The sequence below is a fragment of the Chiroxiphia lanceolata genome, chromosome 16, assembly GCF_009829145.1.
Source record: "Chiroxiphia lanceolata isolate bChiLan1 chromosome 16, bChiLan1.pri, whole genome shotgun sequence".
NCBI classification, from domain to species: Eukaryota; Metazoa; Chordata; class Aves; order Passeriformes; family Pipridae; genus Chiroxiphia; species Chiroxiphia lanceolata.
The window spans coordinates 8,078,478-8,366,835 of NC_045652.1; the positions used below are offsets into that span (position 1 = coordinate 8,078,478).

The following is a 288,358-nucleotide window of genomic DNA, read 5'->3' on the forward strand; positions in this document are numbered from 1 at the left end:
CAAATCCTACCTGGCTGTCATTTAAAAAAACAACTGTTCTTATCAGGAGATAGTATTTTTTTACCTTTGGATTTGATTTGTAAAGTGGAATTAGGCTTACAAAAAGAGGCACTGTGCAGGCAGATTAAAAAAAATGCCTACTTCAGTACTATCATCAGATAATGAGATCTTTCAGATTAGAAAGCCAATAGCAGTATGGGAGAAAAAGGCAACTGAAGTCGTCCATTATGTTCACTTTTTGAGACACCGGGCATTTAATTACAGTCACCCTGTGCCTGAGCCTGGTACCCGCAAACCTCACCGCGCTGTGGAGGTGTCGCACCTTGCTCTCGCCCTCACTCCGCTGAGGCCGAACCCTGCCAGTGACCTTTTTGCTTTAAAAAAAAAAAATCCGAAAAAAACCCTCGCTCTTGGGGAATTTGGACCATTTTTGTCCTTGACACGGTCCGCAGGGGGCCGTGCCGGTGTTCGCACCCGGGGGCTGCCGCTCGCCAGGTGAGGGGCGGCCGCGGCTCCACCGCCCGCCAGGTGCCGCCGCCCCGCTCCCGCCCGCCGTGAGGCCGCGTTCCCTCAGAAGATGGCAGTCGCCGCCCGCCCCGGCGCCGGCCGCCCCCTCCCCTCCTCTCCTCGCCCGTCTTCCCGCCCGCCGTGAGCCGCGGAGCGGCCCCGCCCCGGCCCCTTCCCCTCGCGCAGGGCTGGGGCTCTCCCGCCCGCCCGCCCGCCCGCCGGCGGCAGCAGCCCCCGCTGCCGCTCCTCCTCCGCCTCCAGCCCACCCCCCTCCTCCTCCTCCTCCTCCTCCTCCTCCTCCTTCCTCTTCCTCTGCCAACCCCACCCCTGGCCCCGGGCTGCCCCGGCCCGCGGGCTGCCGCGCCGCCAGGGCTCCCCGCCGGCTTCCCCCATCCCCACGCGCCGCGCACACCTCCTCCTTCTCCCTCCCTCCCTCCTTCCCCCCTCCGCCCTCCTCCTGCTGACGTCTGGCTCTGCCCGGCTGAAAACTCGGTGCCGCGGCGGATGCGGCGGCTCTCGGGAGCGCGGCGGCAGCGGCAGCAGCAGCGAAGATGGTGGCGGCTCCGTGCGCCCGGCGGCTGGCGCGGCGCTCCCGCTCGGCGCTGGTGGCGGCACTCACCGTGCTGCTCCTGCAGACCCTCCTCGTCTGGAATTTCACCTCCCTCGACGCCGGCGAGGAGCAGCGCGGCGGCCGCGAGAAGCGAGACCGCGGCGGAGACCAGCGGGGGCAGCCGCAGCGCCGCGGACCCGCCGCCCCGCACGGCAAGGCGATGGTAGGCGGGGGAGCGGGAGCGCCCGTGTGTCTCTCGCCGTTCGGCCGCGCTCGTGCCGGGAGCGGGGGGCGCGGGGAGCTCGGGGCGAGCGAGGCGCGGTCGCCCCGGGGCTCGCGGTCCCCCCGCCCCGCGCGGGAGCCTCCCGCAGGTGCCGCGGTGCGGGGCCGGTCCTGCCCCCGGTGCGGGGGCCGGGATGCAGAGCCGGAAAATGCATCCGTGGGATCCTCTCCCGTCCCCGAGAGAGGGACCTCTCCTCTCGTCCCGTCCCCGGCGCTACCCGCCGCGGGCAACCCAGCATCCCCGAACTTCGCGGGAGAGCCGCCTGTCTCGCACCTTCCTAGGGGTTTGTTTTACTGCTACTTTTGTTTTTTCCACCCAGAAAACCGCACAGGCTCTGTTCTTTATTGCACGGTTCTAACAGGCCCAGAAGGTGACGGGCGGTGAAATGTAATCATTTTATCAACCGCTAACAACTCGGGGATACTGAAACTACACACACAGGATGGGGACTGTCTCTTACCACGTTCTTTTGCAAACTCCCCGGTTTTCATTCAAATGACTCGGACCTGAAACCGCAAGAGATTGCAAATCTGGCCCTATTGACAGTTGCATTTTTGAATTTTCTAATAGGCACTTGAAAAAGCAAATTAGCAGTGTTCTTGGTCAGTTAATGCAAATCTCGGATATGTACCACTGGTACTAGTATTTTTCAGCTCTGGAGAAGCTTCCTTTGGTTTTCATTTAATTTTTTTAGCAGTAGGCTTATATTAAATAAGTGCTGCCTCTCAGAGTATGCATGTTTATTTTTGTCTATTTCTGTGTTTCTGTTTACGTCTTGAGAGAGAAAGCAAGAGCTTGGGGCGATGATTTACCCTGCTAGATGACTGTGGGTGTTTTGGCCACAGAAAGGCTCCAGAGAACTGTGCCCTGAACACACAAGTACTCTGTCAGTAACGTTTGGGACAACTTTTATGAAAGGTAGTACGTACCCATCCACTGTGAGCAAATCCCGCTGTGCTTTCTAGAGGTGAAAATTAAAATTCTTGTTTACTGAATTCAGTTTTTATCTCTATGCATAATCTTATTTTGGTACTTGTCATTCTCATAAAGGTAGCTACTTAGGCTTCACTATTTTTCCTCTAGCACCCTGCCCTCTGGCACTTTTCCTGTCCATCTGGTCTTTTATTCTTTCATCTTTCAGTCTTCTCCAGCTTTTTCCTTTCTCGATCTCCCCACTGTGGGTTATTAAGGTTGGTGGATGCTGGTACCTGGGCAGACAGGGGGCCGGGAGGTGGCTCCAGCCCTGCTTCCCAGCTCCCCAGGCTTTCTAGGAAATGATCCTCTTCTGTGGGCTCCGGGGCAGTGTTGGAATGTGTAGTGTTAGCAGTTGTCCTACAAACGTCCTGGCACAGTGTCCGGTTTGCGCCCCGTGCGCTGGAACAAGCGCCGAGTTCGGGGCCGAGAGCTAATTGTTTCCGTGCTGCTGACACGCAGACGTAGAGTATGATAATTTTGATGCTGGCAGTTCTGAATCACGCCTTTGTGCATACAGTTTTGATCAAAGACCTAAAGATGGAGCACTGGGGTTCTGAATAGAAAACATGTTTTAAAACACATGCTGAGTGCGCCTATTTTCCCCTTGTTGTCTAAATGGCTGGTATGGATCTCACTGGGCTGTGCCACAATGTCTAACTTTGAGAAGCAACAACGCTCAAGACAAGTGGCAGCGTAATTGACAAAGTGTTTTTGTCAAGAGGTGATTTGGCAATGCTTCTTCAAGATTACTTTATGGTACTTGTGGCTTTGCTTAACCTGCACCCTGGGAAGTGGCCGCCATCCTTAAAATTACTTTGTCAGAATACAAAACCTCACACTTAAGTATCCATTTATTGATTAAAATGTGTACTTGGTGGAAAAGCGATAAGGGAAATTGGGTTTGTGCAGATTTCTGCCTTAAAAACCTGGCAGCTGGCTTACATTGGTAGGTGAAGTTCCCAGGCACTCCTGACATGCAGATGTTGATTTATCTGACCCTGACTATGTTGCCTGTCTCTGAGGCAGGCCCAGTCTTGATTTCAGACTCAGTTCATGAGGAAAATCTGTGATCAATGGAGTTGCACAATACATAATTCATGTGAAAGAAAATTTTCTTTTTTTCCTCTTGCTTTATTTCCACATTACAATGCAATTTACGAAATACCCAAGCAAATTTATTATCCTTCTCAATCCAAGTTCCCCAAAGGTTGTGTATGTCAAATTGCTTTGCAACAGTTGGATAAGCTGGCTGGTGTGAATACTGTAGTTCCATTATATCCAAATATCTTTGGGTTAAACGCACCTTAGGGACCCTTCACCAAAAAAAAAAGGTATTGATTTTAATGTGTCTTTGGTCTGTGAAGGGAGTGGTGTGTTTTAATGTATTTTGAGGAGTATATTTTTTGAAAGGCTGCTAAATGTCTGTGATGTGGTACTTGATCATGTTTTTTCACTTGCCCCGCTAGCTACCTTTATAAGAGCGTTTATACTAAATAATTATGCAAACCAGATTTTGGACACTTTGCTGAAGGCAGTGCTTCTCAAACCTGTGTCTGAAAGTTCCATATGAGGTTACAGTGTTTTTATTTACCTTAGTTTTAATTTGTCTCTGCTCTATGTGCAAGACTGAAATGGGGGTACCTATTTTACTTTACTGAGTTGAATATAAGTATTGTGAGGATTTGGTAATTTGTGTCTATGGGAAAAGAAACATAGTCCTTTGAAACAGGTGCTTAAAGGGTATTTAGCTTTTTATTAAATGTTGTCAGATACGTGTAGTAAGCAATATAATTTGGTAAATGAAATAATATTGTACCATAGTAAAAGGGCTGCCCCCCCCCCCCACCTGTGTGTAATTGAGTGGGAATTGCCAACTTGGCAGGAAGAAGCAATTTTGAATGGAGCTATTTTGCAACTGAAAACACTTACTGTGCTAGATCCCCTGGCCAGCTACATCTGGAGCTTTCATTAGTCATAAGCAGTTTCCTGCAGTTGTTCCATATTTAATTAAACCAGCTTATAGATAATTTTAAAGAAGTGTGAACTGTGTCGTTAGCAGTGATTTCAGTGAGTACTTGCCACCATTTTTGCATCAGCTCAGCACCCTTTGCACAAGCTTTATTCATGTAGCAAAACTTAAGCATTGAAAGCCTGGAAGAATTAAGCTGCCTTCTGAGAATGGGTTGGTCTTTATGTGAGGGTCTTTATCTTTGAAAGGTGTGCAACAGCTTTTTGTGAAAATACCATAAGCATACTGCTCAGTCTCAGGCCTTTTTAATGCAGCCTGCTAGCCATGGTGGAAGGGGCTTGTGGATGTTGTGTGTTGGGAGCCCAAAGGGAAGAAAATGGAATGCAAATGCAAACCCCGCTTCAGGGCTGCTGGTGATGAGAGGGATGTGGCAGCAAAGCATCTGCTGTGGTCACATCTCGTGCCTGGCGTTCCACTGAGGGGCAGTTGTGTGTCGCAGTGATGCTCTTGTGTCACCCAGCTGTGGCCCCTGCCTCGGAATTCAGCGTTGAAGGCCACGTCTGTGGGTACGTGCTGCTCCTTTGTGCCTCCTGGTACCGTTGGGTTTTCATTGCTGCCTGTTTTGCCATAAAGCAAAAATGCCAGTGCATTGTTACTGTGTCAGTTGAGTGAAATACGGCTCTTGCCTGCTGGTGTGGGATCAAAGCGTTTCTTTAGTCTGAAATTTTGTGTGTTCATTGTAAAGAAATGGCGTGTTTCTTCCAGCATGAAGCTGTCAAAGGAACCAAACGTATCGATAGCTCAAAATGTTCAGAACTGTAGAATGAAAAGAAAGTGTCATGCATTTGGGGACAGTGAGGAGCTTTAATTCCAAACAGAAGTTAAGCTAGGGAGGACAGTCCTGAGGATCACTAGTGCCTCTCCTTGTTTTTATTTCTGTAGAGGGAAATGTGGTGTTTCTTCTCCTGGGAATGCAGAGAGCGAGGCTGGGTCCTTCATGGGTTGATCAGCTGAATGTGCTCAAGTACATTATATTTTTTCTTGCTTCCTTCCATGTCAACTCCTGGTCATGCACGCTGAGCTCCACCAGGTTAAAGGTGAAAGAAGTCAAAAGTGTACCTAACTCTGTACCTAAACTCTGTATTCCCTGTTGGTCACTAAAGCAAGGAAAGGCATCCAGTGGCTGCTGCTCTACTCCACGCTAGCTGTTTTAAGACCTGTGATCAGTTGTTGTAACTAATGGCAAAGTAGCAGCAACTCTAATGCTGGAGAACACTGCAGGAATTATACAGCAAAGAAAATCCAGGAGTCTTTACTCCACTTTCTCTGAAGTCCATCCATCAGTTCTTTCCCCCTGCCTTTTCAAAATGCTTCCCCAGACTAAGAATGGTGCAGAATTCACCTTGTATGTAATTCAAAAGCTTGAGGTTCTTTCAGGTTCTTTTGAAGTGTATTTGCCCCTGGAACTGTTCAGATTCTGCTGGGGGATTCCCAGCACTGTTTTGCCAGAAACATGCACACAGCCTGAACCTACCCTCTGCTGAGGGTACCTATTTAAACATCCTCCCCTCTAAGAAGCTTGTTGATGTAGACATGTGGCTTCAATAATTTAATCTCTGAACACAAGAAATGAGGGAAAACCGGTTTGGAGAAAAACTTTTGGACCTGAAAGGTGCAAAGGGGCTTAATGTGAGCTGGTCATTTGCATGTTAAACTTCTGGAAACTGAGTCTCACTTGTTTTAGTGCACTGCTCTCACTGAAACAGCTTAGTTAAGGTACCTTAGGTTGTGAATAAAATTAATAATGTCGAGCTATTATGTGGCCAGAAATGATATATTTCTTAGAGAATGGGTCCACAGTACTGACTTGATTATTAAGTACAGTTTTACTTGTTATCGGGAGCTTAATCGTGCTGCACTACAGCTTTAATAACAGTTGAAAAGGAGAATGGAGACAACTAATCATTTTGTAATGGCAAAGGGGGGAGACAATACATCTGCAGCTGGAAGCTGGGTAATGATTTTTACAAAGTCACACTTAACAAGGCACACGTTAATAAAACAAACAAATCTTTTCTGTAAGAGAACTAATGTATGCATCATTTAAGAGGAGTATTGGAACCAGATAGACTGATGGTCTCCTGCAGCAGATACCTCGTTAAGCATCTTCTCTGCAGGAGTGTGGGAAGGTGTTATACGGAATGGATTGAAAGTCTTTTTCAGGCCACTGGTGCATTTTTTGTTGTGCCAGTTTTTTATTCTTTAATGTATGATGGGATTTTGCAGATGTTCCCTTTGAAATAGAAGCCTTTTAATTTTTTAGCAAGAGAAGACCAGCTGTTGTACAGGAGATGTACAAATCCCATTTACTTCCTGTTAGGCTATTGAAAAATGGGTACTTTTTGATGTAAAAGGCCCTCATTACCTGCCACATGTTTTGGCTGAATTCAGAAATATGTTTCAAAATATTTTTTCCCTTCATCATTGAAAGTCCGAGATCTGTGATATGGCATCTTATTAGTGCTTGCTGAAGGGACAGGAGTACAATGAAAGCATGAAGTGAACTTAATTTGTAAGGAACAGTCAAATTATATAACCTCAAGGATTAATTTTAATCAAATACTTCCTAATTTTTCCTTACAGTGTTAAAATTAGATCTGGCACTTCACTGCAGCTTTTACAGTGACTCTTTAATTGGAATACAATGTCCTGTATTTTTTTCTCCTAATTTAGGCTGGTGGGATGTCTGATTTGAGCAGATTCAGGAGCATCCCTGTGCAGATACTTGCAGGGAACATGGGTTCTGGTGTGTATAACCGCTTGTATTACTGGAGTTTGAGGAGTAGCACTTTCAAGTGTTTAATTCTGATTTTTAGGCTTGGGAACCTCAGTCCTTTTCTTAAGTAATGATAGGCCTTTGATGCTGTTCCACAGAGCATGTGCTGAACAGGAGACTGCTCTGTGGGAAAAGGGAAAGCAGAAGTCTTGGTTGCCTTCTCTCATCAGTAACCCCTTGACATCTTTAGCAAAGCATTTAGAGCCACATAGCTAAAAGCCACGTGTAGTTTTGGAGGTTTCAGTTATTGATGGTTCTCTTTGGTCTGATAATTGTTTTGATTTCTTTCCTCCAGAGGAGCCAAATCCTGGCAGGTCCCAACTTTATTTGTCCATTTCATGTTTGATGCCGGTGATTATGGGTGTCCCCTTTTGAATGTTTAAGCCTGGGATGAGTCTCACCTGGGGTGGTAAATTTGGGCAATCTAAGGCCTTCTAATAAATAGAGAGAGGTGAGTGCCTCCAGAAGGCAAGTCAGCTCTCCTGAGGTCTGGATATGTGCACAAGCACAGCTCCTCCGCACCGGCAAGGGAGGGGCCGTGGCAGTGACGCTCAGGGACCTGCCATGCCATTGTAGGAATCCATTCCTTCACATGCCAGGTCTGGTGTTTCTCTTCCCCAGTCTGCGAAGTGTGCTTAATTAACTTCCCATCTTTTGTGGAAGTGGTGTGGGTTTGAGGTAATCAGCCCTTGGGAGGTCGTTGAGATCTTCAGCAACGACCAGGACCAGCTTGTCAGCTGCCGTGCATTGGCATAGCTCCATTATAGTCAGTACAGACCAGCTGAGGTTTCTGGACCCACAAATGTAATTATTGTTATAATAATAGCATCAAACAAGTAATCATTATTTTTACTCTCTCTTTTCATTTCAAAATGAGAAAATTATTTCCTCTTGGATCAGTGAAAGTAATTTACATTATGCACGATAATGGTCTACATGAAAATATAATTATTATTCATTTGCATGGCACCATCTGGGCACTAGAAGCTTTAGAGACACATGTGAGGAAAGGTCCCTGCCTTGAAGAGCTTACAGGCTGAATAGCAAGTGTAGCTGCTAGTGCTTAACATGCACTAGTGGAGTTACATGTGGAACTTCTGCAGTTTTACCATCAGGGACCTGTTCAGCACAGGACTTCCACAAACTCTTCTTCAGTGATTTCCACTCACCCATCAGAATTTCTCTGTGATTAGCACTGTACACCCTAAGGGTAGGTTGAGTCAAAGGATTGATTGGCATGGATGGATCAAGAAAGAACCTAGCAAGAGGCCAGTATTATAAATTGGCTGCCCAGTTTTTGGGCAAGTAAAGAATATTTCCAGGATTCACTGGGAAGCACAAAATGGTTTTGGTGCCTTGTGGACCTCTGCCTCCTGTGGAGTTATTCCCAGGCTTTACATGAGATACAGGACTGAATGCTTTACTGAGTTTGAGTAAGGACTGGAATGAAGAGACCAGACCTTTATAATTGTGTGGATATAAAACTTAAGCAACATGTAACATTACCTAAACTTATATATAGTGTAACCTTGCTGAGTACCGAAAGGGGCAGTGCAGGACAGTTAAATCAGGTGACTTCTTATTTTTAGAGATGATTAGAGAATTCCTCCAAGGGATGAACTATTTATAACATGTCTATACTTTGCTTCTTTTCTTTTTTTGGTGATGAAATTAAAACAATAAATGAATACCAGTTAATTAAAAAAGTTAGCTAGAAAAGATTTCACACTAGTGTGTGGTTGACTCTGAGGTCAGATCGTGAATACTTCCCACATATATTTTGTTTTCAAACTACTGTTCTGTTGCTGTTCTATTATTAGAGAGTAAGTGGGATGCTTATTTAAAACAACTCTACAAAGCTGAATGACACTGCAGACTTCAGTTTAACTTGGATTTGGTTGAATGAGTCACGGACAGTCATTTTTACTTCATGCTGCAGCCTTTGCTTGCCCTTCAGATGTACTTTTTGGTTCAGTTGTGTTGATGGAATCTGGGTATTTTTCTTCAACCTGGTGCTATTCACTGACTTTTTGTAATGGTGAGTTTTAGATTTCATGCTCTGAATTTTTGAGAGGTCTCTCATTTTGTTCTTAAAACTCAGCCTATTTGTGGGTAGTTTTGTTCTTTATAACTGCACTGTCTCTGATTCAGGAGGACACACAGTTCAGTTAAAACATCTTCGAACGAAAAAGCGGTTGAGGTTGTGACTGTATTGACTAAAGTCAAGTGAGTTCCCTGAAACTCCATCCAGCCCACTGACCCTTACTTGGAGAGGAACAGACAAACCTGAAAAATGACATTTCAGTGGGAAATTTTTGTTTCTTTAGAATTGTACAACCACATGTCATAGAGGCAAAGTAGAGACCACATCTCACATGTTCTGCCTGTAAGTTTAGCTGGGTGAGAGCTGGCCACACTTAGGGAGTTGCCCAGGGTCATTAGTTATTTAAACTGAGGAACTTTTCCCTCAGCATGGCAGTGTACCTGGAACTGTAATCAGCTAAATGACCACCTGCTAATTATGAAAATGTAAACTGGACTTCTCTGTAGAAATGGAGTGTTACCAGAGATCCGATTGGAGTCATCTTGAACAAGCATGTGAATAAAAAATAATCTCTTACCAAGCTTATATTACCTGGTTGAAAAAATACTCTCGTGAAAAATAGCAGCTTGTCTGCAGTGGTCCACATTTGGGTAGCTGGAGATGAATCTAGGCACCTAATTATATTGATTTAGGTGCTTATGGGCTTGAAACTTTCAATGGATGCGTGACACAGCTGTTTAAATATGTAAATATGAATTCAGGTGGCTACTTAGGGCATCTAAGTTCAGCAGCTTGGCCTACAATGTGTAAAACCCAAGCAAACAAGCAGAAGAGGAGTAAATGTAGTAAACAAAGCTGTTAGTGTGTATACACTAGTAGAGTAATAATACCTTGCACAGCTACTGTGCCTCAAATTGCTCACATTTTGGCATTCACTTGAATTGAGTTTAGTCACTCAGTTGCATAAATAGAAACTTGGAGGTGCTGCCTGCTAACAGTGAACATGCAGCAGTACCTCAGCAACGAACTGGCTTTTTGGCAGTTTTACAACAAAAGATATGCAAGTCTTCAGCGCAATATTTTGATAAGTCATTGGTTCTTATTAAAATAATAATTATGGTGATAATTATAACTGCAGTTGGCTCTGACTGAGCTGCTGAGTTGGGGACGGCAGGAGGAGGATTATGAAATATTCTCATAAAGCCATCTGAATCCTGCTCTTTTAGCTCTGTGCACACAAGTGAGGGAGTTTGTGTCTGTAGTTCTGGCATGTCATGGCAGTACCCATGTGCTGTTTGGGTGCCCATAGGAGAGAGCTGGAGATTGCTGTGCAGTCTGCCTCACAGGCAGATCATCATCCCTGTGTTCGTGTCTCTAATAACAGGGACGTGGTCAAAATAGGGGATAGTGTTTTACAGCAGTACTGTGATAAAATGGTGTAATAAGCTCATGACCATCTGGCTTTCTGTGGTCAGCTCTGTGACGTTTGCTGTGTCTGTGCCTTCATAGCAAGATCCTGTCATCTCATTCCCAAAGGCCCAGGTTAGGCACCAGTAATATTGAATACAAAGGGAATTTGGTAGGTTTTGCAAGTAGCACTGTAGCTATGATGACACTGTCCTGAGACTTTCTAATCTAATTCAGTATTAAACATTTACACTGACCAGGCTGCCACCGCATTGACCTCCTGTGCTAAGTGACTGCAAGTGATTAATGACTATTTATTAGGAAAAGATAGTTTCAAACCCGCTCACTTTACAGGCAGTGTAAACAGTGATTTCCTCTCCTCACCCCCAATCCCCACTTATAAAATGTGATATTTTTTTTCTCTTTTATTTCTTTTGAAGTTGATTTTTCTCACTCCTGGATATCTGAGAAGAGCAAACTGCACTGGCCATTTCCTGCCCCTCTCGTGTGAAGCTCTGCAATGGCCATCTAGAGTGTGAGTTTTGGGTGCTTGCTCCCCTTGATTAGGGCTTCAGTGAGATGCCTCATGGAACAGGCAGGAGGAGAAACAGTGCAGGATAAGTTTGTGCATGGGGAAGAACAGAAAGGTCAGCCTAAGGCTCTGTGGGACTTCTGAGAGCACAGCCAGTTTAAAAGCAGGATAGGTCAAAATGCGTTTATCATGCTTTTAGGGGACAGGAACTTTCTGAAGGGAATCTCATAACAAACGATCATTTTAGAGAGGTAGTTGATGCAGAGAAAGAGCCAGGTTTATTTGACATTTTGGGTAGGTTCCTGTAGCCTGGGACTTCAGTTCTGAAGGTGCTGTGGGATCCATGGGTTTAAGCACATATTCCACACAGTAGAATTTGACTTAAAGGTATTTGATGTGACAGTTAAGTTACAGAGTTTGTTTGCCTTTATACAACCAAATATATAAGTAAAAAGTGCTTTACTAGATTTCAGACAAGTTTGATAAAGTTTTCTAAATGGTTTGCGTTTTGTCCATTTTAGTACCATCACCAGTCTGTCAGACTGAACAATGATCTCATGCAGAATGTTATCAATAGGTTATTTTGTAGTTTAAGTCCTTCAGGAGATTTTCACTTTATAGTTGCAGTGATGTAAATTTACAATAATTCTCACATCAAGGACTCATGAATGAATGTAATTACGGAGGGGGGGGAAAAGTGTCTTGCAGGTCAAATGGTTCTTTGAGGTTTCCATATTTGGACAGTGTGGACAGCTCAGCAACTGCTGGAGCATTTTGTTGCTTTTGAAGTGTCACTGTAATTTTGCAGCGAGTGTTCGGCAGTCACGCACTGTCCTCTAGATGCTCTCTGTCTGTGGAGCGTGTGTCACTTGGAAGGGAGAAGTGAAAGGAAGCCCTTAGAATTTCATACTGTCCTGGATTCAGCCTCTGGGTTGGGTTTCCAGTTTACTTACCAGACCTAGCCAGGCTTTGATCTAAATTCTGCCACCTAGGCAAACCACTTCAGTGCTCTGAAGCCTTTGGTAGAGCAAGGTGCTATATGATTTGCTTGTTAGTAAATGTTTTTATTTTATTCTTAGTTTTAGCATAGTCTCGTGTATTAAATTCCTCCTCCTTCCTGAACAATTCACTCCTGTTTCTGGAGCTTTTGTCAGTGGTTGCAGAGCCTGGTTCAAGGTCTAGTTGGAAGCTGCTGGGAGTTATGGCATTGACTTCAGTAACTCAGCTGGGACTGTGTTGGTTAGGAGGTGGATTAGTGTGCTCGAGGTCTCTATTCCACACCTGGTAAATAGTAACTCCGTTATGGAACACTGTTTCTCCTTTGACTAAATTGGTGTGGTTTTGTTTTCCTTGCTGTCATTGCTAACTGCTTTCTTCCGAACTTGTAGCTGTCCAGTTTGAAAGAGTGTTTCCTGTTTGCTTAAAATAAACACTTCTGCAGCATTTGCCTGTTTTATGCTGCCTGCAGACAGCAAAATTGTCCTCAAGTGTTCAGATCTGTTGCTAGGGTTAGGATGGTAGTTTCATAGCAACAGAGAGGTGCCAAAGGTGTTTGAATCATCTCTTTAGTAGCGAGTTGGCGGTTTGGTGGGTTTTGCATTTCTCCCCTTCCTGTTTACAAGGGTAGAATGTGTTCAGGGCTCAGTTTTGCACTTATACAAACAGAGGCAGGAATACATACCTGTCTTCCACAGTGGTCATGTATTTGTGAGTCTCAATGCCAATTAATATAAGCAAGAGTTGCCTAGTCTAGAATTTTCCAGACTGGCTGTTGTCTAGAAATATTCTGCTTTGCAGCATGCGGTTTAAATGAGCCTAGGACTTGGCAAGTCATCACTTCATCAAGTTCATGCTCTTTTAGTAGCAGATTCTTTTAGAAAATCTTCACGTTTAGTGTTAGTTCAGACTTTGATCATTATCCTGTGTAAGCATGATGTGTGAGTGATTTTTGTACAGGACTGGTTTTGAGACACCTCTGCCAATTAAGTTTCATCATTTTCAGTGTGCTCAGGTGTTTGCTATAGGATGAAGATGTAAATGAGAAAGAGCTTGAGTAATACAGTACACTGAGAATAACCTGTGGTTCTTCAGAGCCACTGAGTGTTTTCACTTGGAGCTGGAGTGCAGACTTGAATGTAAAATGAGTCAAGAATAGTCTTATGGATATGATTGTGTTAGGGATTTTTTTTTTTAATACAGTCTTTGTATTTTCATTTAAGTTGTTAAAGTAAAAAGGGTCCTAAAATAAATGTCGCTCTGTTGTCCCAAAGTGTTCCATGATAAAAAAAGGGAAAAAAAGGTAGTATTTCACAACAACACGTCAGGTGGGTTTTATAAATATTATTTCTGTAAAACCTAAAAGTGATATAAATCTGTGATATAAATTAAGCAGTAATTTAAAAGTTAAAAGAATTGTATATTATTTTGATTTTAATTTCTGTCCTGTGTCCTGAATGGAGATTACCCATGATAACAATGATTGACGGTGCTGGACAGGTACAGCTCGAGTTCCTGCATGTTTCTGTTAGCAGTGGTGGAATTATTAAATAATCACTCTCCATTTTTAGTGTTTTTATGATTGCCAAAACTTATAATTCAGGATTTTTTTTTGAAGGCCCTTCATACTCTGCTGGCCTTGTTTGGTCTCAGTAAAAGTTGTGCAATGTTAATAATTTCATCCCATGCTGAATTACTGAAGATGCTCATGAATTACTGAAGACTGCACTTGAGTTTTGCATTATGTATGGAAGTATTATGTTGATGGCAGGCGTGTTGAATCCATCTGTGTTGCATTATGCTTCACCTCTGATTCTCTTAATCAGCTCTTAAGAGGTCATCTGCTTCAGTAAGTGTGTTACTGGTGGACTTCTTGGGCCAGATTTGAAAAGAATGGGTGGGGTTTCTGAATGGGTTCAAAATGCCTGCTTTGTATTCAAAATTAATTTGTATTCTGTTTAATTAAATTAAAGAGTTTAATTTAAATGTATTGATCCCTACATAAGAAGATTTCCAAATTGCTCATAAGTGATTTTTCTGCCCGGGGTTCAGCCACCGTGAGGTTAAACTGCAAACATTTATGTTGAAGGACTGTCTTGTATTCACATCAGCTTGTGCAGTGTGTCAGCTTGAGTGGTTGGTTTATGGTGTTTTTAACAGCTGGACTCGATGATCTTAGGGCCTCTTCCTACCTTGATGATGCTATGATTGTATGAGTCTAACTCTGATGAAAAATCAAACAAAACTCAGGGTCTAGAAGAAAAGTGCTGTGTCTAAGGCTGCGTGGCAGCATCTTGATGTGGATTCAACTCCCAGCTTTACAGAAGGCTGCTTGTGTGGCCTTCTCATGGAGGAGGAAAATACAGGGCTGGTTGTCTCTGCTTCCCATTAGTCAAACAGAAGCACTAAGTCACTGGATATGGACCTGGTTTGTGTGCACCACTTCCTGGCAGACTACAAACACACCTATTGAAGCTGCACTGAGAGGCCACATTTGCCAAACAGCCTGGTCTGTTTGTTGTTTGGAGGTTTTTTTTTTTTACAAGAGGGTGACTATCCTGGGTAGACCAGTCAACCATAGGAGTTTGAAGGTTTAAGGGGCATTCATAACCTGACAAGTGACTCACTTGGGAATACAAAAGAGAAGGTGTATTTGAAGCAAAGCATGTGGTTTTTTGCCACGATATCTCTTGAGGATTACCATGACTAAGAAGATGGTATAAATGTACTTTGTTGTGACAAATTCTTGTTCCAATACCAGGGCAAAAAATGGTTGTTGCATACAGCTCTGTGCGTTGGGTGTGTGCCCGGCATCACCCCCACAGGGTTCCCAGAATCACACAGGTTCTTCTCTTTGTTTCAGTTTCAGAGTCTTGACTTTGTTTGAGCCAGAACTAAAACTGATGGTTGACAAAACAGTTGCCAGCCCTTAACCTACCCAGGTGGGTTGTGCAGGCATCCTTCCTGTGACTAGAAAAGAGACCCTCCTACTCGGGCTGTCTGATAGACCCTGGTTTGGTGGGATGGATGGTTCAGGTCTGGGCAGTCATGGCAACCACTTGCTGGTTAGATCTTGTTACCAGTGCTATGGCTGGGCTTGTGCCTAAGCTTGCTTTTCAGTGATTGTCTCTGTTTTGGAGCAGTTGGTGGTAGGGAGCCCATTTTATCTTCTTTCTGCTACATCTGTAATTGGGATCATTTTTCTGTGAGCTGCCCACATCTGTGGCCTAAAACCTGTGCTCTGGGGTAAGGCAGTGAAAGGTGACATTTCCCAAAGCCCAGCATTCACTTGCCAGTAGTGGAAGCAGCTTGTGCTGCTTCACTCATGTGCATTTTATTTTTAAGGATTCAGCACTGATATTTATGAAATCCTTTGCTTTGCACATGTCAACATAAATAAGAATATCTTCTGAACGTACCTAGTTGCAAGCCTAGTATTTCTTGTAGGATTACCAATCTCCTTAAGTAGTCCTGTGTGTGTGTGTATATAGGGGAGAAAAAACAAACCCAAAAACCTTTGGCCATTCCAGTACTAAGTCCTTGAGAAGAAGCTTTTCTGTTATCCCTAATGCTCTAAAGCTTGCTGAATAAACAAAATGAACACAGATGTTTCCTCACCGGTGATACAGTTCATAAGAAGACACTACTTAAGGCATTGCTCAGCTGCAACTTAAACTTCTGTGGGCAGGAATCTGTTGACCAAACAATTCAGTCTTACTCAAGGAAACTTCCTGCGAAGTTGAACAGGCTTGCTGAGTAATACTTTTTGTGTTAGCGGTTTATTAACCACTTAATGAATTACTCAAACGTGTTTAAATTAGCCAAAAAGCTCTTTTCTTGCCACACGGAAATGCTGTGAGGATGCTGCAGTATTCTGCTGAGGCTGAGTCCTGTTCTTGGAAGAATGACCATGTGAACAGGCATTTATCTGCCTGCAGTTCTGGGGAGCAGTTATGTGGCTCACAGTTGAGTAAAAACAAAATCAAAATCAGGACTGTACAGAAACCCTTTATAGGCGTTTTAATTCTGGCTAAACTCTGGTTAGACCAATTTTGACAATTTTGTAAGAAAAATTTTGTAAGAAAACTTCTTCATACAAGGAAAGAAGAATAACTAAGAATTGTTTACAACCTGTATTTAGTAACAGAGCAACTCTTTGCTACTACACTGATCAGGCTGCCTCCCTGCCTATTCATTTTTGCAATTATTTTCCTTTTTTAGGCAAGTTTTTCCTGAGTTTAAGATCTTCAGGTTTATAGACCAGAGTTTGACAATGTAGGTGGGAAGGGGAAGCCAGAAAAATGTGTAATTATTCAGTGAAGCTGCACCACAGCAGTGGATGTGCCCTGGGAGCAGAGGGCGCTTCCAGGATGCCCTGATCTTAGACAGCTTTCATGGTTTGCCTACAGATGAGATAATGGTTTGTAGAGTAGAGCAGGGCTATGTTATTTCTTTAAGTTAAGCTTGAGGAATCTGGCCACTTAGACCCTACCTGTCACTACAGATATTGTGTTTGAAAAAACAGAAAGACTTGGTATGTATGTGCGAGGACTTAACGTTTTAATAATTACTTCAGATTGTGTTTGTGGATTTTTAGAGGTATCAGTTGCTACTGGAAGGAAGGCAACTTTAGTCACTTAGCTCATGAGAAGTTAGAAACAACCTGTGTAGGATGAAATTATCTTAGAACTGCTTATTTCTCTTACTACTCTGTTAACACCTGACTCTTTTTGGGAACTGTTGTTGCACTCATCTCCAAATCCCTTTTTGTTGAAAACGTACTCCTTTATTCCCACATCAGGCTGAGCTTGCTGTTGCTGCTATTTTTTGTTGGCCCAAGGCAAGGACACGTGGAAGTGTTCAGTGTTTGATTGCTGAGCGGTGCCGTGGCCGCTTCCCAGGGCCCACATGTGCGACCCACTGTACCAGGATGTCCAGCACTGAGCCAGAGCTGTGCCAGGCATCCTGCAGGCTTGAACTTCAGCCACCCCTCGGCCCACACAACGTCTGATTCACCCGCGTCTCGTCAGCGTTGGTGCAGAGACAACTCATCACTGCTGCAGAGATGAACTTTGTTTGGATTCTCCCTCAGAGCACCATGGAAACTTGGTTTCATGTCCACGTCTGTGGTCCCTTTCAGCTGGCACCTTTCTTCTTTCTAAAGATCAGATATTCATGCTCTCCCTGTCATTTTTTATTCTCACTGATGTGTATCTCTAGTTCTGTTCCTCCCTCCCTTTTCTGAACAAAGATCATTCAGTGTTTCTGAGCATTTGAGTAACAGTTTTGTCCCCTTTTTGCAGACATAGGCCAACTTTGATCAATACCAAAAGCAAATGGTTGTAGAAATTCACATTATGCACTTGTATGCTCTGTAGAGTGTCTTTGTAGCTGGTACTTAGCATATTGCCTCTGGAAATGTGTTTCTGGCATGTAGCTTTTATTTGTGCAGCAAGGGACCCTGGCAAATGCTTCATGTTTGATGTGAACTCACAGCTCTTTTAGATATTGAATAATATAAATAAGGACTTATCAACAAGGGAAAGTGGTGACAAAATAAGTGAAGGTGTGGGTTTAAACCTTGGAAGTTTATGTGATACTAAGTCTTCATATGGGCACTTGTAGGGTGCTGTTCTGTGGGTATATTTGATCCCCCCCAAAGCTGGTGGAGTTTTACTATGATATAGTTACTGTGAGGTAATGACCCAAGTCCTGAGTATATGACTTTGTGCTTGTTATGGCTAGGGTAGAATTAATTTTCTCCATAGAAAATGGGGCTATGTCTTGGATTTGTGCTGGAAAGTGTTGATAATGCAGAGATGTTTTGGTTATGGCTGAGCAGAGTTTGCACCATGTCAGGGCCTTTTGTGATTCTTGTACAACCATGCTGGTGAGGAGGCTGGGGGTGCACAAGGAACTGGGAGGGGACACAGCTGGGACAGCTGACCCTGACTGACCCAATTCCAGACCATATGGTGTCATGCTCAGTGTATAAACCTGGGTGAAGAAGGAGGAAGGTGGAATGTTCAGAATGAAGGCATTTGCCTTCTCAAGTCACTGTCACTGTGATGGAGCCCTGCTGTCCTGGGGTGGCTGAACACCTGCCTGCCCATGGGCAGTAGTGAATGAAGTCCTTGTGTTGCTTTGCTTGTGTGCATGAGTTCTGCTTCACCTGTTAAACTGTCTTTATCTCAACCCATGAATTTTCCCACTTTTACTCTTCCAATCCTCTACCTCATCCCACCAGGGGAGAGAGTGAGTGAGCAGCTGCTTTTGTGCTTAGGTGCCAGCCAGGAATCAACTATGAGAGACTTGTTACAAAATATAATTTTTTTTGATCCTTTATTTTTTATAACATAACAAAGAATTAAGCATTTACCTTCAAATTGCTATTTTTAAGCGTGTTTAAATATTAAACTAATATTTACAGTAAGATGAAGAAAAACAGTTTTTTACTCTAATTCTAAGTTAAAAACAAAGTCACTTTTCCATCTTCATCTAATGTGTTATGGTAGTTTCCTCTTTGGATGACAGCTGGAGGGGTCAGGGGTGATGTAACCAACAAAAACTAGTACGGAGTGATACTTCATGGCTTATGTTGTGTTAACATGGGGTTGTATTGCAGCTGTAGCACAGTCTTTGCTTACTTTGGCTAATTTGAAATCTTTGACTCCTCATTTGCATCCATTTTGCACTGATGATTTTTTGTGCCATGGCTGACACTTATTTCTGTGCCGAAAGTAACTGCAGATTCTGTGCCAGACTTAGTGAGAGGTCCTCATCAAATCAAGTTATGGGGTAGGAGCAGAGCAAATAGGGCAAAGGAATTTGTCATGGCTTTCCACTCCAAGGTGAATTTTTAGCTTGAAGTAGAAAGTACATTGGAAAGTCTGCTGTGAAGTCACCGTAAGTAGAAGTGGAAATGTGGGTATTGGAAAGCAGGCACCATCTTTTTCAGTCAGTTAGAAAAACTACAGACAGTATTTGAGGTGATGCCACACCAGTGCAGAGCAGAGAGGGACAGTCCCCTCCCTCGACCGGCTGGTGATGCTTTGCCTGATGCACCCCAGGACAGGGTTGACCTTCCTGGCTGCCAGGGCACTGCTGACTCATACTCAACTTGCCATCCACCAGGACTCCCAGGTCCATTTCTGTGGTGCTCTTTTTCAGCATCTCATTCCTCAGTTTGTCTGTACATCCAGGGTTGCCCCATCCCAGGTGCAGAATCCAGCACTTGCCTTTGTTAAAGTTCATATGGTTGATTGTCCAGCCCTCTGATTTGTCAAGGTGTCTCTGCAGGGCCTCCCTGCCTTGGAGGGAGTCAACAGCTCCTCCCAGTTCAGTATCATCGACAAACTGACTTAGTATACCTTTGAGTCCTACATCCAAATAGTTATTTTACCCAATCCAAAGGCCAGCTGAGAAGGGATGATCATGCTTTTGAGGCTGTGAAAAGTCTCAGTAAACTCAGTGAACTCTCTCAGTAAAGCATGCACTTCCCTTCTCCTCCCATTTCCCTAGAAATTGCTTCTTTCACTTGTGTATTCTCTTTATGATCCCAGCTGCTTTAAGAGAAGCATCTTTCTGTGTTGCCTTTCCATACTAACAATAGGAAAAGGCTGGTAGCTGCTCATGGATATTGAAAGAAACAATGGAAACAGGGTCTAACATGTTGTTTATATTTTACAAATAGTGGTGTAAAATAAATTTCAGCTTTGGGTGGGTGTGCCTTGTCTCAAAGAGCACTGCACTGTGTGCCCTACAGTGGTGGCGTAATATAGTGTAGCATAATGGGAAAGTTGCAAGCAGTGTTTGAAATACCATATACTGTATTAACAGCAAAAGCAATTGAATGTGGAAGGAATTTCTTAGGAAGATTGTGAATTTTCTGATGCTCGAGTCTCTTAAATGAAGACTAGAGGCTCTATGGGAACTAGAAGTTAGTACAGGTATCACAGGGTAATGTTCTACCATGCTGGTCATAGCAGGACACATCTCTGCTTTTGTGGTGTGTTGGAAGGTCAAAGAGGAGACAGGTAGTGGAGTTCAGTCTTCAGGCAAAGTGCTGTTCTTGGGTATGTGTGTGATTCATCCATGTTACTGTGCAGGAGCTTTACCTAATGCTAATGTTTCTGTTAGCTTGGCTCAAGGACACTGTGCTTGATATTTCCAATTTCTACCTTTTCAAGATCATTTATGAGTTAAATTAAAATGAGAACACCCGCTATCCTTTAATATGTAGCATCCAGTGGGGATTCTAAATTCCTCTGAAGCTGGTGGAAAATTTTCGATTACTTTGGAGGAGTTAAGATTCACCTTAAGGCTTGTTTTGCTCCAGCATTTGTCCTTTTGAGTTTTAAATGCTTGGCACAGCTGTAAGAGCTGAAATATTAGCAGTGATCAGTAGTGACTGACTGCAGTCGGAGTCACCCGGAGCTTTGCACCAATTTGACATTTTGTTTTCTAAGCTCAGGTTGATGTTTCCTTTAACATTTCTTACTCAAAATCAAGTTCAGTTTTGGTTCACATTGTCAGGGAGACAATACAAGCTCTGCCCTTAGCTACAGCAGTGTGCTGTGACATTTATACGGCGGCAGATGCGTGAACATCTTGAGCTAATATTTAGGGCTCTTTTGCCAATGCAAAGCATTTAAGGATTTTTCTCCCTGCTTATGAAATGCACTTGTCCCAAATATGGAATGAACAAATACATGTAGAATAAATGTTTTTCCCTGTGCCCTATGTATTAATGAATCAGCCAGCCTTATATACATATATATGTGTTTATATGCATATGTGTATGGAGGAGGAGATTTCTTGCAGAGTGGAAGTCAGATGGAAGGGTTGATGCTCTCCTTGTAAGGCAGTAGTGTGTCAGCCCATCCCAGGACTTTGATGCTGCATAAAGCAGCTTTAGACTCCCAGTGAACGCTCTTTTGTTGCATGGAGGAAGACAGTGACACCACATCTGTGGAGAGTGAATCTCGAGGAAAAAGAACTTTAACAGGTGACAAGGTGAAATTTGTATTCATACACTGCTTGGGTGTTTGGAGAGCATAGACTGTGTGCAGAGTAGTGCTGCTGTGGCAAACCAGGTTTCTGATTCTTAACAAAATTGTTACTGTTAGTCTCTTGCAGCACATCCAAAAGCTCTTGTCACATTTGATTTCAGCTTAAAGCTGTGTAAAACCTTCAGGTTTTCTTTAAAGGAACTTTAGTTGAGAAGTCATGTCTGTCTGCTACTTTCATTTTTTTTTCCTTATGGTAACTTTTCTTCTTGGTAATTGAAACAAAAACTGCCCACTAAGTTTTGTTTCATGTTTGCTACATTACAAAGAACATCCTTGGCACAAATTTTATATATATAGCTGGAGCAGAAAGCGTAATGAAGTAGAGATTTGGAAAGGAAAGTAGTCTGTCTTTATCTAAAATAAATGTTGATAATCTGGTGACCTTTTTAACAGCATAGGAGTGTGATATCTTTTATTTATTTGCAGTCTCCTTGTTTATATAGTCGTCAGTGGGATCCTACCCCTCTCTTGCCAGTTTCTGTATTCTCCCCCAGTGTTTATGTGTGGTCATCAGGAGTTTGGAGCATAACAGTGCAGTTTCTGCAAAGGAAAGTGAACTCTTGCTAATCTGATACAAGTTATCAGCAATTATAGATGATAAAGAGGTGAGGAATTATGAGTCTGGAATATAGTAATGAACAATTCCATTCTGGAGCTGTTGACAGGACAGTGCTGGAGAAAGTTGTCAGAAAGTGAGGAGCAGCACCCTGCCATGATTGGGCATTGCCTGAAAGATTTTAATAAATATTAAAAGTAAAGTATCCATTTTTATTATTGCAAACATATGTCGAGGGCTTCTCTGAGATTCAGAAACCTGGAGTAAGTTTGGTAGTGCTTCTGTGCATCAGCAAAATGATAACTTCTTTTAAAGCTGTATTAGAAGTCACTTTGTCAAATAAACAGCTGATCCTCCTTTCTTGGCCTGCTTTTTCCTTCCCCTCCGCTTTTAAGAGTATTTTCCCTGTACATATGAGTTGTTTCTCAGTACCAGACAGGGCACGTCATCATGAAGAAGAGGTTGAGCATCTTCTTGGTAAGGACTGATGGAGCATCTTATGGTTGAGGATACCTGACAGTTGCCAGAACTTTGTAACCTCAGCTGAGGAAATGACAATCAGAAGTACCACCTCGGACGGAAGGATGTGATGCCAGTTAAAACTGTGCAGAGCTGAGGCACAAAGTAACCCTTACTTGGTTTTTATGCACCTGGATTTCCAGTTTCCTGTTGGCATCTTTCTAGCTTGAAAAAATTGAAAGGACAGATATGACAACAAAATGTAACATACAATGACCTCAGAAGCTTCTCTTAGAAAGTAAACTGTGTTTGCAGTTAGAAAAGCATGTTATTTTATGCTCCAAATTAGGACCTGTAGTAAATTTGGAGAAATAAAAGATGACATAGCAAGTGAGGTGCTGACCTTGTTTGTTTTTTCTTTGTCATCTGGCAGTTTTTCATAGACTACCACTGTATTCATTATTCACTATTTAAATTAGTTTTTGCTGCCACGTTTCAGTTGATAATGCTGTCTTTAGAATTTTAAACCATATTTAAAGCATATCTTAAGGTAAGAATATATAATGAATCAATCACTATGGAAGATAAAGCAGCCAAAGATGGATAAATTAATACTATGTGAAGACTCTCTAGTTTTATAATTTCAAATTAATTCATGGCTTGAATTATTTTTTGATTACTAAAGCATTGGTAATTTACTAAACCTTGAATTTCTGAGTTCTAGCAATAATTTCAAATTAATGTTACAAGTTGCAGTTCAGGCCCTCTAGTGAAGTCATTCAACATCTCTGCAGTAACTTTATCTTGGTTAAATTAAATATAGAGTGATCTTTGTGCTTGATTCCTGTAGAGAAGTGACCTTAAGCCTTGTGAGGCAAACTACGTACTGATGACTTTTGTTCTGCACAGTGCAAGAGTAGCTTCTCTCATTGTCCTGTATCTCCTCCTGAGTTCAGAGGACATTACAGTTTATTACTGGGAGTGGGAGAAAGGATCAGAGGATACTGGGAGACCTCTTGACTCTGCAGGGGTAATACTGGATACAAGAGGACAGAACTCCTAAATTTTACTCTTGCTGACCTTTTTATGTGGCCTTTGCTGGCTTCTGTGCCTCATTTTCTTTCTGGATTGAGTCTTTTGTCTCTATGGATCTTGTAAGTTGTCTTTGAAGCAGGAATGTTGCTTTACTATATGTTTAGGCAGAGAGGCCCCCACTCACAGTGGGGTTATTCAGAGGCTTTTGTGTCACATGTAATGATTGGTCTGTATTGTGAAAAAGGCAAAAGCAAACAAACCAGAGAGGGGGAGTGTGCTTCTGATTTGAAGGCAAGGTTTGTGCATAAATATTGGTTTGACTTCAGGAAACTGAAGTGTGTTACAAAAGAAATGTTTAGCTGTAGCTTTTCACATATTTAATTTTTTCATTTTTTTCCTCTTCCTCCCTGCATCTCAATGGTCCAGGAAAATGCCTCTTCCAAATGAGTATTTTGTTATTTTAACATACATAATCGGTCCTAAGACTTCTGTAAAACTAACATCAATCTGCTTTCCTTCTACTTGAACCTTTTGGATTTGACTGTAAGACTCTTAGAATTTTATTGTTGTCTTCTGAAATTGTGCTTTATGGGGCTAAGCTTTGACATTCCTCTACCAGTTTTCTTCAGAGCTCTATGTACTCTATTTGCATCCATCTTTGTAGAAATATTCTACAATATACTATTTACTAGGAGTTTTGATTCATTTAGCACTTCTTGTGTCCCAGCAGATGGATTTACAGGCACTGACTGGTACGTGTTGCTGTTTGCTGCTTTCAGAAATGCAGAGTGATGTTAGGAACTGTGCAGCATTTCATTGCCTAACTATGGTAGTTAAACCAATCCTTGAACTGCAGGGACGGTAAACCTTTTTAAAAATTGAAATAAGCCTCTAGTGTGTTACTCCGTGAGAAATAAATGACTTCTTTGTAACATTTGCTGCCGAGATGTTCTTCCTTTAGCTTTCTGGTTATTCATCAGCTTGTCAAACTTCTGCCATTGTCATTGATCCTTTTGTTTTAAATATCTCATAAGTTATGACAGATTTGCCAAATTTTCCTAGTTTGGAAGAGAACAAGTTTGAGAGCCCTGAAACAGTTGCTGCAATACCAGCCCCTGAGAATTGCTGGGGTTTTGAATACAGATTCAAATAAAAATGGGTTTGGAACATTAATCTTCTGTTAAATGCTGTTACATAAAATTCTCAGGGATCTCACATAAATGTTTAATTCCTACAAACAAAGCCCAAGTAGATGCTTTATCTGACTCATTCAAAGTTAAAAAAAGAATTAGTGCTTTCTTTGGAGCGAACCTGCAGGAGTTTGGAAAGTCGCTCTGTTAATGTGATTGATTTTTACGTCAAGGATAAATTTTTCCTTCAACACCCAAGTGCAAAGGTTCACACGCCTGCATGGAATAACTAATAAGAGTGTGTGTGATTTCAAAGTCTTCAGGAGGCAAAGGAGCAGAGTGTTTCTCTACAAAAATGCCTGTTTTTTTCCCTCTGGAGAGCAAGAGGCCTGGTGTGGACTCTGTCAGGGAGAAACTTCTATTAGTCTGTATTTCAAGATCATGTCAATGGATTTCTGTGGATGGAGCTGTGCAGCTTTTCCTCCCCTGGGGACTCTGGATGCTGTGATTTGATCTGCACTTGGACAGTTTTTCACAGGTGCTGCTGTGGGACGTGACACTTCAGTTTGTCGTGTAAATCACAATATTAATGTTGGCTCATTTGCAGTGTGTCAGAAAAACGCCCAGCACTGTTAAAATTGTTTCATGGCAAAGCCCAGCAATGCAGAAGGGTGGTGGAGAGCTCATCAGTATTCCACCTGCACGGACCCTACCTTGGGCAGCCCATGCTAATGGGCTCTGAATTAACCCAACTGCAGCCGCCGTGGGATGGGGAGTTTCCAGCAGCAAGTGCCTCGCTCCACTCAGGGCAGGGTCAGGAGGCAGCTTAGCCTGACATCCAGCAGCAGCAGCTCTGCAGGGCCGGCGGCTGAAGCAGGGGGTGTTCTTGGAGCACGTGCTTGCAGGGAAAAAGGGGCATTTAACAGTGTTTGATGTTCGTGTGTGTGAGCAGCGAGAGCAGAAGCTTTAAAAAAAGAAATAAATTTGGGGGTTTTTCTGTCCAAATATTCTAGGCATAATAAATGGAAAAATAAATTAACTGGCTTTTGATGAGTACGTGATTAGCCTCTGTTTTCATCTGTGTCTTTGTATTTTTGGAGCATCTTAGAAGTTTTGCCAGTCTCATCTGAGGTGAACAGGTTTTATTTGTACTCTCCTGCACAGGTACTCTGGTCATCACTGCAAGCAGTTTCTGGGTTAGAGTGATTAGTTGTTACAGGCTATCATTGTGTTGGTGTTGATTTCTCAGTTGAAGCAGGCTTGTATGCAAGGTGATCATCCAGAACCCCAAATTAGGATGTACTATTCTTGCTCCTTACTGTGGTGTTTGGAAATACTTTCAATGTTGCTTGCCTGCTTAAAATCTCTATTTCACACTGCATGGATTAGTGTAACAGAAGCCTTCCATGCTGCTACTTAGGTAACAAGAAGACAAACGCTTAAATGTGAGTAAATGACAATGCAGGAGTTTTATGGGGTGTAGGGGAGCTGTTCTGTGCTGGAACATTGCTGTTTCACCTGCCTGTTGAGAAAAGGATGGTTTTCTCATGCAGTTTTTCGCTGCACATCTAATATATGCATGGCTTAAAGTCTTGTGCAAAGGGATTTTAAATGTTATGCAGAGGATTCCCTGAGGAAGTTTACGACAAACAAAGCAGCAATATAGGTTATTGCATGTTCATTAGATGTTTGTAGGTCTCTTTTTTTAAAAGGAATTTAGACATGTCATACAATGCAGACTTTGAAATTCTAATCTTTTGGATGAGGTAGCAGAGGTATCTTTAATGGAAACGGTGTCAGGTACTGCTGGAACTACGGGTTTCCTAGTGCTTGAAATGATTGATGGAAGGAGACGAGCAGAAAAGCAAACAGCAGAGGATTATGTTTCAAGGCAGAGCTTAAGCTTTTGGGAAGAGTAAGATTTTATTTTTTCTGAAGTGCCTGTCATGGAGATGATGTTACTGTTGGGTACTCCACTAGGCTCTGCCAGCCCCTGCAAAACACGTAGATGCTCAAGAAGATGAGCTCACAACTTTGCTTCCTGTAAAAATCTTTCTCAGCTTCCCACTTCTAAACTTTGTATCTTATGTCATATCTCTACCCCTTCCTCCCTTTTCCTGGGTGTTATCACTGTTCCTCATCTTCTAACCACTCCTGGTTTTAGTTTTCCATTCTCCCCTGTCAATCCTGGCAGCGTGTGCTGTACCCTCACTGCTGCGGCGCTTCCTCTTTAGGCTTTCTGTGAGGAGCCTCAGCCCAGCTTTTGCTGGGTGCTCATGGCAACCTGTGCCACGGCTGAGCCAGTTCCTGTTTGCTCTGAGTGCTGCACAGTGCCCACAAAGTGTCACAACTATGGAGCCACCTCGTACCATCTTCTGTTGAGGGGAAGAACTTGGCCCAGCAGCACACACAGGAGAGTTAAGGGATAACATGTCGGGCTGGTTACTGTCAAGGGCCCCTGAAAGGTGACTCTCAGAAAGTCTTGCTGCTTCCTTTCAGAGGGGCAAAGCTTTCTATGGGGAAGTTTCCTAATGTTTGTTGGCAAATAGAGTGAATTCTTGAAACCATAATACTTGCATAAAGTAACTGCCTCTATTTTCAGGGGTAGTAAAAATCAGCTTTAATCTATGTCTCAGCCAACGTCTTGTATAAGGAATTTAACATAAAGACTGGACAGTCAGTGTAGAATATATGACTTTTTATTTGTTTATTAACAGACAAGTTGACACTGGAAAAGGCTGTTTCACTGATAATAGCACTCCTTAATGTGTGAAAACTCAAGGTTTTAAAGAACTAGAGACCAGCAGAGGCACTACTGCATTGCCACCCTCCTAGCATTGTTTTCATCTTCCATTCTATCCAATCACTTTACAATATAATCTGAATATATGCTACTGGGTAATGACTGTACATGTGTAATGTGTGCATTAGATGGAGTCAAATTTTTTATGTCCTGAAAGTGAAAGCATAGAAAATATTTAAGAAATTTTGTCTAGAATTCTTATAGAATTAAATATAAATTTTTCAACTTCTGTTTGATGTTAAGAATTACTGTTAATTTCAAAGCATCAGACTTGATTTGTGCTGGAAGACTCATTTTCTGTCCACGTCTGCAAACAATAGTTGAGCAGATACATACTTAACTCTAACAGTAGTGTCTGGAGTTTTATTTCATTAGTTTACTGGGTGGAAAGGTGTAAGACAATGTCTGTGTTTTTACCACATGGAAAGAATTTCATCAGGAAATGTCTCCCCTCCAAATGCATCCAGGTTTTCTTTACTGCAATCAGTACGGTTATTCATGGCTTTCTGCTCCCAGCTCTCTCATGGCTATATTTAACATATGTCATTGTAGGAGGCTACATTGCTTTAAGAAAGTTGTTCTTGTTGTACAGATGTGTGCTGCAGTGAGGCCAGGGCTGTAATGCAGCCAGAGTGCTGGGTAAATCTGTCTCCCACTCCTGTAAACACGAGCAGGGTTGCTCTGTGTGTTGGGTTTTGCTGGTGGCTGATGCCTGTTTTACATTCCTGTAGTGGCTGAAGCCAGCTCAGCAGATCATCCGTGGTGTGGGTTCAGCAGCCTCACAGCTTTGCATAAATAATTGCTCAGATAATCTGCATACTTTGTGTAGTGCTGGAAACAATTTGCTTTTGCTGCTGATGACACCTTAGATATCTGCTTGTCGTGATGACATATCCTCTGTTGACAGAATAGATTTATTTTATTTTTCAGGAATTTTGAGTCTTCTGGAATGCAGTGACTTTAATTTTCAGTAAATATTTTTTTTTGAAGGTCAGTGGTTACACAGACACAATTAGGAGCATCTCCACTGTTTTTGTTGACAGGGATGAACCAATGTTACATTGTGAGAAGCAAATAGAATATTTTATTTTATTTTTTCTTTCTCTTATCTGTTGTGTCCAGTTGATTTTCTGTTGAAATGTGATGCTAGGCAGTAAAGATATGAGATTTAAAGCAAAGACTGCTCTCAAGATGAGCGTTGGGATTTTTGGGGTATATATGTAGAACCCCCTTCTTATGGATGCAACTACCCACAGCTTTCAAGAACTTCAGTAAAGACTGCAGATCTCTGGCACCATCCAGAGGGCATTTGCCACGTTTTAGTCAAGTTCCAGTTGAATATTTGTTAGTAACACTTGTAGTTTTGAAGAGTCTTTGACACTTAGGCATATGGATATCATTAGTTTTGAGTGTAGTTGTCTCCTTTTGAAAACCTGAACTGTGTGTCCTTCAGTGCCAGCATTGGGGTCACCAGTTGCTTCCCACTTACATCATATTGGGATGCCCTGGTTTCTCACATGCCTTATTAGCCTGCCAGCATTACCTGCAAGAAGTTTTGTTGCTCCATTCTACAAACATGGCATTTAAACAAACAAACAAAAAATCTGATGTATTGCATGTTTGCTCAGAAAATGCTGTTGCATTTGGGATCTGGGGTCGATGCCTAATTGGCATAGTCTAGTTCTGTGTGGGTGTCACTATTGTAGTGCCCTGTGTGGCTGTGCTCCCTGTGGCAAGGCAGGGGTGTGAACATTGGCACCTTGAGGCTGGTGTGAGCAGTGTCAAACACCAGCAGAAGCTGCAAGTGTGTTTGTGGGTTTTTTCAAACAGATGTTTGAGATAGACATAGTTACCTCTGCAGTGAATATGGGTTCCAGGGAGCTGGGGCTGGCACAGTCTGCCAGGCAGTGGGGGCACAGCTTGATTCATTAGAATCAGTTCTAACAGGATGCAGCTGACTAAGGCAGAGAGCAAGGCCTGGCTGAAAACCAGCTTCGAGACAGTGAAATTTTTACCCAACTTTAGGTAGAAATTAAGTCAATTTTTTTATTGCTAACTTTTATTCCTCTACAGTTTTGATGTAATGGGCCAGTGAGGAGTTATGATTATATTCGTTTCAAGTGTCATCCCTTTAGGGTAAAGCCATATTACATGATTTCGAAAAAGAAGATAAATGCAGAGATTATCACAAAAGTAATTTTTGTCATTTCAGTTGCTCTGTTGCAGACTAGAGATTGCAGCTTGACAAGAAAATGGGGTTGCAGCCTTTTTTGAAATGCTGTCACACCTGTTTTTGTGGTAAGCCTTTGAACTTTGAAAGGAAGAGAGCCCTCAGGCCAAGGAGGTACCCCCATGATATTTTGCCGTAATATGAATTTGAAATATCTCAAATTTTTTTCCATCAAATTGTTTTAGATTGGATTAGTTTAGAGTAATCCACTTTGTAGTAATGCTGGAAATTTGTAAATAATCTGGTAGAAAGATTTCGGTTTTTTTCTTTGACCTCAGTACAAGTGTAATCCTTGTAAATGTGTATGAGGATGTTGCCACATCTGACGAGGAAGCTGCTACAGAAGGGTATGCCTGGGGCCTCACAAAGGACTGGTGGCAGATGTAAAATAAGAAATCAAGACCTGATTGCCTGAATCTGCTCTCATTTGTGTGGATCCATGTTTTCTTTTCATCAAAGGAGACCTATCATCTCCACGCTATCCACAGATAATACTACTTTTAGCCATTGCAGGTGGTCTCAGCAGTTTTGAAAACATTCCCATTTATTTACCAACTGAATGAAGAATGTATTGGAGCTGCTGGCTGGCTTTTTTAAAATTATGATGGAAGGTGAGTCCAAGAGTTGGAACACTGTCAGCAGCTGATTTGGTGGGTGTGCAGGCATCATTCATCTTTCCAAAACCCAGTCATCTTCCTTTTCCTGGGTTGCCATGCCTGGTTTCCCAGCCTGGCTGTGACTGTGGGGTGAGTGAGGCAGCCCCAGCCTATTGCATGAGCTCTCCTGCAGGAGAGTCTGCTGGATACAGCTGCAAAGAGCAGCAAACCTGCTTTATAGGACCAACTCAATTCCTCATGATTTCAACTGGATCACCTGAACACTATTTTCCTTAACCCCTCCCTTTTTTAAACAAAAAAAAAACTATGATGACTACGTCTGAAACTGGAAGTCAACTTTGATGCTTGAAGTGATATGGTTATTGCAAATAAGGATTTTACTCAAAACTGGCAGTGGTTTGCATAGGGGGCCATAATTAAGCTCTGTGAGCAGTGCTGTGTTACCTCCCTGACATAAAAGCTATGTCAGGCAGAAATACTTACCTGCACCCTGCAAAATCCCAAACAAGTCCCTCTCCTGCTGAGCACTCTGTGTAGGTTGGCTGAAGTTATTATAAGTTGCTTATCCTTGTTATTTAGTGATATATAGGCAGGCAATTTGTTGTAGTTTTTGTGAGCTACACAATTCAAATTCCTCTTGGCCACAATTTTAGTGGCAATGTGTGTAAGATTTTAAGGAGCATCTGTATGACCTGAGTTGGCTTCATGGTTAAAGTGGCCACAGTGTGCCAGTTCATCTCTGACAAGTGGCACCAGTGGCTTTCCAGCTGTGGCTGTGTTGGGAGGGATATGATAAGAACATGTTAATTGGTATCCTGTGAGTGATCAACTTTAGCTGTGTTATTTTTGTTTGAAGCAGAGTAAGAGCTTTTGCATTACATATTAAAGTGGAGGAGGGCTTTGCTTCTTTTAGCTGGAGATCCTTTTATCAGTTTTTACTTTCAGAATACTTCATGATGACATACCTCAGACTTCTGCTCATTCTGATAGTCACACCTGACATTAAAAAAAGAGTTGTAAATTAGGTTGCTTGCCTGGCATCACAGCATCTCTTTTGCATCTGATTAAACTTTTAAGCACTCGGCCCAAGCTGGATGGGGTATCTCTTGGTCTGCTGACTAGATTGGGCTTGCCTTTGGTCCATTTGGGAGCAGAGCAATGCAGCAGTGCAGAGGGCCTCTCCTCCCCCACTGCACTGTGTGCCCCCTGCATTAGTGCAGATTGCTTCCACTCCTGCCCATCTCCCTGCACCACTCAGAAGCAGCTGAATATGTTTCCAGTTATCTTCCACTGCTCTGCAACTTGTTCTTGTTGCAGAAGTTGCCCAGGGCTTTGAGCTGCTGCGGGGTTAGTTATTTAGTTTGGTTTTTTTGCAAGACCTCCTGTTTCTGGGCTTATATGTAATCAAAATGCCGGAGGTACATTTTATTTTGTGGCTGCATGTAAGAATATAAAATCAAAAGTCAGGATTTGTGGCTGCAAGAGAGATCAACAGTGAGAATGAGGCAGATTCCTGTGCTGTGGGGAGAGAAGCAGCAAAAAATTGTATTGCCCCACTTGAACCCTTTTTTACCTAGAAAAACCTTTTTTTCCTCACCAGCCTCAGAAGTGGTGTCCCCTGGTGAGCATGGTGTTACTGAGATGGTGGAGTTTTGTTGTTTGCAGCATGAACAGGGATCTATGGTTGCTTTACTTAGAAATTAAATGGTACTGCCACTGAACTTCGTTTCTGCAAACACAGATCTTGAAACTTGCGCTTAAGTGTTTCAGTTTATAAACTTTGAACTTAGCTTAGTATTTAGGCAAGATACATTGAGATATAACTATCCTATTTGCTTACAATTGAGAAGGTCAGTTATGTAAATAATTAGCAGAATAAAAAGTGAAAGTCACGAAAGAAGTCAGACATATTTGCTACTGTCAATCCATTATCTGGATGAAATTTCGGCAGTGACTGATGTCAGCTCAGAAATATTTAAATATATCATAGTGCAAGATTTTAGGTCTGGTATATGTTGTATATGAGTCTGTTTCGTATTGTGAATTTGAATGGGCTTGGCTGATGTGTCTGTGCGTCCATTAGAAAATACTATTCAACATCTTATGGTTGCACTAAAACTGTGGTGGCCTCCTAAAATTGAAAAGCAAATACCTCTGTTTTGTGAAGCATAGTGAAAATTTTGGTTAGTACTTTTGCAAGAACTGTAGACCAAGTGGTGTGTAAACATAGTGAGACCACATGATGGATGTTCAGCTGGTGTCTCAGGTGTAGCTCTGTCCTCAGCTGCCTTTTGAGCAGCTGAAGGTTGGATCTCTGTGTAACTGCCCATTTCAAGAGCCCATCTCAGCTTTCTTTGCCCACAGGTGTTGAGGCAAAGAACCCACGTGGGGTTCAGTCAAGTAATTTTTTTGTCCAAAAAGAGGAAAAAATCAAAGCCCTCTAACATTCATAGCTGCTTTAAACCCCCATAATCATTATTCGTTTAATTGGCCACACCCTCTTTAATAATCCCGAGTGTTAACGTTGTCACTCTGGTCTCTCCCAGGTGAGAGCAGCTGGACAAGGAGCCCTGTCTCTCTGCCCCTGCCTCCCTGGGAGCTGCTGGGGCAGCTCTGCCCCTTGCAAACACACTCAATGGGCTCCTTTCCCAAGTGTAAAACTGGCTGCGAGGCAGCTTTGGAGGAGACACACGGCCTTGCTGCTGCACAAAGAAAATTGTTGCTCCTCAGGGAAATAACAGAGTTGGGGCTCTGGTGCCAAATGTTATAGGATGCTGGCACAGCGAGCGTTTGCATTCTGAGGGATCTCTGCCTTGCCATTAACAAGGACTGATTGTGCAGGAGGAAAAGCATTTGCCTTCAAGACCTGTTCAGCTGTGAGCAGAATTGCCACTACAGTTTATTCATTGCCTGATCCTTTTTTTTTTTTCCTTAGACACCATCAGCTGGCATACTTGGCATTAAATTGAAGGAATTAGTTTGTAGTAGATTGCTGTAAAGTGATATAATAATCTCCCTGCTCAGTAAAAAGTCTGATTATATGGCATTGTTTTCATCCCAGATGTACATGTGAAAGGAAAGAGCATTCTAATTGCTTTTACATCCCATGCAGTAAGAAAGTGGATTTTGGAGAAGTTAATGCAAAAAGCAAAGTTGCTCAGTAGTTAAAAGGTATTTATAAAGTGTTAAGCATTTCACAAATACCCTTTTTTGGGTCCTGAGCAGGTGACCAAACTCATGTTATTGAAAGTAGAGCTCTCTTAAAATTGCATCTTTATTTTTTTCATCAGGCGAAGTCTTTCTACAGCTTTCACAAAGTTATTGAAGGCACCAAGGATATGCTTTGGTGAATTCAGAGAAAGGTTTCAAAGCTGTTGTGATGCAGAATAGGAAGGAAAATAATCCATTGCAGTGTGTCTCCAGGTAGAAAGGGTGTGAACATCTTGAATACTCAGTTACTACAGATTAATGCTTTGAAACGGATTTGAAATGGAGATTTCATGTCTCTGGGTGGAGTGAAGGATTGGAGCCTCTTAATGAATGGTAAAGAAGCGTTTGGGTGTGTCAGAGTAGTGCTGCAGCACATCAGCATTTCAATGTGTGTTTTCAGTGTTCAGGAAGAGTAATTCTTCCTTTCTTCTGCAGTGCCTTTCTCCCCTGACTCTTGCTGAAGCACATTTCAGTGAAGGACTTATCAGTTGCACGTTTCAAACCTTATTTTGTGGTATTTTTATCTCTTCATCAGTGAACTCCTCATCTGGATCTTTCATTACTTCCAGAAAATCGTGGCCAGGATTGGTAAGAGCCAGACCACCCTGGCCTCTGCTTCTGTCCTGAGGTCTGTCTACAGGTTTTGGCTCTTACTTACAGTACTCTGAGTCATCTCACTTCCACATTGTAACTCCTTCTTTTTAGGGTTTTATGTATTACTTTCCCTCAGCTAGCAATCAAAAACTCAGAGGCTCATTTCCTTGCTTCCTTTTTCGGAAATGAGTTGTCTTTTTTAGCAGAACTTGAGAATAAGGCTCATCCATTACTATTAAAGATCCCTGCTTACCACATGTTAAGGAAGGTCATGAAGTTTCTTAACCTTCAGTCCATTAAAACAGCTCTAAAGGGCTGTGCATTAATTACATTTTTGCTTAGCTTAGTACAATGGTATTTATTGCTTACTGAGAAAGCCCCTGCCTTAGATAATATGAGCTCCCTTTCAGGTGCCCGGACAGGTTTCCTCCTGGTCATTAAGGAATGAATGAATGGAGAGGATACCTGTTTAAAGATACCTGTTTAAAAAAAGCCAATGATTGCTATTCTGATAATCCTTTCTTTACAAACCTACTCACCACATCCTCCCAAGGTCAGATCTGGTGAGTTGCTCTTTTTTGTTGAAATTAAAAACATACCAACTGGGCCAGTCAAATTCTGATATGATACAGATATGATACATGATATGGCATGAGCAGTGTCAGCTCACACATACATACATGAGCAGTGCTAGCTCATATTAAGTAGATTTCTGGTTTATTTCCCCTGAAATTTTCAGCTTATTTTCAATCAAAATAGTAAGAATAGGTTAAATGTCTTCTGTTATAAGTGTATTAGTAGTCTTTTCAAAACAAATAAAACCGTTGCCTTAGGAAGAACTGAACACTGTTGATTACACTGACAGATTTTGCTGTGAAAATTTTGTATTTTAAGTCATTCAGTAGCAAAAAGTTCCTTATTATCTCTGTAAAAATACAATTACTCTAGGGGGGAGATAATGTTGAAAAACTGCACTATATTTCAAATACAGGAATCTTGTAATTTCTAGTTTGAGAGGTGTTTGGTATGCATTGCCTTTACTTAAAGGAACTATTGCTCACAGAAGGTACCAACAGAATGAGTGAAGGTATGTTTCCTCTTAGATAAAATTGAATTTCCTATCTGCAGCCCAGCAGTCACCTGTCAGTTGCAGAATAGTTACAATGAGAAACACCTTCCTTTGATTTTTGTTTTTTTGGTCTGAAACACTTGCATCTCGTATAATATTGCCATTAGCAATGTAATGTTCAGTAAATTATCTGCCTCTGACAGAGCAACGGTGTTTATGCTTTAGATCAGTGATGGTATCTTCAAGAAAAGAGATATTGTATGTGTAGCAATTTTGTATGGTTTTTTTTAACTCCTAAGCCTGGATGATCAGTCTGCACTCTTCTCAGAAGTGCTGGGTTTGTTCCAGCAAGTGGGAAACTTTTTCTTATGCTTGCATCTGCAACTTCCCTTTACGGTTTCCCAGTTTACAGTTTCCATGTTGATTTACTTTAATATCTCATGTCAGAAACTGAAGTATGTACTCTTCAGTTTTAGTTAAAAATCAAACAAGCAAACAAACAAAACCCACCAAAAAATCCAACCCAACCAAACAAAAACAAACAACCAAGCAATGAACCCAAACCCCTCCAAAACTGGTAACTCTTGCTTGATCCAGGTGGCCAGGAAAATGCCAGGCTTGTGTTCACACTCCTCCCAGTTAGCTTCAGTTGTTTTTTTAAAGACAAATCATGGTTCCTAGGACATTAAAATTAACCCCATATTTCTCTGTGAGCGTCCCACAATGGTTATGTGGTTGGACACTGAAAATTTTGCATGAAAGTTGAGAATAAATTGCTCATCTTGTAGGTCCCTTGAAACAGGACTCATTGTAATCATAACTCACCTAGTCCTCTTAACCCTTACTTTCTGGTAGCTCCTAGCCTTTCAAAAATGAAAATCAAACTGTAGGAATAACCCCCCTGACACTGAGATTCAGCCCAGAAAAGGGAGAAATGGTAAACACACGGCATGAAGCCCACTGGGAAATTAGCACTTGCTTGTTTCTTCTGTGGAAGGTGCTCAGATACAGATGGCTGTCTGTAGAAATCTGTGATAGCCTTATGTGACGATTCCTGCTTCCAGGAAATAAAATACAAGGGTTTACTTTTTTTCTGTGTGTTTTGTCCAGGGGGATGGCAGTGCAGGGTAGCACGATCAGTTGTTTCTTTTCATCTGTTGCATGTCAGAAAGAAGAGCATGCTCCTGTACCAGCCTCTTCTACTGTTAACAGCAGTGCTCTGTTTGGAGTTTGGGGAGTATCAGCCTGTGAAATTCTGTCCTGTGGGAGATTGGGATGAACTACCTTCATCCATTCTGCATTTACTTCTAGCCTGAGTTTTTCTGTGTGGGTGAGATGAGGACTGGGGATGTTGGGAAACTTGAAAAAATTTCTGGAAGTCATTCTTCCTGTATTGTCATATTTTTTATTTCCACTGTACTAATTCACTGCCCCAGATTTTGGCAGTAATTGCTGACAGAAAGTGCACAGAGCCCGTTTTTGTGGCCAAAGGGCACACTGAGTGCCAGAGAAGTGAGTCCTGTACCTTAATGTTCAGTGATATCATCTCAGCGGATGTCTTGGCAATGAAGGAGTTCCTCTCCCGAACAATGATGTGCTGTCTGCATCCCCTCCATCTGCATGCTGTTGTGAATGTCGTGTGTTTTCCTCCACAAACTGAAAGGAAGTTGTAATTTCACAAGAACCTACTTGCCTTTCATTCCATAAGGACGAAGATTTGTTTTGTTTTGTTTTCTTGACTGGGTCAGCAATTATATCCTAAAAGGGATATGGCTTCAGTGATTAAAATTAATTAGCCAAGATGTTTATCAAGCTACTAAAGCCATGAAATCACACAATTAGTGGTGAAGCAGTAACAGCAAGTTGGTCTTTCATTTCAATAACGTACAGATTTTTCATTCAGAGAAGTAGAATAGAGAGTTAAATTCTTGAACGTAGGGGTAACTCTATAATAAAAGCCTCGAGTGACCAGTGTATTTGTAAAGATGTATATTTGCACAAGCAAATTTGCAAAATTGAGAGACCCTGTCAGTAGTGGAATAATTCTGCTCCCTTTCAGAGGTCATGACAGAAGCTCTTTGCCTGTGTGCTGCACAATTGTAATTAAATGTGCAAACGAGCACTGTCCAGGCTCGGTAACTTACTGCCAGAGTGCTCAGAAAGGAGCTTCTTCCTATGGAATGTTCTTCTTAAACTGTGTTTCTGTTATTCCACAAAGCTACAGCTCTTAAAAATGCAGTCAAGTCAGTAGGAGACAAAAGGGAAATAAATGGAATTTCAGATAGAAATCTAAAGTCAGTTTTAAATGTTTCTTGCGATGTCCCTCTGTCTCTTGTAACTTGTGCTGTGCAGGAGCTTTGCACCTTAAAGCAGGGTAATATGAGGTTTCATTAGTGTAGATTCAGGCCAAAGGCTGAGCCCCTGTGGCTAAATTAAATGCTTATTTTTCTATCAACCATGACTTTCTCTTACATGGAGGTTATATTCCTCTGTGTCAAAATATGTTGATATCCTCATGGTGTGTCTTCTGCTCTCAGTATACTGTAGCTCTGCTCTCCTTAAGTAACTGTTATATTTATTTAGATGTACTATTACAGGTTTTACAGAGAGCCTGTATCAGCATGTAAATTCAGCCTTCAGCCTCCACCAAACAAGATACTATAGAGGAAAACCTTTCAGCATTGGGTTCTAGATGCAATAATAGGGTACTTGTTTATATGGTTTTTCAGGCTGCATTTAGAGATGCTAAAAGTGTAGACAGATTTCAAATGATGATTTAATTGTTTACAAGTGAGTGTTTTCTGCAGCATACAAAAGAGATGAACTAATCCCCAAAGGCTTTTTGATACAACTCGAACAGATGATTTCCTGACATTGTTATATATCCTGGTTTAAGGCAATGAATAATTAGCTATTTAAGTTTAAAAAAAAATACCTTGAGAACTAGATGTCAGCTGAAAAGCTGTCAGTAAATTTGGAACAGCTTTGCATGTCAAGTTGATTATAGCAATGAATAAAAGGAATTAAAGGAAAATGAACCATGCAGTGTGCAGTTTTTAACTTCAGTCTCCCCACAGTTTCTCCTGTCTCATTCTCCAGATTCCTAGGGTGCTTGTGATACTATCAAGCTGAGGAGTTCCCTTTCACAAAATCCTTTCCTGTGGGCAACTCTTTCTTATTATTTACTCCTCTTCGCAAATGTGCAGTCACTTGAAACTTTACATTCAAGGATTTCCCCCCTCCAGACCCAAGTGCCATTAATAACATCTTTTGTCTGACTTCCTGAAATAGGGAAAGCCACTTACTGCACAGCTTCAGTTCTAGGCAACTGCCTCAGCTGAGGACAGCAGGTTCTCCTCCCCTGCACATCCAGCAAGATGCAATGTTTATCCTCCAGTAACAGATTATTTTATGTTTTCCAAAGTGGATGGATACAACAGAGCAGTTGCTAGGTCTGACCTGAACTGTTTGCAGGCTTAGTGGGATGGTACTAAGTGAATTGCAATAAAGAGTTGTGGGGCCTTTTTAACAAGAGCGTGAGGTTGGTTTTGTCTGTGGCTGTGCATAAAAGGGACATACAAGCTAATTAAGGTCTTTACAAATCTGTTTCATTTAAGCAGGTGAATTAATGTTCTCTGAATTATTCAGCTTGAAAGTAAAATTGGCATCTGTACTAAAGTTAGGAGTCTAGATGGGCTGAAATCCTGACACCTACACGTGGGGAAGCAGTACTGACTGCAGGGATGGAGTAGAGAGACTTCAGGAGGAATTGTGAGACTCGTATTACACGAGTGATTGTCACCCTGGCATCTGAAGGCCAGGGCAAAATATAGCTGCTGTAGGGCCATCTGGATGACAATTGCTGTCTACCAACACAGAATACCTGTCTGATATGTTGCAGTGGCAGATTCTGCCTTTCTGACATCATCTGGACTGTAGTGAGCCAAAGCAGTGCTGGAAACCTGTTCCAAAAGAGTGAGGGAGCCTCTCCTGGCAGAGGCAGATGTGCTGTGTATGAAGAGATGGCTTCTTGAAACTAGGCTGGAGGTAGTCTGACAGCAGTGATACACAGAAGAAGGGCTGGGGGGAAGGAGAGGAATGAAAACCTGGGAATTAAGGATGGGTTTGAGAGGTTCCTCACTGACTGCTTCCCCATTCAGACAGTGAACAACAGTACCTTTGCTTTGCACTGCATGTTACTGTAACCCTTTATTTTGCCTGTGACTGTTCCTTGCCATATCATTTAAATGTGTGATGTAGAGCAAGGTTTAGTTAAGAATGCTTTAAAATCATTGGGATTGGGAATTAATGAAGTGCATGTCCCATTTTAGTACACTCATGTTGGCCTCAGCTGGTCCTGTTGGAAATAAACCATCGTTTGGGGCTGCAGTAATTTTCCTACTGATGCAGCATAAATACAGTGACAGTGTACACCAGTATAGCCATACAAAGGCAAGCTCCTACAGTGTATTACTAAGTACTTGGCTGTTTATGAGGGGCTTAATGGCATCACATGAATGGATTGGTAGCTAAATGAAGGATTGACGAAGCTAATCTCTGTGAGAATCCTCTTTAATGAGTTAATGAGGTGTTCTTATGGGCTCCCTGCACACACAGATGCTAATGAGAGTTTTTCCAACTTACCAAGTGATGAAACTTGGATCTGCATCCAGGCTGATAATAAAAATGATGGATAGGTTCTGTTATTTGGGAAAAATATGTTTTAGTTCTGGCATGAAAACTGCAGAAGGGAGCCAAAACTGCTGTTCTACCTGCATATTCTTTATCTTTTATTGTAGCTGAATGATTAAACTCTGTGTCTAGTGCTAAATCCTCAGTGCTTCCAAAGCTGGAAATCAGCAGGTGTACTTAAAAAATAAATTATTTATTCCAGCCTTTAAAGATCAGTGTTACCAAATTCCGTATTGAAAAAAAGAATTCAAAATTTTTCAAACCGTTGTTTGGTTGGGGTTTTTTGTTTGGTTGTTTTTGTTGTTGGGGTTTGTTTGGTTGGTTTTGAGTTTCGTTTTTATTGTGGTGCTCGTGGGTTTTGGTCGGTTGGTTTGTTTGGGTTTGTTTTCGTTTACTTAAAGATTGGAATGTAGTAAGTTTATGCAGAGGAGGTGTCCGGTCCTAAATTGATTTATCAGGGACTTTAATCCATAAAACCACAATTTTTGAAGTTATACTGGGGAAATGGGGAAAACACATCTTGGTGGTTTTAAGGCATTGTGTTATTTGTAGCGATGGGATTTTTTAAATTCTTTTTTTTCCTGGCTGTGTTTGAATGGGAGGTCAGTGGCCTCCTGCACACCTGACACCTGCCAAGGGCTGTTGCTGCCACACGTCCTGTTTGACTCTGGGGAAAGGGAGAGTTGTTTATTTTCGGGGTGGGCAGTGGCAGGGAGGAGATGTTGTGCCCTGTGTGGGGCTGTGGTTGGATGAGGGGGTTGGATGACAGGCAGCTGTGGCTGGAGCGTGTCTGATCTGCCTGTCAAGGATCTGGGGGCAGTATCCTGGTGCTGGACGTGTCCTCTTCACCTTCCAGCAGGCTTGCACCCGTCAGACACAATCTAGCTTTAATGCAATCATCAGATTTCACTGGCGTGCTCTTTAATCCTTGTTCCAGGTCATTAATGAATTTGTTCAATATGACCTCCCCTCTGCTCAATACAGTGCCGTTTATCATTATCATTTGTTTACAGTCCTGCAGCCAGTTCTCAATTCCAGTGCTGGGCTTGCCCCTTCCCCAGTCTTTTTGAATTAATTTTTCAATTAGGATTTCGTGAGACACAGATGCTGTCCTAAAATCCAGAAAATATGACCTCCACTGTGTTCCTTTAATCCATTCTCTCTGTAACTCTATCAAAGAACAAATAAAGCAATTAAATTTGTCTGGCAGGCTTTATTCTGTATAAGGCTATACAGGCTGCTTCTCTTTCCATTACCCTCAAGATTTTTAGCTGGATTTTCTTAACAAAGCTGACTTACCTTTATCTTTTTTTTTTTCTTTTCCGTTCCCTTCCCCTCTTAAAAGACCTAGGGCTGCATTCCCAGCTTCTTGGTGTCCTCAGTGTATTCTATTGAAAGATCCTGCTCATGGGAACAGCGGGATGGAAGGGCTCAGGGCATGACCCTGGCTCTGTGCCAGGCCATGCCCCTCTCAGGAAAGGCCCTGGGTGGTTGCAGAAGGGTTCAGGATGGTGAAGAGCTGAAGCTGCTGCTCTTGGATGACTCCACAGCCGTGCTTTGCTCTGCCTTGAGAGCGGGGATTGCGTGGGTGTCTTTTCCTGTGTGCAGTGCAAAATCTGGTGAAAATGTGCTTGCTTTTTGTTGTTATTGTTGCTGGGGTTATGCCAACACCACTTAAGCTGGCCCACCACTGTATCTCTCTCTTTTCCCAGTGCTTTGATATGGATTTCCAGCTCGATTACCTGTGATAGCTACAAGTGAAACTCGCAGCCCTTGTGCTGACTGGCTGACTTGTGTTCCCACCCTGGCAGTGCCTGACTCAGCTTTGAAGCTGGCCGTGCCTGAAGTCTGTTCTCTTGAGCTGTTCCTTTAACTTTTGAACGTGTTCCTTTCTTGTGGTAACTTGCTTGTCTGGAAACTTTAAATGAGCCTGATCTTTGAATTCAGGCACAGCCTTCCTGCTGATTTTTTTTTTTAAACCATGCCCTGTTTCATGTAATACTCTAGCAGACTGTTCTCGTAACAGATGATTACTGGAGTGGTTGTCAGCCAGGACATTTTTTTCCTTTAAATGCAATGTTTATACATTGAACTGAATTAATGTCTCCTTCCGAGTGCTTTTTTATGTAGCTTTTTAAGACACTTGGTTATTCTATAGACTTCTCTAGCTCTATTAAAATGTTGCATAAGAACATGTATCATTTTTCTCTTTTCTTTTGCCTAGAACTACAAATAACCCACATCCATGAGTGTAATTAAACTCATATCCAGGCTGTACCTCCTGGGGTGCCCTCTCAGAGGCTTCCTTAACAGCATCTGCTGGGGGAAGAAGTGGGCATGAAACCGGAGTTCACAGCAGCGAGGAGTTGTGGGTTTTTCAGAGGTGAGGTAGGGCATGGGGGGGAAAGATCTTTTTCAGTATCATGCAGTACACTTTGCTATCTCTAAACAGCCCAATTATATTAATCCAGGAGATTAGCATTCCTTACACATTTGCATTTCATGCTGAAATTAATTTACTGCCTGAAACAAACTGTGCAGTTTGTTGGGACGACTCAACAATGCAGCAAAGCCGTCGCTCCTGCCAGCTCTTAATAAATTATTAAGGAAAGCAAGACAGTTGACCCTTACTCTGAGTCAGTCAGATCATCATTCTTAAGCACAGATTCGAAAAGTGGTGTCAGAGCATCTGTACTGTAGTAAGGTGTCAAGGCTGAAAGATAAGTCTGCCTGGAGTTAATCAGTTAAAACATTAACTGTCTTTTGCTCGTACCTGTGAGACAGCGTGTCTGGCCTGGGGAGCTAACTTATTCAAAATGTCAAAGCAGTACTTGGACAGCAGCATCTCCATGGTCAGACATACTTTACAGACATCTGGGAAAGCTCCCTCCTGCTGTCTGCATCTGCTGTTTTTAGGCTGAGTTTATGGCCTTGGCAGAGTTCAGGGCCCTGTGCTGAGCTGGTAACAAAAGATACTTTTCAGGTGGTAAAGCCCACCAAAGATAGGGATAGTTCCAGCTTCATTTTGAACTGGAAAAGTATTTAATAGACAGAAAATTCAGTCTGTGGCTTAAATGTTTGGTAAGATGGTATGAATTTATTTTGGGTAGTGGTTTTTAGGGAGGTATTTGGGAGTTTGTGGCTATTTCTGGGCACTGACTGTTATTGGAAGCTAAGGAATAGTAGGTCTTGCTGTAGTTCAGGTTCTGTAAATTACTATAGTCCTCTCTAAAGCTCCTACAGACAAGAAAACAGATTTATCTTTGTGAAAAAGCTTAGATTAACTGAGCTGCTCTTCGACTGCTGGATAAGCACGCGATCGTTCATTTGGGAGAAGACACGTGCCGTGCTCCAGTCCTGGGCAGACCCTCAGCTTTTTGGCTTTGAAGGAGCTACACTGATTTATTCTACTAGCCAAAGATTAGAGAAGTTTTTACCAAAGCCATCAACTACTAAAGAGACTGCAGTTGCTTCTGGTGGTGAAATATCCAGAGCTGGTGTGCAGGAGACATTGGGCACGTCAGCTTTTCGACCTGACCTTTCTGTTCTGCTGCTTGATATGTACCTCACCAAACTATATCAAGGTAGTCAAAGACTAAGTAGCTGTACATAGATTTCTCAAGTCTTGCTGACTTGTTTCAAGTTAAGAAAACTTAAAGTGCTGTCTTTTTCTACAGCCTGTGTTGTGGAGGAGTAGAAATTACCTGGCAGCTCAGGCCTCTTTGCAGTTCCAGTACTGTTATCCCAGACTTAATTTCCAAATGCCTTTTCTTTCACTTGGAAGAACTTTCCCAGTATGGCAAAGAGGTTACCCTCCCTGCCACACTCAAGTATGTGCTGCTGAAATTATTCAGTGGTGTGCTATTTTTGTTCTCAGCAATGTGGGTTCTCTTGACCCCTCTGTAATCCACACAGAAACCCCCAATGCACTTGGACTGGGGACAAAAGCTGTAAATATTTGGGGTTTCGATCTCAGATTTTGCTATTTGTCTTGAATTTTTGTATTTCAAGTGGTATCTCTACAGAGTTAATCCTTTTCATATTTTTGCTGTGTGTGCTCCTTTCCCCTTTTAGTAGGTGTTTCAATTCTTTTTTCTTCCCACCTGCACTCCAGCCTTATTTAATCAATGTCCTCTTCTTCTAAAGGATTACAGCCAATTTCAGTGTATTTATATAGATTGATATATACATTCTTGCTTCTTCCTAACACTTTCCACCTGGGACACTCTCCTAGGTGTGCTGCAACTAAGGATGGTGAGAATAGCTGGAAGCATGCAGAGTAGCAGCAGGAAAACTGTGATATAGTTGCCATCACAGAAACACAGTGACTCACACTACTGAGTGCTGCAGTGGGTGGCTGTGAAATCTTCAGAAGGGCTAGTCAAGGGAGGACAGCTGGTGGGGTAGCCACCTGTATGTTAGGGAGTGTTTTGATTGTCTAGAGCCTGTGTTGTGTGCTTAAGGGTGTTGACCAAGATAGTAGTTTTATGGACCTGATCATAAAATTCTGTGTCTCAAATTTTAGTAGATGTCCTGGCTTAAGATGCCCTCCCATTTTAGCAAACCAGATGAGGAAATGATCTTGTGTAAATATATTTTCCCCCAGTGGTTTGTTTTTGATTAGGATCAGTTCTGCAATTTGGCCGCACAAACACTTCATTTGTCAAAATTAAGGGCTGGCAGAGGCCACGTGGGCTCACGTTGCTACTGAGGAACAGGTTTGTTAAGCTGTGTAGCAGTGAGACTATTAGAAGTGAGGGCACTAATTGCAGCTCAGTGGTTTGGAGCAGCCTCTGCATATTCTGGCATCCTGAGAACTTAGAGGAGCTACAGGACCACCCGGCACATTTGAGTGGGGCTGCTCCACCTCCACTGTGGCCACATCTTGTCAGTGGCACTGGTTCAGAGAGGAGCCCCTGGAAGGTGTCTGCATCCTGGCTTCACTGTGGGAGTTCTCCCCTCTCCCGGGTCTTCAGTGTCTGTCCATGTCACACACGGGACTGAGAGCAGGGCTGAGACCCGAGCTGGGGTCTGTACGGACACAGTGGACGTGGCTGTCAGGCAGTCAAGAAGCAGCTGCTGTCCTGCCCCAACACTGCGGTGGGACTGTGCTGTCCTGGGTTACTGGGTGACACAAGTCCTTGCTGAGGCAAGAAGAGAGTCAGCAAGCAGGGTTCAGCCTGGCCCTGCTGCTTGTCCTGGGGTCTTGCTTCATGCTACCTACATCCCTCGGTGTTCCTGCTCCTTGGAAGCTCCTGTCATTGTATGTATGCTCCATCTGCCCTCTGCTCCCATCTCTCTCTTCAATGGACACGATAAGTGTCTGTGTCTCTTTGAGATATGAAAATTCAGTTGTGTGGCTTTCAGAGCAGACAGGTTGGCTGCCCCTTTTCTGCACCGTTAGTTTGTGTAAGGTGAAGTTTCACGTGCTTTGGGCTTGGCCTCTGACACTGCTTGCCTAGAGCTGGCTGCACTGGCTGGAATCCTGTCTTCACTAAAGATTTGTTTCCAGACCATTGCAGCTGTGGTGGAAAACCTGGTATATTGATAGCACAGTAATTTCTTCCTGAGAACCACTATTCATTTGAAGAGTGTTAGTCAGGGGAAAAAGTGGTGCAAATGTGCTCATTTCCAGTCTCGGCATTTCACGATCAGTCTTTCATTGAATAATTGTTCTTAATGCATCATAGGAAAGATTCTCTATAATACTTTTCCTTTCTTCTAGCTGCCTTATGGAGAGGGAAAGAAGTCAAATAATAGCTTTTACACCTGTGTACTAGACCCTCCCGGATGTGTGTTAAGATGGCTAGCAGAAATAATAAAATTATGATTTATGTGGCCTATCATGAGAAGCTGATAATTCCATGGAATTGGTGTCTTTTCTTGAAAGGATCCTTTGCAGAGCAGCTACAGTGAGGTGCTTGGGTACATTAGTGCTACCAAGTCCTTTCCATCTTCTCTTCATGCAAACATTATTATGGAGCTTTTGAAGTTATCCTAAAACACAACAACAACAAATTGGCCTAGTGCCAGGCAGACCACCCTGGAAATGCTCACCCTTTACAAATGTTGGTGCAGCTTCTGATGGTGGGCAGTGTGATAAAAATCAGATCTGCAAGAGCATTTTTTGAGTGACTTCAGAGCCTCCTGTTCCCTGCCCAGCAGCTCCTGTCCAGGCTCGCCCAGCTCGCAGGAGCACTGCCAGGAAGTCACTCTTCCCACATAAGTCAGCGTGTGTGAGATAGCTGGTGGTGTAGAGGCAGCTGTTAGTGTGACTTGTGTCTAAGGGTTACCATTAAGGTTACTGAACACTTCCTGGAATAAGATGCTGGGTTTTGTTGCAGGGACATGTGTGCAGGGGAGCTGCATGCGTTGGTGCCCCGGGTGCTGCTCCAGGGCACTCGTGCCGCCACCATCCTTACCATGCGTGGGAGGTTACCTGACTTGTGTTCCCCCTCACTAGTGGAGAGATGGCAGAAAGATGGGGAAGTGGCAGTCCAGGCAGTCCCTTCCAGTCCTGTTGGTTTTGTTTTGTTTGTTTATTGTTTTTGTTTGTTTGTTTGTTTTTGTGGGTTTTTTTGTTTCTGTGAATATACACAGGTTTAGAGCCAAATTTGAGTGTAGAATAAAAACCACAGGCTGGCAGGCTAACAACCCCCTGGGTCATAAAATGAGTCAGCAGAAGAGACGAAACCACAGTGCCCTGGGATAGCTGTAACCCTCAACTGCAAATTGTAAAAACAGCCCTGCCCACACAGGGAGCTGCTGTTATGTGGTCCTGCCTTGCAGGCAACAGAGCAATTGGAGAGGAGGTGTAAAATATCACTTTTAGGGGAATGTTTTGTGTTTTTGTCTGAAACTGTGGTTTCGTGGGAAGAAGTATTTGGTGGTGATGCTGGCATTTGTTACTGCTACTTGCCTTCTTACCCTGTCCCTAAGTGCTGGTTCTTCCTTCGTATCCTCCCCCTCCTGGCTTTGCTGGCCACCTCTCTGCTGTGCCAGCACAGCTCTCTTTGCCTTGTGTCATGAGCTGAGTGAAAGAACTGATTCAGTTGTAAAGTGACACAAAACCAATAAATAAAACTAGAAAAGAACTTTTCAAGCTGGTTTGGTTCCCCTGTGTGTCTCAGGGTCCAGCTGCACAAAAGGTGGAAAAACTGCTGCAGTGTGATGCTGCAGTTCTGCAGTGAGGGCACCTGTGACTGGTACTGCTGGGGGGCCACTGCCCTGTGCCAAGGCACACACAGATCAGTGCTGCCACCAGGCACTCTCAGTAGAAACTGAGAGAATATAGCTCATCAAGTATAAAAAAGCTTTTTACATTCCTGCCACGCTCATCAAAGCTGAACAGAGCTGCACGGGAACTAAACGGGCTCAGTCCTGAAGTGATGGAAGGGGCAGGGAGCAGGTTTGTCTGCAGGAACAGGTCCAGTGCAGCCAACAGCACTCTGCTGAGTCTAAGCACTGGGCTTTCCTGCAGTCAGGCTTAGATCACATATGATTAGATTGAGGCATAGATTGAGTTACCATATTAAAACCTGATGTCTCTTGAAACTGTGCTAGAAAACCATATCTTGTGGTCCAGGTCCTGAGGTTTCTCTTGTATTTCTCATATGACTTAGGAGTAGTTGGTCTATTCGTCTGTACCTCAGTTCCTCTGAGTCTTCCTATCCTTTAGTTTTGTTTTGGGAAGGTTGCAATGTCTGTGAAAACATTTGTCTCTTCCTTGTATGGGAGTGAGACGTTAACACTTTATGAAACACACAGTAACCAAACCCCAGACCAGAGCTGCTGTTCTCAGTGTCACCTTTCAATAGTAAACAGAGTCTTATCCTGACCAATCTTTAAAGGTAATTAATGTGTCGTGCTGTTAATACAGCATTGTCATACTGTTCACACTCCAGTTCCACTACAGATTTCATTTGATCACAAGCACTGAAGATTAATGATTCATAGCACTTGAAAAATGGCAGTCTGAAATTTCAGAGGGGACGATTGCTGACATCCCCAGGGTTTACGTATCACAACTCTTGTGGTACTGTGTCAGACTGCTGAAAACTGGTAGAACTTAAGTGGAACATATTCAAACCAAGAAAAACATGGCTCAGAATGGTGCCACTTGTTCTGCTCTTTGTTCCTAAGCATTTCCATGTGTAAACGTGGACGAGTGATAACTTTGGTCTTTGACTCAGACTTGTCATTAGCAGTTAATAATCAATGAGAGCAGGCAAGTTGGACAAAGCACTGAGGTTGTGCCTTAGAAGTGTGTACCTTCATCCCTCACATGTGGGCTATTCCTGTGCACACTGTCATCCATAACCATCAGGATATGCATCAGGCCATGCACACGAACTGGAGGAGAATACTGGAATTTACCCAAATGGGACATTTATTTGGCACTGGTGATAGGCAGATGATTTTAATAACATGCCTCTTTCCTTCGGTAGGAGTGAGAGTCTTTCTTCTAAGTTGCTGTCATTTAGGTTGAATTTTAAAACTATTTTTTGCAGTTGAAAACTGAATTTGACTATGTTTATGTCCTTCCTCCTTCACCCTTCTCAGCTTCCTTATTGCCTTGCTTAAAGAGGAGAATTGGGATGCGTTCTCTGCAGTTGTGGCTCTGAGAGCTGTCCTGAGTGTGGTACCTGTAACAGGCCCATGCTGATCCATCATGATCACAATGGGGAAATAATGCCATTCAAAACATGGTTTGTATTTACAACTTTCTTCAGTCTGGAAAGCTTTTGAAATTAGAAATTATCCTAAGAAATCTTTTCTGTTCAGCAAGTATTGGACTTTGTTTGCCTGGCTTTTAAATAGTCTGAAGCCTTATCTTTTGTAGGAATACCCTAATCTTTCCAGGATGTTTTATACATACAGTAGCTACTTCCTCTTATAGAAATATTGTCAGTTGGAAGTGAACAGTACATGTTGAAAAAGCTTTTGTCTGCAATCAAATTGGCACCGACTGAGAAAATCCAGATGATCTCCCAAAGGGGAGCCTGTGCAGCTGGGCTGTTCTTTGTAACAGTAGTATTTTGCTTTTTATTTAAACATGTTTTGTATTCTATCTGACATGCACACCTGCCAGTATTGTGATCTTCCTGCTATGATAGAAATCTGAGTGGGGCCGTGTAGGACAATGTTGTGACCAAACTAGCATTGCTTAGAGTACAGCTGCAAAACAGATGAGTTTGTCCCCACCAAGTCTGGTAGAGAAGAGCTGTGAGTGCTGCCATCGTTTGTTTTGGAGTAAGGTCACCCAAGGATGAGAGTCCTCTCACCTCCACTCTCACCTTCATATAATTCCCCCCCTCCAAGCTTAGCTGATGATGTGATATTGGGATTTCTCTTTTTTCATTGGATTTCCTTCCAGTCTTGATACCATTTGGCCAGCTGTCAAATAATATCTACTACATCTGTGTCATAATGGTCCTCTGGTGTTAAGTGTATTCTTTCATCAACCTGTTGTAAGTTAGCAGTGTAACAGGTAATCTTGGACTTTTTCACCTGGGCACAATGAGGTCCCTGGTTCATAACTTGCTGAGTGGAGGAAATGTGTATCAAAGGTTTCAAGGCCAGTTTCCTCCTTAACTTTTTTTTCCTGGTTTAATAGCTTGTTTTTTCATTAATATACTTATGTTGATTATTTTTTAAAAAGCTGCTTTATAGACATAATTAAAAGTAAAAGGAATATATAGTTTCTTGGAAGAAAGCCAGATTTTTTCATTCTGTTCTGCGATTTAGCCAGAGTGAGAATCACAATGACTCAAAACTCAAAATTAATCTCAGGAGCCTGATAATCTGATAGACAAGAATTTACTAAACTAAAAGTTTAGACAGATGTGATGGATTTAAGGGGAAGCACCACTGACCTGGTTCCACTCTGTTAGGTTTTCTTATTCAACAGGATGTAGAAAGCGAGACCTTGCAGAGGTCCTGGACCAGCAGGACTGAGGTTTTAAATGTCCCTTATCCTTTAGAAGATGTTTCTTTAAAGATTTTGCTTGAGTGCTAATTCTGGAACACAAATGATGGAGCCTTCTGTAGGGATGTTATCTCTTTCTAACCTTTTAATTAACAGGCTAAATAGACGATTTTTGTGCTTTTGTGTTTAGAAGCTCCTTAATGAGGTTTGAATCCTCTGGCCAAGCTAAGTTAAGAGTTCAGATTTTGACACCAAGGAAGATGCCATACTGCAGAAAGTGCACAGTGCACTTGCATTATAATGAGCAGAGCTGGAGAGAGACATTCATCAAGATAAAATATTAAGGGAAAACAAAATAACCACAGCTAACTGCAGCTGTTGGGAGGAAAAATTTTGCCAGGGATGTGGCCAGTCCTTCATCATCAAATCCTGATCAACTTTCTGAAAAGGTTCTAATGCCTTGAAATTACAAGAGAGCACCAGTCAAATATTAATCTCATCTAAAACCAGTCAATTGTAATCTAAGAAAGAAATGTAAAAGAGGATTAAATCAAAGATGCAAGGGCCTGCATGTGGCCTTGAGTTGTTCTCTAATATGTTTTTGGTATACTCCTGTTAGTTCCACTTTTTTTGCTCATCCAAATATTGTAGAGATTCTGTAATTTCTTTGCAATTTCCGGGTGTCTGGAAAAGTGGTAACCCTTAAAACAAAAAAAATCCTGCCACCTGGTTCAAGCAAGTGTATTTTGTTCCTAATATCACTACTTTGGACCAGTAACAGCTCAGAACACCTTCCTTTCCACTATTCCAGAGTAATGGCTGTTTCTGTCTGCTCTCTTTGTAGATGGAACCTCCTAGTCCCTACACCAGCTTGGAGACTCAGGTTAGTACTACCCCCCATCCCACTGCTTTCTTACAAGAGACACTCAGAGAGAGGGCTCGTCTGGTGTTGTCTCCATATATATGATGTTTAACCCTGCTGGTGTCCCTGGAGAAGGTGCAACTGTAGGAACTGTAGCCATAGCTCCTGGCATGACTGACTGGGCAAGGAGAGAACCAGGCTCTCAGCAGGAAACAGTAGATACAGCTGGACAACAACAGAATTGACTTGCATAAATCAGAAGAGAGGATGCAGCCCTTAAGGCAGTGTGAGCATCCTTTCAGGGGATTCTCATTTCTTTTTGTATACTCCATTTCCTAGCTGTTTTTCTGATTCCTGCTGCTTGTGTGTTCCTCTCAAATACTGTTGTGCTGCTGATTTTTTTTCTTTAGACATTAAAATGAACAGTAATGAATCTGTGGAGCTGCCTGGCACTAGAAGGTCAAAGTGACAGAAGGGATTTTACAAAGTCACTGATGCTTTGATTTGTGTTTTCTAACAAGGCAGCATCATTGATTTCCATTCTTGCTGATCTTTGGGAGACAGCAAAGGCAATGGTACTTGCATACTGAAGATGAGTGTTTATTCAGAACACATTTCCAATGCCCCTTAGTGACTACATAAATATTTCTACCTTTGTCTTCTGCTGGCCTTTCTCTGGGGAAGGCTTTTGGCTGGTTTGTTATTTATTTCAACAAGCCTACTTCATCTATTTTATGGACCTCACTTTGGAGCCAAGCCTTTGTGAGTCAAAACTGGCAAGGAAGGATCACACAAAGTTTGTTATACACAATGGCACTATAAAATGGTATCAAAACACAGAGTGCATGATAAAATACTGATCTGTGTATGATGTAGAACTACAAATATACAGTAATAATGAAGACCTTATTACTGACTTAAAATAGTGTAAGAACATGAGTTTGTGTCAGTGAAGGTACAAGGGGAGAATGCACAAGTGAGTATGAGCAAAAGAACTTCTCACTTGGAGGAGAGGGGAGTGACAAGGAGATCATCAGCTCCAGCTGGTACAACGCTCCAGCTGCTGCACATTGTGGTTGAGGTGAAGCCTTCAGCCCCAGCACAGGAATTCCTTGCCCTGCCAGTCTGCATCTTCCCTGACCTGCATGTCCTTCACTCTTCTGACCCATTACCTCCTTGCTAAGGCTGTCAGTGCCCCCAAAAGTTGCTGTGTTTTCAAGGGGCCTTAATATTTTTTAGGGTCAGGGAGGGCATAGGCACATTGTTTAATAAATAAGAAAGGTAGAAATTAAGGATATGCTCTTAAATGTTGATATGTCTTTCAGTGTTACTGAAAGCCACATCCACTTCTGAATCCATTTTCTGTAGAAAGCTGATTACTTCTGAGGTTGCAATACATGAGGAGATCCAAACCCAACTTCTTATGGGCAATGCACTTGTGTCCCAAAGTGTCCTAGACTGGGAGCTCCTCAGATGTAGGAGCTGAGACCAGACAGGTATCCTGGAGAGCAGAGGGAAGAGCCTTTCTCTCTCTGAGAGGTGGAAGTAAATCTGGGTATCACAGCCGAAGTTCAGGGTGCTACTTGGCTTACTAGGAATATATTTCTCTTTACCTGAAGAGGTTAAAAGCATTCACATTAACAGTGGAAGTTATTTTATATCCTCACTAAGAGGTTAGCAGTATGAACTGCAAGTGTCTCTGTTTTCTCTGCTGTGAAAAAGCACTTTGAGAAAAATAACATCGGCAGCTTTAACATTTTACAGACTTGAACAGGATGTTAACTCAGTTAGTAAAGAATCTCCAATTTTGCAGAAGTTTTCTGCATGCTTTATTCCCTTCCTTTTTATATAGGGACAGATGGGAGCAGAGAGTTGCACTGCATTCCTTTGAGTAGACTGGTGAGCAGCTTCTCTGCTTTGGTGGTTTCCTGCACAATCTTGGGATGAATCAGCTCATTTGGGAGTTTTTCTCCACTGCCCTCTGGTTTCCTGTCTCGGCTTGGTTTGGTTGGTATTTTAAATGTTGACATTTCAAACCCGTGCTGTGCTCTGGAGGCCTTCTCATGAATTTTTCATATAATTTCCCCTCCTTTCTCTAGTCTTTCAATCAGCTGTACAACTGTTGAAAATTTTACAGGTATGGCTGCAAGTGACCTTCTAAAGAGAGAATGGGTACTCTTCCAACCTGCTCAGCTTCAGCAGATCTCTTTGAACTCCCTTATACAGATATATTTTGGTTTGTGTATAATTGAACAGAGGAGAGCATTGACTTGAGAGCTAAGCAAATGTCCTCACTGATATTTTTCCAAGGAAAAGACAATTTCTGAAAAAAACCCAACAATTAGCACAATTCCCTCATATTCTTCTTTCTCTTAGAGGCACATCAAAGTAGTTTGTTCAAATTAGACCTGCCAAATCACATTACTTGTGCTAATCAAGAAACAGTATATTGGGGATCAGTCTGATTTATACCCACCTGTGTTGGGACAGTGTGTCAAAAGATGATACAGTCAGATAGTTCCTATTCTTCCTGTTCATTTCTTTTTTTTTCCAAGTCTGTTGCAAATGGTACTCATCTAGGGTGAAACCCAGAAACCTGGTCTTTACTGTACTGGAAAAAATATTTTGAAACAAACCTCCCATTTTCTATCTCTAAATGCCAAAAACAGATACCCCTGAGCAGCCTTGAGGTGTTGGATAAGGCCACGTTGTCAGGATTCTTTTGGAGGGTTCAGGTGCCTGCCCTGTCATGCAAAGAGAAGCTGAGCATACTCTGCAATGAAGAAAACAAAGAGAAAATGAAGGCTGTTTTCAGCAGTTGAGATGGTTGTACCTTACATCTGAAACAGCTGTGACTCCTTTTCTCATGATTTCAAAAGTTATCCCCATTAATGAGATTATGGCTGTCTCCCTTTCGCACTTCCCGTCCTTCATTTTTTTCACAAAAATACCAAAGGGAATGGCTTTGGCAGAAGTTGACCCAGAGATAAATTTTGGCCTAGTTTTTTGTTCCCTTGGACAAATGGAGTTTGTTATTGCCTTTGGGTTAGAAGAGACCATTATTGGTCTCCTTGTAGCTTTGAGACCATTAAAAGTTGTGTGACCGGATGCTACAGAGCCCTCTAAGGGTGACTGCTACAGCACCATGGACTATTTCAGCTGGCAGGGGGAATGGGACTTTGTGTGGCAGGTGAGTGATGAGTGCAGCAATGGCAGTTCTTACCTCTGCCCTCACCTGTGGGAGGAAAACCTTGCCATGTGTTTTCCTTTGGCCGGTGCTGTCCTCAGCACAACTGAGCTCAATGCTTGCCCTGAGAGCCACTGTCTGAGGGATGCTGGGCTAAGCCTGCAGCAGGAAATGTGTGCCCTCGTGTCTCTGTGGTAAGTGCTTGATTTTCCACTACCTGGAGGTCAGCAGCATCTCTTCTAAGCTTATGGTAATAATGAAAAAAAAATCCTATACATATGTATCCTCTTTGTGGAATATAGGATACTATTTTTTTCTGTGTTCTTAAAAGTCAAAACATTAATTAAAGAAAAAGAAAAAGGCTTTATAAAGCTTTCTAACTTATGTAGGAAATTAAAAATTGTGCCTAGCTGTCAGCTCAGCTCACAGTGACCTGGATGCTGTGTAATAATTTAATTCCTTTCTCCTGTTCTTTGCAGGGCATTTGACATTTTCAGCATGTTTTCAATCTGCTTGGTGCTTTTAAAAGCTGTCCCATGGACAGTGCTGAGAATGAAATTTACTCTGTGGGAGCTGCAGCCTGGGCAAACTTCCCAGACCCAGCACATGGGGAAGGGAACTTGTGTGATGGACAGGGGGGTATTTTCAACTTGTACCTGAACTCTGCATCCAGAGCTCACTAAACATCCTTCCTCTCACTTAATTAGCCTGAACTACAGTTCCTATTCTCTGGATGTCAGCTGTGGATTGGGTTTTTTTTTTTTTTGTTCCCAGAAGTATTCCTGAGCTGTCCAGTGGGTTGTCTGTGCTTTCTTAATGCTCATTTGAGAAAATATTCTTGTCTTTTCCATAAACAGACAGGTTTCTAATTGTCCCTAAGTCCATTCAAGCGTGATGAAGCTTCAGGGTGTTCTTAAGCAGTTATCTTTAATTATGAATATTTTTAACAGTGCACCTACCAAAACCTTATGCTCCCAAGCTGCAATCTTAAAAAGTTAGGGGAATTGTGATATTTCCCAGCAGTGCCCTTTTAATTTGCACAGCATTCAAAATGCTTACTAGCAATAGCTAAGTTTGCTGATGGAAAGAAAATTTAGTTCTGTGTTTGCCTGTTTCTATTGTATTGGGCAAAATGGCAGAATAGATGTAAATTTATGTTAATTGTAATCAATTGCCCTCAGAACCTAGTGGTTCATTCTGACCCTGTCCCTGCTGTACAGTAAAGCTATTCTCTGCACTTCAAATGACATCACAGAACAGGAAAATTCTTGATTTTTCCATAATAGTGGTAATGGAGATAAGGGATAAAAGGTTTGTATTTGATAACATGAAGTCTGTCTGATTGCTTAAATAAAGCTCTAAATGCAGATCTATTCTGATAACAAATAAACAACTGTACTAAGAAACAGAAATATTCAGAGACTAATTGAATCCATGGGTATCTATTGCCATTCTTTAAGTGAAATAAATCTAGAAGTTGTTCTGATAAATATATCTAGGAATAAAGATGTACTTCATATCTCACCAATTCCAAATACAATATATATTTGTGACAGTTGAGATATTGAAGTGAGGGGCTGTTAAGAATTTTACTGCTGTTTCCCTTCTCCTGTGAGTCACTTGCTGTCAGAACAGCAAGATAGGAGGGACTCACCTCTTATTTTCCAGTCAGTTGCTAGGTAGCTCCCCATTCATCACCTCCTAGGCTAACATTTCAGAGCATGCTTAATTACAAGCACCCACTTAAGTGCAGCTGACTTAAGGGATGCTTTTTCTTGAAGTCCCACTGTGTATCACACCTTCATTTCTTACCTATAACCAAATTTCCCTTGCAATAGTTTAAAATATGTTTTTATCTCTGGAGCCCTTTTACGTGCAGTGGACTGGATCGTCTCATGAGTAATTAATTCCCAGTGCCTCTCCTGAGTGAATTGGGGCAGTGTGGGTTTATCTTGGCTGAGGAGTGAATAAAATGTGAGCAGTGAATAAAATGCAAGTTGACTTTCCAGTGTGACAGGTGTGTAGTTGTGGAAGGTTGTGCACAGGTAGGACAAAAAGCTCCATGCAGGTGACCGGGTCTGGCTTTACCATTTGTGGGGTGTTCTCTGTGCAGCATTTCTCAGAAGGTATCTGGGATCCTCTTCTCTTTAGGGTTTGTTTGAAATGTTACTGAAATGTGGGGTCTGTTTCTGTTTTATTTCATTTTTTGTAACAGCTACAGATAAGTACAGCTGAAAAGGCTTTTGTGATGCTGCTTCCCCACCACCACCACCCCTGCAATTTTCTCTTTCTCTGGTTTTGCTGGAATTAGACCTCAAAGGCATAGATAGCTTTTATATAGCAAAGTGATTTAAAATGTTAACTCTATTTCTGGGACAGTGAAGCATAGCACCGAAAATAAAAATCCACAAAGAACTTCCTAAAACCAAATAGATAATAATTGGATAAATATAGATGTGCACAGCTGTGTTTTACATGCAGCATTTTCCAGATCTACTTACAATAATTTTGTAGCCAGGGCAGCTTTGAAGTGGCTGTGTCTACTTTCATGTAACACGCTGAGAATTGTGCCTGTTTTTGTAATTCCAGTTCTGGAGCCCACATTACAAGGAGAACCTACTTCTGAAACTTGTTCTCGATAGACATAAGTAGGACGAATTATGCAGGAGATTTTGTCGCCTGCCTGGGCTGCCACACAGGTTGCACGTGCACTTTTTCACATTAACCATCCTCCTTCTCCAGCTGCCTTGTTTTACAGACTTGTTGATGTACCTTTGCAGTCCCTGTAGTTCTGGCTCACTGTCAGAGTTCACTGCTATCCCTGGTTGAGGAATTAACTGGGCTGTAGGCTGGCAATAAAAGCATATTAGTAGCTGGTAAATCCTATGGAGATATGGAGGTGACGTCTGTATTACATACTCCTGTGTTTTGTCTTCTTGTTGGGAAAATGACTGCAACTGGCTGGATTGCAGTGCTGAAGCCAAAGCAAAATTTAAAGGAAAAGACATAAATGTTTTATTGTTGTGCCTTACAGCAGCGTTAGTTGCCACAGTTGTTGACAACACTGAGGCAGTGGGCACGTGGTAGGTTGTCACTCCCAGTGTTGCTAGCTGGGCATTTGTGGAAGTGATGGAATTTGTCTGAAAAGGTGTTTCCATGGGAAATTAAGGAAGTAAGTTAATAATTGTGGGTTACTCAAAATGTTTGTTCCCTGTATTTGCTCTTCCGCTTGCTAGTGCGGACCCTTAATACTGGTGGGAACTGAGTGGCTCAGTCTCATTTCTGTGACGGAAAACCTTGTGCAGGTCCAGGCCAAAGAGGTGACTTTTGCCATGGAAATGAGATGTCCCACCTGTACCAGCTACTCCCCCTCCCCTTCAGCACATTTTTGTGGCATCCCAGTCATGATGCCAGCGACAGCCCTGGCCATGAACCATTGCATCCAGTCACATGAGCAGCCTTGCACTCCTCTATCAGTTATATTTCCAACCACAGCAAGCTGTGTGTTAGACAAGGTTATATAAGGAGTGTGTTTGGAAGCTGTGTCCAGTAATTGACAGAGCATCGAAATTTGAGCTTGCCTTACAAAGTTATACAGCCAGAACCTGTATTACTGCCTAAGCTCAGTGTTTTGTGTGCATGTAGAGAGCTGTCAGCCTCAGAACAGGATTAGCAGAATCTGTCATGCAGCAAAAATACTGAGGTTGTGAGAGTTTTGAATCTCCCACCACTGCAGCCCTTGGGCAGAGCCACACTGTGCCCTCTCTGGCTGTTTGGCATTTGCAGCCCATCACGCCAAAGTGTTGCTTATGTCCATTCTTGAAGCAAAACAAAACCAAAGAGAACACCCTACCAAGGCTTGCTTCTTTCTGTGAAAGGTGTGGTGGGAGTTTCTCTCCTGGAGAGTGCTTGCCTGAGAGGTTGGAGCCCCAGACGGATCTTCTCCTTAGGCTGGGACAGCACAACCCCTCTGTGGCCACATCCCAGGGTGCCCTGACCACACTGCCCTGTGCTGCCCAAGTGGGGCACTGAGACTTTGGAGAGTGCAATCCATGCTGTCCCTTGTGGGAGAGGTCAGTTCCTGCTTCTTGTTGCTGGACTGCTTCTCTACTTTATGTGTGCTGCTAAACTGGAGAAAAATCCCTTAAGACTCAAATCCAGATGAAAACGGTGGTTGTGGTGCTGGCTTCAGTGAGGTAGCAAGTGCCAGGTGCTGCTGTTGGTAATGGGTTAATAATTTATATGCATTACTGCAAAGCCAAGCTTGAAGTGGAGCTTCCAAGAAGGGTTGTGCTACAAGCAGGTTTGATGGGCTTCTGGCTCTACTTGGAAAGTCAGTTTTAAAACAACTGTAACCCTGAAATAGTTTTCTTCTTGCTGTTTATGTGTAATACAATTATTATACATATTATTCCATGACTTCACAGGAACCAAGAAAGAATTGTTATTATTTCTTTTAGCATTTAATTGTACTTTACCCTACATAGTAAATGTTGCTTGCATTTGTACTTGCTTTTGACTGTCTTTTAATGTTTGAGTTTATGTACAGCAAACAAAATATTTTTAATAAATACTGATAATTAAGTCACGATATTAGAAGAGCAAACACTTAGTGCCTGCAAAATGACACTAAGTTAATTATTTGCAAATTATCTAGATGCTAATTTGGTTGTGGCCTTCAACAGTGCTTCTTACTGAGCAGGAAACTTGCAATGTTTGACTCCTGCTTCCAGAACACCTTTCTGGCAGCTCAGCTTTGAACTTGTGTTGGCACTTTTATCACAGTGCTTGATAGCTGAACACAGTGTCTTACAAAGGTCAAGAAGTTAGTCTTGACTAATAGCTGGTTTGGGTTTTTTTTAAGGGCAAAAAAGCGAAAGATAATTTAAATAACAAATCAATGAAGCTTTATCAGTTAGTGCCAGACCAGCCTCCCGGTGACCTTTCTCAAGGTGTGCTGCCTGTTCCTTTGCCTATGAAAACACAGAAATGTTGTGTAAATGGAGTTCATTGCCTTTTTATTTTAGACATCAAACTGATAGCTGATGTACTTTTTGCATTCATTCTTTTTTCACCTGTTGAATAGCTTTGTGTTCTTTATAGCCCAGCCTTTCAAAACTGACACAGACATTAAACTGTTGATGTTTTTATGTCTTATCTTTATTCTGATGTGGAGCCTAAGTTAAAACACACAGAGGTCTCTGCTCCAGACTTCTTGTGTCCCTTTCTGACTCTCCTGGTCATGTGTCAGTTTGGTAGCCTGGGACAGAAAGTGCTGGTGATGTTTCCAGTGCTGTTACTGTCAGTGATTTGGTGTTTGTGTGGAAGATTTAGCACACGTATAACCTGGCCATTCATATGGATTTTTTTATTTCAGCATGGTGGGGTTTATTTAAAAGGTACCTGACAGATTTCAGGTTGTGCCATGCAGGAGGAGCTGCCCCAGTTGCATTTGAGGAGGGTTTTTCAGTGAGTGCAGGTTTTGCTGGGCAGAGCTCATCTGCATTTCCTGCAGGAAGACTGCAAATCCTGGCATGGCTCCAGCTTGCCTGAGGCAGACGGATGGGCTTGGAAAGCCCAAAAGCTTCAGAGAAGCTAAAACTCAAATGAAACTCTTGTTTGGGGTCATACCCTGCAGTAGTGACCTTGAGGAGCTCTTCCACAGGAGATCTATATCAGTAGCCTGAATATTTGATGAAGTGCTGGCTCTCATCTCCATAGAAAGCAGAGATTTCTGGCACGTATCTGTTTCTTGTGATGCCAGAAGGTGGAAGTCCAGGTCATGTCCATTGCCTGTAGGATGCCTCAAGTCACAACAAAACACTGAATAACTTCTGTGGAGTTAGTGGATCCAGTGTGGTGCCTGTGAATCCGGGGGTGTGCAGATCTGACTCATGTTACAGACATTTATAGATTTTGTCTGGAGATATATATATATATCTCCAGTATATACTATATATAAATGTATCTTAAATATAAATTTCCCACTGTTCTGGCTTGTACTAAACATAGATACTTTTTGTAAATTCCAATTCCAGCTTATAAATAACAGTTTTTCCTTGTATATCATACACCACAATACACAGAGCAGTTTGGAAGCTGTTCCTTTACTGTGCAGTGAAAGAAGTCAGTAAAAACCTGTTTTGATTTACTGTTACACAAAGTAGCAGTATCATGACTGATCCATGGGTCTTGTGACCGTTACCTGAAAATTCACTCTGAAGGCCATGCTGTTAAAATACGAGAGCATCATTTCAAATTGCATTTACTCCAGAGCGGATTGGGAGGCTTTGGCACAGTGCCTAGTTTACACTAAGCCTGCCAGCAGAGGAACTTAATCAAGAATTGTTGGTCCAAGGTGAATTCTTGCACTGTTTTAGGTTAAATGACTTGCCACAGTAGACAGTCCTACATCTTGATCTAATCTCTTCAACTCCAGCATTAGGTTGTGTATTTTCAAAAGCATAATTTCCTTCAAGACCCTCCCAAAACAGCCAGCTGAGCCTGCCTGGTCTGTCCAACACCGAATACCAGCATAATTCAGAAAATGTCATTCATCCATTTGCTGTGCTGAAGTTGTTCTACATCAGGGAATGTGAGCCTGAGGCTCCCCAGTGGAGAGTGGGCATTGCAGTCAGTCAAGGACCAGTGGTATCCCAGCTGGCAATTTTCATTTTCCTTGGGATCATCAAATCCTCTCCTGACCAGCCCCCCACCATGACCTTAGCTGGTCATGAAGATACAGTGTTAGTAAGCTCTGGAAGGTCATCCTGGGAAATTCAAACTGTAGAGGGTCAGCAGGGCTTGCCTGTCTGGCAGGGTGTGCTGCCAGCCGGGTGTACTGTCTGGCAAAGATACTCTGTTCCCAAAAGAATGTTTATTATTTCTCTAAGTGTTTACTGTTTCTCTCAGTGTCCCTGTTCCTCTTCAAACCTTCTTGCTCTCCCTTGTCACCCCCTGATGTACCTGTTGTGGCTCTGGCAGCACGTGCTTTCCCTCCTAGGTTTCACATTCTTAATTAGGGTTTAACTTTTAGTTTGGTGCTTCCCATTATCTGAATGTTTTTCAAACTGAGATTTCTTGTGCTTAATATCTGTCTTTCCTCTGTGGCAGTTGTTCCCTATAAGTGAATATGCTGACTGAAGTAGAATACTTTCTTGATCTCCTTATTTCCATTATTGTCTGTCTTTGTGATATTGTATGTTTCTGAATAATTTAAGTATTTTGATGTCTGAAACAATACAGTGGAAGCTAAATTCTGTCAGTGCTATTTCCTTGGAAAATGCTGTGTTTTTCTCTCCAGATTCAAAATTATAGGACTTAGACTGAAATTAGACTTGTAGCTTGTCTTCCTAGTTATGAAACTCATGTTTTCACTAGATGTTTTGAAATCTTGAGTAACTGTATGTTTCCACAAGGGAAAATAATTTTCAGAGCTGAGTAATAGCCCTTACTCAGTAAAACACAAGACTTGAGAGTTAGGCAATTGCAAATGCTTATATGCTTTGGATTGAAGATGCTGTTTAAGTGTTTCCCTGAGTCTGGCCCTTGATGCAAAAATATTTGCTTATAATTTCAAGTGAATTGGCTTTTGCTGTCTTAATAGGCTTTTTAATTATTTATTGGCAGTAATGCTGAAAGGGAGTGAATTTCCAGGATGCGTGCACTTTGGAGTCAACACATGTGAACAACTGCATTTAAAATGCCTGCTCCAGCATTCAGTAGGGAAGAAGGATCCATTAGGCTGGTCACAATCACAGGAGTGCAAATGCTGTGAAAAGATACAGTGAAATTCCTAAAAATGCTGAAGGGTGTTTGCCAGATTGCTTGAAGCAGTCCAGCTGTCTTTGCCTTTGAATGAGACCTGTAGTGCTGAGAAGGAAAAACTTTCCTTAGCTGTTACAGGTTTTGGAGATTTGAAAGTGGTGTTTCACTTCAAAACAAAGACAGATCTTCTGATATTTTCATAAAGGGTGATCAGAAGATACTCCTTAAGCACAGTGCTGTGTTATGCATGTCTGTGCCAGAGAAGTCCTAGAGGTTCAGACCTTCTCCCTGTTCAGGCATTCACTCCTGTGGAGCAGGAGTGAATAATGGCAGTCACCAGGTAACACAAATTTCAGAGGTCTTTTCTTTATGAGTTTTTGAAGCATAGTGGAAATGCATCCTACTGACAGAGAGAAGTAGCATGTGTGCTGCAAACCCCTGGTCTTAAACATCCATGTACTCCCCCACAGAAATTTGTTGTTAAAAAAAGGAAAGGTTAGAGCAGGAATTTTATTTTCTCAGTCTCTTAGTTATCTTTTTTTTTTTTTTTTTTTTTACCATAAACCTCAACTGTGCAATAGCAAAGATTGAATATCTGCCCAAAGCACCAGTCTGCTTCAGCCTGAGCAATGGCAGAAATACCCATTTCACTCCAGCCCAGGCTGGGCAGTAGAACACAAGTGGCACAAGTGGTGGGTGGTACCTCTGTAAATGGAAGTGCCAGGTACTCTGACCAATAGCCAGAGGCAAAGTCTTACATTACAGTTTTAATTAAAGCATCTCAGGGAATATGCATCTTCTGAACATTAAAACACCCAGCAGGAACTCTGAGTCAGAGCCAAAGGATAATAAGAATTAAACCACATTTTACCCATGTGCATTGCAAGGATTTATATTCTTTGCTGGCACTGAATAATGCATTACTGTAGTGCCATAACTGATGTTACATATGACCTTATAAAATGTTGTGATCCACTCAAGCATTTATTATTAAGTAAAAAAACAAGGTATTTTTTTTCCAGCTGTCCTGCTTTCATAGTTTTTCCAAGTTTAAAATTGGTTTTGGAACATAGCCTGGAAAGAACAGTTACACTAGCATCATTATTTTTAGGCAAATTTGCATAGCTTGCTTTTACACAGGTATATAAAGACGTAATGGTACTAGATGTAGAAGGATAACTGTGAAGTGCTTTGCTTTTCTTTGCCAAAATTTCATTTAAGCATGAGATATCATCTCAGGGATTGAGAACAAACTTGTAGTTTCAGAGAAAAATATGAAAGCTGCTTTTCCAGTGTAAACTTCTGTTATGTGTTACCAGAGACTAACAAAAGTAATAAGAAACAACAAATAGCTTAAAATAAAGAATAACTTGGGTCCCTGTGATAAAGCATGTGTGCATCTAAGCAAAAAAGTGGGCAAAAAGGAATCAGCACAGTCATTATCAGTCACTATTTGATCAGGTGGAGGAGAAACCTTCTTCAAGATCACTCTGAGTCGCCATCAGGGCCACCGAGTTTGTTTATTTGGCTTTTTGGTTCCCTTCTGTTGCAGGTGTTTGACAGCCACTTCTCCTTGCAGCCCTTTGTAAGGCCAATGTCTGCTTCTTTTACTGATTGCTGCTGTTGATTTCTAGGCAGTGCAGGGTGCTAAAATTATTTCTGAAGTTTGTCTTAGGTAAATGAGATTAATGAAGTGGAAGTAAATGCAAAGAATGGCTCTGTCTGAGGTGATGAATAGAATAAAAGGTGGCAGTTCAGGCTGACTCTGGGTGAAATAGATGGTGAACCCTCAGCTGAGTCCTCTGAGTTCTCCAGGGTTTAGGGTCTGAGAATCCTCTGCAAGCTTTGAAAATTTCACCAAATTCATATACGAGGGTGAGGTAGGGCTGTGGTTGTTCACCCATCTGCCCCTGCAGGAAGAACTGACACTTGGATAACTGAGCTGTCCTGGCAGGTGAGGGACAGCTGCACTGTCCTGGGCCAGTTCCCTGCTGGCAGAGAGCAAGGAGGGGCTCTCAGGAGATGCTCCCTACCTCTCACTGCCCTGGTGTTTTCATAACAAAAGCCAGCACAGTGTTTGTAACACTTATGTGCCCAGGCTGTTTGTCTCTTGAGCACCTGAGTGTTTCCTCTGAGGTATGACTATGCTAACAGAGCTTTTTCCACAAGGACCTTTATTATAATTTTACTTCCACTTAATATTGAGCCAGCCTTCCAAGCTGTTCCCATGTCATGTGTCTAAAGCAGGACTGCTGTGTAATCTGTACACCTCATATAGGTAGAAATTATGTATATTTCCCCTTTTCATCTTTCTAATGATTTTTTTCCTAGCAGATTTTCTGTCCTGTAGCCCAAATTTTCAAATGTTTACCAAAAGCAAAAAGGCTCAGAAAACTTCCCCTTTGTTATATGCCTTCCTCTGCATCAGCTGGCATCAGCACCCTTAAGCACTTTCCTTTAATGTATTGAAGTTTTATTTAATATTAATATTTAAGTATTGCTGGTGCCAAGTGCAGCCTCCCTGTTTGTTACTATCATTATTTGTTGTTATTAAATATATTTACTTAATATACAAAGCTAAAAATAGTTTTGCTTCTGAAGGAATGTGGTTCTCTTGCTGGTTTACAGTCTTGGTGTAGGTCTGCTGTACCAGTATCAAATTCGTATGAGGTATCCCCAGTTATGATCAGTGAAAATGAGTTTATACTGATGGTTCTCCACACAGCTGCATACATATAAAATATCTTGGCATTAGTTAAAAAATTCTAACAACATTCCCTTGTTATTTAAAAAAGCGTTAACTACTTGTCCAGAGAGCTCAGTTACAATCTTCAGGCAGATTTCTAAACACCCAAACAAGCTTAAGGCAAGTGATTTGGTATTTCTGCATCACACTTCATGTCTTATTCTTTGGGTTTGTTTGTGTTGTTACTGTTCTTGTGTGACTCAGAGGTACACAGACAAATGCTAGCCAAGAGTAAACATTATTATTTTTATTATCATCATTATAAAGTTAAGCTGTGTAAGTCTGTTGGGTAACTGCACTTTGACCCTGAGCCATGCTGTGATCTGAGCAGGAGAAAGGGAGGCACGGACTGCCCTTCTCTCACTGCTGTCTAACAGTGGACAGAGTACCAAATAATCTTGGACAAGGCTTAATTCTCCTCACACTTCTACCCTGCCTGGGCATCTGGAAGTTTGTCTTGAACTTCCAGCTGTCAGAAGCAGCTGCTCTTCAGCGACTCTTCTGCTCTCCAGAGTCTTGCTGGGAGGGGTTTGAGCCTAGTCCTGTTCTTCAGTAGTGACCTGAGATGTCAGGAGGTGCAATTAGGTGGAAATTAGGTTTTCCACAGGGGTCTTCCAAAGTTTTATGCTGGTGTTTAAGTCTGAGCTCAGTTGCTTCTGGTGTGACATTTTGAACAATGATGCCTTTGGAAGGGACACAGATGATTGGAGTGGCACAGCAGGCACCAGTAACTCGTGTCCCACACTCATGCAAGAGGCAGTTAGCTGTGAAGCAACTGCAGAACACCATATATCCAGCTTCAGCTAAATAATTTGCTGTGTGCTGTTTCTCTGTTTATGATTCAGTTTTAAAGACCCTTTTAAGTGAAATTGGATACACTACAAAGTGTTGGTTTCATGTGTTTTATTTGCAGTTTAATCAGCGTGATCCAGCTGCCAGTGCAGGGGAAACCAGAGCTCGATTTTTAATTATCCCTGCTTTGCCTGAGTTAGGAATTCCCAGTAGTGCTGTCTGAGAAAAGATGCCAAAAACCGCATTGTTCTTTAATTAGCTGTTGTAATTGTTTCAGTCTAATCTCCATGATTAGCAGCAGCATTAAATACAGCAGTAAGAATAGGCCTGCCCTCTTTGTGCTGCCCTAGTAAACACAATATTCTTACTTCTGGTAAGGGACATAATATAAAATCAATTAGAAGCCAACTAGTCTTGATTGGAAAATGATAAAGAGCGGTTACCATGAAGTGTAGATTGCTTTGTAAAGTTGGTTTATAACCATACTTCTGGGATGGCTTTACTGCCCAGTTTTGGGGAAAGCACCAGAATAACAATCTCTGTTGCAGAGAAGCCTTTGGGGATCTTGCAGAGGCTCCATCCTGTGTGGAGCTCTAATAAAAGCTTCAAAATAATGTTTGCAGTCCAAAATTTAGTGCCTCTCCAGTTTTAAGGAAAGGGTCACTTTTACCTCCATACAAAACAGTTGCCTGGTCAAATATGGGCCATTGCAGAATATTCGCAGAAGAGGCATTTTTTTATTCTAAGTTTACGAGTGAGTTTTATTCTGAGGCTCAAAGCTGCTCTGCAGTGGTGCATCTCCTGAGGGGAATTCTGCTTTGCAGAGAACATTTCTGCACAAGGATATGTGTTACATCTGTTTCAGAATGGATTATGATATATAGATGTGTAAAGATACAAGAAAAGTACTTAATGAAATAGAAATACAACTCCCATGCCTGCTTTGATGTACCTGCTAAGGTACCAATTATTACCTTTAAGTCCATAAATACCTTTGTAAATTTGTCTTTAAGTATCAGTGCGTGTGGGAAAAGTAGGAATAATGCTCTTAGAAAATGCAGATTTAAGTTAGATCGTGCAGTTTAAAGTGAGCATTTGTGAGTGTAAAATGAACACTGCTAGAGAAAAGACATTTCTGTAGTAATGGTTGTAGTCACAGACTGAGGAAATAATATTTTGGGCTGGTGCTATGTTGTTGTAAAGTAATTGATACAACTTTTTATGTCTTTTGCTGACATCTGTCAGACCTGCTGTGCTCAAGTGTCACCAGCAGAATTGGCAGCACATGTTCAGGGTTTGTATGTCAGAGTGCAGGTGTGGCACGGGGCTGGGAAATGCTTCCTCTGGGCATACACCCAGGAATGCTCCAGGGCTTGAAGACTTTGTTCTTGCTTAAGTCACATGAAGTAAGGTGATGTTACCCTCACTAGGAGAGTTGAGAAAGCAGGTTTTGTTGCACCTGAACCTGTATTTCCTGGGTCTAAACCCAGTGCTTGGGACAAAAAAAATTAAAGTCAATCCAACTAAACTGACAGAAAAGCAATTGTAAATTATGGGTGAGCTAATGAAAGAGTGAAAACGAGCTTACATCTGTATCAGATTACTCTGTGTGTATCAAAATTACTTGGCAAGTCTGTAAGATTATCATTTTATTGGCAATGAAACTGAAAGAAATTGCACAATTCTTTTATTCAATGCTTTTAAGTTACCTGAAGTGTTCTCCCTTCTTTTTAGAAGGGTCAGATTAATACCTCTGATGCCTTGTTTTAATAGCATTGCAAAAGAGTTTGTCTTGGTTTACAGCAGAAATCCAGTTCAGTTAAACGACTAAAAAACATCAGGCATTTGTATTTGTCCAATGAGAAATAAACTCAGCTGAAGTCTAAATGTGTTTATTAGATTAGTCCATTTTAAGATACACTGTTTGAATGACAAAAGCTACCTACGCACTCATTCGAGTCCTCTGTTATTGTGGAAGTCTCTGTGCAAGTGCTTAATGTTGTGAAGCTGGATATTGCTGAAATCAGAAACTGCCCACAGCAAAGCACTGCTTAATGAGGTTTGGCTTTATACAATTCTCTTATTCTTTCTGCCTATAATATACGTATGGAAGGAGAGAAGAAAGATGCCATTTTTTCTCATCAGCTTATCTATAATTTTCCAGTTCATAGACCTGATTAAAAGTAGTGAGAGGAAATAACCATATGTGATCCCAGTGACCTTAAAAACACGTGTAACCACATTTGCTTTATCAAAAGCAGCACTTGATAGATTCAATTTACTGATAATTTCACTCTTTGCTCTGCAGCAACAGTATTAAAACTGATCTGTTGAAGTAGGTCTTTACCTGGGAAGGCCTGAAAGCTAAATACTGCATGATTGTAACACAGTCTTCCCATTCCATTTATCATCCAGGGGTTCTTGTATTTTCTTTTCATGGCAGTGTAAAACCTCAATGTATTTAGGACAGAGAATTTTAGGCAGAGAATTTGAAGGTACAGAGGACACAGCAGCATCAGAGTTTTACACTAGTCTTTTCACCTTAGAGGGAGACAATATACTCTTCTCATGACAGAAGCTACTGTTATTCCTTCTAAAGAGGAGAGATTTTTAACTGTCAGGGCTTTTGGTACACTCACAGAATTTCTTTTATAAACCAACTCCTGGAATTTCTGATGGGAATGAATAGAGAGCACCAGAGTACCATTGTGCAGTTAAGGGATCGTTAGCTTTTATAAATACTTAACCTATCAGACATAGATACATTCTATGGTAGCATAAATGATGTTATTGTTATAAAATTTACATTCATTCTGTACATTTATATTCTTCAGAGTAGTGCTAGAAACTGAAGCCAAAGTTTCCCAAAAAAAAGTAACTGGAAGAGGCCAGCAGGCAGGTTTGCTCCTGGCAGGAAGGCCTGTGCTCAGTGGGTTTGAGGAATTCCAGAGGTTTGGGGCAGCAGGAGGAAAATGCTGCTACATGTCCCTTCTGACAGTAAGTGCTCTCTGGCATTTGTCTGACCCCAGAGAGACACCTTGGAAATTACCTTGGAGTGGTGGACTGATACTACCTATAGATTTTAAGTATGTACACGTGGAGTTTAGGTCATTCTAATCCCTCTGTCTCACCAGCAGTGCATATAAACAGCTGGATTGTAAAACATGCTTTATGGTTGGTGAAAAATCACCTGTAATGTCATTGCACTTGTATAATCCTGTCTTTTGTTTCTCATTGAAATAAATAACTGATTGCATAAGTGCTGCAGAGGTCCTCCTGCTGCTGTCAGCCATGGCTGATCCATTTTTGGGCCAAGGCAGGGAGGTACCATCCTTGCAGCAGCTCCAGCAGCCTTGGCAGCTGCGTGTGTGGAAATTCTCGTTGCCTAATCTTGCATCTAGAAACAAGCAGTGTACAGTAATTGGCTGCCTAAACTTTTTGCAACTGTTATTTTTTTAAAGTTTTAGTTAGCAACAAAGAACGTGAAACTTTCCTTTCTTTGCTTCTTGGGTTGCAGTGCAATTATACCACTAATGTGCTCATTATAATTTGTCTCCAGTAATCCTTAGGGAATCCAGAGAGCTGCTTCCAATAGACTAAGTTCAGGCCGTACCAGCTATATCAACTAGCAGAACTTCTCTTTAGAGATAAAACTGCATTAGAATCAGAGTACTTTTATTCTGAATCTCAGACATGCACATCTAGCTGTGGGACATCCTGTGGAGCTGGTTAAAAAGGTAATATTCTGCTTTCCTTTTAAACAGGCATCACTTTGCTCGTTGTTTAGTTGTGGGCTGCCATGAGCTGAGGGTGTGGAAGAGATGATTTCATCAGCCTCAGAGCCAGGTCCTTTCTCAGCCAGGGCACACCCCACCTCTTCCAGTACAGAGAGCTCCTGCAGCTATGAAACGCACAAGAGTCTTCCTAGATAAATAGAATTTGGCCTTAAATCTGTGGGATTCTTGCTGGCAAAGTGATCTCTGATGTTTTGTTTCGTAAAGTACCACAAAAAGTTTGGCGTGTGTGACTGAGAAAAGCCCCCACCTTTGAGAACAAACATGTGATCTAAAGTGACCGAGGCCCTTGACGCTCCCAGGTAGTACCATTGCCACATGAAGAGGAGCAAGGGCCTGTCAGGCCCCTGGGCAGGACCAGGAAAATTTTGACTTTCTTCTTTTTTTTTCCACCACTGCTGCCCGTAAAACAGTTGAATGAAATAAAAGGAAATCAATTGACTCCATCCGAGTGTTTTTCTGGTTTTAACTCAATTCTTTACCAAGCAGTAGAACTTCTTTGATTTACCAACTGAAGATCTGCCCTGACAGGGTGGGGGTTTTGGTTTTGACTTTTTTTTTTTTTTTTTTTGCTTGGTCCATGTGTGTGGTGTTTTTCTGTAGGTTTTTTTTTTTTATTTTCTGAACATAACTGCTGAATTGTTACTTGAATTTCTGAATTATTGCAGGAGCAACCAAGGAATGTTGAACGCTTCTATGGGAAGCAGCGAACAAGCTACATTTTAGAGAACTGCATTGAGAATTCCCCTGAAAGGGTTCGTGGTGAGATTTTCCTGCAGCTACAGGGGACTGTAACAAAGCTGGTGATTCTGAGACCCGAGCTGGCTCCTTGGGGCTGGCCTGGTGTTTTGGGCTGGTTCCCCTCTCATCAAGGCTCTGTCAGAGCAGAGGTGCTGAGCCGGCGGCAAAGCCGGGCGCTTCCTGCGGCTGCAGCCGGGCTCTGCCCTCCACGAGCCGTGGCTGGGCACTGAAAGCACCTCTGTGCTCCCACACAGGCCCTTTTTGTCTAGAGACTATCCCGAGACACCCAGGGCTTGCTCAGGGACCGCTTCGCAAGGCTACGTGGGGAGGATAATGATTTCACCACGGGCTGCAGCTGTGGACAGGGTGCTCTTTCAGCAGCTGTGTGACAGTCACGTTATTCTTGCAGAAAAAAACCCAGGACCCTGAACAAAATCTCCAAGGTAGATCTGTGAAAGAATTCCTCTTCTGTACTAAAAATAATTAAAAAAATTAGCAGTGAACATAGTTTTTCAGTTGAGTCAAAAAGTATATGGTAGCAAAGGAAACCTTTTTGGTGTCTGGTTTGCCACTAATAGCAAGAGATGTTTCTTTTAACTCTGAACATGTTTGCATTGATCTGTTCTGTGTTTGTTCTTCAGCCACTTAATGACATCCCAAATCTTAAAATCCTGATTGCCCTCTTGCCTGCTTTGCTATCACATCATGGTGGTTACAGTTTTGCCTGTCTCAGGTCACAGTTTCAGGTCTGTCTCTGCTCAGTGTCAACTGCAAAGAATTTTGAAACAAATGAGAAAGAAAGGGTGAGGTAAAATTGGCAGACCAGTTAACCGGGGGATACAACAACGAGTTCATACTTTATAGCCTGCATGGCCTTGGTATGAAAGTTAAGATCTTTAACTAGGGTTATAAACCTGTCATTAGTTGGCATATTATCCATTGGATGAATCACTTCAGAGTGTTTTTTCTGGCCTTCTGGTAAGGGTGAAAGGCAAATACAAAATCCCAGACCTTTAGGAAAAAAAGGTGATCTTCATTTTCCTGGTCATCTCTATTTCACATACAGCAAGGTGGGAAGAAAAGATTTTTTTTCTTTGTTTTTTTTTTTTTTAATTAGAGTTGTATTGATATCTTCCTGCTAATCATAGTGGTTTTTTTAAAAAAAAAAATTACCTGTTTCTCATTTATCTTGTTGTTTGAAAATTAAATTAGCTGCAGAGAAATCATCTAAGAGTCTTTATAGCTTGTGTATAAGCTGTAGGTTTGCTCAGGATCTAGGATATGGGCAGAGCCTGTGGAAATGTTCTGGTGCTGAACCCCCGGGTTGTGTCTGGCTCTTGGGATCCTCTGGCACCTCAGAAAGGTGGGTTTTTGGCTATTGCTCTGTGCAGGCTGTTAAGAGTAACAGTAGCATGTGAGTATAATTTTGGTTAGTCAAAGATACTAACCAGGAGACAGAGCACATGAGCAACCTTTTCTCCTCCAGGTTTTCCTGCATGCCTCCTAGTTAAAGGGATAATTTGCAGTCATGTGCTACATATATCTCCTCCCTATTTTGCAGGTAACTTCATAGCCTTGACTATCATACTTTATGTATATATTTATGTAAGTAAATAAGGTAGAGAGTGTTTAGGGGGTACATCTGTCACAGACTAACTGTTAAAACTTCACTATGCATTAGGACCTACTTGGGTCCTTGATTTGTTAAATTCTTTTCCTATATTAGGAAATGTTTTCACATGGAATAAGTCCCTGTGTGGAGTTAAAAAGCATTCTTGTAACAACTGATTTGTTAAAAACCCAGGACCTGCAAAACAAAATATTGTCATTCATTAGCTCTAAGTGAACCCTTATGCTCCTTCAAATGGCAGCAGGAATTCAGAGCCGTGTGTATAGACCATTTTACAGCTTGTCTCAGTTATCTCCCAATTTGTGTTATTCTTCTTGCATAGCAAACTACACATTTTAAATGATTCACATTCCCATCATTTCCAAAAGAAAATCTAAACAAAGAAAAATTATTTCCCAACTGACTCAGTCTTACTGCATATTGCCATGCAGTTGGGTTTTCTGGGGTGGCAGACTGCTGTGTTCCCAGCTAGTTCATGCCAGGAGTTTCACTGGCTTGTAACACCGGGTCATTCAATATGAAGCTCTGAAAGCCTAGGGAGATTTCAGTGGGAAACTTAAGATCAGCTACAAAGAGATACTTCCTCAAAAAAAACAACCCAAAAACTTTCAAGAGTCGGTGTCCAGTTGTTAAGCAATGATCTGGTGTGTCCTCAGAGGCCTCTGTGCAGAGCTGTCCTGCATGGGGGGACATGCACCCTGTGGGAGGCATTTCCTGCCCCAAAGAGCTTATAAGACTTCAGGAGAAGGGTTATGGTTGGAGATAGGAATTGCAAAGTTCCTCTCCATATGGTTTTTATAATACCTATTAGGAGCTTATCAGGTGAAGATAATAATCTTAATGAGGTAAACCACCTGATTTTGATGCTATTTTCTATTTAACCCATCTTAACAACGTGGGGAAAATACCATGAGTTCCCTGTGGGAAATATGGCATTGCATATTTTCTGTTTGTGTTCCAGAAAGGTGCAACTACTGAAACGTGCAGTTTGTCTGGGAGGCCCCTGGGTGGGCTCCTGCCACAGCTGGGGAGGCCAGCAGGGTGTGGCAGTGGCTGCTGTGTTCCCCACTGCTTGCAGGCTGGATTAATGGCAAAAGCAGTGAGGAGATCTGGTGTGCAGGTGGGTTGAGCTGAGGAAGGACTCACTGTGAAGGGAAGAACAGTTGAGAGGGACGATGGGCAGCAATCCCCAGGCTTAGCTCAGGTGTGCAGAGACCGTGCAGGCTGTGTCAGTGGCTGGACTGCCTGGTTGTAATAATATGTATATGTTACATGATGTCTATAGACAACCTCTCCACAGCTGCTAAGCTGAACAGTGAGTGGATTTTTTCCCCGTTTGTTGTCTGCATAACTTTCCTGTGTGTGCTGTGACAGTTGCAGCTTCCTCATCTCCAGCCCTCAGTGGAGCCAGGCAATGCTGGCAGCTGGCTTCTGGAACAGTCTGCAGTGCAGTGGGACAGTTGTCCTTTATTTGGTGTCAGTTATCTGTAGTGACTTCGGATTCATCTGAAATTGTCTCCTTGAGGCCCTGACATAGAGAAAAGCACACGATCTCCCTCTTTCCCTTTTCTTTCCTCATATGTTTCTACCTTCTGTCACTTTATGGGTGGTTTTTTTCTTTCTTCAGATGTCATTGAGCAACAGCACAGACCACAACAACTCAGTGATGGCCACAAGCTATTGAAAAGCTGCTTGGTCACAATTTGTATGTTGTTGAGTAACCAGTGTGGTTCACTTGACAAATAGTTCATTGCTGCAGATGAGCAATCAGGATAGCAGGGGCTGCTTGCTTCTGCTCAGTAGTTTCTAAATTAATGGTGTCATCTGAGTACAGCAGTTGCAACTCTTATTTTAGCAACATACATTTGCTTTACTGGTGACTAAAATCAGCTGTGGACCATATGGGTAGTTTATAAGCTCTTTTGGATTTGCTAAAGTATTGCTTAATGATCGTGCTCTCAACTGTCTGGCATCACAATGTCTATTATTTGACCTATAAAATCAGTGAAACACAAACTGTCAGCTGCCAGAACTCTGTCAGAAAGACTTCATGACTTATCTAAATTTAATGTTGGCACACATTCTCATTTTTCATTATATGGACTTTGTGATCTGGTTGTGAAACCTCCCTTATGTAAAATGAACTGTCAGCCCAAATGAGATTTTGTTTAGATTTTTTAGAAAGGAAATGTTGGTTAAATGAGTCCTGTTTTGATATTTATGTAGGATGTCTTAATTGTGAGGTCTTCTGCCCACAGCTTTCCAAACTAGTTCAGGAAGATACTTTGTTTTATATTTTTGGAGGGAATTACTTATTAGTTGTGCTGATATTGAAATGTCCAATATTTCAGTGGAGCTGTGTGTTATGGAGTGTTTGGGGTGAAAGATGCTGTATAAGGATTAGCCACATTGCATTTTAGTGAAAGCTGGCCACAGACTGCAGCAAGAACTTGGACATAAATCATCCTTGTTTTCTCCCTCTGAATTTGCTGAATCTGCAAATTGAATTTGCTGCCTCCTATTTTGCTTTAGATGAGCTGTAGTTTTCCCATGGAAAATGCCTTCTGTTTCACTTGCAGGTCTGGACAACTCTCTCACTTGTCTCTTATCATTGATTTTTGAATTCTCACAGTACTGTAGGTCAGCCCCACTTAGTTAGATTTGCACTCCTTCATGATTGTTCTACTTACACAGGGCTGTGCTACCATATTCATACGCCTCAGGCCTCATTCTGGATTGTCTTGTGTCTGTGTCCTGCGTAATTCCCTGCTGCCTGAAGGAAACGCCTTCTGGCTGGAAGTGAGCTGCTGGAAAACCAGTGGGAACTGGTTGCCTCCCAGAGCTGCTGCTGGTCTGTACAGGCTGCACAGAGCTGGGCCCATAACCAGCTCTCATCTAGCTCTAATGTGTTTGTTTTATTTGCTATTTTATGCACATACTAGTTTTAGTGGGATGAGTGTCAGCTGCATGGTAATTATAGCTATTCTCACTTCAAAATTAAAAAAATGACACCAAAAAGCCTTAGGCTTCCTCGGGAGCCCAGGCTTTGTCAGCAGCCATGAGTCACCACGAATTGAGTGTGGAAGAGATGAAGCAAACGTGCTGATTCTTCCTTTGTTCCCTAACCTCCTCTGAATAAGCAGTAGGAGTTGCCTCTCTGTGCCTTAGCACCTAAAATTTCATTGGGGCAGGAAAAGTTCCCAATCACAAACCTTGTAATTCTTAGACATCATGTTCAAACGCTGGGAAAGTGCCACATCAGCAGCTTTGTCTGTTGCCATTGCAAAACGGAGAATTTTTTTACATTTTAACTACTTGTCTGAATATCCAGTCTCCTATAACTGGATCAGCAAAGAGGATGCCTGTCAAAAAAGGTTTTTTTCTTTCCACTCACTCCTTTGCTTATTTGGTTGCAAACCAGATTCTTCATAAGAGATGTTGCAAATTTATGAGGTTGCAGTGAAGACAAACGGGCTTTTTCCAAGCTTTTGTTTAAAAAGCTATTTGATACATAAGTGTGTTGATATTTGAAAAAAAAATCAGGATATGTGTATTATGTAAATTTTATATAGAATGTAAATATATAAGTATGCATAATAATGGCATCTACTGTTTTACTTTGGTCTTCAGCATATGTAGTGTTTTTCAGTTTCACAGTTTTATAAATATTTCCTTTTTGTGTGCATCTTCATAAGGACTTTAATGGTACTTGAAAAGTAGGAGGAAGATCTCCAGTGTCAATACAAGCCTGTCTGAGGAGTGATAATTCAAGAGAGAGTGGGACTGTGATGGAGATGGCAAATTAAAGGAAGGCAGAAAGTTGTTAAAACACTCTGCTCTTCCATGCCCAGTCTCCTGGCTGAAGGTCATTAGCAGGAGGACAGAAACTTGCAGGGAGTCAAAAATTTGGTTGAAATGTCTGGGAAAGGAAAAAGGAATCCATTTTTATTTGTTTTCTGTGATAACATAAACCAGATTTTAGAGGGACAGAAAGTTTTTGTATTGGAGTAGCTTTATCCTGACTGTGAATTGCTTGGTTAAGTATTTATTTTACACATATGAAAATATTTCTTTTAAACAATATATGCAGTCTGCTTGCATTTTCGAAGGCTTCTTTCTTGTCTTTCCAAGACCACCATCATATTTGTAGGATAGAGTTTGATTAATATGTGAAAGAAGATCTACATAAACATTGAGGTAGTGTTACCATGCAGGGAGAATAACCTTGAAGCATTTTCCCAGTAATAGATGAAAATACATGTTTTTTTGAACATTATAAACTGCCATGTCCCCCACTGGGGGGGTAATAAATGTGTGGTAGACTTTGTCAAATCCTTTGTTGCTGTAGTTAGCTGGCTTTGGAGTGCCACCATGTGCAAGACTTAATGATTTATTCTGGTTTAGGACGACACTGTTAGCCTTTCCAGTGACTTCCATTTGATTTCACCCCCTCTACCATCATACCAACGTCATGGCTGTGGCTGCAGAACCACTTAAATCTGCTCTGTGTGTCAGCTGTGGGCCAACACCTTCAGGTTCATTTCATATGTCCTGTACCCTGGTGGAGGGGCTGTATTGTTCCAGTGACTGTCTCTCAGGCACTCTGCAGCACGGGGTCCCTCAGCAAAGCCAGTGTCAGCATTGCATGGTGCAATCTTGAAGCTTGTTCCAGCACTTCGACAACAATGGAAGTGCAACAATGTCCCGGGGAGTTAACGGCTAGAAATGTCAAATCTGAGTTTTTTCTTTTGTACTCAAATCACTTGTGGTTTGACTAATAAGCCTTTAGCTCTAAACTACTAAACTCTTGTGTGAAAATGTTATTTTCTCTCAAACTTTGGAAAGAGTAGTAAGAGAAAAAGAAAACCAAGTGTTGATCTCAATTTGTTGTGTGGCTCTGAGAAAGAAGAGGTAAGATGTGGAGCTCAAGTGTTAATAGGGAGAGACTTGGAAGTTTTGATGACTTTCATTGCTGACAAAGGACTGGAAAATACTGGTAGCTATTTTGGTCCCAGTATGCCTCTGGGCTCCTGAGCTTTGCCAAAACTGAGGCCTACGTGTTGATGCAACTCTGTCGATCCAGCGGCACAAGAGGCAGCCTTGCTTAGGTGGATATAGTCTGAGTGGGGTGGAGAAACAGTGCAATTGTCCTTTGCTTTGGTGTTCTGGTCCTTACCTGAAGCTGTGTTAGAACTTTAGGGCTGAAAAGTTTTGGGACATCTCGTCTGTTTTCACCAGCAAGTCAGCGGATGAGGAAGTTTGACTCATCCTGACAGCACTTCACAGAATCCAGCCCCTGCCCTGACTTCAGGTGGAACCTGACCCGTGGTTGTTTTTATGTTCCCTTATCTGTTTAGAAAAGAGTCTTTTGTTCCTTGTCTGACAGGTCTGCAGCTCTGCAAAGGTTGGAACCTGAGCAAGGGCAGCAATCAGACAAAAGGTGAACTATTGAACACCAAAGCAAAAGCTGAGAGATAAGACAAGATTAAAAGACAAACACAAAGCTCCTTGTATCAGCCATAGATGGCATCTGACAGGATGGATGCCCAGCAGCAAAGTTCAAGACCGGGTCACAAATTATAGTCTGAAGGAGATTGAGGGCTAAGTGTTAAATACACTTAACCCAGAGTTCATTTCTTTAAACTGTCCATATTTTCTAAAAAATAATCTTAATATTTATCAAACTCATTCTTTCTCATTGTTTATACCACGTGTCCTGAGGAGTGCATATAACTTTTGTTACCTATACTTTTACATTTACATTTTAGAAAGCTGCTTTATATTTTCCTTCCTTCTTGCCCGATTTTGTAAAATGCTCAAGATCTTGTAGGTGTGGGCCCTTTATTTAACATTTCTGAAAGCTGACTGTCTACCTTCACATCCACATGTGCTGATGTCACAGCCTGCACTTGCCTGACATAAGTTATTATTGAAGGTTGGTTTTCCTCCCCTGTAATTCCCTTTTCTGAGCCGTGCATTACTCTTGCTTTTGTACACTTTGTCACTAAATCTGCTTGATCATTTTTTTGTATTATCAAGAACTAAAATCTTTAACCTCTGGCAATTGCACTGATCTTCAGTCAGCTTTTCTTAAATAATTAAAATCTACCAGACACTTGAGGTTGTACCATGATCTGCATGAGAGGTATGTTTAATAGTCAGTCTGTTGTGGGCTTACTTGCCAGCCTAGAACTGAACTCTGAACAAAGGGATACTACATCTCGTTTTTAGAATTCCTGGGAAAATTTAGCCCTTGAAAAAAGTGCTCTTAGACGAAGTGTGGCATGGCATTTTCTAAATCTGGAAAATTGTTTCAGCCTTGTTATTTCAGTGTTCCCTTTGCTTCATATTCTTTGTAATGAAAAGTGACAGTTGTTTTACATACTGGAAAATCTTGCATGATTGGTCTCAGTTCAGTATCTGCAGGAGGAAATTAAGATTACACTGCTTGCACATTAATGATGGAGTTCCCATGGCTTTTTAATGGCATTTTACTTTAAATACAAAGACACTGTGTTGGTGAACAAGATCACTAAATTTAATCCTAATGATCATGATCAGATCATATTTGTATTAATGTGATCTGTAATTAATAACCACTGCTTTGTCATAGCAATTAAAACGTTCCGTAAGTAATTAAACACCACCTCTTAAAGATTTTTTTTTTTAATATTTTTACTTAATGAACATCAGGGTGACAGTCAGGAGGAGTGGTGTTAAACAGTTTCCTGCAAACACTTTTCAATGAAGTTTTTCATGTCAGATGGTTGCCTTGCAGTTGGCACTGTTGGCTCTGCCCATTCCCTGCATATTGAGCTGCGTATCTGGGGTTTTACCCCTCGATGCAATGGGTAGGCTGTTCAGACTTAGTTTTTATCAGACTTCATGCATGTTTTTTTTCTGGTGTTGGGTATTCTTCATTTTACCGTTCTCCCCTGCTCAGCCTCCTTAAATGCCTGGAAGAGCAGTGGCAGTAATTATACTTTCCTGCTTTGGTTATGGCTACTTAGTTTCAACTACTGCCCTGTCAATGGAGCCTTGTTCCTGCAGCAACAGCCCAGGAATCTCTGCTCTTGTGGTAGATCCCACCTGCTTGGGAAGTGCTCCAGCTTAGGTGCCTCCTTCTTCAGTGAACTGAACCCTATAAAAGTTCATTTAGTTACTAAACAGAAGGATAGTGAGGAGATTAATCACAGCACAGATCCATCCTCCGTTGTTTTAGTGGCTTCCTCTGAATCCCATCCTTTTGCCCAGTCCCCACTGTGTGCACTGCTCTGCACGTGGTTTGCACAAAACTACTGCACAGTTTGTGCTAAAAGTATTTCTATATAATAAAAGCAGCAGTGTAAGGAGCAAGGGAAGGAGAAATCTTGCTCTTTGGCAAATTTCTCATGCAATGTTTTTTGTTATTGCTACACACTCTGTTGTTTTGTACATACCTGGAGGCCATTTCCATTTGGTAGGTGTGTTTAGAATTTCAGAAATTTCTATGCAAGCCAGTTCACTACATATCCGAAAAGATATTGTATAGAAGTATTGGTTCTTTATAGAAGAATGCATTAAAATATACGGGCATTTCATAGAATAATTGGCATTGCAAGCAATCTTGTTGCTTAGTACAGTTAAAAATACACTTAATTCACTTCTTTCTGTCCATGCATTTTTGTTGGTGAACATGCTGGATCTGTGTGGGGATGATGTGGCTTGCCAGCAGCAAAAGACTGGCTTTCTCCTGTCCACTGACTTCTGGGTGGGGACTGCCAGAATTTCACTTTTATCTGTAAAACCAGTACTGAAGTAATGCACTTACACGTGGGAACAGTCTTGTTGACTGTACAGAAGAGAAGAATTTGTGTTTATAGATGTTGTGTAACATTGTAATTGTCATTCTCTCTCTCCATGGACAATTGATGGCAAATAAGATGAATAGGGGTTTTTCAACCACTACTGTCTTGCTGCAATCTTGTGTGTCAGCAGGGACTTTTGACCAACTAGCCCATATTTATTCACAAACCGGGAAGGAAAAAATAATTCAAGTGACTCTTTACTTATTTTAATCACTTCTATAAAATTATCACAAACCACTTGTTTACTGGAAGCAGCCCAGCTCATGCACTCAGTCAGAGAGTAAAGGATGATAACAATCTTGTTGCTTTTAACAAGGCATTCATTATTCTAGAGATGTCAACGGAAAGAGAAAATGTTGCCTAATAGATTCCTAACTCTGCTCTTTTTGAAGTTCCTTGAGCAACTAACTCTGGGAGCCAATAATAGCCCATATACATTTTAACAGTCATTCAAAGTCTGCTTTCAGAGGAATGTAAAATTTATTTGAGCATAAAGTGAGGATCTGGGCCATAGACAGAACTGCTCGTTGGTTCTTCTTGATGAAGGCTTCTGCTGTTATAAAGAACAACACAGGCATTAAACTAAGTGAAGACGACAGCTCATTCTCGGCTTTCATCGCCTGCGAAATGCATTCTTTCACATCAGGATTTACAGTGGGCTTCGGCTTCCATCAGATCTCTTCAGATCTGCTCGGCTAACATAGTTTGATGCTAATAAAGAATAATAAAGGGCAACACTTTCAGATCCGCTGACAATAACCAGCGGCCCTGCCTCTGGAAGCGATAGGAGTGCAGAGCGCCTGTTCCCGGCGGAGCTGCCCCTGCAGGGATCGCTGACCGGCGGTACCGCCGCGCTCTGAATCCCAATGCGGTACCTGCTGGGAAAGCTCATCTCCGGCCGTTTGTTTCTTTTGTGTCAGAGGGTTTTTTTCCTCCTTCCTGTTTGCCGTTGAGCTCTTTGCTGGGCCGCATTGATATTCTGGCCAGCTCGGGCTTGAGCAAACATTTCTGTGCCATCCCGGCTGTGCAGCGGGGCTTGCCCGGCTTGGGGGCGGCGGGGGAGCTGGCAAGGGCTGTGTGTCAGACCCTTTCCCATGCTTGTTCTCCTGAAACTCCCTGCCGTTCAGAAAGCGAATTATGTGCAACCTGTCACCTTTTCCAGGGGCTTTTCCAGCAAAGTGTTGAGGCGTCCGTGGGTTTTCCAGGCTGCTTCCGTGGGAAGCAATCTGCTGCCCGGCAGATGTGCACCAGGACCTGAAGTCTGGAAACCTGGTGAATTTGCATCTCATATCAGCATTATGTCACTGAGAGGCAGTAGGTAATCAGACAAAATATGATACTATTGGTCTTCTCTCTTGGATATACCAAAAGCACCTACCAAAGGGCCAAAGCCTGCAAATGGACAGTCCTTTCTCTGCTCCCATCACTAGAGGGACACAGGGTGTGTTTGTCTCTCCTTGGAATTGCTTCAGGAAGAGCTGCAGATATATCTGTCCTTACAGATAAAGGGCAGCTCATGAGGACAGTGACCTTGAGGCAGAGGCAGGCCTTGGAGAAAGAAGCATAAAAGAGACAGGCTTTCCATCCTGCCATCTCTCACTGTTGATGTTGAGGGGAAGAGGCAGGGAGAAGAATGGGTTAGAAGTAATGTGGCTTCCCAGTCCGTAGGGTCTGGTAGCAGTGCTCTGTGCATGCACGAGAGGGTCTGTTTGACTTGTTTTGAATAGCAGATACAGGATAATACATTGGGGCCCCACCATACCAAACTTTGTGTTGCCACTTACCCAGCACTGGGTAACTGTTGCTCATCTGCAGTCCCCCTGCAGTAAACAGGGGTGTGGAAGTGTTTGTCTTTCAGTCTGATCCAAAACAAGAGGAAACATGGAGGCCTTTCATTTCTGTGTTCTTGGTTCAAAGACTCCTTGTGATCCTGGTGAAAACAGATGTGAATGAATCTATTTCTTTTAGTGCTGCTCATATTAATAGGCTTTGCTCTTCATGCTTGTTGTATTGTAATTCTGATTTAACAACATTTATCAGTAGAAGATCACTGCAGGGTCTTTAATGATTATAGTTGTTCAAGCTGATAGTCTGAGACTATTAAATAAGGTCCAATTACTTCCCATTTATTTGTGTTGTTTTTTCCCTCCGAGTAACAAAATGTAATCCCGAAGTTCATTATTATTCTTTGCATTGTATTCATCTAAATAGATTTTCTACCTAATTAAGGCTGAATACATTTGTGCTAAACTGACCGTATTTTACAAGGATGTTTTCGTTTGTGTGTGAGGGTGTCTTTGGTTTCTACCATCCATATTTTAATTATGTTTAATTTCTATAGCTGCCAGAGATCCTATTGTGTGTCTTAGCAATTCACCCTGGGCTGCTCAAGATTGTTTAGATTGGAGTTGGAATAGGCCTCCTGATGAATTTAGTTGGAATCTAGTTAATAACAAGTCACCAGGAAGCAATTTCAAGTGTTTACTACTGCTCTGAATGATATAAAATCTATATTGGCTGAATTTTGCATGAAAGAAATGGAGATGAAAGCAGAGGAATTCAGTTCAGATTAGGTGTGTTACTTTTTTATGGGGTGGGTCACTGAGAAGGGGAAGGTTAAAAAAAAGAAATTAACAGGTTGGCTCATAACAGGTATTCAGTGTGGTTATTGTGTCCATATTCTAAACATTCAAATGACTGAGCTTTGTTCCTGTTCTTATTTTGTGTTATTTATTTACATACTAGCTCTTTGGGGCTCCTTTGTCACATAATGAAGCAGTACTCTTTGGTGATAAATAAAAAGACAGAACATCTCATATTTTCCTTTCAGTATTAAAATAGTCATCAGGAAAAACAGCTGTGTAGATACACCAGCCTTGACCTTACCTGCTGAGCTGCTCTCCCACACCCCAGGAGGTGTCTGTGTGCAAGCCCAAGGCCCAGCCCTATGCAGACACAGGCACTGTGCCAGTCATGCCATCCCCTGGGTGAACTCTTCTCAGGAAGAACAGGAGAGAACAGCACAACCAGCCCTATGCCTGCTAAGAAGTTGTGGGGCATTAGTGTCTGCTTTTCAAGTATCCAAAGGTCCTGTGTAAAGACCACAAAGCAACAGACATTAATATAAAAAGTCACTTAAATATCTTTCCCTTGAGAAAGGGCTGACTTGTTTGTGGGATCCTTCATGTCTGAACTGTTCATTGCAAGGACTCTAAGATCCACCTTCTCTTGGGAAGAAGCTGTAAGAAAATAAACCTCTCCAGGGTTTTCCTGAGCTTCCTCAGAAGCTGCATTTTGCACTGTCAGACCAGTCCTTCATCTCTTTCCTAGTTTTGTGGTGAATTCTGTTTAAAGATGTGGTTAAGCTGAAATGAATCCAGGAGGCTTAATAACGCTGGTAAATGTTGCAGGATAGTTGCTCAAATGAACAGTCTTTTGAGGGCTTGTTCCCCTGGGAATGGAGCAATGTGTTGTGTCATGAAGGATGGGTTCCTTTGCTCACACCCAGGCAGAGCTAAACGTGATACAAAGCAGAGGTGGAAATATTAAAATGTGTGTGTGTGTTTGTGTATACGGGCAAAAAATCCTGCCCTGAGTGAGTGTTGCTGTTCCTGGTGAATTGGACTGGAAGGGACCTTTGCCAAGAGAAGGGCTTGTGCATGAGTCTGGAGTCTTAATGAGATTGAGTGTGATTTGAAAGGGAACAATATGTGTAAAGTGGGGGGCAGTTACTGTTTATAAATCAAGTTCTGCTACATATTGGATAGATTTGACTAGTCTGTGGTGTCTAAGTACAAACTTTCCTGAGAAGTTTAAATTAGCAGAAAACAAAGTGGTCAATTTTTAAAGCAGTATGGATATGTGCTTTCACAGCTCCCTCTAGCAGTATTCCCAACTTTTTAATAACCACATGAACATTTTACATTACTGTTGATACTATACGGTTTTTCATACAGCTGCTGTGCTAAGATGGAACAAATGTGAAAATCTGTTTGGTCTCTTGAGAGATACAATATTATTTTACTCCCTAATCTAAATCACTCTGAAAGTAAGTCACATGTTAGGAAAAAAAAAAAGAAAAACTCTTTTGAGAAAAGCAGCCAAAGTTTTAAAGCTGTTTTCATTTGATTTCAAACCAGAATATTCTCCCTTAGTGTATGTATGCAAAAAGGGATAAAAGCAGCTTCTAATAATGATGTTTTTATGATGTTGTTTCGAGTGTTTTAGAACACCCTGCTGAAACTGATTTTAGGAAAAAATAAAAATGAGTGGCAACATTTTTGAAAAGGAAGGGAAAAATAATCATCCAAACAATCACTTACCAGTGCAGATGTTCCAGCACAGGATCCCTTGTGCACTTTGTGGTGGTCCATCTGTTACTCTGGATTGAAACACAAGTGTTGCAGTAGTTTTGGGATAGCTGTGCCTGTAAGTATCTGTTAGCACTGAACCTGAAGGACTCGTGCTTTTTCAAATATCGGAATCGCCCTTTTAACCCAAACAATTGCTTTTTCTCAAAATCCTTTTACATAACAGAAAGCACTGTGTTTGAACTAATTACATCTTTCATCTTTACCAGCTTGCAAGTCAATAAACTTGTTTTCACCTTTTGCATCTCCCTTTTTAGGGAAAGGCATAAAGTAACAAATTTCTCACAAAATATTTCTCACAAGTCTTCAACCACTGAAAATTCAAGTACAATGTACTTATTACAGCAAAGCGGAAAAACATATGGAAAAATATAACTAACATCTGCTGCCTTTCCTCCATCTGCTCTCCTTGGCCCTGCTTTTGTTCAAACCTGCCAAAAGTACTCGTTTTCCAAGGGTCTTGTGGCACATCAGCCACATCTTCGATTAAAGTTCCTAATTTCTTGTTTGTTTTGGTGTTGTGGCAGAGTGTCTGCTCTGCATCCGTGTGGCTGCACAACGACTTCAGGCAGAGCAGTGGTGGTTCTGTAGTTTGACAGATGTGGATGTGGTAGGACAGGTGACAATGGGGTGAGCTCTGGATCCAGAGTTCATTTTGTATCAGCAGGGTCCTGCCCTACCTGGGACAGCACCTCCCTTCACCCAGTGGCCTTCTGAGCTGTTGAAATGAGGATCTGAGGGATGTTGAAAGCTGTGCTGTTGAGCACAGGAGATGATCCCTGCTGTGGTGCTCAGCCTCTGGACCATGGTGGGCTGCAGCACACAGGGGAGGTGCCCAAAGCTCCTGTAGCCAGCAGTGTGTCAGCCCCACACACTTGATCATCCTGGCAATGGGCTCACTTGGTTTGCCAGTGGGAAGGGAGGCAGGATCTAACCCATTCTCCCACCTGCCTCAGCAATTCTCTGCTGTGATTTTTCTTTAATTATTATCATTCTGATGGTGACCATCCTTCTGTATGCATTTAGCAGAACAGGGAGCGTTTAGACATTTCCAGGAAAATGCCCTGTGGTTTTACTTTACAGTGATGGAGAAAAATGTTTTTTCTTGGACTCTTGCAGAAAAGATTTGAGTGAAGCTGCTTCCCAGGATGGATTTGGGAACCAGCCATGGAGCTGAATTTGACATGCTCTTTATTTTGGCAGCCTGTAGCTGCCCGTGGAATGGGTAGTCTGAAAAGTTTCTTCAGCTATGTGCCAAGGGAGATGGATGCCCAGCTGTTTCAAAAAAAATGGGATGAATTCAGATTTTGAGCCCACTGAAGCATAAGGAATATTTATAATTTCTACTCTTGTTCTCAAGACCATAGTGTAAAGTTTGTAGTTCTGAAGGCAAAAGGTTTTGATTTCAACTAAGAAGCAGTCCTCAAATGCACAAAGGCGAGAGGAGGAAAAACAGATTTAATCCAGCAGCAGTCCTGGCTTGTAGAGATGCCATCTTCTGACAATTGGAAGGTGTCGTTACTGAATAATTAACAGGCAGTGCAAAATAATATGTCACAGAGCTGTGATTAATATTGAACAGAAAGTTTTTTTAATTATCTTCTCATAGTGCTGTTTAAATTCTTCTTGGTCACAGGACAGGTAAGATAGATGGTCCCATAAAAGCTGACCGGGTCTCTTTGAGGCTTTGACATACAATGCAGATTTTGAAGCTGTTCCCCACCTCCTGGAGCTGTGAGCTGATTTGGGTCCTGCAGCCAGACACTCACCCCAGCAAGGACACAATATGCCTGCACCAGCTCTGGGCACCTCAGTCGTGTGTGATCCTTCATGACTGCCCAGTCACTGCATATTTTCACCTGAGGTCAATAATTGTGATGTGCTTTGTTATGTGACGAGGAAAAATACGTATGTTTTTGTAGTACAGGTCTTAGATTTATACCTGGCCCTCAAGGCCAGCACGTCCAGTACTTTGTATTTAGAGAAAGGTCTGTGTGTTTTGTTCTTGCTCAATGTGTGTATATGCATATTTTTGGTTTGTTTTGCTGTGTCTTTAAAAGGTACCATGCTTTGCCAAGAGAAGAATATGAGAATATGTTCTCAGTACAAAAAGACAGCAAATCCTTCCATGCTGGAGAGAAAATCAGTTGTGAGATAAACTGAAGCTGTGAACATTTACCATTCAGGGCTTGATTGCACATGGTCCATCCATCTGGGTGGTATTTATAGGACTTGGTTGATGCAGAAATCATACGATGAATAACTTTTCCCGAGAATGGAGCATTTTCTTTTTGTCAGGAGGAAACGCTCTGTACAATGCAATGAACATCTCTCACAGATAAATGCAAGCTCTTATTGTGTGCCTTTGTGAACTGATTAAGGTTTTCTTTAACTTTCCATACAAAGCCTCTACAAAAGGAGCCTTCTAACAGCACTGTGCTTCTGCAGGTGTGTAGCAGGTGATGCTGGAGCAGTGCCCACCTGCACGGTGTGGGCTCTTCCCCTTGGCTTTGGTGTCCCAAGCTGGATCCCTCAGCGTCCCCTTGCTGTCTGCAGAGCTGGTGCACAGCAGTCTGCTATGTTTGAGTCTCTGCCGATTTAAATGCACGTTAGGTTATCTCTCTGAAAGCAGGTTTGAAATTGGTCGGGTGTTGGCTTTTTGCACATTGCAAAAATGAGCAGTCATTGCCTAATCCCTGGCTGTTGGCAGAGCACTCCTTCCAGGGGCGGTCAGGAACTGTGCAAGTTGGTACCTGATGGCTTTGTAGTGTCTGCTGGTCTTACAGCTAGATACCCCCCAGAGAATGTGCTGGCATGTTAGAGTTTTCTCTTGGCCAGTATTGCTACCATAGCCTTTAACCTCCAGCCTTTAACACACAGAACATGAGAATTTGTGACCTACATTATCTAAACTGGGCAATCCCAAATTCATCTTTATGCTTGAGTGTGCTTAACTCAGATGCAAATGTAGTTGACAGATGCAAGTGAGAAATGTATGGAGAGAGGCAGTCTGCAGGTATGTAACCTTACCTGGCTGAGCTGGTGTGAGTTGTACCTGCAGAAGCCTCAGAAAGTGTTAACAGGCTGTCATTACAATCCCTTTGTCATTACAGACAGCTGTAAAGTTCTTCAGAGTTCTCTGTATTTGTGCTAGGTGGAGTGAGCAGCACCTGCTGTTGTTGGGTCTGCAGTAGGTTACAGCAGCAATTTATTCCATGGTTTTCTTATTAGATTGCAAAGTCTCTGCAGAAACACAGGCTTTCCTTCCTGAGACAGATGAGACTTTGAACTCAGACTCACAGTACCTGAGCCCCAGACCCTCAATCAGTGTAGATATAGTAGCTAATATACCAAAGAGCACACACTGTGTCTGACAAACTTTAATAAAACACATTAAAGTTGGAGTTTGGAGAATTAAGATCTGCATGTTCAACAAGCAGCAGAATTTGGAGCAGAATTCAAACTCTCTCCTTACATAAAATGGCTCTGAGCTTAAAATGTTATTTTTGCATTAATGTTATAATATTATTTTTAGCATCAATGGCAATCAGTATGTAATTGGCAGTGATCTCATGTACACTCCTGGGTACAGACTGTTCTTTCCCAGTTTCAGAGAATTTGCTTGTTATTGCTGAATTGCAGGCACAGAAGAGGCCCCACAGTCATTAAAACTCTCCCTGACAGGGCTCTTGCCATCGAATACTCAGCAGTTAACCTCTCTGTGTGTCTTCTGATGAAGTTAGGACAGAAAATTTCTGTTTGTGGAAATCCTTCTCTTAGGTCTGTGTTCGATGATACACATCCACAATGTCACACTTCATCTTTGAAATATGGTGCTGCAAAGTGAAGGAAACTCTCCAGAGATTTCTTTTTAGCACCTTCCAGTACCTAAAGGGGCTACAAGGAGCTGGAGGGGGACTTCTACAAAGGCATGGAGTGATAGGACAAGAGGAAAGGGCTTTAAACTGACAGAGGGTAGGACTGTAGGAGAGGCACAGTTGAAATGTGTGCTCTTGGGTGGCACGTGTTGTGTTTGACACCTTATAGTACTGAGTAATGTAGTAGGGTAGCCTCTCAAATGAGTTGACTTTTGATAGATCCTCCTCTGATCTGTGTCTGTTCTAGAGAGATTTGGTCTGTTGCAAAGACCAAAATGGTGCTTTCCCTAATAACTTCTTTGTGTGTTCTTTGGATGAGATCGATACAAAACAAAAAGAGCAGTGTTTGGTGTTGGTTTGAAAATAATGCTTTCATCTTTGACTGTGGACACATACAGGCTATATTAATAGGCTCTCTGCTTCTCATTTGGTCCTGGGATAGCCTTCCATTTTTTCAGTGATTTGCAAGCATAGAGATAAGGAGGTGCTACTAACAAATAGATAAAAGTTGAGAAAAATGATGATTCAGATGGTGAACCCACTGATGTCTGTGCTATGGTACTGTCAGAACTGGGATTGCCTGGTTTCCAGATCATCTTTCTGCAAGATGACTTTGTCCTGTCTTGAGTGTCTCAGACATCCATGACAAAGTCTGCAGTTAATCCAGCACTGTAAAAATAAAATACTGCAGAGCAAGTAAAACCCATCTTCCTGCAGGCAGCTGAAAACCAGATGTGCTGCTATTGTTTGTACCCCTGAACTTCACAAATGAACACAACTTATTGTCAGCAGCTGCTGCTGTTCTAAGCTCAGAGTGCTGAGTTTCATTTCCTCTGCACTGCAAATGTGTGCGTTCTGCTGTCACGTCTGGAGCCTATCTTGAAATCATTATACTGTAAAAATCATGCTTGGCTTTGGTGACAGCAATCGAGAGAGAAAAGCAAATTAGAGATGGGTGGAGGTTTTGGTTTTGTGGCATTTTACACTTGCACCAACAGGTGTGGGATCGCGTGAGGCTGGATTTCACTGTCCAGCTGGGGTATTTGTTACATGTCCTTATTTTTCAATGTATATCTATAGCTCTTGGTTTTACAGTTGTTGTACAGACCCTGCTTTATTTTTAGTCCCTGCTCCTCCCAAAGAGATGTCCCTGCAGACACTGGGTGTCCTCCTGTGGGGAGGTTTTGTCGTGTTCACTGTCCCTGCAGGCAGGGAAGAGTTACAGCCGAGCTTCATTTTGTGTCTGCCTTTGAAGCATTTAGAATTCATTTGTTATTTCAGATTCCAGCATGTAGACTTGGAAAAGCATTTCCCAGAGGGGGCAAAGCACTTGAAGAAGGAAAACAGTTTAAAGAGGTGAACTGCACACCAGTAAATCTGCTGTTTACTTTGCTTTTTTCTCCTGAGGTTTCCCCACAGCTTTCTGCTGCTCTGTGCCAGCGTAGTGCACCAGCCAGGTGGGATCACTGCTGCAGAGCCCGCAGCTGCAGCCTCTGGCAGTCCCAGGGAAGCTGCACAGCTTGTCCAGCACTCCTGTGTGCAGGGTTGGTAACATGGAGAGCAAAGATCCCGATGGAAACACCACACAGATATTATGTCAGATGCTGTTTGAAACAGAAACGGGCCCTCACCTCATCTTTTGGCACTTTGTCAAACTCCAGAGTTTCGGATGGGGCAGGAGGGCAGAGTGTGGGCAAGGCTGTGTGCTCCTGGGAACATGAGGGGGGGGTGTGCCTGCTGTTCTGGTTCAGGCCAATGTCTCATTTGTGGGGTAATAATTACCACAAAAAAAACCAACAGTGAACACCTCCTCTCCCTTCTTTGCCCCTTTATAAACATGCATTTGCTGTACAGATCAGGATTTAGGGGGGTGTAGCCAGGTGGGGATTGGTCTTGTCTCCCAGGTAACAAGTGACTGGACAAGAGGAAATGAGCTCAAGTTGTGCCAGGGAAGATTTGGGTTGGATATTAGGAAAATTTTAATCATGGAAAAGGGTTGTCAAGCCCTGGCACAGGCTGCCCAGGGCAGTGGTGGAGTGACAGTCCCTGGAGGGATTTAAAAGACTTTTAGGTGTGGCACTTGGGGACATGGTTTAGTGGTGGACTTGGCAGTGCTGGGGGAATGGTTGGAGTCCACGATCCTAAAAGTCTTTTTCTACTTAAATGAATCTGTGATTCTGTATTAAATGCTGTTCTTTTCCTCTCCTAAAAAAAAAAAAAAACAAACCACAGAAAAAATAATTTAATTTCGTGTGTGCCCTTAAAATTTGAATTTAAAAAAAAAAATCTTTCTCCCTAAACAAGAAATATATTGTTTGTTTGAAAAATGTTTGCATTTTGTTTGTGAGTTGTTTCCAGGTTTTTTGTGTGGTGTGGGGGGTTTTTTGTGTGTTTGGTTGTTGTTGTTTTTAATTCCTCTGTATTCTGTGTTGGACTGCTAAAGCTAATTGCAAACTGAACATGTTCATGGAGAGAGAATCACTTCATCCACTTACAAAACAACATCTTCTAATGAATGAACTATTCAAACATTTCTCATTGCTGAGCTGCAGAGGTCAAACTGATACTGACTTCCTGCATGGCCTTGGATAAGTCATTATCTCCCTCTCCTTTCTCTGCAAACCCTCACTGTTTAGTTCCTCCCAGAAGAGGTGTGAGAAAGAATTAGCTAATGCTGGTAAAATGTTTTGAATACAAAATGTGATTCACAGGTGCTAAAAGATGATCCCATCAGTCATCATTAGTGATGCTGTCATTTCCCAGCCTCTAATTTTTGGTTAGGTCTTCCACAAGTGGAAAGGAAACAGGACAGACTCAAAAAGTCCATTAATATTTGTATTCCTGTCTTCAGATGTTTTAATAACAATTCATCATTCATTTCATCTGTTACTGATCACTTTTAGAAATGGAGATATTTCCTGGTCTATGGGTCTAAAAATTGTGTCCCTCACTAGCCTGAGAACTGATTTCCATGGTTGGAGTGAAGGCAGCTCAGCCTCACCCACCCCTGGCTGTCCCGTTTGATAGTCATATACACACCTAAGTGCCCCTTGGTTGTGTTCTAGCCTGTCACATCTTTTCTAGAGTAGATTGCCCTGTTCTCTGCTGTCTCTCACACTCTGTGAGAATCCTCCCTTTTCTTTGCTGTTGTAAACATCAACACCTGTGCTGTTGATGAGCAAGGACAAGTTCCCATGGTAATAGGTCTCCACCTGTCACAGGGGTGAAATTGTGAAGCAAAACCTTATTCTGCTGCAGATAGATTTTTTCCATCCTTTTCCTTTATATGATATATTTTAAATGTTGCAACATTATGGGCTGTGTATTTATCAGAGAGTACCCAGTGTGGAGAAGAGGAACATGGTGGTTAAGAGCCAACACCTGAGCCTGGCTCTGACCCTCCCGGGGAGCCAAAGTATCTGCAGCTGCTCACACAGGGCTTGTTGCTCCCACAAATTCCCACCTGCAGGAAGCCTGCAGTGCACCCACTCAATGGGAACGCTTCTCTGAAGTTCTAGTATGTAGAAACTGGGAAAAAAAATAAGATTGGGAGGGGTTTGGTTTGTAGCAAAGTTACTTCACTGGAAGAAAGGTCAGGCTGTAGTCCTGTGGTCAGGTGGTGCTTTCTGCAGAGGCATGGGGCAATTCCTGGGATACCAAACTGCAGTTGTTATCACAAGGAGAGAAGGAAAGCTCTGAAGGACCTGCTCTCGCTCCACTGAAACCTGTGTGGGTTTTGTCATTGATATTTCATGGTGTCAGGGCAAAGTGTCTGGCTAATCACTGCTCACAAACCTAAAACACCCCTGCTCCATCTGAGGTGAGGATTGAACTCTGGCCCAGTGAGGAAGGGGGTGCCTGTGTGGGTGACTTGGGCAGCTCAGAAGCCTCTTAGCTCTGTCTTTCTGCTATGAATCCTAACGTGGGGATTTTTTGCAGTATGTTGGATTGTAATTGATTTGTGTTGTCATGTAAGAAATGCTTGTAATGCATGGGATATGACTATTTTAGTAAGATGAGTATAATTTTTCTCCCCATTTATAGGATGGCTATTTTTCCCACCGACCGAAAGAGAAAATGCGAACAGACAGCAATAATGAAAATTCAGTCCCCAAGGACTTTGAAACTATTGATAACAGTAACTTTGCTCCCAGGACTCAGAGGCAAAAACACCAGTCTGAGCTGGTGAAAAAACCCCTTAGCAAGCAAAAGGAGCACTTGAGAAAGAAACTGGAAGAGGAAAAGATGAAGGAGAACTTGCTGCTGGGGAAGAACTCCAATGAGGTGGTGCAATTCAGTGATCACCCCGGAAAAAACAGCAGCAACAACAACAACAATCTGAAGGAGATTGACACGTCTCCCAAAGAGCATCTTTTAAAAAAAATTGAAAACAGCTCCCCTGAACTGAAATACGACCAACCACCCAAGTGTGAGGTCACGGGCAAAGAGGCAATCTCAGCCATGTCCCGCTCTAAGTCTAAGCAGTGTCGCCAGGAGATCGCGGATGTGTATTGTCAGCACAAGGTCGGGAAGCTGATGCCGGAGAAGGTGACGCGTTTCTGTGCCCTGGAGGGTAAGTTGGGAGATGGTGAAGGAGAAATAACACAATGTCTCGGGGGAAGGACTCTGTGTGTTTGAAATGGCCTTCTGATGAGAAAAATGGCTTTATCGCAGGAGTGTGCAATGGACTTAGCCCATGAAAACGAGGGAGGGTTTGGCGGTGTTTTAAACAGGGAATTACATGGATGTTACAAGATCCTTGGTAGATTCCTACAGAATATTTTTTCACTTCCTCTACATTTTTATCACACAATGTGATCTGGGTATTCAGCTGCTACTCCTGTTTCTTTCAGTTCTTAGTCTACAGACAGAGAAGTGTAGCCAAAGTCTGGTTATTCTGCGCAGGAGTTTTGTGCTTTTTAGCGATCGGGGAACAGCCATTGTGAATTTTGGTGCTTCATGCTAACCAGTAAATGAGTGGCATTGATGTTATGGCCATATGGCTATTTTTCTGGCACAGCGGAGTCCTAAGCATTTTGATAACCCCAGTAATTATCAGAAGTATAGTAAAAAAAAAATTCCAAAAGCATGGAGAAAATCCAATTTTGTGGCTGACTTCTATTTTTAACGTTCTTGAATCAGCAAAAGTTATTTTCAAAATCACTGCTGTAGAGAGTCAGTTACCTCTGCTGGCCTAAGCCAAGCTTTGATTTGTTGCCTTTGGTTTCTCCATGCCATCAGATCACAAGTTACCTCTCAGCTTGCTGTCAGTTTGCATTTCTGAGCTGACCTTTTCCTACTTTTCAGAGACTGCTTCATGTGTCACCATTCGTCAAGCTATAAGCTCCCCACAGAGCAAAGTGCCTTTTAAAAAAAGAAAAAGCATTGATCAGTTGATCAAAGTGGATATTGATCAAGGAGCAGCATTATCCACAGCAGCATTTGTTTATACAACAGTCCAGAGTCCCCACCCTGTAAGTGGCACTTCAGCCCATGCACAGAAGGATGTGCTGATGCCTTTGGCTGAGCTGAAAGTGCAGAGGGACTTTTACAAACTAGAGAATAGGTCTTGCTTTGAGATTATGGAGTAAACGTGGTGAGCCACTGGGACTAGGGGATGTTTAGTTTCTTTCATTAGGAATATTTAGTTACATCCTTTAACCCCCACGGTACCTCTTTATTGCACCATCACAAAGCAGTGGGTGCTATAGGGTGATTTCAGTGTGGTGGAGAGGATGATCCATGTTGCTATTGCCTAAATTAGGAGGTTAAATTCCCTGTACAGACAGTGGAAAAGAAGAAGTGCCCCAGAGAATGTTTCCAAACAAGCACCATGTAATAAGATTCTTAGGTTTTTAATTTAGATGGTGCACGTTACCAGGATGAATGGTGTGACCACCCCATTCCCCACCCCAATGCATCTATGGCTGTTCTGTTTTGTTTTTTACCATGTCTCTTTTGGTGTTTTTTCTCCCTCTCTTATCATGGTAATGCTCCAAGTTTTTAAGCTGGATGGGCAGACATTGGAGACCAAGAATTAATGGAGCAGGTAGAAGACTTAGTGTTCAGTGGGAAGATGGGAAGAGAAACAACAAAGGCAGCACAAGTTGAAGGGGAGATAAAAAGGACAGCAGAGAATTAAGAATTTAGCAAAACCAGACATCAGTGACAGGCTGAGCATCAGTGAGTACCCCTGGGTATCCCTGAGGTCTCAGTGAGGTGCTAAAGGTGGAATTCATGGTGAAAAACATGTCCTTGTCATCCTTCCCTCTTCCTTCCTAATGACAGGGCAGTCAGCTCTGGTTTGTTGATGGAGGTCAACACCTTGCAGACACTGTCCTACACTTTTTGGGATCAAGGACATGTCTTAGTAATGTAATCAATGCTATATACCTTGTGTAGAGTAAATGCATCACATATACAAATATGCAAGTGATATCCTGGAGGGAGCTGGAAGATGTATTGTCATCAGTGTGGGCATACACTGCAACTGTGCAATTTTGCACACACCTATGATTCCATCCCCTGCCTGGTAATCTTGTCTCCCAGGGATACAGGGTGACTTTCCAGAAGTTTTAAAAAAATGCCATTCTTAAAACCAGGTTTCTCAAGAAATATTTATTGCTTCTTTTTAAATACAGATTTTATCTCTTATGCCCTGCAGCTGGGATAATACTGTGGTCTTAGAACCAAGTGCAGTGTTGCATTTTACACTTGAAGCCTTTCAGCATGTATGTACATAGGACATTGGTATAAATCCTTTAGTTGTAATAAGACATAGTGAAACGTTCAGGAAACCTGGGAGCTACAAACATGACTAGAGAAATGAAGAAGTTGTTCAACTATGGTTAATTTAGGCAAAACTCATGTGGTATGGATATATACCACATTAAAAAAATTAAGTGTAAAAAGACTGTGTGTAAAATTTTTAGCTTTGCACAGCTAGAGTTTCCTTTAGTTTTTTATTTTAGGCAATGATACTTGTTTGAAAAGAATAATTGAGGGACATCTTAACTTAGCCAGATGGATATGTGTGGAAAATGTTTTCTTTGCCTCAAGGTTATTTTCTGCTGCCCATGCTGACAGCTGAAGTTAACCACTTCAACTGCCAGATTTCCTTACAGCAAGTCTGGACCTCCTGTATTCCATATGAGGTTGCTCTAGAGCTGATTTGGGAGCTTTGCTGTGGGGAAGTGATAGTGCCAGCAGCATATTGAACGGGTCATGAGTTGCTTATGCAGGAAGCACCAATGCAGGAGCAGACTGGGACATCAGACCTATGGAGGGATCCAGCCTTTGAAGTCATTTTTCAAATGTCTGAATACAGTACTATCAAGACAGTCACGTGGGAACCCCAAAACTAAGGGTGTCCAGTACCTACTGGAAGGCCTTAGATGTATAGAACTTGGTAGGTCCCTTGAATTTTACAGCCCTGTTCAAGATACATTATCTGAGTTAAAAGTGTTGTGGTCCCATCTCTCTCCCCCCACTGTAGAACATAAATACTGCTGTCGTTCATTCACAGGGTGGCTCCGTCCCTGGGACTTCATCAGCTCTGGGGGTCCTTGAAAGGAGTTGAACTTGGTTAGGAGATGTTTCTGAAGCACTGGCCGTCAGCTTTTGGGGATGTAAGACACCCACTGTTAGGATTGCTGGTAGGGGGAGGTGTGGGCAGGAGGCCTTGCTACTTTATGCATTAAAAAAGCTACATGCTGTTTGTCAGCAAAAGTCAGACAGTGGGGGCCTGAGTCTGTGTTCAACCTATGAGTGTTGTTCCCTTCAGTTTTGTTTGAAAAAATGTTTCCTGTCTGTTTTCAGCAGAGCTGTGAAGTATAAATATTTATGCGTTTGGAGCAGCACATTCATCCATTATCCCAACATATAAACATGTTCCCAGTGCTGTGGTTTCCATTGAGATGTCATCCATTGTTTAATCCCCTTGGATCTTGTCTCAGCTGATCAAAACCACAACGTTGCTAAGTGTAGCTATCAGTCATGGGCATGACTCCATCCAACTGGATTGTCATAAATGTTAAGTGATGTTCACTTGGGTGGTTATCAACGGGAACTGTTGATCGTACAAGCTGTTTCTTTTTTAAATATTTTATTGTTTCCAAAGGCAACAGGCAAAGGAAGTTGATTATAACTATCTCCAGTGTATAAAAGAAAGAATTGTTGTAAGCCAAGAGCATGATATTCACTACTTGTTCGACATGCAGGTGTTTTCCTCTGGGGGCTGCAGTCCCTCTAAGGGCATTGCTTCTGAAGTAGCAGAACAGGACAGGGTAGCTTTACCAGTTATCTGACTTGCAGAGCACATGAGATGGCATTTCCCAGCAAGCTGGTCCTAAAAACAGGGCACAAATGTTATGGAATAGGAGATCGGTGTCAAAGGCTTTAGGTGCAGCCTTATCCAAAGTCTTGGCTGAGATCAGGACAGCAGGCAGCTTGAAAGTCTCCCTTCACTTGTAATGGAATGTTTGGAGTTTTTAGGAGTGTGTTTTGGGGACAATGCAGTCAGCAAATGTAAAAGGGGGAATGTAGATACAGCACAAGGTTAGATGAGGAAAGGGCAAATCCAGTCCTGTGCAGGTTGAGAAGAGCGTACAGGGAGACATCCTTTGGGGAGTTCATTTCTTCTCAGGAGACATGATATGGAGGTCATCAACCTGTGGGCAATGTGGCAGATTGTTTCCTTGAGGGGGCCACTGTCAGCCTAGTCCTGTACAGGCCAGACTGGGGACACTGATTCCTGTGGTGTGACAGATTCGCTTCTGCTCACCAAAGCTGTTGGTGGATGTGGACCAGCTACCTCCCTTCTTTGTCTGTCATCACACATGGCCCTCCTCTTGTGCAGGGGTACGGGGAAGAAGCAGAAATTTAAATGTGAATTCTTGGCTCTGAAATAAGCTTCACTCTGTACCTAGATAAAATGCTCTTTGACAAAGCACAAGTGACCTGATCTGCTGCCAGCAGAATCTCATATTGCCATGGACAGGAGCACAGTCCCAGAATGACCACTGTGACCCTGACCACGACTGCTGAGATTGCTGCCCAACAGCAGTGGGCAGCAATGCAGTTACAGTTATACAACTCCACATTTAAACATGATACTGAAGTTGTGATTTGTGCTTACAGTCTTCTTTTTGCAATGGAAGTAGCCCAGCTGCTGACCCGCTGGCTGGGTTCAGTCCCCGGGTTCTCTGGTTTTCACTTCCATGTGGATGGTGGTAGTTTGTAGCTCTGAATCCCTTGCCTTGTGAGTTTGCTGGATGGACGTGCAGCACAGTTCCTCCTTAGTCATTGGCACCAGATCCACGAGTCATCGTAGGCACCGTGCCAAGTGGTGTCTGCACCAGGCCTCCTCTGGGCCACCTCCTCTGGGCTACCATATCCCTAGGGGAGACTCTGGCCTAATCCTTATCATTAATAACCCAACTGGGTTTATTCTTGACCCAAATCTATGGCTTTAGATAGACTGAAGGTATGTAGCAGGGTTTTTTGAGGGGTGTTTTCTAAGATGTAGTTCTGGTGAAAGAAAAGTCCCTAGGAAAGCAGAAGGCCTTAAGTGAGCCTGATTTATTTCCCTTTGGCTCTTCTGTTGTCTTTTCTTAGTTTTTAAATCAAACAGGTTTACCACTGCCTTCATCCCTGTGGAGTAAACCCAGCTTATAATAAAGTAGGAAGATAATCAAGGTACCCTCATTCCACATCATTCATCAGACTGCCTTCTCCCTGGTTGCTTATTGATAATGCTGCTCTGGCACATCGAAGCAAGAGCTTTCAGCTTCTTACAGGCTACTGAGAAGAAAATTTTCCATTTCATTTTAGAAAACACAGCCTCTTGGTTTTCAAACTGAGAGAAAAGGGCTCTGAAGCTCTGTTTACCAAATAATACACACAGGTAATAGCAATCTGAATGTCTATAGTGTTTTTATCTGACTACTTCAAAGCACTCAACAGAAAGAGCTGTGATTCGCAGGGAGGGAGAGGATAAGCCACTAAGATACCAAATACTTATGGGGTGGAGCAGAGCTGTTCTTTAAGGTATGGAAATGAGAGTATACTCTATAAAATTTTAAAAGAATGGGACCTGTAACTGAGCAAATAGAGGATTTCATCCACTCAATATGCATGTCCACACGCACAGTGACGTAGAGACATTTGATTTGTTTAGCTTTTAAGTGTTTGGCAGTGCATTTCTGGTCTCGCTGGGTTTGATCTACAGATCATTGAACCTCAGATTTGTCTTTTTCTGCTGGTTTCAGGATTCCAAATGACATTGGCTGCTGCTGCTTTTCTGTGTGGTTAATCCATTAGTGTGACAGAATGACTGTGGTGAGCTATACAGGGTTTAAGGAGCCTGCAAGAGCCACTGCACATGCAGCCCAGACAGCGGTTTAATTTGCTGCACCACAGATGACTCTGGTTGCAATAAATTTATTGTGAGTAGACTAATTGCAAAATAACCCTAATTGAGTAGTTATCGGCGAACAACATCCTGTGGAACAAAACTGCTTACAATTAATAGCATTTAAGCCATACACTGGTATTCTGCAGAATGCTGAGATGTAATTACACCGTGTACAGAGATTGTGTACTGTTCTGGAAACCATGTTTCCAGCACTACTTTCATTATGAAGGGCCATTTCAAGATTCAGTATTTGCATTTTAGGCGAAATTAATTTATGAAGTAACTCATGTGTTTCTCCCCTCACATGTGTGAAGCAGAGCCTACTCTAATAAAATGAGTGAAGCTGTGGCACTTAAAGGAGAAAAATGAGATCTCAGGAAGAATGTCTGTGGCCAGTGATTCTCAGATTTTTATTATGGCCACATGTGTAAGTTTGGGTAGTTAAAATTAGGATGTAAGTAATAATGCAGTATATCATTTACGTGATGAAAATGCATGTCAGTGCTGGGACCCAAAGTGCACATCAGTCTGCCAGCCTTGCTGTGGGTGACCAGTGCCCTCTGGTCGTTTGAAGGGAGCGATGGGGCAGCCTTGATGTAAGAGCTACTAAACACTTCCCCCTGCTCACAGCTGGGTTTTTGTATGGCAGGAGGGCCTAAATGAATGAATGATCCTTAGAAACTGCATCTGGCCAGTGGGTCAGAAACTGGACAATTTTCTTTGCAGAAGGAAGGTGTGTGCACACCTTGTAAGGGAACCGGAATTGCTGGAAATGTCCTTGTGGCATCCCAAATTAGGGTGACGTGGTTTTTTCACCTCCCCGCCTCTCTGGGACAGCTGCAACATTGAGGACAGGGGCTGATGTTTCTAAGGATGTGTGAGCTTGTGGTGTTGCAGAACTCAGGGATTTTTCTTTCAAAAATAAGGCTGTTGTGAACACAGGTTGGCTCTGTCAGCGCTGTCTTGCGTACTTTCAGCTTTGGGATTAAAAGAAATTTCAGTGAGAGGAAAACCGTTGGGTGTCTATGACAATTAATCCTTTCATTTAAGTACAGACAGCTCCTATCTAGATCATCTGCAAGTTTAGAAGTGGGAGAATGAGATCAGACTGATGATCCTGTTGTTTTTTTCACGCGATGCTGGTGTCTGGTCACGTTTTCCACGTTAGGCCTGTCTGAACACCTGTGGATCTGGAGGCTGCAGAGTTGGTCCCTGACAGGCTGCAGAAAAACATCTAGGAAATGGCATCTCAAGGAAATGCCGAGAGCAGTGCATGACACAAGGAATGGGGGGCAGAAGGGCTGGAAAATTTATGGTCAGCAGTCCCAGTTCTCACCAAGCCTCTGTTTTGGAAAATGATATCGTTTCATGGAGCATTAAAGGGGGAGCGTGGGCAGGCGTGGGAGAGGATAATGGCTAAGTATGTCCTTGCTGCAAACCTCCTGGGAAGAGAGCATGAGGGTAGCAGAAGCTCAGTGAATATTTTGATAAAGATTACTGTGTATGTACAGAGATGACAGAAGAGTACTTAAGTGATTGTTAATGCTTCCCAGTGATCCTGAAATGTGTGGACAGAGTGTTGGTGGGGAAAGTCAAATGCAACTGTGGCTAAAGAAAATTTTTGGTGCAATTGTACGAGCTGGAGAGGGGCGGGGGATTGGGGAATGAGAAGGACCAAAAAAACCAAACCCAAAACAAACCCACCAAACCCAGCCTCCCCCTGTAGTACATTGAGCCATTCTGGAAACATGATGATTATCATATAAAACAGGTGTTGGACCTCTGGAGTGGACTCGTGGTGTTTTTAGTAGACAGACCCTTAAGAGGAAACACGGCATCTAATTATCTTAATTTCATTCATAGCTAGGCAGGCAGTTGTGCAGATTAGTGCTGAACTGAGTTTGAGTTGAGGTTGCACAAGCAGTCTCAATGTTATATTCTTTCCTAATTTGACTTTGCAACCAGAACAAAACTGTGTTAGAATGTCAATGTTACATAGTAATTGTAATCAAGCAACAGCAACTTTCAGATTAGCTTTTTGGTTTAGGCCTAAAATGTCACCAAGGACACAAGGAGCACAAATTCAGCTCTATCTTTCTAATCATTGCACTTCTGGAAATACCATTACTTAGCAAAGTAGTACTGTATTTTCACAGGAATCTACAGCTGATGAACTCTTATTCTGAGGCTGGGGAAGTGTTATGTTCCAGAAATCCTTGCTATCTGCAGGTCAGGGCTGTCAGAGTTTAGTTTGAAGCCAGTGGCACTGACTGTATTACTAACTGGGGGGAAAAGTATTGACATTTAATTTCACCCACCTGAGCTGAGGCAAAGAATTTTCTCCTGGTGTGGCTTCTTCAGACAAATACCTTAACTTTTTGCAGAGTTTGTTACAGAATTAAGTACATAGTTAAAGGGAATGCACCCCGCTTCAGGCAGGTTTTTGAAAATCTACATTAATTTGATGTATTTTGGGAGTCACTGAGCTTTATGAGATGGGTGGCTGTTTTGTAATGTCTTTCCTTGGAAATGAGGAAGAGCTGTTTAAGAGATCTATTCTGAATTAAAATTCCAGCAATCTAGGCATGAAGCCAATCTTACAGGACATTAATGCCATTTTAAATTCCAAATCATAATTTACTTGTTTCTGCTGCAAACGTTTCTTATGCAGAAGGTAGTTTTAAAACATCAGTCTTTTTTTCTCCGTGGGTAATCATGACTTCTATAGAAAAACTGAATGACAAGAATCTGTAGCTGAGCAACCTTGAGAGAGATTTTGAAATTGCTTAGTGTATATTTAGTCTTCCAAATAAATGCTCGTCTTTGATAGTTTGAGAGCACGTTAGAAGTGAATAGCCCTGATTCCCTGCTCACACTATTTTAATATCCACGGTATGCCACTGATTTATCATCTAGTTGTGTCAAGTAAGTTATTCCTGATTGGCACCTTTGTAAGGAAGAAAAAAGTACTCCCATCCCCCAGTAGCTACTGCTGTCACCAACAGGGTTAATTGAATGCACAATAAATTCTGAAGTATTTTACCGTTTTACTATAAAATACTTGTTTAAAGTCTTGGCCATACTGAAAGGCCCATGGCAAAAGTCCATAATTTTTCTTCTCTTGTTTTCTCACCAGCCTCCAGGGAGGCTGAAGAATTTTTCAGTCCTTTCTCCTAGAGCTTGCTGCAGCTGAATCATCTCAACCATCTCTTGTTTCAGTGCTTATCTGTCTGTTATCGTCCATGGATGTCACTGTAAGAACAATGGGATATTTAGGCCAAAAAGCAGAATTACAATGCAGAAAAATTATTATCTATTAACTCAAACCCTACAGTTTCTTGAAAATAATTTGAATAGCAACTGTAAGTGCTTTCAAATTGTGAAATTTGTAGGATGTCTTCTGAAGGACTGAATTGCTTGTTGCCTTTTAAAACAGAATTTCTCAATATGATTCTCAGGATGAAACCCAGACTTCTACAGGCAGCGCTGTCAGGAGAGAATTGACTGTACTCCAGTGTCAGCATTCCCCTGCCACATCACCTTCTCCTGTGCTGCTGCAACTTTTCTGGATGCTAAAGACTTTGAAGAAAGGCCCTTCTACCTCCTAATGATGTGCTTTGTCTGGACTGTCTAGACTGAGGAGAGGGGGTGCATTTAGGTTGTGAGTGGGTGGTACATACTAAGCTCATCACTAACCATGTAAAGGCTTAGTTCAGACATGAGTTCAAGTTTGCTGTTCATCATTACTGCACATACACACTACCTGTGTTTTAGAGGAACCATGTTCTCCATAGGTCGTAAAATTCAGTGATAACTTCAACTTCACAAATTCTTCTTAGCAGCAATATATTGCCTTTGAGTTGAGACAGGAGTTTAGAAATAAAAGCCTTTGTCCTTATGAATCAAAAGCTTTCATTTAGACACCATTCTCCTTCCTTTGCATTATTCCCTGTTACCACGGCCAGTGAAGATTCTTGTAGGAGGATACCCTTCTGACTCTGTCATGATGATGATGATTTGGGGGCCAGCTTTGTAAGTTTGAACGTAAAATCTTTATGATACTCTGAGTATATCACATCTTTGTGTGGATCAGCTTGAAGAAGTTCATCTGCAGAGCTCATCTCCCACTTTCTTGCTGATTCTTCCGGCTTGTGTTTGCTAACTTTAATGACTAGTTGTCCTCGTGGCATGATCAAAGAATGTCCTGAGTTGGAAGAGACCCTCAAGGATCATTGAGTCCAACTCCTGGCCCTTCACAGGAAAACCCCGAGAATCCCACCATGTACCTAAGACTGTTGTCCAAATGCTTCTTGAGCTCTGTCAGGCTTGATGCTGTGACCACTGCCCTGAGGAGCCTGTCCTAGTCCCCATCCCCCCTCTGGATGAAAAACCTTTTCCTTATATCTAACCTAGACCTCTCCTAATAGTCTGCAGCAGTTGTAGGTCTTGTCGGGGAGCACCACAAAAAAAAGCTGTTAGTCAAAAGGACTTTTTCTGCAAATCTTATTGGAAGCCTCACTACTCACCTGAAGTTCAAGGCAGCCCTCTGTGTAACTAGAATATAATTGCTTGAATCATTCTCTTTGTTGCAAGGTGATTGTGTCTCTTTTGTGGAGACATTCTTGCCCATACTAATGGAATTGTTTTGTTGAAGTCTTGATTACTTTCTGTAACTCATTAAAAGTTGTAAGAGAAGCACTTCCCTGATGAGAATGCACTTTGTTCATGACTAGCTGTAAACAGCAGCTTAAGCAGTCTCACTGCTTACTCACCTGTGTTTTTGGTTGCAAATGAAGGTTTCCATCCAGCCAATGGATACTGCTGTGCAGTGGAGCATTTGAAATCGTGCTACTTTCAGACTGAAAGCTTCTGTGTATGCAGTGTGTTACTGTGCTGCATAGTAGTGGAGCTTGACAGTAATATGACTAAACGAAGCCATATATTTTCATGTTCTCCATCTATTTGTGGGCTATGATTCATTCTGGGCAATTTACTGAATAGTAGAGAGGAAAAGGGAAGTTCAAAAGAGAAATTTACTGCAATATATGTTTTACCCATTTGTACTTTCTCTTTTGCAGGGGACTGAGGTGTAGGTGCTCTGAAAGAATTTCACTGAGTCTCTGAGCAGGTTTAAAGATCTGTCCCAAGAGGGAGTCACTTTTTTGGTTGTTTATTCAGAAGCATATGAGGAATATACTCCCTTACAGAAGGGAAAACTGGACAGGAGAACCCAGCCTGGCTCAGTTGCCCACCTTGACAGAGAAGCAAATGGCTAAGGAGATGTGTGATTGAGATTGTGAATAGACCTACAGAGACTAATTGTGAAAAAGACTTCTGTGTCTGAGTTAACTCCATTGCAGATATATATATAGAGAGGAAAAATGGTGGTGATGGTATTACAGTTAGTTTGGTATTTACATGGATTTTAAATCCTTTTTATAAAGAGACTTGGAAATAATTTTGTTACAAAATAATAACTTTTTTTTTACTGAGTCCCCTAAGGGAGTTTGCTGAACAAAAACGTATCTTTAAAGAGAAAAATGGTAAGTTTCCTGAAGTCACTTAATTTAAGTGCTAAAACCTATAGGTCTGTCCCTGAAAAACCCTGGTGTTTGCTGGGGGGATGAAGGCAAGAAATCAGTGCAGCTGTAGGTCCAGTCTGACTTACTGTACCTTCCAGATGTATCAACACATCGCTGGCAGCGGTTCTCCAGCTTTGCACCACGGAATGATGCACAAATGTGAACTCAGAGGAAAAGTTTCCTGTGATGTTTGCCCTCCGTTTTTAGCTGTTCAACTCAGCAGCTTCAACCTGGTACAGGAACTTATGTGTGGTGGCTGCTGCCAGAGGTGTCAGTTGGGCAGTGGATCCCTTGAGTGCTTCTGCCTTAGAGACCTGGGCGAACCACAACAGTAACTTTCTCTCTTGACCTGGTAGCTTTTAGTATGTCTGATATTTTTGTGCCAAACCAAATCTGTTCCCTTTGTTTCAGGGTGGTTAGGAAGGGAACTGTGGTTTTACTTATCATATATTTCAAAGACTGCCCGGTGCTGTATTAGTTTCCACAGTAAATTTCCTAAGGTAAAGTGACAAACCAGTAATTTTTCATTATGAATCAGCAATCCATGAAAGATTGGATTTAGGTCAGAATTTATTACCTTACGGAACCAAAGCCGATATTTTAGATAATGTCAGCTGTCTTGATATTAGAGAATTTTAATGGCTATGCAATTCTATTCAATGATGAAGTTATTTCAATTGTGTGGTATATGTCTGGGCAATTTGATGCACAGAGCCTTCAGATGAAAATTGGATAAACATGGAAAATGGTGATTGATTGGTGAAAGGTTGCAATAATGTCTGCCTTGATATACCTTTTATTGTTAAATTATTTATCTAATGGAATCTCCTACACTTTTAGGAGTCTTTAAGTTGGCATTAAATCAATGTTTAAGTCTTCACAGCCAGAAAGGTCTCATAACTCAAACTGATAAATATCTTCCAACAAATCAAGTGGAATAATGATCCATCTTAATATCTGAAAGTAGGAAAGATATTATTCTTTCTCTTTGCTATGAATCCCTATAGAAGGACTGGGCCATAAACCACAAGAATTAAGATTAGCAGACAGAAAGAAAAAGTAGTTTGTAGTAGTTTGTCTGGGGAATTGAGAGCAAATTCTATTTGCTGTGAAAGACCAAGGCCTTCCAGGAGTCTCTGTGTGGCTCATTCCTGGAGGCAAAGAGAAGAGACAGGCTCCACAGTGTCCCATCTGCCAAGGCACATTGAGCATCTACTCCAGGTGACTGAACCTGCCTTTGACTGATCCCTGCTCAGGATGGAGAAGGTACCTGGTAGATCAGTAGAACAGAAACATGTGTCCTTGGAAGAGCTGGAAACAGAAGCACAGGATGGCGTTTGGATTTGCCCCTGGGAGCCAGAGGGTAAGACTGATCCCACACAAATGGCCATCAAACCAGTCCATGTCCTGTACCCGTGTGCTGTGAAGCCTTGGTGCACATTTGCTCTGCCCTTCACATCCTCTCACTTATGTTCTTTTGTCTAGAGTTTGTCTAGATACAATGCAATACAAAATTATTAATCTGTTCAGAAAGCAGTATGGGTAACTTATTTTTTGCCTCATCTACCAAGTGTTATATGGCAAGGGCCTGCATTATCTGTCTAGAAGGCAGATAATAGGATCAGCGAGCACAGCTGAAGCTTTTGCTGCCTATGTACCAGTTTAAACACCAGAAAGAAATGTTAAGCATGGTCTGTAGGCAAAAAAAAAGTTATTCAGATAGTAACTAAATCCAGTGAAGAGTGAGTGGGAATGTGAGTCCCTCTCTACCTTAAAGGCTGTGATATCGTTGAAAACTAGTGCTGGAATTTTCTTTGAATAGTAAGAGGCTTTTCATTTTTTGAGGTGGAGATAGAAAAAAAATTATCTTATGGATAAATAGAATCTCCAAATGAGTTTTCATCTTTAAGCATTACAAATTGATTTCAACCTATATCTAAAACTAGCCAGCTGAAATAGCACAAAGCTGCCCAAAATACACCTTCAATACTTTCTGAGTTTGTGCAGAATTCAAGCAGAACATGAAAACTGTGCATCATCCCTGAATAATACATTTCAGAGCTGGTGAAACATTTTTCAGCATTTGCATAAATCATGGTTAGAAATAATTGTGATTTGACAATTTTCTTTTTGTTGTCTGAGTTGAGAACTGAAAACTGTAATTGCTGGCTGGCCTAAATTGGTGCAGCTTCATTTGGATAAAGCAGTGAACCAAACTGACCCTGCAGCTTTTCTAAAATGCCATCATCATCCTTTCCAACAGCGTTTGCTTATGCTGAGTTAAAACACAGAAAAATCTTACATTTCTTCAGATTAATTGGATTAAGCTAGACTGAAAATGGTGTAATACTACACAGTAGGCATTTAGCATCCCTAGAACTTCAAGCTTCAAAGAGCAGTTTCTTTAGCAGTTCAGGCTCCCTACCTGGGCTTGTTTATTGCTTTGAACATGCAGACATACTTTTATGATTCATAATCATCCTTAAGGAAATTCAGCTCTTATTTAAAATGGTCTGTTGGGAGCGCTCAGTAGTTATTAATTAATAATGCATCAGCAAAACAACAAAAAGGCAGGTAAAGATGCAGTTAGAAGTATTGACTGGGTCTCTGCTGCCTTCAGAATTGTGTTTATGTCTTGTTTCCCCAGGGTTAGCTCGTCATCGTGACTCTGGGTTCTCCTCTTCATACTCCAGGCACTTTCTTTAGAAAATACTGACTGATGCATGAGTATGTCCATAATTAAAGGTAAATCAAAATGCCTGTTAGCATGTTGGTGTGGGTTAAGAGGTATAATCTGACTCTTAACGTTTTTTCAGTGCCAGAAACCTGTCAGGGAGTCGTGAGAAGAGAACACAAAACCATTCAGTAATATCTTTGAAGTGCAGAAAATTTAAGGCTAAGTATAAAAAAGAAAAAAAAATCCCATACCAAAATCTACTTTGAACTGCTGTTATATATGGCTAAAGAGGAGTTTTATTACACTTTATTACAGTGTCAGTGGGGATCAACACTGTGAAAGTCAGTACTAACCTGGTGTCATTGTGGTTAGAGTTGGACCAACTAAATGTTGCTGCTTTGAAGATGGATGAGCTGTTGGGAGATTTCCTATACCCTCTGCTGGCCCAGAGCTGAGCTCTATTTAGCAATATTTTTTTTGCATTTTGCTTTCATGCTGATTACCACATTTGCAATGTGTCCTATTTTTGTGTGGTAATTGGTAATCTGGAAAAATTTACTTGGTGTGCAAGATTTAATATTAGTTCCTGCTGCCATGCTGACAATGAATTAGCTTTTTGGACTCTATCATATGTTCTCAGCAGGCACATATTTGTAATTAAAACAAGCTCCCGTTGAGTTTCATATTAACACTCAAATCACCTTTGGCAAAAGGTCTCTGTGGTCTTTTGGGATTATACACTAGGGCAATGTAATTATAGTGTCAGGTGTGATTGCTACTTTTAAATACTTCTTCATTTAAAATTATGTTAAACTTTTCCATCCTAGTTCACTTTTGGATTTATAGAATGATTTTGTTCTAATAAAAAAGTTGCCAGCACAGGCATTCTGTTTCAAATGTCATCCTCAACTCTGTGAAAGTTGTCCTGCTGAACAGTAAGCATTTGGTATCAGGAGACATTGGATTATCTTACATAAAGAGTCATCCTAGACATTAAAATTGTTCTTTCATTAGTGAAAGGTGGTACTTGCCACAGGACAGTCAGGGTGGTCCAATCTCAAGAAGGAAAGGGGGAGAGTGAGTGGTGTGTGTATGGATAAACAGTTCACCTTCCTGCAATACTGTCTTAAGAACTAATATGAAGAGATTTTTCATCATTCTTTTAATGTCAAAATAAAGATAGTGGAAATTAAATTATATTTGAAGGAAATTGCAGCTCAGTTCTATTTGCTTCTTTCAGCCAGAATGGGGAATTGTTAAGGAGGCTCAAAGTTAATCTGCATTTATATAGATCAAGAATTGTTCAGAACTGGAACATGAGCAGAATTTGGTTCAAACATGCTAATTCTCTTTTGATACAGATTTTACACTGTCCATTCTCCATTGATTTCAGATGGGCTGCAGAGTCGGAGATGGATTGAAATGAATTCAGTAGATAAACTGAATAGTTATGTTACTACTACTCATTAACGAACTCCTTGCCTTAAAAAGTAGTATTTCTCCTTTGCCCCCATTAAAAATAATCTTTGGGGGTTTTAAGCTGTGAGAAGGATGAGTTCCTGATGGTCCACAGCCTCACAGAAGTGTTTGCAGCAGGAGCTGCTGTAGTGATAGGAGACCTTGCTGTAGCTCTCAGTGATTCCCGATTCTCTAGTGCTGTGCTTTTATACCTTTCTGTAATGAGGTGCAGACATCTTTACTGGTCCTACCCATACAGATAGTGAAGCATAGAGCTGTTTCTGCAAAAAATAACAGCAAACCTGTTGGGGTGTTTTTCCTGTCTCCTTCACTCAGGTGCTCAGTGACTCAGGGCTGTGGAGCACTTGCTGCTGGTCTGGGAGTCTGCAGGTAATGGGCAGCTTTAACCAGCTGACAGCCAGGCAGTTGTTACTGCAGATCCTCTACCAGCATTTCTTATTTTTTCTGGTCTCTTTTTTTTAAATAAACATGTCATTTTCCAATCTGTGAGATGTTTCTCATGTTTCACACTTTTCATCTCCTAAATTAGGTTTGCTTAGCAGTTTTGCTGCCAGTTGGTGATTTTCATGCCCTACTGTGCTATAAAAGCCAAGTTGTGAATAAATTTGTTTGGGGCTCTGTCTTTTGAGGAGGAGGAGCTGAATTACATCTGAACACAAGCTGCTTGTGGCTTTTTACTCTTTTAAGCCTCCCCTTGTGATAGGGGTGATCAAATAGTGTATGAGTGAGAGATGGCAGGAGAAAAACCCAATTATGTTGGAAACCAATGCTACTGAATTACATCTAGACCTTCAAAGCAATTTTTAGCACTTACTTTACCTAATTAAAATACATAACTACTTGGATGTGTGCCCTGTCTCATAGTGTGCTGCCCCATTAAGTTATTCCTGGAGATCCACAGTAACAAATCGTGCTCACTTCTGCCAAACTCCCCAAATTCAGTGGTGTGGGATAAGCTGCACAGAAGCAGAGCCTTCCTGGAGCCAAGGTCCTGCTAAAACCTTGCCAGCACACAGAGGCAGCAGCATTGGAAGGGCAGGATCTGTCCCAGCTGCAGGAAGTGGGAAGTGCCTGGGGCCAAATTTAGTACCTCTGACTGCTGACATGGAGAGTTGCAGAATGGGAAGGCAGACTCTGAGGAGCAGAGTTAAGATAATTTTAGAAATAATATCCATTATTATTTTTGTCTGTAAAAAGTCAGCATTAATTTTTTTGTTTCAAACATTGCACAGATACTCCTCTTCTGCAGTATAGAGCAGACTCTTCAGCAAGTTACTGTTTAAGCAGCTCTTTGACATCCTAGGGCATCACAGCCTTGTTAAAATCTGAGAGGAAATTATAACTGATTTATAAATTATGATATTAGTGCAAGAATGTATTTCACTTACAAATTCTCTCCAGATGCTTTTAACAGCAGCCAGTGACTTATTTAGTCAATAAAATGACGTTTTCTGCACATTAGATTTTTTTAACAACAAAACTGTAACGTCTATTGAAATGCAGAAAAATTACTTTATGTTGCTTTTGTTGAACATTTTCTGATGCCAGCAATTTGATTTTTCCTTTGTTTTCCTCTAGTGGTATGTTAATGGGATCTTTTTATACTATGATGGAGTAATGGAGTGAAAGTCCTTTATTTTAGCAACAAGACTATGCTGTTTTGTTCTATTCTTTGCCCATAAATATAACTGTGAATATACATCCTTGTGAAAACCGATCCTAATAATTTTCATGAGAACATTTTAAAAAATCAAGCTCAGTTAATTAGTAGTAATTTGTTCCTTGCTGGCAAAAACATTGTATTAGGAATTGTTTTCCCTGTTGATTCAAAGGGATGAATGTTAAAAGGCCATCATCAAACCCACCTGCTACAGCTGCATCTGCTTCCTCTTATTAGTGATGTTTCTAAATAACTGAAACTCAGGTGTGAAACGGGGAGTTAAAATTCTGTATTGAACTCCTCATACACTTTTAATTATATATGTTTATGAATGAAAGTGATTTTAATATTCTCTCTCCTGTGTGGCAAGCTCGCTTTAGAAATTGCTGACGGATGTGTGGGGGCTCAGGTTTGCTGCTGGTGCAGCTTTCCAGGCTGGAGTTGGGCAGTTCCTGGGCAGGTTGGGGGTTAGTTGGGAGGGTGGGGAATGGGCTGTGGAGCAGAGCAGGAGTTCAGCAGCTGTCTGGTCAATGGATGTTTCAGTCGCTCAGAACCCATCACAATGAAGCATGGAATTCAAGATATGATTTTCAAGGCACCCTAATTGGATTAGAGGGATTGTGTTAAAGATATGTTGGCTATGAAATGTTTCGAGGATTAATGCCAGATGGTTTTTTTTTTTCCTTCCTTCCTAAACCATCTTTACTAATCCCTCTTGATCAGAAGCAGCTTTTGGAAAGCATTCTAGCCAGGAAGGAGAGCCCACCCCTGCCTTTCCCATCTCCAGGAAGAGAGACATAGGTTGTAATATGCAGTGCACAGACCAAAATTCTCCATTGTAGTTAGATCCAGAGCACTTACTGGTACTTCATTTTTTTAAAAATGTGCATATTTACTTCCTGAACATTTTCCATGGTAATGAACAATTTTGGGGTATAACGTGGCCCGTGGAAGAATTAACATCCATGTGTTTCTCCTGTGTTTTAACCTGTCCATATATGCTAAAATCTAGCTTAAGTAATGCAGTGGCATTTATTATTCAGATGTTATTGTAACTGAGCATACTATACAATTAAGTTTTTGAAGTCTGCCAAAGGAACCGGTGTTAATTGCTTACAGTAGAATCTATTTGCTGTTGGAAATGTCACAATATAATTATGTTACATTCCTCTGTCTGACAAGTAATATACTCAGAGAAGACTGGTCCTCTTTTTCTTCTCTGTTGGGTAAATTTTTGTTCACATTCTGCATTCATCCTTTAAGTTGTACACATGGTAGCAAGCTTGCTTGAAGTACATGAGCTGATCAGTGACTAGAAAGTGTTACTATTCAGATGAACAAATGAGAAGTACTTGGGGTCATTTGGGAAAACCATTGCTTACCAGAGTCCTTTGACATAAAGAATATTTGACAACAGTTACGTGTCTAGCAGTGTATCCACACTCGAGGCACGTATGTATTTATGGTACATACACATACATGAACCTGATGTCTCACACTTCTTTTGCTGCCACAGTGTGAGATTCTTAAAAGCACTTTGTCCCAGCCCTGCAGCCTTTGAAATCCATAAAAGCTTGACTCAAAGGGATGCAGAGGAAGCACAGCCTGACAGCTTTGGCGTGAATCTTCCCGGACATGTGCTATTTATCTTTTCTCTGCCTTTTGACTGTATTGTGAAATTCCTATTAATTTCACTTGCAGTGCAAGTGTCAGCTAAAATATAAGGCTAAACTTTCCCATTTTGCAACACAGTGATGCAAGGGACAAGTATGTGAGTCGAGTTTTGCTTTTGCTAGTGCAACCTTTATTCTCACTACCTCACTAGACCTTTTCAAAGTAGCCATGTAAAATACATGGGAAAGTCTTTACTTTTTTGGTCTGTTTCCAATATTGTGTTCATAATTATCTTGGGCAGAGAATAAAGGCAGACTCTGTCCTTCCAATTCTGCATTTAAAAAAATAGGAGACAGATGTAATGGAATCTCAAAGGAAGGATTAATTTCTAGTTAGCAGACCAGCTAGTCATATGATATAAATTAACCTGGTCCTGGCCTTACACCAACTGATTATAATGATTAACTGTTAATTTCTTAAGATTATCTGGGGGAAATGATAGTTTACATAGGACTTGAAAGGGGACAACACAGTAAAACAAAATGGGCATACATTGATCAGGCAGGTAACAAACATGCTTTTATCTACCTCCTCATTTCTTGATAGTCTCAGCAGTATATAATATCTCCTGGGAGATCATGTGAAGTAGAGGTGTATGTAGTTGCTTATGTTTTCACTCCTTATTGATTATTCGTGCTGTGAGCATGAGAGGTAGAGATGGTGTAAAGGTTACGATGTGCCACTCTCCAAACACACTGAAACAGACACTCCAATCAGCAAAGGCTGTTTCAAATGCTTATTTGAAGTATGAGCCTTGATAGATTTCTTTTGCTATTTTGCTTAGGATTTGTTATGTTGATATTGTTACTTTCTTGTTTGATCTATGCCTTGGTTGCTGTGTAGTAACTGGTTGGCTTTCAAGTTGAAGGCTTAAACTTCCTGATCATTTGTGGCAGAAAAGAAAGACTGAACTGAAATAAGGACATTTTCTATGTTTTTATCCTATCTTGCTCAAGAAATCTAAAGGCTTCTCCAGCAGGGAAGGGAGTGAAGTGCTTCAGTGTAGAGAAGAGCTGACTCCAAAGCCCATTGTTAGTTTTGGCGTGAATGGCAGTGAGCCAGTCACTGGTGTCCCAGGTGGAATGTAATCCATCTGCAGTGAGAAGGCTGGCATCCTCTGCTGTGTAATTCAGGCCACCTAAATCAATGGTCAGCTCTCTAATAGAGGTGCCCTAAGGGCAAACTGCAGGACTTGGGAGCACCCACATCCCCCCGACAGCAGCTCTGCTGTACCAGGAGGAGACTGATGTACCTGTGGGCCACCACTGTTGCCTGAGGGAGCCCTGAGTCTTACAGCTCCTATAAAGGAGCCTTTTTGCCATTCTGGCCAGTTCTGCCTCTATTGCCATCACTTGAACAGCTCCTGGAGAGTCCTTCTGTCTCCATGGACTGTTTGGAGAGGCTGTGCAGCAGCAAGATTTAGAGGCACCTAAATTATGTTTCTGCACTTGGGTGGTGTGAACCTCCCCATTGTCACTGCTCAGAGGGGTAGGGACTGCAGGCAGCTCGGTGGCCAGCAGCCCTGGCAGGGGCTGTCCAGGAAGGATGTGCTGGTGGTCAGTGACCCATAGCAGGCACCCACTAAACAAGCTGCCCAGAAGAACTGGGTGCCCTCCAAATGCTTTTGTAGAAGCCAGAGTGCTGTTGGCGTGGCTGTAGCTGTGTCCAGAAAATGCAAATTGTGAATGAGGTTTTATAAATGCTTCCGTTTGGGTTTGTGTCATCAGTTTTCTTGGGAGTGGTGAGATGACTTATCTGGTCTGACAAATTTCTATTCTCATTCAGTTTTGGGCTGTTGATAGGAGCATCCTTAGCAACAATTAGTGGTGGATTAGATAACTAAACACATGCCTCATCTCAGCCCTTTCATTTCTCTCCTTCAGTAACCTCTCCCCTCCTAAGGAGCACAAAGCCTCCCAGATAGTGGTAACTCAGCTGGGTAGGAGTCAGTTCTTGGAGCACAAGAGCTGAATGAAGTGTCTCCTCCTGCAGACAACCTGGCTGGTTGGTCTCCACTGGTTTTGACTCTGAGCTGAGGATCCCACTCTGAACAGGCTGCTGGTTTGTCTTGAAAATCAAGCTGGAAAATCTCTTTTATTTACAGTGTTTTCTTAGGGCTGTATGATACAGGTACCTGTAAATAGGGGTCTTTCTCTTTTTTGAGGTTTCCAAGGGTGTTACCTCCTAAATGTTAGGTTATAGAATCAGAATGGTTTGGGTTGGAAGGGACCTTAAAGATCATCTAGTCCCAATCGCCCATGCCATGGGCAGGGACACCTTTCACTAGACCAGGTTGCTAAAGGCCTTATCCAACCTGACCTTGAACACTGCCAGGGTTGGGGCATCCAAAAAGGAGGGAAAATCACTGCCTTTGACCTGCTGGCTACACTCCTTTGGGTGCAGCCCAGGATTTGGATGGTTTCTGGGCTGCAAAGTCCAACTAAGGTTTAAGGTGCAAGAGGACTGAATGGTCTTTGCATGGAATATTTGTGTCTGTTCTTGAATTTGCTGTACCTTACCTCTCTGAAGTCCAGTAATGTCACTGGATATAGTAAACATAGCCCAACACTCACTTAGAAGGCATTTTGTATTCACCCTAGTAACACTGATCATGATGTGCTAATTGACTGTTAATTGATATGATAAATACTATTATTAGGAGATTCACTCTAATTCAACATTAATTAATTTACTGTTGCTTTTGAGTGTTATTTATTCATGGCAGTCAGTAGGAATACGGAGAAAATACTTGACTAACACACTCCAGCAAAACTACAAATAATTGAGATTTGTCTCCCAGGAATGCTACCATTTTCATAATTAGAATAGTCAGAAAAGCAAGCTTGTTACTGAGATGATTGGCCTGCCTAGATAAGTATCATAGTAAATTAAGTTTAGTGTGTGTTACAAGCACAGAATAGTGGAATCTGATAATTAGTTGGTCATTTGCAAATCATAAAAATGGTTTCAGTAATGACTCGAGACTGCAAGACAGAACAGAATTTTTGTTTGAAGTATGGCAGGCTGCTTCAAAACAAATGCTGCCTGGTTTTGTTTGAAATTCTAGTGGCTATGAATGTGCTGTCACAGCACATACACAGACCCTGAAGATTGATTTTGGACAGTCCTGTGTTGTCCCAACTGCTTCTGCAGGTTTTGTGATACAAAAAATTTCGGTCTTTGTTCTCAAGGTTTTTGTATATGTTCATTTACAATGAATCCTGCAAATCACGTGAAAAAAGGCATATTCACCAAAGTTTTCTGGTGCAGGGTGTCTTTCTTTCTGGATTTGCTTAATGGATGATGCCTGCCCCACTGGGTTCTGGAGTGGGTCTTGGAAGTGGTGCATGGAGCACAAATGTTACGTAGTTGTAACAGGAGGATGACAAAGCTGGGTTGGAAATGTTTTCTTTTAAATTCCAAAACAGAAAATTATATTTTTTTCCCTTTGGGAAAAGATAGAAAAAAATTCATCTTCTCATGATCCAGCTGTGAATATGAAACAGTTCTGCCTATGTCCTCTATCTTCCTACCTTCCTTCTTTCATTCACTTTATTTTTCTGTTCATGGACACCAGAACTGAACCTAAATCTGTAATGACAGTGAATTTCCCTTTTTATATAAATTCTGCAGGGATGCAGAGCTGCTTATCAGTTCACAAACTCACTGTAGAGAAACTTCCAGTGATCTTATGAAGGGAATTTTCCAGCTGTAAGACAGAGACTCCTCTCCTCTGACTACCTTAAGTTTATACTGTCACCCTCTGAAATGATAAAAGAAGACTCAAAATTGCTCACATCAGCAGCTCCTTTGTTCCAAGAAAGGGCTTCCTCTCAGCATGGAAAGAACATTACTGAAATCTGTCTCTTTAATGTTAAATGCACTGGCCACTGAGTTCTTGTAAATTATGTTTCACTGCTTCCCGCCTGCCTTGCATTGATTTTTGCTTATGGGTTACTTGATCATATGAACTTACAGGGGATCATAAATTGCTTCTGTAATTCATGGTAGAGTCTGAGGATGAAAAATAGTAGAATGGGGTTGTTGAGATAAAACACAACTGCAAAAAAATTGAATATACACTCTACAATAGCAGCATGATTTCAGAATTTTTTTCCAAAGTTCTCAACACTAACACACAAAGTATGGGTAACAGCAGCTTTAAGGAAATCTACAGAACATAACTAGCAACACGTCATTCTGTAAATCATAAGCATCCCTCTCAAATCCCCATGCCCTGGGGACAGTTGTACAGAAGATCATCTCAGCTGATTTCACCTCTCCTACTTTGCTAAACAAGTTAAAACCCAATAGGAGAAGCCACACATATGGCCAGTCATGTTAATTATCTTCATCAGGAACTTGGTTTGTTTTGCTAAAGCAAAAAGCCCCTCGTTGACAGGGGTGGTGGGTGTGCTGGGTTCAGCTGGCACACGAGGAGCTGATTCCCTGAGCTGCTCATGTTTATGCTGCTCCTTGGCAGCACAAGAAAGCAGGTGATGGCCCTGCAGTGACCAGGACGTGTCTGTGGTGCACAGAGCCCTGTGTGGCCTGTTGGTTGTCAGTATGTACAGATTCACCAAAATTACGGTGGTGAATACTTTATTTGCTGTAGGGGTCTTCTACACAGAGAATAGACCAGTGGGCATTTAACTTATAAATAATGGTTCTAATTATAAAATCAAATCAGTGGTCACCTAAAATTCTTTCTTCCGCTGAAGATCTCCACAAGGGCCACCATGGAAACAAATGAATTGTTTCTTAGGCTGGAGGTGAAAACTGGCATCCCAAAGTTGGCACTAATGTTGCTAAAGATAGTTTTCTGGGTTCTGACTTAGGAAAAATTGCTTTTTCATCTAAGTGTGATTAACACACACTGTGCTACAGAGGTTACCTCGCCTGTGTAAGGTGTCCTCACTGGAGGGTACTGCAGCAAGAGAGAACATTCCCTCTCGAGCCTGATGGTAAGTGATGCACTTGCTGTAATGGGTCATTGGGCCTTAACTCCAGCAAGAATTGTGGCTCAGGACAGATGAATGTTGCTGTTATCAAACCTTCAGACAAAGACTTCTCATCACGTTCTGATGGCTCACTGGTAAATTGCTCAGTGACATTTTTTATAGTTTTTATATAACTCCAGCTACTTCTATTACTAGGTCTGATAAAAAAAATTGTGTTTTCTAAACGAAAATGTTGTTTTGTCTTTTTTGTTTTGTTTTGTTTTGTCACCATTCAAACAAGGCAAAACTGTTTTTGCTCTAACCAAGATGGAAAACATTTTCAGATGAAAGCCAAGCCTGGAAATTTTCAACCTGCTGTGTTGTTATGAGTTGTGAGCAATTGAAAAGGAGTTTATAGTGGAAATCTGAGTTCAGCAACTACCACTCAGCTGGCTGTTGCAGAAATGGTCCCACTGAAGGGAATGAGGCTGCTCCTGTGAGTTTAAGTAGGGACTGCAGAGCTCTGCCTCTTTGGAGTGATTATGGCTCATACTCCTGCTATAATGACAGGGCTTCTGATTGCATTTATGGATGTAATAGCAGTAAATAGTGGGCTGAACTACACAGCAATAACTCTTCTGATGTCCTCTATCCATTGATTCATGGATCAAGGCACAGTATACACACGCAGCTGTGTTAAGATGAAGTCAGCAGCATCCAGGTGTGTCTGTGCAGGGGTGTCCTGTTGAACAACCAGGACAATACCAAACTGAGAACAGAATTTGATGGATTGATTTACAAAACATAATATGGCTCACAAAATTGATTAAAAGATTGTTTTGTGCTGTTGGAGAAGTCTAATCTCATTAATTAGCAGTAGAAGTAAGAGATTAGCAGGTTGGCTCTGAGTTATATTGGTGGATGATTGAACATAATGTGGCATCACAATAAATATGAAAATGATTGCACCATCTTCATTATTCTGGCATTTAGTAATACTGCAATACATGAAGATTAAACTCTTAATTATGAGTATTGATTTCTCTGGGCTTTAGAAAGTGCAGGTTAAAATTGCACTGGAGCTGAGATTCTCGTGTTATCTACAAAACCAGGTACGGATTCTCCTGCTAACATACATTTATGCCAGTCCTTTCAGGCTTTGAACAGTAAGCCAAAAGGCAGCTTTCTCTTTTCTCAGTAAGTTTGTGAAAGACACTTGGTCACAGATCAAAGTGCCATGTTTGTGTTCAGTGTAGGATAGCACAGTAAATGCACTTTGATACAAGGGCTAGAAAATGTTTGTTATGAGCTAGGCTAGAAAATGTTTGTTATGAGCTAGGTGAGCACTGCCCCTTCTGTTGAGGCTCCATGTGGCAGTTTCTGTGAAGCAAGGCAGCGTGAGAAGTCGCTCTTCTATCCACCTTTTCCATTGTTTAATGAAATGGAAAACTTTGAGGAAGTTTAAGGCAACAAATCCTGCTTCCAGGCCAGAGCTACTGTTTCACCTGTGCCAGATAGCCATAAAGAGGATGCTCCGTTCACTCTCCCCACTCACTCATTTGTGCAAAGTTATTTTGAGGGTAGAGCTGTCCTCTCAAGATGGAACTGTAGCAATCATATTCTTCACACTTTTTGTTTTACTTTTTATTAATATTGTGGGCTTTTTATTATGATTTATAAAACACCGATCTGTATAAGTTATCCTAGAAAAAGGGAATTCCCTAAAGGCATAGGGAACTTCACTCAACAGGCAACACCCACGCTCAGAGAAACTTTCTAGGTGAGATGGAGTGCAGCTCCAGTCCCACTGAGACTGCCCAGGTGACCTGTGCAAGAGGAGAAAGTGGGAATTCTCTTGTGTTGGCTTGACTCATTTTTCTTGGAAAGGCAGACGATGGCATGTGGAGAGGTGACAAGTTGTGAAGGCTGGGAGTAGGGAGTGCTGCAGGCAAGGAAGCTGCTCATGAATTCTCTGTTATGCACAGGTTTTATAGAAATGAAGTGGATGGAGCTATTCAGGTCTTAACATTGCCCATATAGCTCTGAAGTCCTACTGATGTTTCCTTCCAATTTCATCTTATTTGCAAACCAGGCTGGTTCTTTGTCAGTGAAGCAGTCTGAAAAATAAAAGGTTCTAAGCAGCCACAAGCTAAAACCAGGGAAGTGACAGTATAAAGCAAAGTAGCAGATAGTCTGACAGATGGAAAAAGTGTAACATTCTTACCTTTTGAAATTCCAGGCAGCTAAGAAAAGGATTAGATTAAAGAAGTCATAATAGTATGCGGGGCGCAAATGAAAGTATAAAAGCTTAAACCTAAAAGAGAAGGAAGAAAGGAGCGCATGGAAGAAGAGGTGAGAGGAGGAAAACAGCAGACAGCAAAATAAGTCACTGCAGGAATTTATTAGAGAAACCCATTGAAGTGAGGTGGCATTTCAGGGGAAAATTCGGGAGGATTTTGTTCTCAGTAATTGCTAGATAAATGATAGTGTGGGTATTGAAGGCAAGTTAGTTTAAAATAAAAGACCTGCAATATAGCTATTTTAAATTCCCCTCACCTTCTACATATCATTGCAGAAAGCCACTGATTTCAGAAGAGAGGTATCCAAAAATGTAATGAAAACCACTAAAAATATTTGAGTCCATTGATGGGACATCATCAGCTTTGAAATCAAAGCAGTTTAAAAGAAAAATAGCTTGTTTTAGCAATTGCAATTGCCCTGTTAGTTCTCCTTGCAAGCACATTTTCTTTCTCTCAGAGTCCCTTTTTGTCCCTGTCAATGTGCAGAAATCCTAGGCACGTGAATGGGGCAGCTCATCAGCTGCTCATGAGAAACAGTAGAACTGGGCAAAGGCTAATGGCCATAATAAACAAAATGAAAATTATAGGAGGAATTAAATTTAAGCTTTATTTTTAATTTTTTAATATTCATCTGATTCTTACTGAACTGGTGGTGGAGGGGTTTTTAAAGAAATCCCATGTGAGTTGTTTGTGTCCCATTTGAAGTTGAGTGACTCATGGGGCTAGAAATGGCTAGTCTGAATACAACTGGGGGCAATAAAGTTGCGTTAATTTATGAGCAATAGTACTGCAGACTGGTATTCCGTGCAGGATTGTGGACAGTAACAATCTGCTGCATGGGGCAGTGAGCCTCTGGGACTTTGTAGGCTCTTCAGTGTTCAGTATCTGTATATGTTCCTGGATGGGGACCCAGCTGCCTTTTAGCCCCTTACATAGTCCAGAGAAGAGCCTGATTCTCTTTGCTGTACCTCTTACATGTACAGTTTCCTGGACCTCCAGGATGGAAAGAACAGATTCTGACTTAAAGCAAGTGTTCTAGGGGAACACTGCTGAGGAGGAAGGAACTTGAAGGGAGAGTTATGGGAGATGTTGAAACCATTCCTTTCTGGAACATGCTGCTCCCATTGCAGCAGGATCTGTCTCGTGGTTGTCTAAAAGAAGTGTTTCAATTACTCAAGGGCATTTCATTACAATTAAGGGGATCACATTGTTTCATCACCTGAAACAGTGCTCTGCAAACTGCCAATTGGTCTGTTTTTTCTGAGTTTATGCTATTCCTTTGAACAAGGAGAAGATACACAGGAGGGATCAGGCAAAGGTCTTTTTTGTGTGTTCAGACTTTGTTTTGTAACTAATACTTTTGAAAACAAACAGAAAAGAAAGCTTTTGGTATTGCTTACTTTGATCAACATATGCTTCCAGTTTCAAAAACCTGTGGAAAAGTGTTCTGCCTCTCTCCTACTCTCACTTCACACTTGGCAAATGTCTTTCTTGTTCCTTATATCAAATCACACAGACATAAGCATGTGTTTTTAATAGCTGTAGATGTTTTGGAAGGTGCACTGGGTTTTGTGGCTGTACTCCTGCTGTCTGATAACTGTGCCCCAGTGCAGCCTCAAGTTTGTCCTATAACACAGTGCAAGCCTATTGTGTCTGCAAAAGGAGTCTTGAGATGGGGGGGACATGGAGGTGGGAGGAGAAGGGGGCAGTGAGAAGGCAATGAGTGCAGAAACTGGGTAACAACTCAGATCTTGGGGCTTTGAAAAATTGTACCTTCGGCAGGGGTGACACACACTTAGCAACATTTGAGACAATGATATCCCTTTCACTTAAAAAAGAATAATGTTAAAATATGCAAGAGGAAAATTGGGGCAGGAGGAATTTTTTTTAGCTTTGAGATACTTTGCTTCCTTTTTCTGCTAATATTCAAAATTTCAGATTCTGCCTAAACCATTTTTGTTGAAAAAGGTCCTTACAAGGTCAGAGCACTTGACGTTGTTTAACTGAAGAACAAATGCCAGTTTTCAGATAAAATTGCGATTTTCTTGCACTGAGTTCAGGTTTTTGAGTTGAAGAGCAGTTACATAAACCAGAAACAAAGCACTTTAAATTCCTTATTGAAAATGTCCCTCCAGTTAATCAATATATCCTGTCTGAACCTTGCACTGTGGCACTTGCTTTACAAAATAAGGACCAGAAATTACTCCATGAAAATAAAAAATGAACATAAATTTTAAGTAGGATTGTAAGATCCCCTCTCCTACATGAAGAAGTGAAAATATGCAGGTTGCCATTTAATGTTCCAGGATACATCTGCTGTTACAAGTAAATGCTATCAGTCAATAATCCTCAGCAGCTGTGAAGTAGCAGAGTTTCACCAGCTTCTCAGCAGAGCTGTGCTGATCAGAGGAACGAGCAGCTTTGGCCAAACAGGGGGTTTGACTCTGGGGGAATGTTGGCCTTGGCATTGTTTGAATACTTAGAAACTTTGAGGTGACTGCTTTGAAGCTACAAATGTGCATACTCAGGTAGAGCTTGGTCCAACTCATAAACATCTGGGTACTTGCCCATGTTCATGCAGCCTTGTTCAGGATGAGGCACACAGGCAGGGCTGCATGGGGAAGGCTGGCATGGCTGTGCCCAAGGGGTGATGGCCCTGTATGGGGACAGAGGAGAGGGGTATGATCTTGATGGGGCACAGGCTGGCACCCCTTGTGAGTTCTCGCTCTGCCATAGAAACTGCTTTTGAAGAGAGAGCCGAGGTGGAATGTGTGCTGCTCACTGCACTCCTGCCGTGTGGATACACTCAGAGATGTCCTGTGTTTTGTTTTTGAACAGGAAAAGCCAACAACAATGTGCAGTGGGATGACGACTCCGTAGAATACATGCCAGCCAACCCAGTCAGGATCGCATTTGTCTTGGTTGTTCATGGCAGAGCTTCTCGGCAGCTCCAGCGCATGTTTAAGGCTATTTACCATAAAGACCATTTTTATTACATTCATGTTGACAAGGTAATATATCACTGGTTATAAATTGCCTGTCTCACCATCTGTCAGTTTACCCATCTTTGTCATCTTCTTCATCTTCCCTTTACCTCTGCTGCATAAAGTGCACGTCACTTTTTGTCTCTTCATCTGTTACATGTTCGGAGCCTCTTTTTTTTTTTCTTATTTTTCTTTCTTGTTATCTTCTTTATGTAAGAGCCTTCATTTCTCCTTCTATGTCAATGAGTATCTCTCCATGTCTGTCTGTTGTACATTTAGTTAGCAGCAACTGATAAGTTGATGCAGACTGAGGTGGTGGCCTGAGGTACCTTAGGCAAGTCACACACTATAAAAGGGAGGTGGTAACATTCACCTCCTCTACGAAAGCCCTTTGGGATCTGCAGTGACAGATGATGAATAAGAGCTAATCACACTGATTTGTGATTACCATAGTTGTAATAAAATGAATTAAACAGGGTTCTCTGTACATTTAGCAAATAAGCATTTAGCAAAAGAAGGTTTTGTACTATAGTAAGTGAGGGCAAAGCAATGGCAGCACTCGGTGAGTCAGGAAGTAGGGTTGGTGGTTAGTGAATACAGGGAGAGAAAATTTTGGACAGAATAACTTGAATGTATTACTCTTTTCTCCTGTAAAGCGATCCAATTACTTGCATCGGCAAGTGCTCCAGTTTGCCAGCCAGTACCCAAATGTGAGAGTCACTCCTTGGAGAATGGCAACTATCTGGGGAGGAGCAAGTCTTCTGTCCACCTACCTGCAGACCATGAGGGACTTAATGGAGATGAATGACTGGCCATGGGATTTCTTCATTAACCTCAGTGCTGCCGACTACCCAATCAGGTACAATCAGCATTTTAAGAATGTATATGTTTTGTTCCTAAAGGAAATAAGTATGGATATAAGGGATGACATGTCCAGGCTGTGCTGCAAGAAGCACAGTTAGAGGGGCAGTTTCTTTTGTTTTATAGCAGAAGACTCCCTTGGTGAAGCAGGTGTCTGAGAGCCACACGTTAGCCAAGGAGACAATCATCTTACTGTACCCTGTGTGTCTTCCACTTCCTTGGGAGGGACTGCAGCTGGAGCAGGGTAGCAGCACTGGGCCTTCACTTTAGCTGAGGGGCTGCTCTAGTTAGTCAATACTTCCAGCAAAAGAGGCAGTAGAGGATGAGTAAAGTAGCAGGAAGTGCTGGGGCTCAGCAAATGAACCCCAGGCATGGAGAGATTCCTCCCTGCCAGGGCTCTGATTAACAGTTTGATTTGATGTCTCAGCAAGTGTTAAAGGTATGAATACAGATTCAGTGAAGGTAATGTTCTCCTCTCCCTTTTTTTAGTACTTTTTCTGTGGAGGATAAGGGTTGTAGAAGTGAAAAATAACTAGCTAGGAGTCAATTATATCTTCAGCACCAACCGTTGCCTGAATATCTTTATTCAGATGGCATCAGGCAGAGAACTTCCACACAACCACATGATAAGGCTCATGATTTTAAGTGAAATTTATATTCTTTCTGAATTTACATCACCCAGGTCTCACAGCTTCATTCCATAAGTTTACAGCATTGTGCAAAAGTAGATAGTCCGTAAAAAAAACCCCAAACCAAACGAAAAAAACAACCAACCAAAACAAAAAATCAAAAAAATACCCACCCCCAAAAAACCCCCAAGTGTCCTTAAACTGTTTGGTTTAGGCTGTAAGAGTTATTAAGAAGAAGGAACAGAAAATTCTCCTTGTGGCTTCTGTTTCCCTCTATGTTGAAATAAATCGATGAAAGGGGAAGTAACTTCCTTGGGCGATTTTCTGATGAGTGATGGTATAACATGGTTCTAGTATTCCTAGAAAAGAAATATAAAAGATGTTCCACCAATTAGGTTTCTCCAAGATCTCTCTCAAATTATGAGTCCCTTCCTGAAGCTGCTACTTGGACAGAAATCTCGCCACTGAGGTGAAAAATGAAAATAAACATGAGGCCTTAGGAAGGACTCTGTGAGGACTGACAAAAGGCTTTATTGCTGGTGCCTATTTCTAAGCACTGTCAGAGAAATGCAGTGCATTTGGGGGAGAAAAATTAGGGAGGAGCACGAGTCACTGAGATTGCACTGATATTGGAACATGGGGATTTGAATTAAGAAATCACGGTATTTCACATTGCATCAGAGTTAAACACTTCTGGTGTCCAATAGAAAGAGACTTAACAGTTTTGACATATTATCCTTGCTTGTAAGGGAGAGTATGTAGTTCTGTCTATCTCCTGAGTTTTGGGAAAAGCTAGCTTGTTATTCCCTATCATTCACTTCCCTGGTGAGGAATGCTGTATTGACGCTACAAGGTGGGCTGATGCAAGACCATAAAGGAAGAGGTAGGTGATGGCACTTTGAATCAAGTAAGATAAATTGTAAGAGAAAATTGCTGAAGGTCTGGTGTAGACTAGTTCCAGCAGATGTGTCCAGTTATCCTGTGGTGTTGAGTCTACTCTATCCATCGTGTGTAATGCTGGGGCCGTGACCTGTGGCAGTCTGAACTGTTCTTAGTTCAAACCACAGGGCCAGATGGGGTCAGTCGCTCACAGACATGGCCATAAACAATCCCAGGATTTGTTGAGTAGACTGTAGCCAGTTCAGTGTTAATGGATTCTTTGTAATAATGCCGTGGCATCTTGCAGTCGTTCAAGCTCTGAACAAGTCCCATTCAGCTGGAGAAATTCCAGGCGCTCGTTTCTTCAGAGAGGGAATTCTCGAAGGTCGTGGTTCTCCATTGCAGCTGCTCTCAGAGATGTGTGGTGGGCTCTCACCAGCCAGGCAGCATCTGAAGTGCTCCCTTTTCTTTCTGTCAGAGTATTCTGTTACCAGAACTGAAGGAAATGTGCTTTCCCTTCACACCATGATGCACTTCAACAAAAAGTAAGAAGCCCTTTTTAGCGCTGCAACTTCAATGACAGTGACTTATGAGTATTGTTAGACATTTTTAATATGGAGTATTACAGCTATAAACCCTGGAAAATGTTATCAAATACATATATGAGTCCATTTCATTTTCATAATGGAGGAGCTATAAATTAATATTCTTTATAATCTTTAGAAAGTCATTACTCCTTGCATACCCCAAAGAGAGCTGGTTGTTTTTCCAGGAAATAGTAAATAGGGTGTTTGAGGGGTTTTTTCCTCTTCTTTCAAACTTTATGCCATGATTTGTCAGATAATGGGCTACGGGCAGTTTATGCTTCTCTCACTGGTTAGTCATATTGCAGTGGGTTTTGCTAGGTTTCCCTGCATAACAACATATGAATTTTGTGGATTAATAGTTTTTATCCAGAGCTGCTTCATATTAAGCTTTCTCTTCCCATCTGCCATACCATCTGTAACACTGAAACCTTTACTACTTCTCTTCTGATAATAAAAGCTAATCCAGCCTTCTAAGTCAGAAAAACATATTCAGTATGTGGGGTTAATACTATATGATGAAGCCTAAATCTGTCCAGGGAGCAGTCTGGTATGTTCATGGACTACAGCAGAATTGCTAGGAGCCCTTCATACTTTGGAAGAGATGAGCAGATGTTAAGGATCATACTATTTAAAGGCACGGGGGAAAAAATATTAGAACTATTCATTTTGTGAAGGAAACAATTAAAAACGTGTAAAATAAAACCTATGCAGGCCAGGAAAATTCATATACCCCTATTATTCTTCCTCACACCTGAATGCTTCGTTTGTGGAGTCTATAGGTGCAGCACCTGGCACAAAGGAGGTCCTAATCCATGAGCCTCTCCTTGTTACTGCAGTAGAAATCACTGGCCAATAGTCTGGATGTGAAGGTGCCTTCAATAAAAATCCTGTGTCTCCCTTTAGTCATAAAGCAATATGCTGTTTATTGGCCTAAGTGAAATAATGTGGTGCATTATCCAACCTTGACTCCTTTCAGCTCTGTTAAACGTTCTAAGCAGGAAAAGGAGGGATGAAATGGCTAAAGACAAACCTCCACATGAAACTCTGAGGTGGGAGGTTGTACAACTGCCCTTCCTTTAGCCCTGGGCTTGTGAATAAAAAAAAAGCACATGCTTCCAGAGTTCTCAAAAAATATCTCTCACAGTCATTGAATTCATAAAGAAATGAAAGAAACCAGCACCTTCCTTTGTTTTCCTTAACTTTTTAAATTTTAGTGGTATTTTTTATTTATTTAAAGTCCTTTCTTTTGAGAGTCTCTTTCAAAACCCTGTGGGAAAGCTATTGATGTCTTTAACCTCTTACTTTACATGGGTATCTATTTGCATTATTTATTGTCTCTGACAAAGAGCATAAAGTAGTCAACCTTATGTTCAGGGACTGAAATTTCACTCCCAACAAGGTGAACTATAGTAGAGCATCTATTCATGCTGAATGTTTAATGTGCATTGCTGGAGTCCTTGGATAATGTGGCAGGTGAAGTGTTGCACCACTTAAATTAAGAAGTTTAATGAGATCATTTAACAGTGAATGTCATGTCAGCGCTTACCTGGCCACAGAGCTTGTATAAAGAATAAACATAATGAAACATTTGAACTATTTATAATTTACAGTAAATCACTGAGCCTCAATCACCAAAGGGATCACCAAATCTAATTGCCAGCTAATGCTTGGTCTTTAATAAAGGTCAAGCAAAATTATTAGCAGAAGCTTGGGGAGTGCTTCAGAGTAGTAAGAAAATAAAGTGTCTTGTTGGTGGAGCCAGGAATGCAGATATGACTACATTTTCAATTATGAGCAATCAGGTATAACAACAGAACTTAAAATAAACCCAGTGAAACTACTTGTGTTTTGCTGCTTGACACTTTCTTATGATGAAGTTGTGTAGCCCTACTTTTCACAAAAGCCTGTGTTGTGAAGACTCCTTTGAGTGAGACACCTTTAATAGAGGTTTTGGTCTGTCACTTCAGTGAAATGGGTGTCATAATACAAATAGCACCTGAGGTACTACAGACTCTGGGAAGTAAATGGGATGATCTGACTGGGACTGGTCCTTTAAACAGGTGCCAATTTGGTGTAATTTATGGAGATCATCTTTGTCAGTTAGAATCACACAGAAATTAAGAAAAATGAGCTAGCAGAGAACTACTGACAGACTTGCTCTTGCTTCAATATGTAGTCCTCTGAGGGTCAAGGTAACATTGTTAATGCTAAATAGCAATGTTCATCTAAAGATTTAGATACTCCTTTAGAAACTTGAAGGGTGCCCTTTGATACCAGACTCAAGCTGTCCGGCTGCTTTTGCAAAACTTCTCAGCTTTTGCAGTGTGTAGGCTTGAAATGCAATATTGGAAATGCAGGAAAATTTCTTCCTAAAACTGAAGCAAAGCACTTAGCTTTCACATACATCTCTCTAGCTTTGTAAGAAATGTCTGAGACACAGTTGTGCCCTCTTGATGGCTATGAATTTAGAAATCCCAAAGACAGCAGAGCTGATGAAAGCTGTTCGATGGCAAATAGGATCACCCAAAACATTGACTAGAAAGAAAGTTCCTCTCCGTCTCTGTCTTAATTTGACTTGATTTAATTTAACAATTCTACGTCTCACTAAGATTTAGACTTCAGAGCTGTCCTCCACAGATATTTCCTTCCTGACATTGTGTAAACTGTTGCTGGACATGAAAACCTGGATAAAGGATACTGTTTTCAGGGCTGAATTTGACCTTACACCCCATATGAAGCCACATGTTGCAATGCTGATCTGAAATGCAGGCCTTGTCACTAGAATAATGTACCAGGCAGTAGGCAAATAGTGCAGTGTTCTTTAAAGTGCCCTTTCAAATGTTATCCTGAGCTGAAGCACTGCTAAATCATATCTGTACATCTAGATGGGAGTGCAGCACAGGTAGCTTTTGCAGTACAACATCTGTTAAGATGCCAGTGCCTGAGGTTTTTATCTCAGTGTTGTCACTGACGTTGTATGTGGTTTTGTTTGCTCAGAATATCTTTATCTGGCAATCCAGATGTCAATCCACTCCTAATGCTTCACAGGGAATCTTTTTTCCTGTCCAAAAAGGAACTTTATTGGTGTTTTTCAGGAATATGCATTCTCTGACAATTTCAGATTTGCTTCTTTCTTTAATCCCTCAAATAACCTTTTCTCCTCTTCTTTCTTCCTTTTTCCAGCACATTTGCTTGCGATTTATATATATTTTGAAGGTTATCTTTTTAGTTTTGCTATTCCATTTCTCTGTCTTACTGATAAATTATCAGTGGTTGGCAAGGCAGTGGTTTTGTGCGTGGTCACAAATGGGTGGGGTGAAATGTTGAAATTATTGTGGCTTAAAAATTTTATTTACATCTGGTGTTAACATAATATTTTCTTCAAGCTGGCAAATGTTAGTGGTGGGAGACACACCCTTTCTCTGTGCAGCCAGGGCAACTGAGGTTACTCCTTCTGCCTCTCCTGGATTTAAGGATGTAAAGCAGCTTTTGCTTTTGGGGGATTGTCACATCTGCAGCTCTTTGTAACTTCTTTGGATATTTAGTACTTCTGAGATGTGCTGCATAGCAGCCTCAGTCTGGCAACAGGAATAAATGCACCCCAAACTGGAGACTGGTTTGGATATCCAGACACTTTTACAGTGTGGAGATTAAAGATGCATCGATAAGGCACATTTTTAGCATAGGATTTTTACTCGAAGTGCCCCTGTGCTTGGCAGCATGTTACCTTGTTGATTACAGTGCTAACCATTGAGCCCTTTATCTCTTCCTATGTGAACTGAAGCATCTGAGCCAGTGTCTCAGACTGCTGTGGGGACTGCCTGGCAGAAGGAAGCCCCAGATGCCAAGCTCTGCAGTTTGGTGGGCACTGCAGCCTCCGAGCACTGCTGGGCTGCCAGGCTGGTACCCACTTCTCTTCTGGCTTGGCTCTGGGGCTGCTCACAGGGAGGTTCTCTAGCAAAGAGCCAAAGGGTTTTCATCTGTTTGCCATTTGCTTTCTGGGCACAATGACTGAGAGAAAAGTCTGTCTGCTAGAAGAGAGTTAAATGTGAGTCTTCACTGGATACCATTCAGCCTGATCTGTAAACGATAAGAGCACAAATGTTGTGATAATGTGCAACATTGGTTCCTAGGCAACAGTTGCATCTTTTGTCTTCAGGATGCTAGAATACTATCTGGAATAGTGTTTTTGTAAGGGTAGCCAATGTTTTGGGGCTGAGGAAGGCATTGAGCAGTGTGAGGGATCTTGCCAGCTCAGCTATTTCTTCTTCACAGCTCCAGAGCTATTTATGAAACCAGTTTTTCACTTACAACTTGTCTTTGTGGACAAAAAGTGTGGGGTAACCAAGTCCTTTGTGCAGAATGGCTCTTGTACTTTAAATCCATGGTTAGCAAAATTCATGATACTCAGTTGCTCACTGCATTCCTGGGAGAGAAGCTCCAGTGGGGTTTGAGTGTGTAGTGGGATGTTGATCTCTAGAGAAATCTCAGGTGTGACCCTTCTCTCTTGTGCACTCTCCCACAACTTTGCTTCAAGTGGCTTTTACTCTGGGTTAAGTGTGAAGTGGATAACAGCAGCTGCAGAGAGACAGGTGTCCATGTGGTGTTTACCTGGGTTTTGTGAGAACCTTTAATCTCTCTTCAACTTGGTTTTGGGGTTTTTTGTTGTTTGGTTGTTTGGGGTTTTTTTCTGAAAGTTCAGTAAAATCATTATCAAATTCCAGAAGCTAAAACTGCTTGAAAGAGGGAAACAATCCTATTATAACATTCCATTTTAAACACGCTCTCCCTTCGTGGTCTTGCTGAATTCTGTAAGGAAATTAAAAATCTGCTGAAATTGCCATTAAGACACTTTTTTGTTTAGATTTCAGATGCCACTTAAAATAAAACAGCTGCAAAATAATATCTGGTGGCAGTTCAAAGTGAAGATAACACAACATGTGCTATTATACCTTTCCCAAGTCACTCTTAAATAACTGTGAACCAAAAGGCCACTAAAGGGTGAGCCAAAATGTTATTCTGATTCAGTCTCTTAGTGGTGATATTGAAATAGAGAAGAGAGGGAGAGATGGATAGATGAATTCTTCCCGTTGAAAAGAGGGCTAAAAATGTAAGTGTTGAATGGTCTTTGCTGTTTAAGATTTTTCAGCCAATTGATACATAAATTCAGGTCTTGTCTTGATATTAAATTATACACTTTGACATTTTGTTATTCAGGATTACTGCATGTGAATGAGCTGAATGGATGATTGGAATGAAATACTTTGGAATGGAATTAAAGCTGCTTTGGATCAACAAATAGTTTTTTTTAAAGTGCTTTTATATAGATAAAACACAGTAGTAACCCACTGTGGTTAGAGACCAAGGGTGGGTGGCACAAGTGTACAGTCCCACCTGCCTCTTCCACTCTTTCCCAGAATTATAGTGCAAGGTAAGAGCCAGCTGTCCACCAGCTGCCTCACTCCCTGGGATTTATGGGGAGCACTGATGGGAAATACTGTATTTATTTGGACAGAGGCATCCAGTGTTGTTCTGTCTGCTGCTGTCACTCATTGAAGTCCCTAAGACCACACCACGTGCTGATGCTCAAGTCCCCGGGCTCGGGAGCTGTGGGGTGAAGGAGGATGGTTGCAGGTGGGAAGCACTGAGATCTTCCAGTGCACTCCCCTACGTGGGAGTTGCTTAAGAAGCTTCTTAGCCTTTGTTCTCTTCTGCGGGGAACAAACCCCTTCATCGGTCTGTAAGTGCTCCAGAGGAGGCCCAGCTCAGCTCTCACATCTCTGTCAACCAAAAGCAGCGTCTGTGGGCACTGTCAGTGCTGCAGAGCTTGGGTGGTTTGGAAGAGAGTAGAGCCACCTCTGTGTGTGGTGTTCTTTGTCTTTAGGGATGTGCTGTAGAATGTGGCTCTTTTTCTCAAGCTTCTTTTTTATTTTTATTTTTTTTATAGTCCTGACTAGTGTCAACTAGTCAAATCTTTGTATCTTGAGATACTGTGGAAGCTTTGACCTGGTAGTGCAGAAATTCCAGACCTAAATTTTGCTGTGCAGTCCCAGCTAGAATTAGGGGCTAGCTGGCTTTTACAGTTGCACTGTATTACAGTTGAATACTCCATTTCTGCTTGTCCTGCACAGCACTGCTAGCCACAGTGCATTGATATGATCCTTCTGAATCTCTCCATATAAATAGTGGTGCTGAATGCCATTGACTGTGTTTGTGATGATCCATCTGTAGTTCCGGGCTGATCGGAGGGGATGAGGCCCTAAATGGTTCATTGTAGCACACATTCCACTCTGCCACACGCTGTTTAATTATATCCATCATTCAGCATTACTTGATGAACCAGCTGTAGGCACAAGCATCCCTAAGCTTTCATCAGGATAATTGCACTCTTTGCCACATTAGGAACTGGTTTGGGGCCAAGACTTTTCCAAATACAGAGTCAATCTCAGTTTAAAAGTTTGCTGCCCCAAACTAATTTCTGGCAAATAATCTTGCAACAGTGCCTTCTTGGGGCAGCTGAAAACTAAAAGATGTATAAATCCAAATTGGTTATTTGTGTCACATTATGGCTTTAAATAATTGGGGCAGCTTTGGAGGACATTTTAGCACCAACTCAGATAATTGTGTTCTGAAGATGTGATGTACCATACCAGTCAGGTGCCAGGTACCTTCCAGATTATTTCTGTGTCAGGGGCTTGCAGGGACTGTGGCTGTGCTTGCTCTGTGAGGGTCAGTGTCACTGCTAAACCTTTGTATAGGTGGTATTGTGTAGGCACTGAAACTGTTCCCACAGGGCTCAAGTCATGTTGCAGGTGGCAGCTGCAGAACTACACCCTGATCTTTCTTCGGGATGGGAAACTGGTACATGTGGTGTGTCAAGAGATACCAGTGCTGGGTATCATCACAAAGTGCCTGGAGCACCCCCAGGTTCATGAACCATTGCAGCCCAGGAGGGGAGAGGCAGCCAGGACATCACTCCAGGTCACTGCTCCACAGTAGGGCTTGGCAGTGTCAGGAGATCACTGATGACAGACTGCCTTTTCTAGAGTCTTTTCTTGAGTTGAGGTGAACCACTGGTTCTCTTCTAGTCTCAGTATTAAATAAGACTGTTCTAATTGCAGCTCTGTTGAGCACAGCAGTGAGCAGGAACATCAGCCTCCCACCCTCCCAGTAGTTTTCTCATCAGCCCCAGTTATGTCAGTTAATGGATCTGTAATTCCCTTTGCAGTTTTCTCACTCAGACATCCTCTCTGCCACATGTTTGTGCCCCATGTCCCAGCTCTGCATTCTTCACTTACTCCAAAACAGTCCCAATGAAGAGTAGGTCAGCAGCTGGCACTGATTGTCAAAATAAGATTATTGCTCAACCCAAATAAAGGTAACAAAATTTGACCTTCTGTTGTTAAACCCAATTAAGTTTCCTTCCATCAACTCTCAGTTCATTATCCCTTTCACCCCCCAGGCCCTGTTCTTCCGTCTTTTTAGGCTTGGTGCAGAATTAATGTTAAATCCCATTAGCCTGACCCCGTTTTCCCTGTTTTGCCTTCTGGTCCTTTGAATTGATGCACTCCGACAGGTTGATTCAGCAGCTCAGGGATCAAAAGGAGTGGCAGGCCCAGGAGGAGCTTCAGGAAGGGCCTGGTTTACAGTAATTCACTTTACTTTTAAATGAGTTTGTGAAAGAGCCTCAGCAGAGGGGTTTCATCAGGGGGATGAAGAACTCTTGGTTTCACCGTGGCACAGAGAGCACCACACAACCCTTCTGCTGGTGGAGTCCCACCACTCTTCTCTGGGGATAACTCTAGTTAGGAGATTAAAGCTGCCCATTGCATGAGTGTAAATTCCCTCTTTCCTTTTCCTTAGAAAGTGTGAGATGGGGAAAAAGCAAGTTGTTTTACCCAGGTCTGTCTTTCCCGCTGCATCAGAAGGACCGTCTGCTCTCAGGGCAATGTCAGACTAAGTTGGCCAGATTTTGTGTAGTTCTGTGCTGGAAATTGGAGATGGCAAGACCCAATACTAGTATGACTAATTTATACATTGTGGCCCTTCAGAAAGGGCTCTCCTCCCTTTTTCCATGGAGTGTGGTGGTCTCAGTTCCCTGCTGCTTGCAAGCTTAGTGTCAGTGATTTCCATTTCATCATTGACGTGAAGTTCCAGTGGCCACTGTGTTGTGTGGCAGCAGGGAATGTGAGCTTTGCAGAAGGTGCTGGACCTTCACATTTGGGAGCATGTCTGCTATGCCTTCACCTGCTCAGAGCCACTGGGAGGTGACCCTGCAAAGAGGGGCTGTGCTGGAGTGGCTTCAATGGCAAGCTGAGCGTGCAGGGAGGGATGTTTTCACTGAGTCCTGCAGTGAACCATCTTTGGTGTCTGTCAGGAATGCACTGATTTTGAAAGGGGAAGAGAGGATTGAATGGCTTTAATTTCCTGGCATGGCAGATGTGTGAGGGTGGGGCGAGGGGGTGAATCACGACCTGTGGGTGAGCACAGTCAGAGGGAGCAAGTTACGTTTGGGAAACTGAGAAATGACCGAAAGTTAACATTTAAGCTGGAAAAGTGGCATCTTAACAACTGTATCCAGAAAAGCAAAGATTTCTCATGAGCCTTAAGCTGCAAGACTGTCACTGCTGATTGTGGAATGCAGAGTCCACAATGATGGGCTTTAAATCCGAGTTGGATCTGCTGGGGAGATCCACCCCTTCCACACAGCCTGGCCCAGGCTGACACCCTTACACGTGTCACCCTCACATTATCCTCCTACATGTGACAATGAGGACCCCAGCCCCAAGGTGAGGTGTCTCAGGAGGGGAGTGCCATGCACACAGCTGCCCTTCTCCACAGATGTCGGGGGGTCTCTGCTCTGGCAGGACAGTGGGATTGTACTCCCAGACTGACAAGACTCTGATCTGCAGGCAAAGCTTGCTATGATGAGCAGGGTGGAGAAGGCAGAAGCATTAATGCTGCTTATGACTGAGTTTACTTCACATAAAACATTCTCAAAGTTTCTCTCTTCCCACTTTCTTGGAAGAAAGTGAGCATTTTTTATTATAATTGCTCAACCTAATGAGCAAATCATTTTTCTTATTGACTTGTGCAAATAAAATTTCAGATGGATGCAGGAATGTAGAAATTAAATGAAGCGAATGGTTGCTTTAAATATATGCTCATATCTAGTTTTAATTTCTTCTCTTTTACACAAAGCTCTCGGTAATTTAATTTTAGAGATGGTGACAAAAATTGTAAAATATACACGGTATAAACAAACAAAAAGATCCCATTCAGCCCAATATCGAGATTTTTTTTCCTTTAAACAAAGTCTCACTAATTTGAGTAATGAACTTGATAATTTCTGCAGCTCACTCCACTTGCTTATTTAATCAGTGATTATTGTTTTCATCAAAATGGGATGTATCGTGTAGGCAGATGAGGTTGTACATGAATATGCAGCAGCAGACAAACACTGGGAAAACGCAAAGCAGGGAGCATCTTTCTGTACTAAATAAAATCCCAGTGCTTTGATAAAGCTAAAATTATATCATGTTTAGTTTTAATAATTAAATATCCTTGGGTATTAGCAGCTGGTTAGTCAAGTATTTCAGTACTCTTTCATTTATTTTTTTTTTTAAGATGCTTTTCAGCAGATATTAAGATGTTTTGGAGAGATAGGATAGTCATGTCTGTCTTAACCCTTTGTAGTGCTGCATCCTTACAAATGATATTCTGGCATCCCCAGGAGGATGGCTTGTGTTTGGTCCATCCAGAGTTCATGTGTTAGCTTGTTCATTGTGGTAGTTTTCTGTATTGATCTCTGCATCGAGGCAGTGATTAGTAATGGAATGGCTTGTTATTGTAATAACAGGTAAAGGCAACTCTGTGAAATTATCTTGGCAAATACATTTCAGCAGCTGTTAGAAGTGATGTAGTAACTGGCAGCAATTACATTTGCTGCCACTCTGACACAATGAATGGCCTTTTGGAAAGAAGTAATTGCTCAGGGATTTTTCCTATGGAGAATTACCTACCATGAGACGTGAGCAAGGAAAAACAGAGCAGTTCTCAGAGTGATAGGAAGACACTGCTGATATTTGTCTATTAATACGCCGTCACACATGCTAACAACACATTTTCACAGCCTCTAGACTGGGAAACACCACAAAACCTTTGTTATGATTTCTCATAGCCTGTTCTAATAACAGAGAGCTGGGTTTATGGTCTGGCTTACAGTAGCATAAACTGAGTGCCCTGCGTTGATTTTGGAGCATTACAGACACAAAACCAGAATGCAATGCTGTCCTTTGTGTAGGGCTTTATCAGTGGGAAAGAGGGTAGAAAAAAGTACTTTTTCTTTGATTAAAGGACTTGCAAGAAGGAACTTGTCTCACTATTGAGGGTTCTAAAAATATTAGTATTTTAAGGAACAAAATGTGTTTAATTTTTGTACTGCTTTCTTCAAACATGCACTTCATAGAGAAATGGGCAGAAAGTGCATTTACCAATGTTTCTGTCACTTCATAAGTTTTTTTCTAGAGGGAGAAAGCCCTTATTGTCATAAAAGTTTTTAAATAGAAATATGCTGAAAATGAGAGATAATAACAGCGAAGACATTGTGTTTTTTTCCTGGTAGGATTAAAACTAAGTAAATAACCTCATTAAATTTGGGCATTCTGAGCATGAATCCTCTTTAAACATGCATCTCAATGTAAATATCAATGTGGCTTAAAGGGGTGTAGCTGACCTCTTCAGGTACACTGCTGCTTCCTGCTCACTGTCTATCAAAGTGATCATTTACGTCAACACTCAACTTCCCTGTTGATGGAAATGAAAAATATGATAGACCTTTGACAGTGTAATATTAAAACAGCCTTTCTGTGCCAAATTGTCAGCAGATAGTGTGTGTTCATTAGCTTCACACTCTGCATTCAGTCAATCCTTACACTCTTGATAGAAGAAGGTTAAAAACATTTGAACTTGGACTTGTTGATGTCATCCCCCTAACCAGTGCATTTTTATAATGAAAATCACAATTCTTTCCATTTATACTAACCACAGTTACCTTGGAAAGTTGCTGACTAAAGTGTTAATGGCAGCTATTAGTGGAAGGTCAGCTAAAGTGACTGTGAACCCATCTGCCTGCATGTGACAAGTTTCCCATGAAGTTATTCCCAGGGTGGGCAAGCTCACCTGCCCCTGCCTGCACTGATGCTTCTCCTCCCTTTGTATCATTTATTTGGGAAGAATTCAACTTGAACCAGAGGGATGACTGTTGTTGGCTTGTCTTCTGAAAGCCTGCCATGTGTCATGGAGAGTAAATATGGTCAAGAACAAGTGATTGGTTGTGCTGCTCAGGGGAGAGCAGAGCTGAGCTTGAGCCAAGGATCCTGGCCTGGCTCTGGAGTGGCAGCTGTGCCCCTCCATGGCCCCACCATGGACCAGAGTCAGACACCTTCCACTCTGCTGCTGGAGGGTGTTGCATCCTGTCTGCAAAGGCAAAAGAGACCCAAACTACATGTATTGCTTACCCCTGGCATGCCTGTTAACCACAGCAGGGGTGATGATATTTAACCATTGACCCCACCAGAGGACAAAAATTAGAACAGGAGGTTTTACGTTAGGCTGGTTTTTTTCAATTTGTAAGTTTGGGTTGGTGGGATCAAAAGCCAAAAAAGGCTGGAAACAAGCTATAAATGTACCAGAGCCATGATAAACAGACTCTAATATGACTGCACAAATTGCCTGTTCTCCAGGCAGGCAGACTGGAGTGGGAAACAGGCAAACGTGGCAGCTCTCTCTCATAAATAGCTTCCGCAAGCCCATGAACAGAAACTTGTGCTTATGAACATGACATGCACCAATGCCAACAGGAAATCTGCTGACTCAGGATTGGAACCTTAGTTTAGGAGAGTGGCACTTGGGGACGTGGTTTAGAGGTGGACTTGGCAGTGCTGGATTTGATGATCTTAAAGGTGTTTTTCAAATTAAATGGTTCTATGATTCCATATTTGGAGCGAAGATAATGCTGAGTAAGCATATGAGGCTATGAATCTCTGGGCTACTTATCAACAAATGCTAAGTGTTTTAGATCAGGCTGTAATTTGCAGAGTCTAAACCCCACATTGCTGTTTTCTCTTCACTAATCTGCATTATTTTGATTTCGAAATATGAATAATGGGAATACCAGCAAGGCTTGATAAACAGGTTTTGCCAGCACTGATAAAAATGAGCATTCTTTCATACATGCAATTCAACTAAACTGACATCTCTTGTGAATGTGGTGGGAAAGGAATTTGCTTTACTACAATATATACCTTTAACAAGTTTTCTAGCCCTTATCTGAGTTAGTCGTACATCTCTGCCTTTACTTCGAAATATTTGTTGGAAATAGGCAATTATAGGCCTTTCTAGCAAAGGCTATCTGTCAGACACTGAAGTTCTGGACCAGCAAGATGCAAAAAATAAATAATGGTGATGATGTGCTGATGATTCATATACTTAAATAGAAAAATAAATAGAAAATTGTTTAACAAATTGGGGTAAAACATTTTCTTCCTTTCTATCAAAATACCTCTGAGTTGAATGCATCAATAGGAGGTTATTTTAAGTCATCCTGCATGTAGCTGATTTTCTTTGATTGTTTTCATGTGTATCAGGTCCTGTGCAGTTGCACCTTTCAAAGGTGCTTCAGAAGCTTTTGTTATTCAGATGTTTTTCAGTGCATTTGTTGTTGATAAGCATAGTAGCAATTCCATACAATTAGATTTTTGAAAGGAAAACCAATGTATTTCATAGTTTTATTGTAAAATACAGTAACTTGCTTTGTAACTTGCAACTTACAGTTGTTTTAAAATAGTGAGGGAAAAAAAGAGCTGCATATGACGTGGTATAACAGGGTAGTGTTTTTCTTATTTCTTTATTTTTTACTGCACCAGCAGGGATGCTCAGAAAATGTCATTGTCACAGACAAATGAATTCTTAAGATCAATTCAAAGGTACTCCTGCAGCTGAGGGGATTTTTAAAAAATGCTTTGTAAACATAAGTTAAGTTTGTAACATAAGTTAAGTCTTAAACCATTGGTGTGATATATCTGTGGTATAGAGATAGACAATCTGAGTTACAACTGGATTTCCCTCGCTGGAAAAGTCACCTTAATAAGTGTGCTTGTGTGCCTGAGAGATCTAAGATTAAAGGACAGCTCTCAGCTCTTAAGCTTGTGTGTAATCCTTGCACATGCTGCTTCCCAGCACATGGACATGTAGGTCCTTACCCATGAAGTAATTTATGAGAATGCAGTGTGAAAATTGCATCATTTCAGGAGAGCTCCAAGTGTGCTACAGTTAAGCACATGCTGTTAAGTGCTTCACCAGATCAGAGGCACAGTGATTGCACCGTGTATGGTGTGTTTGATAAGATCCTGGATATTTTAAATGCTCGTGTTGAAATTGCACTATAAAATAATTGGAAATTGAGTAGTTTACTTTTTGCCTGGTGAATATTTAAGGAAAGTCAAAAGTGACAAGTTACGAAGTTTTAATGAGTGCATGTGGTGAGTATTTTATTATCATAAAAGCTGTAGGGTTTGTTAGCTGATATAGGGCTAGAGTTTTTCATTAGCCAAGGGCTTTTCAGGGTTTCATGGGATATAGCTGAAAACATTCCAAGCAAATGAATATTCTATTTTAGAAGAATAATGAGACATTGAGGGTTTTTATAGACTCCAAAGTTTGCTAAACCAATATCTCTAATTAGATGGAGAAACTCTCTATAGAGGCTTTGCATCAGCAGCAGTACACATAGCAAATGTTTTAAGCATTTACATATCAAATACTGCTGACAGCATTTTGGCAGCAGTCCAGAGCTGTAGATAGTTTTAATCACATTTGTTCATTAATCCTTGGTGGAATTCTCTTATATGGTCTCTTTAGGATTTTCATTTAAGCATGCTGCTTCTTCTCAGCAGTGGGCTTATTTATTTATTTTATAAATGCCATCTGAAGCCTTGAATTTATAGAAAATAGGTTGTGGAGTGGCTCAGGAAGCAGATGATGGAGTATATTCTTTTTTTCTCAATACATCTCCTTTGTACCCAGGCATTTATGTACTCTCACTAGGAAGAGATTTATTCAGCAGTGTGACATTTATAAAGACTTTTGCTCTTTTTTGACTATGTTAGTTCTTTTCTTTTCCATAGGAAACAGACAATGGTTGAATGGGAAGCAGTAATTGAAAGTACAGCAAAGATGATTGTGTTGCTAATAAAATGTCTTGAGAATCATACAACACTGGCAGAGCTGCACTGAGAGTAGCTGCATCCCGTGTGATGACTGATCAGTGCCTGGAGCATCCAAATGCAGAAAGCTGATGCTTTGAAATACACAGGTGCAACTTCCCAGCCCAGATGGCAGCGCTGGTGTTGGAGCAGAACTCTAATCTCTCAAGTACTCCAGCGAGCTGAGCTGCCAAGGCAATAGTTTTCTTCCATTATCTTGTTCCTCGGTTAAACCTGACTTGAAAGACAAAACAAACCATTTAAGACAACACTGTTGGAAAAGCTGAGGTGTTAACAGTCACCTAGAGCCTTCCACATGCAGTTGGCCTCTGAAATCATATCTGTTGTTCTCATTTTTATGACACACTTTACGAATGACTGTTGTTATAGGGATCAGCTTCGCTGAGAAATGCCTGCCATGCTAATATTTGTTCTGTGATGGATAGCAAAGGCTAAATATAGCCTTCCCTTTTCTTTGCATTTTTAGATGGCAGAGTTGAAATTTTTTCTTAGTACAACCAGGGTAAGGCTGCTCTGAGCCTCCCCTTGCACTAAATTGCCTTCGGAGAGGGAGGAGGAGTTGGAAGCATCAGTGAGAGGGTCAGGCTGCACATCCAGGGTCTGAAAGCTGAACCCTGCAATGAGAGGGTTTTTTTCCTGTATTGTTGTGCTGCATTTGTGTGGTTGATCATCTTGCTGTAAGTGTTCCCTTCAGGAAGAGGTCTTTTGCTTTTTTCTGTTGAATCATTCTGCTGTTGCATCCTTTTGTTAGGTTACCTGTGCACACACACACCCCCACATGTGTGCCAGCAACAGGGAAAGGGCCAGTGCAGGTCGGGTCCCTTACTGGAGTAGGAAGATCCCACCCAGCTGCACTGCCAAGTGCTGCCACGTCCCCAGCAGAGGCGGGAGCGAAGCTTTCAGAGTGCACTGGATGCTACAGGGGTATGTGGGAATTAGCCATAATTCTTCCCTGTCTCCTGGATTGCTCTCCTTCCTCCCCAGCTCCTGTGGTGGTGGATGCAGGACTGCTGGCAGCTGCAGAAGCTGGTGAGCCAGTCTGAGCACATCCCCTCCTTGTGTAGGAGGGAGCAGGCAGCGAGGCAGGATAGCCTGGGGCTAGGAATAGCCAGGAAAGGAACTCTCCTAACACAGGCATCTTGGCAGCAATGGCATCTCCTCATACTTTACAATGCTGTGTAAATGAATATTAAATTAATAATAATTTATTGAGATCAATGCGCTTAAACGTAATTATGAAAATTTATTGAAAAGAAGGTAGCAAAATTCAAGGCACTCACCTCTTCCACTTCCAGGCTCTTCTGTGCACAATGCATGTTTAACCGTGAAGTAATATCATGCTTAATCCTGAGTTAAGTTTTCCCAAAAATTCAGTTTTCTTCTCTAGGGACCTTCTAGAAATAGTTTCTTGGCAAAGAGCTGCCACGGTTGCTGTGTCTGGGCTCTGTAGGGCTGAACCCTGGGAAGGGAAACTGTGGAGATGAGTCAGGCGGATAAGGAATAGCAGTCACTTCACCGGGGCTATTCATATGTCAAAACTCTAATTTTGACCCTAACCCTGAGCTGAGCCCCAGCCCAAGGTCTCAGCCGTGTCCCCAGGTTGAGCAGTGCTGTGGGTTGAGTCACTGGCAGCCCTGGAGCTGCTTTTGCAGCCTCTGGAGCCCCACTGCCTGCCCAGCAGAGTGCTCCCACCTTCTGAGCTCAACCCTGCAGGGGCTTGGCTGAGTTTTGCTGAGTGGCATCTCAGCAGGCAGGCACAGTGTGCTGCCCCTGCTACCTCTGTCCACCCTTGCTGCAGGACAGGAGCTGTAGCACCTTAGTGAGGTGACCTCAGCAAAGGTCTGGGAGAGATGGGCACCCCTATCCCAGCTGGCAGACCTGCCCTTGCTTAACACCAGATCTACATCAGTGAAGTCAAACAAGCTTTGTTTCCCCCTCAATCTTCACTTGTCATCTTCTCATGGAAACCCTCCTACACGTGCAAGCTTTCTCCACACTTGGAGTTCACTGGAGGATTAGTTTCCCATTTCTCTCTGTGCTGCAGACTTGACTCTCAAACTCTCTACACTCACACCATCCTCCCTCCCTGCTAATGATACAGGTAACCAGCTGACTAATCCTTCTCCCTGGTGCCTCACCCTCTGGGTAAGTTTAATAATAAAAGGAAATAAAAGTGGTTGCTGTGTGGATGTATCTGTCAGCCCCAGCCTTGGGCACCACCTGAGGAAAGGCTTTCTCCTCACTCTGTATCCATGCTGTGTTACACACTGGGGAGACTGATAGGAAGGTAATATGTATATCAATGTATTTTAATCAGTAGCAAGAACTACTCTCCCTATTCCCATGACTTTCTTATTTCCTTCTTAGGAAGGCTATGTTGCACTCATTACTTTCTGTTATACCATGATAGTTAGTAAAAGATTTTATGCCAAATTTATGCTCAGTGAATTATCCCTGAAACTTGTGGAGCTATAGCAGAATTTAATTTGGCAGTGTGGAGTTGATGTTGCTCCCAGTAATGTCTTCAGCTGAAAATCTCAGCTTTCAATTGCCTTACTTAGAGGAAAAAATAGGCCCATGTCTCTAGTCTTTCTCAGAAGGAGTGCCAGAGGCACTGCCATGGCAGAGAGACTCTGCTGCTGCTGTGTGTGAAGAAGTGTGGCAGCAATCTGTGCCAGAGGCATTTAGGAAATCTACCCCCGAAGGTAAAGTTTTCTGAAAGGTGAGGAGTATTTTAACAAATGCATTAACATCTATGGCATGTTCAGTACCTTTGATTTTCTTTTCAAGGTCTTGTGGTGGAGTAATTCAGAGGTGATGTGCAGCATCCTCCTGATACTGGGGGCAGAAGAGGCAGTTTGAATGAAAGCTTAATAGAAATTCAGTGTGCTGTCATGCTGAGCACAGAATTGGTTGACTGCATAAATCTAAGTGTCAAATATCTATAAAGTTTTACTAAATGGAAATAGGATGTTTTAGTTCCATGTTGTCAACACATGAAAAGAAGCGTATTAATTGACAAGGAGAAAAACTCTGTATAAGTTCTTTTTAAAAAAAAAATTAAAAATATTCAAAGTAGGACTAAGATACCACCAATGTTTTCAAGAAGAGGAAAATGTCAATTATTGATTACTTTGAGAGCTAAACATCATTTAGGCATTTATAAGGATTATCTAAAAACTGAGAAGCATTGAGAAGTTTCTATGGCAGCCCCAAGTCTCAGTACATTTGGTAGAGCACTGCTGAACAGCAAAATATAGCTTGGTGAGCAGTCTAGAAATTATATTTTATTGAGTGGTGTGTATTGTTACTTTGGTTGATTTGATTTTTATCCTGTAAGAAAATTAAAGCTCAAGGACTTCCAAAGTTGGTTATATTTCTAGAGATCATCTTTGTGTGCCAGCTTTTGCCTAGAAACTCATCCGAAGATGTCAGCCATTGAAACCATTTCATGTGGAAGCATTGCTAAGTAAATTCACTAAATGCCTATTCATCCCAGTAAGATGGAGAGTCACTGGAGCAGCAAATGTGAAAATCTGTACAGCTTACTATACAGAAAGCAGTTTTCTGAGGTTGCCAAATTGAGATGCAGAGTCTGACCCTGGGAGGTATTACAGCTCCCATGAGTGAGCGTAGGAGGAGGGTCTCAGGCTCCTACAGCCTGGTCTGTCAGGCTGGTTGATAGACAGATAATTCATTTAGTCTAGATAAAATCAACGAGATTATGAAAATAGTTTAGTTGGCTGATAAGATTTCCAAGTTGTTGCAGCCTGACCTGAGAAGTTAATGCATTTTGTACAGGATTTTGGTTTAACTTGGTTTTCTGTGCCTGATAATAATGAAATGTTTTCAAGATACAGTACTATTGACAGCTGTGTTGTCTTGAGTTTTCTGCCATCAGCTTCATTACAGACCGTTGCTTAAATGGTGTTGTATCTATAAAGTTGTGGTTTTGAATGCAACTCAGGAGATTAAGATCATTTTAATGTGATTTATTCGTTTTTCCTAAATATGCTGACCTAGATAAATAGAGAACATTTTTGCTCCATTGTTAAAGAAATAACAGACCACAAAAGCTGTCAAGCATAAATACATTCTTGGACATGTCAGCTGAAATTTTGAAAATACTGGTGTCAGATTGCCTGTCACACTAATTGGAATTAACCTTCTAAATTCCTTTGTTCCCGTTAATTCTATTGGCATTTTGACATCAAAATTTTCTGATTTATGCATTCCAACCTTGGCCTCTTCTCTATTACAAGGATGAAAACAAATAAAGTGCCAATACTTAACCAAATTCCCCAGGAAATATCTAGCAAAGCATGTAAAATGGGACTATCAATGCAGTCATCTCACAGCTGGACTTTCATATTTAAAAAGTGTTGAGCAGTATTACTTAATACCTACTCTGTTACAGTGCTTAAAATACCTACCAAAAGTTGATAAGAAATTCGTTAAGATGTAATAAAGTTGTGGTTCCTTCCAAGTACATTTTACTGAGTAGAGGGAGCAGCAGGATGGAAGTTTTAGCAGGTTTTAGCAAGTTTAGCAGCAGGATGGAAGTTTTTTCAGAAACCACCTCCTTCAGTCTGTGGATGGTCCCCGGATGAGAACAATGAATTGCTCTAGACATAGGGGTTTTCACAGTGTAATTTGTGCATCCTTTGTTCTTTCTCTTGCAGGACAAATGACCACCTGGTAGCATTCCTGTCCAGATACCGTGATATGAACTTCTTGAAATCCCACGGGAGGGACAACGCAAGGTACGCTGGCCCTTCCTTCACCTTATTTTAACCATGGGCACTGAGGATTCTTGCACAGTAATGGTTTTCCAGTGTTTACCTGAGTGAAGAAATCCCTAGTCAAAGTGAATGAGGAGGAAACCCTCTTCTGAGGATAGTTGTTTGTTGGTCCAGAATGACTCCTTCCCAGAGTCAGTTTGCAAAGATGCTTTCGTGGAGAGAGAGACATTAAGCAGTGATGCTTGTTTTGTCCTTGGGGCTTGGCACAGATTGATGTTTTGTGAGCTAGCAGTCATTGCCTGCATTGCCCAGTTGGTCCCAGCCACTCTGGTGACCAAGACCTGTGCTAGCTGGGGTCTGCAGCAAAGCCTTGTGCAAGCAGAGCCCCAGCTGTGGGAGCTTGTGGCAGCCTGCACATACTAGTGAGAGTGAGGACAGTGGCTGGAGTGTATCACACTCTACTAAAGTTTTGAGGTCCTTGACTTAAACTCCATCTTCATCCACCCATGAACAGGTCTCAGGGAGAAGAGAATGTGCTGTGCTTTCTCACTTACCATTGTGGTTTGAGGGAGCAGCAGTGACCAACCACTATGTTCCAAAGATCTAACCAACCTGTGCAGATCAAAGAATTTTCCCATCTGACTTGCAGTGGTCCTGTTTTCCTATTTATTGATAGTTTTGCTTTTCCTCTTTATTGCTAGTTTTGTACCTGTGCTAGCAGTCTTGTAACATATAGTAGTTCTAGCAACTACATATACTGAGTCCCAGTGGCTTTGCATCTAAAAGTATTTTGTTTTATTCTGCTTGGGTCACCAGGTCGTCCCTTTATTCTATAAAATGTCAAGTGTGCTGTAAGGCTGGGTTTGGTTAGAGTACACAGAGAATGTGACACACCAAGTCTCATGTTCAGCACAGTGAGTGGGCAGAATAACGCACAGGTCTCTCTCCTTCTTGGCTGTTCTTGCTCTTGTCACCAGATTTATCAATTCTGTCATGTTCCTGTTTAAATTAAGTCTTCACGAGCATTCATCTCGTGCAGTCAGAAATTCTATAGCAGGTAGTAAAAAAATACTGTGAGGAATAATATTTAAATCCAAGTCAACAGTTTTCACAGGAGAGTCCCTGGTTTGGGAAATGCAGAGTGTCAGAGTGATTGGCAGACTCAGCTCTAGCTGGCAATAGTGATCGACAGCACTGTTAGCGTAGAAAGGGGGAGAGAAAGAGCCAGGGAAAAGCAGTCAGGCTCTGCCTCCTTGCTCCTCTGGTGCACCTGAGTCTTCTCAAATTCCCTGACCTAGCTAAGGAAAATAGCTAATGAATTATGACGTGCCAGCATCAAACTGGTTTAAATATGCTAACTTCAGCTGGATCAGAACTATTTAGATCAATTAAACACACTAATCTGATACTATTTTAATAATGAAATGAGCTAATGTGCCACTTGTCCTCCCCTCACAGGAATAACAACCCACTTAGTAGTTCAATGGTTCTCTTTGTATAAACAGCTAAATACCTTTAAACCTATTGCAACAAGTCACCATGTTTGGGGTTTTTTTTTCCTGGATTTCTACCATAAATTCCCTGTGCATCAGGGAACATGATTTGGGACACAACTGCAGATTTGCTGACCCTGTCTGCTATGGTTGTCTAAGTCCCTGAGTCCCCCAAGCACTCCCACTGCTGACCACTGGATGAATAGATCCTTTCACATCACCCCTTGGCATCTCCCCAGCTTTTCTATCAGAGAGATAGAGTGGCTCCCCTCCTCCTGCAAATCCCAGACAGCTGCAGAGACAGACTCAAGCCAGCAGCTGTGAATGTTCTGAGTAATGCTGGAGTTTGGTGAAAATTCATTCCATTGTTTCCAAAAGCTGATCAATAAGCAGTTCCCCCCTGTTTGTATTGTGGGTGAATTTCCAGCTCTACATCTACCTGTTGAGAGAGAAATTCTATCTAAAGTGAAGATCTGTAGCCTGATATTTCATTTTTAGTGTTTCATTAACTTAGTCTTGTCCAAACTGGTGAGTGTACCCTCTGCTCTATGTTTGACACACAGTTCCCAATTGACTTTGTATGCCCAAAGTGTGTAAGCTGTCATCATTCCAGTTATCCCTGCAGTTGGAATGATGGAGTCCTCTGGGCTGAAATACCTGCACAGGCAGGTGCAAGGAGAGCAAAGGCCCATCCAGGCTGTCACCCCATGTCTGGCAGCCTACAGCCCATGTCCCCAGAGGAGCAGGAGGGATGGGTAGTGGTGCTGCCTTACAATATTCTCCCAACCTCTTGTAACCTTTGCATGGGGAATTTCCACAGCCAAACTTGGTGACTTGCTCATTTAAGAGTAAGGGATGACTATTTTTTTCTATTCACTTTTCCAGTTACTTTTTAAATTTTGCTCTTTGCTCAGTCATCTCACAGCCCGGGGGAAAAGAAATACCCCATGAGGCGAATGATAAGGCCAAGAGCTCAGTAAGGTCTAGAAGAGAAGCAACAGCCTCAAGGTTTGGCAACAAAAAAATAATGAAAAAAAAAGAAGGCGAGCTTTTGGAAAGGATTTAGAACACAGGCCAGTTTTCATGTTATTAGGCAACAGGAAAAAACTCCTTTGGGATATCCTATCTCAAAACAGATTGGAACAGAATTTTTTATTTAAACCAGCTAATTAAAGTCATGATAAGGGAGAGGGCACTGGACTATACTGACTGCTCCTCCATGTACAATAATGATTTGGCTTGTCCAAGGTGTTTTTGTCAAAACATGTCAACTAATAATACAGGAGCTCAGCATCTAAATATCGTTGAAAGCAATGTATAGTCCCTGCTGGTAATTTTAATTTTAACTTGTGAATGAATAATGGTTCCTAAGCAATAAGCTTTTCAGTTGTCTAAGTCTCCTTTTTAAACAACTGGAAACTCTTGAGTTTTAAATCATCATAGTCTTCGGATCATATAACGGAGAGAGAAAGATTAGAAGTGCCATCCTAAAACTGAAATGCTTATACAGCTCGATTACAATGGACTTTGTATTCAAACCATGTTCACAATCAGTACATGTTTTACTGCCAAATAAGGAGAAAAACCAGGCTCCTCTTTACAGAGTGAAGTTTTCTTTTAGTTATGCCCAAGTCATTAAGAAGTGCATCGCTCTGATTTTCCTTTAGTGGCTTCAGTAAAGGGAATGGACATGAAAATGGCTCCTACCCTCAGCTGGAGAAGTGTTATTTCCTGAGAGAGGTGGATTTATGAAATGAAATTGCATACAGTGGCTGGAGTCATTACATAGTACTTTCTGGGCAACACTTACATTTTCTCCTCTTTTCAGTGTCTCAGACTATTAAAAGCAAGTGAATAACCTGGGTTTTTTGTTTGTTTGTTTGGGTTTTTTTTTTTTGTTAGTGTTTTTTTGCTAGGAGATTTTATTTTTTTTGGTAGGAGCAGCACCTAGCTGATGTATTATAAAATATAAAGACAGTCAAATGTGACATCTTCAATAACAGGCAGGACAAAAGGGTTTTTTAGAGAAATCTTGCCACAGTGATCATTTGGGAAACAGTGTAAACATGCTGTGAAGGCTGGATGCTGTTAGATCTTAGAGGAATCTCGAACTCATAGGCAAAATACAAACAGCTAAAGAAAAGACCATTAAATACTTGGTATGTATCTGAGTTCTTTTCTTGTGCTGTTTTTTTCTCCTCATTAATGCTGTTCTTTGCAGTTGTGTTGTCCCCTTTCTCACTCCTGGGTTCCAGATAATTTTAGAGGTGCTGATGAACTCTACTAAGGAGCATCACAATCCCATCCCAGTTCTCAGAGGCTGGAGAGACCTTAAATACCAAAGGACTGGACCACTTTCCCAAAGTCTCCATCTCTTTCAGCCCAGTTCTGCTGATAATTACCTCTTTCAGACGTACCTTTTTTCCCCAGTGGCACATGGTGTTTGTTGGTGTTCTGTACACTGGGTTGATGGCGGTTTGGTGGTTGGTTAGAAAATGGATCACACAGTAAATGCTGATATGTATTGCATTGATGAATTGCCCAGTAAGTACCCAAATACTAGGGAAAAAAATTGATTAACTATCCCTGGTGTTGGAATGGTTTAACCACTTAGGTTCTAGCAGCATATACGTTGCGGCTCATGTGAAATATCTGGTGGTTCATTTGGCATTACTCTCAGCCATACTTTTTTTTGCTAATTTTTATAAAACACTTTGAGCACATGGACTAAGATCTATTTTTTGCTTGGAAGTAGTTCAGCCCAACAGTCGCATGAGAAATGTAGCGACTGAAATAGCAACATGCATCTTCTCTGCAAAGAGGCTGCACTTAAAAAATTTAGACATTACAGCTAACTTTCCAATGTTCTTCAGTGCTTTATGCTAAGCATTAGGGGAGCCATAAAGCCTTTACTGCTTCAGCTTGACAATATACCTCCTTGTAGGCCTTTTACTTCCACTCAGTTTTGGAAAACAGTGCTCTAGGTTGTCAATGCAAAGAAAAACAAAACCAGCCATATGGTTTGACGTGGGACTAAGCAGGATGTTCTTTGTTCTTAGAGTATACAAGCAAGATCATCCACTAGTTCAGAAAGGTGCAATAAGTGAGAAGGTTTGAAGTGGCCATGCTTTATGGGGCTGGAACAGAATTAGGAAGAAGGTGAAAATTGAGGTACTGGTAAAGTAATCAGAAATCTTATTGCTATCTAGGAACACTGAGCTGCACAGTTCATTTTCAGCTGTATGAATGGTAACTTTTGTACCCTGCCATCTGAAGCCCTGAGACTTCATAAAATGGTTATGGCAGGGAACATCCTCTTAGGCTGGAACAGATGTTGTTGGTCCTGACGTACCCACAGGTCAGTAGCCTGATTTGGTAACTTGAAATCTGTATAGAAGTGACTCCCACTTGCCCTCAGCCACTTGGAAAGCTGGAATGTTTGAAACCCCATTTCCTTTTCCTTCTCCAGTGTCCAGCATGCAGATGCTGAGACGTTAAGCACAGTAGAACCCTCGGTGAGATGCTGTTGTGGTGGTCACTCAGGTGTCCCTTTGCAGTGCCTCTGGGTGCTGCACCAGCTGGGATCTGCAGGATCTGCTGGCCATGGTGGAAGCAGTAGCCTGTGCTGTAGTTGCTGCAGCACCAGCATCACATAGGTGAGATGGCTTCAAGCTCAACCACTCAGGCCCAGGAGCATTTCCAGGTCAGAGACTGCTCCGACAGTTGAGGAGTGTTGAGGGTTTTGCAAAGAAGAGGAGGTGAGGGGACAAGAAATCTTACAGAAAAGACATTTATTGGAGACAGATGGCAGAATGTCAGGTTTCATATCATTCAATCTGTCTGTAGTGCATTCATGATACATTTCTGCATATTATCATTTCCAGTTTTGCTTATTTAATATAAAAAGAAACAGAATCACTTCAGTTGTGGCCTCCCTGATGGTGAGAGGAAGCCATTTCATTTTTGTCCTTGTAAAAGCTGTTTCAGCGTTGCTTAAAAGATATCATGTAAGTGAAGGGTAGTGGAAAGAAACCCACAGGAAAATCTTGCTCACAAGGAAATGTATGGAACTGTTGTCAAAACAAGACAATTCCTAGCAGAGTCATGACTGCAAAAAAATAGACTATCTCCAAGTTTCCTACAAATAAAAAAAAAAAATTTAGAGGTTTTTTTATTTTGCTCCTTGACCCACAACATTAAAATATTGAGAGACGTTGAGGCTTTTTAAGACTTCCTCTGAAAGAGAGATTTCTCTTTTGAAAGAAAGAAGATGGAAAGTACGATTTTTCAAAGCAAGGAGAAGTTAATGCTTAGGAAAAGATGGTCAAGAACAAAAGAATCTTGAGAAATTTCTTTTTAAACATAATGCAAAGATGTGATAGAACTAAAGCATTAAATGGTTATTCTGAGAAAATTATATATGAAAGAAACAGAAACAAATTATGTAGAATATGAGGCACATATTGTAAAGCTTGAAAAATCTAAATATGTCCATAGAGAGATGGAATAATGACCAGATAAAATGTGTATATTCATCGGCTTTCAACAGCATCTTGTGGAATCCTGTAAGTGAAGCTATTTGGCTTCTATAAGGATGCCATTCATTGAGAAGGGCCACATTGAACATCATATTTCAAGGTAGACTTGTAACTTGAAAGAGACATTCAAAATACTGTATCATTTTTGCTGCACTGTAAATGACCTAAACCTTATGTCCAGTGTGTGTGGCAGCAGTTGTCTGCCCCAGATTTACTTGCACACTGAACATAAAAGTGGTTAAACATACAATTAAAACAACTGTGGTAACATAGACTGTCAAAAAATCCTTCCACTAGAGCTCCTTGTTCTCATGACTTGCAGCCCAGCTCCCTGAGACCCACACAGGTTGCAGGAACAAATGTCACAAACTGCATCTCTCAGCACTGGCTTACTTTTCGTGGCTGTGTCACCTGTTTTCTGCTCTGAAGTCAATCCCTGTCCTCCTGAGGTCAGAGCCCATGCTGTCCTTGGCAAGGGGCAGCTGGTGATCCCACGGTGCAGGGTCGGCCCCCCTCCATTCACACACATGCTCTGCTGCTCCACGGGGTCTGGTGGAGAGATATCTGCTGCAGAGAGATGGGGTAACAAACACTAATCACATTTTAGAAGTAAGATTCCCTGTGTTCCTTGTTAACTTCTGAGTGGTTAGCACAGTGGGCAAAGCTACTAAAAGCATTTCAGTTTGTGTGCTTACTTACAGCTTTGGTTTTAGCTCCTCAAATAAGCCCAATCATGAAATAAGACAAATCTCACCAGAGCAAATTCAGTGAAGAGAGAAATTCTTTCTGATATTGTTGATGTTTGTTTCTGCATTGGCATTAAAGCTTAGGGAGATTGTTGGAAGAGTATTGTGTTTATAATATTTTCTTCTGAGTAAGGAAATTAAAGGAAGATAAGAAGAATTATGCTTTCGACCTCATAACATTTGCATTTAGGATACCGCAGTTTCAACACATTGAAAAGCAAATTAAAGTTACTATTTATCTTTCTCTGTTCTTCCATCGCTTCTGTCTGTACTGAGAGTTATTTTCATGGCCTTTTGGAACAGCAGGAATTGTGTGTTCTGTGCTGTCCACATGCTGCCTGTCATACCAGGCAGAAATCTTCTTCATCTTGACAGACTAAGTACGTGCTACTTCTTTTTGACACTGTTCCTCTTTTCAAGCTTCAACTCCATTTTGGGAGTGGGGGGTCAGCCCTGGAGGCTTTCAGCATGACAGGAAGAGGTCTTGGGAAACAGACTGCAAGATCATATCTTTAGAAAAACAGATGATTAGCTGGTACTGTATAGTCGTGTTTAAATAGCCAATTGTTAATTATTTCAGATGTTGTAAATATTGTTTCACCCTTCAAATAGAGTTACTCATGGAAATGGGGTGAAATAGAGAGCGCCTATGTTGCAGTCAACTGGAAATCCTTTGCATACTCAGTGGAGACCAGGATTTCTGGCTTGAGCAGGCAGGGAATGACACTGCTCTGCACAGATTTGGGTTTTATGAACTTCCTTTTTACAAAGAATTTTTCAGTGACTGGTTTATGGAGGTATATGGTGACCTAGAGATTGCTTACAAATTACTTGTTGCAACTGCTATGCTCAAGATTGTCAAATGATTGTTCTGTGTTTTCTAGTTGGTCACCTAAATTGCAAGTTACTCTTTTTATGCTTCCCAACTGATTGACTCCGGTTAAGTGTTTCCAGGGTGGCTGTGCAAACACTGCTGGCAAATGACTCTCATATTTCTCATCTGTAAAAATATTTACTTGACTTTTCCCACTGAAATGAGCTGTTGTCTTCAGATTTTTGTCTGAAGAGTGTTAAAAGAGGAGCAGATAAAGTCAAAGCAATGTGCAGAGTTTGTCCACATACCTTAAGGGAAAAATGAACATGCTGCTAGTGGAGCTCCAAGCTCCACAGATTCTTGCTTTGACATTGACTTTTGACTTATGACGAATTGTTTCTCTAATGTATTGTAACTTTTATTTATAGTTCTTATTCTTCAATCGTGAATGCTGATGATGAGGTCATGGGTGCACCTGGTTAACAGTGAAATATCAATAGGAGGTTTTCTAGGCAAGAGGCCAGAAACAGGAAACATTTAGGAAGAAACCTTTTCACCTTACAAAGTACATTCTTTCCAGACGAAAACCCTTTAGTGATAAAGTTACTGATAAGTAATGTTTAGCAATCTGATAGTCTCTGATGCTTTAGGAAGTTTTATGCATTCACAGACTTCAGAAAAGAGAAAACAACAAACTCTCTGACTTACATACTGTGTAAGTACGAGTATTCAGGAGCAGGGATCTCTCCCAAGTTGCTGTGGCATGCGCTGTCACTTGGAGAAGACTATCCAAAAGGATGATAGTTGATTGTGATATTTTTTGCTGATATTAAGTAACTGCAACAATATTAGTAGTTAAAAACATATCGTAAGAGCTGAGCTATGTGTTTATATTCATGTTGTAGGAGTGTGTGCTAAACAACTTACAAATGCTTTTTGTGTTATACAATCCTAGAATCTTATCTGAAACGCAATTATAAATATTTAAATAAACTACAAAGTAAGAGGAGTTCCCTGAGCTGGATTGGAATCATGAGCTGTCTGGGCTGACATCTCTACTCAGTGTGACAGACCACGTGCTGCAGGCAATAGGGTTTTTTTTAACAAAGTATAAAAATAACCATCTGAAACCATGTAAACCCCGAGGCTGCATCCGCACATAGTCAGGGCACTAATGACACCTTTCACACGTGTCAGTGCCTGATTGCTGAGCTCAGGTGGCAACATGCCTTCACAGCATCCTGTGGCCTGCTTTTTCTTAACCCTAGTCTTGTTTTAATTTTATTTTCTCCTGGCCGACTGACTCTGTTATCATCGTTACTTTCCTCCTCTGTTTTGTTTATGTGATGATAATCTCTGTTGTATTTGGCCAGCCCTACCTTGGTGCAATTGGATATCACTGTCCCGGCTGGTACATTTGTGGTTGGCAGAGATGTGCCGGTCTTACCTGAAGTTCAAGGTGACAGGAAGCACCTGAATTTTTTTCACATTGACTAAGGTTATTGAAATGATATTAAGCCATTTTTTTCTACTTTTAATTTGTCCTGTAAGACCCAAGAGAGAAAGACAAGGGGGAAAAACACACCATTTTGCATTTCATTTCTCTCTTCAAAGCTTGAAATGCTTTCATAAAACATACTGGTTTGGTATTCCATTGAGCATAACCAGAAACTAATGAAATACAGCATTAGACTAGAAACAAATCAGTAGGGTCATGCTTTTGCCCTCCATCTTCCTATCTTTTTTTTCAGAGGTGGCTGCAAGCGTTCTTGAATGGCTATTTAAGAATCTTTATGAACTATTTGTAGCGTTTGAGAGTTTTTCATTTCTTGAAAAGCCCCGTGTGGCATACAAATGGCCCCCTTCCCTTTCCCTCCAGCAACATCCAGTATGCTTAGAGTAAGTTCTTGCCTGCCTGAGTGCCAAAATTGCTATTGCTGGAGTAGCTAGGAGCATCAGTCATCCTAGAAGAGAGCCTGGGGGGGAAAAAAAGAAACCTTATCCACCTTTTCCACTTTGGTTGCAGTTCAACTCTCTATGCCAGCAGCACTGCCTAGGCTTGCTGGGGCAGCTGCTGCCTCCTCAGGCAGGATCATTTAGCTTCCAGCAGATCTGAAATATTCTTGGTCCCCTTGGCTCCCAAGGAACATAAATGCACAGCAAGCACTTGCCCAGTGGAGAGCTGTGTCTTCACAGCCCCTTGTATAAACCGTTGCTTCATAGATCATAGAAATTATTTGCTATGCTAATGTGTTATTCCATTTAGGTGTAATGACTGTGTGTGAAGAGGCCCAGTAAGGGTGAGCCTTCTGAAAAATGCCTGCTTTCTGTTCGGTTGTTACTGGTGTCTAAAACCTGATATGGTGTTTCCAGGAAGGTTTCAAGAAGCATTAGCAAAAGGGTCATTTCTGTGGAAGTCTCCAAAGGCATTGCTGCTCTTCAACTGGGCTATGCTGCCTTGCTGCAGGATGAGTGATTAGTTTCCTTCTAGTAACCATGTTGTATAGGATTTGGGGCTGAGATTTACTGTGAAAACAGTTGTACTCCCAGGAATTGACTTATTTCACTCCATATGCTGAGATTTGCTTGAACAAACCATTAGCTAAAAAAAGTCATAGAACCGTGTAAGTATAGAAAAAAGGAGCCTGTCAACTATTTTGGAAGACATGAAGCTGTGAGTCAGGATTTGCTGGGACCTTCTCATCTGGAGTGTGGCCATGCTCTTCTCTTGCCAAGTTCAGACAATAGGGCTGAAGCTGTGTTACTGAGCTTTCTGGTACCAGTTAGCTGTAAGCCCCATCGTGTGATGCAGGCTGGGGGAGTTTTTAATACAGTAGTTTTTGAAATTTGAAAGGTGATTTCTTTGGTTTGAGGGTTTCTATTGCAGCCAGAGAACCTTCTATTTGAAAATGAGAGTAAAGGATGATAAATTGGTAGAGATAGCAGTTGAAAGAAATTACTTCATGGAAAAGAACGTTATGTTCCTATTTAAATATGGTCGATAAAATTCTATTATTTTCTTAAAATAATTAACTCAAATGAGCATTTAGTTTTGAGGGAAATAAATAAATGACCAAACTTTCAGGCACATTAATATTTGATTTGGAGATAACTGCATAAATATTGAATTTGAAGATTACATTCCAGAGGACTGCATTAAAATTGCAAGACTTTTCTATTATCCTTCATAATGGAACATGAAATTAGAAACTTGTTCATGGAAAGAAAAATTTCTTCACTCTCATTTACACATTTTCTGCACTGTTGTGTTAACAGAGGAGCTCTTCTCATACTGTGAAAAGAGACATAGCTATCAGTAGGACATAGCCCCTGAAGTCATTTACGGTCCTTTTGAAAATTAATATGCACCATTTCATAATTGCATCTCAGTTCTTTGATTGGTGTAGAACAGAACTTAAAACAGGGAGTTGGCCTACAGGGTTAATGCTCATGTTTCCAGATGCAGGAGGCCAGAAAGCTTTGATGCTGTTCCTTAACTTTTATTTCTTTTCCCCTTCCTTCAGTTACATGTGTTTGAGGACCAGTAAAATGTCATCTTGACTTCCTAATCCCGAAACACCCTGGCACAGCTCTATGTGGTTCAGGAACAGAACACGGTGCTCTCCTCACTGTAGGTGCTGCAGATCCTACACTCAGAGAGAACTTGTGTTCTGTGAGTTCTGCAGTGTCTGGTTAGTGAGCATCTGTTGCTACTCAGAACATGTGGGATGTGTTCAACACAGCAACTCACCGTGATTAAGGGTGCTCAGCCCCCCTTGCGAGGGCGTGTGCTAATTCATGGCTGCCCTGCTTCTCCTTCTGGGAAATCATTCTGGAAATGGAGTAACAAACAGAAACCTGGATCAGACAGTCTCAAAACATGTGTGGGCATCCAGTCCAAAGTGTTTTCAAACACAGAATGATTTCTCAGCTTTTTTTTTTATTATTATTATTACATTGGTCTCAAATAATTCATTTCCATAACTTTACAGTTCTGCAGTTGCTCCTCTTATTCATGGTTCAGCAATAACAACACATTGTCCCCCAAAGACTTTCATACAGAGCAAACAAGCTCTTTCCACAGCAAAGACCAAGACAGTGCTATTTCTTCCTAATTGGCTATACCCCAATAGAAAAATTAATGGAATAATAACATAGGAGCAAATTGGTCGTTTTACCTTCATGTACAGTTTGCTGGTTTTGAAAAGCTATGACTTCATTTAGAGACAGAAACCTGTCACACAGGTTGCGTTTAGTTCTTGCTCATGTTATGGTTCTTCTGCAGTGGTTTGTTGAGAGTTAATGAGCATTATGGACTTTCATGCCACAGAGCTCTGTCATCTACACAGTTCTGCCTTAGGACAGCAGAAGGTATAAAATGATGTTTAAAAGCAATCTGTTGATCTTTGCCTCTATAACTGAATGTATAACTGATTAATTATTTATTAAACTTCTCTACATTATTTAGGAGTAGAACAGAAATATAAACAAATGACCTTTTGATCCTTCTTTGTTTGAGAAAGTAGCTTTTTATTTATAGACCTCGTGATGATAACAAAATACAAATTAACTTTTAATGACTGCTATTGTGTTTCCTCAGATTTATCAGAAAACAAGGACTGGATCGGCTTTTCCTGGAATGCGATACCCACATGTGGCGCCTGGGGGACCGGAAGATCCCAGAAGGAATCACAGTTGATGGAGGGTCAGACTGGTTTCTCCTAAACAGGAAGTTTGTGGAGTATGTGACTTTTTCTAATGATGACTTGGTAACAAAGATGAAGAGGTTTTACTCTTACACGCTGCTTCCTGCTGAGGTATGTGAATCCAGAGCAATCCCTCTCTGTGTTCAAACCTGCAGTGTTTGTGCTTGTCCCAAAGACCACCGGAATCAGAGGGGCTTTCACCTGATTTTGATGGGCTTTGAAACATCCCACAGGGGGTAATGAGAATTTTACTCCCATCACAAGTAAGTCCTTTAGGGTTAGAAAATCTTTTGCAGTTGTTTATTGCTTTGTTTGTTTGTGGGACTTTTTTGCAAGGAATGGCTTTGTCTTATCCTTCTAAGCCTATTAATCTGTTACCGAACAACCAAAAATCCAGCTGTCCTTTGCTTGGAAATTGTTCCTGCACAAAGCTTTTGAAGGATATTAGAGATGGCGAATTGTCTTCATAAGTAGCTTTTCTTGCTATTATCCAGCCCTTTTCTTTAAAAATATAAACCCTACAAACAAAGGTTTATTGTTCCGTTCAAAACTCAGCTGGAAGGCACAGTCACAAATCATTTAGATCACTCAGGAATGGCTCTGGCTACAAGTGATGCAGAAGGGGAGCACACAGAAGGATGGGTTTTTGTCTGGCATGCAGCAGTGTGTCAGGGAATGTGCGTTATCTGCAAGTAGAGCACAGAGCCTGGCGGGTTGTCGGGCTGTGCTTCACCTGCCTCAGCAGGTACGTTACTCCCCTGGCTTGTCAGGCTCTGCTTCCCAGAGGAAGACCTGGTTGCCTGTCTTTAAAATAATAGCTTCCTTGGCTCCTGAACATTCCCAGGGATTGATGAGACCAATCTTTCAAATCTAGGCTCATTAGCCTGTGGTGGAGCACAGAAATTGTCATCTTTTGGTAGGGGTTTATTATTCCACGCACATGTTGAATAATCTTCTTTTAATCCCATTTCTGTTAAAAATCACCTTTTTTCTCAACTCTGATAACCTTTTCATCCATTATCTAGAGAAATTTCTGTATTGCTATAAAAGGATACAGGGCAATGGGTAATTGGGTAGGGTTTTTTTTCCCCCTCTCGCTTGAATGAGAATGGATGCCTTTACGGGTTTAACCAAACAGTTCAAGCATAAAATCCATATTCACTGAGCTGTCATTTAACATTAAAAAGGGTAGGGGGATTATTTGGGGGCCAGCCACGCTAATGTTGTGCTGGTTATTTATAGATCTTACTATTGCTGATTTTAAAGAGAAGTCACTGCTCCAAAAATGGTCTCTTCCAGGGCTAAATTTGATGATATTCCATAGCTTTTTTCTGCAAGGTTTTCTTTGCAAGATACATAGCTGGTTTCTTAAAACCACCCTGCCTTCACTGACCTGTTAACCTGCTGTATCAGTCCCCATTACACATGATTTATGTAATAGCTGATATTATGATGATATAATTAGAGTAGCCCAATAGGAATTCCACACTGCCATGAGTCAGCAAGTAAAGACTTACAATATCAGACGTAAATGCAGGAGGCAGAATGTCCTTTTGGTGCCTAGGGTGAACTGTGTATTTCAGAACAAGGCCACTCAACTAGCAATGCATTTCAGAGTGCTGGTGGTAGAGACAGCCACAGAAGAGCTGTCTGGGACTGTATAATTTTCATAGTAACTGGGGTGATGGTGTAGTTTTGAGAATTGTCTTAGGAAACAACCTGAGATATATTATTTGCACATTGCTCAGGAAAGCAGTCCTAAATCTATTAGACCAGACAGAAACTTACAGACAAGAAATAATGGGAATTTCTTAGAATTGCTCATACAGCTGAAATATAAATAAAATAATTGCTGACACTGTGGCCTTTCCAGGAGTCCTTTGGACTCTCAGTGCACAAAGCTGCTCATTGCAGAAGTGCAAGTTTTCTGTGCCAGGTATTTGGAGCAAGGCCTCAGCTGTGTATTATTATAGTTTGGTTGGGTCTGTAGTGTGTCGTGACTTTTTCATGCTCTATGGAATCCATACACAGAGAGCACATTTCATATATGGCAGAACAGTAGCGCTTGTTAATTCTGTCATTTCAAACAAAGATAAGTCACCTGCATTAGGTTTGGGCCCATGGGCTGAAGTGAGGGAGAGAAAACAGAAAATTGAGGAGGTAAATACAGTGATCTGCTCTGCCTTTCTTGCAGTCCTTCTTTCACACTGTTCTGGAGAACAGCCCATACTGTGACTCCATGGTGGACAACAACTTGCGCATCACGAACTGGAATCGTAAACTCGGTTGCAAGTGTCAATACAAGCACATTGTTGACTGGTGTGGCTGTTCACCTAATGACTTCAAACCAGCAGACTTTCACCGATTCCAGGTAACTCAGCATAACCTGAAAGAGGCTCTTCTCCCTCTGCTGGGGTGTGGAGAGCCAGCTGGCTGCAAGGCTGCAGCAGGGAATGGGAAGGGAAGCTTTTACTCCATCAGTCAGGTGGAGAAAGAGATGTGAGGAAGCTCTGATTTTAATTTCAGGAGAACAAAAGATTGGTTCTCCTGTCTTTTGGCCCTTGAGACATATTACTTGCACAGTAAAGTCACAAAACAACTCTTTGGGCTACTTAGCATTGGTAATCTGCTGGGCTAGAAAGATGGGAAGCTTGACACATGCCTCACGATACCACTAGTACTTAGTAACTCTTGTGATTTTGTTGCAAAGTTTCAGCTCAGGTGCTTTCATGATTTCATTAAACTCCCAGCTTTCAGTGTTAAGCAATGTTTATCATCTTTAAAAAAAACTTAGAAGTTGACTAGTGTGCCTGCTAGAGACTTACACAGCACAAGACAAATTCATTTTCATGATCATATTCATCAGCTGTTAGTGTTCATTTTGTTGTTTTGGGAGCCTTAGTCGTGAGGTTTTGATCACCCAGGTTTGGCAATACTGCCTTAAAAAGTGTAATCAGTTCCTTTGTGATAGTTTCCTCAAGCCAGACATGAGAGCAAATCCTGTGCTTAAGGGTGCACTCAGTCTCAAGGCTGTATCTGGCATGTGTATCTTTTATTAAGAATGAACAGCCTCTTGTTTCAAGGTCACCAGATTTGCAATTCCATCCCTGCAGCTCCTTGGGCTTCCCTGCATAAAGCATATTTGTTCAGGCTTTGTGTGGGATGGGGAATGTGTTACCCTACAGCACAGAAATGATGACTGCTCTGAAACAGATCTTTACTGTAATGTGCTGCCTACCAAACACGCTTGAAGTCAGTGACACAGGCACTCACAAAAAGAGCAAATGAGATGTTATCTAAGAGAGGCTCTGCTGCCCCTACCACCAAGCCCAGGAAAGTCTCCAGCACAAAATAAATGGCAAGTCTTAAAAAACTTCTGCCAGACTGCAGAGCCTGACCTGCTCCAGGCTGTGAACCCACAACGATATTTCAGAAAACAATCAAGTAAACTGAGCTGGAAGGGAAAGTACAAAATTAGAATAGATGTAAAGGCAGCTTCTGACACTTGCCTGGTGAGAGAACCCCTCACACAAACACAGGGCGCTAAAAGGCTGGCTCACAGTTCTCACGGAGGCACAAAGAGGAGAGCTGCAGAGGCACAGATCAGAGAGCCCACAGTATGTGCCCTCTCAGACTAAAACTGAGCATCCTCAAAAGAATTTTCCAACCATCTGGGGCACCCTTGAACTCCTTGGCACCTCAGAACCCATGCTCAAATATGAGCAAGGCAAAACAAAGACTTTTTTGAAGCTTATTGTAGTTGAGTAGCATATAAAGCAGTAATATGCTCAAGATTGTGTCAAGTGCAGGGCAAAAATCTGTGCAGGACCACTGAGAGGTTGAGAAACCTCAGCCATAGATGGCAGCTCTCCCAGAGTCCTCTTACCACCTACTAGCAGCAAATCCATACACAGAAGATGCTGCTCTGCCTCTTCTGAGCCCCTGTGTCACACGATGGTTTGTTCCCTGCCTAACACGTGCCAGTGCTGCACTGTCTCCAGGCTAACAGAGGGTTTAGAAAGCATTCCACACTGCTCTGGCACTTGGTGAGCCTTACAGAGCAAGGCAGCAGGGGGAGGCTGTTGGTATGAAGGGATTGACACAGCTGTGTTTTTGTTGTGTAACTATGGTGAGAGAGCCCCTCTCACCATAGTTTTACCTGAACCTTTAGGTAACCTTTACCTGTAGGTTTTACTTGAACCTTAACATCACTCCTAACAACGAATGGGCACAAAGGTGACCCTATAAGTCATCTTTGCCCATGGAGAGAACCAGTTCATGTCCTCAGCTCCAACCCATGGCTTAGGACAAAGTGTCATGGCCAAAAATGGGAACTCACTCAGTCTTTTCCTGTCGTATCCCAACAGCAGACTGCCAGGCCAACTTTCTTTGCCCGCAAATTTGAAGCTATAGTGAACCAAGAGATAATTGGCCAGTTGGACTATTACTTGTACGGCAACTACCCCTCTGGCACGCCCGGCCTGCGGGCCTACTGGGAGAACGTGTACGACGAGCCCGACGGGGTGCAGACCCTCAGCGATGTGGCCCTCACCATGTACCACGCGTTCTCCCGCCTGGGCCTGCGCAGAGCCGAGACCTCCTTCCACGCTGCTGGAGACAACAGCTGCCGGTTAGTCTGGGCCTGCCTTGTCTTGGGTGTCTCAGGGGACACTGACCGGGCCGCCGAGCTCCCGGGGATGTTGGTTCTACTCGGCTGTGCTGGCTGGAACCCGCCCTCACAAACAGGGCCAGGCAGCTGCAAGTGCACAGCACTTATTTCCAGGAGTATTTATGTCCATAATAAAGCATTGGTTATTCTGGGTTGACATTATGTGACCTGTTTGCTGCACTTTTAAGGAGCTACTTTCTGGCCTGATGAAGACTGACAGGATCCAGTTGGGCAGTGCTACCCCCACTGCTGCGTTTTCCTTGATTAATTCCAGCAAGTGTATTATAGCCACAGCTCCCAAACCCTCCGTGTGATTGCAGCAGAGGTCATGTTCACCTCTATTATGCTTACCAAGAGCAGAGGACAGGATTTCAGAACTAATCTGAACACAGGCAGGTTAATGGTCCTTGCTTGTTTGTTCCCCTGGGAGCACACATGGAGTACACAGAGCTGCTTGTTTGGCTCAGTTTGCCTGCTTGGTGCAGCTGTCTGTGCCAAAAGTGCTGCAACTGGTAGGATCTATTAGCATCAAATACATAAAATGTATTAATATATAAATATAATTTATAAATATATATCTCTCTATCAAATGAAGTTCCATATTCTTTAAAGGGAAATTTCCCCTATATTCTAGATTCCTTTTTCACCTATAAGCCTAGCAAAGAACAATTCAGTCTAAAAGAGATTTGAAACAAGAATTCCCAGAGTTAGACTTGCACAGAAAAGGCTCTCTTCATGGTAGATGTTTGCTGCCTGCAAACACATCTGAATCTGTTTACATTCAAAACAGAGAGGGTTCATCTTAATTCATTCTTCAGAATGTATTTCTGGACCCTGCCTTTTTTTTTCCTAACAGAAAACACAGCCTAAGTCAGCAACACTGAAGACATCCCCTTGTTCTTTGATGGATGGACGTTGCCCCTCTTGTGTTCTCAAGAGGGAACCAAATGTGCCTTGACCTTCCTAAATTAGTCATGGAAGTGCTGAGCAATGTCCCATTTAGAAAGATGTGGCAATAAGTGCTCCAGGTTCCTATTAGAGTTTTGTCAGTGAAGGTTACCGGTGCAAAGCAATAAAAGATCAATAACAATTAGATAGAAATAATCACTAGCAGCATGCCTTCCTTATATGAAATAAAGGCAGACCTAAAGAAGTGCTGGGTCATTTGTCCTGCAGAGTGAAGCCAACAGGGAGGATGGGGCCTATGTGTAACCAGCACTGAAATAATTTGACAATTACTTCTGTGCTTATTCCTTTTGCCAGTGTTCTGATGCTGATTTACATCAATTATCGATATCTTTTCTGAGGAACATTCCATTGCACAGGAGCTCAAGGTGCTTTTCAAGCTTGCTCAGATTATAGATAGGGACATCATGTCACCCACTGCTGATTGCAGCTGTCCCCAGAATAAAGCATGGCTCCTTTACAGCAGACTAGAGCCTCATGAAACAGTGCAGGGAGGAATTGCACTGTGATATGGAGTGGAGGCTTCATTTTCATACCTACCTGAGCCCCCTCGAAACACTGTGAGTCAGCATCCAATTTAAATCACAGAAAGGTGGATATTCCTCAGGTTTATGATTCACATCTCTTCGATACTCCATTGTCTTTCTAGGTGTATGCATATATACCTTTCCTCTTTCCAACCAGTGATTTTGCATGTCTCTAACACAGTAATGGCAGGGATGTATTTGGGCTGAGCACCTCGACAGTGTTCCTTTGCTGCTGGGGCTACAGCAGCCCCGAGTCAGCTGATCCTGCAGTCACCACCCCAGCTCGTTTCACACCACTGTTGGCACTGCAAGGAAAGCCGCTACCGCTTCAGATCACATTTGGAGTCAGTCCCTGCTGCCTCCTGCAGCAGCACAGGAGATGTTTATAAGAGAAGCTGCCTTGCACACTTTTCTAACAAGGGCCAGCTCACAGCCTCAGGAAGCCGTGCCCCCCGCAGACTGCTCGGGTACCAAATGAGATTGCGTATCAGCATCTTCTCTCGGAGCAACGTTAATGTGTGATTGAGGTTTAATTTATTTCTTCCATCTCTAGGCATTTTTACTCACTGCTACCAAGAGGCAATTTACTCAGACTATTTCAAGGATATTGTAAATATTTGCTGCTGCAAACATATAAAACAGGAGGTCTCAGTACTCAGAACAGAAGTTAGGTTGTTTGGTGGTATTGGCTGCGTAGCTTTGCTGTGTTTTTGCTCAGTCCATCAGTGTTTGTACTCTGTCTTCTTATGTTTATTTCTCAAGCTCTAGAGACTTTCTTCTGGGTGTTGCTGGCCTCACGCAATGGAAAGGCTTCTTTGGTCAGCTCCTCTTACTGCTCATGTCTTGAGCTGTGGTAACAAGCACAAGGAGTCAGACTTAGCTGACTTACTGGGAAGGTGTGATACTGGGTGGTTCAACTTGTTTTGCAGTTAATGTCAGTGCTGCAAAGTAGTAAAATATTTCTGAGCTATGAATAACACATTTTTAATTATTTATGCATCCGTATGTACCCAGAAATCATTACGGGAGTTTCTGAGACTATAGCAGACAATTGACCATACAGTTTATTATTTGAAGCTGTGAACACAATATCTTTAAATTTGAACTGTAACCAAACACCCCCAAATCTCCCAACGATAGGTTTTGCCTGGTTGTTTGACCTTTTATCAGTTTGGGTTTTTTTAAATCTCAAGTCTTTAAGAAATGTGAAGTTTATTTCCTAAAATATAGGAAAATGGGGGCTGGATCCTGATGTCCTTGGCTTCAGTGCCACCCTAAAGAGCCGTGCCCTTGGGGAAGGGGTTTGGGAATGGAGGGGGCTCAGGGCTGATGCTCGGCCTTGCAGCATTCCGTGCTCTCCCACATGGGCAGGCACTGACCCTGCTGGGGCAGGAAAGGTGGCACCTGAAGCACAAACACTTTGCTGGGATATCCTTTATCCTACAATTTGTCCGAGCAAACAGTGCTGCACAGCCTGGTGACCTGTGTGTATCTCTGGGTGGCACTTTCTACCCAGAAGAGGTGCTTAGGGAGGGGAGTTCTCTGGCACACAGAGGGACCTTCTAAAGAGCTTAGAGCTGTGGATATGCTCTAATGAGCATATATTCTTAGTAACATTTCTTTTACGTTTCGGGGTAATCGGAACAGCCTAAGAATATTTGATAATGAGTCATGAACACATTTGAAATCTCTTAATGTACAGTGGTGGATTTTCTAGTTAAAATGAATGCTTCTTAAGCCATTAGCGCAAGTAAATGGAGATTTCATGTCTCTCTTGTGTAACTGATGAGTGATGTGCGTGTGCTGTTTTACAGATACTACCCCATGGGCCATCCAGTTTCCGTCCACCTTTACTTCCTTGCTGACCGTTTCCAAGGCTTCCTGATCAGACACCACGCAACCAATTTGGCTGTCAGTAAACTAGAAACTTTGGAAACGTGGGTGATGCCCAAGAAAGTCTTCAAGATCGCAAGTCCACCGAGCGATTTTGGAAGGTTGCAGTTCTCAGAGGTAAGTGTTCGTAGCCACCCATGAGCCTCTGGCATCAAGAGGTTGCATACCAATTCAGCAGCCTTTGGGAACTGTATTCCATGTAAATTTTAGGTGAGAGTGGCTGTCTAGCACAATGCACATCCTCTTCACAGGAGATACTGTTGCCAGGTCAGACCTGTGGTCAAGCCTCACTTCTTACGTTACTCGGAGTTTCCTCACTCCTTTCTGTTTTAAGGACAAATTGAAGGCCTTTGGTGTCGTAAAAAGGACTCAGTAACTTACTTAGGAGCTTTGCAACCATCATTGTTATAAGTGCTGTGAAAGGCAACTGGGGAAAATGTCATGTTTCTGCAACTCCAGGTGTGAATGGTGATGTCTTTAAACGTTTCTCTCAAGATTATACTGAGAAAAATTCATAAAATTAGTGATAGTCAGGTATCAATGCCACATGGAAGCAGAATATCGATGTTGTAACACAAAAGAGAAAATTATCACAGCAGTGACTGAGATTTCCCCCAAATCCTGTCATTTTTTTCTGGGAATTTTTCTCAGCATCTGACATAGAATGTAAAAAATGTACCCTAAAATACATCAGGAAAGTTGACCACTAATAGAACCCGACATCTGTGTTCTGTTTTAAAGATACAACTGCCTGAGCAGTTAATTTCATGATTTTTCTTGTTAAGCCACAAATTTCAATTAAGGTATAAAATTGATTGAACAAATGTGTTCTAGTCATTATGGCTAAGTCCATAAATTACCATCTTCTTGGGCAATTAAGAAACGCCTAGGTGGGATTCAGTGTTTTGGTGTGCATGGCAAATCCATGACATTAATGTGCCATTAAAGAGATGGATGGAAAGTGTACTTCATTTATCAATGTGTCTGATGGTAGGCTTGCCATTTCTTGCAGTGATAAATGGTCATACCAGCCTTAATTCTTGTGATTTGTAGGAGTATTTCTGCTGTTTATTTAGTACTTTTAATCTCACTTTCATCCTGATGCCTGCTCTGGGTCCTCTTTTAGAATGCAACTGGGCTGGCAGCAGGGACAGAGTTTTTTCGAACAGTGTGATAGAACGGAATATATTGATCTTGGTTTTCTGGAACTCAAACAAAAATAATTGGAAAGAATACATTTGACTTCATTGCAGTTGTAGGGAGGAAGCTAACCTGAGACCAGAATTTACTCACTGGCCACTTGCCAGGTCCCCCCTGGCCACAGGGCACCTTTTTTCCCTCAGACCAGTCCTGCAGCAGAGCATGAGCCTGCCTGACAGACATCCTGCAGCAGCAGTGCCCCGGGGCCGCCTCCCCTGGCGTGGCGGTGCCCACAGCTCTGTGGAGTGTGTCACCCTCCAGGGAGAATCCCTGGATCCCACGGGACTACGGAGCTGCTCCTCACAGCCTCACAGACTGGTCTGTGAGCAGCCCCACAGCAACTGCTGCTGCAGGGAAGCTGTGTGAGTGCAAAGCATGGGAGGAATTTAATCACCGGTGAGCTTTTTTCAGGATAAGGAAATATTTTCTTCTGTTTGAAACTCACAGAAAGAGTTTTGGTGGCTGCTTACTTGTTTTCATTACATGTTCTCACCTAAACTCTTTAATTGTCCTCTCCTTTTATAGATGATTCATATTTTAAAAGGCCAGGAGGTACAAAGTAAATCATTTAATCTTTTCTTAATTGTTTATTTTACTATCTGCCTTCCCTTGGCCTGCAGGGATCTCTACCTCTGAGCCAAATTATTCTCTCAGTTACCCTGGTATAAATTCAGCATTAACTTCTTCAGCTTCAGTGTGGCTGGAAAGCTCTGATCTGCTACAGCTTATTAAAATACCACTGCTTTGTCAAAGTCCAGCGAGTGGAAAACAAACTTAGCAGTTTAGCTAAGATGGGAGGGCATTAGTGTTCACAGAAATGAGAATTAAGACTTGTGCTTATTGGGACATAGAGCTGCTGGTTCTTCAACAACTTTCACCCCATGATCTGGCAGGAATTAAAAAGCTGAATGGGGCTGTTTTATCTGGGAGCTTTCTTCCCTCTCCCAGCTCACACCAGCGGGACCAGCAGGAAGAGCACAAATACGCTGCATTGAGTGTGCTCCCGAGTGTATTTGTGACCTTGATGCACAACTGAGATTGCAGCAGAGATGATGGGATCTCTCCAGTCAGTGCTTCCTGCCCTCTGCTCCTCTGTTTGGCTTCTCAGACTTTGCCTCCCGAGGAGCAGATTTCACCACACACCATGGAGAGACGAGTGGAAAGAAATGGGCCAGCTGGGCTGCCCCACGGCTGGTGGGTTAATGACAGTGTTCTGCACTCAGCCTTGGGCTCAGTGAAGTAAAATAAACTTAGAGGAAATCCGAGAGAGATGATTTCCAAGTGTGAAACTCCCACACCTCCTAAAATTGGCTTGTGCACAATGCACACAGTATGTGTCCTGCCAGCCTGGGTTCAGGCAACTTTTCCAAGGAGGGCAGGAGATTTATTTGCTGTGCAGAACCAAAAGTCTCAGCTCCCTGTCTATCAGATGAACACTAAGTTCATTTCTGGTCTTGTTAAGACTTGTGATTCATCACAGAAAATAAAATAAACTAGGTGGCAGGCAATTAGTGTGTATTGTGTGAACCTAATGGTCCTGTTTGTGGTGAGCAATGAGACACAAACCCATAATCAAGGCATAATTTATCTTGGGAAAATCTTGGGACCAAACGGATAGAAACAGAAGTTTTAAGGCAATGAAACATTTCCAGCTTTCCAAACATACCCTGTGCACAGTGCTTGCTCTTGAAGCCCAAACTAATGGTGATTAAAATAATGATGTGAAAAATGTCGGTTTCTGTGCCACATCCCTTCATAATTTATTAGATTTTCATTACTGCTCGATTCCATCCCATACTTTGTGTATTCCATTTGAAAGTGAAAGCCTACTAACAATGTTTTAAGGGACTGTGAAAATTATTATAGGACTGTAGTATCTCTTGCCCTGTAAAACCAGACATCTCGATCCTGGGAGCTCAGCTGTGCAAAGTTCAAGGGAAGAGGTATGAACCTCTAACCAGTGCTTTAAGTAAAATTCCCTGTAAAATACCTTGCTTCTAAAAGCAGCTGTACTGCAAGCTGAGCAGCTTGGGAAAGTATGTCCCCAGCTGGAAACCAGACATAAAGGGCAGATCCCGTGAGAAGATGTGTACAGGTCCCTGCCTTTCCCTTCCCCAAGGTGCCTGTGGAGCCTTGGTGTGAGCCCTGGCTTTGGGGCACGTGGGGGTTAGGGGTGCCCGGGTGCCTCCTTTTTGTTGCCCTGTGCCCTCCTTTTGATTCTGTGCTGTTGTTTCATGGACCTGCACACCCTGACAACGGTGTGACAGGCTCTCATGGGAGGCAATTGTCCTTTCCTTCTCTCTTCCCCAGCCCTTTGGCCGTAACTTTTGGTTTGCACAAAGCTTAGCAGCCAGACAATGATTTTGTTATATTTTTTCCCCAAAAGCTCTTTTACAGAGCACTCTAATAAATAAACCTTTGTGCACGTGAACACGTCTCAACATCTTTTGTGCAACCTGGTATTGAGCAGTGTCACCTGGAGGCTGGAGCAAGGGGACTGTAACTTTCTGATTTCTTTTCCCAGGGATGAAAGGCTAAAGAGAGGGGAAATAGTTGGATGTCAGGAATGAACGTTTAATTTTCGAGGATGAAGTAAGTTTTCTTCAAGGAGTTCTTCAGTAAGAAATATCGAATGTAGTGGAAAGAGCTTCCTTAGAGGCTTTTCTTTGCCCAGGAGGGTGTAGATTTGTTTCACGTTTTGTGGCTTTATTATTTCCAGGTCTCTTGAGCACCAGTAGGTGTGACACGGCTGCAGTCAGTGAAGGTTGGCAGAGTAGATAATAAGATCTGGTCAGGAAATTTTCTTTCTCAGCTTATTTCCATATATATTCAGTCAGTCTTGTCAGGAGAGTATGCACTGACAGCTCCTCAAGGCAGTTGATGCCTGAGTCTGATATCTGGGCTACGCTGTCTGGTTTGATTAGCTGGTGTGCTGGGTGAAATACCTCTGAAATACCAGAAATGCTGTGTTGATTGCAGAGTAGTGGAAGGCTCATTTTGTCTCATATTCTGCAGTGTCATAGTCCGGTAGGAAGAATTCATATGATGACAGATGGATTTAGGATGGTAGGGTTTTATTTTACTGACCTTGTAGCTTTTTGCTTTCAGTCCTCCTGTAATTTGTCTGCCAACCACAGGGATTTATTTAGAAGAGACTAGAGACTGGACAGTTTCCAGTACAGGTATCAGTAGTAATAGGCATCAGGTAATTGTTATGTTTTGGGGATTTGTGGGGATTTTGGCATTATACTGGAATCACTTATTCTCATGAAATGAGATGAAATCAAGAAGAAAAATCTCTGAAGCAAATGAGCTACACTTATTTCTTATGCTTTCGAGAAAGCAGGTTCTGACCATGCCCCTGTGAGGTGAAGCTTAGGGACAAGGACAGCTCTGTGTTGGTGGAATCTGCAATATCCACATATATTCTGAAAGTGGGGATCCCTCCTGGGTGTGCATGGATCTCTAGAGGCCACTTGAGAGAATCACGTGGTTTCTGTACATGGAACAAATCAACCCTTCAGTCATCTACACTGTCTAGAGATTAAGGCAAAAGAAGACCTGAAGGACTATGAAGGGTTTAATGGCAATAGCTTGTAAGTTTATGTCGTCCAGCAGGTTATGGGTGAACCACTGAAATTCATGTAAAGAGCATTGAAATATGAAAGCTGCTAGGAAAAAGTCCATTAAATATTTACAGTAGATTGTGAATCATCTGGTTTACTGTTCCTTAGTGAATAAATAAAAAACAATGTCACTGTTATGACAGTAAGAAAAGAGATTACAAGAAATAACTTCCCACATCAGGCAGGCAGGGAGTGCAAGGAGACAGCATCTCATGGATGGATTGTAGTAAAGGACCTGATGTGACTTGTCCTAAAGTCAGCAGCAAAAGCTTCTTTCCTGGTCTCAGCAGTAGCTGGTTAGGTCTCTACTGCAGGTTCCATCTCTCATGTGTAGTACATCTCCATGACCCAGGAGATGATGGGTCAGATTTTTTTTATGTGCATAGCCCGTGTTCGGTCACTAGGCTTGGTCCCTTACTGACTGCTTCTGTGGAAGGAAGAGGGAGCTGCTATAGCCTGTTATGTCACCCTTAAGATAAAGGAAACCTTTTTATCCATCAAAAGTGGACCAAAAAAGCAAGCCTTGCATTCGAGGTTCTCTCACAATTTGTGTACACACTGTACACAACATCTTAGGTCATGTTGCTGTCAGCTTTTATATGTATGTATAATTCATGTCATTAGAGAAATGTGATTTGTGTCTCTTGAGAGCCCTTATTTGACACAAGGGTCTGAGATGCTTACAGAGGTGATGCCAGCAGCAGTGTGTTCTTCCATTTCAGATTGGCACCGAATGGGACGCCAAGGAAAGGCTCTTCCGGAATTTTGGAGGACTCCTCGGGCCAACAGATGAGCCAGTGGGCATGCAGAAATGGGGAAAAGGCCCCAACGTCACTGTGACTGTCATCTGGGTGGATCCTATTAATGTAATTGCAGCAACATATGATATTCTTATTGAATCCAGTGCCGAGTTTACTCACTACAAACCACCTCTGAATTTGCCCCTGCGACCTGGTGTCTGGACAATAAAAATTCTACACCACTGGGTACAGGTAGCTGAAACCAAATTCCTTGTTACTCCTCTCACCTTCTCCAATCAGCAGCCTATCAAACAAGGTAAGTTTTATTATTTGCTGTAGGAATAATACAGTTATTGGGTCTGTACTCACTGTAAATGCCGCTGTTAAAAATGAAGTAGCACTCTATTGGAAAAGGATATAAGAAAGGAATTTTATAGATACTAAATCAGAAGAAACTTCTGCACTAAGACAAGTAGAAGTGTCTATATCCAGTCTGTAAAACACAGCCACTTTGAACAAAAGACTGTTTATATCTTTAAAATATGCACAGTTCAGAATCCAGAGAACTTCAGACTCTCAGTAATCTAACAGCTATTGTAAAAGCCATCATTTAGAAACAGAAAGAAAAATTGACCTTTCTGTGCTGCTTTTCATTCACATTTGCTCTTACAGAGTTACAGACGTTTAAACTGTTTTCATGACAAAGTTTGTGTGTTTAACAATGAAAGCATTAGCACACAAAATGCTGAATTAGGCAAAATTACCCTAGGCCAGAGCTCACCTGGCATATTGTCAGGTCCAGGCATTCACTCTTGCCTGATACCTGCTCAGTACGTGCCAAGCAGTTGTTACAGAAATATCTATGGATACAATCCTGGGATCAGACCCACACTGACAAGTTTTAGAAAGAAACCTTTTTTTTTTTTCCCTGCCAGAGCAGCCCTGAGCCATCCAAATCCAGAGGTCGTTTTGGGGATGCCAGCGTCTGCAGGCTCCAGCAGGAGTTTGCATGGCACAGGCATCATCTAAGTGCCAGGGTCTGCAGCCAGTGTCCAGGACACTGCTGGGAGAAGAGGGAATGTTTTACAGCCACACCTGTTTTCTTATTCAGTAAGATCAAAACAAGCATGTTGCTCTGAATATCTTTACCATTCTTCTTAACGTGCACAAGTGCTTCCATCTGCCCAGTATTAATATTCATAACTTTAGACATCTTAAATTTACTGGATACATGAATGATCCTATTAAGTTTTCAGAACTTCTTCTTCCTGACAAGGCAGCAAATAAACTGAGTCAGGCATTTACCTTCCAGCACAACGTGCTGCTTCTGTAATGCAAACACCAACAGACAACTGCTGAGAGCTAATGCAGCCCTTATCTCACTCAACAGGAGCTTGATTCCACACAGCTCCCAGCAGAAGAGCAAACTTACTGATTTCTGCTTCTAACATTTGGTGGCATCGTTTCTTAAGCAGAAACTAAACCACCTCCAACCTGCTCTTGTTATTAGCTAATAGGCAGTGATAAATTGTGAACAAACACCACGTGTAGAAGGAATACATTTTTAAAGTTTGAGGCAACCTGCTTCTAAACGCAGCTGTTCCTGACTTGTCTCCTGGAAATTAATGAATTCCATGTTCTTTGGTAATTTAACTTCTAAGACATAAATTGGATGGAAAACATGGCATGTAGCAAGTAACCTTGCTACTTTTGCCTATAACGTGAGAGCCCCATGGGCAGGTAAACGTGTCTCAGACACTATGCCCACACTTTATGGTATAAAGGCAAAACTCCCTTTGGTCTAAACTCTGAGTCTGGAATAATTCCACTGAAATGATGTAGTGATTATGTACTGCCCATTGATACACTGGGAGAAGATCTGGCTCGTATTTTTTGTTGAAGAGCCTTGTTCATTCATATGGTAACTAGAATCTGCTACAGGAATGAAATATAAAGCTTGAGAACAATATTGTCTAGGAAAAAAGTCTCAGGAATTATTTGCTACTGATGATCTGATGTATAATCTCTAGATGATAGAGGCATGGAGGTAGAGAAGAAAATTAATTACAAGGGCAGGTAGTGACAACTCCACTGTAGTTAGAATTGTATTTACAATGCAAATTCCTGTTGCTTGGTTTTTAAGGCTTTCTGTCTCAGACACAACTGTGCTCTGTGCAGGCAATTGTCATTTAGCTTTGATTTCCAGCTTTTGTCAGTTTGTCACCACTTTATTATTTAAATACATTTTTCTCTGCCAAGTAAAGGCATTTTGAGAGTATGACAGAAGAATTAGAACTCCTAAAAGAACGATTTCTGTTACTGTAAACAATGAAAAAACTGCCAGAAATCTTCTAAAATGAAGGAATAGTATTCTTGTCTTAACATTTAAAATAAAACATACATCAGACTTAGCCAGGAGTTGTCAGCAGAGGAGGGGAATATGTTTTAACAGAGATTTTAAAATTTTGTTCTTTCAGCCATCCTCCCTCACCACCAGCAACAACCTCCACCCTCTCCCCCCTGGGAAAAAAAAGCCCTTGTCAGAAAGATTGCCCTGGAAAGTAATTTGCTACTCCAGAAGCTTTTTGAATGACTGATAGTTTTCATACCTCTTTGCATGTAATTTCCTCAATAATGATTTGGGCCCCTCTGTCTCATACACTCCAGATGTAGAAACTGGAGCCCATGTACATAAAAATCTGTCCATGGTCTTGTGTGCAACTTGCTTGTGTCATTCTGAAAAGCATTTGCACAAATCTGGCAGCAGCCACTAAAATCTTATACCTTGAGAACAAGGACACAACAACAATCCCTGTATTTCCTAAATCAGTGCTCACCTACACATCACTTCAGCCCAGAGCACAACAAGGGAAAGTTGCTTTTGGTTTCCCAGCGTCATGAAGGGAAACACTTCCTCTTCTTTTGAATAATCAAAGTGAAACATGTTTGTTCCTGTATCATGACTCTCAAAATTCATTATTGCAACTCAAAATAAAAAAATTATCAAGGGACAGCTGCCAGCAAAGATGTTTTGTTTAGCAGTTTATAAAAGCAGCATATGCCACTAGTTTATTCATTTTTCTATTTCCATTTATTTATTAATTGCGGCCTAAATTCTGTGCATGCAAGTAAAACCACAGAAGGAAATCAGGAGGATGTGTTTTCTTTGATACTGTGTCCAAATGAGCATAACTGATAGAATGTAAATTGTTTTAAAAGCATAGATTCATTGACCTTTTCAAAACCTGGATCCGAAGGAGATCGGATCTTACATGGAATTACTGGGGATGCTGTTTGGGGTATTTCTGTTGTAAACGAGGCTCCCAAAGCTATTTCAGTGGGAAATCTATAATCTAATGTTATTTATTCTTTCTTGCTCCTCTTCCCCCTTCCAGTCATCCAGATCTGTGTCTATTTTCTCTACTCTGAGTTGTCACTGATCAGCTCTGCCTTCAGCAGATCCTTTGGCTCAGGAATGCTTTCAAGTATTGAAGTTGGAGGAAGTTAAAAAAAATAAAGGAAATTAGTTGAATTTGTGAGATAAATCATTTGGAGATATCAGGTTCACTCACTCCACCAGAGTCCCCTTCCCTCTGTGTCCTGCACAGACAGATTCCAGTTTATTCTTCTAAAAAATGATTTTGAGTTTCTCACCATATGGTCGAGTGTGTTAAAGCCAAGTACTCCATGCTTCTTTTAAGGACACAGGAGGGCTGCCAAGGACCAGCAGGATGCTTTAGGAGTAATTGTGCCAAGGCTAAGAGGGAATGGGATGTGGAGGAGACAAAACAGGGAGCAGATCAGTAGAAGATCACTAGCAGTGATGACAGACAGGAGTGGGAGACTCTTGCTGTCTGCTTTAGGCAGTCTGAATTTAAGCACAGCTTGCAGACTTGAGGCCAGATGTCCAGGTCCCCTGCATAGGGACTGCAGAGGCAGAGCCAAACAACAGGTATAATTCAGAGCATTTAGCCAGCAGTTCACAGACTATAATCCAAGCTACCCAGCAGATTTCAAGTCCTAAGAAAACAGCAAATTCAGCAGAGGTTGGCTCTGCATCCCCATCATCCCACTTTTCCCCCTTCCCTGCTCTACAAAGGCCATGTAAAAGTCATGCCAAGTGTGATCTTACATGTCTCCTGGGCTCACAGGGAGGGGCAGAGAAAAAGGCAAAGCAATTTCATTTTTAAATTGGAGTTTATATTCACGGTAAAGTTTCCACAGCGCTCTCCCAGCTGGAGCGCCGATAATGAGTTGTCATACGTTTAATGGATAGTGCCTGCTCCATTAAAGCCAAATAGGTTATGGTGAGCCAGGGGGCAGGTTCACTTCCGAGGCAGAAAAAGCCCCAAAACCTCAAGATGATAGTAAACTCTGGATTGAAAATAAATAAATAAATGAATACATAAACCCCTTCTTTCTTCAAGCAAGGAGGGCAGTGAAGAAGAGCAACCTCCTCCTTTGCCTTAAGAGAGACCTTTCCTGCTCAGTTCCCAGCTTGATGGCATGTCCTGGACGTGGAGCTGCTGATCTCTGCTGCTCCCAGGGAGCCTGAAACACCAGTGCCTTGTCCCTGTGCCCCCAGACTGCAGCCAGCCCTTTCAAAGCCTGACAGCATTAGCAGACACAGGCGATGCACACAGGCACCTCAACGGCCTTTTAACCTAATCCATATTTATAGATCATCTCAATTAGTATATACTGGGAAACCTTTGTTTTGCCCTTGGTTGTTTGCAGTGGCTCAATCAATTCTAATTGCATCTATACAGATTATAAAGTGGGTGGCAACTTGTGTCAAAACTGCTGTGATTTCTTTAAATTAACCAGAGGTAACATGACATGTTCTTGATAAATGCAGTAACAGCAGCAGGCAGGCGCACGACTGCAGAAGAGCAGACGTGCCCTGGAATCATCATTCCGAGAAAAACCCTGGAGATAGGGATTTGCTTTGAAATTTAGTTCAGATCCAGCCGACAAGGAGTCGATTAGCTCCACAATGAGCAAATGCAGCACTGTCTTGTTTGCTGCAAGAGAAAACAAACAAAATGTCAATAAAAAATTACCTCTTTGCCAGAGGGTTTCAGCACAATTCAAGTAAAGAAATAAAGCTGTACATTCTGTGTTGCTTTAAAAAACCCACAGGTCTAGCACCCTAATGTGTACCAAGGTAACCACATTTTTCATTCCTTAGCCCACTCTCTGTCTGAACTCATTTGCTTTTTCTGCAAAATGAAGAACAAACCCACACAAAAATTCTGAAATCCCAGCCTGTGCGGCTGGCTATGGTTTAGTTCAAACAAGTTATACCAAGAAAAGTCAGTTGAGAAATGTGCCCTCCCAGAGTAAAGAGCAAATAAAAATGGGGGACAAAAATAACCACGTTTTTTAAAGCTATATTTTAGAGCCAGTGGAATATATTTCGCATTGATGCATATCCTCCTGAAGTCAAAGGGCTGCTTGGATGTGCTTGCTGGCAAAAAAGTCTGGCTTAATGTCTGCAGTTCAGCTAATTTTGAATTGTTTGCTCTAACCATACAGATTTAAATGTCTAAATGCACCTCTCATAGAGGCAAGCCTTATGTTCTTATTTTTTCACAAGCTCTTGCTCATGACACTTACTGAACTGTCAGTGCATTAACAGCACACCCAGTGGCTCCAGCCTCGTTTTTACAGCATTTCAGGGCTTGGGAGCCACACTGTCCCTCTCCTGTACCAGCCCAGTAAGTTACAGAATCATGGTTCTGTCTCTGTTGTTTTTCCTTTAATGCACAGAGGAACAGCACACATCTGCTATCACTTGGATGAGCAGCATCTTCCTTGCTTTCTCCTATGAACTGTTCAACAAAGACCTGGAGGCTCCAGGAGAGGGTTCTGGGTCGAATCCTCATCATTTCCTGTTGATGAGTGTATGTAACTCTGCACACAGGTTGCTGTTACCCAGCTTTTCCTTTCTAGGACGTGCTGACACCCAGCCTGGGGTGACATTCTGCTGTGGGGCCAGACAATCCCCTACCCAGTACCAGGTCGGGGTTCATCAGAGCACATTTCACTGTGGGCAGTGGAAGCCCTTAACACAGTGTGTGCTGCACTGCCAAGCACTGGGTCCTGTGGTTTCTTTAGTTTTCATTCCTTCCAGTCCTGATAATCCACCAAGTCCTGAGGCCTGGGACAAGTGCAAGGCTGAGCCAGACAGAAGAGCAAGTTCCATTTCATCCTGTTTCATGTCTAAATAAAGATCTCTCTTGTTCCATGCACTAAACACATGCACAACAGGCTTTGATTCAACAAGCTCAATGAATTGCCTGTTTCTATCAGATGATCCTGCTAGTAATGCCAACTCTTATTTATTTGGGGATTTTTCCTCAGAATGTTCCTATTTAATTAATATGTTGACAAACAGTCTTCCATATTTAATTGCTTCCAAAGAAGGAAATTTAATCACGTATATTTGTTCTGTTTCTTAAAATGCAGTGCTCTGGCAGAACACACTCCTGACACATGTGCGTGGAACTAATTCATTTTGACGAGAGGTTATTGTGGATATCTACCTTTTAAAATAAAAAGAGGAGGTTAGATGGACACAGGAACAGTTAAGTGATGTATAATGGTGATGTGGATGTGCTGAACAAGTTTAATTGGGGATTTGCAGTAATGGAATTGAACAGTATTTGACATTAAAGACTTTGCGAATGTAACAGCAAAGCTCCAATTAAACGTCCCTTTTTCCCTCTGAATAAATATAGGGATTTATTGCCAGCACCTGAGATACTGTCCTCTGCATGGAAGAAAGGACTCAGTGTCAGGCTGCAGTGCAAGCAGCAAGGACATGTGGAAGGAATTGTAGCCGTGAATATGTAATTCCTGGCCTCTGACGCTCGCTGTGCACGGTGGCTTTCCTCGCCTGGAGCGCCCTGAATGGGCCCATTTTCTGTTCTAGACAGTGTGTCTGTTGGCAGAGCTAAACATATCCTCTGTGCTGCCAGAGCGAGGATGCTGGGGAAGGCAGCTGAGAACAGGAAGAGATGGTTGGAAATTTGCTCCCAAGAGGCACTCGGTGAACATTTTTGGAGGGTCCCATTCTGATTTTATGAGCGGCACCTCAGTGCACTCACAGACCTTCAGAAGTCAGACAACTTTAGACACAGGCAGCCTGACCCACAGTGTCCAGTTTGGGTCATTGAGAGCATTGTCACAGCCTGACATTGATTTTTACTGCAATATTGCAGATTTGGGATATTGTACTGCATTTTGCTGAGATAGAAGGCTTACTGTAAGGAAAGCAACCACAATGCAAAGAAAAGTGTCATTAGGGAATGGTTGTGATCTACTGTTCAGCCCAAGTGCTTGAAATATAATTGTCATGAGAGAATTCTTTCCCAGGGAGACTGGAGCTCTTCCAGGAATGATATTGGGGCTACACGTATTTCATTACGGTTCTGGTCTGTCCAAGGCCATGGTGTTGCCAGGAATGGCAGACAGAGCTAAGAAATGCTGTGACTTTTCCACAACTGGTCAAGGTTCATCTGTTTAGGGGAGAAAAAAAACACAAAACAGTCTGAGATCTCGGCTCTTCCTCCTAGATAAATCAATGATAGCACTTGAAGGCCTGACAGGGATTGGCAGCCTTTCACACCAAGTATCCTTGAACTGTTTCCTCATTTTGAGTGCAGCCATGGCTGGGTGTTCTACAGCTCTGAGGATGCTGGTTGTACGTGTTGATGAAAAGGGCGATGCTGCTTTCGGGCTCAGAGCTCCCCCTGCTAAGGCAGTGCTTTCAGGGTGAGCAGAACTTACAGTGCTGAGCACAGCCAGTCATCCCTGGGACACAGCATGTCCTCAGTGCTGGGGAGATGAGCCACACTGCACCACTAACCTTGGTCTTTTTGTTTGCTGTACCCTTAGATCCTTAATGTTGGGTTTTTTATGCACTAACTTTTGGGTTTATTTGTGCATTTCCAGAGGAAGCCATGAAGTATCACAGCGGGCCTCCAAAGAACGCATACATGGAGCAGAGCTTCCAGGGCTTGAACCCCGTCCTGAACATCCCCATCAGCGCCGCCCGCGTGGACCAGGCCAAGAGGAACGCGGGGCTCGTGGGCGCCCGGCTGGAGGCCTGGGTGGACTCTCTGGTGGGCAGCGTCTGGTCAGCCGTGGACATCTGCAGCGTCGGCCCCACCGCCTGCCCGGTCATGCAGGGCTGTACCCAGACAGCCTGGAGCTCCCTGAGCCCGGACCCCAAATCTGAGCTGGGCCCCGTCAAACCCGACGGCCGCCTGAGGTAGCATCCGGTGCACCCTGCTCCGGCATAGGGTTTTAAAAGGGAATTTAACCTTGCTTCTGTGTGAATCTCGCACCAGATTTCAGAAACCTAAGGGAATGTTACATTTATTTTTTTTGTTACCTATTGCAATATATAATTCACTTAAAAGAAAAAAAAATTAAAAAAAAAAAAAGAATTTCAGACAAGGCCTTTGGCACTGCCCTCTCCATCAGCTCTGTTGGGAGCAGCTTCACGTGTCCCACGGCCTGTGCTGTCCCGTGGGGACCCAGCTGTACCACGTGCTGCTGCACCCACTGTCTTGTGGGTTTGGAAACAGTAGTGCCAAGCCATGGAGACGGCAGTGAAGGAGCAGCTGCTAAAAGTATTTTTTAAAAATAAATTCGTCTGTACCTCTGCTATTTCATAGGTTTTCATTATTTTGCTACCATGAATAAATCACAGCAAAATTCCCAGAGGTCGGTTACTGCAGGCTGGAGCCTGTATGGCCACATGACCTCACAGAACGTGAAATAATTACGGTACACCATCCCTCTGGCTTTTAATAACACAAAGTAATTCTGGACTCAGCTGATGTCTGTTACCCCAGTTAGAAAAAAACAAGCAAAAGGAGAAACTTTCAGAGATTTTTTAGACTAATTTCACTAACAACTCTTAAATGGAATCAGTGTTTTGCTGTATTAGTCTTTTCTGTCTCATGCAGTCGGGTTCAGGGTCAGCGTAGTAAGAGTATTTATTAAAGAAAAAAGAAGTATTTTGAATTTCAGCCTTTTCAAATCTGCAGGTATTTTCTGAGCCCACCTAAACATTTTCACAGACTGCCAGTACAGCAGGTGTGCATGTGTAGGTTGGGGTGGGTTGTGATGTATCTGCACACATCCTTTGCTGATTTTGCTCATGAGCTGAGCTGAGTTTTTTCTCAGGCGATGGAGTTGCACAGAACCAGTGAAATGATCAAACTGGGACCTAAATCTGCAAGAACAGGTTTCTTCCCTAATTTGAGTAGTGGCTAGTAAGTCTTAACACTAATTCCCTCCCTTGGTCTCAGATCTCCATCTCTTTGTGAAGAAGGATCCTTCTAGGCTTGTGCAGGGCATCTGGAAGGCTGTGCAGGACGTGAGTCCCTGCCCAAAGCCAGGAGCTGAATGGAAAGGAGAGCAATGCCATGTTTCTCTCTGCTTTTACTTTATTCTGTCAGTCTACCCTTGCCTGTCTTCAAAATTCTTAGCAAGCTGCATCCTGTTTTAAATAGGCATATTTTGCATCATTTTATCCTGCATTTTCTATAGTAGGAAAAAATTAATTTACGTTCCAAGAACTTTTTCAAATACAGGTTTTGTATGCAAATTCATCTCCAACTAATGCATTTTACCTTAGCAAAAACATGCACTTTGTTGTTGTTGCTGTGGTAATAATCTCTTATTAGCAACAGAGCCCAAAAAGGCCATTAGAAGCTATTGGGTAATTAGGAAAGAAGTCTTGTTGCTGTAACAGAGTAAGGTGTCTGTTCACCTTTCTGTGTGCATGGCTGACTTTCTGCTGAGAGTAAAGTGTGCACATCAGGAGGGAAACAGACCCTTAAATCATTCCATAATCAAATCTCACAGGAAGGTTGAATTCCCTTTTAAACAACAATTGCAGTATGACTGTAACACACAGATCCCAGTGACTTGTAGAATCTCTCTGTCATATTGGTTTAAAGCTACTTGCAGTTTGCTTTGGACTTGAAATTGTGGTGTCAGCTGTGCTGGCATTAAGGCAGAGCACTGAAATGTTTATCTGGCACAAAAATGGATGCATAGAAGGAACAATTTAGGTATTTATTATTTATGTTTTAGTCAATGACTAATTAGTAGGTGCTGCCTTTGCAGCTTGAAGATTATGTTATTTTACTAACTGAAGCTGCCTTTATTAAGAAAAGGCCTTCCTCCCCTCACACCTCCCTTTCTTTTTTTGTCTTGATTTTGACAGTCATGAGCCGTAGTTTTAGGGAAGTTTGTAGCAATGAGAACTGGTTGAAATATTTCACTCGAGATAATGCTCCAGCTTTTCAACCAGCTCTAGAGGCAAGCGTGTTTGAAACCGGGGTTGCCAACAGGTTTATGTAATAGAATCACAGTGTTATTTCCTATTCAGTAGGGGTTTTTAAGAGTGCTTGTTTTTAATCTAACATTCCTTTGTGAAGTTCATCTTTTCTGGGGACCTCCAATCCTCACTGTGAAATCCAGGGCTTTAGTCACACTGATGCAATGGCAACTGCACGGTCCAAGCCCTGCAGATTAAATGAAGAACGTCAAATTTAGGGCACACAATAAAATTCATTAACAAGCCCAGGCAGTGCTTGTTCTCAATAAGGCTACCAGGGTAGTCACAAAATCTTCAGTCTGTCTTGCACGTAAGCATATATGTAGGGGTGCACCCACGCGCACACGCACGCAGATAACTTCAGTTTTTAATTTTTATACTTATTTTTATTCTTAAGCAGGAACGTTTTCAAGTGCTTTGTTGGTAAGTTTTCATTGCTAACCAGACCAAGCAGAAGATGACAACGTCTTCTGTGGTTAGGAAAAAAAATCTGCCATTTTTATCGTTTAAAATATAAGGTGCAAATTATTTTGTTTTAGTACAAAGAAAAGGGAAAGAAAATAAATGGTTGCTGATATATCCATTTGCATTATACGCTAGGTTTAAAATATCTCAAAGCAAAATTTCTATTAGTTTATTTTCTGAAAGGAAAAAAGCATCTACACAGTGAAGTTTTGTAGCAAGCTGGCAATCCAGTGCTGCTGTTAAAACATGGGATGCAGAGCTGAAGGGGCTGACCCTGCAGTCCTTTCTCAGGCAAAACTTCCACAGAGTGCTAATGCTGAGTGAGGGCTTCAGAGTCAAGTCCAGCATACATAAAAGGTGTGACAGTATGCTAGGGTTAAATTGCTGTCTCTGTTTGAACTCATGAAAGGATAAGCAGCCATTTTTGGCAAATCTTCTGGGGGCAGTGTAAAATTCTGGACCTAAATAACCACCTCTACTATAGCTATTAATGTGCAGACATGGATCCATAAGTTATATGTGGTACTCTGTGTCTACATTTACAAAGTCCTGTAGTTGTGAATGAAAACCATGTAAAGTCAGACTCTGCAGAAGGGATCAGTGGCAGCACTGCTGAGACCAATGTCCTGCTTAGTGGTTTTTCTGGCTTGAAATAGCAGCACTGGGAACCCGTGATGAACATTGTTGAATGTCAGAAGAGAATAACTTCACAGATCTTACATTTGGTAAAAAGGAGAATTCAGAGCAGGGACCCACAGTTTGTATAAAAAAAAAAGCAAGTTATCCATCTTCATCTGAATGTGCAGGTGTTATTTTCCAATCACAGTCCTGGCCAAACAGGATTCCAGCTGAAAGCCACGTTTGATCAAAATTCCTTTCAATGGGAGAGGGTTATATTTCCATAGGCACACATTTGTCCTCTGTGTGTAATGCTTTCCTTGTTTAAATTCCCTGCCCATTCTGCACAACAGCCATGTAACACTCCTGTGATCAATATGTATTACACAGAAAGGGAATGTGGCAAAATGCAGAACATCTACATATGTGATTTAATGAATTATGTCCAAAGTCAGTCTTAGCATTATGCAAACCTGTTTATATGGTAATGTTAAACCCCGAGGCTAAACGAAATAGCTCAAATGACAGTTTATTTTCAGATTTGTCCAATTCTTTCTTTGATGACATTTGGACATTGAGTAGTAATATTTGCATTTTCATTTCCTGATATTCAAGGGGGGTTTTTTTTAGAATTGAAATTATGTCTTCATTTTTTTGTGCTCTTGGCAAGCAGAGAATTCTAACAATTCCTTCATGATAGCAAGTGTTACACAAGAAAGTCCCCCTGTATCCCTGTTGTTAAGCCTTCGTTTTTGCTAAGCCTAGAGATACAGGAATGTGCATTCATGTATTACAAATTGACTTTCCTGGGTATTGGCTACAGTGCACAATGCCTGTACAGTTGTTTAACGGTGTATTAACAGTGATCCTGCAGCACCTTCAGAAGGACCAACTAATGGGCATTCACTTTCTCTCCATCTCCTGTAGCACTAATTGCAATGCTAATGAAGCCTTCATCACTCTTAGCTATGATTACAGTGAGCAGAGTTGTGAAGTCAGTGAATCAGAGCTGGGATAGTCTAAACCTGACCAAAGGGAGAGATGAAGGGTAAAGAAGATGCTTAAACTTAGCAAAACTTTGACAAAATTGTGCTGCAACAAAACTTTGAGCAAACTGGGCTCCTTCTGCCCAGCAAGGCTGAGAACCACTGATACCCTGAGATCTCAGCTTTGACTTTCCAGATAAAAAGAAAACAAGATCAAGATCTTTCTTGTGACCAGGCAATGAGGACCAGCTTTCTATTGATTTCTCTCATTCTCTTTCATCCCAGCTGTCAGAGAACTGCCAGCTTGCTGCTGGCTACCACGCCCTCCTTGTTGTCTTCCCAGATCCCAAAGCTTCAGGAGTTGGCCACGTGAAATCTTGGCCAACTCCACCACTTTCCACTGAGCAGGAAGTTTTATACTTGTGTGAGCCAAATCCCTTCAGCTTCTTAGAAAACCCTTGCTGCAGACCAGAAAAGTTGGCTTTTCAGAGCAGCCTTCAGTCCATTCAGTACTTGCACACAGGAAGGAGTTGGTGAAGGCCAGCAGTTACCTTTTCCTGATTTTCAGGCATGGGTATCTGATATATGTAAGAGGAGACTTGGTTATTTCAGGAACAGAGTAAGACTGACCTGGTAGGAAGTGGCTGGTGGCATTTCCCACTGGCCTTTGCTTCAATCTGGTGAAAAGATAATGATCCATATTTGTTTATTTCTACCATTCAAGACCTCCAATATAGTCTTAAGGATTTGTAGGACATTACCTGAAGCCCATATTAAATGGCAATTGAAAACATCATGTAAAAAAGCCTTTCCAAACCAAACCCTCAGGCTTCTGCCAAGACAGCTCCAGGGGTGACACCGGGTAGGGAGCAATGCAGCGTTGGAGGGGACAGTGCACTGCCCTTCCAGGGGCCAGCAGGGCCTCCTGAGAGCAGGAATACCTGCTGCAAAGCCCTGCTGAGGGCAGCTGCTGCTACAGCCAGGCACAGAGGAGCCAAAAAAAAAATGTGAATTAGGGTTAAGGGCAGCAAGGAAGAATTTGTAGGGCAACACCTATTTCCCTGCAGACTCTTCAAGAGCGAGCAAACCCGCTGATTTTTAATTCCCTTCGAAGGTGTACTGAAGAGGAGATTGGCCTCCAAAACCTTCACCACCACCATCATAGTAAGGGAAAGAAGAATCAGGCTGAGAGCATTTAAAATTGAGGTAACAAAATCTTACAGCCCATGTTACCCAGGACCACGGCGGCAGCATTAGGGTGTCTCAGTTAAGTGGTGTTGGCACCAGTTAATCCTCCCAGTGTGATGCTGCAGGTACCACGTTGATTCTGTTCCTTTCTACTGACAGTGGTGTGTTCATCACTCTGCTCTTTGCTTCTGCCTTGGTTACCTTCTTTTGCTCATGGGTGCTATCACAGCTGCTACCTCACTGTGTCTGCAAACACGTTTACCTGAGAACAACAAAAAAAGGTACCAGAAATCTCCTTGAACTGAATGTACAATCTATGCAAAATTCTCTTTCTACTTTGTTAAAACCTAGAAGTATTACTTGTAACCTTGCCAAATAAACAGCAAGATACTGTACAGGTGCCTCTGATAACAGAGTGACAATTCTAGGCGCGGTTCATTGCGCTGCATTTGTATATTGTAATGACTCAGCTTGTCTTTGGTTCTGTTGTAATTAACACCCTCGACTGAGAAGACAGCACTCTTGTTAGGGGAGCACCTTCAGTTTGCTGGGAATATTCCGGAGGAGGATGTCTATGGCATTTCATTTTATTTTCCTGCTTAGATCCAAAAAAAAAGGCACAGACCTGCTGGCCAAAACTGGGATGTTGTTTCAGCTTTTCCGTGGGTGAATCCTATCGGCTTTGGATCGCTCGGTGTCTGTTCCCATTGTGGCATCCAGTGTGTTGCCCCTTAAAGAAAGCCTTACTTTCATCCTTTCTAAATGTGGCCTTAAACTGTGTTAGGAACTTCGGTGTTGTCTGTGTCTTGCTCACTTTCTCTGTTTGTTGTGGAATGAATAAAAGGCACCTTGAGATTTCTATTACAGCTCAGTTGTGTTGCTGTCAGCTTACACTTCACAAATACAATAGAAATTGCTTACAAATGCAGTCTTTAAAGGAAGAAAACGACCTTCCCTTTGGGCAAAAGGAAGGCTCAGACATTCATATAAACCTTAGGAAATTATGAGCTCTGTCTTTTGCAACTCACTGTAGATAAGGAAGGGTGGTTTAATTACCTATGAAGAACAAACCTAATAACTTTTAATTTATCTTCAGACTACAACAGGACGGACTGCTCTCAGATGCACAAGACAAATTGTGCAGTAATTTCACTCATTTTAACACAATGTAGTAACATTCCTCTCAGATTTGTACTGGTAGCTGGGAGAAGAAATATCCTCTTAATGGTATGGTCTTAAAACCTGAAGAATGTCACCACAGGGGCCAGATTTGGAGTGGTGGTTGGGAATCTAACAGTACACTTAGATCATAGTGGAGTCTGGTTGTATCATCTGAGTCATAAATGTAGTTCCAAAAATCTGGCTTTTGGAGCTTCATCCAAAGGTTGTGAAAGTCAGCAGAAACCAATGACTTCTCCTAAGGCTGGTGTATGTTGGGTTTCTTTAATACTTTTCTCCGTGAGAACTGTTGTCTTTCAGTAGCACCAATATTCCCGGCAGGCTGCAGGGCTTTTAGGAATCCCAAATCCTATCCTGTTTTGGTATTCAGATGCAGATACAACCCAAAGGCAACTGCAAAGGGTTTACATGGAAAACAAGAATTTGTGGAACAAAAATAATTAATTCAATGTAATGAAATTATTTTTCTGACTTTGTCCTTTTGGTTCTGTTTTGGGTTGATTGGATTTTTCTATTGCCTAACATAGTCCATAATAAGTTATTTCTATTCTGTCATTTTCAAAGACTGGTGGTAATATAGTTTTAAGAAATAACTATTTTGTTATAGATCATAATATGCATAAAATTGTACAGAAATATTTTGTAATCTATTGAATAAGAAAAAAGAAAACCATGTATATACAGGAAAGTTTAAAAAAAAATTGGAAATTCAAATGGAACACACTGAAAGATGTAGATATTTTGCTATTTATTTAAAGGAGTATTTTATGAGATATTGAAATGTCTTAAATTGACCAGTAATCAAAGTTCAAAGTCAGAATGCTTTTCTTGTAGTAGAATGTGATTTTCAACAATTATTGCACTACCCGGTTTTGCACCCTTTTGTCTTTCATTTAGCAGAAACAATGTGCCTTAGCTGTATTCTTTGTCAATGGGAGTTTGGTTGTTTGTCCGACAAAGCACATTTTTTTGCAGAAAAAGAAATGGATGTATGAAATACTGTATTATACCAAAAACACTGCAGTGTATATAAATGCTTTCTGTCATACTGTGTTTTCAGATGCAGAGTTTTAAAATAAAAAAAATTTTAAAAAGGCTGTCTTCAGGAGCACATGTGCACCTTGTGTTATTTTCAGCTCCACCAGTGTCTGTCTTATTTGAAAGAACTTTGCTGCTTGGTAATTTTTAGGAGGAAAAATGGGCCCAAGCACTTCCAACCTGTGATTCCAGGGCTGCTGTCCAGTCAGTCATTTCTCAGGCTCCATTTCCCAGCTGTAGCAATTACATGGATGCCTTTTGGGAATCAGTTCTGTTGGTCAGAGGATGGCTCACAGGCAGGCAGAGCTGCAGCCTGACCTGGGGTGCTGCCTCCAGTGCAGGGTTGGAAGGTGGTTGAACTTCACAGGGCTCCCAGCACTGCCTGCACTGTGGGATCCAGAGACACATCGGAGTTTTTTCAGCCAAGTTTTCCTTGTTTTCAAAATCAAATATCTGTTTTTTGGCCAGTGTCCCTGCCTTTTCTAGTGATGTCAAGGAATGGTAGGCAGAGGGTCAGAAGGGATTAACAAGGAGCTTGACTGGTCTCATCTCTGAAGGCCATCAGCTATGAAAAGTGTTGGAGCAGTTTCTTTCATGGATCTCTAAAGGGCACATCAGCCAAAGAGAAAGGACTGTGTCACAGGCTTAGAAATATCCAGCTGGGTGCAGAAATATGAATTAATGTAAAGGCTGGCTGGTTACAAGAGCAGCAAAATATGTGTCCTTTGCCTTAAGTGCAAGGAATGAGCTCAGAAAGACACATTTCTTCATAGTACCCTGGTGGGTTATGGACCCAAACCAGCCATTGCCTAATGTTCACCCAGTATGAGCACTTAAATTTATTTCCATACCCATGGTCTCCACACAGAGCACAGATATCTTAGAGCTGCTTCCGTGGGTGTTATGGGGAAAAAGTTAAATTCTCCTAAAAGTGGGTGACTGGTATCTTTAGCACCATCCTCATAATGTATTGCAGGTTTGTCTCCTAGCACAGCTTTTTGATGTGGGATGCTTGAAAAAAAACTCCTTGACGACCTTCCAAAAGTCTTTGACACCACCAGGAGTCTGCGTGACTTTTCATGCACCCCCTAAGCCGTGCTGCAGGTTCTCTTGGCAGCCAGAACTGCTTTTGATCTTGTGTTTTCTTTTCACCTGCTGTTCAGGAATTCCACTTTTTTGGCACTTAGATGCAATGAGGTCTGTTTAAACAGAGGAGGGAACACAGTGCTAATATTTTAGTCTTGGCACAAAGAAAAGATTTTTTGTGGAGGGGAGAAAGGAAGGAAAAAAAGAAAAAAGCATGCTCTTGAAGGCTGGTTTTATTTATAGATGGTATAAGAAGTATGCTGCTTTTGTGCTGGCTTATGCCTCATCCAGCTGCTAACAGTCATGGCATATTACAAAAAAAAAAAAACACCACCTTTGTTTTAATTATGTCCAAATGAAAAAAGGAAAAAAACCCACAAAACATCAAGCCACCAGGTGTTCAAGTGTTTTGTTCACTGTGTAGACTTCAGCAAGAATCTGCTCTCTGAGGCAACACACAGAAATCCTGATGGGCCCTGGACCTGATGGTCTGAGCTGCCGACAACCTCACGCTGGCAGGAGAGGCTGTGCCTCTCTGTCTGCTGGAGACAGCACCATCACATCTTTGCATCTGCCATGCCTAAGATGAGGGGATTGTAATTAATATTTATAGAGTCTAGAACGTGGTTAATTCACAGTAATGACACAAAACCTAGTGCAGAGCAATCTGCCAATAGTTGCACAGTAAACCAAGTGCGACAGGAACGAGGTATTTAATTGCCTTGACAATGGGGATTTCGTTTCAGTACGCAGATATTTGCCATTCCTTCATCCATTACTAAAGAATCTGTAGCCTATTTTCTAAAAATCAGAAGCTATTTGTAATCTTAGGCTTCACAAATGCAAACAGCTGTAAATCTTTGCTGTCTAATAATGATTTAAAAATGATTAAAAATGCGTGAGGTTCTACTATAGTTTAAACCAGACACACATGGCAACATTTTATTCTTCTATGAAAGATGATCTTGGCTAATCTGTTGCCAAATTAGCACTTCAGTGAGGGTTTCCCCTGGCTGCCCTGGGCTGGGAGCCCTGCCTGCAGGGTTCTGAGACAGGGCACAGCCCAGGCACCAACTGTGAATCCCATCCCGGGGAGAAAGGGCTGAACCTGGAGCAGGGGGACTCCGGGGGGGACCAGGCTCAGACACCAGGTGGCCTGGAGTAAATTCCCAAATACTGGTTTGTTCTGGGCAGCTCTCAATCAAAGCAGAGCCAACACCAGGTTCCTAATTTCATGGGCAAGGAGTTTCAGGTTAATTTATTAACAGTATTAATACAATCCAAAAGTATGCTGCATTTTGCAGATTTAAGCCTCTATCTGCACCCTCTTCCGCGAAAGGCCAGATCGGATTTTTTCACTTCAGCTGAAGTATGATGTCAGTGTGCACATTCACTGTGAACCATGGCTGCCCCATCCCACGGAAGCATGTGGATCCACAGCATTTGTGAATCTGGAAGCGAAGCTGTCCCCTGCTGGATCTCTGTCAGGCTGCTTGAATGGAAATGAAAAGACGTTTGAAAAGCGGCAGGAATATGACATGGATTTGGGTGCCCGTATTTTAAGGTTTAAAACAGACAGGTGTGCTTAATCAGGGAAAGTAAGTTATAAGACGTAAACTACTTTTTCCTTCTCACCCTGAAACATCCATTGTGATCCTCTAGGCTGGTTTCAGGCTGCCAATGGTCCCTTTGCCTCTGAGTTAACACCTCCACCAAAGCAGGCCCTGCAGCTCTCCAAAGCCTCTAAGTTATTCCAGAGCTGGTAGCATGGCTGCAATGGAGCAACCTCTTCCCAAGGCATCTACTATTGCACAAAGTACAGCCTTCAAGCAGGAGCAGTATTTCACTTGGATAAATGGGTTAAAATAATTTACTCTTCTTAGTCTGCTTCTGTAATTGTTTTTTTTTTTTCTTCCTAACTAGGACTTGCATAATAATAAAAGAGATTTGATTAGAAACATAAAGTACATTTTAATGTGATTTCATTTATACAAGTCTATCACTGCATACATATGGCAAGGAAATGAAAGCATGCTTATAACAGATTAATAGCCAAGATCAAATATTTCACTTTCTAATAGAGTCTGCCTATATGTGCTTTTAATTCTTTGCTAAATTTAAATTTAAAAGGGCTTTTTTGGTGCCTTGAAAGTGAGCCACTGCCTGCAACGTCATCCCCCATTTTCCATTACTGCTCACTGATGGTGTGCATTCATTAGCAGAGGACGGCTCCAGCCATGGCCTTCAGAGGAAGAAATTACTTTTTGCCTCCAGGAAAAAAGCAAAAGTGCTGTGAGGTACTTTCCAGGCAGCTTGGCCACAGCAGGACCAGCCAGGCCAGGACAGGCAGGCAGGTGTCCCTGGGAGGGGTCAGAGCAGGGGACCACTCTGGCCCACCACAGAGTGGGGATACAGAGACCACTGCAGAGACCTTACATCTCCCAGGCAATTAATGCAACATCCAAATGCATTTAAAAGCAGGAACTTCTTTCCAAAATTCCCTATTTGGAAGCTTTTCTCTCCAATTTAGTCTTTCTCTCCATACAGCCAGCAAGTCCTGAATCCAAGGTCTGCTGGATTACCACCTCCTGTGCCCCTGGTCTCTGTTTTCGGGGTGCCAGGGCTTGCTGAGTCCAAGTTGCACCACAGTCCCTTCCTTTCACATGAGTAGGTAAATGCTGAATTAATTTGTTCATTCCTTTAATTAATTAACATAAATTGAATTGGTATCAATATAATAATGCATTAAGAATTAGCACAAGCTGTATACTTTTTTATTTAGCATGCATAAGCACGAGTGTGAACCAGTACCAAAGCTCTGCAGGCACTCAGTGAAATGACACAATTTGTACCAGCACACTCTTGATCCAGCCTCAAAAGCAAAAATTCCCTCTTTTACGTTTTTTTCCCCCCCATTTGACTGGCCTTGAAGATGTTACAGAACAAACCAGGAAATATCAACAGGAGACTAACACAGCAGTGACACTCCAGGTTTATTTTTAGCCCATCTCTCTGCCTGGTGCATCTCAGCTCGTGCCCAATGTGCGTCACACAGAACTGAAGGAATTTGAAAGTGGCACTGCCATAAATGAACCCAGAATCCCCTCAAGTCCCCCTTTGTCATCCTTATTAATGGCAGATGGAGACACTGCCTGTGCTGGGAAAGGGGCAGTGGGACATGCTCTCTTCAATCCACAGAGGAGATGGGGCAGGGGGAGAACTCTTAAACCACCTGTGTTTGAAGTGCTACCTGCCTCTCCTGCTCCCTGGGAAGTGGTGATCAGTTCAATAAATTTAACAATATATTTACCCTTAAAACAGGGGCAACTGCAAAGCTGAGCCAGGCACTGATCCCGCTACCAGGAGCTTTGCAGCCCACCAGCCCTTTCTAAACCACCTCTGCGCTGTCAAGACACTTGGCTTCTCAGTGTCTCTGGGCTGATTAATTAAAACAAAAAAAAAAAAGTAGGGCAAGATGAGAAATAGTGAGGCAGAGATTTGATCTGCATCTGCACTTTAATTTCAGTGTGGGAACATCCCCATGCACACAGGTGAAATGCATTTTAGAAACTCAGGGTTAATAGTTTTCGGTTTTGGGCTCCAGAGCAGGGCTGGCACTGCTGGTGGGAACCAGCAGCGTTCCCTTCCTGGGCTCCCTGTGCCCAGAGAGCTCAGGCACCGCCACGTGTGAGGCGGTGACCGCATTTGAAACTCCAAATTAGTCATGGCAAATAAATAGCTTCAGAACAAGAGCTGGCTGAGAACTGTGGTTCACACTACAGCAATATTTTTAAGTCTTAAGAATTTCCTTTTCTCTGCTCCAGTCTGGATAAAAAGTGCCATTAACCCCAAATACTGCTGCCTGCAAACAAACAGTCTGGGGTTTTTTATTTGCCTAACATTTTGGCTTGATATCCAACCACCCCTGACTTTCTCTCTTCTCCCTCTAATTCTTTTAGGATTTTTGATGGATTGAATTGAACCAACCACAAAAAGCATTATATATTCAAAATACATTGAAATAATCCTTGTTTTGCTGTGACAAAAAGAGCTGAGTCTGGCCCCTTTCCATGTCCATATCACATTGCAGTATAGTTTGTGTCTTTTGACAGATCCATCCACGTTTCCTAGTGCAGCTCCACAGAAATCCAAGCATTATCTAACAGCTCCCATGGAAAACCACCAATTATTGCCAAAAGCTCCCCAGGCAGCCTAGTGCTCTGCAGAAAGCCTGGCAGGGTGATGGCAGTGTGAGCATCCCACACACCCTGGAGCACGTGGGATCCCGCCTTGGATCCTGTGTCTGGCTGGGGATGATCAAGTGTTTTGGATCAGCTTGGTGCTGTCGCAGCCAAGGGAAAGACAGGGAAGATTTATTCCCCCTGTGAGGGGAGGTGGGGGCACGGCCTCTGGGAAGTGAGTGGAAGACTTGGAGCACTTTGTCTCAGCTCACCCCCTGCAATTTGCTGCTAAGAGAGCCCACAAAGTGCTGGCCATCACAACCCCCTGAACCCTCGTGTGGTTATCCCACACCAGGCCTGCAGATAGGAGGATGTTGCACACACCAAACATGCCTGTGGCGTGCGCTGGGCGTGATATGGGGATTTCTGCTGCCATCCAAAGCAGCTCTGTCTCCCACAGGGGGGAGAGTCTGTGTTGTCTCAGTTCTTCTGGTTTCACTTCCAAACAAGCTTAATATTAATTTTCAAGTGATTCATTGCCTGCTTTGCAAGTGGTTCTCCTCCCACAACCAGCAGCAGGACTAATTCAGATGAGTTACGCTGCGGGTGTGTTTAAAGGAATTTTTTTCTGATGTACTGGAAGAACCGCAGTGCCATGGAAGAGATCCTGTCCATGCACAGAGCCAACGAAGGGCTCCAGACCAAGCCTTGAAGGTCTTCTAGAGTACTGAAAAAAATAAGAGGGGATGGGGGAAATATGAGTCATGGTTGCTTAAAGGCCAGTAAAGCCAGCTCAAGTGCACACTAGAAGCAGAGCATAGTCTTTAACTCCGGGGGCTAAGTCTGAGGGATTTTTGTTTTGGTTTGGTTTCCTCTAATGCTTAGTATTTTTCCTCTGGAAGCTCAGTGGGAGAAGGTGATAGAGGATGTAAGGGCACAGCTTTTGGTGCATGAGGGTTCAGACCCCTCTCATGCAGGTGCTGTTAGCTGAGTGACTCTGAATGGCATGAAATTCTCCCTATGTCATTTCTGATCACATTAGGACAAACCCTTTTACTTACCTCAGCCCCACAGAATATTTCAGCAATATGTAATTCCAGGGAATCCCATTTTTTCATCTGGATTTCATCAAAGTTGGGGCTGGAGTTACCTGAAGTCCTGGGTTTTAATATATGCCTCTTAACAGAACACCAGTCAATACTCTGATGAAAAAACTCCCTCCTGAGACAGGTTTCATCAGAAGCTTGGGAGTTTTGCTTACTATATGACTTTTTAACTACTGTGAAAAAATCACATCTGTGTGACAGCACTGTCATCTCCAAACCTAACTGGGAAATCAGCTGCAGCATCAGAATGTGTCAGAAGGGAAAGAAGCCTTTGCTGCCTGGGGACTCCAAGCTGTGCTCCTAAAGCCAGAGCCCAGAGCGGTGTCCCCATCCTCCACTGGGTTGTGCTTCATATTAAAGGAAATCTGATGTAAAGCTCTTTTGTGCTCTAACTTTCCTATTCTGTCTTTTTGGAGATGTTTTGTCACTCATCCATCACCCACAGCAAGGGTGATGAAATATGTCCACCCACACAGGAGCACACCTGTCCCCACATGAAAGTTTCCAGGGAAGGCTCTTTCCTTCCCCCTCAGGTCTGATGTGTCACCAGTCACTGCAGCTGCACTCACTGGATGCTATTATTCAGACTGAATTATTTGCAAGTCCCTGAGGGACTAATCAATAACAGCAAAGTGATAAATATTAGCGTGTGCCCCATGTGCTGCCTCGGGGCTTGCCTGCTGCAGGAAGGTGAAGTGAGGAGAGGGTCAGAGCTGGAGGGTGCTGGGAACACACACACACACATCCACATAAGAAAAGAGAAAGGTGCTGGAGTCTTTGAAATGGTGACAGTCCTTTGGGTGATGCTTGTGTCACATGAGAAAAACCCTCAGCAGATCTCTCTGATGTGGACACGATCAGAGGTACAGATCAGCAGATAAGGATGAAGGGTTCTGCTGTCCCAGGACAATTGCAGGTCATGTCCACAGCTTCCTGCTGCTGTTTCATTCCTAATGATTTTCGATGTTGCATTTATATGCCAACAAATGTGCAGTTTAAAAACATTTTGCAAATGCAAGCCTGTGTAGTAGTTCCCTCAGGTTCTCCATGTACTCCAGCACTGCATTTCCCTGCTGTCCCCAGAGGTGCCTGCAATCCTTTAGCTGGGCAAAAATGAAGCATTAGAAAACTAGTGTTACTTATGGAGAAGCTGAAAGGTGATGTGTGTGTTTAGGCGATGCTGTTTCTCCAGGTTTGCCCCATCCTTTCTCCTGTTCTTGCACATTGAGCCTCATTCCTCTACTTACCCACCAGGAGTTTACCAAGACCTTTGCTCCAAGGCCTGGCAGGTGCAAACCACACAGATGCCCCAAACCACACTCTCCCTCCTCGCTGCTGATGCTGGCTGAGCTGCAGCTCACACCACGCTGGGAGTCCATCCATCTTCATTTCCTTGGAGTGTTACAACAGCCCTGCTACTTCTCCTGGTTGCAGCTTGTTACACAAATATTGAATATCCAATTAGGTTGCCCCAGCACATGGAGTGATTTTGGGTTTTTCTCCCGCTGGAGAGACAATGGCTGTTGTTAGCAGGGTGCAGCTGGCAAAGGAAAGAGCAGCTGCCCCTGCAGCTCCTCTCTTCAGCATTTTGCACTGGGAAGGGTGTCCTCCCGCACTTCCCAAGATATATTCATTGTGTTGGGCCTGACAGGAGGATGTGGCATAAAAATGACATCTAATGAGAAATAAATGACTGGTTTTTACAATTCTTATATTCAATTGATCGGCTCCTCAGGAGACTGTCATTGTGCAACCCCAGGTCCTATCAATGGCCCTAACAATGTTTGCATGAAAGCACCGGTGGTTCCCAGCCTGGTTTGTGGTGAGGGAGGAAAACCCATTCCTCTGCAGTGAGTTCCTACTGGGCAGCAAGAAGGGCTGAGGGAGATGCTTGTGTCTGGCACAAGCTTGAGAAGGAGGGTGTTAGTGCTGCAGTGCCCTGAGAGCAGAAGGGGAGGCTCGTTGCTGGCCACACACCATCTGCACCTCAGCTGTGAGTGCTCAAGGTGCCAGGCTGGGGACACAGAGGGCTACGAGCCCTGAGGTGGGGTGGCCACAGGGCTGGGACATAGCAGGCAGTAGCAAACACCTCCTGGTAGGAGGATACTCCATCTCCAGGGCTTCATACAGCAAAACAGAGACCTGAGAGCTTCCCCAAAACCTCATGGCAGATGGAAAAATAATTTTTGGGATCAGTCATTTTCCAGTCTCGTTCCCTGTCTGCTGCATCATGCCCTGCCTGTTTGCACAAGGCACAAGGACTATTTTTAACAGGCAATTTGGTTTTATTAGTGACAAGGAGATAAATAAACACCCTGAACTCTTTGGTTCCTGTGGAAATAGCTTTGATTCAAAATCTTTCCATTTAAGGACACAGTCAAAATAAAGTTCCCCAGAGAAGAATGACATTTTCTAAATTTTTTTCCCAGTCGCCTCAGGGTTGGGTGCCTCTGGGAGTGGGGGAATACAGGAGATGGAGAACCAATGCTCCCCTTGGAGTCCTGCCCTGTTCCAGAACTCAACCCTGCTCCATGTGCACCCCAGGACTCCTTTAGGTAGAAAAGATTAGTCTTGGACTCCTTCAGATAGTATAAATCTTTCCTTTCCACTCTGTAACACCTATACAGTCTCAGGGGCTGAGAATAGCCCCTAAAGACCAGCAGTTCCACTAGGGCTCCCAGAAAAGCTTTTGGGGGCTGCTCAGAGCAGGGAAAAAAAAGGAATTTTTTTTGTGAGCCAGTGGCTGTGGATGTTTTAGTCCCCTAGATCGAATCTCACTAAAGAGTTTCTGCTTCCACATCTAATTCTGCCGGCCTCCCTTACCCTCAGTACATTCTTTGTAGGTAGATATGTTTGTAGTAAAACATCACTGAATTCATATACCTAATGTTTTTCTTATTATAAAAATACGTTTGTTTGGAGGGCAGAGCAAAAAATTAGTCTAATTTATACCATTTCTTTCAATTTTATATAAAAGGCATAGAAGAAATATATAAAGAAATACAATTTACATTCCTCAGTGAATCACAAGGCTTTCCCATCCAGAAGAACAGGACTTGGCTCAGCACCATTTTGTAAGGAGTTAACCAACATTTGAGGGCTCATTGTTTGAAAGCACTCCAAAAAACCCAACAACTTCCGTGGCTTGGTTTTCTCAAGTACTCCTTAACTGCACACTCCCCAGCACTCACACAGCGTGGGCAGCCACAGAGAGCTGTGGGCTCTTCCAGGCTGTACTTATGGGGGAAATGAGACTTTTTTCCTATAAACTATTGACATGAAGCAAGTAAATCTGCTTTCCCCATGGCAAGGACTGGCTTCTCACCGGGACCAGCCACACTCACTTCGAGACACTGAGCTTGAGCCGCGCTCAGCTGAGGGATGGACAGAGGCTGCCCCAGGGAGCAGAGTCTGGGCAGTGCCCACGGGCTCACACAGGACTTGTGATTAGTGCTGTTCAACTCCAACCCATCCCTGCTTTTCAGCCTTGACAATACTACGGGAACATTTTCTTTCTTCAGATAAAGCACATGATAGCTTGGCTTTTAACCTTGCTGCTGGGTTTTAAAGTAAATTCCTTTGGAATCTAGTTCAATGTCTGTTTTAAGAAGAAGGATAAAAGACAACAACAACAACAACAAAAGACTGACCCGAGCATCATTTTAATTTCAATCTGACCAAAAAAATAATCCTGTTTGATCCCAAATGGGAACTGTTGGCTGTTTATTTTCCCATTTCTTCTATCAGCCCCAGGTTAACTCACAGAAATATCTTATTATTCTCCATTTAACTATTAAACTGAAACATCAGTCTGATGTAGGTCCTAACAGGATCTAGATGTAAATATAGATGGAAATGCATCCCTCAATGTGGATAACTTAACACTGAATTTCTCACAGTGTGTCCCACTGCTGCCCACAGAAGGCAGGATGCTGCCTTTGTTTTTTGTCCACTCAACAGGATTTTGGAGGGGGAAAAGCCTCAGAGGGGCGTGAGATACTCACTGCCATGGCTTCCTCTGTATTTCTGGAGCAGAAATAGCTGACTGTAATATTTTGCTAATCTTTTTCCTCCTCAGATCGTTGACATCAGAGACAATAGAGAAGAATTTGGCCCTCATTTGTTTCCAAGGACTACAGCTGCAGGTGGGGTCGCCCACTCAGTACCAAACCTCTTTGCTTGAGACATTCCCAAAGCTGAGATACAGCCTGAACATTTGATCAACAATGCACTGTCCATCACTTTTCCCAAATAATCCCAGTTCACAATCAAAAAGCTGACCCTTACTTCCTCACCCTTACTTCCTTAAATAACACCAGCTGTAATGCTTTAAGTCTTTTAGTTTCTTCTAGGTAATTGGAAATAAAGAGAGGGGGGGGGAAATGTGACCGGAAGCACAACTTCTCAGCCATGAGAGCATGTCCTCCACTCCAGTGGGCTTAGGATCAAGGTCTGTATATATCAGCAATTTATAACCTGATTTACTGGTGCTGCACAATTCTCTCCTCCTCATGATGGGGAAAGTATATATCCTTTACAATGCAATAATGGCCCTGTCTGATAAGCAATAATGGCCCTGTCTGATAAAGCAATAAATAGTGAGAGATTTAACAATATGTGCCCTTTCTGTGTGCCCTGCAGGTTTAGACTTTGATGTGAATATTTATGCAGTTGATTTATTGCCTTGATTTTCTGCCCTTTTGAGGAACTCCCACCAGAGAAGAATGAATTTTCTTTATATAATGTTCTGTACATCTGCTATCCTCGTGGCAAGTGGCATCACTTCCAGGGATGCAGCAAAAAACAGCAATGCAGCATGAACAGAACTTTATAATCATCATTGTACAGAAACCCCACAAATGGTTAAATGCCAAGAGAGGGTCAGGAAAGTTGCACTGAAGGGATCGAAGCAGGGAGGAAGAACCAAATTATGCCCTTTTTCAAGAATTGAAGGTTTAGTTAGCAATTCTTATCAGTGTATGGATTAGCAGGGTGTATTGATTTCCAAGATGGGGAAAAGTCCCCAAGGAAAGGAAGGGCAGCAGGGAGGAGCTGCCATTCCCACTGGCTGTGCCATGTACACCACAGTCCTGCTGGAGACACGGCCAAGCCAGTGCCAGGGATGACCCAAATGCTCTGTGAGCACCAGAACAGGAGGGAACTGTTAATGATCCCACTCACTATGAAGTTGACCAACGCTGAATTCACAACAGCTGCAACACACCAGGTAGGCATAACCTAAAGGCACCAAACATTCACGTATAGTGCACTCTGCATCTCCACAGAGGGAGGTGGGCTTTGCTGTAAGGGCTCGATAAGCCAAACAAGCACAATAAACCTTAAAAGATGCCAGAAAAGAAGAAAAAGGCAGAAGACGCAAGCTAAACATTAACAAATGCAAGGCAGAACTGGGAACAGGACGTGGGATTCAAATTGTAGCCTCATGGCTCAGCTTCTGCAGCCCCGGGAGCTTCTCCAAGCAAAAGCAGGCAAACCCTCGGGCTCCACCCCAGCACTGTGTGCTGAGGCAGCAAGGAGCCTCAGGCAAGCCCTGGGTGCTGCTCTCCTGCTGCCTCTCCAGGACACACCAACCCCAGCAGCCTCTTCTGCATAGCTGAATTCCCCCTGCCAAGAGGTTGACTCTGTATATTTATATATAGATGTATTTCTTTGTCTCCAGACTCCGAGTAAATACATGCGCCCATATATGTTTTATTCTACACTCTGTATAACGCAGAAAATATACATGTGTGTGTATATAGAGAGAGTGAAATAAAGCCCTAGGCAAAAACAGGGGGCAAAGCAGCTTGTTGTATGTCTGTCCTGAAGGAAGAGGACATGAAGGCATGAGTCATTTACTACCTTATGCAAGAGAAAATCTGACTGTTGTAGGCCATTTGATTAAAAGCAGACACTTGAGCATCATTAAAAAACCAAATATTAAACTGCTCCATGTGGTGCACAAACACAGACATGCTTGAAACTAAAGCCACTCCAAGCTCTGGGCATGTGATAACTTCCCAAACTCAACACAGATAAAACCAAGTTTCCAGCAGGGAAGTAAGCTGGTTCTTTCCATTTGCCTTAGAGATCAAATAATCTTGCCCTTCTTGAGCATGGGGCTGTGTGAGTGCTTTACCTACTAAATTGTCTTTATCTCAACTCACAAGTTCTCTCACTTTTACCCTTTTGATTCTCTCCCCCATCCCACTGGGAGGGAGTGAGTGAGTGGCTGCGTGGGGCTGAGCTGCCCGCTGGAGCTAAACCATGACATTTGCACAGATGACTAACATCCATGGGGCACTTGTATATGCAAATGGCAGCTTTCCTGCTGAGCTGTGTGCTCAATTAGTACATATAATTGCAAACAGATATTACCCAGGTTTCTGATTCCTTTGACCAGGTAAATGCCTTTGGACAAACTTGTGTAACTGAGTATGTGAGTATGAGCTCCACCGAGACCCAAGTCTGCGTGTGTTTAATGGCTTCAGGATTTGTGGAGCTTCATGCAAGCAACCCAGGGAAGATAAGGGTTTATCTTTAACTTCAGCTTGAGTTACAGAGGTATTATTGCACAGAACCCCACAAGGCACACATTTCCTTTATGATGCAGAGGACCTAAAAAAGCAGGTGTAACGATGTAATGAAAAAAGGAAGGAGAACAACATTTCTATGGGAGAGTATTGCAAAGCTAAGCCAGTCCTTACAGCCCTGTGAAAATTCTGCCAGCCCCAGAACGTTACACAGAGAGCATTGCCACGTTATTTTTTTTGTATTTAGCAAGTTAGCTGCACATTTTTCACACAATTCTGCTGAAGTCCTACAATATGAGCAACTGGTGCCTGTTGTACTGACCAGTGCTATGAGATTTTGTGCCCTTGGAAAAACTGAACTGTGTTAACGCAGTAAGGAATTTCTGGCATGTTTCTGTTGCAGTAAGACCTTGATAGCTGCACATGTGTCCCTCCCTGCACATTAAAGCCATAATGGCAGTGGGATCCCTCCAACTCACACCACAGCCCAACACCAACAGGAGGCACATTCAGAGCAGGCACACAGCCCATGACATATGAATACCCCTGCAGTACAGACACACAGACCTGCCATCCCCAGGGAAAGTGCTGCTGCTTTTGCTTTCATGTCTGGAGGAGCCTGTGCCAATGTTCTTTAAACTTTAATCTTTATTGTGGCTGCAAAGCAAGTTGTGTATTCTCAGTACCACCCCCATCCCCCAAAACAGCATGATAGCTGTACTCACAGCTTAAGAGAAAAGGAACTTAGAGGGCACACATGCATGCTCAGTGAGGAAGAACAGAGGAGGGACAACATGCAGCCTTTCCTCTGTCTGCCTGCATCCTGGTGGGACACAAGCAGCTCTGAACTGATATACCTGACAGCACCCAGAGAGCAGCACAGCAGGTCAGGACATGGCTTAGGACATGAAGATGAAAACGTGTCATGTACCTTTCCCTCCTTAAATCAGATGGGATAATGAGCAATAGGCTGGGTACGGGAGCGCCCCACTGCCTGACCTTCAAGCCCTGGCTTTGCACTTTCTTACCCTGATGGTGGGTGCATGAATTTTAACCCCAACACACTTCAGAGAAGTCATGTACCTGCAGTTGCCAGGAAATTTCATATGACTGCCACTGGTGACAAAGTTCTATGCAATAAGCTGTGGAAAATACACAGAGATGCCCTCAAGGTATGTTTTTCCCTGCCCTGTGGATAGCTTCTTTTGTTAATAATTTTCTTGAGATAACTGGGAGATCAAATTGTTTTGAAGTTTTCTCAAAGGTGTATAGATACTTCATTTTTCTGTTGACAGCTTTAATTATTCAGCACTGCTGTAGCACAGGATGAAATATAATCACAGCAAAGGGCTTCTAACACCACAGGTAATAGCCAATTGTGAGGATGGCATGTTAAAATCAGCAGTGAAAAACAACTTATACTCTCTGACCTCTACTCAGTCAAATCCTCCTGTTGCTATAGTTGCTGTTCTAGAAAGAGTGTTATTTCTCTCAGCTGAGAGTCACTTGTGAGACAAAAGAAAAACACTGCCTTTCTTCGAATCTCTTCTGTGGTCCCAAGTCATTATATCTTATCAGTGGACTCATTAACAAGGCAAACCTATTAAAAAAGGTAATTTTCTGTCGTACCTCGCTTGACATACATTTTCCATTTACTCCCATGGAGATGCAGTGACTCTCTAAGATCTTGAAAATTCATATGAAATAGAAATAAGCTTGGTCTCGAGTGGATGTGAACAATGGACACTCCTCAGAACTGAACTCCCCCAGTACAGCTCTTCGTGGGCAGCCCCACAGCTGCAAATGTCAAACTCACTGTGCAGGAAAAGTGTCCCAGGGTAACCAAACCCCTCCCAAATGTCCCCAAAGTTCACAGGCGACCCACACTGAGGAAGCACATCAAAGCTCAAATGTGAGGGGGGAAATGTTTCTAAGTGCTCCTAAAAGCCTGCTGAAATTGGGTACAACAGAAACAGCAGCAGAACCTCTGTCCACATCCAAGGGGATGTGAAGAGTAAGGCCCAGGGACACTGGGCTGGGTGAATAGCAAAGGACATCCCTGACTGACAGCAGTGCAGGGGCCTTGTGGCACTGGAGCTGTTCACTGGGATGTTCACAAACATCTTTTAAAGTGATTTTCAGTATGAGAGCAAGTAGAAGGCCAGGCTGGAAAATAATTAAATCTAAGGAAAAACGGAAAGAAGAATGTGCTGAGGAAGAGGACCTCGCCAAAGCCCTTGGTTGAAATGTGCAGTCGGGTTCCTGTCTGGCAAAACTCAAAAATAGTGTCTTAGAAATTCACTTAGTTAAGAAGAGAAGGAAGAGTAAGAGTGAGTAATTAAGGTTCATATTATCCTTTGAGCCTGGCATCTGCTTAAATTAGCTCATTTGATCTCTACTTTCTCCTTTAATCTGAGTAGTTTTGAAAGAATTATTACAGGACACAGGTCTCTGTTCTGGTTTGCCTTTTTTGCCCAGTATTTATCCAATTAATTTATTTGTTCTGCATTTTAGATTCTTTTGTCTGCTTTTACCAATTTTCCCTCCATGCACTGTCTGGTCTTTCTGCCCTTGCTCTCAGCTTCCTTCCCACACAACATGTTTGGGTCTGGGCTTGTTTTGAATCTTTTTTTTTTTCCTTTTTTTAGTAAAGGAATTTCTAATACTTTTCTTAAGATTGAAACAGTTATATCATGGCCAGAGGACAGAGCCAGCCAAGATGTCCTGCAGAGCTAGACCCCAGGGTGTTGTGGGGCAGGTATCAGCTATTTGCTCTCCTCAGGTCCCATCTTGCTCTGTCTCCAGTCCCCACACCCTCAGCTCACCCAGATTTCTGTTTCCTACTCCCAGCTCTGCAGATTCATTGGGAGCCTGGATAATTTCAGGGCTGTCCAGAGCAATATACAAAAGTGAACAAAATGTGCCCTAAAGCTGAGTTTTCCAACCATTGTTGTTTGCACTGGAGAGCCCCATTCCCAGAGAGGGTTGAGTAGGCACCTGCACACATCGGTTTCCAAACAGGTAACACAATTCAGACAGCATTCAGCCCTGTTTGGATTATTTGAAAGCATGGCAATTTTCATTTTCTAGGTGCCAGAGGTCACTTCATAGCAGGAAAAGCAGTGTAAGAATTCAAAAGAGTGGCAGCCTTGGGCTCTGCAACAAAAATCCTTTTCTTTCAACATCCATGGCTTGCTCTGTGGAAAAGGGCTCTCAAAGCTAGATGCATTATCAAAGTTTAAATTAGGTCCATTGAATTTTATTAGCAATTTTCTACTTTGTTAGCAATTTCATGCTGCCTATTAACATTTGTTTTTAATATATTGTTATCACTCATCACAAAAGGCTAATCCTGTTAGTGCTTTCCATATTGTATTACAGAAAACAAAGCAGAAGACTACGGTGGTTCCTCACCCTGCCATTTCTTGTCTTTATAGCCAGCATATCTCCCCCTGCACACTCTCATCCAGCACTGCCCAAGAGGACAAGTCCAAGGCATGGCTGGTTGGAAGGAGCCACACAAAACATGCTCAGAGGCGTGAAAATGAGAGATGAGCTCTTTGTAGGCAAAGTAGTGAGATTCTCTTCTATGTATAGGAGCATCCTACTGAATCTAATCAAAAGTCACATGCTATTAGGATTTAAAAGGGGAAAAAAAGTAAATATAGCCAACAGCCAATACTATCGTACTTAAGTTTGATTTTTAACTTAAAATACAGATTAATGTTAGTGAAATCACCAATGAAATATCTATGGGTGCTAACTGATTCATCCCCTACTAAATGCTACAAGACATTTTCTACAAGAGACGTTCATGTCCATGGATACATTTACAAAATACATTGAATGAAGTATTTAAAATGGAAGCATAATACTCCTGCTCATCATTAGCAGAGAATGTAGGTCATTTGGGATACATATCCATGATCTCTAAACTCATCTTTTCCTTTCTTTTTTCTTTTTCACCCTGGAATACATTATGGGCTATAAAATAGTAACATCAGAAGAAGACAATTAGTGCAGATGGGGGTGGACTGTGCTCTTGGGATGGGAACTGGTGCTTCCTTGTGCCACACGTACCAAGCTGAGCCCTGTGTTAGTAAATAGGTACAAAGAATAAAAAGTGTGAAGAAATCATGATGATATACTGCAGTATCTCACAAATGTTTGTTCTATGCAGCAGAGTAAGGTTTCACCTTGGTGGTGTATTTGCATTCAGAACTTTTAGGTTTTGTAAGGCTGTTTTCACTGTCACATCTGGGACCACGCTAACATGGCTCCCATTTAATCCAGGGACTACCAAGAGAAAGAGAAAGGGGCATATCTTCTGTATAGTGCCTGTGAAATTACCCTTATCCTTTGATATATTAAAATTGAAGTGCTATAAATTTCTGTTGTCATGGAGATATTTTCCATGCCACTCCACGATTGGCCACTGGAATTCACTTTCCTTTGGGTTTTCCAGCCTAATTAACTGTTATATTTTTGCTGGCAGAGAGGAAAAACCCACGTGAACAGTTTTTGGACTATGATTGCATCCCTTATGGAGCAAATTTCATTTCTGTACACTATTAAAGGTAAAATACATGAGTGTGGCTTGTATTCACAGTACAGGAAAGGCAGCAACGCTCCGGCAGGAGCCAAGTGGGAGCAGTTTGAGCACCAAGCTGTTATTTGGGTCTCTGTAAGAGGAAGCAGTGCAGCTCACATTCACTGCAGCCACTGCAACAGCGTGGCCTCAAGCCCCACTGAAACAACAGCTCTACCTACACCAGCAGCACTCCTGACACACACAGGCAAATGCAGGATTTAAGGACCTCTGGGCAGGGCCCAACACAGACCTGTGCCAATGTTAACAATACTGTGTTTACTCCTGCCTTTGTTTTCTTTGCCCTGTTGTCACTGGCTTCTTCTAAATTTATTTTGGGAGTTCAAACACGATCAAGTCTGTCAGATGTGGAGAATGGGCAGGAGCAACCTCATTCATTTAAGTTCATATCCCCACAAAATTTCAGGCTACCTGTATCCTTCCCAAACCTGCAGGGTCAGGTGCTATTTGAAGAAAACACCTAGTGGTACAGATTCACCTGACCCACTCCCTAGTGAGGTGGTTGATTATAAATTCAAAGCTAATTTATCTGCTGCTGTAAGAGGGACAGGCCTGGAGATCAGCTTCCCCTATGCTTTTCAAATTAAAGTGTCTTTGATGTACTTCTCTTTCTTGCCTTTGAACATTTAGAGTCCATTGGCAACGAACTGCATTATTTGGTACTAAATAGACACCCCTCTCCTTCCCCCCAAGAGAATTAGCATCAGGCCTTAATTTACTAATGGACTACAGACATCCATTAACATAGTAATTAATTCAGTGCTAAAGTGCCTGTAAGACGGAACCACGCTGAGTGCACAGGGGAAAAAATTACAACTGACATCTTCCCAGTGAGCATCACAGGGTTTGGGTGAAAAAGTTAATTTAACAAAGAAATAATGGTGTACTTTATTTCTCATCTGCAGCTCTGTCTCTAATTACAGCATTTGACAACAATCCTGTACTCAATTCTGAATTTTTGGACAGAGGTCCAGTTTTTTCCATCTTCCAGAAATCAAACATGGAGACAGTTCAAGCCAGCCTAAACAGCTCCCTCAGAGTTTGGCAGAGCATCCTCAGCGGCGTGGCAGGGTGCTGGCTCTCAGCCCTGATGTGCAGTCAGGAGCCTCCAGAGTCAGCACATGCAGCTATTGCATCTCAGCCACAGCAATAATGTGGAGGATATTCTGCTACACCACCCTACCAGTGCCTTACACCCACATCCTCCAAAAGCCTGGCCTGCAGCCTCTGGGCTGGCAGCACATTTTCATCGCTCCCTCTAGAGCTGCCTTTGGGGTTGCTGCTGCTGGGAATATGTTCTCAGCTTCTCCAAACCTCACCATCGCCCTACAAAGTGAAGTCCAGTATTTGTCACACTGGTGTGCAGCTGCTTTTAGTGGTATTTCAAAGAGATAGGACGTGTGTTCCTCACATTTCAGATTCTCTCTGCTGATTGAAGTTAGTCACCTTCCCGAAAATAATTGCTGCCAGTGGCAATTATTACAATTAAAATGTTTACTAATAGTTTGCAATATCCTGGCTAAGCTAAGCATCATATGCCAGGTCATGAATGAACTTAATTAGGCATTATTTAGAACTACGTCTTGGTTCATAAATTAAACACCTTTCCAATCCTTTTTATCTGTAAGGTATCCACTGCATTCCAATGAGAAAGACAAACAAGCAACAAAGCAGTTTTCACTTAGAGTCATTCAGAGCTCCATGAAGAAATCAGATTTTTTTTTAAATGCTAGATTACCTATTTAAGAACACACTGGCCACTTTAAATAAACACAGCAAATTAATGAGGCTTAACAATTACGTGAGTTCAGGGTTGACATGAACTTTCCAACAGATTTCATGTGGTAGAGTTTCACCTGAATGAAGAAGCTGGGCTACAGAGGATACCTAAATCTTGAAAAAACTGCACCAGGTTATTATTGCTGCCTTTATGGGTGCTGTTCAGGTGCATAATATATATATTTATATGGTTTCTCTCATCACTTGTTCTTCAACTCAGAACACAAGGATGCTCTTGTGCTGCCCAAAATTACCACTTAACTGATTGCTCTTAACTGATAAAACACTGCAGGCAGTGACTACATACCATGGTCTGATTGCATCAATAGAACAATGGCCTCATTAAGGCTTTTCATGCTGCACTATCAATATGAGGGGATGATGTGTGTACTTCAGCCTCTGTGTTATGGTTGTTAGTGACGAGCAGCATTGTGGAATTGCACAGAGGTAAAGATACAAGCTACCAACCATCTATTGATGGTTTATTGTCAACACAAAGCAAGCAGCATCAGTTGTGCTATGCCTTATTCAGCCTCAGTACTGAGTGCAAAATGACACTCCAGGTGTGTAAATAGCTTATGTGCAACAGGGAAAAGGTTTCGTGACCTGAGAACTTTTCTTCATCCAGCTTCAGGTGAATGGTCCGGTTGCCTCCGAGCCACACCCTGAACATGTTCTGGTTTGTTCCCAGTACAAATCCCTTATGAACAACTTTGCCTTCAAGGCCATGTTTTCTTGTAAAAACAGGCAAAGGAGTCTCACGTGGTGTGGGTGCACAGAATAGGTGTGAAGGTACAATTTGGATGGGGATGGAGAATCTTGGTTACTGTGTGCCATGGCATGATGAGCATCATTTGCTCAAGAAGTTCAGTTACAGCTTTACTCAGAGACAGTGGTCTCACAGGCTTTGGACAAGGTATTTCAGAGGGGGCCATGCTATTTTCTTCTCTGAGGACCTCTCTTGGACACAGTGCTGTGCTCCTTCCCCTTGCTACCTGGGAGGGCGAGGCAGAGGCACCAGCTTCCCTGGCTGAGCTACAGCTGCTCAAGGCACAGCTTCCTTTTCCAGACACCAGCAGCATTCCCAGTGATAGGGAGGCACCTTCATCTCCTACTTATCAGCTGCTGAGTGCCATCCAGCAGCAGGGGACTTTGTACCTCTCTGCTTTAATGCTGAGCTGTAACAAAAGTAGTTCAGCTCCCAAGAACGCATTTGACTTCAAAGTTCCTGTGATCCATGTGTGACATACATACATTAGATTAGAAATCCATTTGTCAGTCAGAGCTAATAATGGTGCTCTCTGCACAGAACATTATGGCACGTTGTGAATATGCAAGGAGGAGGATGAACATGCTTGATACAAACGTATTTACATTAGATGGGCTCCAGCATGGACTTCGTGTTCCAAGTGGGAGTAAGCCTGATAACCTCAGAGCCTGGCACTACAGAGACATGTTAGCCATAAACTGATGAGGAACAAGATCTGCTGCTGCTTTCCTTACCCATGTCTGCTGCTGGATCAGGACCTCATATATTTTTTAGACATTAAAATAAACATTAAAGGCATCAGAAGCATTTTAAAAAGTTAGTGTCTTGGCATTTTTCTCTAATTCTGCCACTGAAAAGAGGAAAACTGTTTTTTTTCAAAGCACAGTTTCTTCAAATGGAAAGAATGGATCAAAGGAGATCAGAGATGCCTATAAATATCATACTTAAATTTGCTGCAAACAGAAAGCAACAGTATGTCGATTGGAGCTGTGTTTACTCCTAATGCTACCAACAGCCACAGCTGGGCTGGCACAGAGCAGAGCAGGGAAATCTCCCCCAAGGCTCTACCTCTGCAATTTTAACAGGCTATTCTAGCAAACTTTATTGAGTACCTAGTAAATAATTTTTAAGAGGTTATATGCAGGCTTGAGCCAGCTACACTCAGCACTATGGTTTTTTTCTTCCAATCAATTGTCCATAAAGTTGTAAGCTGATTTTTATCTTCCTAACACACTTATCTAGTGTTAATGGTACAGGGGTAGAGGAAATTAAAAACCCAGAGAAGATGATGACAGTGTGATAGCCAAAAAGGAGCCACTTCCTACTTTTTGAAGCTCATCCTTGATTTGAGAGAGAAGTGAATAGCCTAAGCAGAAATGTGGGACCCCTCCCTAGGCACTTGACTGGGTGTTATATCCATACAGCTTATCATTCAATGGGATTCATGGAGTGTACAACTGATCTCCACATATGTAAGTAGTCATCACACACCATCCCAGTAAACACGTGCACTCGTGGCCCACGATCCCTCCACCCTGGCTGCACCCAGCCCTGCTCCTGCACTGCTTGTCTGAGGGCACCCACACCAACATCAGCTCCAATCCTGAGAAGAAATGCCCCAAAACAGTGCCCATAAATGCAGCACTGTGTCCTGGAACCATTCAGTTCACTCCATCCTGACACCTGGGTGGTGAAAGCACAATTCTTCATAACTGAGCTTCCAACACAGCAGTGAAACCCAGTTTTACATCCACCAGTGCCCGAGCCAGAGTGATGACTCTCTCACCACAGCAGAGGAGGGTTTACCCTGAGGCAGCTAGGTAGTCCACAACCTGCAGGAACTGGTAAAGTCACTTTCCTTTGCCCTCTGACCCCTGTTTTTAACAGGGGTACCTGTTAAAAACAGGGATCAAACATACTGATTTTAAATCTCAAGCCTCAAAAGCCAAAATTCACCCAAAGAATGTCCTGAGTCACAAAGTTTCATCGACTGCCTTTGAATTGTGTTATCACAGGGAACCAGAGACCCTTCTCTGGGAGTCATCCATATTCCCATCACATTTGGTAACATGAGCAGCATGAAGGGCCATGGTCTGAGTGGAGCACAAAGGGAAGCAGGAGGCATCTTCTCAGGGGCTCCTGAAGCACACAGCAATATTTCACAGCCTGCTCTCTGTGAACTATGCACAACCATCGAAAACAAGCCAGAAGGAAAAGACCTGTGAAGTTTAAAAATCTTCCACAAAAGCTTTTACCCCACTTCAAGGCCAAGGAAACAAACCAGCCTTGCAGCATGAGGTGGAGAGGAGAACAGAGACACAAAAAAAAAAAAGACCTCCTAATTAGAGCAAGATTCAATAAGCCCTAGGCTTGTTTTAAAATGAAAATGCTACCACTTTTTCTGCAGCAGTGACCTTACTTTTGCCTTGAGGATTAATACAAAGCACAGAAGCATTTGCAGTCAATGTTTTCAGCAGAATTGCCTGAGAGTATGTGAAGTTTGGAAGATACGGTCTTTCTGGGTCAGGTTGGAGTTTTCTCAGAGAGATTTCAATTCATTTTCTTCCATTTTCTTTAACTGTTTATCAGCTCTGCATTGCTCACAATGCTCATCTCAGTGCCCAGCCTGTTAAAATGTCTTTTAAACACCATTCAATCCCACAGCTCCCTATGAGAACAACAGAAACATTCCCTTCCAGGTGCAACACTGAAGGTGAAGGATGCAGCTGTGTCACGCTGAAGAGGTAGAGACAGGACTAAATCAGACATTTGTTTCTCTTCAGACCTGGTTGCTATGTATGACAGCAGCTAATTTAGACATACCTGGCCTGGATATAATTAGCTGAGTGCATGAGATATTATTCAACATATTATTATGTGAATGAGATAATAATTTTCCTATGGGTTTGCACATCATAGCAGGATGAGGAGGAACTAATTCAGCTCTCATTCAGCTCAATATTAATATCATTACTTAATATATTATATGTTATATCAATGAGATATTAATACCTCTATTAATGCAATATGAATACTCATAATATTTGCAATTAGAAACCCTCAGGACTCACATAACCATAGACACATCTCCTTCCTGAAGAGCCATCCATCCACCTCGATGTCACCATGGGCACAGTCTGATATACTGTAACTCCACCTGCTTCTCCACAGCCCCTTCAAATTCCCAGAATTGTCCAAAAATCCCACTCACTCCCTTCCAGCAGGCTATGCTTTCATATCATACACTGATGACAGAAGTGTTCCTAGTCTTCTACTTTCTCACTAGAGCTTAATACATAACATGTGATCCAACTCTGGATGGGGGAAGCTGCCACTGTGTCACCGTACCCATCCAGAGGTGGAGCACCTCAAAGCTCAGACCATTAAGTAACAGTGCCACTCTGGGCATCCCCAAAAAGTCACTCAAGAACCTGCTTGTGGTGACAGAAGAATAAAGTGTTGGAGCAAGAAAAAAGCAAAGCTCAACATCTATGACAATATTACAGAAGCAGCTGAGCAGACCCGAAGCTGTCACCAGGTATTGCTTTTTTTCAGCTATGAAACTCCATTTGAAGGAACAGTAAGAGGCCTTTTTTTTCTCCTCAGTTTTCTATTATGTGCTATTCACATTTTCATGTGGTAGTTTCTGTGAGAAATGCACACCTTCCAGCAACTAATAGAAAATTCAGATAATGAAGACTGCAGCTCCAGATAAAAAATCTCCAGGAATGAATTAGCCCTAGATAGTATTACTCTCTGCTTTTAAATTCATGTTTATAATGAAGGAAGAAAGCTGGCTGATTTGTGAAATCATAGATCCACTATAAATTACAAGCCAGAAAAAACTGTACCTTGAAGGTGAAAGTTGGACTATTTTACAGCAAAGATAAAGAAGCCACATGTCTTTGTTTTACCTGACCAGACATGTTTTTGTAATAGAGCAGCCTGGTGTAATGACATTTCTTATTTCAACTGTCCATTTGTCACAGTGGGTTTTCTTCCTGGTGTAATAGCACAGAAAAAGACCAGGACTGGGAACTTAATGTCTTTGTTCTTTGTTCCTGTCTGTAATTCTCAGACTCTCTTGTTTCCTGATACTACATGAATCCCAGCAAACGGATTTTCCCCTCTCAGGCTGTGCAGTTCATTTCTCCAGACAAAGAGCGGAAACCTCTTGTGCCTGACAGATGCCTGGAAGCTGTTCTGGCATCCTCAGGCCAGACACAAGAAGAAGACACACCCTGAAGAGCAGCTGCAGGATGCTCTTCCAGTGGGCAGTGCCCAGTGGGCTGGAAGGGGCACTGCTCAGTTCTAAACCCCGTCTGTGGGGTCAGCCTGCACTGCGGCCATGACAAGAGAGAAGGCAGGGAGGGAAAGCTTTTTGCTCTGAATTTTTGTGAGCACGAGACAATTGTGTCAGCATCTCATTTGCACCATGTGGCATGTCCTATCTGTTGGCTCTGGCAGCAAAACCCTCCTGCATTGCTGGCAGTCATGCACACATGTAGGGACAAGACACCTTCATCAATGAAAAGCCCTCTTAGACGTCAGAAGAAAAATCTCAGGTTCAGACTACTCAGACATACTCTGAATTGCCTCTGTGACTTTCCAAAAAAAGATCTGGAAGATATGATTTGCTTTCCCCCATCTTATCATCTTCTATGCAAAGAGTCCATATATGCTCACTAAACCTGCCTGCTGCGGTCTTTGGGCAGCTTTGCCAAAGAACAGGGTCAGGGCAGCAGGTAGTGAGGCCACAGGGGCCTCTGCATCCATTGTAGTCCCCTAAAAGCTCATCTTTCCACAGGGATGTGTGCATGTTCACCCTCTCTTTCACCTGCTGAAAACACTGGACCAGTAAAATGCTCTCCAGTGACTTTCCAAAGGGACTGAGGAGGGAGAATAAATAGATGTCTCTGGAAATCTACCCTTAACACTAACCGATTCATAGCCCTCAAGCAGTCCCCACATTTCTGTGATGCCATTTACTGAAGGTTTTTTTCCTGAATAAAACACTTCAAAATTCTCCTGGGGACAAGGAGAAGCCCAACTTCTGTTTCAGCCCCTCTGCCAGAGTTCATTCCCTGGGTCACTGTCATTCCTCGCTAATCTAATAAATTTTCCAAGCCGATTACTTCAGGCTTCTGGTAACAAGTGGTTGTGCTGTGAGTGTGTTGGGATTCAACACCGGGCACTGGCTCCCCCTGCACGGGAGCCTCAGCTGGCAGTAGCACATCGCTGGAGGCTGAGGAGGTACTACAAGCAGAGACAAAATACTGCTGCTATCTGGCACTACAAAGCCAGGCTCTGATAGTGTGCTGTCCCCCGGAGGAACAGAGATGAAAGAACCAAGATGTGAAGAACTTAAATATTTCATCACACACTTTTCTCTATTTTGTTCTTCATTTACACTAGTAAGTAACACACACTTTTAAATTGGAAAAAAAAAAGTATTCTTTGCTGGGATGTCAAAGAGCACCTCCTTCCACCCCCTAAATCCCAGGAGTAATGAATAAGTATCACCTAAATGGGTCTCCTCTGGGAACACTGTGTCCACAATGCTCCTCCATCAGCCACAGGCCGTTTGCAGGGATATTATCCTGAGAATTAAATGCCAGGCTTCTCTGTAAACAAAAAGGACTGCAGCCCTACCTCCTGAGCAAGTACCTCTATGTGCTGAAGTAGGAGATGCTCCTTCAGACACATCTGAATACTTCACCCAGTGAAGGACAGGGACACTACAAGCAGGTGTCTCAGCACTGCCAGCCCAGACATGCCAGGGCATTGCAAGGCTCTTGGTATGGCATCCTTAGGAGAAGGAGAGGGGGTTTGGAGCCAGAAAGGGAAGAACAGAAAAATCATAGTTAATCATGGTAACTGTTTTAAAGAAGGATTTTTTTTTTCTTTGCAAAGGAAGGTTGGGAACAAATTAAAAATGGGAAGGGAAAGGTAAGGTAAGCTAATAACGAAGCAGGGAGTAACAATGGAATATAATAAATCAGCTTATATCATAAAAAACTCCGTCTCTCCTTTGGAATCAGTGCCTGAAGGAGCAGTTGTCCAGCGTGTTTACACCACCCTTCTAAATGATCCTGGGATTCAAGGAGAAAATACTCTGTCCTCAAACAGCTCTCCAAAGGGCTGTGGTATGACTGGAGATTCAGAGGGTAACATGCAACAGTCAGCTGAACACTTCACCTGTACAAACTCCAACACCATTCTGGTGAGAACAGAAAACATAAAAACTCCCTTTATATAGCAGAAGACCCCGGAGAAGGGCTCATTAGCCCAGACCAGGGAGGACCATTCAAAAGTTAGGATCAGTCAGTTATTTATGACCCTTTTCAGTGCCTCGCTGAAATCTCCCTGTATTGTTTTCAAGGCTCCTTAGCTCTCTCCCACTGCAACTCTGTGCCAAGGTAAAATTACCTGCCTTGATCAGGGGGTTGAAGATGGTGACCTCCAGAATTCCCTTCCAGCCTCCCTTATTTTATGATTCACGGAAAAATCAATTTGCTTTCAGTGAAATCTAACTCTGGGATTTTTGAAGGGATGTGAGAGTTAGGTTGCCATATCACAAAGAACTTAAGAAGGCCATGCACCCTAATAATTCTCTGGCCATTTCTTAAGGGTCAATGTCATTTTTCCTCTAGCCCAGACAATCACAAACCTGCTCAGGTGAAAGTCAGAAACCTTGCTGCTCAGTGACCAGGAACCAGCTCGAATGCTCTTATCAGCCTCTTTTAGTGCTATAAACACGTTGCTAATTGCAACAGTGACACAACTAGAAGTGCTAAAGGCAGATTATTGTAGCTGCAAAATGCCACTGTGCTGGATGAAGTCCTCTGCAGGAGCTCATGCCTCAGTTAAGTTTTCTAACATCTGTTCAGAGAGCAGCACCAGGAGGCTGGAGCCTGGCACCAGTGGTACACTGGGGGCTTTCTCTTCCCACCCAGGGGCAGTGTCTGCAACCACTGCAGGTAAATCCCTGCAGCTTCACAGAGGGTTATGGGGAAACGTGGGTCACAGGACAGGAGCCCTCATCACTGCTGAGAGAAGTCTCTGGGAGGTGTGTCCGAGGCGTCGCTGCCGCTCCAGCGCGTTCTGTGGATGGGAGAGCAAAGCTCAAGCTGTACAAGACAGGAGGTGAAAGACTGAGTAGCTCAAGAGCTTAACGAGATGATCTCCCCACGCTGGAAACTGCACAGCACAGGCATCTGCCACAGTGTAAGGAGGGTAATGTGGCTCTCAAGCCAATCCATCTCACACTGGGATCAACTTGTGTGCTGCACACACAACAAATCAGAGCAGGAGGAGACGATCAAGTTGCACCAGATGGGAATTTGCTTAATCTGGAATGTCAAGTGCAAACAGCCAACGACACAGAAGACTGAAAGGTCCAACAAAGTGATACAAACTCATGCTTTCTCCTTTTTCTGACACCACATTATTCTGGGGAATGGTCTGCAGAAAGAGGCCAACGGCTGACACGTGCCCTGAACATCTGGCCAGAGATGCTCACACGCCAGGCTACAGCCTGGCAAGACAAATGTGGCTACTGGAACTGAATGGGAAGAGCAGAGTCACACAGTGCATTAGAGAGCAAAGATCTAAAGGCAAAACAAAATGATTTTTTCCCTATACTGATTTTATCCTGAGAGGGAACAGTGCTCTAGTGAGTCACCTCATGCAACCATAGCGTGCTCAGACGGTGCATGATCCAGACAACAGTGACAAACAATCCACCAACCAGGAATGGAAGTGGTCATTTTCAAAGTAATTTTTAATTAGATCATATATATGATACAGTGTTTGGACAATGCTTTCAGCAAGTCCTTTAACTTCTATTTCCATTTTCATGCATAAAATCGCACTATCTCGTCTTTTCACCTCTCTCTGTTATTTTTAATCTCTCTGATGCAGGGACTGTCTCAAAGTATATGATTTGTTCAGTGCTGGTGAGTCCTGTTGAAATGGGCACCTTCGATTCCCACCAGCTTCACAGTGTGCAGCTGCTCTTTTAAGGACTTTAACCTCTGGACTCTCTCTCACTGCTCTGAGAGGTTGTAGATGCCCCATCCCTGGAAACATTCAAACTCAGATTGGACAGGGCTCTGAACAACCTTATCAAGTTGAAAATGTCCCTGCCTGTGGCAGAGCATTGGACTATTGGACTATTGGACAATCTTTAAAGGTCCCTTAAACTCAAACCATTCTGATTCTACAACTTGCTCAGAGCCTGGCTGAGCTGGAGTCTACTCATCTCACCAAGTTGCTCTCACCTAACAAAGGAAAAACTCCATGGTTACAAAGCTAGAAAAGGTAAAAAACTGTGCAGCATTTTTCCAGATCTGAACAAACATTTAGAACATCTGCAAGAAAGCATCTGGTCTTAATGTTCAAAATTATCAACATGGTGTGTTCCCCATGAAAAGCCTTGGTATTCTGCAAGGAGACTACAAGCCCAAAAGTTCATACTCTACAAACACACATGTAACCCTAGCATTCACACCTTTTTAAGAGCACTGCACAAGAATTTCTAAGGTGAGCTGCCAATTTCCATAATCCTAAATCACTTCTTCCACTGGGATTTTAGGGATGGAGAGCTGCCCATCACCATTTAAAGGGTGCCTGACCCCTGAGAAACACTGTCAGCAGAAAGGCCACAAACAGATAGATTAAGCCATCTGAATATAATCAGAATTGGCATAAACCCTTCTCCAGGCTGTTTCTGTGCAAGCCAGAGCCCAACCTTTCCGCATGCTCCAGGGCACTTGGTCGACTCTGGTTTCACGTCCACATGCTGTCCCAGCAGCTGCCCGGACCAGGGCCAAACCTCCCCCAGGTTCATGGATAGGCTTTGGAGCCAGAAGCAGATGTGCTGAATTACTCTGAGAGCCTGATCTTGAGGGGTTTCCAGGGCGGCTGGAAGCAGAAAGCAATGCAAATCTAGTGAGAGTTTCTGCCTGCTTGAGAGTTTCACCCTCGTGTTTGAAAAGGGAATGAGGTAAAATCACTCGGAAAAAAAAAATAATATACATGACACTTTCTCTCCTTTCCTTCACATGAGTCCTGTAGCTTCTCTCATTTCAAAACCAGATTTTGTTCCATTTTTTCACAGACACACTTCCCCTCCTGGCTTTCCTGCGCCCTTTCCATAGATGGTTCGATCCCACCACTCCCTCCCCACCTCGTTACCCCTTTCAATCTGGTTAAATTTGCTTTTTCCCTACGTGGCACAGATCATTTCAAAACAGTTCTTCCTCACCTTTCCGTATTCTCTCTCTCCAGTTATTTTCAAAACTCAATCAAAACCCAAAGTTTTTTTGCTATAACTCTTTCCTTTTCCCCGTTTTATGTGGGGGTTTTTTTCCGTTATTAAGTGCTCTGCAGTGGTATTTGCATGACAAACACCAGACATGCAGCTGAGCTGTGCAATAGCATCCAGCCTGAGAGTTACCCAGGTGTCAAGAATAATCCTCGATAGACTGGTCTGGACTCCAGCTCCCATTTGCAGGCACACACCCAGACAGCATCCTACAGCCCATTTTGCCTCTTCCTGACTTTTTTTCCCCTCATGAGCTGATATCAGTAATGCACCTAGGGATTGGCTCCACTTAATACACAGTCTCTTCTGTCCATTGGACTGAACATGAAGTCACTCCCCATAAAGGTTATCTTCATTATTTTGAAGGTAGCCACCTTTAAGAACAACTGACATCACTCACTATGTATCACTGAGTTAATTCTTATCCCGCCAATCGGGACCTCCTCTGCTCAAAAACTGAAATGAGATACCACAAGGATATAACTGTAACATGAGAGAAATGCCCCCATCTCCTGAAAATGGAATTTCAGGATGGGCAAACCAACAAATGCTGGAAAAAGAAGAGAGACCACAGGACTACAGAGAAGAAAGGAAACCCTGGACCTCATTTTCTGACATTATAAGGTTTTGAGTGAATTAAATTGGCCCAACTTTACAGAATGAGCAACAGGACAGGCTGAAAAAGACTTTGCTGTGGTCTTAATTGGCACAAACGCTAAAATTTCCGCAGATGAACAAAAAAAGAGAAGGTGGGAGGTGGTGTGTCACAGAAGGCAAAGAAAAATCTCTGACCACTTCTTAATTTTATTCAACACCACGTAGACAAGATCCATCACACAGACATCCCCTGGGACACTGATATACCCTACTGAACCCGCTGTGGTTACACCACGAGCTGGCTCAGCCTCCGTTTCTCCATCTGGAAAGATGAGGCTCCCCAACCCAGCTGCCTCCTCACCAGCAACAGAGAGTGCAGACATCCAGAGTGAGTCATTTGTAAGGCTGATGTAATAGCCTGGAGAGATTCCCATGCCTTTCCTGACGGAGACCTAAGCATACCCACGGTAGTGAGAACTTCCATGGGATCCTTCCTGAGTTGTTCTTGGAGGGACAAAAAGTTCAAACTGGACAGGAAAGCCTATTAGGCCTAAAATTATTAATACATACAACACGTTCAGGGACTTCTGGGCTTTGCATGGGCACATCATCAGACTGTGGGCAGGTAACTGCTTGCTTGTTAATTGGGATGAGGAGGAAGGAATAGGCAGCTGGGTGTGCTGTTCAGTATCTGCAGTGCCCCAGCACCTCCTGAAAGTGAGGGGATGGCACACCAGGGCTGAGGAGGTTGGGGTGCTCTCATGTTTTCACAAGCTTTGTTTTTGTAGGACCACCGCCGTGGCTAGTGCTGTGCACACACAGATCCATGAAGGTAGGCCATCCAGAGGGGTCACCACCCAAAGAGAAGAGAGGAGAAGAGACAAGGGTAGAGGCAGGTAGATGGCAGACTACAAAGAACTGACAAAGTGATGCATTAATTAACATGACAGCAAGCATTTTCATCACAGTAGCAGCTGAAGTACTGTCAGGTTGTTGGAGGGTTTTTGTGCAGAACAAGCTGAGAGCTTGAACAGACTTCAGAGAACAATTGCTTGCAACAGGCACATCAGTTCTGGAGAAACACATACCGGCAGTCCCCAGAGGTCCAGGCAACACCCAGGCATTACTGCTGGATTAAAAATTTCATGTTGAAATAGTAGAGTTCAACCCTGGGAAAAAAAAGCTGCAAATGCCTGTCTTAGCTCTTATATTAAAAGTCCTTGGTGAAGAGAGAGAAAAAATACATTATATTTATGACTGAACCGAAATGGCCCAAAGTGCCACTCCTCCCACAGTGCACACACAGGGTGTCACACTGTCCTTCACTGACAGGTACAGTGACAATAAATGCCATGAGATGAGATGGTTTATAGCAAACCTTTCAAAGCCCACCAACTACTATAGTTAATGTACAGACTGCTGTTAGTGTGACTGTGTAATTTAAGCCTCAAACTTATCCTCAGCCAGAGAATTCCACAAAATTTTAAAAAAATCCAGACATAAACAAGCGAACCTCTGCCAAAACTAAAAGTTGCAAACAAAAGTTACCAGACATTCAAGCCAAACTTTTGAGCATGCAGCGAGCAGGCACCTTGAAGTCAAGGTGCTTTATGAGGCCAGGCAAACACGAACAGGCTGTGGGAATGTTTTATCTGGGACATTTCATCCAAGCGTGTTTGGTCCCCGCTCAGTGCTGGGCTGTGCTGTGCCAGCTGGCAGCAGAACCACGGCAGCCCCGCTGCTCCTCCCCAAAGCCTGCGCCGCTGCCAGACGGGCCCGGCCTCGCTCACCCAGCCAAGAGCTCCAGGCAGGGTCTGCAGAGCCAGGAGCAGGAGGGATGGACAGCGTGGCAGGGATACGGCCCCTGGACTGCAGGGCTGGACCGGGGCAGGGGATATGTCGTGGGGGATGCCTGCCAGCAGGGTGGCTGCTCCCGTCACCGCTAACGGGGAGACAACGTGTCCCACATCATACACAGCAGCTTGTCATTGATTTTCACATCAGTGAGACACCCTGAGCAAGGGCAGACTTAGGGAGAAACTCACTGGGAAAGCCACAGAGAAAACCCAGTGAGCAATGCCTCTGCTCAGGAGGAACGGTTACTGGAGATTAGCATTTCATGGCTCTTTTACTTAAAGAGCTTGGGAGCATCCAAGCAAACAAGGGCTGTGAATAGGTTGCCCCACTTAGGAAGGTGGGGTGAGTTTTTGCACCAGGTATTTTAAAGCATTCAGAAAAGTAGCTGTGAGGTTTACATGGCTTGCTTAGGCTGCTGTAGATTTTTTTTTGATCTGACAGTGAAGTTTCTCAGTGCCCACATTAAAAACACTAAAAACAAGAAACCAAAGAAACAAATGCCCTGCCCATCTGTATCTCTCATCATGCCCTTCACAGAAACATAGCAATTTTTTTTTCCTTTTCAAACATCCTCAAAGGGCTACCCAACAGTTCAGACCCCTTCTCCATCAGTCACCACCAAGCCAGGCAGAACCCTCTGAATGCTCATTTCCCAACACCAAGACCAACATTTGCTGTCTGAATTGCTTTCATGAAGGCATCAAGAGTTTCAGAACCTGCTACTTCCCTTGAGGCTATTTCAAGGGAATCCCAGAATGTTTAGAAATTGAAATTATGTCATGAAGTGGCAATTGCATGAAAGAGTCACTGCAGGAAGCACCTTCAAAACTACAGCAGTGAGCTCATCACTAGGCACAGATGAAGCTTCAAGTGCTATAAAATGCCCTTTGAGTGATTTTCCCACAGGTCAGTAGGCTTCAGCCTGGAGAACTGCTATGAAATGATAAGTAGCTCCCACCTGGTAAATCTGAACGAGCAGACGGTACCTCGACAGGAGAGCAACAAGGTTGGTTGAGGTGCCTCCGAGTTTGGCAGGTTTCCAGGTGTGAAATTCAGGAGTGCAGTTTTCCTCCCTGCCACGCTTTAGTTAGTAGTGAAATTCTGTGGCCTCTCAGCACCAGTGGCTCTTTCCGTGTGTTTTTCTTGTGAACCTAAGAAATAGTTAAATATCTTGTGAGAGAGGGATGCCACTGGCAAGGGGCTGACACCTGCCCTTCAAAATGCAGTCCCTGCTCCCACTGTCAAGGTAGATCAATGTTTAATGCAACGGCCTTGACAGAGTGCTGTTAATAAAGATGCAGAGAGCAAACAACAAAAACATCTGAAATAGCAAGGCCACGTCACATAGCTTGCTCTTCAGGGATCTGAGCTGTTTTGCTGTGAATTTATGGGAAGCATCTTGAAAATGTATAAATAAAGGCCCCATCCTGGATCTCCATCTCAGGTTATATTCTCCATCTCTGACCACAAGTCAGGGTAGTGTGGAGAGCAGGAGACATGCGGCCCCCCATTCACCCCAACCACCAGTGCATGAGGGAAAGGGGAGCAGTGGTGTGGGACCCCAGTGTCCCTGCACTGCATGAGGGAAAGGGAAAGGAGAAGTGTGGGACCTTGGTGTCCCTGCACAGCATGAGGGAAAGGGAAAGGAGAAGTGTGGGACCACAGTGTCCCTGCAGCCCACCCCTGGCACTGGAGTGCTGGGCTTCACGTAGAGGACCCAATCAGCGTGGGACAGGTGACAAAAACCTTACTTGCATCACATATCTGCCTTTTGCACAGGTTACCTTCTTGAATAAGTTTCCTTTCACAATTTGCCTTCCTGTCTGTCCAGGTCACACAAGCCCTCAGACCTACGAGTATATCAACCAACACAAACACCACAGTTAATTCTTTCCTTGTAGGCACCATGTGCTTTAAGGAGTTCATTAATATTGGTAGTTAATATGCCTTTATTCTTTGTGTTAAGAATAAACAAACCTCCAAAGATTTTTTTTCCAGGTCAGGGATTTTTCCAGACATCTGGATGCTTATTTGCAGCTTCTCCAGATTTTCTTGGCCAGTACATTGTGCTGGAGATCATGAGATTTCCAATGGATTTTTGGTTTTTATCCAATTGGAAATACTGCAAGAGCAGTTTTTCCTCCCAGCCTTCCAGGATTTCTAATTCATGCATTGGCTGGAATCAGCACATATAGAAGGGCATAAAAAGAAAGCCTTGATTAAGAAAAGCTGAGGAAATATTTGTACTTCAAAGGTATCTTTCCAGCTTGGGGTGATGGTTCTAATTAGTTTCTAATGAAGCGAAGCTGATGAAGCCTTACTTTGTGTGACTGTTTGGATGACCGTTCATAGCAGACTAGGACACTGAGGAGGCAAGATCTAGGCCTGTGCCAGGCTCGTGTTTATGATCAGATAGTGTGTCTGATGGGTATCTGAATTATCCAGTTTTTAATTAGAGATGGTTATTATCTCAGTGTCTGAGCCTCTCTATCTCCAGCCTCCAGGTCTCTCTCAAGGACGCCTGCTGGGACTGGTTTTGCCACCTATTTTTCAACATCAGTGGAAGGCAAGGGGATGACTACTCTGAGCTCAGTGGTGTTTTCTCCCATGCCACCCTCCAGCAAAAGGAGGGAGGGAAGTGGAACATTGGAAAGGGAGGAAGCAGTGGTGATGGTGGTGCAAGGCAGAGATGAGAAACACTCATGTGGAAAAAAAGGGGATAGGAGAAGGAGGAGGAGATTGAGGAGATACGGTCTGAGACAATGGAAAAATCCCCAAGCACATGGCCTCCCTCCTTTCTCCAAAATCAGCCTAAATCTGGAAAGATACAGTAAAATATAAAGGATCAAATCCAAACAGGACATGGTAGGGAAGAAAAAGCAAGGACAAACTGTAGGAGCAAGGGAACCACAATGCCAAAGTGGGAAAAAAAACACAGGCCATTTGGTGAGGAGGTGTGTCCCTCCTATAGAGGAGACACAACCCACACTGTTGGCTTGGTAGCACCCCCAAGTACCTGGTCACCACCAGCAGTCAGGGGACAGCTTTAGCACAGCCGCAGCGATCCGACAGCAGAACCCTGCTGGAAGTTCTTTATCCATGCACCAGTTCCACTTCCAGGAACTCTGCTTTCAGCAAGCTCAGTAAAAGCAGGATTCCAGGAAAACAGACGTCATGCACTTGGAAGAATTTTGCTCTATATTTAATTTCATCAGTGTACGATGAACCAACAGCGAGCCTCAAACAATGTGGGCTCTGAAAGCAGTCAATGCACTTACTGGCACCTTTAGGACACAAGGCAGGGAGGGGGATCTGTTCCAGGAGATCAGACAATCCTGCATGGCCTGATGTAGCTGTGGTGGCATGTGCTCCCGATGGCTGTTCACCCAGGGCAGGTCAGCTTTTGTTGGTCAGAGCAGCTGAATGCAGTGTAATTTCTTTCAAAGTGATGCCTGTCAGTGTCATCTAGGGAAAACAGGGATACTTGCCTACGAAGGGATGGATTTTCCTCACAGAACACAGGGAGTAGAAAGTAGGCAGAGGTTTTGCTTTATACTGAAAGGCGATAGTTTGTAAATCTCTTTCCTATAGAGCCTAAATATTCTCTGAAACTTTAACTGAGAATCATTCACAACATGTTTAAGACTTCCAAAGCCATCAGAGCAGACCAGAATTCATTAAGAGAGAAAATAAGATTGTAATTAATTAACTTATTGAAATTATGAATCAAGCAGTACCAGGAGAGGCTATGCATCACTTTGCAAGTTATTCATTTAATCAAATAGCTGGGCAGAAATATTTGCATTAATAATTGCACCAGAAAGTGCTGATCACAATGTTTAATAAATCCAAATTGTTAATTCTACAAACTCTATTTCAAGTCTGAGACATACGTACAAAAATTTCCACTGGCATAAAGGGTGGTTTGGGGCTGTGTCCTTAGCAATTAAAACAAAACCTTTCTCCAGAGCACCCTGACACACGGTCAGAAGAACAACTGGAACCTCACCCATGTCATGCCCCTCCTTTCTTCTGCAGAAAGCTCAGGACAAGGAGATTTTTGTGACAACTCCTAAGAACAGCTTACAACCCAACAAGAAGCCCCTTGCACTGCAGTAACCAACAGCCAACCCCTAAAATTCCTGGATATAATTAATCTTATTAGCACCTTCCCATGAAGAGCTGTTTCCACGGGCACCATCCAAACCTCACAGAGCACCCTCAGCTGTGCCCTAGCTCAGGAACTCAGCCATGTGAGCAGGGCTCTGGGGGACACTTGCACCAGCAGCCCTGGAGGCACCTGGGCTGCCCAGTCCAAGTCTCCTCCAGCCCCGTGTCTTTTCCTTGACGCCCTCCTCCCAACCCTAATCCAGCCCCCGGGCTGAGACTGAAGGGAGGGGAAGGCAGGAGCCATCTGGCCCTCGCTGCACTTGGGCAGTCCCCTCCCAGCCCACTCTGCTGCACATACTGGCTTTTATTTCCTTGGATCCCAAAGCCAGTGGCAGCTCTCATGATTTTGATGTGTTCAGGATCTGAATGTTTTATCAAGCTGTTACAGACACATCTCACTCCAGACATATGGAAACACATGATCCAGACTAATTTTCACTTTCTGGCAAGTGAAGGTTCCTCTACTTTGCCTAAAACACCTTAATTTTATTTCTATTCTGCTAGTTATCTACTTTTATGTCTCTACTACTTTCAGTTTTCACTGATTTGGGACTTTTTGACTTTGTGGATAAAAGAAGCAGAACGACAGTCACACTGAGTCGTGAGGTCTCTCAAACTGCTTCAAATCAGAATAATTTAATTCAGCCATTTGATACAAATGTGAGGTTATTAATATGCCAAGTGCAGAACTCCATTGCATCAACTTTTCCCTGAGCTGGAGACATACTTTACAAGCCATAGACCTGTAAGGTTTTGTTTGGCGACACCGAGATGTAGTTTTTGCCCTTTTGTCTTTCCTGCTCTTTTTTTCCCCATAGATCTATTTGCTAAAATAAATTGAAATTGGGTAAAAGAATATAAGGCACAATTTATACTAGATATATCTGCAATTACTAACTCTGAATTAAACATATCCCTTCATGAATAATGAAGCAGAAATAGGCCAGAGGAAAAATGAGATAAGATCTTCAATCCATGTATTTTTAATTGCTTCATTATCTAAAATTTGGTATGAATAGCAGTGGATACAGTTTGCTGTTAATGCACAAAAAGAAATGAGAATTTTCAACCAAATCACAAAAGGCTATCAAAAATTAATTTTGTGTGCTGTGATCATTGAAAATGTAAGTGATTTTGTGGCAGAGTGACACAAAAAATACCATTTATATGCTAATAATGAACAAGTCATATTTTTTCATTTTGATGCAAAATAAATTTTATTTTCATTTTAATGAACTGTAATGAATTATAAGCTGTTTCTTTTTATCTTTAGGTAAAAGCTGGGGAAAAGATAATGGAAGGTTGGCAAAAAGATTGCCCCTGAATGAAAATTGGATGGAGCAGAGCATGACCCTTACTTTGACCTGTTAAACTCCTTTGCTGACTTGACAGTCCATGGGCAAAGCTGCCATTTAGGCCCAAGGTGAGCAGAGCAGCAGATGAGCTGCAGGAACATACCCTACCATAGGGCAAAAGAGAAAAAAACCCATCCACTCTGGGTGGAGGAACTCTACCTTTATTTCTTACAAACACAAGCATCCTCAGGAGGGTGTCTGCCATGTATTCATCCACGTAGATGCAGCAGCTCTAAGCTTAGGGATAACTTCTGTATCCATGGATAAAAGCACAAGGTACACTAGTAATATTTGCAGTCCCTAACTCTGAATTAAACATGTTCCTTCATGAATAATGGAACCCAAAAAGGCCAGAGGTACTGAGGAAACTGATCCAAAGCCTATTAAAGCCAATGAAATGTCTCACATTGATGCATGCCATATTAATAAATAATTATGGGATGGGGTTTTTTGCAGTAATTCCTAGAAGCACTGGGCACAGCCAGGATCTTTATCACTTCAGTTGCTGCACACAATGCAAGCCATAGTTCTGTCCTAAAGGCACTACAATGTAAGGATGAGGCAAGAGATAGCAAGCTGGATAAGAGAGGCACAGGGAGCCCAAACAAGCCGTGAGATTATTGTGCTCAGCAATTAGGAGCAGCAGGCTCAGCACAGCAGCTGCTCCAACACCTGAAACAGCCGAGCGTGTACCAACACCAGCTGAAATCAATAGATACTGCAAACATTAAACACCCAGGAAAACCCAACTCAGCTTTTTAAAATGAGCCAACCATAATGAACAGCCAGTTTGAATCTGCTTGTCTTGTATTTACTGCTCCTCGTTCACACCAAGGACTTCCCTCAGGGTACCTGTGCCTGCTTCAATTTTAAGTCAACTTCTTTGCACCTCTCTCTTGTGGAGGTTGCCCACACATAATCAAATTCCAGATTTAACTTCCTTCTTGGAGCCTTCTGCATACTATTCAAACCTGTTGCACACAGTGCAGCTGTAATGCTCAGGTCACTGTGTGCAGCACTGCTTCATCTATAAATTTACTGTGCTGCTGCATCAGGCTGCATATTCATGCTCATCTGCAGAGGATGTAGGTATCTGGTGGGGTTTTCAAAACACTTACTTGAGAGATTACAGTGCTTGTAGATTCCAATTTGCATTTTTATGCATGATAATACCTTTAAGAAGCCAATTTAAATAACTCCATCTCAAGAAGAGCCCTTCTGTTTATTATTTGGACTGGAGTAGTAGCTTTAACACATCAATGATTGTTATTAAACTTTGCCATGAGAAATAGCTAAATCTTGGCAGAAAGACTCACATCAATGGATATAAGTTATAATACAGGAAATTATGATATTTTGTAGATATATATATTTATCATAGATATTTCACTCTGAAGGTACTTATCCATTGGAATAGGGATGCAGAGAGTGTGGGATCACCATCCTGGGACATATTCCAACCTGGACTGGAAAAGCATCCTTCTGTAACTACACCTCCCTGGAGCCCTGGGCTGCAGACACCGAGAGATCATTTCCAACATAATTTGAATGTCTTAAACTCTGTGATGTCACAAAAATGAAGGATGGGTCTTACTGTTTAGAACTAATTTCTCAGACTCCTCTGCACCTCCCATGCAAACGCCGTACTGAGACCTTGAGATCCCCACCACAGCCTGCACTATGTGCAATTCCCAACAGGAACAGCACTGTGATCTCCCATGGATGGTGCAGACATCTCACCCTGGGGACACTGGCAGAGCTGGGTGGGATTGGTGGCACCCCGTGTGAGGAGGAATCCCCACCAAGAGCTCACCCACAGCTCTCTGCTGGACTCATCCTCACACAGTCCTCGGGATCTGAGCTCTCCTCAAAGCACGACATACATCTGTTCTGTGCTCACTTGTGCAAATATTTACTCACAGGGTTTTGTTTGTTGCGGGTTTTTTTGGTTCTCTTTCTTTTTTCCCCAGCAGTTTTACCTTTGCTACTCCTCTATGAATCATGCACTTAAAAGGGGAAAAAAATGCAGCAAGTAGCATATTACCTTGGCCAGCTGCTGGGTGAGGCAGGCGGTGATCAGCAACATTGCAGCTCTGTTCCTATGTCTCACCAAAGCAACAGCTCTTCCCTCTGTAAACTGTGAGCGTGTCATGGGGTCCTGTCCTTTCCTTGGGGCAATTTGAGGCCCCCAGATTGAGTGTCATAAAGCAAGATGTGCTGAAGTTCAACTACAAGGTATTAAGGAAGAAAGGGAAATTCTTGGCCAACAGTATAAAGTGATAGGCTGGTGGCAGAGCACGGTGGATGAACACCCACCCACCCCACCCCCACGAACCCAGGCAGATTCCAAGTTAAATACAGCAAAAATCAGGTGCAGAAATCCATGAAGAAGTAAACAGGATTAAGACTTTTTATAGATGGAGACAACTCAAGAGCCTGAGGCTCTCATAACATGCCCTTGTGAGCTCATCCCAAACCAGAAGAGGCTGACAAGGATAGTGCCTAAGCCCCTGCTTTAGCTGCAAAATACCATATTTGCATTTCCAGTAGCTGTCTATTAGCCAGCATTGTTTATGCCCTCAGAGGTTATTACCAAACTTACAAATTATTTATATTTTCCTTCCTTCTAGTGCCTGCTTTAATTTTTTTCCTTAAGCTAAATGTTCAAATTTCCAGTTGCTGCAGAAGGAAGTAAAGATCTCATTTGCAGACTTTGTATTGTTTGTCTGCTTCTCATCTCTGGGATGTATAATACTCATACCAGTCTTGACAAGATCTCCAACACAAAGGCTTATTGAAAATCCTATTGGTTTATCCTAATTATTTCAATTGTTACTCTGAATTTATTTGAAAAATAATAAGAAAAATAGAAAATTACAAGAAAAGATGAACTGGACAAAAGACTATCTAAATGAAGCTTGAAGAAGAATGAACTATGTTTTCACTTTTGGAAATGTGCATGAAAAGACTACGTAAGCAGCAACAGAAAAACAACAGATGTTTACAAGAAAAAAGCAAAACTGAAGAAAACACAGGGATATGAATAAACAAAATTTGACTCAACCAATTAGAAACATTTGTTTGGTCCAACAATGAAGCTATCAAAATTTCTGTTTTAGTTACTGTTCTTGACATAGTTACTGAAAATTGCCCAGACTTTTAAGGATTTGCCCTAATCACATAAAATTGTACCATCATTTTCTTTGGCTGCTACTCTGCTCAATAGCAAATCTAGCCAACAAGAGACATGTAAGTCTTAATCACGCTTGAACAAGGAAGACTTACATTTCACTACTCAGTAAGACATAATGAGTCAGATAGAAGGTAATTTGCTTGTTCACATTGTTCGGGTAACTTAAAAGTATAGATTTTCTACAAAATCTCCGTACGCTTTTTCCAAAAATAATTCTGTTATTGCGTTTTCTGCCTGTAAAATTTCACACTTTTTTCAAGCATTGTATTCAGGTTTGTACACTTTGAGAAACAGAGCCAGGGAAGGAGGCCAATATCTGCCTGCTTGGCACACTTTTGTCTATTGGCATTTTCAAGAACTACCTGTGGCCAAGTCTTCCGGGCTACATCGAACCCTCTCTGACTCAGTGGTACCAAAAGGGGAGCTGAAGGAAACTTTTCTATACAAACCCTGCTTTTAGGCTTAGGAGGGGCTGCTTGCATGTCAGCTCTCTGTGAAACAGGCAGGCAGGAGCTGACCTTTTCTTACTGTCATTAGGGGAAACAAGCCCTAGGTAGTCTCAATGCCCTGGTAGAGTGTCAAAAGAAACCTGATCATTTCAGAGAGTCAGATCTTGTTTGGAGGGTACTTTAATGCATTGCTATTTGGCAAAGAGATTTTCAAAGTGTTGCCAGGCCTCAGTTAGTTTATGGATTTAAGACCTCGGCTGTTTAAGGCCCTGTTTACAAAGCAATGTATCATGTCAGAGCATGGCACTGAAGTTTTAAATGGCTCCCAAATTTTGAAAAAACTCTACACTGCAGTGGAATACAGATCACTCTGAGACACAGCCACAGGCTTCAGGGGGGAATGCAAGCATTTTCAGATAACGAGAACAATGCTGATTTACACACACTGAATCATATGGAATATCTCTTGAGTAACTAAGAGCCTCAGGACTGGATCCTCAGGCAGAACCAAGTGCCCAATTCCTGCTGGCAGCACAGAATTAGGCATCCAAATCCTTCTGCGGAATTAAGTGTAAGTGAAACAGCAAACTACAGGTATGTTTACAACATGCAGTAAATACAGTGTACTTCATTCATATCCAGACTAGTCCTAGATCTGGCACTAGGAGAGAGGTGACAAGCAAGGCACAGGCTAATTAGCCCTGCTAGAAGGGCTGTACTGGACTAACACAGCTCCCTTGCTCCCAGGACCTGAGCCAGTATCTGCTGAGCTGTGCCTTACAGACATACTTGTGTGCTCAGTGTTGTTTCATGGCTTGCAAATACCTGCCTAAGTTACACATCACATTTTCACAAATGACATAAACCCATTCATTCAACACCAGGCAGGGACTCCCAAGCCTGTGAAGAAGCCTGGCAAACTCATTGGGATGACAACTGGAAGAGGGGAGCAGAATTTGGGACATCATAGCTCAGGTATAGTGCATGTTACTGCCCTCTCAAAGTACAACCACACAGGGGTCACTCTTTCACACAGCTCTGATCAAAGGACCTGTGTTAAAAAAAAACAAACAACATCCTACTACTAAGAACATTTCCATTTATCTGTATCTCTTTGGCAAAATAGAGTAAGGGCTTGAAGCATCCCTATGAGGAGAGGCTGGGACAGATGAGTTTGCTCAGGGTGGGAATAGAAGGCTCAGGGGGGGTGGTGTCTTTTTAATGCATGTAAATATCTGATGGGAAGAAGTCAAAAACACTAAGCCAGGGTCTTCTCAATGACAGGACAAGAGATACTCATTGAAATATTGGAAAATCCATTCAAACTTCAGAAGACGTTTGGCATTTTTTTATCTTATGTTTGATCCTTCTGGCAAACACTGGAACGTGTTTCCTAGAGAGGCCATGGTGTCTCCATCCTTGCAGATATTCAAAACCTGAACATGGCCTTGGACAACACTTTCTAGTTGGCTCTGCTTTGAGCAGGGGTGTTGGACCAGACAGTTTCTGAAGGTGTCATCCAACCTCAGCCATTCTTTGATTCTGTGACTACTTCATTACATGTACAAATTACAACCACAGAGCTGAAGTGGGCAGCAAATCTTGCAGGGGAGGGAGAGGATCAGCTGTTGGTAGTGGCAATCTTTGAACCCAACACTTCTGTGGCGAGGACACTGTGTCCAAAGGTAGCTCCATGCTCCAGTCTGCATCCTCAACCAGCCACAGTACTGTGAGAGCAGCCAAGATAAACCTCAAAGGCATCAAAGTGATTACTGGTGTAATAGATGGAAATACAAAATAAAGTAGGATTTAACCAGCACCTGATGGGGTACGCAAATTGGGACATAATTGGAGGATAGAAGTCCTAATGGGTTATTCAGCTTTTAAGTTACTTGCTATAGAGTTTCATTACATTCTTTTCACACAAACTGAGCATGAAAGTCCCCCCTCTGATGGCAAAAAGAGAACAGATAAAACTCAAAACCCTACACAGCCTGCTGCCTCCTTCCTCTGCTGGAAAACGATAATTATCTCAGGCCTGCCTAATCCTGTAGGATTTATCCCAGACAGTGTTAGTACTTTCATTGTTCTACACAGCACTGGGCTTTTTCATCCATAGAGCTCAAAGTGCTTTACTGTGGGGAAGGCAAGCAGACCTCTTTAAAGGACCCAAAGCTCTCTCCAAGCCATACCCATTTTATGATGTATTCACCTCTCTTTATACACGATTGCCAGAAATGGGACAAGTGCTTGGCAAGTCCTACAAGACAGAGGGAAATTTCTTTGCAGAACTTGAGTGGAAAAAAGTCAAAACACTCCAAAAAGGAACATGGTACTTAGTGCCTGTGTAGAGTCAATAAGGAGGGTGCTGCAGTAGCTTTTGACCTCTTTGCACTGTACGAGCTCAGTGTGGCTTCTGAGTCCTGTTTGAAGCACTGGTTAATCACAGGTGAGTTACAGCAATGTCCCTGCCCTGCAGCACTGTGTGGTGGGGTCTAATTCCCCACCCAAACTACCCCAGCACACTGTGCCAGGGGCCTGGGAGAATATTGAAGAGCTGACTCCTCCATTCCTCCTCAAAAGGAGAGCTGCCCTTCCCTGGGACACATACCTTTGAAGTCTCCTCATACTGTGCAGGTGGTGCAGGAATCCTGTCTCCACTATTAATGCCAGAACTTTCAGCGACCTTAAAGATATTATGAGCAAGATATTAAAAGTTTCTTTTCCAACTAGAGATGACAAAAAGCCTATTCAAAGTAATTTTCTTTAGAGACTGACAGCACATATGCCTTGCTTCAGTCACCTATAGGAATAGACCTCAGTTAAGCTGATGGCAGGGATGTGGTGATATGAAGTAAAGTTATATATTTATGTAATCTTTAAATATAGAGGGTGAAGGTGAATATGACTGGGAACAAAACAAAGAAAGGATTCTTAACATGACTCCAGCACTTGAGAGGCAAAGGTTCTCTTTTAGGTGAGTCTCAAAAAAGAATATAAATTATTTTATTAGATATCTCTGGACCTTCCCTTTTTGACAGAACAGCAATATCTGCTCTTTTGTGGGACTGCTCTGAGTTTGCTGAAGGTCAAAGAAAGGTCTTAGATTTCTGCTCTCTGCCCATCAGTATCAGGAAATCATTATTTATATTCTGTGTCCTGGCCCAAACCCATACAAAAGTACCTCCCTGCCAATGAATTTGAGGTCGGCCATAGGTTATCCACTCTGAGCTTCCTCAGGAAGAGAGAGCTGTTAGAGCTAGACATTAACTAGACAGGAATACCAAGAATGGATGATTTAGTGTCAATGATACAGAAAGAGAAAAAGGAAGAAATCTTCTACCCCATGGAGTGTTGCAACCCTGAATGGCACACAGTGTTTATGAGTGCCTTTTGGAAGGAGAAAAGAGCTGACCCTGCTTTCACTTTTCACTGATCCCTTGCATTTTCACTGACCAAAGTCCACAAGAGTCTGGTATAAACTTGACATGAATGAGCAGCAAGCTAGGGCACACATTTTCAGCTTTCCTGGGCTAAGACTTTACAGTTTAGGCTGTAATAATGTACCTTAACTCTAATTTTCAAGAGAGGCATATGTGATCTATATTACATTATCAACCAATATATTTATAGCACAAGATTAGCCTTCCTCATCCTGAGTTCCTACCTTGCAGAGTTGATAATTAGAGATTTACTTAGGTACCAATTGAAACCTGCAAGCTCTTCATTATATATCTTGCAAAGAACTTCATTACTGTGCAATTTGTGACATGAAGAGTTCCTTAAACAGTCCTCCCCAACCATTTTAACAGTTTGACTCTTTGAACTGAGACGAATGTTCAGGAGCTGAAGAAGCTCAATGCTACAAGGGAAGCAGAGTATGTCCTCAGTTTGAGAGGTGTCAGAGGAGTAGATAAGCACCAGCTCCCTCCGAACTGACTACACAGGCACAGCAAACACCTCTCTAATTCGCCATACTCTCTAATACAATTTGGAATTTACTTGCTTTGAGAACATTATGAACATGCAAATGTAAATTTATTGACAGCCTTCTATCACTGATAGTGGTATTTAAGCTCTTTTTATATTCATCCATCGGAGTGCATATCTTTGAGATGTAACAGCTCATCTCAATGCTGATGGGCTTGGAGCATCTTGAAAACTGAGATCGATGGAGGAAGAAATACTTGCAGGATAAAAGGAGATATTAGATGCAAAGGGCTAATGCCACAGTGGTCTTTTGTGCTGGCAGACAACTACAGTGTAGCCAGAGCAACCAGAGCCAGGTAGTCTTCCAATTCAACTTCTACCTCAGACTTCCCAGTGCTGCCTCTCCCTGGGGAATGCTCAGCTTACCAGGTCACTGGACTGCTCTCAAAGACATGGGCTACACAACATGCCCTGGTGACTTCTGAGTCCCAGGACACAGCAATGACCACCCCTCCCTAAGCTAGGTAGTCCTCTGGATGGATACAGTCCTGAGGGACCCAACATGCTTAACTTGGTTTGGTGGCAACGGGGAGCTTTGCTCCAATGGCCAGGAAGCCTGAACAGAAGTGGATTTAATTAAGGCTGTTACCCTTATTAGCATTTAGCTGGAGCTAGATTTTAACCATCACTGGAATCAGCATAATTACCATATGTCAGAGAGCCCATTTAATAAGCTATGTATCTCCACTATTTGTATTTCAAGAATAAGCTGGAAATAGTAAGCAGTTTCTCTCCAATACCCCTTTGAAATTAGACTATTAAAAAGATCATACAGTGTAATATACAGTATTTAGTATTTCAGGTTTATCTTGCAGCACTGCAGTTTACAGCTAGCTACTGACTGGTAACCTAATTTTGTAGATGTGTAAAGTGTTCAATAAACAGATTACTATATATTTCAAACATTAATGACCTTCCAAGATGTAGGAATTTCTCAGTGAGCTCACCAACAGGTTTTATTGGCAGAATAAAATTTACTGTGTTGACATACCCTTTAAAATGTTGAACACATCAGAGCCAGCAAAATGCTGGGGTGAGAATGAGTCAAAGATTTGAGAGTAACCTTTATGTTTGTAAGAGAAAATGAACCACTTAAAGACACTGTGGTGAAAGTCCTGCTTTATATTAAATGGAATTTATTGATATATTATTAAACTGACAACTTCTGTAAAACTTGCCCCCTATAAAGACACGCTGGCTTCACACAGTTTTATCTTACTGTTAATAGGAACTTTCAGTAGGCAAAATGAAAGTAAATAAATGAGAAGACAATTCTCAAAGACAACAGAGAGTTGAAATGAAGACTCTCCGTCAGCCAAAAAGAGCATGTGAGAGAGAAACAAAAATAACCATATAGGTACAAACTCACAACCTGTATCTTTAATAAATACACACCCTGGAAAATGAGGATCATCAAGAAAGGTAAATGTCTTCCAGATCAGCAATACATAAATTTTATCTATGTTTTATCTTTTTTATCAAATCGAATTTGATCAGTTTTCATGCATCTCTCTCATTCACATGAGGACACACTGTATTTTATTTAGTCAAACTAAAAATTTCCCTGCCTGATGGATTGGATTGCCAACCAGAGCCCCAGTGCTCCTCTGCAGTTAGGAACAAGAGTTGGAGCAACCCCTCACCCCTTCTGTCCCAGTACTCCTGGCCAGCACTTCCCACCAGCAGAGCTTTTTCCCTTTTATGCAAATTTTCCATGTGGTTTTCTCTGATACAGGTACCAAATCATCTGTATCACTCATGTCATGCACCAGTAAAGCCAAATTCCACTTCTCATGATCAACTGCCATGAAAACACAGATCCACACGTACCTGCACCTACTGGCCTGAGCTGAGTATCAAACGTTTGTGTGATTGACACTCAAGAGCCACACACAAAATGAGCAGCCATTGTTCAAGCAGAAAGTTAATATCAGGTGGCACTAAATAAATACAGACTCAAAGCAGAAGGTTTTTTTTTTAAATAATGGATGTATGAGTAATTTAACTAATCACTACAGTCAGCCTAGCAGAGCACATTTTTCTTGTACATAAGCAAACAGAAACCTGGGAAGTTATAAGCTGTGCTCATAAATTAATCTTACAATACAAATGTCACTGTGGAAAATTCCTAAATCATTTCATTTCACTATTTAAATTACAGGATCATTTCATTAGTTTTAAAGGTTTAATCCAGACCTGCATCCCAAGAGCTCGAACACTGAAATTGCATCCACCCCACAGCAGGTTGGACACGGCCCCTTCACATCCCTGCAGGGAGGGACCAGCTACCAGGCTGTCACAAAGGCCCATTCGACACCAGCCTGCATTGCCCAGTGACAGACACCTCTGCAGAGCAGATGTGACCATGGATTGAGCTGTGAGGAGCTGTGAGCACAGGCTAAATGTGAATGGCGGCCTTCCCCTCGTGACAGCTTTGCTTGGGCTTGTAAACGGATGGGTTTCGACAGGAGACAAAACATAAGTGGGAGCCCTTCTCCTGCAGGGATCCTGTGTTCTGCCAGAGAGGGGTAGGCTTTCAGGGGGCTCCAGCACCCAATTGTGCCTCCTTCAGCTTTGGCTTAGGCCACATGCTCATCTTAGTTTCTCTGGTATCTCCATTAAAGTCATCAGAAAAGCCAAGATAGCTGAATCTTGAGCCACAATGGGACAACATCTATGGCTCTGAGTGGCAGAATCACACCCTCATTAATTAATTCTTGCAAAGTTTCTAATGAGCAGAGATGGTTTGCATTCACCGGCAGCATTTGCTGCTGTTTTATAATATATGCAGTAATTATGCAGCTGATGGAGCCTTATGTAGCTGCTAGTTCTTTCCTATACATAAATTAACAGCAGGATTTGTGTAATGATGGGATAATGAAGGCCTGGGTCATTGGTATTCAGCTGTCGAAGGCCTTGAGAGGCTGGGTCAAAGACAGAAATGTTATTTGGCTAACACAGATAGAGACCATTGTTAAAGAATTCGTAATCTTTTTCCACTCAAGACCCACACTAAATCACTCTGTGGTAGGTAAAACAACTTCTGGGAGGTTATTCTTTGTGGGTTTGGGGGTTTTTTCGTTGGTTTTCTGGGTTGGTTGGTTGATTGGTTGGTTTAAGTTTGTGGTTTTTTAGGTGACGGAGGGAAGTACTTACCTTGTAAGAACACCTCTGTGCTGGATTTGCTCTCCTAAGCCTCAGTTGGCAGAAAGGGTAGTCTGCCTATAACAGTTCCATGTTTGGGTCCCAGCACTCAGGAGAAGTCAGAGAGCTGGGACATGGGCCTTCAGGAGTCCCAGCTCCCTTTTCTTCTCACTTTCATGTCTTCTGTTCCCCATTTGTGCCCACTTTTCACAGCTCCAGGGCTGCTCCAGGGCTCTCCCCCAGTGCTGCAGGATGGTTTCCTTGACTGCAGTAGAGGCTGTGTCTCAGTTGCTCGGGCAGCAGTGTTTTTATTAGGTCATGCTAAAATTTCTTGGTGTCTTACTACTTAATCTGTTGGTTTTGGCAGAGCACATCCTTGTGCTGAGAGAATGTCTCACTCCCTCTCTCCATCTCGAGCACCCTCATCACCCTGACACCCTTTCAGAGCCAAGCAATGGGTGAGCCCCAAGCCAGGCAGGGGCACTGACCAGCCCCATACGCCTGCAATGCACGGGAGTAAAACATATTAATGCAAACATGCAAGGAGCAGTGTTGTGGCTGAGCAACCAGATGCCAGGAAGAACTTCTGGGAGGAGAAAAGCCTCAGCTGAAATGCAATCTGCATCCAGCCACACTGCTGGGCAGAACAGCTGGGCAGTGCCAGCTGCCTCCTGGCAGGTGAGCCAAGGGAAAACCAAGCGGCCTTGGCCACTATTCAGCACTCTCCAAGTAGTCCTCAGCTCTACAGAGGCAAAATTTCAGGTTTTTTACTCCTGTTCTTGCAAGTAGCAGGAATCCTCCTGTCTTCCCAGATACTTCCTCTTGTATTCATCCATGCACTCCTCTCCCATTCCTCTCACCCTGCTCTCCTTCCTCTTACAGCCATGTTCTACCAGGATGTGACTCAAAGAAGCTGTTATGGGTGTTCCTCCTCATCAGAGCATCCAGGCTGGGCTCTTGGACCCCTTATCCCCCTGTGCCATTCACCACCTGGCACTCACACAATGAGTGGCAATGGTAATTATCAACTCCTGCACAAAGCTGTGGGCCCCAATTATGGCAGGACAGCTGGCTGGGAGTGGAGACAGCAACACTCATGGCTCAGGGCTGCATTAGACCAGGCTCTGAGCTCCTCCATCGCCTCTTCCTAATCGACAAGTGGAGAATTAAAAGTGACACTTGATGGTGTCAGGCTTGTTATGTGTGAATGAAACCATTCCTTGCTGTGCTCATCTTCAGCTCCCACTAAAGCAATAAAAGGCCCTCCTGTGCCTTATTATCCACACAGCCTCTGTCTCTGCCTCCAAATTCTCTCTAGCTAAATGAACCATGGCTGCCTCACTGCAGAGGGGAGGGATCAAGGATGGAGTCCCTGAAGAGGCTGAGGGAGAGCCATGCGTAGATGATGGCAATCTAAAAAAGATACTCCAAAACATCAGAGTAGAGGATTGCCACTAGTTTACACACAAGCCTGAGAGGTTTACATTCCTGTTATCTATTGCATTTTCCAGTGATAACACATAAAATATTTGGTTGACAGAGATCTTTTCCTGAAGTGACTGATTTATAAAGAACTTTGAGATCCCGGGAGGAAGAGGGATGTTGCAGAACTGGGCTTAGGAACTGTTTGAACAGTCCTTTACCATGGTTCTGTTTGTGAGTGTTAACAGTGATATCTGCACTGACTCTCACAGCCAGAGTGCCTCAGGGGAGACTCTTCATTCAATAGCCTTAATCCTGGGATCCACTCCCCTTTGATCTTTCCCATCCCTGAGATTTATACTGTGTAAAACCACCAGTTCCTCTAATACCACTGGCTTTGAACCACATCTTTCTTTTGTTCTTTACTAATACATTTTCAGACTTTTACACTTTCTTATTAAGCACCTCTCCTTCACATCACCTACAGCACCGAGCACACACATCTGCAGGCTTCCCTCACTTCCAGTGCAGCTTCATCTTTTCCAGCATAAGTTTTGCTGACGACATCCTTCAACTTCTCTCCTCTTGTTCCCTCTGTTTCACACCATTGAGGTTATCCTTGGATCCCTGAGGAGCTCCTCAGCTTTCTTTGCCACTTCTGTTTGCTCCTACCTCTTTGTGTTAACACTTCTACTTAACATTACACCAGCTCAAATGCTCCAAAAATAGAGCCATGCTACAGATATCTGTGGTTGGTCCTCTCTTCTCCAAACCTGCAAGAAGCTGCCTACTGATAGAAATCAGAAAAAGACTCAATCTCTGCAGCTGCTACACCCAAAAGGCAAATGAATGACTATTAATCTTTTACCAAGAGCTGTGGACAGCATTTGAACATGACACGGTACCTCCTGGCACTGTAACTCCAGTGACTCAGTGGAGAGGATCTGGGCTTCTTTGTCATAATAATTATTAGCTTAATGAGAATACCTTAGTGAGTTTTGCTTTCTCCAGGGAAGTTTATAGAGGTGCGTTTGGCAATGGTCAACCTCTGCAAAACAGCTTGTTGAACCAAGATGTGGCAGACAAGCAGCTCTCTCACGACTGCATGTTGCTAAAGAAATTGATTTTTGTGATGTGGAGAACTACTGGGGCAAGAAACAAGGAAACAGGGATTGAAAAATACAGGAAAGAATGTGTAACGTGTAAAACTAAAAGGTACCTGTGTCCATCTCTGCACAGTAATCTACATCTAAACATTTTTTTCTTCTGTGCATTACTGTGTTATAAATTTAGTGAAAGTAGTCAATTTTAGGGAGAGTTACTGTCACTGAACCAACATTTTTCATATCCTGTTAGTCAATTCAGGACAGAAATAGAGAAGGCTTCCCATCCATCCCATCCATTCTCACTATCAACTCTTCCCTCCCTCCTGCAATCAACATATACATACACACCTGCAGTAAAGCATACAGCTCATTACAGTTTCCAAAACAATTCACTGGACTGTTAGAGAAGCCAGCATGGATTAAAGTCTCTGCAGAGAGACTCCCTAAATAGCTCTAGAAGCTTTAAAAGCCTCATATTTTGTTTTATATTTATTATTACTCGAACCAAGTTATCAGAATGCAAAGGTCTGCTCCAACCGGTGTCTCTTTGCCAAGCCAGAAATCATCTTCCCAGGCTCAGAAGGTCAGGTATTGATCAGTGTTGCACAAGCTCGGGTGACAGTAACACAATTACAGCCCATAGTCCTGACTGGCACATACAGACCCCATACGGTCCCCGTGAGCTCAGTAAGACCTGTGAAACCATGTGGGCTTTGTCATGCAGGTCAGATTAAAAGCTCAGAGCCCAGTAATATCCTCACTTAAATCAACCATAATATGCTATGTTATCTACTATGAGGAGAGCAGAAGAGATAATGGTTTATAGTCTCCACTTTACATACAAATTCAGCTGTGCATCTGTCCAAAGAGCTTTGGTGAAATACATTATTCTAATTGTTAATCATCCAAACATCATATTTGAAATGAGAAAAACATTGAGACATGCCTTAAAATACGCATTACAGTGGAAAATGTCTATTTCTGACAAGCTTTTGTTTCCAGGAAATACTTTCATTGGCCAAATATCACGTTCAGTGTCAGTTCCACAACCACGGAGATCGAACACAATTCCAGTGACGTGACATCCAAAGCCCCTGCTTACTATCAACTTACAAATACATGAAGGCTTATAAAGAAAGGAAGGTCTGACCTAATCAGTACCTGTCACATGAAACAGCCAGCAGCATGACCTCTCTTGATACCCTTCCTTAGGGCACAGGTACTGGGAAGCAGCCTTTCCCTGCGATTAGCAGTATCAGCACACTCCCTGCAACCCAAACCACGAGCACAAAGGGGTTAGAAAGCATTTAAGCCTTTAAGCCCCTAGATCCCCCTCTGAAGGTGTCCTGCTCTTCTTTTCTAATTCATTAGAGAATAAATCTGTGATAAGCAAAGTAAATTAGATTCAGTGACATTCTGCTAATTGAGTCATCTTCCTCTGCCTGGCTTGGCTGGGTTTTTAATTACCAGCTAATCTCATCAATATGGTGGATGACTGGCAGTGTGCAGATCACGGGCGTACAACTGCAGTGAAATAGAAATAGAAGTTCACGGCTCATCGGTTGACCCAGGTCTCTTTTGTCATACACAGGAATAAATTGGGCAGATCTGCCGGCCATCTACTGACCTCCAAGTATGGTGAACAAGGAGGATAATGGAAGGCAAACAAACAAATAAACCCAGCAGAGCTGCTGGGAAGATCTGCAGCAGTTTCAGGAACGATGGAGCAGGAGGGAAAAGCACTCTGTAAACCTGTCCTGCATCCTGATGAAGCCCTACTGCAGTGAGGGACTGGAAATGGCAGGAATTGTGAAAGGGATAATTTTATAATGGAGATTGTGTTAATTTTGCCCTCTTGTAGTGAGAAACACTGCAGATTCTCCCAGACATTGCAGCCTGAGGAGCACTGCTCTTCTCAACAGGGAAATCTCCCAGGATTTGCAGAGGCACAGCCACTGTCTGGCACATGTGTCCAGGAATGTACATCTGGATCGAGTAGCAGTAAATCAAGACAAAATTCTCCTGTACAAATCTCTCATATAGTTACTTTTACAGCTTAACTACAACTCAAACTAACACACCTACCTCAACAGAGCCATGACCTGCCATCCTGGGCACTACTGCTCCAGTTACACTCAGTCAGAGGAGCAGATTTTCAGCCCCACTGAAAAACATGATCTAGATAATTTTTGGTTGAGTTTCACAGCAGAACTGATCCTGCTGAGAGATTTACACAGGTGGATCCCCGTGCACAGGGGCCACTGGTTGGCCCAGGGATCCCAGTCAATTTGCTGAGATCTTAAAGCAGGATCAGGCTGACATTTGTCTACATCTGTTTCTCTTTTATATTTATTTTTAGACTTAGCTCTACAACATAAGATATCTTATTGCCTCAAATAAGAGACTTAAACCAGAGATTTATAAAGTACATTTACAAACTTTAAATCAAACACTTGATTCATAAAGCAAAGAACAAGAATATTTCTCTCACACTATGTCTTCCCAAGCCTCACACCTGCGCTGCTGACATCAGTGGAGTTTTATATCAACTTTAGAAGATGCAAATCCTGATTTTCCACTTTTCTAAGGTATCTTTGAAGCAGACAAAGCCTGAGGCTTAAACTTCTTATCTATTTTCGCCTAGCAATAGTAGATCCATTAAGGTAACAGCCCTTCTTGAGCAGAAGTGCAGTCCTTTTTGTCTCTCTAATATAACTGTTAGTGGCTCAGCCTCTGAAAATAACCAAATAAATTGTTGTCCTGCATAAATATGTTCTGACTGTATAAAGTATTTATAAATCATCCATGTCATCCAGGAGCCTGCTCGCTTATAACGTGCTGTTTCAGTGAACAGCACTGACAGTAAGTGCTAAACAAGTCACAAAAAATGAACATGGAAGGGTTGTGAGCATCATCACAGTAAAGGCATTAAACGTTGGAATTAATGTCTCTATTTTAATCCCAGAAAATAAAAAAGGTCTTTTTATATAGCATACACTCAGATATAATTTAAAATACAGTCTATAGAGAGCCTATCTAGGCACATACATGTTTTCAGAGGAGCAGAGAAAGTAATATCACTCTAAGCACCCAGCCAGCCCTTCCCATGGCTAACTTAAAAACATCCTGAACAGCTGCATAGGCAAACTATTCCCACTTCTCTTTAAGGGAGAGCTTAAAAGTAACTATTTATATACTTATATTGCTGTATATATTTTTCTTAAAGTGCCTAGCCAAGGTCTGCAGACAGAGATGGATTCCCAGCAGCCAGAGAATCGCTGGCTGCATCTGTTCTGTCTGAGATGGATTGATGATTATCATCCTTCGATGGGAGACCCAGGAGACACAGCAACTTCTCACAAGCTGAAAACAATGCAGGGGAACCAAAAATAAATAAATCAATGGCTCGAGCTTATTCTACCTGCCCACCAGAAAAGAACCAACCAAACAAAAAAACCCCAAACCCATGTGAATGCTCACTGGGCAGCCAAGTCCCAGAGCTAATACTCAGAGTAGGAGGGCTGGGTTAGTTCTCATTACACGAATGAGGCTGTTGACTTCAGCAGAAAATGACTGCTCCAGGAATATTCAAGATGAAAAAAACCACTTGGCCATTCCTAGACACTTGAACAACGCACCATAAGGGTATTCAGATATTTCCTCAATGTGTTTTATTTTCTGCTGAGGGAAGAAGGAAGTGTTACAGCCACCTTCAGGCACATGTGTGCCTTTTTCTTCTCCTGTTCTCCTATGAAAGCAAGTTGACCTCAGCTGCTTGCTGCAATAAATCTTCTCCCATTTTCTCCTTCCCTCATTCTTTTCTGTTTAAAGTTATTTGTACATTAGACTTAAATACATTATACTCATTTCTCTAGGAGCCCTGACACGTTGTTAAATGACCATGAATCTATTTTAGTTGCACCTTAATTTATTAACTCTCCTGCCTGCCTCCAGTGTTGGTGCCTCTATTGTAGGATCATAGGAGGTTTGGGTTGATTATCCTCCTAACTCTATTTCATATGCAGAGCCATTAGTTCGCTCTGCTCCATGTTATTATAATAAAGCAAAAAGCTCTCTCATTTTTTCATTTTCAGTTCACATTGGGAGACTACATACCTTATTAGTTTCTTTTAAGTTCTTATATTCTTTTTGTTGTGTAATGCAGTCAGAGAGCACAGATATATTCTGCCTCTAAAAGCTGCTTTGCTGAACTTAGGGATGGAGATAATCCTATTTTTATCAAGTGAACCAGTGAATCTTCAGTCCTCATAGCTCTTTTCCCCATCACTGCCAGCAAGCTGCCCACACTCTCCGAGGCACAGAATTGCCAGTCTGCACATTGAGACATTTCTTTCCACCCCTGGGATACTGTATCAATTTCCAGCTGCCACTTAACCTACAGTGCTATAGGGCTTTTCGGTTCCTCTGGGTCAACAACCCAATGACACCAAAGCACCAGCACTGCTGGTCACCCCCAGCCCATCACCAGGACTTGCCCCCTGCAGTCCCAAAGCCTGTCCCACCCCATCCCCTGAGGGCTTTGCCCTCAATAAAAGGGCAGCTGCATTTTCTCCAAAGGAAATACTCCTGACCCATTTCTGAGAGCTCCATTTGCACGTTGCTTTTCTTTGCCTCAACTGCACGGTTTGATTCAAGCTGCTTTTAAGTCTGGAGCTGTTTGCAGCTCCAGTGCAGCTCTACAGTTCAACAAATGGTCTAAAGTGGGCACAAAAGGCTGATTAGTACTTGGTGGCCCTTCAGCAGCCTCGTGCCACCCAGAGGGGAGTCATCTCAGCCACGCTGGGATCAGAGCACAGGCAAACACTTGCACCGCTACCCCCTGGGCTGGCTGCAAAGCAGAGCCTCTCCTGTGTGGCAGAGCAGCTATTGATTTTCCCAGCTGTTCTCGGGGGAACTCACAAGAAGAAAATTATTTTCTTTTAAGTTCAAGTGCAGTAGTCTGCCTTGCTAAAGGGCTTATCTTCGCCTATAAGTTTTACCAATACAGTCTGCGTTGTATAATTAAAGTCACACAACCCCCCATAGTGTGGAAAATCCTATAAAAATGCTTTATATGGAGATAGCTATATGAATTTAAAACAGCCTCCTATCAGTATAAATGCACCCCCACGAGAGCCTCTACAAATATAGTTCCTGTCCAAGAGCATACATCAAGGGATTTTATAACTCTTCAGTGATTTATGTCACTCTGTAGCATTGAATAGTGTCTAGTTCAAGCCTTCCAAACACAGGGAACAGATGAATCTTTAAAATCTCAGGAGGTACAAAAAAAAAAAATCTATATTTTATATCATGTATTTATATTTTATGGTGAGTGCTAATTTAAGTGCCACACAGTTATTTCTCCTTGGATTTCTAGCTCCAGTTCAAACAGGCTTTAGTATTTTCATTACAATTCAGCATGTTTATTTAGCATTAGAGCTGGCTGAACTATTCATTACTAATTTAGCCTACTTATTTATTTTTATTTATTTATGGTAAGTGAATCTTCACCGAATAAATCCTAGTTCTCCTCCCACAATGTTCAGACACTAACAGCACTCCTTGGAGAGAATTTGGGAGGACAATTATTCAGACCCACAGTCTGTTCACATGTATCAATTCCCCATTTATTCTTTTTGTGTGGGGTGTGCCTGAATGCCTGAGTGTTGGCAATGCCTCCTAGGAGTTCCTGCAAACCCATTTCTGGAAATAAATATTTTTTCCCATTCAGTTGTGCTAAAAAAAAAAAAAAATTAAAACAAAAATTAAACCAAAAAAAAGAGTAAGAAAATCCAATCCTCCCTCTCACGCTCTCTCTGAGCACTCAGACAAGCAATGTGACACCAAGTCATGTATTTTCAATAACAGACCATGAGTAGCTCCCATCCACAGCAAGCCTGGATAATTCACCTGTCACTAAAGTAAATTCCCATTTGCATACACAAGCTCATTCTGTCCTTGCTTCCTTCAAAGACGCAAAGAGCAGAACATTTTACTGAGATTTTAAATATCTGAGATATTACCTGCTCTTATGATGACTGCCTTCCAATACACACCAGCAAGGACATAAATAGGTGAACTTTAGTCACCATTACTGCAGGGAAACAAAGACTGGAGAACATCACAGGCTGCAGCATCCTTGTTACCTGGAGCTGGCTGTTCCCTCTTGCAGAGTTCACTGTTTCAATCTGCTGTGGTCTGTATAACACACTGCAGTACTGACTTGCATCCTTTTTAAACACACACTATTGGATGGACACTTGCACACAACACTGAGAGATGTGAAAGGGCATCCAGGCACAAGCTGCCATCCATTCCTCTAACAAATAGTCCCCCTGCACATCGTGCTCATTCTGCAAGATGTTGGACTCTTCTTGCTTTTTAGAAGTGCCACATGTCCAGGTCTTGAGGCTCTTACAGAGCAAGAATGGCCAATTCTGCTGACCTCAGAGCTCCCTGCAAGCCCTTCCACATCCCTGCTTGTGAAGTGTGTACCCAGAGAACCACAGGGAAGCTCTCAAGCTCCCATCCCTGGGAGGAGAGCCTCAGTGATCCTGGTGCTTTTCTCCAGGTATGGCAGTGCTGAAAATGCAGTTTGGTGCAAGGGAGATCAAGAAACTCTGCCCACCCTTACTGCTTTGCTTCCTCTCAAACCAGCAATTCAGATTTTCCAGCAGCAGTAGAGAGTTTTCAGTTTTAATTTACCTCTTTCAGCACTAGCTAAATATTCCATTTTTCTCCCCTGCTATAACCAATAAAAGCCAAAGTATCACTTATTATCAGTATCTGACACCAACAGTAAAAATTCAGGTCATCTTTTCATTCCTGCCACAATGGAAAGGAAAGGTTGTCGAGACATGGCTTTGGGCAGCAGGGCTTTCTCAGCTCTAGGCGTGTTCTGTTGAGACTTTTTCATTCCCTGGAGACATCCTTAAATTCCCTCTCACTGATTCAGTGCCTGACCTTTCACTGAACTAACTCCCAGATTTAAAAACACCAAGGACTCGAATATACTCAACACAATAACAAGCACTTTTCCCAGATGTTATCATGGCAAAATCTTTTTCAGTTATTCACCCCTGCCTCCTTTAGCTTGTGTTCTTTTACTGACTCCCCAAAACCCAAGGGCTTTACCCGCTCACCGTCCACCCCATGTGACTCTCTTTTCAGTACTACAAATCCTGTCTCTGATAACACATGGGATTGCATATCAATTTTCAATTTAAAGCCAGTACGTGTCCCTTTCACTTGCAAGTTGCCAGCTCATTCATCTTCTGCTGCAGCAATAGTATTAATCTGATGGATAATCCTGTGCAGCTTGGGCTGTCATTGCCCATGCAACACCACGCTGGTGCTCAAAATGCTTCTGTTCCACCCAGCAGGCAGCAGTTTCTGCAGGCTGTGACTCTGAGCACTTGCAGGACCCTCCACATCACCTTCTCTCTGCAGGGTCCCTGAGCTTTGCTGACATCTACCCTGTCAGTGTGCCAGGTCACCTGCCCGGTGGGGGAGGTCAAACCAGCAGCTTGTGCTCCATGGGAAGCTGATTGTCACAGGTTAATTCAAGATCTTCCAACAGATAATCTAAGGCTGTTTTGTTCCAGGTCCCAGTCCTAATCCAGTTTTTCATCACAAACTCCATTCCTCCTGCCAAAATTTCCAGCTGGATGCTTCAACTTCAGTCACTCATCAGTTCTGCTGCAGCTTCAAGCATCTTCCATGTCCTTCAGTTAAAAATTTCCCTCTCTGAGATGTGCCATTCTAGGATGGCATTCCAAAACCTCTTCAGTACTCTGGTCCAGACCATACTCTTTTTTATTTGAGCATTATTCCAACATGTGAAGTGCATCAGTGTTATCATCCCAAGAACCATTCCCTCTGTCCATCTTCCTTTGCAGCAGAGCTCAGCACTTACAAACACGGAGGAAAATACTCTTCCAGATTCCAGCTTTGTTGAAGCCTTTAGAAACTCTGTTCTTCCATTCCAACCACTATCTTTTTTTTCTTTACAGCACCATACACTTACTCAAAGTTTACTCATGGCCCAATGTACTTGAAAGATCATCTTTACTACATTTGCCCCTGCCTAACTGAGGTTTCTAATGCCCCCTACGTCTGACATAGTGATACCTTTACCAAAACTGCAGGAGGGCTCAGCAGCAGCTCAGAGCAACCCCTGTGCTTCTAACACCTTTTGGTTTTTGGAGGAGCCTCCCGCCAGCCCACAGAATCTCTGCCTCATTCAACAGGGTGTGCAGCAGAACTGCTCTGCCCTCCCAGAGAGAACCTGTGCAAGTAGTCCTACCTCCACCTGCTGCTCCATACTGAGGCTCTGATTCCTCCCAGGCCTGAAAGGAGCACTCAGTAAACTCTATGGACAAAAGGAAGAGCATTCAATGGGATTCTGGAAGGGGAACAATCTGGAACACAGGAATCATCCCACGGTTCCTATGGAAAAGCCTTGGGACAACATCTGACTCTAGGATTTCTCTGAGAGACTAGATCCTTTGCCTTTTTACCCATCCATGATCCCAGATTGCAGTAAAAGATGAGTTCTTGAATCATGTTTTGTACATGTATGTGGGGAAAACATGTCCTCTATTATGTTCTGCTAGTGAGCTGCCTCCCTTTAAAACAGCAGCCATTCAGTTACCTCACCTAAGGCACGTGCCCAGAGATACTCACCCTGCAGCTACCAGTCACACAAAGTCCTGCAGAGCACAGCAGGCTGCAGAGACACATCTGTCATCTCTAGGAACTCACTGCATTCATGTTCTGATGGAGGATTAACAGCTCACAGAGAAAAAAATAATACGGGAAACTGTCGCAATTTGAAATTGTAAAATCACACTAGATTTGTTTCCACTCAAAAAATTACTTTCTTTTCCCAATTCTCTTTCTTTTCTCCAAAATAATGGGAGGCAGGGTTTGTCACGCTTACAGACTGCAGAGCTCCACAAGAGACTGGCAGTTTTCACCCACAGTAAAAGCCTGATGCTCTGTGGCAGACACCTTCACTCCCTCTCTTGCCAGATCGCATGATTTTGCTTGTGGGCTGTAGAGCGAAGGGAGAGCTGTGACTCATCTCCAGAAGACTTTCAAGAAACAGTTGATCATCTTGAACTCAGAGTCAGTGCTGTGAGACCAGCCCTCCCCTTCTCCTGACCAGAGTGTGGCTGGGAGGCTGTGACTCATGGTGAAGTCAAGAGGGTTCAGTCCACAACTTTCCTATCTGTAGGAAATGATTCAGTGTAAGATTCCCGTTCCCTTTGGTACACTTTTTAAAAGCATCTCTTTTAACACTACTTTATAGTGATGCTTCTGATCCTCTTCACCCCATAGAGAGCTTCTGATCACAGATGTCCAGGGCTAAGCACGGAGCAAAGCAACTCCAGTCACCAAAGGGCAGTGTGAGAACGTGCTTTGTCAGAGAACAGCAATGTTCAGAAAGGTTCTTGTGGTTTCAAGACCTGCTCAGCATGTCCCTGCTTCAGTCTCTCTTCCTGCTCATGGTGTCCAGGGATAAACACTGAGAATTTAGAGAAGAGAAAGGCTAAGAATGGTCTTTTCATTTCCATCAGGTATCTTCACGCAGCTTCACTGGTGACCTACGTCTGCATAACTTAACAGACATGTGGTTCTTCTAACATTAAAAAGGACCCCAAGATGAGTGATTTTACTAGGAAAAGCACGATGCTTCTTGCAGGTAATGTTTTCCAAGCAAAAAGGGGGAAAAGAAACAAAAGTCATTGCCTTGATTCAATTTCATATTGCATTTGCCAAGTGTAACTTTGGTATAAAATTGGATCCAGCTTCATCTTAAACACAAAGCTATTAAGATTCAAGCAAACATTTGCATACTCATAAGACAGTGGTAAAACTCTGGGGCAAATCTGCGCTGTCCCCAGCCTCAGGCAGGACTCCTGAGTGCCAAGGACTCTGATTTTTGATTCCTCGGCTCCATCCGTAACTCGGGAAGGACGGGAGCTCCCCTCGCCATCCGCGGTGGCCGTCAGCCAGGTCACAGATGGGCCTTTGTGTGCCGGGGGATGCCGGAGGGACTCTGCGAAAGGCCTCGAGTCTTGAATAATGCAGAGGGTGAGAAATGCTTTAAACAAAAATAGTTTCTGACTAAGACTTCTCACGGAGCCTCGAGCACAAACCTGCCAGCCCCAATCTGTGTCTGAGTCCCCTCACAGCAGTTCCAGCGTCCCGGCCGCTTCCTGCGGGCTTGATCCAGAGGAGCACCCAGCAGAAAACAGCAGCCTTTGATCTCTCTCTCCCTACCTCAATATCCCCCACCCCAGCATACAAAGAAGCTTTTATTTGCTAATGAAAGGCAGGAAGCAGACTTAAATTAATCAAGTGAAGTCTCCCTCCATTTCATATAAAGAAACTAATTCTAGTTAAACAGAGGTTTTGTCCTACTTCTCATTTTGGGACCCAACAACTGTACAATTAGTGTGCATACAAATGAGTGTCATTATCCCTTCATTTCCCAGGACAGCTGTAATCCCAACCCTATGAGCCTCACAACAGGCACACTCCCAGAGGAGAGCAGTGCCCATCACCTCTCCACAGCAATGGCTCTGGGTAGCTACAATGAATGAATTGGCAGTGGGGCCAGTTGGGTCTGGGTTTGCTAAATCAAAATCCTGTTTGATTTGTTCTGACCTGGACACACTCCCAAGTATTTCCTCCACTCCAGATCAAGCTCTAAAGGATTCATTTCACCTTTGGATGCCATACCCCTTTTTTTCCTCTCACCAAATACTTTGTTTCCAAATTTTGCAATCCCAGCCTGGGAACTTTGAAGGACAACTGTAATGAACTGCTTACAGACTACCACATGCACCAAGGCATATCAGGGATCTGGGTTCTTTTTTTTTGCTTGTTTTAAAGGCTCAAGAATTATTTTCTCCATTTATTACACATACTTATATATGTGTCTACTCTTAAAGGAACCCAAAATCTTAGAGTAACTTTCTTCAAGGCATCTCTAAAATAAAAAATTAATTTCTTACATCTATTTTCCCTTCAGACTTCTTCTACCTCATCAGTGCATACTGGAATGATAATCCTAAATACAATACCACTCTTAGACATCTGTGAAAGTGGAAATTCTGGACATATTTCTGAGATGATTGTTGAAAGAGATAGTGGTTTGCAATTAAATGAAATGTTAAAAGACTCGTGATATCTGGCTTCAGTTCCCAACTGTCTGGCTTCTGAACAGACTTCTGGCTTCTGAACAGACTGATACTTCCAAAGCCCTTGTTTAAGGTGCATTCCTCTTGCAGAACCAGTCAATGTCAATACAGTGCCTGTAGCAAGAAATTTTTCAGATAGCAACGTACATCAATTCGAATACTTCTAAATGGAGGGCTTTGGAGCATTAAACTGCTGCTGCTCCCCTTAGCATGTTTTAGTTGGGAAGGAGGCTGACCTCTTTATTGTTTCAGTGGAAATTTAATTTTGACATTTGCAAAATGCCCAGACCAAGGGAGCTGTGGCAAAGGAGGTCAAGGCACCTCAGCTACTGGATAGATCTGATAAGCAAGGACAATTCTGATTAGCATCATGAGCAAAATACTGGCCACTGCCCCTTCCTTTGCATCTGCTACCTACAACATCACCTTAAAGCACCGCTGAGAAGACTATGCTTGACTGCACAGCCCCCACACTACAAGGAGACCCCCCACTTCTTGCAGTTAAGAGAATACATCCCTGTTTTGGTTGCTGCCGTTTTACTCTCAGTGTCTGTGGCTCATCCTTCTTACTGTTGTACCACTGTTAAAATATGTTTGCTCACATCCATCACTCCTTCAGGGAGCTGCTGTGATCCCAGTGAGGCCCAACTGGTGCATCAGTCCTGCCTTACTGATTGCCCAATGCAAGAAAGCAGAGTTCCAGGACAGTGCTCAGCAACTCCTGCTGATAGGTACTCACAAAGGTTCAGACCTCCCTCCCCAGGAGGCCACCAGAAGCCACTGTGTCCTCCCACTGGAAGTGCTCCAGATGACAGGAAAGAGCAAAATCCATCCCTGGGAAATTCCCAGGCTTCAAAATTTGGCTGTGACTTGAAACACAAAAGACACTGATGAAATAAAGGTTAAGGGGATGAAAGTGCTTTGACAAGGTCAAATGTATTTTGGGGAATTTTAATCCATTCCTTTTGACTTCTATCTGACAGATGGGGTGAACTCTAAAACAATAGTGATATTGGAGCCTAAAGCTCAGCAACCCATTCCTACTCCCTATGCAGGACTCAGCTGCCTGTCCCACACCCCTTCCCCAAACCCTCAGCCAAGTGATGGAACACCTAACTGGCCATGGGCAAGGGGCATTTCCCAACTCTTGGTGGCTCTACAGCAAATATATGTCTGGTTGTGTGATGGGAAAAAGGCTTGTTAACAGATCTCAGATACTCAAGGATGAGCAGCCTAGGCTGTGCTTGGCTCCTGTTCTCTGCAGCAAGTGACTTAATGCAGGCAAGAGTTAACCTGAGGAAGTCTTTGGTCTCATGTTTCATGATCTGAATTAGATGAGCAGAGTGGTAACACTTCCAGGACCATGCAATCTTTGGCTTTCTGCAGACATATCAAGAGTGGGTGACTTCGGGAACCTCAGTGCAATTACAAAAACCAGGAGTGTAGTTTTTCACCAAAGCTGCTGCTCACTTAATCCAACACAGGGCAGAAATGTCAAAACCACCCAAAAAGAGACATTTTTCAAAATTTCAAGTGATATCTAAAGTCCAGCACCTGAGTTTGTAGCTGTCTCAGACCGTGACACATAGCTATAAGGCTCTTGAAGTGTCTGAGACATACAGCACTATAAGGTAATGTAGGTTAACATTTTGCAGAGCAGAGAGGCAGCATTTGATAAACACCATCTCTGACAGACAATCCCATCACAACTGGGGCTTAGAGGTTTGTTTTGAAATGAGACTCAGAGCCACAACATAAAGAAAATACAGCCTCCAAGCTATAGCACTTTACAAGATGATAGGAGGAAAAATGGCTTTATTAACGAATAAAGAAATAACAGGCTCAGACAGATATTATTTAGGACATTTGACCTGACAATTGATAGATTGATACCTAGTTATGGCCAAAGTAGAAGAACTCAAGGAGATATATCTCTCTTGCATACAAAATAAATCAGCTGATTCCCACAGTGACACCAGGAATGCTGCTTTGCACACAAGCAGCAAAGGCAGCAAAGGCAGAGGGCCCAGGAAAGATGTGAGCACAACAACAGACCACACTGCCCAGCCGGACTCACATTCCAACAACACACATGAGAACTGATGATGAAGAATATGTAGCAAGTGAGACAGCTAAGTGGACTCTTTTGGCATTACAGAGTAACACAATGTCACTAAGACAGCAAGGACAAGTGAATAATGAGATAATACAAAAAGGAAATGCTTGTCCTTAGGTTGATGATATGCTTGCCTGTGTGGGATGACCCCAATGAATATTGCTAATGAGTCAGCACCACTACAATGTTAATTAATTTGGGATCTAACAGTAAAGTAAAATAATCAGATCGTAAATCTGACAGATTAGAGCAGTCAAATGATGAAAATAACAAAACAAATCTACACAAGCACTCTGTAATAGACTGATGTCACAAAAAGATCAGATTAAATGTGCTTTCAGCTGAGAGGTAGAAATGTACTGTTCTAGGAGATTACCATGTGTTGCCTTGGTGAACTGATGATAGCTGGAGAGACCTTTAGTGTGTGAGAATAGCTCATACCCTGCATTTCTGATTAAGCCAGTATTCCAATGTTATTCTACTAATCTCCTTACAAGAGCAGTAGAGTTAGTTCAGGATACAACAGCAGTTAAAAAGTGAGGCCAGAGTTAAAAGCTGACCAGAAGTACTTTCTGCTGATCCAATGGCTCAAATCACCAGCACCACCTAAAAAACCAACCCAAACTCCCTTACCCAGCAGCTCAGTTGCAGCAAAGTGCATTAAGCACTCAGACTCAGCTAATACACATTACCATGGCTCTACCAGCCACAGTAAGGGTCTGTCTCTCTGTTGAGACAACAAGCTGCACTCTGCTTATCTCCCATTAGACATATGGCAATAGCAGACCTGAGGAGAACTCATCCAGACTGCACAGTGCATCATGAACATCTTGCATAATGAGAACAAAATGGGGTGCCAAGGATATGAAGGTGATGACAACCAACACAGCAACATTTGCACAAAATGAGAACCAAAGCACTACCCAACAATGGAGGGGCCATTTGAAGCAAACACTTTCTCCCAGTCATTCTGAGGCTCATAAAAGCAAAGTTAGGATGACCTGGGAAACAGCTATCATAAATTGAATGCCCAACTCTAGGCCAAAACGTATTCAACCCATGTGTTGCCCGGTGATTTGGCTGTATTTATGGAAATATCACCATGGATAGAGATCTGTACTCATTTGACAAAAGCTGCAGCCACTAGAAAACATCATTACAAGAGCATCATACACAGATTTTTGGACACTGCCTTGCCAGAATGTCTCCACATTACAGATGTCCCATTTTCAATTTACAGAGAAAAGAGTTCAACAAAACACAGAGCAGAAGAGAGAGGAGCAAGGCTCACTGCGAGTCCTTTCACAGCAAGAGGAAGCCAGTGGGGAACAACTTCGACAGGTTGTCATCCAACTATGATTTACACTTCACTTTTCTATTGAAGGATACATGTAACCACAGTCCTCCAGACCTCTCTAAAACCTCTAGGAGCATTTATTAATATTCCCTACTTTTCTCTTTCAAGTAACTGGAGAAGGAGCTTGAAGGATATTTTTCCCCTTGCAGCATCCATCCACTGCGGCCACAGAAAAACCTACAGCTGAATAATTGTCTGAAGCAAGAAGTACTCCAGGTTCCAAGCTGGTATGTTAGTAATGTTCATGGCATGGTCTATCATGTCTTTCTGGTTGAAGACATCTAAAACGTATTATTTTTGTATAACCCCAGCACAGCTAAAGTGTTTCCTACAGGACAGAAGGTTGCAAACAACCAGATCAAAGACATCCACAACACACTGCACCCTGTACTGGAGCATGGACGTGCTGGCTGGGAACACCTGTGGGAAAATCCCTCATCTTAAGCAATGAAAACTTAATTATCCCTTATAGAGCAGTGCACAGAGCATGTTTCAATAGCTCCTTGGAATACTAATATCAGGAAAGATCTCTCCTTGGTGAAAAGCAGGGATATCATCTCTTTAGGTTTTGGTCTGCAGTAGAGTAACAAGACCATTCATAAAATACTTGGTTGAAAATATGTAGAAAAAAAAGGTGCAAGTAACCCTTTCCAGAACAGCACCTCACCCCGGTTCTCCAGATCAGGGAATACTCATTTTCATAGAAAGCAGTAAAAGTAAGACTTTCTGGCAAGACCAAAATTGCCTGGGGGAAGGATTGAGTCTTTTTATCTCTCCTAGTATGTTATAGCTGAGCTGCTAGCTTCAGGCTCCTTTTAGGAGCAATACCAAAAAAACAGCTTTGCCTGAGCCAGGCTGATGGACATTCATCTGGTGGGGACCTTCACTGGCCTCAGGGAAGAGCAGCTCCACCAAGTTATTGCTACTGTGAGCCCACCCAGACCCTCCACCCCATAAAGACATAGTAAGGGGCTGCTCAACATTGAGTTTTGGTAACTTGGTCCAAACATCTGGCCCAGATCTGTATCTGCTATAAACTACCTCAACTACAAAGTCAGAATTCAAAGGTGTCAAGTGAAGGTCCAGATTCACTGCCACCAGAGACAGCAACAAGCCACAACAGGGATGTAGATACTAAATGCACACCAAGGGGGGCGAGGGCAGACGGGCTGTGGCAGAGATGGAGTGTGAAGTGAACCCCTGCTGAGCAGCAGCACAGGAAAGGAACAGCCAGAGGGATGGAGCTGCCCCTCAGGGCCGGGCTGTAGCACTGCCAAGAGCCTTACAGCAGAGGGAAAGGCTGTACCTGCAGTACCCGTGCTTGCTTTGTTTGGCACACATGCTGGGAAACTGCAGAAACTGCTTAAGGCTATGTCTATAAACCACTGGCTTTGTGAAAGCACGAGAGAAGAACTAAAAAGGGAAATTTCTAATAAAAGTAAAATTTGTCAGAGCTTTTGGCAACACTTGGAATTATCGTGTGAAGCATAAAACATCAAGAGAGCAAAAAAAGCCATCCTTAGACATTCCCCTATCACAGCTAAAGATAGATATATATGTTTAGGCTTCTCTTGAACATACCACACACATTTCATTTTGAAAAACTGAGTTTAGGGTCTCCTTGATTTTATCAACATTCAAGGATACCGTCAGCTATCAGCAGACTTTTCACACCTCTCCAGTAGCCCCTGCAGCTTCCCCACAGCACCTCCCACCTTTCTGCATGTGGCAGTCACACCACATCAGTCTCTTCATTTCTGATGGGACTGTTCAAATCTAGTTACGGGTAACTGTAAATACAACTACTACCATTATGCACTAGGGAATGGGCTGACACCTTAAAATACTCCATCAGATCTTCAAACTATTTAGTGCTGTGGTGAGAAATAGCCCCTTCTCCACCCACCCTGTTTTTTTCAGGACCCTGTCAGCCCTATGGAGTCAGCAAAGTCTCCTGCAGCCCTTCAGCTATGGAAGAGAAGTGTTCAGATTTAAGAAGAGCAAAATGTCGGCTGGAAATTTTGGTACTGGAGCTGGGAAATGTTCCTGCACTGAGAGGCCACTTGAACTTGGAGAACATGGACAACATTTTCCAATATAACCTCTGTAGTCTTCTGTTTCTGTTGCCAAAGAGATAAGGATTTAATTTTAGTCATTGAAATTTTATTACCTCTTCCAAAACACCAATTAATAACTCCCTGCTTGTTCTAGCAGAAATCTGAGAGACTGAAGATACTTTCATTCTACCAGGTTCCTTTGTGGGTTTGTTCGGGGTTTTTTTCCCTTCTAAATCAAAATTTTTCTTTAATACTTTTATATCTACCCCATAAGAAACTTTACTCCGCTAAAAGCTCTGTCCTTCTGTCACTAAAAGTGGACAGCATATAGGGTACGGGCCAGGAGCCTGCAAAGACCCTGTGTGATGGGAGAAGGTCTCAGCTCAATCTCTGCCTCTCTCTCTGAGGGTCCTTCAACCTCATAACCTTGGTACAGCTTCAGGTCTGCAGGTCTGAACCCAGGGGAGAAGAAACAAGCCCCAGAATCTCTTCCTACCTCTTTTCCCAGCCAGATTTTCAAATGAGGCATTTTTAACAGTCTTTCTTATCACACAATCAATTCAAGGCAGGACCAGAAGAAACCAGTTTTCCCAGCATGAATAAAAAAACATCAAGTTCATTAAATCTTCTGTTCTGATTAGTTGTGCAAATATTTGGTGTGAAAGGAGTATTTTATCTCCTACCTTCGAGCCTGGCAGGCTGTAAATAACACTGCTGTTGACCAAGAGAAGCCCAGCAGCTTTCAGACAGCTGAATTTAAAAGTGCAAATCTGGGGTTGTGTAGTTCAGGAAACTTTTGAGGCACAACGAAAAAAGCCTCCTTTGTCAGTAGGCATGGCTGTCACAGAAGGTGTTGCAGCTTCACTCCAGAGCTCTGATACAACAGGAAGATGAAGAACAAGTGGCAGTGCTCTGAAATCTAAGGAAACGGATCCTCAAGGAGGCAAAAGTTCACCTGAATGTTCAAAAAGCAGAGTTGGAAATAAAAAAAAAACCACAATTCCTCCTCTTGCACATCCACCAAAGATGTGGATGTCACTTTATTTTCAGCCTAGAAAGTTCAGTCAAAACTTGTACTTCAAGTGTGAAAACAAGAGAGCACAAACCAGTATTTACTGGGGAAAAAAAAAAAAAGAAAGGAAAAAAAACTTTACATAGGCCTGGTTAAGTGTTAGATGTAGCATTACCTGGGAATTATGAGACTCTGTGGACCTAAGGTTTAATTTAAACAGTAGAAGTAGTGATGGAAGGGATACAGCACAAGCTCACAGAACACTGCTGCACACCTTGTTACTTGGAGGTATTTTTTTCAAAGAGTCACGAAGTGCTGGAAATGCAGAGCCAGGCAGAGAGCACAGACAGTGCAGGTGAGGACCAAATGAGAAGCCTGCTCAGCACCATCCCTTCTTTTGGTTAAGGCACCAGTAAAAGGATTGTCCTGGACAACCTGAAAAGCCTGTGATTTTTCTTTAATGGTCATACAGATCAAGCTGTGTCTTTCTTCAATCACACAGGTAATCACTGGAGGAGCAGGGAGATCAGCATCCCTCACAGTTAAGCAGCACATCACTTGTGCCCCTAGTTTCAGCAAGTGATTCAGTAAAGGATGCATCTGGTTTCAGTCCAGCAGCTAGCACAGACTTTCTTCACAGACATATCACCTGTTTTGGTCCCTTTTCTCTCCAGTAAAAAGCATCATGAGCATAGTAATGCAGAATATAAATCATGGCTATTCTGCCTTGTCTTTCAATTTACATAGTGTGTTGAACAACAGATCCTCTAACCTGGCCCAGGTGTACTTTTCTCATTAAGCAGCACTCATGGCCCCATAAGAGCCCCTTTCCCAGAGGTCTGTTTTCCCTGTCACCTCTGCCAGCCCAGGCTGAGGTCTCACTGAGCTGAGCAGCACATACCTGTGTGCACAGTCACTCAGCACCCACCAGTATAACGTATAGACGGAGAAGACAAGAAAGGTCCATCTGGACCCATCACTGAGCTACTCTGAGCTCTTACATTCTGTTTGTCCATCTGAAAGCAGCCAGAATAAACCTGCTGTGCCCCACAGGCTGCCCAGATACCCCGAGAATGGAAGACAGGTAATCACATCCATACAGAGATCACACCTGAAATCACAGAAAAGACATGCAGCCCAGGCTTCTCCCCACTGAAGTTTTGCCATGACCAGGAATACAACTGGAGCTGCAGACTTTCAATAAGCAACCTACATTCCTCTCTCCATAAAATCCATGGCACACACACCAGTGTACAAACAGCCACCAGCCTGGCTTGTGCTGATCCCAATTTATCTTCACATGTCAGCCTCCCTGCTTGCTCATTCTGGCTAACCTCAGTAGCAATGAAAACTAAATGCCATCAAGTACATTTAAAGGTCCTCACATAAAAGACACATAAAATGATATTTTGTTTAATAAGATATATGGAAAGGAGCAACGCTGACTCATTTCTCAGGCAAGGGTGAGGAAATTTCCCTTTAGGAGTCCTATATTTTGTTGATTTGGACCATAAAAGGAATATTTCTAAATGCTGCAATGGACAGGTAAAACCAAAACTAAGATCTGTACGTACTCCAAATAATATTTTTCACATTATTTCCAACTCAATTTGCTTAACTCCATCATATTTTATGGTTTCCCGTTATTTAAAGCCATCACATTGAGTTATAGCAGTTGGGGGAATAGGAAAGTGCTCACTTGCAAGTAGCTCTGTAGAAGATTATGACAAAAGGCAGACAAGTATGCTCAGAACACTTGATGAATAAAAATTGTTAGAAATTCACCACTGTTTCATCTCAATAATGTTATTAATAACTAAGTGTCCATTAGAGCAGTGAAGAGACTCAAATTAGGGAACTGGAATAGGATAATTCCAAAAGGAAAAAAATATATTTTTACTAAAAATGGCCTTATTTAGTGGTATCAGGTCATCTCTTTTTACTCCTCTTTCAGAAATTATTAGATATTGTCATAAGTTGCAAAAATACTGCTCTGCTCTTCTGTACAATAACAAAAGCAGATTGTGAGGAGTCAGCTGTACTCAGTTACTCCAGAGGTAAGACTGCAGTTGTTAAAGGAATCAGATTTGTCTTTATCTATGCCCAATTAGTTTGTACTTATTCATAAATCTCACTTTCATTTCCTGACAACAAAACCAAGACAAACTTCCTAAAACATTATGACAATCTGGTGCAGAAAAGCCCTTAATAATGTGGTGTATTGCAGATCAGACATATTTTCCTATAAAGGCTCCAAGAAATATATTGCCAGGAGGACACAAGTACAGGGTGAGAGGGCATCAACTCAATCTCTCATTTACCAATGCACATGTCCAAAGCCAATTTTAATTTGGAATTCCCTAGGCTCTTGGGCCGAGGATTATAAACTACTTCTGTGAATACTGCAAAGCATTTTTTATTTACTTCAGTGAAAAGTTTGACTAATGCCACCAAAATGACATTCCTTCATATTGGAAGACTGCAACTAAGGTGTTGCCTGGGGAGCACATTTGGGGAGAACCAGCCCAGCAGGGAGGGCCACATTACACAAAAGAAAAACTAAAACACACACAGGGATGCCCATAAAAGCAACAAGAGAGAAAAACTATTGGAAAACTTACAGCAGTTGGTTGGCTTATTCCATCTCACATTTCTGTTTAGATCAATTTATTCCTCCTGAATAACTCTGGGAGAAAATTTTGTCCACTCTTTCATAGGAAAATTATCCAGGGGGGGTTATATATTCCTGAGGTTGGGAGGTTTTTTTTAATCAAATATACATTTTAGAAAGTCATCAGGATCCTTTTTCAAAACAACTATTTGCAGTGTCTGAGCATTAAGAACATTATGCATTCATATGCTGAACACATACAGACAGCATTTAATTTGAAGTTTCTTTGCATAATACAAGGCAGTTCTGCTGTCTTTAATGAATATTTTAGCACTGATTGAGGTAAATAAAACCAGCTTCTGAAGGACAACAGATTTCACCCTCTGTTAAAAACGTCTCTTCAAGGCAAAACCGCACCCAAACTGAGGTGCTTTTTTATTTTTAAAGGGCAAAGTTGTTAAATGTTTTTCTGTGCCTGAAGTGCAGGAGTCCAGTGTGAGTGGTCATCTTCCAGGGCAGTGCGCTCATTGCTGTTTCTAGAGCATCACAGTTGGGTTTTGGTTCACAGCATGAGTTTCTAAAAGCAACTGCAATACAACTGAAGAATGAAAATATTTACATAAGCTACTAAACCCTCTGGTATCCCCATGGCAATCAAACTGAGACAAAAGCTTCAGGCACCAGTGCCTAACACTCACATCCTCTTCTTCACCTACCCCACTAACCATGCTTGAGAATGTGCAACCAGGAATTGGTTACCTAAATTCTTCATGAACTACTAAACACCAATTTCCAAGGGTGGTTTACAGCAAGATGTGGAAAAAAACTTGGAGAGCTTTAATTAATGCTCAGGATGACAGTTTGAAGGTTACCTACCTGTGACTTGTACAAATCAACTCCATGGCGCTGCTTTGGTTGGGAAAATAGTTCAGCCTTGAGGATATGTTATTCCCAGGGACTACAAAGATATGTTTATGGGACTTGGTTTGTCCTTTTATTTAGTCAGGGAAGACTCACTGGCCTTAGTTTGTATCATTTGATACACCTATTCCTCTCCTTCCCACAAGCTTTAAGCACACACTCTGGTTTAAGTGCATAATCCCCATCCCTCTCTTTGGGGAGAGGAAGGAAGGCAAATGCATTAACCATCCAAAAAGCAAAGTGACAGAACGTGTTACTACAAGGTTAGCAAAAGAACTTGTACATGGCATGAAACCAAATCTGCTATTAGTAATGAGCATACATGCAGCTCCCTTGTAAATCACAGCACTGAGGAGAAAGCAACAAGCACAGGGCAAACACTGGGTTTCTAGAAAGAAACTCTCAATTCACCTCCAGGAGGATTTAAATGAAATAATAAAGGGAATTGTTACGAAACATTGAAAACAGGCTGGTGCTGAGGTTGTTCTTATACCTTGATATAATTATTTAATACCAGTACCTTGTTCAATACCATTACACTGGTATAAAACGTTCAGAGCCACCTGAGCTTGCAAAGGGCCTGGGGTGCTGGGAAAGCAAGATCCCAGCATAGCAGAGAGCATCACCCTTGCACAGAACAATGAGCCCCTGCCACAGCAAAACTTCTGTGTTTATTGCTGTCAGAGGACCCTCCCTGTTTTTGCTTGCTCCCGACAGCCAGCTCGGCTCAGTTATTGTTTTTAGCCCTACAGACCCTCACTGCACACTGGTGTTATATGTCCTGCTGATCTCCCCAGGCACCCTGAGCTCTCTGTCCCTTCCCCAGCACCCACTGTCAGCTGCCACTGCAAAGCCACTTGATCAAAGCTCCCTGGGAAGGTTATGTACCCCACCTTTACCTCCACTGCTTTTCTGAATTCTTTGAGTTTCTAAAAATTCAACTTCTCCACCACTTGTTTCTATTGCCTTATTTAGCAGTACCAAGATATGGTGGTTAGACATTGCTGAGCCTTTCACTTCTCAAAACCCACTACTTAGTCCACAAGCAGCTCTGATGAGCAAGGCTAAACCCTGCCCCATTCACAGCTGTCTGTACCTTACAGCTTATCCACAGATGAAGATATTAAAACCATGGCACTATGACATTCCTGTTAGGACAAGGCTCCCCCTCAACCATTAGGTGCTCAGGAAGGACATGGTCAGTGCTTCCCAGACCAGGGAGATGTTAAAAATGGAAAAATATATTTTCATTCAGAAATAAACCACAACATGTTCTGAATGTTGGGGTTAATATCGGACCCTGTGAACCATTCATTTCACAGTTTTGAAATTCAGCATCTGTGTTTTGCAATCTGTCAGTTCTAAATTCATCAATGAATATTTATATTATTTTCCCCATCTCCTGATAAGCTAATTGTACAGTTACAGGACACAACACAACTGCTGTTAGCAAGTCCTAGCATGAAGTCATATTTGATGAAATACAGCTGTTCAGAGCCAAGCTGTCTGATCACAACGAAGATAGACACTTTCAGTGCAATCTTTCACAAAAGATGCTTTAGCTCAGGAGAATCTGCCTATAAATTATTTTTAAAACTGATAAGGAATTACTTAATTGGTACACTGGCATGCATATAAAGAAAAAAAAAATAAAAAAATTAAGTAAAACATCCACTGATTGCTTTTTTTAGCTAACAGAAGAAAAGGTTAGACAGTATTATGCATGCATTTCTGAGTGGGAAATACCTATCCTAAGTCCATTCTTGGACAAAACACCTGACACTGGGCTGGAAAGCAGCCAATGTATTTATGTTTTCTTCAGATAATCCAGAATTAGCTTTTCACTTAAAATTATAAACAAGATGTATTTTATAATTAAGTTAAAGCTACAGAGTTTGGCCACCTTTGTGTTGAGTTCAACACCTTAAAAAACTTGCTGCTAAAGACCATGACAGCAGGAGGAATTTAATCTGAAAGGGATTCAGGCCAAACTCTGGCATTCAGGTACCACTTTATGCAGAAAGAGTGAGAAAGTAGGACGCCAGGACTCCTCATCCCACCAGGACTCGGACACTCTCCCTGTGGCACTGTAATTTGCAGATGGGCAATGATTTGGTTCATTTCACAAAGTGGGGTCAAACCTTTGAAGAGTTCCTGCTACATCACACCAGCTAATGGACGAGGAAAGAGCCTGGAGAAGGAAAAAACTAAAGGTTGATGGCGTGAGGCAGCATTTACACCGGTCTTCCTAGAGCACATACCTTTGTCACATAAGAGCTTTTTTACATGAGTTTTTCTCCTAGTCAGATTGTTCTAGTCACCAGTAGTCAGTCTTCTATTCTATGGTTTGTTTATAGTGAAATTAATGAACCATTTCCACATCACTCCCCTGCCTTCATAAGCTCGTGCAGTACATTGTCATTAGCAAACTGTCCACTCAGCTCTCACTGAACACCCCTGTAAGCAAAAAAAGTGTGGTGGGACATCCTCTGGCATCTCCATGCATTCTCATGAGCAGTAGATTATCAGGTTTTACTGGCTCTGTGTGTATGGCACCAGAAACAGCACTTCATGCCATATGGAAATTCACCTTGCAGCCAAAGCATGGGCAGTGTGTTTGGTTTGGATGAGCCGTCACTGCAGCAACTGGTAGGAAAAAGATATTTTACATATATGAGCTTGTTTTAATGAACTTGTTTGCAAGGAGTAACTGTTTTGTTGGCTAACCCTTTAACTGATGGTTTTGGACTGCTGTAGATAGCAACTAAGTGTAAAACTTAGTTTTAAATAATTTTAATATTATAATCATGGAAAAGATTGCCATGTTATCACACGAGAAAATCTGCATAATGCATAATGATTCTGCTGTGGTCTGCTTTCAGAAGCAAACATTCAGGATCTGTTCATCCTGGACCAAGATTAGTATTTTCTGTGAACGCAGCTGTCTAATAGATACTTCTGGTGTTTACAGTAAACACTTAACACAAAACAGCCAAAAAAACAGAGAAGGTCTTTAGACAAATTTCTGAAAGGTGACACTTGCTCCATAACTTTTTCATTCAGTCATACAAATCTGTGACTTAAAGGTAAGGAATAGAAGCAAACTTTGTGCCCATATACACTTGGGCATTCAGTCCTACCCTGATTTGACTTGAGATGTCCCAGACTTTCAGCTCACTAAGCTGTGGATTTACTTGTTCCCTTCCACGCAAGACTAGAGGTTTTCTGAAGACCTCTCAGTTCAGGAGTTTCACAGCTGCCTGGGAAGTTCAGATGACTTCTGATTAATGTTGACACTAATATGCAATCTGCTACAGGATTTCCTCAGGGTGAGGTGCTCTCCTTCCCTTTGCATCCCCTCTTACTCTTCAGATGCCAATCATGGCTATTTCCCAATAAAAAGGAAACATTCAGCTTACATGGTAGAAAGAGAGCAGTTTTCAATCTCAGTTAACCTTTACAGCAGTAACACTAATTTGCAGTCTGTTCATACTGAATGCTAAAGTCTCTCTGTTTCCTGCTCTGAATTTCATTCTGTGCCAATTAGTGCTATGAAGTCAGTCTAATAATGATGTATGGTTAACGCCGGGCCTGCGTCTGAAAGCTAAGAGGAATGCACAGAGGACAGATAATTGCGATGGCGCCATCCGAGAGCTATTCAATGCTTTGCTGAAGTTAAAGGGTCTAGAAACACACTATAAAAATATGTTTCAACATGAGTGCTGATAACATTGAGGGGAAGTTCCCGGCAACTTCGTTGAAAATAAATAAAAAAGGTCCAGCAGCTTTAAACTGATGCTTGAAGGTGAAAGGACAAAGACCTGTTCAAGCTGTTGCCATATCTGCTTAACTGAAGAATGGGCTGCACTACAAAAATCTCAACCAATAATCTCTAAGATTGCTACCATGCTTATTCACATTAACATTCTGAAAACAGCGCACAAATGAACACAAAGTGATGCCTGCCATGTCCCCTGGCTTTTTCCTTATTGTATCCATAAGCTCCTGCCAGAGACTGACAAGAAACTCTAAGGAGCAAACCTGTCAAACCCAAGATGAACAGATCTTTGGCCACACGAGGTGCTATGAAGGCACTGGGAGGCAGGGCAGCAAGTTACCTCTCCCAGCACAAAGGATGCCTGGAGACTTTGGACCAGATTCAGCACAGCTCAGTTCAGCCACTGGCAGAGCAAAGCCCACCTGGAGGAGTAACTTATTTCACAGCAAGAAGAAGAAGACAAGTGGCTTGTTCTGGGTGAGTAAAATGCTCTTGGGCCACTACCAACCCACAGTGGTGAGAAGACCCATGGGAACCACCTTTATGCTGTCCTGGCACCACTGCTGTGGGTCAAACACTGCAGCCAGTCCCAGACTGACCATCAGAGCATCAGCTGGTCCTGGTGAGTCCTGCTCTCTCTGGGATCACTTCCACTCTTAGGTGACAGTGGGAGCATGTCAAGAGAATGATTTTTACTCATATGGGGTTAGGGTGCTACATGGGAGATGCACAGGAAATGCAAAAGCTTCATCCCTTACTTTTCCAGCCCTTTGCCTTTCAGAGCAGCGCTGGATCTGTTCCCAGATGACCCTCTGCAATAGCAGGATCTCCAGTCTCCCCAAAGGTGGATGATGATGATGTGAGGGGTTTGCCCACACTGAGCTCTGTGCTTCCCACGGCACTGCCTGGGTTGGCTGGGTTCACACCAGCCTGGAGGGGCTGGCACAGCACTTGGTGTTGTCACTGCTCCAGGCTCTTACTAACTTTGACAGTACTCACTGACATATTCGTGGGCTTGATGGCACATCAATCTTGATTATTTTGGCAATGGTACATTGCATCTTCCAGAAAAGAAAAAAAAATAATCAAATTGTCTCTCTTCCTCTCCCATTTCTCCTTGTGTTTTGGGTTGTAAATAAAGAGGTGGAAGTCAGCAATGACCTGATGAGCAGTCTCCAAACTGGAGCTTTAGGCTAGCAGTACCACCTTAGGAAAACTGTAAATTCATGTCTGGAGATGCACACATCTGAAAATGTAAAAGCTTAAGGAAATGATGGAGGAAAACTAGAAATTAATTCATTTTGGAAGAAAAAGAGAGGAATGCAGCTGAATAGCTACAATGCTGCATCAGTGAGATACATTAAAAACCCAAATGAATCTCAATGTCAGCCAACGCACTGCCATAACAAATGAACATGGTGGCAAAGGGTAGACTTTGTTGCTAAGCTGACAAAAATAAATTAGTCACCTGTCAGTACTTGCTTAGAATTTACAAACACATCAGTTTTTGAGGGAAGAGCAGAAAATAGTCAGCATATTTTTCCATTAGAGCATTGTGCAGAGAGAACTAAGCACTTTGTTTTCATTTATGCAGCAACTTAACTCCCCGCTGCACAGTAAAAGCCTCCTTCTGGGAGTAAGGCACCGTCTCACCTGGAGGGCACAGAGCTGCCCCAGCTGATGGAGGCACCAGAGGAGGCTGAGGGGACACGAGTCTGGAAGTAACCCAGCCCTGGATGTGACCCCCTGAACCACAGACCCCAGTGCCTTGCCAGCATGTGGGAACCAGCTGCAAAACTCATCTGCCCCAAGCCTGCTCACACCCAGGCAAAACCAAGGAGGAGTTACTGGTCTTTGTGGGCAACTTGTTGCATTTGCTGCAGAATAAAGACAGAAGAGTTTAGCTTGGGCCACAGGTCTCTCCTGCTACATCAATACATGAGTGTCACCTCTGCTCCCCTAGTTTTGGATGTGGGGTGTCTCTTTGAGTCATGAAAAACAGCTTCTTTTACACAGTGATGAGGAGACTGGGAATTAGAACCAAGGAAACACTGCAAAAAAGGTATATAACAAAATAGCCAGGGGTAAAACAAACATTTTCTGTAACTAATTTCTATCTTTCTTTTTAATTCAACTTCCACATGCATCAAAACAAGTCGCTAGTGAAGCTGAAAGATTGACTAAAATATCCAGAATTTCCAAGAAAATTTGGAATTCATATGAAGTATTGATGTTGCAGTTGGTTATACTGATTCAATCAAAGAAGCCAACGCATTTTCTGCAATGTACAGGTCCAGTTGGAGCAGCTTGACCTGCAAATGCTGAGTCACAGGGAACCATGGGTGAGCAACCCCAGCCCAAAAATTAGTCACAGGAATTAGCTGGGAAATCATCACAAGCAACAAGCTTGGGAGAACAACGATCTGCCACAGACAATTCAAAAACCAAAAAAGGAGGCAATGTTCAGTCAGTCAAGTGATTTGCTACAAATTATTTGCCCAGGGCCAATCTTGCTGCTAAAGTGATCAGTGAAGATGCACTACCCGGAGCGATGCAGGAACGTAGTTAAGACTAACAAGCTGCTGTACACAGCACTTTAATTAGGCCAAATGAGGAAACGATAATAAACCAGCAGGTCAAAAGAAGGGAAAAAAACCAACCCTGTAACCGAAGAGAATCAAATTATTTCTTTTTATTGTGACAAGCTAAAAACCTCTAAAATGAGATTTCTGAATTGCAATGACACCCAAACTCACAACAAGCACAGAAGACAGAGAACAGCCTGTTCAGCCACGAGCACAGCAGCGAGGCTCTGCTCTGGCCCCCTCCAAACACGGGAATTTGTCCATGTTTTATTTCAGCAGCAACAAATGGCTGGCTGAGCAGAGCTGTTGCAAACTGCAAACTAGGAGGCAAGGACAGGTGTGTAATTTCTTGAAATGTCCTTTTAGGGCTTGTGGCACAGAGACTCCTTTCAGACACAAGCCATAAGGCTGGGAAATATCTATCATGCTTAGCTATGGAAACGGGGATTTTATGAAAGTGCGATCACGAGGTGATAATAAGAATGTGATTGGAAGTTGATGTGTTATTGCTTAATTTAGACAGAGGAAGGCTCTTTTTTTGTCCATACCATCTGCCAGCCTAGAAACCCAAGGAATAAAGGCACAAGCTGCAGATGGCTTTTATAATGGTTGTACTCAAGCGGCAGAGGAGCAAGAAGGATAGAGGCCGTATAAATCAAGCAGCAATATCATCATGGCTGAGCAATAACCGAGCAGATAGAAGCATTCGGCAGAAACACAGAAAGAAAGAGATACCTTCCCAATTTGCTGCACTTGGATTCGGCTGTAGGAGGACAGGATACAGAGCTGGACCCTCACGAGGCTGTTGGGAGCACTGATACAGGAACCTGGTGAGAGGGGGGAAAGCAGCACGGCTGCACACACTGACTGCAGCCTCCAAGAAAAACAGATAAACTCTACTTTAAAATTGCATTCACATATGCAACAGTTCCCAAGCTAGCTCTTATCCTTTCTATCCTCTCTCTTTTTTTCTTTTTTTCTTTTTTTTTTCTGTAAGGGAAGAGAGAAAGAGAGTAGAAGCTAATTTACTTTAAGTCAGTAGAGAAAAAACAAGCTTGGAGGCGAGACACAAGGCTCAGCAGGACGAGCACAAACTTCTGCTGGCGAAGCAGTCCCCCGAGATGACCGTCTGAGCTCTGAGCAGCTTGAAAGGGCTGCTCTGCTTATCTTGCTGCAGCAGAGCCCAGGTGTGCTGGACACGGAACAGCGCGGAGCAGTGCAGGGGCTACTTCAATGTTTTCCTCTGAAACAACTAGATCAAACAACCTCGATTACACAAATATGGATAAACAAACAGCCAGCACAGCATTAGTGGAATCGGGTCTCCAAGTGGGACTGGTGACACAGATTGACAGGAAAAACAGCAGAAGGCAGAGGAAAAAGTAGGGTTTCATTCTACTTGGTAAAGATACACACACATTCATTTCTCTGCATTTTTATCATTAAAGTGAATACCAGCTTCTTTGTTGCTTCACTGCAAAGAGGTCTAGGGGTAACCAGCTCTGCCCTGGATGCAGAGCCTGCAACCAGGGAGAGAAAAATCAGCTATGCCTTCTTCAGCAGGAGGGACATGCACAAATTAGATTTGCCCAACCTGGGGGACGGAGGAAAAGCCACGCTGCTTCTGCTCCTGAGCTGGTGACAGATGCTCCTGAGGAGCTGGGATAAGGACACAAGAACACATCCAACAGGTACCAGGTTTAAAGTCAAAGTCATTCTTTCAGCAGTGAGACATCCCCAAAACTCAGCAGCCCCAAGAGCTGAGCCAGTGGCTCTGGATCCCAGAAGCTCTGTTTGCATCCCACATGCAGATAATGAGGGATATTTCAGTCAGATGATTATGTTTCTGTGCCAATGACACCTATTGCATCCACCACTGGAAGATGTATCTGAACACCACGAGTTGCCCAGGTTACAGCTGCTCAAAACCAGTCCTCAAAGCAGCACTGGAAGATTCGGTGGCTCACTCAAGAACATATAAACTCCGCTGAACCCCAGCAAGTCTCAACAGTTCCCTCCATAGAAATCAGCCCTGCCATGACCTCAGATGACAGCTTAAGTACACATCAAAGGAAGACACAGTTCATGTTCCATACTGTGAACCTGGCATCATCCTTTATGCCTATGCAAAGCAAATGTAAAATGTTACTGCGCCAAAACAGCAGGACTGTACAATTACTGTGGGTATTATCTAAATCCATCATTTACAAATACACACAAATGGTTCGAGTAGACTCTTTGAGCAGAACCAGCTGTTGAGCAGACAGGGCAGACTCCAGAGAATGATCAGTGATGGATCTGTCAAAAAAATACTAGAATTGAACCATTTTCTAGCTAAATACTTTGCAAGATCCCAGAGACTTTACCAGACCTTCACAGGGAAGAAGGAGAGAGAAGTGGAAGGAATGAGAAAAAAAAACATTACAGTAAAAATTATCTTTTTTTTTTCTTATTAATGCTACTTTTCACTTGGAATCCTTTTTAGTCTGGCATGGGAACACGCCTTATGATAGCAGATCAGAAATAAAATCACTGTTTTGACTGATCCCACACAAACATCCTCCTTCTCACCCACCCCAAAGAGCTTTCTCCCAGGAAAACTTGTGTGAGTTAGAGGTCTCCTTGCCAAACTTCAGTTTCAGTCAGTTCACATCAGACAGTCTTGAAGAACTAGGATCCTACAGGGTGAGAGAGAGCACACCTCAGATATGGTGTCATTTTAGCTGTATACAGGTGCCCTCAGGACTGAACTGGTCTCAGGACACCCCAGAAACACTCACCCAGTCTAAGACAGGAACCCCACAGGCACCATTTCTAGATATGTTCAATAATCTTCTGCAGTTACACAGAACAGATTTACTTTAGAACAGGTTCAGAGCACTTGCAATCTACAGTTTTTTACAGGCAATTGGATGTTTCTCGGCTATTTTGATACACAACATTACTCTAGGAAATAACACACTATCAGAGAGCACAGATAAACAGGCTGTTATTTAGGACTACACAGGTAAGTCCAGCAGTGTCCCTTCCCCTTCCTGCTGGAACAGAACCTTTCTTCCATCAAGGATTTGTACCAAGATCAGCGTGGTGGTGCTGGCAGATACTGCCACAAACAGCAGCCACAGATGCATCCTTGGTGAGATGCTGGGGAAAACCAAGGGCAGTGCTGGCCTGAGCATGTGAGGAAAATGTGGATGCTGCCATGCCCAGCCTGCCTCAGGCAAGCCAGCTGCCTGCAGGGACACTGCTCTCCTGCCTTCCCACCTGGAAGCATCAATCAAGTAAGTTCAAACAACAGCACACCAACTAAGTTGCCAAGCCAATAACCTTAATTCAGGACCCCCTGCAGTCAGCAGGAATCAGGAACTAGGACTTTTTATGCAGTAGCATCCTTAACTGAGGAAAAGGGAGAGAACAGGAAAAAGCAAATGAATGATGCAAGAGATGCCTCAAACTCTATCTGTTGTGACGGCCCAAGCTGCAAGAAAGCCCTGGGGTTGTCTGTGGCACACACACACACAAACACACACAAACACACACACACACACACAGACTCCAGAATAACACTCATGGGAAGCCATTTCCTTCATTTCAAGAACCATCAAGCTATTTGGGGGGGGAGGCAGGTGTAGTTTACCCTGACCTGTCCAGCTGGTCTTAATGCTCTACAACCATGTGGAGCTGGGGTGAAAGTTGACCTGTCCACATGTTCATCAGGGACCTTATGAATGTATGGCAGTGGCACACAGTTAGACAAGTACTCCTGTACCACTGCAGCTGGAAGCAGTAACACACAGTTTATCCTGCATGTCTGGAAAGGAAATCAAAAGATGACTAAATGTCAACAAAAGATTAATGGTGCCTTGCCTTTTAAACTCCAAACCACTGGAGGGGCTGTGCACTGGGACACTCCTCTGACTGCATCTGCTGTAGCACAATAGCACCTCTAAGAGAGGAATCACCAACACTTTTCTTAGGCTCAATGGTACTCCACTGTTCCTCAACTGATCTGCCCTTCGGATGATCTTTCAGAGGAGTTTCAGCACCTCCTGGCTCTCAGACAGCCTTTCCCTGTGGCCCATAACATCCCCTCAGCCCCAGCAGCAACAGGATAAGGAACAATGGATCACTCAAACTGACTGCAGTTGACTGGGAGAAGTTCCTCTGTGCTGTTTCCAGAGGATCTGCAGCAGATAGTGATGCAAAGAGCCCCACTTTGGGCAGAAGCTCAAACTTTCACTGGGGGAGTTTTAACGTTCTGCAAATCACAGTGGATTCAATCTGCTTTTAAAGCAGCCCCGGCTGTTTTACCCTAGACAGTGTTTCCTCTTTTTACCCCCCAGAACTTGGAGGATGGCCACTCCTTTGATGCCACCAGCTGAACAGCTAATTCACAGACGCACAGGCAGGCACTGGCACTTCACTAGCTGAGGTTAATGGTTGGCAACTCAGCTGGGGCTAACTTATTTTTCCCTAGTGATGTTTCTTAGAGTGCAAGGGACTTTCACTGGAGTAATTCAAACAATTATTAAACTATCTAGTACTTTGGTAAAAATGGCTTCAAAGGGTGGGTTTTTTCTTCCCGAGCCTGTTCTTCACTATCACTGCAGGGCTTCAGCTCAGAGACCACTTGCAGAGCTGTTAAATGCTCACCCCCATCAAAATTCAACCTCAGGTGCAGAGGATCTAGCAAAGCATCTCTAGGCCAAATTCTCCCTGGGACTGCCTTCTGATCAGCCACTCTTTTAGGAATTTAATGAGTAAAAACTATCTGGAAATAGAACAGAGTGGTGCCTGGAGAGGGAAGAGAGCAGCACGCTTGAGCCACAGATCAGAGCAACACAATGCAGCTCTAACTGGAGCTGAGGCTGTTGGGCACAGACCCACTGATGACAGCTTAAAAGGTGTGACATAGCACAGACAGCTTTCTAAAACACTTGTGAGGAGCAAGAACCTTTTGTACCAGTTTGGATTGGCAGCTTTTTCCCATTCTCTTCCTGTATAACATGAGTTTCCTTTCAACGGGAAGAAAAAGGACTTTAGGAAACTGAATATCCCAGAGGAGGCAACAAAAAAAAGAATAATATTCAACTGGGGGAGATGAAAATAGTTTTTTCAAAACAAACAGAAGTGTTCATAAATGCAGGACAACTTCCTCCTTTCCTTCACTATGGTGAGAAGAAAAAAGCAGCACAAACAAAGTCTAACCAGCATGTTAGCCAGACTGAAGATGGAGTATGGTATAGATTCCCAGGACTCAAAACACACTGATTTTTATATTATACACATAAATAAACAGAGAGCAGCATAGGGCAGCCTGCTCCACACAGGGTTCACAGAGGGGACACATTACTATTTACAACACAGCACATTAAAATGACAGTGACACACACCACTCAGAGGTGATCATTATTACTGGCTGCTTAAGGGATGATTTGAGAAATGATCTGTAAATTTAATTTTTAATTAAGCCAGAAGCCCTAAGGGCCTTCTGAGTTCAAGCATTAAGGGGGGAAGAGGGGGAAATCAATTCTTGGTGATGGAGAGGTCTAGTAGAATCTAATAGGCTTGGGTAATATATCAAGAAGCTTTTAAGATCAGTCACACAGCTCAACAGAGGAAAGCCTAAAACCCAATTTCAGATAAAAAAATGCGCTGTAAAGTGGAATGGATAGTCACCATTGTTCAAACATCTGAAAAGCTACTGTCTTAAGCTCTGACACACGTATTACTCAGAAAAATAGATAAATGATCAACACCAGTGTGCAGAACTTCACAGGGAAGCCCTCATGCTTAGCTCCAACCAGCTTGGAAAAGCAGCCATTGTCAAATGACCTTCAAATAATTTTAAAGCTTCAGCGTGGCCAGAAAGATCTACATTAACTATTGAGAATCAGTCATCAAAATACCCAAGAAGGAGGCTAACTTGTGCTGAGAGGCAAAACCAGTTACCTTGATGAGCAGCACAGAGTTACCTTGATGAGCAGCACAGGTCTATCAGGTTCACCACAGCAGCTGTGGCTGGAAGAGACATGGCTTTAAGTGCACCTGACCTTCACAGTGCAGTTTCACTAACAGTTACAAAATCAGGAAGGGGAGATTTTTCATCCCATCTCTTGACTCCAAGCTCACAGCACCAGACAATTTGTACCCAAGGATGCTGTGAAAAAGGACCAATGTTTTAAGAAAGCCACTCTTGTCATCTTTGAGATATGATCATGACTGGGGAGGTCCCCAATGACTGGAGAAAAAAAAGGCCAAACAGACAGTCCAGGGAACAGTCAACTTCACCTTGGCTGGTGAGAAAGTTATGGACTCCTCTAGCCTTCTAAGAAGGCAGCAGGACCAGTCAGAATGGACTGAACAACAGCAAACCATGCCTGACCAAACCTGAGTGCCTGCTATGGGAGAACATCCAGAGCTGCAGATGAGGGCAGAGCGTGGATGTCACTTACTGTGACTTCTACAGCACTTTCAACACCACCTCCCACCATCCTTTATACATTTTAGGGTGTATACACTTTATAATACTTCAGGGTGTATTAGCCTGGAACTGGGAGGAAACGATTAGATGGAGAAGAAAACCAGATTGGATGTTCGGGCTCCAGAGGGTAGGAGTTAACGAGTCCCTGGAATCCAGCAGCGAGCGGGGCACTGCAGAGTCTGAACCAAGACCTGTCCTCCTCCACGTCTTTATTGGAGACTTGCAGGAGCTGACAAGAGCCTTCTTGCCAAGTTTGAAATGGCACCATATTCGGGTGAAGGGCTGATATACCCAAGGGCAGGGCTGCCACTCAAAGGGTGCCACAGGCTGCAGGAAACATCAAAATCATCTCTTCAGTTCACATCCAAGTCCATATGCATATTTTCAAGAAGAAAGCTGGGCAGAGGAAATGAGTGAGAAATGAGATGAATGGTCTTGTTTTCACAAACCTTCCCTTCTAAGAAACAAGTCATTTATCAAAGTGCTGTAATCCTACCAACTGTCATAACACTTGGTCTAATTACATCTGGAGAACAATGAGCTTATGTTCAGGAAGAAACTGTCTGCAACGAGGTTGGTGGAGAAACTCTGCTATGTATGATCTTAGATCACAGGTCCTCATGCAGGAACAAATACCACCACGAAGGTGTTGGTGACATTTGTTTAAAGCAGCTTCATAGTATTTCACAATCAAGAAAATCAGTTAATTTTCTATATTTTCATAAAATGCCATTCCTAGTGCATTAATCTACATCAGGAAAGGTCTGAAGTGGGTTTTCAGATTACATGTTTGGAGGGGGGGGAAGTTGCAAAATCCTTCTTTTGGAAGACTACAAAGCAGACTCAAGAATTGTTAAAAATGCTAAAAAGCTGCGTGGGCTGAGACTCCACACTGCAGTTTGCTGTAGACATACTGTCATGATGGCTCTCAGCAATGTAAGCACTGCTTAACTTCATGCCTTGGGGGAAACGCCCTTCAAGCCTCACACTACGAAACCCACTGGAGATGAATCAATCCCTCCTGTGGTGGTTTCAGCAGGACTGCTTGGGAGCACACAGCACCAAGCAGGAGGGAACAACAGCAAACCCACAGCAGATGCATTTAGTATGTGAGGACCTGTTACTGCTGTTCAGGCACTGACACTTCCCAATTTGACACCAGATGCCTCAGTTTCAGCAGTACCAAGACTGCACATACATTTCATTAACACACTCAGAGCAAAACATAGAGGGAGGAGGGGTAGATTTTATCACTGGCAGCAAAGTCAGACTTTTAGGAAAACAGTTATCATTTGGATTCTCAATACAGAGTCTTGGGACCACCTGCAAAGCAAGATAACACTTACATCCTGGATAAAGGTACCAGAGTAAGGATTAAGTAGACAAAACCAAAATACACAGCAACACAAAGCAATACACACGTAAAATATGAGTACTGGGACCAAAGACTGATTTTGATAGACAGTATCTCAAAGGTGACTGAATATAGAGTCCTCCCCACAGTATGGAGAATTACTTGATATCACACTGAACGAAATCTAACTTTCTACCAGTATCCTGAATATATATATTACATGCCATCTTCTTGCTGCAGGTAGAGACTCAAGGAAGGGATCAAGGGAGAATAAACATAAAGAGAAGTTTATTAATTACCTATGAGAAAGTGTTTCCACACTCCCAATGCATCCTTGCCCACTGAAGAACTTGGGCTTAGGGCTCTAGAAATAACAACTTCCACAGGTCCTTCATAAGACATTGAGGCCACTAATACACATTGTGGGGCAGATCTTATGCAAATTAAATGGCCACAGCATCGTGATATCAAGGCACTCAAGAAGACTGATATCAGCTGCCCACGCTGCAGGCTTGAAGCAATGAGATGGTCCTTTCTAACACAGGAGAACACAAACACACAGACCATGTTACAGGCTGACACTCTGAGCTTTACCCTGGAGGGATCCCACACGGACCACCGTGTCAACAGAGACCACAGGGAAGTTGTTAAAAGGAGGAAGGTGTTACCAGCGAACAAAACACCTGCTGTAGGTAAGTTTTATTCCTCTCAATTTATTCCTGTAAATTTTGCACTTTCTAAACTAAAAAAACACCAACTTTTAAACGCTGTTGAAACAAATTAGAAGGATTTGTAGTTTTGTCGCTTTCTTACCAAAAAAAATTATCTGATGAAGAAACAGTCAAGCTCAACACTAGACATCAGATGATGGTATCGTTTCAGATTGTCAAACCTGATTTAACTCAAAGAAATTCTGGTGCCAACATGCCGCCTCCTGTGGCTTTATTTGTCTGGGCAGGCACTCGACATCAGCTCAGCCCCCTCAAGCTCATGCTCCAGGATCCCGATGGAGCCTAAGCCTCCTCAGGGGAGACAGATGGCGAGTTTTTCTCACGAGTTTTTCTCAAGTACTTGTTACCTGTCAGCTCAAATAGTGAGACACTGCTAGCACACAGGTTAAAGAACACGCACTGTGCCAAGGTGTGCCGTCAGAGCTGAATATTGGGCAGTGACTTGGCAGGTGCCCAGGGAGGTGCAGGTTCCAGTCTCTGTACCCCCAGCAGGCTGGGTAAGGCTCACCTGCTCAGCAAGGTGCACAGGATCCAAGTCTCTATGGCCCAAAATCAGTCTGGTCCCTAGAGTTTACTCAACAGGTATCTCCCAACAGATTACTGTCACTGAGAATGAGATTAAAACACAAACCTGATTTCTCAGCAGCCTGAAGGAAAGGTGAGGATTACCCAGCTCATGTCCCTGGACTGCACATACATGCAGGGGTGATGTAATAACTGGAGGCAAAACCCTGCACATGGCACCGTGGCTTGAAGAGTACATGGAAGGAAGACCAGCTGCTCCCCTCATGCCTGTTCACCTTTTGCTTCCAGGTACATTCCAGCACCCCCCATCACAGCAGGGCAGCACCATGGGCTGGCAAAGGCTCAGTCCCACTGCCCTGTACACTCACAGGGCAAGTGGGGACTGCTGTCAGGAGTTCAGGCTCCTCCTGAGGTCATGTTTCATGCTTAGTTAAAAATTAATAGAGAGGATCATTATTAGAACTATGAAATAGGTAGGCAGAGATGTACCCTTGCTACAAATGGAAAAATAAAATTAGGTATGGTTTTGAGAAAAAAAACCCTGAAAAATATCATTGAGCCCTGGAAAAGGAACACACACTAATCCCAGATACCCCACTGAGGGGTTTGGCTAAGCTTCCCTCAATGTCACACCACCAACCCCTGCACGGGGACAGCTGGAGCAGCTCATGGGTGAAGATGCAGGAGGTTCTAATCCCCCCAGCAGGCACAGAGGCTGAGCCATCAAAAACCCACCAACAGCCAAACTGTGAAGCCAGTTCAGGAAAAAAAACCCAAAAGCAGTCACTTGAGCAGTGCTGGTGCCTCTGCAGAGCCAGGCCAGCCCCTTGAAGGGTGGGAGTGGTACCCCAAAGGAACCTGCCAGCCCCAGCCCCAGCACAGCCGTCGCTCCCCCCACGGTCACAGCCACGCAAGAGCAGCTCAAGGGCTCAGAGAGACAAACATTTAATACTACCCAGCGTGTTTGGATTATTTTCTTCCTCCAGGATAAAACAGGATAAGTTAGCTTGTTTTGCAGTAATAGAGATTTCTATGTCGCAAACAAAAACAAACAAGCAGGAGCAAAAAAGATAATAATAGAAAAAAAAAAAAAGACAAATAAAAGAACCTTAGAAACATTCCTCTGCTAAAGAGAGTAACCTTGAGACATCTTCTCACTGCTTCACTTGGGCATGATGCCAGAGCTGGCTGAACTTGGGGGCAAAGGAGGCAGAGTGGGGAACATAAGTATTTTCAAGGTTAGGAACCTGTCACTCCCCATTTTTCTAGAGAAAATGCTGAATTATTTTTTTTTGTGGGAAACAGAAGTTTTCATTTTGATTATTTTTAAAAATACCTTTCATTTTTCATTATTTTTCAGTTAAGGTAAAGGAGAAAAACTCATAGAAAATCTGATAAGTGAAACCTTGCTTGACCTTTCCTTTCCCCACAATTTTATTAGAAAGAAGCTGAGGATGCCTCCTCCATAAACCCTCACTTTTTACAGCTATTCCAATCTTCCTGTGAAAAGATGAGGGGAGGAAGTGAGAAAACCGAAGTCCTAGATTTGAGGCAAAAATAAGCTTTCTACAAAAATGCATTACATAAAAATCCTACAAGTCCTTAATTTTTAAAATAAGCCTCCTTTACTTCACAACCTTTTTTTTATTTATAAGTGTTTGACTACCAGTCTGGTATTCACCAATGTTATGCAAATATAAATTCAACAGTCCGTAATTCCTGAAACTATGCATTTAGAGCTTCATTTCAGATGCATATTATTCACCATTTGCTGTTGTCCAGCCACAAAGATGTCCAGCATCCAACCAAGCAGAAAAGCATCAGAGATCCCAAGCACTCAAACTCCAGCAAGCCTTAAACACCTGTCTCTAGGGAGAAGCAGCATTACCCACATCCTACCTGCCAATTGCTCATCTACCTTAAGTGTGTCAGAAAAAACTCAGTCTAACTCATGAATTCTCTCCTGACCAATCTGCTGACGACTTATTATTACTACCATTATTCTAAGAAATGGGCAAACATGCCCCAGATGCTGTCCTTGGGACACCCACATGCAGCTCCTCCTCTGCCGGGGCTCACCATTAGCTCTGGCTTCAGGTTTTCCTCCTCCCCTCATTCATATCTACCTGACAAGGACCATGTCCATGGCTCATCTCAGAGCAAAATGTCCTACATGACAGAAGCTGTGTGATTTTACTTTCTTTAATTATTTTTTTTAAAGCACCATATTGTGTTTCAGCTGGCAGCAGGGCACTGACTATGAAAACTAGATGATGTGCCAGCAGGAACTGTGGAGTCCGAGTAACACAGATTGAATTAACCTCCTGAAGTGTCCCTGGGGAAGAAAAAACAGGACCACTGCTTCTGCCTAAAGCCTGTGCTTTCCCAAACACAGCTTTAAATTCAGAGAAATTAGAAATGCTCAGGCACTGCAGGCTACAGTACTGTACACACAGGGTAGAGCTGTAGTCTGAGGCTCTTTGCACCACGACCCAGCTTTCACCCTGAAATGCAAATGTGAAGTCAGCAGGAACCATCCAGGATCACCACATCCACAGGTAGGGTGCCAGGTCAGTCTAGATAATGCAAATCTTCTGTCTACTCCAGCTTAATAGCAAAACTTCTTGACTCTAATGTGGGAACACTTTAGTTCCAGATGGGAAGCCCCCAGCCCCAGCGTTATTTTCCTTCCAACAAATGCATAAATATTTTCCTTTAGCAAAGATACAGAGACCACAGAATTATTAGTTATGTTGATATGCAAAGAGGCCAACATGCGAGAATCCCTGGTTACACAGTGTTAGTGTTGCAGAGCTTGTAATTAAACTGCAATTCCTTTACAACTCAAGACAAGTTCCAGACAGTGGGCTGAAAATACATCTCAAACAGATCTTCAACATTCAGGACCATCTGTTTCCTTTTTGCGTGAAGTATTTTCATTTGCTGCAAGTAATGAGCTTAAACAGATTTTAGGAGATTTGTTATTAATAAAGGAATGTGAAAAATTTGCAGGAGAGTAAAAACCACATTCTGCACCTGGGTCTGCTCAGGAGCCCGGGCATCGCTTTGAAGGCTCTGCATTCTGGTACGTCCTTAAATGCATATTTAGATTTCTGAATAAAACAGGTTTCATCTTCAGCACTAAACCACCCTTCGTATAACATTGTTTAGGAGAGGAAGGGAAGAGTAATTTCCACACATGAATCTTCACTGGGAATATACTGCTTCACGGGCAGAATGCAATTAGGCAGGCTGGAGTTTAGCCAGGACATTAAGGTTAATGGCCCTATTGCTGCCAAGTGCCACAGGATGCTTAATGAGTGCAAGCAGCAGAGGAGCCCACCACAGGTCTCATCCGGAGCATGGCACCTCTGCTTGCCTCCTGTCCTGCCACAGCACCCCCAGGAGCTCTTCCCATGGGGACAAGGGTCTGCACCAAGGGTGAGCAGAGACGGCGGCGCTGCTGCCCCTCGAACCTGTCCCTTGCATGCACCCAGGGGCCAGATGATACCATCAGTGATGACAGACAGGAATTCAAATGTGATAAATATCCTACAACCCCAGACAGTAAGATCTTATTCAAATCATGCCAAGAGGCTGTATCGTCACTGAACATTCAGCAATAGTTATATACAAGCAGAGGAACCTTCAGTCAGTGCTTTCTCCCCACATCTATTATTAAAGCTCTGTTTTGGTCAAGACAGATGTATGAAATACATCACACCAACTGGAAGAAAATGCATTATCTGCATCTTTGGGAAAAAAAAAAAAAAAAAAAAGAGGAGTGAAGCTCTCCTCTTTTCTCCAGGAGCAGCTTTGCTCCTTGCCCCTCAGAGCAGGGACCCAGGGGACCAGGGGAGGATACAGCTCTCACTAGCAGCTCCTCTCCACAAGTGAGGAGGCCCCACAGTGACACGTGGGATCTTCCCTCTGCAGGGTCCCAGACACAGCAGAGCTCCTGCAGTCCTGGCACTCCCCTCAGGAGTGCTAAGGAGTCACCCTTCAAGGCTCACTGACCAGTAAAGCCCCTGAAGGCATTGGGAACACTGTGTTTCAATGAACCGTGGATGATCCCGGGTGGAAGGGACAGATATCCCACAGCTTAAGCAAGAGATTTCCCCTACAGTATCTATATCACATTATGGATGCTGGAGGAAGGGCACCTGGTCTGCTACTGTCATCCCCAATGGGAACATCAGCTTTGGGTGGGTGCTGCTTCTAACACCCGTTTCTGAGCACTGGAACAAAATTAGCATATTGGTGCAAAAGCCATGAAGTGCCAAAGTGTTTAATACATCTGGCTGGGCCATGCCAGTCATTTATTTACTGTAGTCAGTCCTAAATCTGTATTGCTGTATTGCAGCTGCTGTCTGCATAAATAAGGAATAAAGCAATAAATCTAGCAGGTTTACCAAACTCTTCCATTCAGCTTCTCTTGAACCAGTTAAATTCTGCTGTGATTCATCTGCCGATCCAAGCCCCAAAGAGACATTTGGTGGAGAAGGGAGGAGAGGGGGCTTTATTTCTGTGCACTGCTCTGGAGCTTCCAAAACCAATCCCCTTTCAGCTGCAATCCTGCTTTCTCTCATTTTTATTGAACTACAGTATCTTACCCTCTTCTAGGTACAGGTCACTGATTTTAAGACAGAAATCTTAGATGCTTAGGTTTTCTTTTTAATGAAAATCTGTGTTGCCAATTTTCCTTCCAAGGCAATGCCACCAGAAGTCACTTCCTATTGTCCTTTCAGTGAGAATCATTTCTGCCTCCCTGTGCTATGAGAGGATCACACTGACATGGTAGTGTGGGGAGATGCCACCACCCTCCACAAGGCAGGACTGATTGCCAGGCTAAATGCCAAAGGAGGCTTTTGGATGACCACAGCCTTTGGCTTCAACATTACAGAGAAGCAACAAAGGATAGGACTTGGTACACCTAATAAGCAAACAGCCTCCAGATAAACAATAGCAAAAAAAGCTTTCTAAATATAAAGCCAGCTTTATATCTGTAAAAAATGTCTCTTTCAGTTTCAATTAATAGCTGTTTCTTGACTGCATAAACGGCCCAAGCTTTGTGTTTGCTATAAGAGCTTTTTCCAACTGCATGACTGCTTTCTATGCCATGCATTTTTCCATTTTCTTCAGTCCTTATGGTTTCTTTCCATATGATTTCTATGCCATCATGCTTATGGCACATTACATGGATTTCTGCTTGCCCCAGCTGACTTACTTGTTAACAGATCCTCTATCTTTGGCATATTTCTTTCCATTTCTCCACTTTTGAAAGAAATTATCCAACATAGCACTAAAACCACAATTACACTAATGATCAGCTTCATAGCATGGGTTTTTCTTGTTTAATTGTCAGGAAAAAAATCAGCAGGTTAAATATGCTACTCAGTTACCTTACCAGCCATGTTTTTCTATTTCAAAATAATTTCTATTCTTCGTTTACCACAGACTCTGCCAGTTTACACCTTACACATCATCCTGTCATCTTCATTGTGGCTTTGGGTTGGTTTTTTTGTTTGTTTTCACCCTAAATTTTGAGCTGGCAGCCTTAGAGGCCTAACCCTAGAATGTGCTAAGACATCAGAACTTGCCTTTTACTCTAGAGCACCAGGATTTATTTTTTGCCATCCAACTCTTTTGTGCAGGAGCACTTGATATGCAACAGTGCACAGGCTGTCAAGGAGACTCTGACCTGGGACAAATCTCCAATCTGTACTTTGGTTTTGGAACCATAAGCACAACATGCTGGAAGCTCAGTCCTGCTCTGTCCTCCAAACAAGCATCTCTATTCTCAATGGCAGATGCAATCTGATACACCCAACTGCACTTGTTATTAATACAGAGGTAAGGTGTACTTTATCAATGGATGTGAGTCATTGTTCTCTTCTAGGAAAATCCAAAAAAGATTTAACCACTACCCAAGGAAATTTGCAGTTCACTTATTCATAAATTATAAAAACTCCTATTTTCCTTTTTCTTGGGAGGCTTTTTAAACTGTCAAAGTCAACCTGGGGGCAGCGTAGAAAAGATTTACAAAAAAACTCAATAAAATTCATTTGGATCTATTTACAAGACAGAATCCACTTGGCAAATATTGTTTGAGAACTCACTTAGGAAAGCAGTAAATACATAAGCCAAGTTTTAAAAAAAATAAAATAGCATGGTACTGTTCCCCACACGTCATCCTACTTAATGGTGCTTTAAATTTGGTTGGGAAATTCTCTAAATCAACCTGACTAAAATCAGTCACTGCATTAATGCCCAGTACATGGGCTGGAAAAGAGCTCCCACCGAAAACTGTTGACAGCAATTGCTCCTGCAGGTCTGAGATGAAAAGTGCCACAATTCAAGGCAGGATTTTGCTTTTCCACCTCCCCAACCAAGTTTGCTTCCCACTGTTTTCTCGGTGCCTGTGCTGCCTGAGCCCAGGTTCTCCGAGGTCCCTGCACGTGCCATACCTAAGCACCTTGGACCAGTTCTGGATTCAGATGTCTGCAAATTTCAGCTGCCCTCAACACAGAAAAAGTCAGGTCCCTGGTAGGAAAGGGCCCATCTTGCCCCTCCAAGATGTAGGTGAGGTAGGGTAGACAGGGACCACATGCAGTGTCCTTTCTGAGTGTACTTTTAAGAGCAAGCCCCACTGGGGTTTCCTCACAGGCCACCCAGGGCCTCAAGTGCAGGCAAACAGTATGGACTGGTGGCCAAAATGGCCTTGAGCCAGCTCAGCTCAGCTTCGCTCGGTAAATGAAGCCAGGCAGGTTGGGAGGGCAGGAGGCTGCATCTCCCTTGACAACCCACTCTGCCTCCAGCCTTGCACATCCAGGAGCTCTGTCTCAGCCCTCTATCCAGACCAGGCCCGTGACAGCTCTGTGCTCCTCTCCTTGCTATCTCCTACCTTCTGCTTTAATTGAACAGACAGCAACAAATTGCAAGCAACCACCAGGAAAACCCCTCAGTCAGTTTTGGGCAATGCTTTCCATTGTCTCACGCTGTCCTACTCCATGAATGATGCTAAACTGCTTCTTCCAGTTGGTGTGAAAGACAGGTGAATACTGTGCCCATTAGCCCTGCAACTGCGGCTACATCAGAGGAATACTTCATGGAAGCCATTAATATCTTTTAAAATAAGAACATTTTTTTCCATTGACATTTTCTTTAATGTTTCTAATCTCTAGAACTAACTAACTTCCTTCCTCCTTCAGCACATATTAGCCTTTCTCTGCCAGATCTTCAGCTGGAATAAATTTGGCCTTCCAACCCTGATTCATTAGATGACATGAACATGCGCATTCAGTTAAGCAGGCCACTCACATGCTTAATGCTTATAGATGAATTTTGGCTTGTTTGGCTTGAAAAGTTTGGCTTGTGTAGGCCTCCCGTTGCAATTCAAATAAGGACATGCCCAAGTCCAGACTGTTCACCAACATTCCCCAAAGAAGCTTTTCTGCAATAGGAAATACCCAACTTCCCAGGCACTTGTTCAATTACCGCCTGATATTGTGGAACATAAACATCACTGAATAACATCATTCCTTCAAACACAGAACAGTAATGTTGGAGTAACTGGAGCATAAATACAGTTCACCTCAGGCAAGAGATAAATTACATTAATAAAGTGTGGTAGTGTTCTTTAATTAGTTTGATTAGGCAAGACAGAGGATGGTATTGTTCAGAAAAGCTCTATTTCCTGAAGTAAGGAACTGTTGCTGTAGATCCCAATCTCTGGGGTTTGAGTGGGTTTTTGTGTTTTGGTTTTTTTTCACAGAACAGACAAACACTACCAAAGGCTGCTGCTGCTACACCTGTCATTTTGTGTCCGTGACCCAATTCCCTTTCATACCTGGATTCAGTTGTGCTTCTCGCCATATGGATCCTAAGATCTTCATGCTTGGCAGGGTTTCCCCGAGCTGCACCTTTCATCCCATCAACCTCTTCCAGACTTGTGGGGAGACAGACAGACTGTGGCTAGCAGTCGCTCTTTTAAAAGTCCATTTCTAATATTCCAAGAGAGAAAATTAAAAAACAGTTTTGTTACCCATCAAGATAACTCAAAATCTTCTGAAAACTCTGCAAAGTCACCATGCCAATACTTGGTGAGACACAATCTTCAGACACAGCTCCCACCTCTGCTGTATGTTACTTATTTATTTACTAAATTTACTGTGCCATTAGACTCAGCAAGACCTGCTGTGCTCCTCATGCTTTGCAAATGTTTGAAACTGTGAAGTGCCAGGTCTGGAGGATCTATTTAACAGGGGTTTTGCGGTGCCAGGCCTGGCTGTGGAGGATTGCTCGGGCTCTGAGCCCCTTTCTTTTTGAGTCAGGTCCCCCTGCACCATGCTCCCTACTGCAGCCCAGACCTTCAAAAACTATGTACAGGTTCCTAATTCACTGATCTACTTGAATAAATTCCAAACCATACCTTCAGGTACCCAAATATTGCTGTGCATCTGACTACTTGGGTATGATAGAAAATCATACCCAACCATACCCCTTTAGAAATCAGTGCAAATTATTCCTTTGATTTTGCTGTAGGAAGAACCATATTCTTTCTAAATTCAGCACCTGGTTTTCTATTGATATACAAGAAGGCAAAATTGTGGCTAAAATTAAGAAATGATCAATGTATGGCTGCAGAACAGCTCGTGCCCCCAGACAGGAGAGAGTCAGTCCTGCCAGAACACAAACATCCTGCTGTCACCAAACCTGAGTTTTGTACGTCAGCGCTGCTAAGGTGGATAAAGTGGTCTTTCCTGCCCATTGATCACACAAATCCAATTTGTAGTCTTGTTTTCTCTACATGACAGTTACAGGAGACAGACCTGATTAAATATTTCTGTTCTGATCAAGGAGCTCTCACAAGCAATCCCGTGACTGCACACCAAATCCCTCCCCAGAGCTCAGCTGCACGTTCTGCCTGATGGGCTGTGCTGAGCTGTGCTTCTTCCAGACCTGTGACACATCGTGCTTTGATACCAATGCACAATGTGTTTTCAGTTTTAGGAACAGACACATATTCACCTTCACACTTCAATCACTGAGATGCAGCAAAGATTGCTTGCAATCGAAGGACACTCGAGGTTTTCACATCTTTCCTGAAGTACACACAGACACGTGTTCCTCCACTCTCGTGCATCTCTCCTCAGTGCCTCCCAGTTAAAGTGCTGACCAAGTGCTTTATCAATGCCCAAACAGCCAGATGTCAAGGCTCCACGTGCTGTCTGTTTATCAAGCAGCACCAAAAACTGTACTAACAAGCCTGATGATATTGAACTTGATTTACATGTCAAGTGCAACCTGTTCCCTACAGGAATGCTCCCTTACAGGCACAAGAACAACTGATGGAACACAGTTCTTGAAGCTATGCCACTGGTGATTTATTTGCTGTGTTTGTGACTGCACTGTAGTGGAGATTATGGCCTTGGTGTTGCTCTCAGTTGAACAATTGGGGATTAATTCCTGTGAAACCAGTGTGGTTACCCCAGCATTACATTTGAGATCAGAACTGGCATTAGCAGAGCTGAATAACTACACACAAGTGAAGGATGGCAAAACACATAGGCTTTGCTTTTTTCTCCAAAACACTGTAGTGCAGACCCTTTGGGGTGAATACCATTTGAAATACTGTTCCCACTGATTCCAGCTGACACCACTGCACTTCATCTGGTCCAGAGCCTGGTAGCTCAAAGGTAACCAGAGCCCAGTGGACTTCCCAGGGTATCACAGATTCCAGAGTGCACTCTTGTCTCTGCCAATCAACCTCTCTTAGCCATGCTTAGCCCACTGCTGTGTTGCCCCCGACCAATTGGTCTGACAAGTCTGACAGTTTGCAGCTCAAATCACTTTTCTCATCCTTCAGCTCCTCTTACAATATTCTGACCTCTTTTCATCTCACTGTGGAACATCTGAAGTGCTCCCTGACACGGTTATTAGGTGGATTTGAAAGAAAATTCCCCTGGAAAAAAAAAGTCACCCTTGAAACAGTTCTTATTGGAAAATTTTATAGTTCCCAATGGAAACAGGGACAGCAGGAGAAAAGCAGATTTCATTTTGCTTAAAGTGTTAAATAAGCTTTTGATTCCAAGCTAAGTTATACATTTTCATAAATGGGAACACAATTTAATTTTTTTATTCTAAAAATATTATTTTTTTCCTTCCAAAATACCTCATTTTAATTCATTTTTCTAACATTACGTTTTTGGGCAGAGATAAAAATAACAGCCCCCAAAACTCTATTTTCAAAAAAACCCTCACTGGATTCCTTTTAGGCTGTCGATACTTATGATTTGTATTGAAAGAACAACCAATAAAGGCACCTTGTGTCTCTCCTTTGCTACTCTTTCATACAATATGTCCACCAATCCAATTGTTCCATCCATTTCCAAAACAAAATTGCATTTTACTACTAGGATATTCTCTATCCAAATGCTGAACAGCTTGTAGCTAAGTATTAATCCATAAAAACCTGAAAACAAAATCTTATTAATTCACAAAAATCAATATTCCAGTACACTTTTTGGAGCCAGTTCATTACAGTTAAGCCTAGATTTATACAATGCTCAATGGAAAACTGTCCAAAATGTATCTGTTTACCTATAATGAGACAAACTGGTTGCTAAACCTCATTCCACCAAAAACAAGCATTGTGACAGGACTCTGGTTCAGGGAAAAAGAAAAAGTGATCCTGATGCAGTAATTATTTCTTCTTTAACAGAGAATAACATAGGTATGTATACCTTTGGTTTTCTTGCTTTTCTTCCTCTGTGGCCAGGATATTCTTTTATAAATACCCAGCTGTGTACCTGTTCCAATGACAATTATTCATGGGGGCTGTCTGTCAATTCAAAAAACCCTGAAAAGGATGTGGCATCAAAACAGGCTTAATTCCAACAGTCTGGGTGTCCCATTGCATTCCTTTGAATACTGAATCCTATAAAGGCTGATTTTCCCAAGTAAGTCTCATTTCTTCAGAAATACATGGAGGAAAAAAAACCAACCAAACATAAAACCCTTCAGAGCCTATAGTCTTATGGTGGTGTTTTTACTGGCAGTCCAAATGCAACATCTATTGATGACGAGAAGAATTTTTCCACTGGTTTCACTATATACCTGATCTGAGATCCTAAAAGCACATGAAGCCCGAAATTCCCAGAAACAGAACTCTATTGTCGCCAAGGAAAATATATATGTACACAGATATGCACATATACATGTCCATATAAGAGAAATGATTATATTTCATTTCCCAACAAATAAAAGTCTATGTATTTTTACTTATTTATATATATAAGTTTTTTCACTGCTGACTACTGAAGTCTGTTTTTCGCATAGTGACATCAGGCTCTAAGATATTCCTCCCCTTTCTCTCTAGTTCCCAGAATGAAAGTGGTTCATGAATCATGAAGGTTAAATACAAATAAGTTGCATTACCACTCACAGCAGACATGTGGTTAATTGCTGTCTGCCTTTATTGTTAATTGCTGAACACCAGTGTACTGGCACACCTACCACAGGCTTCTGAAGATAAAAAACCACAGCATATGCCCTATTTGTTTACATTACTTCTTCTTGCAAAACAACATGGGTAAAATTCACAGATCCTGTCCCTTAAACTCCTTTCCTTTATGCTAAACATGTTAATTCCTCTGGCTGGTAACTCCTGGTAACACCAAGACAGAGAAGATCCAGGCCAAACAGAAAGACTTCAAACAGTTCCAGTAATTTAGGCCATTGGCCCTCCAAGACCAAGATTTTCTCCTCACTCCTTTCCCATACACAGACTGGGTTAATTCTGCTTCTGCTTCCACTGAAAATGCTGAGCTGATGTTCCTTCCACCAGCAGAATATGACATGATCATACCAGACATACCCTGCACTGAAAGAAACCCACAGGATGGAGAAAAATCCTCAACACTCACCATGGAGCGGAGATGAAGGAGTTCCACCATTTAATCAAACGTTTCTTTCAGGTTTAAGTCCCTTGGAAAGAGGAAATTTTCCACTGAGGGGAGTGGCCATCCTCCTCAACTGTGCTGGTGTTTGCAGCCCTCCCAGGCTACCTGGGCTCTTCCCAGCCCTTCCCTGGGTTACCTATGAGATTTCTCATTGCTGTCAAGATGGGCCGGTCCCAAAACAAGGACCCCCCTCAGCATATTTGTGTTCTGTGAGACTGAGTCTGGCTAGTCATGAAAGGCAAATCTGCCCTTTGGAAATAAATACTGATCATGCAAGGAACTGCCCTCTAGCCCCACTTCATGCCTCCTGCAGATGTCCCAGCAGCCAAGCGACCCAGTCGCTGACGGCGCAAACACGATTCGATTGACGGGATGAGATGCACTGCCAAAGGATCTCTGAGAAAGAGGGCTGCACAGGTTAGATACAGCACATTCCTCACATCAAATCAATGAATTCAGACAGGAAAATAGCCTAAGTATTTGCTGGGATGATACACCATCTGCCTGGTGTTTCTCTTGAGTTCCCATATCGGGTTCTTGTTAACTTCCCCAGTGCTAACCCTCACAGGCACTTTTTTTTTTCCTCCCTTTCTCATGACATTAACTGCTAGAAAGCAAGTGCTTCTTCTCATTGAATTTAATTTTCTCTCTGAAGAAACAGACTAGCAAGAACCATATTTTCCAGTCTATTCTTGGCCATGCCATTTCCTGACACTCAAGCTGAAAAACCTAGAAGGGAACAACCTTGCCAAAAAACTCAGGTTGGGATGCAATGGAGATAAAATCAGTAACAGAAGTGATTAAGGAGCTGTAGGTGTTACTTTACCAGGAAAGACTGAAAAAAATAAACCTGTATCACCAGGCTGAATGATAATTAAATGAGCATATCTACAGACTATTGAAGCATTAAAGGCCAAATCTCTGAAGACAGGGAAATCAAGAGGATTTAGGCACCTGAATGACTCTGAGAAGTCAGGTGAACAGGCTAGATTTATTTTTTTTCTCTCCTCAGGCTTTTGAGAATTTTATTTCAACATCACATCACTGGAATCAACAGAGTCAATGGAACTTTAAATAGCTCCCTACTTGTTATGGAAAAAAGCAACAGAATTACAGCTGAAGGAGGATATTTAGGTCGATCTATTGAGATGTTACCAATTAACTGAGTAAAACTGAATGAAAAAATTCAAAGTATAAGGTGAGAATCTTGTATTTGCAAACTACTGACACATTGAAAATTGGAGTGGTCAAAAGATGAGCAAGGAGAGTGTTGTCCTAGCAAGTGAAGGAATGTTTATATCTAATCTGTATTTTGCATTTATTAACTGCTGTAACACAGTAGCCATTTCTTTAGAGATAGGAAAGAAAGGGAGAAAGAGAGGAAAGAGTGTAAGGAACCCTAGAAAGTCAATAGTCAAGAGTACGTGTAAGAGTTGTGGAAGGCAAAGATTCAGATCCCCACCCTGCAGTACATGGAGCATTACTCCCTCATGGGAGATTTTTGGAGGTCTCACTTCCTTGTTCTCCTGTAGAAAAAAAGGAACACTGGACCTTGTAGCTCCTTACAGAGCAGAATTCCTGGTTCCTGGCCAGTCCTGCCTTGCAGTCTAGCTAGCCTGCAGAGCTGGCAAGTGTCAGCATTTCCACTGCCCAGATGGAGGCACAGAGGAGGGTGACCAAGGTCACCCAGCAGGCCAACAGCAGAGACAGCGAGAGGTCTCAAGTCTCCAGAGTCCTGCTGTGAGCTTCCTGCCTCCTCCTACTTGCTGTTTCCATTCCTGATATCCATCACTCATTACAAACATCACTAAAATCCAAATAAACCATGGAAAATACTTATTATTAATTTCCAGAAGAATACAGGCCTATTTTTCCCATTGACTCCTGGCAGATTCTTTCTTGAAATTTGCCAGATTGGTACGAAAACAAATACATATAAATTAGCAATATACGACACGACATGAATGAGAACATTCACTCTCTCTAATCATTCCCACAAGCATTTTGTCATTTTTCTGTCAGTTCTGTTGATAGGAAAGGAAGCTGCTTTGCAATTTTAATCTCTTTTCCCTGAGCACATTTTGTTCTTAAAGTTAGCTGATATAAAGTGAACGTATTGGAAACGGGGGAGGCTAGTGAGAAATATGGAAGAGCTCTCTTTGTTTCTCTCTATTTCAGAGTGAACAAACATCCACAGGCACTTTTGCAGGCATCTCACTCCTCCCCCCATCTCCTCAGCTCCTTAAAATATGCAAGGATATTTTCTCTTTGAACCTTTCTGAGAAGGAAAAGGACGGATACTTCAAGTCAAGCCTCTTGATTAATCCAAAAATTCTGAACAAAGCTACCAGCTGACCCTGATGTCAGGCTCAGAACTACATAACTGTATTTCCACATCTTCAAAACTAAACCACATCAAAGGCATCTACACATTGCCTGAATCTTTGTTCTCTGGCACAAGTCAAACAAAGAGAGGCAGAGAAGAAACAAATTACGAGCCCAAGAGTTGGTGATGAGCACCATGGCCATGCCATCCTCCCTGCCCAACGCCAGGGAAGTTTGTTGTTGCCACATCTGGGTTTCAATTTCTCATGTACTTTCTTGCACACTACAAAGCAAGCCTGGAGCTCTGCACAGCATATCTAGGGATGATCAAAAACATGATGAATTTATAACAAAACTGATGTAATGATCCTGCAATAATATGACTGTGACACTGCACAGAAGGGAACAAGACCGGCTGGGAAAATATAAAATTATACAAGAAGCCACTCTTTGTTTGACAAGAACAGAGTAAGGTACCACAAGAAAAGAAGCGATGAGGAACTTCACCTTGAGCCCCAGAAGTCAGAACAACTCACAGCACCTGCAGCAGATGTTGAATGGGGCAGCAAGTGATCAGAGAAGCAGCAACGACTTTTGATTACTTGGGCCCAAAAAGCTAGTGTGGTTTTTCAGAGGGAAGTCTATGTCCATGTGACCATGAGTCCAGGCCCATGAGATATGGAATTAACTCTTCAGAAAGGGATGCTTCCATGTAACATGTCCAAAACACATTTTATAAACTAGAAGGACAACTAGTTCTGCTGAAAGTAGATGTTCCACCAAATCAGAGTCATCTAATAAAAATCTGCTCTCTTATCAGTTTAGATCTCATTTCTTGGCTAGAACCCATTTTCTATGAATATAAAGTATGTTTTTGTGCCTATTGCTTTATCTTTTTCATGCCTCTCAGACCTAGCTATTATCCATCTTGCCAATAGTTATTTATTACTCTGTGATTATAGGCAAAGTAGGTAATGACCTATTAAATCACAAGCCCACACTTATTATCACCAAACCCAAACTCCAATTGCTAGAAAAGAATCGCTTAATTTCATATGTGGTTAAGAATTTACTTTCTTTGCAGCCGAGATAATAGATGGTCATTGCAAACCTTTTTCCCAGGAAACTGGCAGTTGGAGTAAGTACTCAATAGCTCATGTTTAAACTGTAAACAGAGGAATTGTTCTTGATACATATTCCAGGCACAGAGCTATACCCAGAGTAGCAGAAAACAATAGCAAATATATTTTAGGTTTTATCTTACAATGTGCTGTAAAAAAGTGCTGGCATTTGTCAACACGCTGCTTTCTGCCACTGAACAGCTACAGGCGGATTATGCAGACAGGCACAAGGCAGGTGACACACACACCCTCTCCCCAACCATTTCAAATTCTCCTCCAAAACCAGACGTGACTGCCCTGAATGAGGATCAGATCCAGCAGAGATATGGGCACATTCTTCCCCTTGAAACAGGAGAAACAGAGAGGCAAAAAAAGGAGTGCCAAACTCAGAATCATCTTTTCAAGGAGATACTCCTTCTACCAAAGACAGCCAGGTGTCAGCCTGCATCATCACTTGCACACTGATGTTTTTGTGATTCTTGACAAATTAATAGTATTGGGTCTGAATTGTACACAAAATTATATAGTGGCAAAACCAAGCCCCAGTAAGGAACCAGCAAGAAAGAAACATGGTAGATATTTAGATCAGGTACAAACCAACTATACGTGTTCTACATGAGAAACTATATTTAACTGGTAATCAAATAATTACCCAGGAGACTTTGTTAGCCAGAGGTTAAAAAATCTTACTTGGAAGGAATTCAAAATCAAGGCAAAAAAAAAAAGAACTGTAGTTAAGTTTGACATGCTTACATGAAAAACTTTTGTGATAAGTAATTGCAAGTCTTCTGCCAAGACCTGATTGACTGCCAAAAGGTCGTGTTTATAAAGGTTGCAAGCAAATCACTGGCTCAGGTCTCCATCCAGAAACCTGTGAAGTTGAAAAAAACTCTTTGCAGTATTCAGTGACTTACTTTCCCCGCTCCCAAACAGCAACTCACGTCGAAAAAAAAGTATTTATTAAGCAAAATAGGAA

General features: G+C 42.5%; 1 protein-coding gene across 1 annotated transcript; it reads left to right on the top strand.

Moving 5' to 3' along the window:
* The first annotated feature begins 1,051 nt into the window (after positions 1-1,051).
* XYLT1 (xylosyltransferase 1) lies at positions 1,052-184,625 on the top strand. The gene is made up of 11 exons (XM_032704234.1): positions 1,052-1,280; positions 91,152-91,680; positions 120,672-120,844; positions 121,474-121,676; positions 142,741-142,821; positions 154,992-155,208; positions 157,292-157,468; positions 159,465-159,727; positions 163,074-163,269; positions 168,701-169,034; positions 176,678-184,625. The coding sequence occupies exons 1-11, from the start codon at positions 1,059-1,061 to the stop codon at positions 176,998-177,000; spliced, it is 2,718 nt and encodes a 905-aa protein (XP_032560125.1). The 5' UTR covers positions 1,052-1,058; the 3' UTR covers positions 177,001-184,625.
* Positions 184,626-288,358: the final 103,733 nt, after the last annotated feature.

What these genes read in the sequence shown, in the direction of transcription:
- XYLT1 (XM_032704234.1), top strand. Translation starts at nt 1,059, where the DNA reads ATGGTGGCGGCTCCGTGCGCCCGGCGGCTGGCGCGGCGCTCCCGCTCG. An exon ending in GCGTTTCTGTGCCCTGGAGG is followed by an intron (nt 91,681 to 120,671) that starts GTAAGTTGGGAG and finishes GTTTTTGAACAG; the next exon opens with GAAAAGCCAACAACAATGTG. An exon ending in CAGACTTTCACCGATTCCAG is followed by an intron (nt 157,469 to 159,464) that starts GTAACTCAGCAT and finishes GTATCCCAACAG; the next exon opens with CAGACTGCCAGGCCAACTTT.